The 288,358-nt window shown below is 35.2% G+C and overlaps 1 protein-coding gene and 1 non-coding gene across 6 annotated transcripts; one reads left to right on the top strand and one right to left on the bottom strand.

Annotated features, from left to right (window-relative positions):
• The first annotated feature begins 96,081 nt into the window (after window positions 1-96,081).
• EPHA7 (EPH receptor A7) lies at window positions 96,082-264,351 on the top strand. 5 transcript variants are annotated; one of them, XM_039223796.1, is made up of 17 exons: window positions 96,082-96,374; window positions 100,732-100,796; window positions 104,409-105,078; window positions 156,053-156,208; window positions 157,525-157,860; window positions 235,007-235,131; window positions 237,881-238,049; window positions 243,475-243,583; window positions 244,231-244,286; window positions 248,223-248,336; window positions 249,353-249,538; window positions 250,131-250,192; window positions 251,597-251,806; window positions 252,518-252,667; window positions 260,349-260,542; window positions 261,800-261,955; window positions 263,890-264,351. In XM_039223796.1, the coding sequence occupies exons 1-17, from the start codon at window positions 96,278-96,280 to the stop codon at window positions 264,002-264,004; spliced, it is 2,970 nt and encodes a 989-aa protein (XP_039079727.1). In that variant the 5' UTR covers window positions 96,082-96,277; the 3' UTR covers window positions 264,005-264,351. The 5 variants fall into 5 exon arrangements, with proteins under 5 accessions (XP_039079727.1, XP_039079726.1, XP_039079725.1 ...); XM_039223795.1 differs by having other exon boundaries at window positions 248,211-248,336; XM_039223794.1 differs by having other exon boundaries at window positions 237,881-238,064.
• Window positions 115,479-115,563, bottom strand: TRNAQ-UUG. The gene is given in 2 exon segments: window positions 115,479-115,513; window positions 115,527-115,563. It is a non-coding gene; the product is annotated as a tRNA-Gln (tRNA).
• Window positions 264,352-288,358: the final 24,007 nt, after the last annotated feature.

Raw genomic sequence — 288,358 nt, 5'->3', positions numbered from 1 at the left:
AGTTGAGTGCCTGACTTAGGCTCAGGTCCTGATCTCACAGTTTGTGAGCTTGAGCCCCGCATAGGGCTCTGTGCTGTCAGCAAGGAGCCCGCTTTGGATTCTCTGTCCCCTTCTCTCTCTGCCCTCCCTCCTCTCTCTCTCTCTCTCTCAAGAATAAAAAACTAAACATTTTAAAAATACAAAATGTGTTTATGTCAATATACTTCTCTCTCTGCCCTTCAATGATTAGTAGAGACCGAAGCAAGCTCCAAAACTCAAGGGCAATTTTTTTAAGCTGCAGATGCTGGCTGTTGAAAGTGAAATTATGCTAAAGCTTCCCCCCACCACATGCCTCCAAATACATTAATATAATAACAAAGAAGCTAAGAGGATCTCACCAAAGCACTGACAGTCCTGTAGAAAATGCACGTGGAGGGAAATAATCAAAGACCAACACTAAACATTAATCCAACGTTAAGACGTCAGATGAAAGCAGAGAACTAATAAAGATGACTGAAAAAGAGTGACCAGTGAGGAAGAGGTAAAACCAAAAGAGTAAGTGTATTAGCTTCCTAGGGCTGTTACAACAAAGGATCATAAACTGGGTTCGTTAACACAACAGAACTTTCTGTTCTCACATTTCTGAAAGTTAGAAGTTGAAAATCAAGATGTCAGAAAGTCTCTCTCTCAAGGCTTTAGAGAAGACTCCTTCCTTGCTGCTTCTACCTTCTCGTGGGGTCCAGCCATTCTCGGCATTGCTTGACTGGTAGATACATCAGTCCAATCTATGCCTCCAGCTTCACATAGCCTCCTCTCCTGTGTGTCTGTGTCTTCACATTTTCCCTCTGTCCCTGTCTTTGTGTCCAAATTTCCCTCTTTTTATACGGACCTCAGTCATATTGGATTTTGTATGTACCCGGATCCAGTATTACTTCACCTTAACTTGCTTACATTCGTAAAAGACTCATTTCCAAATAAGGTCACATTCATAGGTTTCAGATGGATGTGAACTATATGGGGGCACCATTAAAGCCAGTACAATAAGTTGTCTCAGAGCCCAATGAAGACACCTTACAGAGACAGAGTAATAATCAGCTGGTCAAGTACTGCAGTAAGAAATGTCCTTCTGCTTTAGCTACCTAAAGTTCGGTGATGACTTTCCAAAAAGCAATTTCAGTGGAAAGTTGGGGGTAAAATTCTAATGTAGGTGGCCCAAGAGAGAATGAGTATTGAAGAATTAGCACAATTAGCAGAATTTTAATAATTAAAGGGAAAACATCAGCCGGGTGATAAGTAAATCTTTTCTGTTTGTTTTGTTTGCTTCAAAGTAAGCTGGATAGTAAGTAAAATGTTATTGTTGTTGTTTAATTTTTGAGCAAGAAGACATAGCAACAGTTTTTAGACTTAAGGCAGTGATTTAGTAGAGAACACATAGTGATGAGCTAAAGGAGGAAAATTAGGTCTACTGCTGTCCTTGGTGAGCAAGAAACGATGGGGAAATTGACTTTGGGACTTACTCTCTTTATATTCTTTATAAACCTAGCTGTGTATGCATCAAAGATAATTTGTCACAAATACTATTGGCCATAATTTTTAAAACGTGTCTTCCTTATACAATTTGAATTAGAAAGTTATGCTTCAATTTCAATTCATCCTCACACGATGAGAAATTTTCAAACAGCTTTTCTTGCAAAATTTGTACCCTTGATGAACAACTGCAAATGAAATACAGTTATTAAATGATATTTTATTGAATATTATGGATACTAGTACAACAAACATTCCACAAAAATTAGAATTATGATTTAATATAACCTCCATTCTGCTTTGTATCATTTAAATTTGCATTAGCATTTTTTTTTTGCTGAAAGAAGATCTCTCTCCCTCTAGTTATCTAGCTAAGACACTCTTAACATTCATTTTTAATCATCAATCTATTTTCTTGTTCTTGTAAATATTTGAAAGATTTTGATAAATCCTTTTGTGTATATAATAAGAAACTTCCAAGTGTCTAATTAACTAATACAGCATTTTACTTTTGTAATCATACACTAACGTGAATTAAAAGGAGTGATAGAATTTCAACACATAGCACATAAAGAAATTTACACTTTAGGCTGCATGTAAAATGCTTAACCATGTTTGAATGTTAATATTCAGAAATTAACAATAAATCTGAAACAATTGACTTATTCATACTACTGTTATTATCATACACTGATTACACACAAATGATGCCATGAATCGTGCTAATAATTCCACATTGGATGTCTGATCTTACTAAGAAAATTTGGGGGAATACCAACGCTAAAGCCAAACATCAGTCACAACTTAAATCAAGTATATTAATTATGTTTTCTAAATCTATATCTTGGCTCCGTTTTGTTCTGCTTTGTCTATCATGTCAGAGAAGGATGCACTAAAATCTCCAAGTACACACTGGGTGTTATAGGGAAACCAACTTGACAATAAACTATTTGTAAAAAAAATAAAAAATAAAATCTCCAAGTACACTTGTTGATTTAACTAATTTCCCCCATTGTCCTATCATTTGGTACTTTATACAGTTTGCAACTATAACTTAAGAGTATAAATATTCATGAATGTTATATGGTTTCAACTGATTGCTACAACTAAATATATGTTGTCCCACTTTACCGCACATTTTTGTCTAATCCTCAAATTTCCCTATTTTTTTTTTGGGGGGGGTGTATTTATTTTGCTTATTCGTTTCCAATATTTAGTGTTTTATTTTTACCATATTACCTACCATATGTTCACTGAGTAAATTTACCTTTTTCCTCTTGTTATGAAATACACAGCCTCTATGATTATTTTTCTAGTTGTACTCCTTAGCTGAACAAGACTAATACTTCTGTTTAACTTTTCTATCAGTTTCATAAGCACATCAGTAACTGTAGCTCCCATCTAAACAAGATAATGTAAATGAACAAGCTTCCATTTCCCTCTCACTCTGGGATTCTCCCCCTTTGACTCATGTTATAATTCTGTCCTACATTTTTGTCTTCCTGCTAGGAATTTTTTCCAAAATTGTGTTTTTAAGAGGTCTCTCTGTATTTTACAAATCATGTGTCCAAAAATATCTTCATTTACTCTCACATATAAATAACTATTTAGTTAAAATTCTAGGCTCTGATTTCATATTGTTTACAATTAGAAAATACAGTTTCAGGGGTGCCTTGGTGGTTTAGTTGGGAGGGGTCCGACTCTTGATTTTGGTTCAGGTCATGACCTCATGGTTCTTGAGTTTGAGCCTTACATTAGGCTCTGTGTTGACAGTGTGGAGCCTGTGTGGGATTCTCTCTCCCTCTCTCTTTGCCCCTCCCTTACTCATGCTTTCTCTCTCTCTAAAATAAAATAAATAAACATTAAAAAAAAGAAAATACAGTTTCATTGCTTTTTTTGGTCATATATTTTTTTATTAAAAAATTTTTAATCTTTATTTTTGAGAGAGAAAGAGACAGAGTGTGAGCAGGGGAGGGTCAGAGAGAGAGGGAGACACAGAACACATAGCAGGCTCCAGGCTCTGAGCCGTCAGCACAGAGACCAACGCGGGGCTCGAGCCCACAAGCAGTGAGATCATGACATGAGCTGAAGTCAGACACTTAACGGACTTAGCCACCCACGTGCCCTGGTCATAAATTTCTTGTGTGGTGATGTATGAAGTCACATCAATGTTTGTTCTTCTCTTGGTAACCTGTTCTCTCTAGAAAACATTAGAATCTCTTTTTGTTTTGAAATTTCCTAAACTTGACTCTAATATATTAACCCATTCTGTTGTTAATGACATTAAGATTCTTTCTATTTTATGTCTATTATAAGCAGTATACCTTTCATATTCAGATACACATCTTCTACTGTACGTATACAAATTTTCCTTTGGCTCATGCCATAATAGCTTAATGTTACATAATACTTAATTGATTTTCTTTCGTAGATTTCATAAGTTCTTATGAGTTCCTCTTGTTCATTTTCAGTCACAATAGTGATTATTAGATTTTTTTACATTTTTGTTAAAGAAAGTAATGTATAATTTTCATTTTCTTAATTATAATATATATGCTTTCATATTTTCATCAACCATTTGTTTCCTGTCCTGTGAGATACCTCTTCATATCATTTGCCCATTTTTTATTAAATTTTTTAAAAATCCATTTATGGAAACTTTTTATATATTCTAGGCACTAATCATTTGTAAAGTATATGTTTTGCAAATATCTTCTTACACTTTGTGACTTTTAATAGAGTATCTTTATGGTATCATTAGCTCTATTTTGTGATTTCTATGTCTTCTTTAAAATTCCTTTGCTACCTTAATGTTTCAAAAGATATTCTCTTAGGTATTTTTTCTTAATACTTATGATTTGCCTTCCCCCTCATCATTGATGCACATGGCCATCTTGGTTATAAGTCAGGTTCCAATATATGTATGAGCTTGCATCTGGAAACTCCTTACTGTCCTATTGGTGATTTTTTCTACTCTAGTACCAATGTTACACTATCTTAATAATTTTGCCTTAATATAAATCTAAATGTATGACAGACTATAGCTCCTCAACTTTGTCTTTTAAAAATGTTCATAGCAATCTAAGTAACAAAGATGCACCCATCATATATAAGGGTACAAATTTAAAAATTCCCTATTTATGATACTTAGGCTTATGTTCCTGGCTTATCAGCAACACCCCTCCCCCTCATATACATAGTAACATTTGCTCCAGGAATTTGACCCAGTTTCCAGAAATTTTATGAGATTCCTCATAGTTTGATATCCTACTAGATAAGCAATATTATTTTGCCCAATTCACAGCTGAGAAAACTGAAGTTTATGGCAACTTTAAAAATTGATCAACTAGATACAAATTTATCCAATACATCTTTGTATATTTCAGAATATCCAAAATTACTTGATTCTAAAGAGCACAAAAATCTGGCCATTGATTTATTATCCACTCTTAAGGAAATTCATTATTACAGATTTCAGAATTTATGGTGGAGAGGAAATCAGGAGAACAGTCTTACTATTTTGACAGATAATTATTATCAAACGTTAGAAAGTAGCATCCTCTGTTCTTTAGTTTGGTCATATAAACTTAAATGCTTTCAAAATCTTGTATTAATTGTCTTCTAGACAAGAGCTGAGGCTTGGCCAGCTCATATATATGGTAATTGTCATTATCACGTGCAATCCATTATAAATCAGTAATATACACTACGTGCATGAGGTTGTCAAAGCACACCCATAGTTTTGCTGCATGGCACACCTGTGAACGTTGTTTTGGGTTTGAAGCTCCAGCCACTGGACTGTTTTCATCAAACTGTTCTGAATCATATTCTAAGTGATTATTCTTGTTGAAAAATGTATCTTATCTCTGATTATTGCATACCTACTTGTTCTCTCTGCCCTTCCTTTTTGCGAGCAATTTATCTAGGAAGGCTTCATGTAAATTTGTACTCAAATATGTTTTTAAAGTTTCTTTCCCATATCTCTTATACAATATAATCAAAGTGAAATTGTAAAAGACTACTTATTGTAGATGAAGCCCTTCAGAAATTTCCCTGAAGCAGTGGCCATAAGAGTGCCAGAGAGAATTGCTTAATGCAGAATCTCTATTGCATCAAATTTCAGTAAAATGACTTGGGTAGAGCTGGTAAGCTCACTAAAATATCAAGAACATAAAAATTCCACTCATATACAACAGACCACAGTATATTGAAAAGTGTTTCTACTAAAAAATATAGCTTGGAATTAAAAATAAGAGTTACTCAGCCAACTACCCTGCATATGAATTCATATTCAATTTAGATTTCTTTACTCCATATGACCTTGTTTTTCATAAAAAGAATTGTATAATGCAGAGTAATTATTATGTTCTTAAAAGACTTCAGTCAAATGCATCTATTCCACATCATATGAGAACAAATATTTTGGCCCCTGATTTCCCGTGGTCTAATGACTGGGTTTCCCCCCACCCCTGGGAGAAAATCATTGTTTATTAAACTACTTACTGATAGTGGACTTCACTATATATATATATGTCCTCTCTCATTATTTAATTTGCCATGTAAGATTATAACACTTACTATTAATTGTTACTTAACATCATTCTACTCAGATCAAACACAATACACTTCTTCACCATCCAACCATATGAGTCTTCCTAATTTTATCCTATCCCCAAATTCATCAATTTTAATAATAAGAATTCCCAAACAGACAAAAATGTTTATATCACTCTTGACATCAGCCTAACACTCACAAGTGAATAAAAGTAGATACATTAAGAAACATGTCCAGAAAAAATCAGTAAGATTATTTATATATAAAATTATGTTGTTGATGATGAGGATAATGATGATGATGATGATAATTTGTTGACCACCTATATGGGATAACTATTAGTAAGATATATATTTTACTGAGAAAGAAACAGCCTGAGACAATTAGATGATTTAAATTTTTTTCATGTTTATTTATTCATTTTTTTAATGTTTATTTTTATTTTTTAAAATGTTTTTTATTTATTTATGAGACAGAGAGAGAGAGAGACAGCATGAGCAGGGAAGGGTCAGAGAGAGAAGGAGACACAGGATCCAAAACAGGCTCCAGGCTCTGAGCTAGCTGTCAGCACAGAGCCCGACCCAGGGCTCGAACCCACGAACCATTAGATCATGACCTGAGCCAAAGTCAGATGTTTAACCAACTGAGCCACCCAGGCACCCCTATTTTGAGAGAGAGAGAGAGCAAGCACACACATGACTTGGAGAGAGCTAGAGACAGAGGGAGAGAGAGAATTCCAAACAAGTACTGCACTATAAGCACAGAGCCTGGTGTGGGGCTTGATCCTAGAAACCATCAGGTCATGATCTGAGCCACAATCAAGAGGCAGATGCTTTAACTGACCGAGCTACCCAGGCACTCACACAATTAATGATAACTTAACGAAGATCATGCCCCTCAGTAGTGGGAGAGTTTGGAATAAAAATCATTTTTGATTCCAAAACCATAATCATTATGCTATACTATCTTAGAATCTGGGGAAATGAGAACGTGAAGTCCTGTCAAGGTATGAAAACTCTGCATGACAACACTAAGTATATCTTGACCTATGCACCTAACATTTATGAGAGCGGTCAAGAACGTAGTTTGTTCTTATCTACTGCTACAACATAGCAGCTAGAATAAAGTATATAAATTCTGCATTTTTAAGCACAAATGAACAAATAACCAAAATCACTTTTGTATCTTTCATGATACACATGTGCTTAGTTGGGTGGGAGGGAGCTCTTTTTTCCCGAGATGAAAAGAATAGTTGTAAACCCCATGTGGATCTACCAATGCATAAATTCAAGGGTAGCTTTGTTACAGGCATGTGTTCTTAAGTTTGATATGGCATTTGACACATCAGGGCCAGAGTTAGGTTCTTCTGTAGTCCGGTAAAATTAACATTGTGGCTCCAGCAGAAATTTGTCAAGACTCAACAGATCATAGAATTGACTAACCATAAAATGTATTAGGAATTGTAGATTACCAAATTACATTTTCTCTCCCCAGAATAACTTTTGACATATAAGGAAACCCATTACAGTCATCTCTACGTCATATTCCTAGGGGTCTTTTTGGTCATGATGATGTCTAAAGGGAATGAACAATAGTGTTAATTACAAAGTACTCAAGGCCTCCCATGTGGGCCAGCCCTCTTAATCCTGTGTTGGAGGACCTTCTCTGTTGCTTCTAATCTCCTTTTACATGGACATAGCTAAGAATACAGGTTGTACCTGTGTCCACAAAGAATCAAGTAATACCATGCAACACTGGTCAATAAGCTAAATTGGTACCCAGTAGATACCACCAGACTAGAGGCCAGAAAGCATTCAGTCTGGAAAGGAATATTTTTTCCTTATAGTCAGGGTCTGATTTGTATTGATCAGACTTCACACTGTATTTTTCCAATATAACTGTTAATTAACAGGAAAATAACAAATAGCATCATTTTGGCTAGAACATTAAGATTAGGTACAACTAAGGACGCCTGGGTGGCTCAGTCAGTTAAGCATCCAATTTTGGCTCATGTTATGATCACATGGTTTGTGAGTTTGAGCCCCACGTCAGGCTCTGTGCTGACAGCTCGGAGCCTGGAGCCTGTTTCAGATTCTGTATCTCCCTCTCTCTCTCTGTCCCTCCCTGCCTCAAGTTCTGTCTCTCTCTGTCTCAAAAATAAATGAACTTTATTTTTAAAAAAGTTAAAAAATGATTAGGTACAATTAAGCATTTTAGAATATGGCTGAGAGTTCTATCAAAAACAAGGAAACTCAAAAACAAATCTGAGATTCTTTGGAATTTATTTATGAGAAGCCCTCTTCTATAATTCCAAATGTAACAAGAAACAACATCAGGAGCTAATCTTGATACACTGCTAGAATGACTCCTTGAAGTTTGGATAACATGATGGTTCCTAGTAAAACTGAAAGGTAGATGTGGAAATTGCCTTGACATAGTATTGAAGAAGGGGTTAAGAAGTTCAGAGAAGTTGGCACGCTAGAATGGATTTATTACATATTATCAGCAGCACCATAGGTTACTGATCAGCGAACCCCATAAGCTGCCTATGTTCCCCAGGAGAACCTAGTGGGCACTTCATTTATTAAAGCAATAAAGAATGATCAAGTGGTGAGGGCACTGGCATTACCGAGGAGGTCAGTTTTAACTTTCTTTTGTAGGTCAGAGTTGATAGTAGGAAAAGCTGCTGGGTTTTTTAGAGGCAAGAGAAAGAAAGAGGTTCTGAATGGTACAAGTCAGATGAAAGAAACGGTCAGAGGTTAGGTGTTCATAATTATCATAACATGTAATAAATCCAAATGGCACCCAGAAGTCCTGACTTGCAAGGATCTGTGCTGATGGCTAATAGACTATGGTGATCCTATGAGTGAGATACGTGGATATCCAACAAGAGTATCATTGACCTATATAATTACAAAGATCAAGTGAGAGTGAGCTGAAAGTTAGTGTCAGCTAATGTGGTTGAAAATCCCAATCTTTCATACAGCTCCTGTGGGAGTGGACAGAAAGTCACAAATCTTTATATCTTATATTTCAGTACCAACTAACGAGTTTCTGGCACAGAGGAGACACTAAGTAATAAGGAGGATAAAATGACTCATTCAATGGTCAGTCACCTTTGTCCTTGACCATTCGATGTTTGTATAAGACACCCATGGGGGTGCCTGGGTGGCTCAGTCAGTTAAGTGTTTGACTTCTGATTTGGCTCAAATCATGATTCCATGGTTTGTGAGATTGAGCCCCTTGTTGTACCCTGGGCTGACAGCATGGAGCCTGCTTAGGATTCTCCCTCTCTCTCCCTCTCTCTCCCTCTCTCCTGATCTCTCGCTCTCTCTCTCTCCAAACAAATAAATAAACATTGAAAAAGAAAAGAGAGACACAGGAACAGAGTCCCTCCTAGTACTTTGGCCAATAGAATAAAAGTAGAAGTGATATGTGCCACTTTTGAGCAGAAGTTTTAAAAGTTACTACATTCTCTGGTGCCTTGCTTTTTCCTGTCTATAATTAGCATGACATTATCCTTGAAAGGATCTGCTTTATCGCCCTTGATTCCAAGGTAAAAAACAGCGATGGACAGAGAGAATAGGGAATACGGCCTACCAATGATACACCTACAACATGGGCAAAAAAATAAAGCATTGTTTTGAAAACCAGTGAGGTTTTTGAGGTCATTTGCCACCACAGTGCTACTTAACCTATCCTGACTAATGTAACTATCAACTCAGTAATTATAGCAATAACTTGTCAAAATTAACTATTTCTCTTTTATAACCTATAATTCTCAGTGCTCAATTTTCACATGGCCCGGAAGTCCCTCTTACAGGGACATAAACAGGAGGACTTGCCCATATTTTTGGTTCATGATCTGATATCTCTTGTTATAAAGAATGGTTTTGTTTTCCTCGTGACAGAGCCTAAGTGCGCGAGGACTCATTTCAAGAGCAATCCTTGACAGGTGTTCAGCCAAGTTAAGTAATAGCTTCCTTATCACCATGTACAATGGGCTCCCCATGTAATAGTGCTTTCCATTTCAATATATGCCACTTCAAATGAATTCATGAAGCAATAAGTCAGTAATTTTCAACCTTTGCCTTCAAAATTTCATAAGGGAGGAAAGACAGAGCACATTCATTGCAGATTATCTTTTCAGGTCTAAATCAGGATCTCCACCATTCATAGGCTGTCATTTTCAGGGGATATTCCATTTCCTATCAATTTTCATCATCTTTGTAGACCTATCATTATTACCCAATGCAAATGCAGGCTTTGGTGTGATTTAACCACATAGGAAGCTGCTCATTTGCAAAAACAAAGCAAAACAAAATCCACAACAATAATGTGCTATGTAATTCACATTTTTGAGATTGAAAACACAGCTTCTTAGCACAGGGTACACTGACAATAAGAATAAATCTCTTTCCTTACAAATATGAAGCTGATGAATTCGGTGTGGACTTGAACCCATGGCCGCAAGTGTTTACATGGTCCTAGGTGCCTTGGCAGCCCATAGTCCATTGAACAAGCATTAATGTTTGTCACGAAACCATTGATTCTTGTGTGTATTTCATGGCAGAGAAGCATTAATTTAAGGATTCTTCCTGAAAGGTTTATACCCATGGGTTGGGTATATACAGAGACACAACATTTAAACATAAACATTGGACTAACCCCTTCTTTTCCTTCAAGTGAATCGCTACTATATATTCTTCCATTGTTTTTCTGAGGGAGGAGGTGATGGGAATATTCATTTATCTTGGGGCAAATTTCTGCCATTGTTTATATAAACAAATGCCTTTGTTATTCTAAATACAGAGAAGCACAGTGGACCTTCCACAGGTTCTTTTTTTCTATCACATCTCTTTGTGGCCCTGGATCAAAATCAGTTTTTGTTTTTAAAAAATAAAATAGCTGGTGGTCAGATTTCCAGAGGGTAATAGCAGTACATTTCTAGTTGCACATTTCCTGAATTAAATGAATAGCATTTTGTTCACCTGGTCATAAGTATACTACCACTTCAACAATCATGTTGCATTTTGAAAGACACGGGAAGATTGATTTGCTGATAGATCTCTGATGTCAGTCTTTGAAATGTCCCCTCAAATGAATCTAGGTGAGTTTTCAGCCTATAATGAGGTCATTCTTGGTGGGCTGGTGCCACTTTTTAGTATCATAGGCTATTTGGTGGTTTTCCTTAATTAAGATAGTTATGCACTCCTACTCCTTTTCCAGTTATATAAGGCAAGAATTCTTTAGGGTCAGTATGATATCAAAACCAGATACCAAACATTACATATTCCTCACTCCAGCCATGGAATTATGTATTTTGATGAGGATCTCGTGGTGTCTACATAAATATTTAAAGTATCGGATGGTCCAGTAGATGGCAAGAATGCTGATTTTATGGGCTTGAAATTATTACCTGTGCTCTTATATGTAATGGTTTTGGCAATTAGAAATTACTAGACATTTTGGGGAGCAGCTGCAGTGGAGGTGGGCATTCAGAGAAGTTTTTACTCAAGAGCACTCTTTCCACTAATAAGAAAAGTGCAACATCTTTAGAATCTTTGAGAACAGAAAAAGTAATCCATGTGTTACACAAATAATTATTTCATCATTTTTCTTTATTAATTTACAGAGCGATTTAATGCTATTATATTCTACTATGTAACATTTGTCACTTAAAGTGGTCAGTTTTACACTTTCCTATGTTGACAATTAAGTAGCTTTCTATTATTAAACAAAAGATATTTCCAAATATCCTAATGCAAATTAACCAATAATTTGTTAAAATTTAGTATTCTATGCCCAACCTAAGCATATTTCTTCACATATGCTTTTCAACCAATTCTTTATTTTCAAACTTACTACTGTGTCCTTTCTCAAAAAAAGAAATAACCAAAAAATCATAAGTATAGAGATAGGAGTCATAGTCAGAAAGTGATTTTTTGTAATGTTTATTTATTTTGAGAAAGAGTGTGTGTGTGTGTGTGTGTGTGTATGCAAGCAGAGGGGCAGAGAGAGGGAGAGAAAGAATCCCAAGCAGGCTCTGCATCATTGAAGAGTTCAATATGGAGCTTGATCTCACAAACCATGAGATTATGACCTGAGCCAAAATCAAGAGTTAGAAACTCAATCAACTGAGACATATAGACTCCCCAGTGCTTTCCCTTAAATAAAAATTAAGTGTGTACAACTGTCATGTCTGAAACTCTGACAAACAAAAGGGTTATCAGGTCCAGCAAGCAAAGAGGAGAGAGAAATCTCCACCTCCAGCCTTCTAGACCATTTCTTGTGATACTGTCAGTGGAACCTATGTGGAATCAGCTGGCAATGTGGTTTGCAGGGTCCCCCTGCACCTAGCATCATGGTATAGAGAGATGGGTTTGAAGTTAGGAGGAAGAATAGCTCAATAGCTGACACTTAATCTTTATTATTGTCATTGAGAAATTCTCCTTAAAATCTGAGGATTTGGATTTCATAATATATGCTTTTAAAAGATCAAGATGGATGTATTTTACTTGTGTATATTTTTTATAAATGTTAGTATTTAATGCTTTTTAACTAAAAGGATTACAGAAAATCCTTGGTGCCTCTTAACCCGTTCTTAAGTTCCCTCTGGATTTCTTCACCTGAGGCAAAGTGACAGAAGTGTTTCATATCCATGTTGCCATCTGTGCTCTTCTCCATCAAGAAGGGCAGGCTGACTGGCCAGGCTGAGGCACTTGTCAAGTTTGTCAAGGAAGGGGTGAGCAGTCCCTTTTGATGTAAGTCATTCCTCTCTTATCCATGAAGTAATGTATTTATAGATGCGTATTGTTATTGGATGACTAGTATGCATTCAATGATTGTTCTATTAATGCCATGTGCATTGTTTATATTTCCATTAAAAGCATACTATTAATTTTAAAAGGCAAAAGATTCATGCAATCTAAGGAGAAACCAGAGTATAGCATGAAGTACGAATGAAAATATTTTCTGTCCCACTATTTATATGTGGCAAAAATATATCATCAGTTGAGCTTTTTCTTTTCCCATTCAACAGTACTGGAAATTTTCATGAAATTTAAAAAGAAAATTTTTATTTTGAAATTTAGAAAATTACAATGAAAGTATTGTGATTAGGGAAGTTATTAAGTTCATTCTGTGAGTGGCATTTGTGGCAAAATTGAAATTTGAGACTTTCTCTTAGATATAATTTTCCACAACCAGCTGAAAAAAATGCTAAGTAAGAAATGCTGAGACAAGGCTCTTGAAGATAGTAGCTTCTCACGTAAAAAAAAAAAAAAAAAAAAACAATTTATTAATTTCTATTTTGAATATTAATGAATTTACCTATTTGTAAGTGGGAAACTTAGTCAAAACTCCCAAATATTCTTTTTTTTTTTTTAACATTTATTCATTCTTGAGAGAGAGATAGAGTGCATGTTAGGGAAGGGCAGAGAGAGACACACACACACAGAATCTGAAGCAGGCTCCAGGCTCCAAGCTGTCAGCACAGAGCCCAACACAGGGCATGAACCCAGGAGCGGTGAGATCATGACCTGAGCCGAAGTCAGATGCTTAACTGACTGAGCCACCCAGGCTCCCCCCAAATATTCTTGAAGGAGATCGTGTATCTAAGTAAGTAGGTTGAGTATCTTTGCAGTAGTACAGCATCTCAATTCCATTCCATGACATGAAGCTTGAGGATATTTCTATGATTGTACATTTTTAATTAAAAATATTTCTATTATAAAAGATAACATATATGCATAGAAGATATACAATCATGAATAACCATAATGCAATTACTCACACAACCTCCATCAATGTCAAGAAATTGAACATTACCTTCTATGGTGGGCAATCTTCTGAATGATACTCCTTCCTGTTTATTCATGCCCTTGTATAGTCTGGGTTTAGTGACTTGCTTCTAGCAAATAAAATGAGGCAGAGGTGATAGCATGTTACTTCTGAGATTAGGTAACAAAAAGATAGTGGTGGTCCTTTTGGCATTAGCTCTCTTGTTCTCCCTTAAATCACTCATGCTGAGGGACACCTGGGTGGCTCAGTTGGTTAAACATCCAACTTTGGCTCATGATCTCATGGCTCTTGGGTTTGAGCTTCACACTGGGCTCTGCTGACAGCTCAGAGCCTGAAGCCTGCTTTAGATTCTCTCTATCTCTCTGTGTCTCTCTCTGTCTGTCTGTCTGTCTGTCTCTCTCTCCATCTCTCTGTCTCTCTTTCTCTCTGTCCCTCCCCCATTTGTGCTCTGTCTCTCCCTCCCTCTCTCTCTCTCAAAAATAAATAAATTAAAAAAATTTTTAAATCACTCACACAAAGGAACCTCAAAGTCATGAGGCAGCCCTGTGAAGAGGTTCACATGACCAAGCTTAGAAGCAGATTTCAGAGGACTGCCAAAATCATATCACTGAACTTGGAATAAGACACTTCAACTGCAGTGGAGGCTTGAAATGGCTGTCTTGCAGACACTTTAATTTCAGCCTCAAGAAAGACATTGAGCCAAAAGCACCTGTTGTCTCTTGATTCCTGACCCATACAAACTGGTGTAATAAATATTTGTTGTTTTAAGCCACTAATTTTTTGTAGTAATTTGTTATGCAGCAATACATAACTAATACCATTTTCTAAAAGGCCCTTCTGTGTTCCCTCTTAATTATTTCCCCTTTTCTCTAACCATCCCCCAAAGTAACCACTATTTCTACTTCTAAAAATATAACTTTGTTTTCCCTGCTTTTGAACTCTTTCTGAATCCAACCATGTAGTTTATATTATTTTATGTCCAATTTCCTTTGCTCCAAGTTAATTCCATGAAATTCTTTTTTATGAATGTATAGTGTGTGGTTCTTGTGATTATTGTTGTTGTGAAAATTCTTATGTGTATCTCTTGGAGATCAGGTTTATGTATTTCTTTTTTTTTTTAATTTGTTTTAATGTTTATTGTTGAGAAAGAGAGAGAGAGAGTCAGAGCACAAGCCAGAGAGGGACAGAGATAGAAGGAGACAGAATCCAAGGCAGGCTCCAGGCTCTGCATTGTCAGCACAGAGCCTGATGAAGGGCTAGAACTCACTAGCCATAAGATCATTACCTAAGCCAAAGAAGCTGGACACTTAACTGACTGAGTCACCAAGGAACCCAGTTTACATATTTCTGACTAGTATAAAGTTTCATCTAAAATTTCTATATCAAAAAGTGTACATGTCTTCAATGTTAGAATTAAATGACAAATTATTTTCTGGGGTGGCTACACCAATTTACATTCCCAACAACAATGTGTTAGAGTTCTCACTATCCCACATCCTCACCCAATTTTGCTAATTTAGTCTTTAAATTTTAGCCCTTCTGTCATGGGAGTAGTGATGTTTCAGTGGGTGTTGAATTTACAGCTTCTAGATGACTAACGCGGTTGAGCAATCACTGATTTCCTTGCAGGGTTCAAATTATTCTGTGGATTTGCCATTCTCTTAATGATTTTAGTAGCCCTTTATAAATTCTAGATATAAATCTCCTCTTAGTTATATGTATTTAAAATGCTTTCACCCATATTGGGGGGTTTGCACTTTTATTCTTCAAATGGTATCTTTGGATAAACAATAGTTTTTATTTTAATCTGATTTCTTAGTCTATTCCTTCTGGTTAGCGCTTTCATAACTAATATAAAAAAGTCTTTCCCTTTCCCAAGGTCAACATTATTTCCTCCATAGTATCTTTTATAAACTTTATTGCTTTATTTTTTCATATCTTCAATCCACCAGGAATTGATTTTTATGTAAGTGTGAGGTGTCTGATTTCATTTTTTCCCATGTGGATGTACAGTTGACACAAGACAATTTATTGAAAAGACCATCGTTGCTCCTTGGTTTTGGGACATTACCCATGTCATAAATCAGGTAATATGTTTCTGGACTCTTGATTTCATTTCATTGGCCTATATTTCTGTCCCTATGCCAATATATATGTCTTAATTACTATAGCTTTTTAATAGATCTTGAATTCTGATATCAGTTCATCAATTTTTTCCCCTTAAAATAAATACCTTTTGGAATTCTGGTTGGGATTGCACCGACTCTTAAATAAGCTTAAGGAAAATTGACATATTCACAATAATTATTCTTTCAATTTAAAAATATAGTATATTCCCTTGTCTTTTAGCATGTAATCTTGGTCTTAGTTCTTTGGCCTCTAGTCTGTACAGCATTAGAGTTCAGGACATGCACAGAGCAGGAAATCAGTCATGTTTGAGCTCCTTGAAACCTTTAACTATGTCAATCCAAGGCCATGTGACCTGCCCCCCCTCCCCCAGTCCACTGTCTCTCTCTAGCAGCAGCCGTATGTACTGGTAAACTTAGGGGTCTCTGCTTTTATCTGAAACCTACATCCAACAACTGCCTACAAGGATAACTGCGGGTCCTTAGCTCTCCTCCCTAAACTTATGTACTCACTAGAATTCTACTCTTTTTAGTCTTTGTGACTTCTAGAGTATTTTGATGTCTTTAAATCAATGATTTTGTAAATTTCCAGTTTTCTACTTTTTTTTTTTATTAAAAATTTTTTTTTACGTTTATTTATTTTTGAGAGACAGAGAGAGGCAGAGCACAAGTAGGGGAGGGGCAGAAATTAGACATAGAATGTGAAGCAGGATCCAGGCTCTGAGCTGTCAGCACAGAGCCTGACACCAGGCTAGGACCCACGAACCGTGAGATCATGACCTGAGTCGAAGTTAGACACTTAATCAACTAAGCCACCAAGGCACCCCTGGACTTTCTACCTACTAATTGTTTTTGATCTGTATTAAAATGCTTCATCTTACCCAGAAATGAACCTCTTTAAAGGTTTATATTTGACTTAGACAAGAAACCAGAGCCATTAGCGATTGGTTATCACCTTAACCCAGTTGCTGAGATTAAGATGGTTCAAATTTGGGCTTCAGTCCCTATTAAGGTGCAGATATTGACTTCTTATTTCTGGATTACCTTTTCTTCTGTAACCCTTTGGATATTCTAATATCCAATGTGTAACCCTTTGGATATTCTAATTCAAATGATAGGGCTCTTCTTATCTGGCCAGCAGAGATTTGACTTTCTGCTCTTTGGTATTGCTAATTTATCAAAAGTTCTACTCAATTTGTCTCTAATAGAATTTATAGGTGCTTCTGGGGCGCCTGGGTGGCTCAGTCGGTTAAGCGTCTGACTTTGGCTTAGGTCATGATCTCATGGTTCGTGAGTTCATGCCCCATGACGGGCTCTGTGCTGGCAGCTCAGAGCCTGAAGCCTCCTTCGGATTCTGTGTCTCCTTGTCTTTCTGCTCCTCCCCCATTCATGCTCTCTCTTTCAAAAATAAATAAAGTTTAAAAAATTTATAGGTGCTTCTAACCTTAGGAGAAGGGTACCTGGGCGACTCAGTTGGTTAAGCCTACGACTGTGGCTCAGGTCATGATCTCACAGTTCTTGGGTTCAGTCACCACCTCAGGCTCTGGGCTGACAGCTCAGAACCTGCAGCCTGCTTCGGATTCTGTGTCTCCCTCTCCATCTGCCCAGTCCCTACTCATGCTCTCTCTCTCTCTCTCTCTCAAAAAAAAGATTTTTTTTTTTTTAAATTAAACTTAGGAGAAAAGCAGCCCTAAATATTGGGTTTACTTCTTAGGGTTTCTATCTCTTCCTGGGCCATGGCCCTGTAATTCTTCTTGCCTTGTTAGACCTCCAGTATCTCAGAAGAATTGTTCTCATATATTTTTCCTCAGCGTTTTAGTTCTCCCACTGAGGAAACCTGATTAGCAGTCAATATTTCTTTAACAAAATGCAATATCATAGAAAAACTCATTAAGAGTTATATTCACAATAAGGAAGGCTTCAATTTTTGCAGTAGGCAGAATAAACTAAAGTAGTCTGATTTGATTTGGCAGCACTTCATTTTGTTTGTGTTGTTCTTGTTTTAGGTTTTATGTTTTTGACTACAGTGCCAAAGATCTGCTCTGTAAGTTCAAGTATTTGGAATGAATTTTTCACTTGACACAAATGGTAGCAAGAACACATTACAACATAGGGCTAGCCCGTGTTTTAATTTTTGAGGTTCCATTTACAGACTTCATTTAGCTGGTCTTCTGCCAGCTTCAAAAAAAAAAAAACTTGAACATTTTAGCCTTGCACATGCTTTGCATTTACAAAATTGCTTATAAAAATGTATACAGGGTGCTCTTTAAGGACACAGGAGTATTCTCTTTTGCTGTCAGCAATATCTCAATCTTGATGACATAGCTCTATGTTTTATTGTTGAACATGAATGAACTTTATGGAAGTACACATACCAGAACCCAAAAAAGCATAATTGAAATATTTGTAATTCCTCATTATTTGGGTATCACTATATTCTTGTTCACAACATCTGCGTCCTCATGACCAGCGCATCAGGTTAAGCTCCAGCAGTTTAGTCAGTTTACTAGTGCTTGGTGCATTTGCATTATGCTTTCAAAATATCACACGTGTAGCCCTGTATTCGTTATCCATTGCTGTGTAATAACTGACTACAAAAAGCTAGAAGTTTAAAACCACACACGCTGATTACCTAAGTTTCTTAGGTCTGGAATCCAGGCATAGCTAAGCCGGGCCTTCTGTTTCAGCGTCTCTTGCAGGCTGCAGTCCATGAGTCAGCTGGGATGGAGTCATCTCAAGGCTTAACTTAGGGCAGGATCCTTTCCCAGTTCACATGGTTGTTGGCAGGATTTAGTTCTCAGCAAGCTGTTGGACTGAGAGCTGCTGTTTCTCACTGGCCAGGGGGAACCCTTAATTCTTACACACGGACCTTTGCAAGGTGCTGGGTTCCTTTATGAAACCGTGCAACCTGAGAAGGCGATACAGAGAGCCAACTATCACGATGGAAGTCAGCCTGTGGTAATCTAATCTCAAGTGACAACCCAGCACTTTTAACATTTCTTAAAATGCTAGGTTAGAATCTACATACTAGGTCCCGCCCACAGTCAAGAAAAGGGGATTACACAAGAACTGGAAAGCTGAAAAGCTAACCTGTGGAGGGAACTGACCAAAAGTTCATATACAACTGGAACCCATGCTCTGTGGGATTCATGATACCCTGATCAATTTTCCTGAAGCAAATCTCTGATGATATCACTGCACTGCCTAATGAAAACATCAAAGATTTTACTGCCTAGAGTTATTTACGATCAAACCTCAGTCTTAATTTCCAACTTTTTTTTTTTTTTTTTTTTTTGCCATTTCTCAAGAATTCCTTCTTCCCTTGGGGCGCCTGGGTGGCTCAGTCAGCTAAGCGTCCGACTTCGGCTCAGGTCATGATCTCAGGGTTCATGGGTTCGAGCCCTGCATGGGGCTCTGTGCTGACTGCCAGCTCAGAACCTGGAGCCTGTTTCAGATTCTGTATCTCCCTCTCTCTCTGACCCCCTCCCTGCTCAAGCTGTCTCTCTCTCTCTCTCAGAAATAAATAAAACATTAAAGAAAGAAAAAAGAATCCCATCCTCCAGCCAGTGCTGTTAGCTTAATTCATAAGGTGCTTGCTCTGCATGTTTCTTCATGTTGTTCTCTTAGCCTGAAATAACATGTCTTTCTCTTGCCTTAAAGTAAGGGTTTCAGCCTGGAAAAGAGAAGGGACAGTGGAAGACTCATTATTTTCCACTTCAAATATTTAAAGACATAGCACTAAACAAGCTGATGTATAGAACCCTAAGATGGCAGGATTTCAGACACAATGGAGAATTCCTCACAGTTATCAAGCCTGCCCAACAGTGAAATAAACTGCCTCAAAAACAGTGAATTTTCCACTTTTTAGGTACTCAAATAAAGAGAAAGACCCGTCCATTATGGGGATGAAGGGATTTTAGCATTCAGTGGGAGTTAAAATGTAAAGACTTCTGAGGTAACTTCTACCTCTTCAGATTCTATGAATCCATGAATTTGTTGAGAAAAAAAAAGCAAAATTATTCTCTTTGGCATACAAAGATAAGAAAACATGATTTCTGTGATAAAATTTCAAAATAAATCATACTTGCTATTTAATTTTAAGCTCTGGGTGTTGAACAAACTCAGGAACTCCATTTTTCCAGTTTCCCTATTTCTATTTCATAACTGTCATAATAAAGTATGAAATTACTTAACAATTCAAATTTTAAAATCAATTTTGGTAATCTATGTGCACAATGAAATGTTATATTTGTTCTTTATATATTTTGGATATTAATCATTTATCAGATATGTCCTTTAATTTCTCTTATTCTGTAGGCTGCCTTTTAATTTTGTTGATGGTTTTCTTCACTGTGCAGAAACTTTTTACCTTGATGAAGTCCCAATAGTTCATGTTTGCTTTCATTTCCTTTGCCTTTGGCGACATATTTAGTAAGAAGTTGCTCCAGCCAAGGTCAAAGAGGTTGCTGCCTGTGTTTTACTCTAGGATTTTGAGGGTTTCCTGTCTCACATGTAGGTCTTTCTTCCATTTTGAATTTATTTTTGTGTGTGGTATAAGAAAGCAGTCAAGGTTCATTCTTTGGTAGGTTGCCATCCAGGTTTCCCAACAACATTTGTTAAAGACACTGTCTTTTTGTTCCCATTGGATATTCTTCCTCCTTTGTCAAAGATGAGTTGGCCATATAGTTGTAAGTCCATTTCTGGGTTTTCTACTCTGTTCCATTGATCAATGTGTCTATTTTTGTGCCAGCACCCTGCTGTCTTGATAACTACAGCTTTGTAATATAGCTGAAATCTGGAATTGTGACGCCTCCAGTTTTTTTTTTTTTTCTTTAGCTTTATAATTGCTTTGGCTACTCAGGGTATTTTGTGATTCCATACAAATTTTAGGATTGTTTGATCCAGCTCTGCAAAGAATTCTGGTAAAGAGAAAAGACAGTGCCATTTGAAAGCCCTTCCTCATCAAGTATTTTCTAAGAATTTCCACAAAAGGAATCCAGTCTATATTTTTGACATAATCTTTAGTTATTGTTCATTTTAGATTTATGAATGAGGCTGAACTTTAGAAAAATATTTATCATGCTTTAGAGAAATTCACAGATGAATCAGCGGCCCAAACTCTTGTTTCTATTTCTCTGGATAAGTTGGAGCAAGTGGGCTATGAATGATGCTATGAATCATCACCTGAGTAAAGACACTTCTAGAAGCATGACTTTGAGTGTTTTCAGAGAGACAGAGGGAAGCAGAGATTAAGAGGATGAGAGGTGTCCATTCCACATTGGGGCAACTGATTAATAGTCCCTCCAGATGGTGTCCAGTAGAAAAGAGCTAATCTGTAGATGGAAATTGGAATAATTTTTTTAAAAGGAAAAATTTGCCTTATATTTTGTTTTATCTAAACTATAAAAGGACCGAAGGCAGGAGCCCTGTCTAATTTGTTTTAATGGCATAGCTCTGTTACCATCACATTCACACACACAAACATTTATATAAATCAGGGATTGAGTAAATGAACACAGTGACTGATACATGAGATTCCAACAAGGTGTCAGTGTTTTGGTGGGCCTTAGAATTTAGATTCTGCTGAATTGCATGTTATCACCCACCTGAGGACTGTATCTCACAGAAACATGGGGGCTTGGACACCAGTGTATCCTGACTCCCTCATGAGGAGAAATAGTGTTAGGTGCAGACCCATCTGGCCAGGCTGTTGCAGTTTCACATGTAGGATGTTACTCAGGAGAAATAAACCAGACATAATAAATTGGATTACTTCGTAAAACTGGTGTTATGGCCATAAGATGAAACATATTCCTGCAGAGAAGGATGGAGTTTCTTTTATGAGAAATTGAGACTTGCATCCTGGGAGAAAGTTCGTTCTGGTACCTAGGGAAGTGGATTTTAGATTAGGGAAAGAAAATTTATTCTGCTTTTAGTGGAGCCAAAAATAGGTCAGAATTGAGATGTGGTAAGAGATGAATTGTCTTGGCCACAAAGAGAGGGTTAAGAGTAGGAGAGGAAGCAGGTCAAAAAAGGATTTTTATGATGGGTCTGGACCTGGGCGGTTGTTGAAAGTTGTTTTTTTGCTTTTTGTTTTACACACACCTTTTACTTTCCCAAATGGTTGGTAAAACTTCACTACAATTTGCTGTGTGGACGTCTCCTTGTGTTTGGGGAGAAATGAATACTTTCCTTACTGTTCCAGTCACAGTAGTGGGGACAGTCACCAGAGTGGTTACCCTGATGGTCAACAGCAGCAGAAACAGCTCAGTGGACACACAGTGCCAAAGGCCAGGGAAAAATGACCCTGACAAACTGTTTCAAAATATTTTGGAGGTACTTGGAGAGGGGTCATTTGGTAATCAGTTACGTCATCTGTAAAATGGGGCAATAATACTTGTCCCTGCTTCCCTCCCGGGAAGTTTAGAAATGTAACATAATTAATGGCTGTAATGTGTTTGAACACCTTGGAAGAAATATGATATATAAGCATATGATATCATGATTACCTCCATAATAAAAAAGAAAGAAAATACTAAAATAACAATAATATGTACATTTTCACCACCTGCAGTTGTATATGAAATATATAACTCTTTTTATTGTTTGCTGTTTAATCCACTGCACCTGCATAAAAAATGTACCCCAATGGCCTAATTTTGAAAAATACATAAAATTTAGACAGGTACTTATTCTTTTATTCACCCCATTGTGCCTAGGTCTCACAGAACATATTTTAAATAATATACTACCACAAAGAGACCACTTCAATACAAATCTCAATAGTGTGGGTTAGTAAAAATTACTTTTAAAGACAAACATCTGGCACTTCATAAATATATATCACCTTTCATCAAGAGTTTTTCAAACTCTCTCCATATATATTATGCTTATAAGCATTATTAATTCAGCATATTGTACGTTGGTTTTAAGTAGTCCCAAAGCAGAATTATATATGTAAAATATGTGCTGCAATATCTAGGCCCGTGCAGATCATAAAGAACAAGACATTAACCACAATGCTAAATCCTTTTGATTTAATGTGTTCTGTTAGCTAACAGGGGTGATTTTTAAAGCACAGATACAAGAAAATACTAGTTAAGCTTAAAGGCAGCTATTTATTCTGACTAATTTTTTTTCCCTCTCTTGTGACATTTAGCAAATTATTCTAGGCTTACATTTAGCTTGTGTCAAAAATATGTCTAAAATATTTTACTCTGGTTTATTTCTACATCTGAAAGAAATGACTTGCCTTTACAAAGCCTGCATCGGCAACACCTAACTGGTGCCTCTTTTCCAGAGGACATTGAAAAAAAAAAAAGGATATTCTGTAATGCCTTTTGGCAATTTTTCCTGTCATTAATGATCCTACTGTGAAGTTATTTGTTGCAGATCAGTTTTTATTTTTTCTAAACAAGTAAATGCTAATTCTTCTTGCTGTGTCTTTAATAATGTTGAAGAAAATACAGTTGGTTTTATTGTTATATTTTTATGATGGTGCATATATTTATTGCATCAATCTTACTATTTTGCCAAATATAATAACACTGGCTCCTTTAGCTGTTCCTGACAAGTTAAAGTTAGATGCATTTCCTTGTATTTTCATATTTCTCTCTACCCCTTAAAAAATGAATACCACAAAATAGGCACATTTAAAGGCAAAATTTGTGCAGGTCTGTGGCCTGATCTAGCATACACAAAATAGGCATTTCCCTCACTCATCTCATACATCTGGGGTTTTGTGTAAAATTATAATCATTTACTTATTCTACATATATGTATGTTTTAAATTCCTATTGATTTCAGGCACTATGTCAGGCAGTAGAGATATAATAACAAGAAAAAGAGACAGCATTTCTAACTATGTAGAGCTTGCAGAATAAAGGAGAGAGCAAAGAATAAATAAACAAGTAACCAAATAACTTAAAATTGTTTAAGTGCTCTGAGGGAAAATATAGATGGTTATGCCCAGAAACTAAAAGGAAGGACCTTAATTTGGATAAGATTGTCAGAGATACCCTCCCTAAGTACCTAAGACTAAGTATATCATGCTGGTTTCCTGACTAAATAGTGAATGGAATACATATTTCTAACTTCTTTCCCAGGTCACATTAAAATGACTATCTAAATATTCATTGAATACAAAGAAAATTCTGTAGTAGTTTATAAAAAATGGAAAAATCATAGTTACATACCAGAAACTTTAAGAAGATTCCTTGCATAAGGAGAATCTGTATGATGGTTGCTTGTTTGGAAGATAAGTGTAGAGATCTCAAAAGAATTCACTAGCAGCAACAGGTAGAAGGCCAAATTGGATATTAGGACGGTAAGACAGTGATATGTGATCCCATCAGAGCCTCAGTAAGTGCCCAAGTACTATTTGCTTTGTGTGTCTGGATCCCACAGCAATTGCTCACAGTGTGTCCTTGGAACAGCCCCTGCTGAATAATGGGGGCCATGATAAATGCAAAAAAGGTGGACTTTGGTACAGAGGGGACACTCCCTGATGCAAAGCCTACAGCATTGGATCTCTCTCTACAAACATCTGATAATGGAACTCAAAACTGACAAAGTAAAACCATGAAATATGCTGACTTGATCTTTTTCCCTTCATTTGAGCTTAAAAAATGTAGTCTCACAACCTCTAATAGGTTCCATTCACACAAGAACATAATGATGCTAGAGAGGCCTCCATAAAGATAAACTAGTGTAGAAAAATCCAGGAGCATGTAAAATTATATAGAAGTTCAAAAGAGAGTAACTTAGAAGTACAGTCAGAAGAGTTAAATTTTCTTACAATACCTTAAACATTTTTTAAAATATATAATCAATGTTTTTTATATAAGAGTCAAGGCAATAGTTAAGGCAGCTATGAACCAGACAACCAAAAGGAAAATATAAACCAGAAGAAACTACATAAGGAACAATATAACCTCCAAATTAAAATCTTCAGTAAGGCAAACATTAGCAGATTGAAAGAGCAGAAACTAATCACAAGTTTCTACTATGAGCCACACAGTCTCCTAGGCACTGAGGATGCAGCAATGAAGAGAACAAAGTCTGTGTTTTCATAGAGTTTGCAATCCATTGGGAGAGACAGCCCGAGACAAAATGAACAATTAAATATCTGCTATGTGGGAAGATGAAAAGTGGGATTGAAATCTATAAAGAAGGTAAAGGGAATGGGGATCAAAGTGGGCAGTGAGGTTGCAGTTTATATTTGAGAGGTCAAAGAAGGTCTTACTGAGAAGGTGACACTAGAGGGACTTGATGTAGGAAAGACAGTGTGTGACTTCCAAGGCCAAGTTGTAAAAGACCTTGTAGCTTGTCTTTAGACAATACAATCTTGCCACACGTGTCAGTATCCACTTTGGAATGGATCTATCTCCCAGGTCCCACCCAACTTCTGACTGAATTCCCTAAGACACAAAATTTCCCAGTCGACATGCCCCAGAATTTTGAACACAAAGAGTGTGTGTGAGAAAATAAATACTTAAAGTTTTAAGCCACTATGTTTGGGGATAATTTGTTATGCAGCAGATAATCACTACACAGGCAGTTATCCAGAGAAAGAACATTCCCAATGGAAAGAACAGCAAGAGCAAGGCTCTGAGATAAGAGATGTTTGATATGTTTTGGGAAGAGTGAGGAGGCCCATGGGGCTGGAGCTGAAGGAGTAAGGAAAAGAATGTAAGAATTAGAGTTAAGTTGAAGAGATAGAAGCCAGACAAGATAGGACTGAATAAACCATAGAAAGGAGTTTGGTTTTTACATAGAGAAAAATGGGGAGCAGATAGAGATTTTAAGCTCAGAAGCAACAGAATCTGACTTATGGTTTAAAGCATTCACTCTGGCTGAGGTTCAGAATACACTGGGGGGCAGTGAACAAGCTTGGAAGCAAAGAGACTAGTTAGGAGACTACTGCAATAATCCAGGCATACTGGATAGAGACCTGTACATGATTGACACCATTAGAAGTGGTAGAAAGTGGACAAGTTCCATATGTATATGGAAGACAAGGCCAAGAATTATGTGTTGGGTGAACCAAAAAGAGGAATCAGTGATGATGCCAACATTTTAGCCTTAACAAGTAGCATAATATAGAGTTAAATCTGAAAGGTATTATCAAATGAATATCAGTAATATTTCATGAGGAAACTACAAGGTGTATGGAAAAATATGTAGATTAGGAGATCAAACTGTACTTCCACAAATGAAAATTTTAGTTTGAAATTAAAAATCTCTCCAGAACAAAAGCAAAAAGAGGAAAAGAGAGAATTAGTGGGTAGGGAAAAAAAGCATGTGGCCAAATAATCCAGAATAGCACAAAGAACTAGACAGATAATTTCTCATTGATAATATGAGATAAGTTATGATACAAGGAAGATAGAATAATAATGTTCAACATCAATCCAAGGCTGATAGTTCAATAATTCCTAGAAAACTACTTAAAACATAGTAGCTTTCAATAAATATTGACTTTTTATTGAATTGATAATAGTCCTACAAAAAAAAGTGTCAAGGGAATGAGAAAGCAGATTCCAAATGAGGATTCCAGCTGAGGGACTCTGGCACTTGGGTGAAGCACGGAAATGGAAAAAGACGGATAGAGGTGGGTGGAAAACATAAATCCACACCACCTTCATCATCCCTTCCTCAAGTCTGGGCAGCCCAGAGCAAACAAGAACACTCTGTGGGAGAAGGATAGTGAAGTGAGCATTTGACTTCACCATGAACCCCAGAACAGGCCTGCCTTCCACTAGATGGACTTCCGTGGCCATAGATAGTTCCTATAGTCTCCCACAAACCCAAGCCTCTGGCCTACACTGGCCTCTGTCAGCACCCACACACTCAGGTATCTCTTGTGTCCCCAGCATATGTGGCACCAGGCTCCTGGAAGGCTCCCACAAACCCAGACCCCCAGCTCACCTCTGTCCTATCAGCTCCTGCAGCTCTGGGTAATTCCCAAGGTCCCAGGGGTCTCCCATGACATCAGGCAATTAATTATAAAAGACAAGTTTATGAAAAATATCATAAGATTTCAATAAGGAACAGAAAGTATTTTAAAAGATGAATAAAAGGAGAGATACATACAAGATTTCTGAATAAAAATACAGGATGTTAGGGGCACCTGGGTGGTTCAGTTAAACATTCGACTCTGGATCCCAGCTCAGGTCAGGATCTCGCAGTTTGTGAGTTCGAGCCCTGTGAGCTGATGGTCCAGAGCCTCCTTTGGATTCTGTCTCTCCTCTCTCTGACCCTCCCCAATGTGTGTGTGCTCCCCCCTCCCCTCAAAGTAAGTTAGTAAACTTAAAAGAAAAACAAAGGTAAGGTGTTATAGAGGTATCATTTTTCAAAAGTTATCTGTAAACATAATAAGACTCTAACCAATACCCCAAAAGGATATATTTCAAATTTGACAAAAATAATTCTAAGCTCTATCTGGAAAAAAATAGATGGTGCTGTCTTTGTACCCTCTCCCTTAGAGAAGGCCATGTGTGAGGGAATCATTAGACTATATTTTATACTTCCTGAAGAAGGTGGACAGAAAATTAGTATGTGACTATTTTAAGTTATTTCATACCTTTGATAGGTGCCTTAATCCATATGGATTAATATAATATATTAATTAATATAATATCCAAATAATTTCTTGCAATGCTCCTAAGAAGGAAATCCATGTTTCAAAAATTTATGCCCATCAAAGAGATTTTAATTTTAGTGCATAGATTTGCAAATAAAGAGTTGACCAAGCTTTAATTGCTAATTTTTTCTTTCATAAATGGTAAGATAAACACTAATATGTACTGAGCACTTCTAATTTTCTAAGAATTTTATTTGCATTTTCTCACTCAATCTTTATATAAACACCACGAGATAGATAGCTCAGAGAAATTAAATACCAGTTGTTCAAGAACTTATTGATAAACTCAGTCAATCCCAGCACTTTGGGGCTCTAAATTCAGGCCCCTTTTTTGTTATTCTTTTCTTATGGTTTTATTGCTTTTTAAAAATCTCCTTAATCATTATTAATATTCTTATTTCAAACGTTATTATTTCCAGTTTGGTCTTTCTTCTCCACTGTATCTGTCAATTCTTATTAGTAATGCTATGCATTAGCACTTTGTTATTATTGGTAATTTTGTTTAGTTTAAATTTAGTCTATTTTATTTATTATTTTCTATTGGATGCTCTAAAGTTGTTGAGGAAATGTAGGTCACTTCAAAGATTTTTTTTTTGGCCTGTTTATTCTGGGAGTTTCAAAGAGCTCAATGATCCTAGACCAATTTTTATGTTGAATATTTGCCGTATATAGTCCTCAGCCATGCAGGGTATGTACATTGTCATCGTCTGCCTACATGTAAAGTAGGCTTGGGAATTTACTTTCTCTTCAGTGACATTTTCCCTCAAGAGATAGAGACAAAAATTCCCTTAATGCTTTTCAGGAAGAGAGAGTGGAGAGAGGAGTGCTGAGCTTTCTATAGGTCTTTTCCTCTTGCATCCCTGAGGTCATGCTGTCATTTCTTGAATGTGTTCATAAATTTTAGAGCCTACTTCTCCAGCTCCTCTAGGACCTTCTAGAACCTGAATCCCTCAGTCACCTGGCCATCAACTTCGACCCGTTACTTTTGCATTTATTTTGTAACTGATTTCAGGCAAATGTAAATTCACTTAATTTTTTATGTCAGATATTTTGCTTTCTAAATCTAGCATTTCTGTGTGTGTGTGTGTGTGTGTGTGAGAGAGAGAGAGAGAGAGAGCGCAAGCGAGTGCACAAGCAGTGGAGGGGCAGAGAAACAGGGAAAGAGAATTTCAAGAAGGCTCACACCCAGCACAGAGCCTGACCTGGGGTGGGGCTCAATCTCAGGACCACAAAGTCATGACCTGAGTTGAAATCAAGAGCCCAAGGCTTAACTGACTGAGACACTCAGGCACCCTCCACTCACTAAATACTAAAAAGTATTTTTAAAGGAACACTTTCTGATCGTACATTCACATAAGCTGTCGTGGAGCCCATGCTCTATCTTACCTCGGGTTTTAGCTCTATCGACTGAAAATTATTTCTCTTTATCCTTGCCTGGTTCGTGTTTTGTTTTAATCCCATACATTTTCTATTCCCGTATCACTTCCTTATATCTTGATCTTCTACCTTCTCCCCTTTCCCTGAGATGCTCCTCTTCTTTTTTATTTATCCACAACATCAGCCAGCCCCCCTTTCCCATTTTCCCATTTTTCATGTAACTTGTTATCTATTAGCTATAAATTTTGTTTGGTTGTCTCTTGTTATACAAGGATATAAGTCACAGCTGGAATAGTATGCTATATTTTGTGTGCTTCATTGGTTAGCTTGGAACACTACAAGAAATTACAACCAAAATGGGACTTAAGGGATCAAATTATGATGAAAAATTAATTAAGTTAATTAACTGCAACTTGGAGTTTGAATGTACAGAACTCTTTCAGGTAATTAGCACTCCTATAGGCTAGGGACTCTATTATTTAGGATGTAACAAAGTGTGAAGTTTAAACTGAAATTAGGTAATTTATGGAAAAACTCTATCTCAACTATAAGTTCCAAATAAATTTCAGGCGTATTTAAAGGTAAGATCTGTTAAATATGCCAAGACAGCTTTAGAATGAAGATGTGTGGTGAATTCTCATTCTAATGTAGGAAGATAGGTAAAAACATTTCATTGATTGATATAAGGATGGAGTTTCTCTATCCTTTTAGATCACCTTTGAATAGGATCTCAGTTCGTATAGTAGAAATAATATTAGCTCACACTTACTGGGTACCTACCATGTGCCCGGGATATATTTAATCACACATCTCCTTCTAAAACGACCCTAAGAGATGGACATATCATTATTTTATCTAACATATAAGAAACTAAGGCACAGACAGTTTAAGTAACTTGTTCAAGGTCACATAGATACTGAGTTTGGAGTTGGAATGTAAGATTAGGCAAGTTGGCTCCATTCTGGGCTTTTAAGAATCACTACACTTTAAGAACTATACTCAAAGTCTAAAGCAGCCACATTATAAGAACCATGAGGTCCTTGGATAATTAATATTAATTGAAACCTATCTATGTATTTTTCCACCTAAGTAGGTATTAATGTTTTAATTCCTAACTATGATCTATACTTTACATGAAGAGTAATACTTGGACTTTTTTTAAACTGAAAAGGAATTCCTTAATATGTTGCCATTATGAGTGTGTGTTATTCCATTTGAATTGAATTGAATTTTATGGTATTACTATTTTAGTAATGCTGTAAGAAGAGAAGCATAGATCATTAGGATAATCTATAAAGATGAGTTCAAGAAAACATTCATCACAGGGCTGTCTTTACCTTTCTTTGGTCCAAGGATTCATAATAGCCACCTGTGACTTTATTAAGATAAAGACAATAGAAAAGAATATCATCACAAATAAAAATAATAATTTATTCATTTATTTTTGTAATAGTTTATTGTCAAGTTGGTTTCCATATAACACCCAGTGCTCATCCCCACAAGTGTCCTCCTCCATGACCATCACCCCCCTTCCCCTCCCTTACACCCCCATCAGTCCTCAGTTTGTTCTCAGCATTCAAGAGTCTCTCATGGTTTGCCTCCCTCCCTCTCCCCCATTATTTCCCCCCCTTCTTCCCTACGGTCCTCCGTTAAGTTCCTCCTAATCCTCCTATACGTGCAAGCATATGGTATCTGTCCTTCTCTGCCTGACTTATTTTGCTCAGCATAACACCTTCAAGGTCCATCCATGTTGCTACACGTAGCCAGACAATCTCTATTCTCAGGCCCTAAAATAAAAATAAAAGTTTTCGATTTTTCTTATGCAACATGTTTTAATTTGTGTGCTTTATAATTATTGTATGATTTCTCTTGATTATAAACAACATAAAGAATTATAGAAAATTTGGGAAACACAGTAGAGTAAAAAGAAAGACAAGAGAAAAAACAAAAACAAAGAATGGGAAGAAGAAATGAAAGAAGGGAAAAAGGAAAGAGAGAAGAAAGGGAGGAAAGAAGAGCGAGAGAAGGAAGGAAAGAAAGGAAAAGAGAAAAAGAGGGAAAGAAAAAGAAATAAAGAGGAGAAAAATTACCTATAATCCAACCTCTCAGAAGTAATTCTCTCAATATTTTGGTATACACTATCTCTAACATGTATTGTATACATATCATTAAAATATCACACACAATATGTAATCTACATACTCATTTGCTTCTTTTTCAGATATCGGCTTATTATGAGCAAGCATGTCCTGTGCCATTAGTCAATCTTTTTCACTTTTTATTTTGAGATTCCTCTGGAAAACATTTGGTATCTTTCACCCATCTTCTCCAAATGTTAACATCTTCCACAACACAAGAAGATTATCAAAACTAGTAAATTAACATAATACAATACTAACACTAATCTAGAGACCTCACTGGAAATTTCATCAGTTGTCCCACTAATATCTTTTTTCTGGCCCAGGATTCAATCAGGATCACATATTGCATTTAGATAATCATGTTTCTTTAAACTGCTTTAAGTTGGAACAATTCCTCAGTTTTTATCTTTCATGATTTTGAACAGTATTGGCCACTAATCCTGTAGAATGTCCCTCAGTTTAAGGTGTTCTGATAGTTCAGGTTATGCATTTTGGGCACATATATCATGGAAGTAATGTGTTCTTAGTGCATCATATCAGGAAGCTCAAGTTATTGGTATGCCTGATTACGGGTGACATTAACTTTGTTCACTGAGACGGATCTGCTAGGTTGCTCTATATAAAGCTACTAGTTATCCCTTTTGTATTTCATAAGTATCTTTAGGAAGTTTTGAGATTATGTAAATACCCTATTTCTCATCAAACTTTCACCTACTGATTTTAACATTCATTGATAATTCATGCCTAAAATAGTTATAACTGCAGCGTTTACCAAATGGCAATTTTCCTTTTCCATCACTCCTCTACAATTATTAATTTGAATTTTGCTATTGAAAAAGGTCTGTCACTTCTCATTTATTTATTTATTTGATTATGTATACACATGTCAGTATGGGCTCATGGATATTTGTTTCCTTTTGTGTTTTATAATCCATTAATATTGTTTATTTTCTTGCTCAAATTGTACCAGATTGGCTATTGGAACATATTCCCTTAATTTTTCAAGTACTCTTTTACTTTCCAGCACCACAAGATATTCCTGTCTTATCATGTACTTTCTCTGCCCTCGAATCTGCCATTTCTCCAAGGAAATGGTTACATTTATTGGGGAGTAGCATTAAGAAACTAAGATCTGGCACTAGGCATGTTGGTTGCCAGTTGGTTTTGTTGTTTCTAGATCCTTTTAGTGACAAAACCAGGAAATATATGTATGTATGTACATACATATATACACTAATCTACACCCATTTATTTTTTAATCTGTGTGTATGCATATATCTGTCTATATTAAAAATCATGAATTTGTATGGATTTGAAAAAGTTTGTTTGTTTGTTTGTTTGTTTTTGAGAGAGACAGAGATAGCTTGAGTGAGGGAAGGGCAAAGAGAGAAGGACAGGCTCTCTGTCAGCCCAGAGCCTCATGCAGGGCTCGATCTCATGAAACTTTGAGATCATGACCTGAGGCAAAACCAAGAGTCAGACACTTAGCCCACTGAAATGCCCAGGATCCCCTTAAATGGCTATTTTTAATTCCACTCCAACAACTTCTAGCCTATCTTTCCTGACTTACAACTCCTTTCCTCCACAATACGAAACCTGGCACTTATTACCTACAATATCCACAAAAGTGCTCCATCAAGAATATACATAAAGTAGTTTCCCAATTACTAACTCACTCTCCTACTGAAATATGATAGTTATTATATACAAAAGTTATTTTTGTCTCTGTTCTTGAATCATATAATTAAAATGTTGTTTTGCAAAGTTACTTATTTTAGTTTTTATTCTTCATCCTTTAATATAGTTATGTTATTCACTTGTAATACAATGAAGCTCATTTATATATTATTTATTGTATTAGGCTTCCTTCCTAAACCCAGTCTTAATTAATTAGGAATATGTTAAACTCAGAAGGGCCCATGCTTGGCTTAAAGTTATGCTGTTGCTGTCCTAAAATTCCTAATTTTTGAACAATGGGTTCCTCATTTTTATTTTGCATTTGGCCACCCAAATTATTTACCAGGTCCTGTGTCTCCTAACAGGACTACCAATACACTCTTATAGTAACTTCCATGTCACCCATCTGCTTTATCACCTCAAAACAATTGATAGCCTCATCATCCCTTCCTTCTTATTCACTCCTCCTTTTTGAAGGAAAGTTTATTGTTGAATTATTAATCCTATGATCTTCTAGCTCTTAAGAACTATTCATTTAAAAAAAAAAGAAGTATTCATTTTACTTGTTCACTCTCCAACGTCCTCATAGTCATATATCTACAACTGAGGTGAGGAACCACATCACCACTTGTTAACCCAACAAGCTAAGATTGCACCTACTTTATACCAAACATTTCAGAAGTGGTTTTATTGTTTCTCTACTCATATTCCTCCTTAAATTTTAACACCATAGCTCTTTTCACTTGATACTTCATTTTCAGAGTTACACAATGATGGACTAATTGCCAAACTCAGTACACTTTCCCTAGTTTTTCAAAATTCCTTAACAATGTCTCCATTGTTGACCACTTTTCCCTACTTGAAATTTTCTCCTTAACTGCCTGCCATGATAGAACACATCACCCCTCCCCCCTTCTCTGGTGCTTCTCAGTCTGCCTTTTGTGGATCTAAATATGGCACACACCTCAAGGCTCCATCTTCAATCCAAAGAAAAACAGGGGCAGGATACAGAGGTACTGTACAGAACCCAAAAGAGTACTGGAGAAGAGCAGAGGACTGAGAAGTTGTTGGAACTGAACTACAGAAATCTGGAAACCGTTCCCCGTAGTTCTGCAATTAAAGTGTTTCAGTCCAGTGATTTTTGACAGTCTGGGAGGTTTCAATTCCCAAAATTGAGGGTCTGATTGAGGCATCTTCTGTCTTGGATCAATCTTCTTTGCCCTCTATAAAACTAGAAATAAAGTCATGGTCAGAGGCTGGAAAAGACCCCAGCTGGTGTCCACTGTAAGTGTCCCCTCCATTCCCATACTGAAGAGAATATGTATGGATTCTTTTTCTTCCATTCTGTGTGATACAATTTAAAACAGACAATAAATATCTAGCACCCAGGGAAGAGTGGCTGAATGAGGATAGTCTAAAAGCATACATCTTGGATAAAAGAGTTGCAGAGAGGAAAATATGCAACAATAGTTTTCAAATATTTTAAATTTATCATAGTCAGAGGGACGCCTGGGTGGCTCAGTCGGTGAAGCATCTGACTCTCATTTTCAGCTCAGGTCAAGATCTCATGGTTTGGGAGATCAAGCCCCAAGTCTTGCATTGGGCTCTGAGCTGACAGTGCAGAGCCTGCTTGGGATTCTGTCTCCTTCTTTCTCTGTCTCCCCTCTGCCCCACTTGCTCTCTGTACCTTTCTCAAATTAAATAAAAATAATTTAATTTTTTAATGTTTTATTTATTTCTGAGAGAGAAAGAGACAGTGTGAACAGTGGAGGGTCAGAGAGAGAGAGAGGTACCGAATCTGAAACAGTCTCCAGGCTCTGAGCTGGCAGTCAGCACAGAGCCCAATGCAGGGCTCGAACCCACAAACTGTGAGATCATGACCTGAGCCAAAGTCAGACGCTTAACCGACTGTGCCACCCAAGCGCCCCTCAAATTAAATAAAAATAAACTTTAAATCTTTCATTGTCAGGAATCATCAACTAATTTCATAGCCCCAGGGAAGAGAAATGAGTATCACAATGTAAAGTATGGGTGATCATATTTCTGAAGTTCAAAGTAAGGAGGAACATTTTTAAATTAGAAAGGTTTTCATTAACAATATTATGAGAATTTGAATACCCAACATATGTTATGAATACCCAAAAACACAAATTTTTTCCTCACTGGAGATGTTCAAATTGAAGATTAACAATCATCTATGAGACGTATTTTGGAGAAATATGCTGATACTACTTGCAAATTCACAGTGACTGTTTTCCAATAATATAATTATGTAATATTGGCATTGTATTAGATCTTAGGTAATCTAGTCTATTTATATCACTCTATAAATGAACAACTAAGACTAAGAGTTATGTGGCCACAGGGTTGGTGAGTGACAGTACCAGAACAGAAACTCCGTTTATGAATACTCTACAAATCTGGAACAGAGCACAGTATCTACAATGAACAGAAGAACATAACAGGTCACAGGCAGAATACCAGTTAATGTTAGTCCTTAATGCCAAAGTTATTCTGACAGGCTAAAGCTATAAAGTTTACCAGAGCACTCTGTTCTTATGTGGGGAAGTAGCCTAAAGGTGGCAATTTTTTCCACCTATGATACTGAAAAATGTTTCCAATCTTTTAAATGTTTATTTATTTTTGAGGAGAGACAGAGTGCAAGTGAGGGATGGGCAGAGAGAGAGGGAGACAGAGACTCCGAAGCAGGTTCCAGGCTCTGAGCTATCAGCGCAGAGCCAGATGCAGGGTTGGAACTCAGGAACTGTGAAATCATGACCTGAGCCAAAGTCAAATGCTTAACCGACGGAGCCACTTAGGCCCTCCTGAATAATTTTTTAATGTAAAAATCATATAAAACAAAACCAAAAAAAATAAAAGTAGGAAACAGAGTGAAGAAAAATCACTGGTAGTCCCATTCAAATAAAATTATTTAGGTACTTTGGCTTATCTAATTCTAATATTTATTACTAATGTACATGTTTATACATGACTTATATATATACATCTCCATGTATAAAGTTTCAACTTTTATTTTTACTCTTCTCCTAGGTATCATCACATACTGTTAAACAGGTCTTTACTTTTTCTTTAAAGGAGTTACTAAAGAACATTTTTTTTTTAAAGCAGTATCTTACTAAAGTGTTTTTTAAAGGAAGTAGCTGAATAGCATATTTTTTCTCATATTACAGCAATGTTCAGGTCTGTCTAGGTCTTCATAGTCAACTATTTAAGAGTTTATGTATTTATTTTGAGAGAGTATGGAAGGGGAGGTGGGACAAAGTGAAAGGAGAGAGAGAGAATCTCAAGCAGGAGAGAGAGAGAATCCCAAGACCCTAGCCTGGATGTGGGGCTTGACCTCATGACCATGAGATCATAGCCGCCAGACTGGGACCATGAGATCATAACTTGAGCCGATATCAAGAGTTAGACACTTAACTGACTGAGCCACCCAGGTGCCCCTTCATATTTAACTTGAAAAGATTCTCTAATCACTGGGACAAAGGGCTGTGTCTTTCCTCCACAGTCCTCACCTGTGAATTATTTAAGGCAGAAGAGATTTGCGACTATACTCCAACCAGCATCTTGGCCATATATCACAAGTTCTCATCATAGGTAATGCTTCTCCTCTTTAGAGTGCTGAGTATGGTATATGACTGTTTTCCCTCAAATAAATACAGTGACTTAATGCAAAATATCCCAGGTAAACATGCATATGCCCTTAGGGCTTTTGTAAAATTCTTGTGTCTTTTCTATATAGAGAAAGATAACTTTTTCTTTCAGAGGTAAGCATGCATTTTCCCAGAATATTATCCTTTTAAAGTTAATTCCTTGTGATAATTTAGCAAGAAATGTTGAAGAATTGTCATCATTTTGAAAATGAGCATATGAACTATGTGAATTAAGGGCTGTGAGTTCAGAATAGCAGAAAGAGTGAGCATTCAGGTTAATATTAGAGAAAGGGAGAAGACATAGAAGAATATTTTCTTTTAATAATATTCTGGGCATATTAGAATTCTACACCCAACTGGAAACAGAAATTTCCAACCCTTCATCTTTTAGTAAGCCTCAGCAGTTAGCTGTGTGTGTGACAATGATAAAATTGTTTTGGAGTCTCAGTTTACTCTGTTATTAGTGCATTAAATGATACAGTTTCCAAGATTCCTTCCTGTTCTTCAAATCTAATATGTTATTCAATAACTGTCATTACCACCATCACCATCACCAATACTTCTAGCAATATTTATTAAAACTACAAGATTACCTTAATGAGAACAAAAAAGATTATTAAACATGATCCCTGCTGTCAATGTCCATCTACAGTTGTGAAATATAGTTAAATCAGGATTCTAAATAACAATAATCTACAGATTAAACATTTTATTTTAACTTAAAATACATTAATGACCACTTGTCCACCAGCTTTTTGACATAAACTTAAAAGAAAATAGGTGTAGGGGCGCCTGGGTGGCTCAGACGGTTAAGCGTCTGACTTCGGCTCAGGTCATGATCTCACTCACGGTTTGTGGGTTCGAGCCCCGCATGGGGCTCTGTGCTGACAGCCAGCTCAAAGCCTGGGGCCTGTTTCCAATTCTGTATCCCCCTCTCTCTCTGACCCTCCCCTGCTCACGCTGTCTCTCTCTCTCTCTCTCTCTCTCTCTCTCTCTCAGAAATAAATAAAACACTAGAAAAAGAATTTAAAAAGTAAAAAAACAGGTGTAGTGACTGGACGATAATAATATATTATTTATAATTTCTATTCTTTGTTTCTTTGCAGTAAGAACTTAAAGACTTTTCTGAAGACCTATGTGTGCAAAATCCTTCTGAATTATTTTTCTTTTTCTAATCTGTTATACGAGGTTACTTATATACCCTTAAGGTTTTCTTTTTTGAGCCTTTCAATATTTTTATTTATTTCTAGGAGAGAGAGAGAGACAGCGTGAGCAGGGGAGGGTCAGAGAGAGAGTGTGTTTCATATTCTGAAATAGGCTCCAGGCTCTGAGCTGGCAGTCAGCACAGAGCCCGACGCGGGGCTCGAACCCACGAACCGCGAGATCATGACCTAAGCGAAAGTCGGACGCTTAACCTAAGACTAAGCCACCCAGGCGCCCCATTTTTGAGCCTTTCAGAAGCATTTGGCTTATTTTCCTATATTCAACTCTTGCCACACTTATATTTTATTACTTTCATAATATGTAATTAAACAATTACAGTTTTATTTAAACTGTTCTAAGTGAATCTGAAACAAATTCATCTTTAATAAAACCAAATTTATCTTACTTTCGTTAAGCACATAAGTATCTGGTGAAAATGAGATGCACAGGTATGCTGGAGCGTGGCCTGCAGGTAACCAATATTCATTGTGCCTTGGGCTGTAGTTGGTGTCATTTACAGAGGGATAGTTGAGTACCTGTTAATCCAGCAGTTGTGGAGACTGGGTAAGAGAGCTTTACTATATTTGGGGATAAAAGATAAGCAATTAACCAAGTGTGTAAAAATATGGCGGATAACACTGTAGAACAAGGGAGTGAATATATAAATACATAAAATATGTCTAACAACTGAATGGACAGTACATGGCAAATAATGAGTCCAGGAAAAAATTTCAAGATATGGACTATTAAGAGGTAATAGACGCCCTCCCCCAACACACACCTGAATATTTCCTTTCATGTCATAGTAAATAAAATTAGTGGAATACTGTTGTCCTCTTTCTGCCTCTTTAGACCTCTTTAATCCAGAAATACAACCTTTTCTCATTGAAAAACTTGAATTTAACATTTCCCTCCTTCTCTTTTGGGAATGATCTGTTGTCTGGAGTGGGCCTGCACTCAAAAGATTAGGTGCTGCCCCAGGGAGTAGAGGGATCTTGCCCCAGCCCAGAGGTGCCTATGGTTTGGAATTTGGGATTAGGAAGAATGCTTGTCTACAGATATAAGCCACATTTTTCAACATAGACTTTATCAGTAATAAACATGGTATTTTGGCTCTTCCTATTTATTGCCTATCTCTTTCATTTGGTTCAGAATTTGAGTGAAGAAGACAGGCCTAGGTAGTGGCTGGCCACTTCAAGGAATCTAGCAAAGAGATCAAAGAAGGCTCCCTGAAGGATATTGAACTTTGGATGAAGACTGAGAGACATGAAACCCCTAGTATTTACCTGTTTCATTGACATTACCTTTTCATGGGTCTGTCATTCCCAATTCTTGGTGATACCTCTTGGACTCTACAACCAAAATGATCTGTCTCAAAAATGTGCCTATCTATGATTAAATATCTCAGTTACTTTTTTAGCATGACATTCAAGACTCTTGATGACCAGGGTGGCCATGTATAATTTTTTGTTCAGGAAAGTCTCACTTTACATCTGTTGTTGTGGTGTCATTTTTATAGCACCCCCTACTATTCTTAAAGTATTCTAATTCAAAAAAGTTTTATTGTCACCATATTTATGATCAACATGACACCTAATTTTTCAGTCTGTTATCCTGCTACTCTCTAATAACCTGTACGTTTACTTCTACCCAGTAGAACCCACTCAGCAATTCCAAACAATGCCTGTGCTTGTCTCTTCTGGCCCTTCATCAAAGCAACACATCTTATATGGAATGCCTTTCCTCCCTTCCTCATTTGGTAAAAGCCTACTTTTTCTTCGTGGCCCAGATCCAAAGTCACTGCTTCTGTCATCCACGACTTGTCTCTGCTCATGCAAATTCACACTTTGTCTGTGTCTACCACTGGAATGAAATGTACTTTGAGGTTCTAATGCACCAGTATGTTTTGATCAATGTATACTATTTAATTTTTGTTAAAACAGAATATACATAATGATAAACAGTGTCTAATGAGTGAACATTGAGATGAGAGAGTCCTTTACTATGGTTTAGAGCTCGGTACAAGATGCTCTATGTAAGAGTCAAGCACAGTTTAATGTTAAGCAGTGACAGAGAACAAACTCAGATTAAGTGTGACGTGTGAGAACTCTCCCTGGTGAGTATATAACAGTGCTTGTTTAAATGGGCAGTAAACTGTCCAGCTCCAACAGTGGTCTGCTAAAGAAGCATGGATCTTTTTATAGATACTGTGAAACACTGTTATGCTGTGGTAGTGAATGCACTGTAATTATTGCTAACCTGTTTAGTGTTCTTTTGAGTCTTTTAATCACTTGGTTCAAGTGTACGGTCACAAATTCTAGGATTCACCACAATGCTGTGATGATCAGAGAGAGCAAGAGAAAGAGGGAGCTACTAATATAGTCACTAAAAGCAAAGGTTTTTGAATAAAAGATCTAGGGACATATTCTGCTGCACCCTGTATGTGACTTTAGACAAATCACCTTAAACTCACTAAGTTTTTTCATCATTAAAAGAGGGACCAAAACACCTGTCCTATAAGGGTTGATTGATGTGTTGATTACACAAAATCATGCTTGCAAAGGGCATGTAGAGTAAGTACTCAGTAAATGTTAGTCATCTCTGCCTAGAAAACATTAATGTGCTCTAGTAAATTGTATAATGACACTGTGGGAACCAGTCAACTGGTACAACTTTGTGTATGTGGGTAAACATATGCAGAAGAAAACTCAGATGTTTAGAAGTCTCTTCTAAACAGCTTTTCAGCCAAGCTGACTCTGAGCCACCCATCTGGTTTTCAGAAACTGGTTCAAGTGGGTTGGTCCCTGAGGGAGTGACAGAGAGGCCAGGACTTCCTATTGATGTATATCTTTGGGGATAATTTTCAAACTTGAATACCTTTACATCAGTTCTCTCTTTCTCTCTCTCTCTCTTCTTTTTTTTTTTTTTTTTCTTTTTCTTTTTAAGAAATCTAAGTGTTTGGGGCACCTGGGTGTCTCAGTCAGTTAAGTGTCCAACTTCAGCTCAGGTCATAATCTCATAGTTCATGGGTTCAAGCCCTGTGTCAGACTCTGTGCTGATAGCTTGGAGTCTAGAGCCCATTTCAGATTCTGTGTCTCTTTCTCTCTCTCTCTGCCCTTCCCTTCTTGTGCTCTTTCTCTTTCAATCTAAAAAATGAATAAACATTTAAAAAGAACACCTAAAAAGAAATCTAAGTGTTTACCTGGCAAGACTTTTTTATTTTTTTGCAACTACTTTCCCAAAAAATGTTTCTATCTTCTGATTCTTAATAAGATAGAAAATAATTTCCTGTATTCTTTCCTCACTCTGTTCCTAAAACAAGTATACAGCACACTAAAGGTTCTATTGAGATGTCATTGCCATTAATTGAGCCAAAAAGAATAAAGAGACTTATTCTACTACACTCCTCCTTCTTATCATACTCTATAAAAAATGAAAATCAATGGGGCGCCTGGGTGGCTCAGTCGGTTAAGCGTCCGACTTTGGCTCAGGTAATGATCTCACAGTTCGCGGGTTCGAGCCCTGTGTCGGGCTCTGTTCTGACAACTAGCTCAGAGCCTGGAGCCTGTTTCAGATTCTGTATCTCTCTCTTTCTCTGACCCTCCCCTGCTCATGCTGTCTCTCTCTCTGTCTCTCTGTCTCTCTGTCTCTCTCAGGAATAAATAAAAAAACATAAAAATTTTTTTAAAATAAAAATAAAAATCAAGAACATATCCTTCTATAAAGGCTAATGGTAGATTTAGGTACACAAACAGCAGAAATAAGTCCTATCCACTTTTGAAAGGAAAATCATTCTGAAAATATCTGAGCTTTTCTTCTCTAGTAGGGCTAGGAGTCAGTCCATGAGAGGATCTCTGGAAAAACACAGAAGAGAGGAGGGAGGTAAAGATGGGAAGACATTGGCTACACTTACTAAAAGTCATAGCAGAAGATTAATGGGAGATCAACTTTAAAGAGTTATTTCTTTTCTTCCCATTCCATTGTTCTCACCCAGATCAGTATTAATCTTGACTCACAAGTTGTTCTTTAGTTTTCTTATGATAGGGATAATATTATCTACTTTATAAAGTTGTGTGAGAATTAAACATAATAAATGCAAAACACTAGAAACAATGTAAGGAGTCAATGCTCATGTAAGGAGTCAATGGTGTTAATCATTATTATTATTATTTTAAGTCTTACTGTCGGTCCTATCCTCGAGTGATGCTAAGGCAGAATAAAACATCAGATGGATTGCCGGATGTATGTGAGACGGGAAGGAGAGATGACAATGTTTCCAGTACTGGGTTAGGAATTTGCAAATGAATGGAGAACACAGAAAGTGCAAAAAGCATTTTACTAAGAGGAAAGGGGAGGCCCTATATCCATGAACACAGGAACATATATGTTCAATGTTTGATTCCAGCCTGGAAGTCAAAAATGCACAGACTGTAATGTGGTGAGAGAGCAAGAAAGGAAGATTGGGCCGTGGTGGAAGTGGAGTCAGTAAGTAGGAAAGTGAGATGGTGGCTGGATGGTCATGGAGGATGACCCGCGAAATGGGCACAGATCATTAAGACAGTTCCAAGCCAAGCTCCTAAGATTGGAGAGGAGAAGCACATAATAGCAAATGGTTCTTTTCTGACTGGACTGTGGTAGCAGAGCAGCAGTCAGTGAATGTATCAGAAGAAATTCACGTCATCCCAGGAGACATGTCAGATAATTGAAAGAGATTATGAGCAGAAAAGTATTCAGGGTTTTGTCCATTGGAAATGAATCAAGATAAATTAGACAAAAGTGTGACCTCGGTCAAAAGGGGGTCAGACATCAATATTCTCTAGGAACCAATATGATATGAGCTCATAAAAGAATGGGATAAAGTAATTAGCCTAGTCTCCCAGGGAAAGTTTTTGAGACAGACTCTTGCCACCCAATCAGGTAGTGAGGTATTTCCAAGAACATCTTATGAGTAAATTAATTAACTAGGCTTTTATCTCCTAAGAAAATGAGAAGGGCATCCCTCACATACTCAAATGCCTGTTTGACACACTGGATTGGGGCAAAAATAATGCAGGCCCTCTCACATGCTGAAGCATTTACATTTATGTAAACCAACTTACTATAACACTTATCTCAGTATAAATGCTGAATAAATGTTGACTATATCTAACACAGAGTATATTTGCATTTTAACCATACCTTTTAATCCAAGTATAGAGTATGATTGATGGGAGACTTTCTAGGGAATTGACAGGGCTATGGATGGAGATATTTTGGAGCCAAGAAGACTTTTGTATCTTTTAAAATCCCATTGGAAGCCTGTTTATACCTGGGACCATTCTTAACCCAGGCAGTTTTTATAGAAGGTTCTGGGAGTTGTCAAGGATGCCACAAAGAAGTAATGTAAACATTGCTTTCCACATTCCTTGGGGAAAGTAAGCCAAATCACTTACTGTTTCTGTTGAAAACAGTCTGAAATTATGAGGTCTTCAGAAAATCACACAATTTCTGTCATGGGGCCATGTGAGTGCTTAAGATTTTGTGATTTTTGAAGCTAGAGGATATATTAAGATTCTTATTAGCTAAAGTGACGGTAAAGGAAGCAGGGTACAAAACTGTACATGTTTATATAGAAATTATGTATGCAATTTGGCTAACAATATACTTGGAAGAACTTTAAACTTGTGGTAAGTTTAGAAGGTGAAGTTGAGAGTTACCTGAGAATAAAGGGCTAGCTTTATTTTACCCATCACTGTAATGCAGCCATCAATATTTTTTCAAATAACCTCAAGTTCTCTGAAGTCTCCTGGATTTAACTCAGATTTCTAATAACATTTTAACATTTTACACAGTGGTTTAATAATACAGAGTCTTCAGCTCAAAAAAAAATTAGGAACAGATGGTGAGAATGGACTCATTCCCATTCCTGATGTGCACTTTATTATACTACTTTCAAAGAGTGACTTAAAGTACATTCCAAAAATGTACAGTAGGTGTGTGGATTGTGTCTCTTGAGAAATGACTATTTTGTGCGGTATTCCTTTAACTATTGCTATTCCTAGCTCTGTTTCAGACTCTAATGGGACAATTTTAGATAAAAAACAAAGCAAATCTATATCTAGTGATACAAATTATTCTTTAACTTATGCAGGAATTTTAATATGTGAATCTCTTTTTAAAATAAAAGCTCTATAATATGTAAAATACATTTTTATAACTCTCAGTACCACACCAAAGTAAGATACTTTTAAAATTTAATTGTAATTAAAAACTTTTTGTTGAGGCATAATCAATTTATAACATATTAATTTCAAATGTGGAAACACAATGATTCAAGATATGAGCATAATACAAAATGATTAGCACTAAAATGAGATATTTTTTTAAATTCCTGATTTTAGAAATTAATTATGAAATTTTAAGATACGAATAATAGTGATAGCTAACATGAAGTGAGTGGTTTTTACTTGCCAGGCATTATTTTAAGTGCTGTATGTTTTTAAATCTCATTGTTTTCTCAAGATTACTCCAATTTTAGCAAATACATTTTAGACATAAATTTATCCCCAATTCACAGATGAGAAAACTGAGATATATAAAAAAATTAAGTATTTTACCTTTCCAAGATTTATAAATAGCATACTCTGTTAGATGGCAATCAACAGCAACATTTGATCAACAGAAGAATGAGAACTAAATGTATACCTACAGAGTAAAACTTAGTTGATTATCGAATGTATTAACTACTAGATTACAGTATAGTTTGTGTCTACCAGAATATAGAGAACAATGAGTAAGTTTTCTCCAAATATACCATTGGCTCGACGTAACTTGACTACATCCCTAAAGATTAGAATCGTGTTTAAAATGTGATATTGTGCTTCATATGTCATGGCTGTTTTACTAGAATAATAAACAGAATGCAGAGTTGGGGAGAGATTGATGCATGTTTATAGTGGTAATAACTTGCTATGAGCACTCTGTTTGGGAGTGAGGGTCACTATATAACAAAACAATGATCCAGGTCTGATTCTGTAAAAAAAATTCACCGCCAATACTACCAAAATGATTGAACGAAATATACTTTGGTGTTCTTGAGTCACATAGCCTCTTAGAGAGATTTCAAAATAACATCCTGTCTTTGAATGGTAAATATTTTCTTCATGTGAGTTCCAAAAGATCATGCTAGCTTGAGAAATACAAGATGAATAATGAAACAAAAGATCCCTATCTTCATTTTATCAAGTGACCAAGTGTTGACTTGCATTTCTCCTGGCTTTAGTTTGGGAAGTCTACTGATTTCGTAGCTCTTGCCAACCTTGTATGCTGCATAAAGCAGTGGATTTCAAACATTAGATATCAAAATCACATGGAGGGTTGTTAAAATTCAGTATATTGAGGACACCATCCCCAGAGTTTTGGATTCATTAGGACTAGAATGGGGCTAAAGAACTTGCATCTCTAACAAGTTCCAAGTGAAGATGATTAGATGACTAGATGATGCTAGTTGAGAGAGAACACTTTGAGAATCACGTTCTGTGTGTGTGACATGAGTCTCAAAACCAAGCGTTAACCATTTCAATTTGCATATGATTTTTATGACTTTGGTTTTTCTCTCACAGCTAATTATATTATTTAATATTTTATGGTGTGGTGTGTGTATGTGTGTGTATGTGCATACACATATATTTAAATTTCATGTCTCCCTTTTTTAAAGGATGGTTGCCCAATACATTCTTCTCTTTGGGGCACTTGGATCCTAAATAAATTTTAAAAATGTAAAATTTTGTGAAGGGATATATTCATGTATGTAAATCTTCCTTCATCTATGTATTCATGTATGTAATCCACCAATTTTAGGTGGCAGTTTTGCTTAAATGAAAGGATTTTTTAAATCAAGAAAATGGTAATATACTTCAAGCTGATCCTTCTAAATAGACAATATTACAAAGAATTATTGTCTGCAGCTTTTCAGAGTATATATACAAATCATATAAAGTAATCTAGGCCTTGTGTTAGATCAGTCCCATTATTTTCTCTTTTACAGAGAAAATCACTTCTTTTACTAGGCTTAGAATAGTATAAATAAAGTTTTGCATAGCACAATTCCTACCAGGTAAGGAAGAAATTTTGAGAACAAATTTTTGATACTACTTATAAACCTAATTTTGAAATTAAAAATTGACTAGTATTACAAAAAGGAAACACATTAAAAGTTGGCCAGATATTTAAGTAACTTATTAAATTCCAATTTCCAGTCACTCACATTTGTGGCTTAATATGGAATTCATTTTACAGATTGTTGACATGCTGTTTTTAAAGGAACCAGTGAGATATTCTCCTTATCTGATAAGTCTAAGTACAACTATGTTATTAAGACACGGTATTTAAAGAAATGCTTACAAACTTAAAAAAAAAAAAAGCTAACATCTGTGTGCAAAGTAATTTTGCAGTCACTAAGAGCAAAACTATATTACTATCAGGAGACACCAAAGAAGGCCAGAGGAGTTGTATTTTCTCGGCTTGTTTGTATTGTGAAGCACAGTTAAACAAACAGTGTCTCCCTTTCACAGCTCAGAACCTCAGCCAATAATACAGCTGAAGGTTGAAACTATTTGAAAGGGCGATGGGGCTTTTGTTGGGATCTGGCTGGATGACATTGCTTAGTGGAGGGCAAAAGCACTGTTGCTCTACCACAAATACTTTACAAGGCAAGGAACTTTAGAGAAGGAAGACAGCAGAAACCATTAGAAGATTAATGAGGATCCCCACAGCTTGTTCTTTTATGGCTTGCCAGAAACTCTTTCACCAACTATATTTACTGAGCAAGTGAATCTACTGAAAAAAAAAAAATACATATGTTAATATATGTAAGGAGTTCCTATGAGATTGCTTTAAGGAAACAAACAAAAGGGTTAACAACATTTTATTAACAATGAAAGACTCAAGGTAAAAAAAAAAAAAAGAGGGGGAAGCTAGGAAACCTTACATTGTGCATGTCAAGTAGACATTTTGCTCTTCAATGCCAACAAGCTACTTTTGGGTTTTCTCACAAACGTAAAGAAGGTAATGTAGGATGAAAATAAAATATATCACACTAACAAGGTATTAATGTACATGATAAATCATTTTAAAACTGCTTTACCAAGAGTATGTGGTATTTCAACAATAAAATAAAGATTTATGAATTCATTACATAAAATTAACAAGAAAAATGATTATTTCTTAATTGCTATGGGTTTGATAGCAAACTTATATACCACCTATATAAAACTTATGTATTTTTGTTTCAAATTTTTGTTTAAATTCTGGTTAGTTAACATAGTGTATGTTTTTTTTTAAGTAAACAGAGTGAACAGGTTTTAATCTTTTAATGGCTTAGATGAGCAGAATAAGTTTAAACCTCAGATTCCAAGTAAAATGTCAAAATAATTCATGCAGTTCTATATTGCTTTAAAATAAATGCATTTCCAGTAAAGAAAGCCCCCTTCTTTTGTAGCTTAGCCCTTTTACTGCCTCCCAATAGGGGTAAGCGTGTATAGTTCTAGCAGAAAATATTCAAGTTAACCCAAGAAGCACATATGATAACCCTGCTAAGAAAGGGTGCTCTATTCCATTGACAGGGAAAATTGCAAGAAAATTAATTAAACTTTTTTTTTATATAACTGGTTTTGGTAACCAGATTTTATAAAATTTAACATAGGTAGTATGTGACCTTCATACAATTTTGGATCACTTTATAACATTCCTAAACAAAACAGTATCCTAAACACAGGTGTATATTGATCCAGGTTATAATTCATTTAAGAAAAGAAACCAGATTAGTATAAGGGATTCAGAGCACCATCAGAACTCATGATGTCACCCCAGCTACATAACAGTAAGAATGACGTACTGTATCTTCATAAGTAGAAGATGATTACAAATGTCAACTATTAGCGGATTTAGAACAAAATTAAACACTTACATTTGAATATGATCTCAAAATATTATATTTCAGAAATACTATTGCTTCCACTGTCATATTATACCCATTTGCCTCTTGTTTGACTAAACCCTAAGACCTTCCAATTAGAGGAATGAATGGCATCATTTGCCAGATAAATGAAAAGTATGAACCAGCAGATCTGTCCTCTCACTTTCTGAACCAATCTCTCTTTAAAATTTGGCAATAAATAAATGCTTACACTTCAAAGACATTTCCTCTTAAGCAGCTAGCAAACCACAAAAGTAATCACATTTACAAAGAAGAATTGAAAGTAAGGTATATTTCCAAAAAATAAGAATAAATTTGTTTATGGAATTAGAGCTACATTAAATATACTATTTCTTTATTTATTAAAAAAATTTTAATGTTTATTTATTTTTTGCTCTGTTCACAGAGCATGAACAGGAGAGGGGCAGAGAGAGAGGGAGATGGAGAATCCAAAGCAGGCTCCAGGCTCTGTGTACTAGCACAGAGCCTGATGCGGGGCTTGAACACAGACCCCAATGCGTGGCTGAAACTCACGAACCATGAGATTGTGACCTGAGCCGAAGTCAGGAGCTTAACCAACTGAGCCACCTACGTGCCCTTTAAGGATACTATTTCTAATACTGGTTACTATGTAGGTAGTAATATGTAGTGTTTTGGTAAAAAGAAAAAAAGATTTAACCCCAAAGAGTCTATATTAAATTGTATTGTGCTGAATTTATGATAAAATATTTCAATGATATGAAAAACTATTAAAAAAAAGCTCAAGTACTAACCACCTAGATTTAAGTCATCGGTTTGCTGTACTATTTGTTTCACATAGTCTTCCTCCCTCCCTCTATTCTCTTCTTAATTAAACATTATAATTTAATCTCAAGGCTATTTACCACATTGTCTAATCTCATTCCCTTATCTCCCTACCAGTGGTAGCCTCTATCCAGAGCTCAGTGAGTATTAATTAGCCTTATCCATGTTTCAATTCTTTTATTACATATGTATATATTCACAAACAAGATACAGCATTATAGTATATTTTCCCATGTGTTATACACTTCACATAAATGACATCATACATTCTATTTCATATTGCAACTTGAACATTTTTACCAATTAGATTTTTGAAATTTAGTCATTTTGGTACAAATTTAGTGAACTTATTTTTTTTAGCTCTGAATAACATTATTATATATATGTAATATCATTCATTTCCTCATTTCTTCCATTGATGAGTTTTTGGGTTGCTTTCACTTTTTTATCAATTTCTACCGTATGAATAATACTAAAATTTGTTCTTATTTTCTGATGTAGTTTATGACACTGGCTCAAATTTCAGACTTCTTTCTCCTCCTGTAGCTTTCTCCCTTATGTCTTTTCCTCCTCTTTCTTTCTTTTTCTCCTCTTCTCTCTGCCCTCTTTTATCTTTCTTCACGTCTTTCTCCTCTTCTTCTTTATTCCTCTCCTTTCCTTCTCTATTTTAACTTTATTTATATTCTGATAATAGATAAACTTTCTATATACAGAATAGTCAAATTTATCCTTCCATGAGAAGATAACCATTTTTGATGAAGAATCAGAACGTACATCATATGAACAAGACGTAAAAGTTTCAAAGATATCTATCTATCCATCTATCTTTCCATCTTTGTCTCTACCTAGCCATCTCTCTCTCTCTATTTCTCTCTCTCTCTATCTATATATGAATATATTTTAAAAGTTTATTAATTTATTTTGAGAGAGAGAAAGAGAAAGAGAGAAAGAGAGACAGGGAGGAGCAGAGAGAGAGGGAAGAGAATCCCAAGCAAGAGAATCCTCGATGCAAGGCTTGAACCCATGAACCATGAGACTGTGACCTGAGCTGAAACCAACATATGGACGCTTAACCAACTGAGCCACTCAGGTGCCCTCAGAGAGATTTACATTTGAAAGGAGACTATAAGGACACAGAAAAACACTGTTTTTGTAAGGGTTTTCCTGTTTCTATGCTTGATTTCATTGACACTTGGGAATATCATAGGTTAAGTGTTGTTACCCCTCTCCTAGAAATGAGGAAATTGATGTTCCTTGGTCTGTATCTCTTGATCAAGATCACAACCAATAAAAAAAAAAAATGATGCCAGGTTTAGAACCTAAATCCCTCCAACCTCGAACTCCTGCTATATAATTTTCTGAGACTGCCATAACACCAGGTAGGTGGATTAAACAACAGAAATTTATTCACTCAAAGCTCCGAAATACAGAAGTCAAAAATCGAAGTGTCACACTTTCATAGAAGGCTCTCAGCCAGAATCAATTCTTCCTTCCAGCTTCTGGAAGAAGCTCCAAACATTTGTGGCTCCAAACATTCTTCAGCCTATGGCTGGATCTTATCTCTGCCTCGGTCTTCACATAAGCTTCTCTTCTTTCCTTACATCTGTCTCCTGCATGTTCTTTTTTTTTTTAATTTTTATTTATTTTTGAGAGAGAGAGAGGGAGAGACAGACAGACAGAACGTGAAACAGGCTCCAGGCTCTGAGCTGTCAGCACAGAGCCCGACATGGGCTCAAACTCTCACACCCCAAGATCATGACCTGAGCTGAAGTCAGATGCTTAACCAATTGAGCCACCCAAGTACCCCTACTGTGTGTTTCTTATAAGGACATTTGTCATGGGATTTATACCTACTTGGATAATCCAGATGATTCTTATCTTGACCCTTAGCTTAATGATATCTACAAACACTATTTTTCCAAATCAGTTCACACTCAAAGGTTCCTAGGATTAGGAAATGGACAACTCTTTGGGAGGACTACAACAGTGCCTTGTACAAGGCATTAATTATTTAAATGACAAAGTATAGAAGATGGGTCATTAAGTAAAAGACAGAATCAATATAATGATTTTATTATTATTTTATTAATTTAGCAAGTAGTTATTGATAATCTACAATATGTCGAGAACTCTGCTAGTGCAAGAAAAACTGTCATAAGAAACACAAACTCACCCCCCAAAACAAAACAATGTTCTGGTGTTCATACATGGAGCTTCTAGATTAATAATAAAGATAGGTATTAAATATGTCATTAATCAATTAAATTGTAATTTTGGCCATGATGAAGCCATTCTGAAACAATTTTCTATCTATTGATTAGGCAAATAAAGTTAAAAATTTTTAAATCTCACAAATATGTAGTCCAACATCCTAATTTTTAGCTGTTTCCCTTTACTTATTAAAAATACCACAGAACAAACTCCTTTTTAATCACAATGTATTTGACATATAGAATTGTGAGGATCTAAGGTGAACAACATTTAAGAGATACATTTATTTATAGTAATATGATTCCATTGCAGTGACAATTCACAGATCTATCATATCACAATGATCCTTTCTTTTCAGTGGCTGGAATCTTTAGCTTTAGTCTCTCAGCAAGTTTAATGACTATAATACAATATTGTTGCCTACATTCATCTATGGTGCACTAGATCTCTAGGGCTTATTGACTACTCATGCAAATTTGTAGTCTTAATTAACATCCATCCTATCCCTTTAACCCCAATGCCTGGTAAGTGTCATTTTACTTTCTGTTATTATGAGTTTGGCTTTTTTAGATTCCACATATAAGTGATATCCCTTTCTCTGTCTGACTCAACTCATTTAGCATATGTTCAAGGTCCATCCATGTTGTCATACATGGCAGAATGTTCTTGTATGTCATGGCTGAATAATACCAGAGAACAATTATTAAACAAGTGGAGGGAAAAACAAATGCCATATTCTTTTTGTTTTTAAGTTTATTTATTTATTTTGAGAGAAACAGAGACAGCATGAGTGGGGGACAGGCAGAGAGAAAGTGAGACAGAAAATCCCAAGCAAGTATTATGCTGTCATCTCAGAGCCTGTGTGGGGCTCAAACTCATGAGCCATGAGATCATGACCTGAGCCAAAACCAAGAGTCAGACACTTAACTGACTCAGCCACCTAGGTGCCCCCAAAACAAATGCCTTCTAAGCTCCATTTCAAAATTATACTATATACCTCAAATTTAAACTAAAGTGTTTATAAGTTAGCTATATTTTTCATGAAAGAAACCAGACTAGTTACCATGTTATATAATTGGTGTTGAAACACAAAACTGAAGAAGGAGTAAGGACATTTAAAAATATTCTATTAATTGGGGCGCCTGGGTGGCTTAGTCGGTTAAGCGTCCGACTTTCGCTTAGGTCATGATCTCGCGGTTCGTGGGTTCGAGCCCCGCGTCGGGCTATGTGCTGACTGCCAGCTCAGAGCCTGGAGCCTGTTTCAGAGTCTGTGACTCCCTCTCTCTCTGACCCTCCCCTGCTCACGCTGTGTGTGTGTCTCTCTCTCTCCTAGAAAAAAAAAATTCTATTAATTGATTTGTGGAAATGGTTGCAAGAGTAGTTTTATCATGGTATAGTAGATCCATCATGAAAAAATCCCAACTGGTTTTATTTAATATTTTCAATTTTTGATAAATAGGTGGTAAGGATATAAATGACAATAATACTAATATCTGGAAGTCAGTGGGTTCTCCTGGAAAGAGCATGAAGTTGGAAATCTGCTATACCAGAATTGAAATCTTTATGCTTTATCACTAAATAAGCTAGCTAAGAGATAGTCTTCTCTCACTTTAACTTGCTGAGAAATAACCAGCACTTGACAGTATTGTTGTGAAGATTTGCTGAATTATTATACCTAAGATCTTAGTATACAACAGTTCCTCAAAAATGTTAAATCTCTTCCTAATAATTAACTGGATAAACTTAATGGTCTTTTCCATTAAGATGAATAACCCATATTCTAGAATAATATACCTAAATGGCTACTCACCATTTCTATTTGGGTACCCAACTGGCATCTCAAAATTAACAAGTGCAAAAGAAAACTCTTGACTCCACTTTAGCCTTGAGTACCCTACCCCAAATCTCCTTCTCCTTTCAGATTTCTTCACTCATAATCAATGGTACCTAGATAATCGCACTGCAAATATAAAAGGTAAAATTGATTCCTCTCTTTCATCACTTCAATATACAAACCTCCAGAGAGATCCAGTCACTATACATCTTACATATATCCTAAATCCGACCATTTCCATTGAACATTGATCACCTTTTTCGTTACCATCTTCTCTCACCTGTAAAAATGTAACAGCCTCCTAACCTGTTTCCTAGTTTCCATCATTGGCTTTCACATGGCTCATTTTCCATGTGCTCATCAGGGCAAACTTTCAAAACTGTAAAGCAAATCACTCCTCTGGTGAAATCTCTCCAATGGCTTCTCATTGAAATTAGAATAAAATCAAACCGATTGTATACTACAATCTACAGTATTAGTAGTATCTGTAGTATCTACAGTATACTACTTGATTTGGCCTCTGTCTACCTTTCACCTTTTTATTTTTTATTTTTATTGCTTTTTTTTCTTTCATAGTTTATTGTCAAGTTGGTTTCCATATAACACCCAGTGCTCATCCCCATAAGTGCCCTCCTCCATGCCCATCCCCCCCTTCCCCTCTCCCTCACATACATCAGCCTTCAGTTTGTTCTCAGTATTCAAGAGTCTCTCATGGTTTGCCTCCCTCCCTCTCCCCAACCATTTTTCCCCTACTCCTCCCCCATGATCCTCTGTTAAGTTTCTCCTGATCCACTTATAAGTGAAAACATATGGTATCTGTCTTTCTCTGCCTGACTTATTTCAATCATCATAACACCCTCGAGTTCCATCCACATTGCTACAAATGGCCAGATTTCATCCTTTCTCATTGCCATGTAGTATTCCATTGTATACATAAACCACATCTTTTTTTTTTTTTTACAAATAGTTTATTGTCAAATTACTTTCCACATAACACTCAATGCTCCTCCCCACAAGTGCCCTCCTCCATGCCCATCCCTCCTCCCCCCCACATCCATCAGTCCTCAGTTTTTGTCAGCATTCAAGAGTCTCTCATGGTTTGCCTCTCTCCCTTTCCCCCACCATTTCCCCCCTTCTTCTCCCCCTTGTTCCTCCGTCAAGTTCCTCCTAATCCTCCTATACGTGCAAACATATGATATTTGTCCTTCTCTGCCTGACTTATTTCGCTCAGCATAACACCCTCAAGGTCCATCCATGTTGCTACACATGGCCAGATTTCATTGTTTCTCATTGCCATGTAGTATTCCATGGTATAGATAAACCACATCTTCTTGATCCATTCATCTGTTGATGGACACTTAGGCTCTTTCCATGTTTTAGCTATTGTGGAGAGTGCTGCTATGAACATTGGGGTACATGTGCTCCTATGCCTCAGCATTTCTGTATCCCTTGGGTAAATTCCTAGCAGTGCTATTGCTGGGTCATAGGGGAGTTCTATTGTTAGTTTCCTGAGGAACCTCCACACTGTTTTCCAGAGGGGCTGTACCAGTTTACATTCCCACCAACAGTGTAGGAGGGTGCCCGTTTCTCCACATCCTCGCCAGCATCTAGAGTTCTCTGATTTGCTCATTTTAGCCACTCTGACTGGCGTGAGGTGGTATCTCAGTGTGGTTTTGATTTGTATTTCCCTGATGAGGAGGGATGCTGAGCATCATTTCATGTGTCTGTTGGCCATCTGGATGTCCTCTTTGGAGAAGTGTCTGTTCATGTCTTCTGCCCATTTCTTCACTGGGTTGTTTGTTTTTCGGGCGTGGAGTTTGGTGAGTTCCTAATAGATTCTGGATATTAACCCTTTATCTGATATGTCATTTGCAACTATCTTTTCCCATTCCGTTGGTTGCCTATTAGTTTTCTGGGTTGTTTCCTTGGCTGTGCAGAAGCTTTTAATCTTGATGAGATCCCAATCGTTTATTTTTGCTCTTGATTCCCTTGCTTTTGCGGATGTGTCAAGTAAGAAGTTGCTGCGGTGGAGGTCAAGGAGGTTGTTTCCTGCTTTCTCCTCTAGGGTGTTGATAGTTTCCTGTCTCACCTTCAGGTCCTTTATCCATTTTGAGTTTATTTTTGTGTATGGTGTGAGAAAATGATCTAGTTTCATTCTTCTGCATGTTGCTGTCCAGTTCTCCCAACACCATCTGTTAAAAAGGCTGTCTTTTTTCCATTGGATATTCTTTCCTGCTTTGTCAAAGATTAGTTGGCTGTATACTTTTGGGTCCACTTCTGAGTTCTCAATTCTGTTCCATTGTAAACCACATTTTTTGATCCATTTGTCAGTTGATGGACACTTAGGCTCTTCCATGATTTGGCTATTGTTGAAAGTGCCACTATGAATATTGGGGTACATATGCCCCCATGCATCAGCACTCCTGTATCCTTTGGGTAAATTCTTAGCAGTGTTATTGCTGGGTCATAGGGGAGTTATATTGTTAATTTTTTGAGGAACCTCCACACTGTTTTCCAGAGGGGCTGCGCCAGTTTACATTCCCACCAACAGTGTAGGAGGGTATCCATTTATCCACATCCTCGCCAGCATCTAGAGTCTCCTGATTTGTTCATTTTAGCCACTTTGACTGGCATGAGGTGGTCTCTCACTGTGGTTTTGATTTGTATTTCCCTGAGCATCATTTTCACTGAGCATCGCTTCATGATCACTGAGCATAATTTCATGTGTCTGTAGGCCATCCGGATGTCCTCTTTGGAGAAGCGTCTGTTCATATCTTCTGCCCATTTCTCCACTGGATTGTTTGTTTTTCAGGTGTGGAGTTAAGTGAGTTCCTTATAGATTTTAGATACTAGCCCTTTATCTGATATGTCATTTGCAATTATCTTTTCTCATTCTGTCAGTTGCCTATTAGTTTTATGGATTGTTTCCATTGCCGTGCTGAAGCTTTTTATCTTGATGAAGTCCCAATAGTTCAGTTTTGCTCTTGATTCCCTTGCCTTTAGGGATATGTCAAGTAAGATATTGCTACAATTGAGGTCAAGGAGGTTGTTTCCTGCTTTCTCCTCCAGAGTTTTGATGGTTTCCTGTTTCATATTCAGGTCCTTTATCCATTTTGAGTTTATTTTTGTGTATGGTGTGAGAAAGTGATCTAGTTTCATTCTTTTGGAACTCTACATAGAAAACCCGACAGACTCCACCAGAAGCCTACTAGAACTGATCCAAGAATTCAGCCAAGTTGCAGGGTACAAAATCAACGTACAGAAATCGGTTGCATTTTTATACACCAACAATGAAGCAACAGAAAGAGAAATAAAGAATCTGATCCCCTTCACAATTGAACACACACACAAACACAAAACCATAAAATACCTAGAAATAAACCTAACCAGAGATTTAAAAATGGTGAAAACTATAGAAAACTTATTAAGGAAATTGAAGAAGACACAAAGAAATGGAAAAACATTCCATGCTCATGGATTGGAAGAATAAATATAGTTGAAATGTCATTACTACCCAAAGCAATCTACACATTTAATGCAAGCCCAATCAAAATTGCACCAGCATTCTTCTCCAAGCTTAAAATTTGTATGGAACCACAAAAAACCTCAAGTATCCAAAGTAATATTGAAGAGGAAAACCAAAACGGGAGGCATCACAATCCCAGACTTTAGCCTCTACTACAAAGCTGTTATCATCAAGACAGTACGGTATTGGCACAAAAACAGACACATAGACTAATGGAATAGAATAGAGAACTCAGAATTAGACCCACAAATGTATGGCCAATGAATCTCTGCCTACCTTTCTAACCATCCACCACTCCAACCAACCAGACTTTCTTTGAAAAGCTGATTCTCTCATTAGGGCCTTTTCATATCCTACTTAAAATGTCCTTGCCATCAAAATATTGGCCCATTCTAATCATTCAGGTCTCAGCTCAGATGTTTCCTCCTGAAAGAGATCTTCCTTGGCCATCTAATTTAAAGTAGCTCTCTCTTCCTTATTTACCTCAGCCAATCCTGATCCTGTATTCTAATTTTATTATTATAGCACTTATTATCATATAAAAGTGTCTTGTTTAACTATTTGGGGATATATTTATATCTGCTCTATTGAAAGTTAATCCCCAAAAGAGAAGTCATCTCTTTTGACTTCCCACAGTACCTGGCATCAACTATCAGATAAGCATACAATAAATGCCATTAAATACTTCAAAAAAACAGATGGCAGTAATAAAACAATAACAGTTTATAATGATTGGGGGAGAAATGCTCAAATGATCACAAATATACTTAAGTGTTCCAACTGAAATAGAGTAAACAAAGTGAGATAATTACTTTAAAATTGTAAAACAATGGAGAAAATGTTAGTGTTTGGAAATATTGATTTAATATCCTTATCTTCATTCTTAAAACCCTTTTTTCTGCACATTGAAAAATAGTGTGGGATCTAATTGCTAACAATAAAGATACAATATTAAGCAATAATAATGCAATTATTATGATTTGGTTTATAAAAGAAGAAATATAAGGAAAATAACATCTACTAATAAAATTTTAACTCACATAAACATTTAAAAATCCAAACGACCATGCTGTAGGCTGATTCATGTGAACAGTATACAGTAATTCTAGCATTAATAAATTAATAATAGTCATTGCCTTTAATGAAGGTCAATTTCCTTCAAGTTAATATAATATAATAATTTTGAGGTTCTATAACTCAAGGAAAAACTATATGAAGGTTTGAAAACTATTCAGTAAGTCATGAGTAGCTAAGGTACACTCTACTCTTGGAAATTTTATTAGTGTAAAATGAACATGATTATGATTTGATTTGTGCAGTCTTGTATCTGTGATTACTCTAAATGTTGCCTATTAATTCTTAGAATTTTATTAAATATACTGAAGGAAGATTGGTTAATATCCCTTGAGCTTTCCATAAGAAATACATGTCTTTTTCATTTGGCTAGCCAGGTGGGAAAATATGAACACAAAGTCAATACTAATTTACATAACATACTGTTACTGTGTCTAAAGGCTCAGGAATATGCATCTTCCAGATAATAATAATCCCTTCCACTTTGTAGTTTGCAAATCACATCAAATACATTAATTCATCTGAGCTCTATAGCAATCATGTGAGATAAGTAGAACAGTGTATTATTTCATTTTTACAAATAAGAAAAAAGAAAGATGAGGATCAGATATTAATTTTTACATATTGTGTGGCTAGAAAATGGACAACTTAAACCAAATATAGCCCAAGGTTGAAATTTCTATCCCAGCACGCTTTTCATCAGACTATCCACGTCTGCTAATTCCCTGACAGGTAGGACATGAAGCAATTAAGGAATGGTGCCTTGAGCTATTGCTACCCAAGGAAGTGTCATGACATCCATGTTTCCTTGCAAAAGCAGATCCGGTTCTAATTCCAAGCAGGAAGTGAGCCTTAAAAACAAGGAGCCAAAAACCCTTCTTGCATCACCAAAGTAAAGAAGAGAATACTAATTTTACAGAGAGAAAACAGCTGCCAGTAAACACAGGGCTCTCAAAATAGAAGGGCAGAGAACAGCTGGAAACTATTCCCAGACAGCAGTTTCCAGAACATAGCAAAGTGAAGCACAGCTTTCTGCACAAATCAATTGATAAAGACCCAGTGATAAAGATTATACATTGATGAAGAAAAATAGAGAAAGACAGAGAATCTTGTTTTAAGGATGTAGGAGCTAGGTCAGATTTGGGCAAGAGAAAGTTGAGACAGAGAGATCAGAACCCAGATTGGGCCTTATCACGTTGTTAAATGAGCATTACAAGTCTGGTGTAAGGGTACTTTGGAAATATCAGAACTTACATTATGCCCATTCTAAATCTTACCTGATTATACTGTAAACTGTGTAAAGCCTTCCTTTGGTTTATGGACTCAATTACTAAGGATGAATGAAGTTACTACGTTCATTAAGTTCCAGTACAAAGAGACTTCTCTGAATATCTGTTTATATGAAGAAACCTGAACAACACAGTTCCTATCAGAGTTGAAATTCTGGAGCCAAGATTTGATTAAATTGGTCAGTTAACCAAGTTTATACCTTTTTGAATGAAGTTTATTTCTGTCTTAGGCTTACTGTGCCCTTCCACCAATGGTCATTGCTTCTCTCGAGGCCATGATTATATATGACTGTGTCCCTCCAGTCTCCCAAAATGTCTTCCTTTACGATTCTCCCTGGATTTAAGTGTGGTAATACTTTGTCTGCTGATATGATCTAGAGTATTGTAATATACTTTGTGGTTACCACACATCTACAGCTTCATAATTAGTATCTCTATAAACAATTTATTCTAGAATTAACCTAGTGTAAGTATGCCATCTGTTTCCTATTGGCACTTAACTTATACAGACCCAAATGGCCCAAGACTGTTACCTAGTTCTCATCACAACCATGACAGATGAATTTTAGTATTTCCTATTGACACCAATGAAACTTGAGCTTGAGGAGTTTAAATAAGATACCTAATGTCATACAGATAGTGAGATAGCAGCAAAATTTTGATATAGATTAATCTAAGCCAAAGCCTCTGATATTTCAACTATACTTCATTGACTCCTGAGTTTTTTTTTTATTATATAGATTTCCACATTTGTATGCCTTATTTCTAACAGAGATTGTTATAAAGTGACAGAATGGGTGAATGAAAAAGATGATTGAGATAACCTATCTTAAATCCTTTTATGAATAAATGAGGTAACAAAATTGGGGGAAATGAACTACTTCGCACAAATTCACAAAAGTACTGATTGCCCGCTAATAATTTTGTACGTACTTTAAATAAAGAGATATGTGCTATTCAATGACCTACTGATGCAGTGAGGTAAAATGAGTTACCAAACATGGAATACTCAAATGTTGAGATATTCTTATCATTCTCTAATCTATGTTATAAGAACTGTAAGGCAGAGTAGGTTTCAAAATTTTGCCTACTAGAGAGGAAATTGAAAAATTTGTGTTAACTGAATATATCCATCAATTGATTTCTCTGACCATATTATAGTCTTGATTAGAAATAAGAAACCAATTTCTGAAGGTAAGGGTAATATGGCAAACATATTTGATATTTTGAAATGCTATAGTTCTTATTCTTATCCTCACAATATTTAGAAAATCAGTATCTGATCAAAAGAATAATTCTGATATTTGAGGCAATTTTGAGTAAACGTCAATTTAAATTTTGGCTCAGGTCATGATCTCCCGGTTCATGGGATTGAGCCCTGCATCGGCCTCAAGCAAAGAGTCTGCTTGGGATCTCTGTCTCCCTTTCTCTCTGCCCCTCCACTGCTTGCATGCTCTCTCTCTCTCTCTATCAAAATAAGTAAATAAACTTTAAAAAATAAAGTATAAAATAAAAAAGTAGCTAAAGCTTAGCTAACTTCATACTAAGTATAAAACACTAATAAACAATAATGATAAACTCTAATAAAACTGCTATAAATTTTACTGCCTTTGTAAGTTTTAACCAATATAACTAATGAAAAATAGTAGTTAAAATTCAGTCCGAAAAGATAAATACCATATGATTTCATTCACATGTGCAGATTAAAAAACAAAACAAATGAGCAAAGGAAAGAAGAGAGAGAGGGACAAATCAACAAACAGACTCAACTATAGAGAACAAACTGGTGGTTACCAGAGGGGAGGTAAGTGGAGATGAGTGTAACTGGTGGTTAGGATTAAGAAGTACATTGCTGTAATGAGCACTGGGTGATATATGGAATTGTTGAGTCACTATGTCATGCACCTGAAATTAATATAACACTCTATGTTAACTAACTGGAATTAAAATAAAAACTTAAAAAACTTAAAAAGTAGTAAAGAATAAATGTGAAAATCAGGGAAAGAAACAAAATTATTATTTTCATGGATAATATGATTATTTAGCTAAGAAATTCAAATAAATGAAAAGAAACACTATAAAATTAACAAGAAAATTCAATAAGGTAGCTGGAAACAAAATAAACAAAATGACATAGCTTTCCTGTATATCAATTTTAAATAATTGAAAGCATAATTTAAAAATGTATACTAGTACTAAATAAGAGGTACTCAGTAAGAAAACAAAGGAGATATATGAGATTTATATTAAATAAACTACAAATTTCCTGAAAGCCATAAAAATTCAATAAATTAAAAATCATGAGTTATCTCTAGATACGAATGCAAAATATATAAATCTCTAATTGTATCCAAACTACCTTAAACCGTAAGACTATTTTAAAAAATTTTTAATGTTTATTTACTTATTTTGAGAGAGAGAGAGCATTTATGTGTGCACAGAAGTGGGAGGGATAGAGAGAGAGGGAGAGAGAAAATCCCAAGTGGGCATCACACCAACCCTCGATCATATCCTGAGCCAAAATCAAGAAACGGATGCTTAACCCACTGAACCACCCAAGTGCCCCTGAACTTGTAATAATATTTTAATCAAAACCCTAAAGAGATCTTACTTTAATTTTTAAAAATTCAACATTCATGAACAAAGAAGCAGAAATCAAACAATTTTTGTTTGGAAATTTACATAAAGAATTGGTTTACAAAGAGAAATACATGATAAAGAAAACATGGAAAACAATTAGGAAGGAATAGATTAAGCAACCAAATATCTTGAACCAATGGTCAGGTAATAATAAAAAGTCAATTAAAATCCTTTTTTTATACAACTTGCCAAAATATATTATAGATTAATTTAAAAAGTTTTAGTATAAGATATCAACCCATATAAGACATAAACAACATATGATTAAAACTTTCTATGTTAAAAGTCACAGGAAGAAACCAAGGAGGATACAATTAAAATATTGGCAACATGAAAATATAAAACTAAAAGGGGCACTTGGGTATCTCAGCAGGTTGAGCATCCCACTCTCGATTTTGGCGCAGGTCATGATCTCATGGTCAGTGAATTGGAGCCCTGTGTTGGACTCTGCTGACAGCACTGAGCCTGCTGGGGATCTACCTCTCTCCTCCCCTACATGTGCTCTCGCTCTTTCTCTCTCTCAAAATAAAGAAATAAACTTAAAAAATAAACAGAAAAAGAAAATATGAAACTAAATGTTGAGAGTATTATAAACATTATTAAAATATAAACCAAAGTTTGAGACAATATTGAGAAAATAGATAAACGAATAAAGAATAAAAGAGACAAACCATTGAAAAGGAATTTCATGTAAATGTATAAAATGTATAACTATAAAAAACATTGAATATCCAGAGTAATGAAAGACATTTTAATTAAGAAAAAAATTGATTCTGGGGGCACCTGGGTGGCTCAGTCCACTAATCAGTTCAAGTCATGATCTCCTGGTTCTCAAGTTAGAGTCACTTGTCGGGCTCTGCACTGACAACATGAAGCCTGCTTGGGATTCTCCCTCTCCCACCTTCTCAGCCCCTCGCCGCCTTTCTCTCAAATTAAATTTTAAAAAGATAAGAATCAATTCTTTAATAAATAGCTTTACAAAGATTTTTAATAGTAATTTTACAAATTTGTGAAGAGAAAAAAATCTCATCCTTTGATAGAAGTTGTGTCCATAGTACAATGTTTATAAAAACTAATATGAAAATATGTATTTACATACCAGTAATTTCATTCTTGGTAATCCAAATCACAAAAAGGACATAATCTGAAACACAACAATTATGCACTAATTTTTTCTACACTACATTAGAGTAAACATAGGATTAAACTGCATATGTAATATGATATTAACTATGTTCAACCAGATAGGAAAATAGTAGGAAGTTTTGTAAATTGTAGTTCATGTTAACTGAAATTCTTTTTTAATTTGAGATTCTTATATGAATCAAAATATTCATAATAATTTGCAATTCCCTAATGATTAATGATGTTGAACATCATTTCATGTGCTTATTTGCCAACAGTATATCTTCTTTAGTGAAAGTTCTATTCTAACCTTTTCCACATTTTTATTGGGCTGTCTTTTTATTAGCAAAGTTTGAATGTTACATATATTTTTTGAATAATAGCTACACAGTGAGGTACTACTCTATGTCTAATAGGAGAACTGACTATACCAAGTATTAGAAGGTTATGCAAAACTGGAACTTTCATATACTGCTGCTTGTAAAATGGTACAACCATTTTGGAAAACAGTTTGGCAGTTTCTTAAAATACCTACCATATGATCCAGCCTTGCCACTCCTAGTATTTACCCCAAATAAACAAAAGAATATGTATGAACAAAGACTTGAACACTATGTTCATAGAAACTTTATTTATAAAAGCCCCAAACTGGAGAGAAAAACCAGACAAACAAACAAACAATATATCTTCAATAGATCAACAGGTAAACAAATAGTGATAACTCTATATAACAGAATACTATTCTGTCAACAGGCAGGACTGAAGTATTTACTGATACATGCAACAATACTAATAAATTCAAAATAATATGCTGAGTGAAAAAAATAGACAAAAAGCAAGCATAGTCTATGATTCCGTTTATCAATTATTCCATTATCTTGCGATAATCTGTCGAGAAAGCATATGAGTGGCACTAGGAGCTGGGAGGGAGAGAGACAGAGAAGAATGCGGGAAGGGTGGAAAACAAAAATTATAAAGGGTTTTGAGATTAGGGAATGGAAGATACATTCATTATCTTACTCCTATTGATGGATTCACAGGTGTAGACATACTTTAAAACTTATCAAAATGCACATTTTATCTATGTAAAATTTAGTGCATGTAATTTGTACCACAATAAAGCTATCAAAAACTCACAATGACCATGTTCTTTTATATTTAAGTTATTTTCATTTTTCTGTGATTACCTTATTTTGTGGCCAGATTCTGACTTGTACCAGTAACATTGTGGGTGAAGAATATCCCTCAAAGGAAAGATTTATGAAGGGAAGTCACATGGGATTTTTAGGCAGGGAATATTATTACCCAGAAGCCTCTCCATAGCATCTATATGTAGGAGGGAAGACAGAGAAATGATAGGAATGAAAGACCAGAGAAATAAGAAAGGTGAACATGGGTTAAGGATAGGAAATAGGTTTAGAAAGGTCCAGGAGCACAAGAAGGCCAAGGTCAGTAGTTGAAGGTATGAGAAATTTGGCCAGACTACTCACTTAATGTGTATAGAGTGCCTAATTAGATTTGGAGAGCCTAGCATATTTCATTCAATGAGACCTATTTATTCTAAGGTAGGTAATGAGTATACTGATTAAATAAAGAAGATATCTGTCAGAGATACCCCTTCAAAGGAAGAGAAGTCCCCATATTTGAGTAGGAAGAGCATTATTAACATTATGCAAAAAACTGTTGATGAAGTTGAGCTGTAGCTGGAAAGGAAGGTATGTGAACATTTTCTTTTCCTGCTGTGTATATAAAATAATTGCTCTTTGAAAAAGTAAAATCTCAATTTAGTGATAATGCTTAGGGATTAAGACGTTCTTGTTAATTGAATTTTTTATTTATACAATCATCGATGACAATCATAGAATTTCACAGCTGGAAAGGACCTTGGGGATCATTTAGTCCAACCTCATTTTATAGATTAGGCAACAGAGGACCAAGAGGTTAAGTATATGGCCCAAGGTGGCAGTCAATTAGTGACAGAACTGGGATTATGAGAGAGATTTAACTAGAACAGGCTTTTTGTTTCAGTCTTTGTGATTGAAAAATCTTCTACTCCAGAATGTGTTCATTTACTTAAATGTTTTATTATGAAAATACAGTAAATCTGAACCTACAGAGAGGTTGTGCCCTCAATTACTTCTTTTTTAAATTTATTTAAATAGTATTTATTGAATGCCTACTATGTTCTGGGCACTAAGTTCTGAGAATTTAAAAAAAAATGTGCAAAAGGTTTATAGTCTAAGGATTGACAGAAAATAAATGTGATTATTGTTATGACAAAGGAAAGCACAGAGATCTGAAACCACAGTAAACGGTGTGTGGTGGATGGAAAGAATGGTGATGCATATTACATTAATACACAGAATATATTAATCAGGGACATACACACACCTGTTAAACCATAAAGAAAAACAAAGACTTGATTATCACAAAATTTAGGAAAGCAATTACTTCTAAGGTGGAATGAAAGGAGGCAATTACCATAAGCTTATTCAATTGTCTTAGTAATGATCTATTCCTTATTTTAAAAAAAGTTTATTTATTTATTTTAAGAGAGAGACAGAGAGAGAAAACAAGGGAGAGGCAGAGAGAGAGAGAGGGAGAGAGAGAATCCCAGACAGGCTTAGTGCTGTCAGCGTGGAGCCAGACGCAGGGCTCCAACTCAGTAACTGTGAAATCATGACCTAAACCCAAACCAAGAGTCAGTTCCTTAACTAACTGAGCCACCCAGGTGCTCCATTAATGATCTATTTCTTAACTGGACAGGCACATGTGTGCTCACTGTATTAGCTTTTAAATAATTACATATACTTGTTTGTGAATAAAAACTAAAATATTTTAAGCAACGGAGAGGTAAGCAGAATGAGAATGGGTGAAAATTACAATCTCTGTCACGGTAAAAGGAAGAAATCCAATTCCACAAAAGTTCAAGAAGTATGAGGGGTGAAGAAAGGAAGAAATACTTTAGCTTTTCTGGTGACCAAGATGAAGTAGATTGAAAATTAAAAGGAGAGGACTATATTGATAAATGGAATTGTGGAAATTGGAGAATATTAAAGAATAGTGGCAGGCACTTCTTTTTGTTAGAGAAAAGAAAAGTGGAAAAGAGTTAATGGTGAGAAATATTAGAAGCAAATAAAGGCATTGTTGGGAGCACCCTTAGAGTGTCCATGGTTCTCTTCACAGAGGTAAGAGGCTTATTCTTTATTTTCTCAGAGAGTAAGCGCAAGATGTGATAAGGGAGGGGGGGAGAGGGAAAGGATGGAGATGGTAGAAGTGTTCCTAGAAGCTGGAAGGAAATGATTGCATGTAAAATAGATTCTATTGGATACAGAAATTACCATTAAAGTTTATCTGAGGAGTAATAATGAATCTGTAGTTGATTATATTGGCAGTCTTAGGACTTTTTTTTCTCTTTTTATGGGATGATAAACAAGCTGGCTGCAGAACCAGAGAGCTCAGAAAGCCCAGAATAACATGGAATGTGCTGTGGAATTGACTGGGGGAACGAGGGAGCACAGGGTGTAGGGACATGTCATACACTGCTCTGGGGTATGAGATGTGGAGCTCCAATCAGGCAAACAAAGGAGTGGAAAGGATGAAGCCATTTGGACCTTAATCTAAATCCACTGGGACAGAACAGGTGTGGAGATTAAGTTTAGGATTCAATAGTTAGGTTTATTGTGAGAACAACTACAAAGTGCAGTTGAAAGGGGAAAAGGGGTAGGAGGTAGTGTGAGCCATGAACAATGTACAAAGAATGTAATAAAGTCAATTTGGATTCAGACAAAAGTCAAAAAGAGGTTTGCAAGAGCAGGTGTTAGATCCCAGCAGGAAGGCAGAGCACAGCTATAATCTGGTTGATGGCCCAGGAAATTTAGTGAGGGGAAAAAAATAAAGGTCACTATTCAGAAACAGGTCTGTAGGTGGAAAATAAGGGCCCAATTAGTAGGTAGATGTTTTGAAGCAACACTTTTGTACATCTAGAAGGGAGCAGAAAAGGAGACTGGCTAAAAGGAGCTGAATTATTAATTAGTCCTTTTCTGGGAACTGGATCCCCTAGGGCTAAGAGTAAGAATGACTCTAAGGTCTACATTCCAGAGCCTTTGGCTAGAAGAGTCACTAAATCACTAAACATCTTCAGATAGGTGTGTTAGGCTGTTCACCAGTTCAATAGTTTTTTCCTAAGTCAGATGGTCTAGGAACTGGGGAATACAAAGGTGTACTGGATGTATAGAAGTAGAGTCAGTCCAGGGCGCCTTGGTGGCTCAGTGGGTTAAGCATCAGACTTTGGCTCAGGTCATGATCTCATGGTTCATGAATTTGAGTCTCACATTGGGTTCTCTGCTGACAGCTTGGAGCCTGGAGTCTGTTTCAGATTCTGTGTCTCCCTCTCCTTCTGCCTCTCTCCTGCTCATGCTCATGCTTTGTCTCTCTCTCAAAAATAAATAACCATTAAAAAAATTATTTTAAAGAAGTGAATTCAGTCCTATTTGTGGAGTCAAGAGAGCCCACTGGAACAACAGAGTCAAGAGAATGGAGGCAGGTACTGTCAATGGGAGCATTGTATAAAATGTTTTAGGTAAAAAGAAATAAAAATAAAAAATAACTTCAAGTCTAGGAGACTGGCAGAATTTGGGACCAGCAGCTAATGAAATTCTCTACTTGTGACTAAGTCAGCATGTTGGTTGTCTTCAGGTCTTCTATTTGTTCATATCTCTACCCAGACTGTACCAAATGATATATAGTCACCTGTGTTTCCTCTTATAGATGAACTTCAGGATCACATTCATCAGAATGTCAGCTCATGGGTTAGTGTTTCTTCAAAGACTAGTGTTATTCTTAGGAAGTTTGAAGTATTGCCCAAAACACATGAGCATCAGTGCTGTCAGAACTTCTGTAGTATATGAAAGTGCCACTCACACACATATACAAAAGCAAAAACAAAACAAGAAAAAGCACATCTGACTTTATGAACAGTTCAATCAATTTCACCTACAGGCCATACTTTGAAAAATGACAAGCCAGGGTCACCAACCTTGATTATGTGGTCTCTCATTTGGGAAGATTAACAACAGAGGGGGATGGGGAGTACAAGTTGTGAAAAAAAATAGGACATGTGAAAAATAATACAAATAAGGCTACAGAAACATAGGAACAAATATTCACACAAAATAGAGAGGTTAAAGGTTTATTTTGTTATTAAAATGTATTTTGAAGTTATCTTTCAATATGAAGGATTGACTCAATTTTTTAATGTTTTATTTATTTCTGAGAGAGAGAGAGAGTGAGTGACATCATGAGCAGGGAAGGGTCAGAGAGAGAGGGAGACACAGAATCCAAAGACCGGCTCAAGGCTCTGAGCTAGCTGTCAGCACAGAGCCCGACGTGGGGTTCAAACCTATCAGCCACAAGATCATGACCTGAGCCCAGGTTAGATGCTTAACTGACTGGGCCATCCAGGCACCCCAAAGATTGACTCTTAAACAGCTACCTGTGGAGGCTATGTTGTAGAAGCAACTTTATATATTAGATGACACATAGTAAAAGAAACAAGTCATCATCATCATGGGCATCATCTGGAAGAGGGGTATTCATTAAAATACCAGGAAGATCTTAAAATGATTTCACTAAAGGCAGTCTCACCACAGGAACTGTGAGTACAGTGTTTTAGCAAAGTTTAGTATATGTTTGTATTTTAATGCTTTAGAATAAAAACTACAAAAATTTGCTTAGAAATTAAAACATAGTGTACCAAGAATCTATGACAAGAATGCTAAAACATTCTCTATTTCATGTCCTAAAAGTTAATTTATTAATACCTTATAATTATGTCACTATTGGTGATATTTTCAATTTTCACCTTTAAAAATATATGTAAAATGTTAGAAAAATATTTAAATTACTAGTATCTTCTTTACTGTTTGTTGACTTTAATTATTATCCACAGAAAGTTTAAAATTGGTTTTTATTTGTTCCAAACACAAAACTTCATGAAAGCTTTTCTTAACCTTATTTACCCTGAGAAATACTCTAAAGTATTTAATTTGATTTATGTTCTTAAATAAATAATTCCACTTAATAGGAAAGTTTATTAAAATGCACATGCTATTCAACTTCAATCTACATAATTTTGAACTATTGTTCTGTAATAAAGATAGATTTTGCTAAAACATGCCAATGTTCATTTTTAAGTTAATCTTGCACACACACAGCTGCCTACAGGTGAACAAAATTGATGGCTGTATAAAGTAGTAAAAAAAAATAAAACAAAAACCAAAAAACCTCAAAACAGAAAAAGCCATCCTCATTGGCTTTGAATTTTGTCTAAGGAATAAGCAATTATGGAAATAGAAGAGAAGTCTATCAGTCAGGTTCCCAACAAGAAACAGATGTCACACTCAAATCAGGATGACTCAACAAACCACCCAAATACAGGGCTATTTGCAGAGATGGGGGTGCAGGGCAGCCACAAAGTGCGGGGGCAGCAACACGGGCTTAGCAGTAACTGTAAAGCTGCTCAATTTAACCCAAGGATCAAGAGAGGAAGCAGGTACTGAACCACTGCAGAGAGAGAACCAAGAGAATAATTTCTGAGTTCATTCTCTGCCCTCCTTCAGGGCTTCCCAAAGGCTGAGCCCAACTAGAAGCCTCTGAGCACAAGATACCTATGGCTGTAGGCCAAATTGTTCAGTTTCTTCAGAGAGAGAACAGGGTGGAGAAAGGAGAACAGAGGATCTGGAGGACCAAAGCAACAATATCGAAGCCTAAAATACCTAGTCTTAGCAAACATTTTCCTCCTAAACTAATATGTAAGGTGTTTAAATTATAATAATTATTGAACAATATTAGTAATTACAACCAACAAGTGCTTGGTTAAATTCCTTCTGATTTCTATTACTGTTGTTGATAGAGTTCAAAATCTGGCCTAACACAAATCTCATTTCTAAATGACAGAAAATACTTTCTGGGATTTTGTTCACGCGCGCGCGCGCACACACACACACACACACACACACACACTTAATATATTCAATAGCTAAATTCATCATCCGTTCTTTCAATCATTATCATACACTCTGCTAGGCACTAGGGATTAAAAAGAGATCTCTGCCTTCCAGAAATTTACAGTGCAATGAGACAAATTTAGCAACAATTAGAAGACAATGTAAGAGGAAAGTGATTAAAGACCTCAGAACAGGGAAGCCTTCATAAAAAAGTAACTTTTGACCTAAGACTTGAAAAAAGAATTACTCTATACAGAGTATTTAAGGTTTAGGGAGTCCTAAACTTCTGTAAAAGCATGAAGTGAGAGGGTCTGGTATGTTTGGGAAACCACAAAAATCCAGAATGATGTGAACAAAGAGTGAGTGAGAGTGAAAGGCTACAGATGAGATGATTTAGAAAAGATGAATTAGAACCAAATTATTAAGGGCTCATATACCATGAAAATAGCTTAAATTTTGTCCTTAAGATATGCTTTTCAAACTTTTTGTCATAATAATAATACAGAGAGAAGACAGTGAACTTATACACCCACAAGTCTGTTGGCAACACATGCAGCAGTATTCTGCTGCAAGCAAAAATAAATTTAAGTCTTATACTTTATTGTAAAAATTAATGAGAATTTTGCATTCTACTCCTTTGTCTGTAATAACATGAAAGCGATATTCTGACCCGTTTAAAAATGAATAAAATGGATACTACAGTAGGCATAACTATGGCTAGTTGAGGCTCTAAAACTCCCATGCATACTCTAAGAAAGCATCTTCTCCAGGAATTTAAAAAGCAGATTTGAAAAATCCATGAGGCAGTGGAGAGGCAATGGAATTGTGCATATATATATATATATATATATATATACACATACATACATATACATATATATGCACACATATCTATGCATAATTTCTATAGTTGTATATTTATACATAAATACATAGATTTCATATGCATATATAATAAAAAGGCACCAGAAGAACAAATACTTTGATGTTAGGGTGGATCTATAAATGATGTTGAAAAAGTACAGAGTCATAACACAGTGATAATGGAGAAAAGAGAATTGATTCAAGAAATGCAGGATCTCCTGTCTGGGAACATTGAGAGACAAAGAATAAGGCAAGGTTTCTATCTAGGGTAGTTGGTCTCAACCGTGATGATATTTAAAAATTTTTTAAAAAAAATAGAAGAACGTTTGTGAATAAACAGTTGACCACAGCTTGGGAACATTCTGAGTGAATTTCAAGAGGAAGCCATACAGTTAAGTAAAGCTTTCCAGGGGAATGACATGAAATCAGGTTTAGAGTTCTAAAAATAAAGGCTGGGACTAAATATCAAAAATTAGCCACACTGAAATCAAATCTAGTCCCTAACAGGGTTTTGTCTGACATACACAATGTTGAAATATGTTTCTGAACTAACATGTAAACATTTTGAGGGTAATTTCAACTGTTCTTGAACTAATACAAGTTCAGGGAGCCCTAAACGGCATTACTACATGACCCACCTTCTAAGTAAAGCCTATCCCTTTAGAAGAGGTATGCTAATTTCCTTTACTCTACTAGCACGAGAAACCACATGCATTTACCTCCATCTGCCTCATTCATTTATATTACCTGTAAGACCCTGATAAGGTTTACATTCGCAGTCTCTGGTCTAGTTCAAAGCTAAAGCTTTACCATTAATTAAAATCACTTATCGGAGAAAGGAGGAGAGGAAAAAAAGATGAAAAGAGAGAGGCAATGACAGGAGAGTAGAAGGGAAAGGAGGAAAGGAGAATGTTTTCCTTGAGAAACAGTTGAAATTTTGGAGAAAGTCATGCCCAAAGGACAATTGTAAGAATGGTCGAGCAAATAAGAATACTGACATTGTGCTGTCATGAAAGCCAAGGGAGGAATGATTTCCAATAAAGAAATGAGAAATCCCATGCAGTCAAGAGGTTTAATGAATTTGGATTTTTGGAAGATCGTTGCTGCTTCAACATGGGTGAGATTGTAGTACATTTTAGGGGAATAGAAAGTGAGAGAAGAGATACAAGTAGTCTAAAACAGTCTTTTAGTAAGTATGTGTTCTGTGAAAAGTTTCATATATGTGATAGAGCATAGGTGCATTCTAAAACAATTTTTGAATTATTTTATATTTAAAAGTTTGTGAAGCAGATTAAAAATGGTAAATTCTTTCTTAAACTGGAATTTAAGTAAATCTATTTTCAGGATCGCGTATCACAGATGGGATTGGTAACTAGAACAATGACCCCCACTCTTTTCTAGAACATTGCTGGATTATGAGGAAAGATAAGGACTTGAAGTGATTCAACTTCGAGACAAGGTTGTGATGATTTGTTTGAATTGAACTTGATACTGAGTCATCCTTATTTTAGAGGAATGAAAGAAATATTAGCAAAAGCATGATTATGCCCAAGATTTATACAGATAATCCTCTCACCAAAATACTAACAAATGTATTTTCAAAACAGAATAAGTCCACTCACAGCCAATGAACTGCCCCCTAATCCGCCTGTATCAGCCGGGTTATGGCAGCAAACCAGACATACTCAAAAGGAGTGTGTAATTGAAGAGAATTCACAGAAGGGATAATTTTAAAAAAGCTTCAACACAATGAAAGACAAACAGTAAAGAATGGTATAGCAGCTTTGGATGTTCACAATGGTGGGAAGAAGGCTTGGCCTCAGGCCTGAATAGGAAGAGAGTATTTACTAGAAGCCAGGTAACTGCAGGAAAAGGCAGATGGGAGCTGTGGCCTTCAACAGGGCCATTCTACAGCCAATCTGAATGCAGCCTCACAGGACAGGAGCCACAGGGAATGAATGTCTCAAACTCATGGTCCTCCTGATCTCCAATGTCCAGCTCTGTCCCCCCTCCTAAACCCAATCAGAAGATAAGGGAAACCAGTTGATATGGCCATAAAAGTCAGCTTTTCCTAGCACTGAGCAGAGTAGAGAGGGAAGAGGAAAAACCTCTAGCACATCTCCAGAAAGAAAATAAACGAGTTTTCCTTCAGCAAGTTGCCAAAACCCTGTATTATATCTTTTTTTTTTCTTTTTTCAAATAAAAATGAAGTGGAACCCCTATTCTAACGGTAGCGATGTTTCTTTTACTTTTCTCTCTCACTGTTTGGAAGACTCTCGCATAAGGCAAGAACTATAATGTACTGGTCTTTTTCTTTGTTTTCAACAGCATCCAACCCCCTTTCTTATTTTGAAGGAATCTGCTACTGTTTATTGCTCTGTGGGCAAGTGGGGAAAACAGCTCCTGCCTTGGACTATGAAAGCTAGAGACAGACCTTTCCTCTTGCTGCCCTCTGCACCACAAAGGCTAGTCTCTTGAGCTAAGAGCACTCAATGAGATGCATTCTCCCAAGATTCTAAATTTGGAGGAAGTAAAAATTATTACCTAAGGAAGTAGGATTTATCCCAGGCAGCAGAAGCTCTGCTCATTTCCTTAGCAGCAGCAGTAGCAGCCTGGCCAGGTCATTCCTCAACAACATTTGTAATGCCTTCTGTACTTTTACTACTGGGAAACACTTAGTTCAATCCATTCCGCTAACCTACCCTCCCAGCTTCTCTGCAATTACATCACCTCCAAAGAATCTCCCAATAAATGCTTTTGTCGGCTTCTGTTATGAGTACTCAAGAGCATCTTAACGTGTACGATTCCTATTTTCAGGGTCGAATTGCCAGTTGAACTGATACCAGGTTTCCCCATGGAAATGAGTCTTACCTTTGCATCTGTACCCTGGGGCTACCTTTATTTGTCCTGCCCTCCTTCACCAGCCACGTAGCCCCCCTTCTTAGTGTCTTACCTGGTCCTCTCTTTGTGCTGACTCTGTCTTCATCTGGGACCTTTCTCTTCTCATCTCTACCCATCTTTTAAATTTTGTGGTAATTTTAATCTCAATATCATCTTTGGGCATATTGTAATTCCAATATTTAAATTCATTTATATGTGTAAAACTGATAGAAGCTTGTTAAGATAAACAATAAATGTTGAGATGTCAGAGGCCAGCTGTTGAGATATTGGGAAAAGAGGAGAATCATCCTGGGAGTATCAAAAAAATTTGGAGGTAAAAATGTGATTATTCTACTTAAAAACCTGGATGCAAGGAAAAGAGGGAAAATAACATTTTGTACTTGCTTCCTGGAAGTCACCCCCACCACACTATTTAGAAACATTATCTCCTTCCATTCTTACTGTAAAAAAGTTTAGGTAACTGTGTCACTGCTATTTAGTGACACAGCTGGGCTTGGAAACTGTGACTGCCACCCTCAGCTCTGGTTCCCACACCAGTGCCCTGCCTAAAGATGGTAGTTACCTCTTTGAAGATCCTGACACTCAAATATGAATGTGAGAAAATCAGTGGCAGGAGTCAGTTTTGTGACATAGCTACAAGAGACTCTATAGCACCTCAAATTTTGAGATAAAATTTTGATCGCACAAGAGGCATTTTTCTTAAGAAGTCATGAATTTGATTGGGTTATTCTTAAAACATCTACTAGAAAACCATTTCTTAAATTGCCATTTTATGTTCCATGGTATTGATGGAAAGGAAATTGTATAATTTGCTCATGTGTCAGAGATAGTCTGTTTGTTTACTGTTAATGATAATCAAAATATCTGACATGTAATAATGTTCTGGTAACACTTAAATCAACCTGATGATCCTGGAAACCTAATAAACAGTAACTACAGAGATTTTTAATATGCTTCTGGCTGTTGAAGTACTGCCAATCTGTAAAATGTTTGAATTCCAAACCGCAAATGGATACATATTCGATAGCATAATCAAAATAGAGGAAATAAAAACACGACTTTGATTGACTAGCCTTTTAATGTTAAATTAAAAAAATAACCGAAAATCATAAAAAATAGACTTCAATTTTGGATGTTAATTTTAGGAAATTAATATTATTTTGCAACCAAGATGAGTTCCTCAGTGTAATTGGATTATTTTTGGTAATCAGATTTCATAGGTGTGACCGGAAGCAGCTGCAAAAGCAAATCAAGTTTGCTCAGAAAGAATATTAATGATACTCTGAAATCCTTCATTCCCAAGAGGAGTGTAAAACTTTAAGCTAAATACTTGAAAGAATACACATTTTACATGTTTCTTTTATTAGTGATGAGAGTTGCTTATTAATCAATGTTTAACAATGTAATTACAGCTGTTTTAGTCTCACCAGATAACACAGATTAATAAATGACCTGCAACTAGTGAAGTGTGCAGAAAGGGTAATGAATTCTTTCCATCAGCACACTAATTTATTAGTAATAAACAAAGACCATGATGAATTAGGAGAATTGTAGAGGTTCTAAATATTGAAATCAAATTTCCAGATGAAAGCATTTAATCATTCAGTTTTCCTTCATTTATTTCTCTTCATGTCTGATAATGGTTTGGGATTTGCCTTTCTGGACTGCATTAGTTCATCTAAAGCTCATCTCTTATACTGTTTGCAAGTTTACATTGATTTGACTCTTATTACATATTAGTTTTACTTAACACCAAAAGTAGTATAACTTTGATTTCAACTAATTGGATTAGTATGTTTAGAGGAGCAACTCGTTCCAGCTCAACAAAGCACAATTGGATTAGCCTGCTTTTACAAAACCAGATTTAACTATGTAGAATTCTATTTGGAACTTTCAGTTAACTTAAAGGAGAAAGATACAAGCACATGTGCATTATAATAAATATCACTTAAATCTGACGGTGATTGACTAGCACACCCAAAAGTAACACTGTACAATGTTTAACTCAGACTCATTTTATAAATATTTTGTGTTTTAATTCTAGCCTTCTTTGGAACTTCTGTGGCATATAGTTTTTCAAATATGAACTTTACCTAGAGACACATGTTATACAGTAAATGCTCCTTCAATTACCACCAATTGGGAGGGTGAGAGAGTGGAGGGAGGGCAGTCTAAATCTGAATTAGAAATGCAATGTTGTTTTGAAGAAAAAGGATAAGAAGAATGAGATGATTAACATTTTCTTAAAATATGTAAGAAAATAAAGAAATCATTGTGTTTAAAATCTCTATACATTCTCAGATGGTAGCCACACTTGTGGTGAGAATAACAAAGCATATAGACTTGTCAAATCACTATGTTGGAAACCTGAAACTAATGTCACATTGTTTGTTAACTATATCTCAATTTTAAAACTATTTTATTGAACTGTTTTTGAAGGTGTGAATTCTGAAAAATATAAATCCCTTTAAGAAATAGGATGAAAATGAGCTAGAAGTGGGAAGAGTCAAAGAACAAGGATTTGAAGCAAAATAACTTTTTGTAGTAACTTCTTGACCAGAAGAAAATAAGTCTAGCAAGAAAATTACTCCTCTTATGAGAAAGGGTAAATCATGGAATTTTTCAAAGGCCCTGAGAGGGACCATTGCCATCTGTCTGTATCCATGTATAGTTGGAGGTATCCTCTCTTTTCGTCAAGTGTAGCCTAGTGGAGCAGAAAGCTTTTCCCTTCATTTGAACGAGGCAAATAAACAGAGGGAGAATTACTCATGCAGAAGTGGGAGGTAACATAGTGCTTGTTCTCCATGTTAATTTATAAGGAGGCTGTTAAAATCTTCAGCCTTAAGATTAGAGAGTGTAGCTTAGAATGGCTGGAGCAACTGGCCCCATCCATTGTTAGTGGGAATGTAAAACGGGTCAGTTGCTATGGAAAACAGTTTAATAATTCCTCAAAAAAAAAAAGATACCATACAAGCCAGCAAATTCACTCAGTATACACCCAAAAGAAATGAAAGCAGTTACTCAAAAGAATCCATATTTACACATTTATAGCAGTACAGTTCACATTATTAAAAGGTGAGAACAGCTCAGGGATGAACTAACTCATAGACAGGATGAACTAACTCATCCTGTTCAAGGTGAACTAACTCATAGACAGGTTGTATGCAATGGGGTATTATTTAGCCAGAAAAGGAATGAAGTGTTGATACCTGCTATGACTTGGATGAACCTTGAAAACATCATGGTAAGTGAAAGAAGGCAGTCCAGGACACCACATATTATATGATTCCATTTAGGTAAAGAATGGAGAATTGGTGACATCCACAGAGACAAAGAGCAGATTGGTGGCTGTCAGGTTATGGCAGGTGGAGAGAATGAAGGTGGGAAGTAACTGTGGGTGATAAGAATGTTTTAGAACTAGATACAGGTGATAGCGGCACAACATTGTGAAAGTACAAAATGCCACTGAACTGACTTTCAAATGGTCAATTTTGCGTAATATGAATTGTACTTCCATAAAATTAAAAACAAAGAGACAGACAAAAACATAATAAGTGATGGCTGAATGGGTTCATTCCAGAGAGAATGATCAAATCAGAATATCTACATAAATAAAACATTCACAGGATTATATGAAGCCCCAAAAAGTTTAACAGTCAATACCAACTACAATTCCAAACAATAGAAACAGAAGGAAACAGTTTAACTTTGACAAACATCAGTAACAGATATTTACCAAAAACTTATCATTATACTGAATGGTGAAATGTTATATTCATAACACAAAAGTCAAGAACCAAGACAAGAATGTCTGTGCCAGCTACTGTGACTGAAAATTATTTTGGAGGTTTAGTTAATGCAATTGGCACCAAAAGTAGAAAACAATTTAAATATTAGAAGAATAAAAACATATCTCTTCACATAATATATAATATACCTGGAAAAATCCAAGAAATACTATACACAGAATTAAAAATAGAATTCAGTACGTTGGATGAATATCTGAAAAATACATGAAATTCCATAGATAATTTCCAATGACGTGTTCGAAAAAGGATGAAAACAAATATGTCTAGGTAACAATAAAAAAATACAAAATACAACGTAAAGCACCCATGTGAAGTAAATTATAAAAAAGTATCAAAAGAAATAATGCAAGACCTGAACAGTTGCAGAAATAGATTATTTCTTTGGATAAGAATGCCTTATATTATTTTTATTAATTTAGTGTCAACCCAATCAGAATTCCAACAAGTCTTTAATGTGGCAAAATTTTAATATTCACATGAGATAATACATAGCCCAGGAAGAGGTAACAAAATTAAGAAAAATAATAATGAGCATTAAAATAATTATTTTAAAATACTAGCTTTTCCAAATACTAAAAATGCTTACTATAAAACATTTGTAATAAAAATGTGATTTTGGTATAGAAAGAAAAAATATATCAGTGAACAGACAAGAATTTAAATCCATTTCAAAATTAAGTTGGTATGTGATGAGACATTGGGCACCATCTTTATTTTTCTTGGGTGTCTGCCTAAAGAACCCTAGTGTTGTGTGTCATCATATATACTTGATTTAGTTTTAATGTTTAAGTTGCAAAAATATTATGAGAGTTTTAGAAGAGTGATTCTTATTTATGGAAATGAAGAGATCCCCTTTATGTATTAGGCGCAAAAAACAAGTTGAAGATTCAGATGTTATGATTTTTGTTAAAATAATTTTGTAAACCTCAGGGAAGGTGACCATATGATTGTAAAAGGATGGATGAAGCCATGTTGGATACACACCAAAATATTAACATGTCTATATGGGCTTACTTTGGAGGGTCAGATGTAATGGAGAGAGGGTAGTGGGAAATTATCAACTTTTAAAAATAGATCTTGACATTATTTAATTGGCTGTAAGGAGGTCATGTTATTTTTATCTTATTTAGAAAGACATTTACACGGGGCGCTTGGGTGGCTCAGTCGGTTAAGTGTCCCACTTCGGCTCAGGTTATAATCTCATGGTTCATGGGTTCCAGCCCTGCGTCTGGCTCTGTGCTGACAGCTAGCTCAGAGCCTGGAGACTGTTTCACATTCTGTATCTCCCTCTCTCTCTCTGAGCCTCCCCTGCTCACACTGTCTCTCTTTCTCAGAAATAAATAAACCATTTTAAAAAAGAAAGACATTTACAATAAAATAATACAAGGCAAAACATTCTGAAATAGAAGGGTGGCTTAAGAAGTAGGAGAGTAGAAGATTGGGACTGAAGAGAAATCACTGGAAATGTGTCCTGGCAAGAAGGAGGAAAGCATTCATTAAGGCCCAGGCAAGGAGGTGGAATGCAAAATATGCTTACCACTCTGGCACCAACACTATTTAGATAACTTTGTACTACCAGGTTGCCAGGAATTTGGGGCCGAGTGGTACAGATCAACATGGTGTCTATTCTGCAGAAGCATTCAGGGATTGGGTCTCAAATCTACCCTAGATACATGAGGGCTTCAGCATGGCAGAGATCGGTAACTTCTTCCAAGTAAGAGACAGAGAAGACTAGAAAGGATAAAGCACTCAGTAGGAATGTTGGGATGGAGTCAGAAACTGGGCAAAGGAACCAGGGACCATTTGGAAAACATTCTCCATTATCAATCAGGCTGTTAAGTAGTCCACAATAAGTAACATGCATATAATATTTTAAAGACTAATGACTCAGTGGGGCATCTGGGTGGCTCAGTTGGTTATGCATCTGACTTCGGCTCAGGTTATGATACTGCAGTTCGTGGGTTCAAGCCCTGCATCGGGTTCCGTGCTGACAGCTCAGAGCCTGAAGCCTACTTCAGATTGTGTCTTCTCTTTCTACCTCCCCTGCACATTCTGTGTGTGTGTGTCTCTCTCTCAAAAAAATAAAATAAGCATTAAAAATTTTTAAAAAGACTAATGACTTAGTCTTTTTCTAAAATAGAACTTTTGTAAAATTTGACTGCATAGTCCTGTGTTAAGTCAGTTATATTAATAATTTTGATTTGTTACAATTACTCTGGGAGATATATTTTTTCATCTCTGTTAGACAGATGAGAAAACTGATACTCAATAGCTAGCGAGATCTACCTTAAATCACAAAGAAAATAAGAATAGGGACTGGTATTTGAACCCTAGATGTGCATGTGTATATCATTATGTATCATTTAACAATGTACCCCAGAGTAAGACTGTAATAACCTTTTTGATAATACTCCCTGAATAGTATTTATTTCTAAGATATGTGTCTGGAACTAAGAGCTGGACTTATTACAAAAATCACATTCAATTAGTCAATAGGTACCATCAATTCTTTTCCTTTCATACAAGTTTTCTAACAGTGCGGTCTTAGAACTTAGTCAGGTCTGAGTTATTGAAGCTATAGTTATTGAAAACCTTTGAGAAAAATGGATGAAAGCAAATGGTGAGATGGAATAGAGAATTCATTATCAACTTTTGTATGATGGAAACACAGGGAATAGAGCAGGTGCTCAGAAAATTTAATGAGCACTATGTGAGGTTATGTGATGCTAGAACTTCTACCTGAAGAAGAGACAAAAAGGGAGCTGTTATATGAAAACCTTCTTTAAATTGAGAAAACCATCACATATTTTATCAAGAAATTTGCACTGATAACATACTTGTTTCCTCAGTCTGTCCGTATATAGCACAGCTGGCAGATCATGAGTTGCTTTAATAATTCTTTTTTCCTCAAGAAAAAGTATTTTTGTCTTTGAAAGACAATGATACATGCATAGTATTTTGCAACTATATTCACTTGCCCAACTGAGTTCAAACAAGGTTATTATAAATGACTCATATATTGTGGGATCTGCAGCATGTAGAGAGAATTTGTTTATGGGTAGCTCTTTGGGTATAAAGAACAAGTTAACCTGTTACTGCCGTGTGTAATGTATTTCTCTGACCAACTGAAGATATACATATATATATGTATATATATATATGACTTCTGTCAAGGCATAAGTCTCTGTAGTAAGCTAAAAGGATCTTACTCCATCAAGCTCTGACAGGGAGGTCTGTTGGGAACTCCAGCCCCATATTCTTCCTTTTAAGATATTTTCCTTGCAAGGAGCTTCCGCCTTGTTACAGCAGATGCAAAGGGAGTACGTCAGTGGATTTGATCATTTTACATCTCAAGAAGGGCTTAATTAAGATCTAGGAGTTGGGCTTAATGCAAGTTAAAGAAAAAATGTTTTCTTTTTAAAAAATTTTTTTGTTAATGCTTTTTTAATTATTTTTTTTTGAGAGAGAGATAGAGACAGCGTGAGCAGGGGAAGGTCAGAGAGAGAGGGAGATATAGAACCGAAGACAGGCTCCATCCAGGGTCTGAGCTAGCTGTCAGCACAGAGCCCGATATGGGGCTCAAACCCATGAACCGTAAGATCATGACCTGAGCCGAAGTTGGACACTTAATAAACTGAGCCACTCAGGTGCTCCAGTTTTCTCTTTTTAATCTACTTTTTTTTAGTGAGTTATTTTTTTGGCCTCTTTTGTTTTTTAATTTGTTATATTACTATATTGAAAACAGTGATCAAGTACACGCCATACGTAATACTGTCTATTATGAGGATAGATTGAACATTAAAGAGTAAAGCTAGATTTATATCATAAAGATATGCATTTTCTTTAAACAGGTCCCAGATTATGGCCTTGAATATGTTCCCATGAAGCAATCATGGGAATCGTTGCCCAGTCCTTTTCACAGACAGTTCAGGAACCTACTAGAACAACACTACACTACTACACTACTACTTGCTTTTCAGAAACACTTTATATTTCAATTTAAAGAAAACACCCCCAAATGGAAAACCTAGTATATATATTCATATGTGTGCATGCAAATATATATATGTATTTATATGTCGCACATAATGTGTGAACACACATATAAACATTTTTATGTACATGATGAGTATATAGTAAACTCCTCAATATACTTTCCTTAGACGGAAGGGTGGAAATAGCTGAAAATATGTTTGTTGACTTAAGTGCAACTCACATAACCCTGGTTATTGTCCTCTGCTCCTACAGAGCCCCTGCACCCCTGTAATGTCTTCTACTTACCTATGTCCTAGAACCTCCAGAGAAAGTTCCACTCTCAGAAACAAGTTCACCTAACAAAGTCAGTGTGGGGGTGGGGTTAAAGACACAGGCAGAAAGACAGCCTGGGAACTGACTGGTTCCCTGGCTTCAGTTGGTCCTAGAAACAGTCTGAACCCTTCAATTCCTTATATGAGTCAATAGGTTTTCAGCTAGTTTAAGTAATTTTGCTATCACTTTTCAGCCCTGTATGTGTCATAATATTGCAAAACTTATCATGAAGTCAACTTCTCAAATGTTTCTTCTATCATTCCTTCAGACTGTAGGACCACAAAAACAAAATTTTGCCATCATAGTTCCATCATCTTAAGGTACATGTGCATAAAGTCCATGACCACTTCTCTATCTCATTCAAATCCTCATTATGCTTGACCTCTTCTCAGTATTTGGCAGAGATGACCACTCCTTGGAAGACATTTCCATACTGTATTCTAGGTTACACACTTTCCTTTGCCTTCCCTGATGATGGATAGAAGCAGAAAAATGTTCACCTTTAGCTCAGAAGGCTGACCTACAGTCTACATAATTTCAATAAGGATCAAATATCTTCTAGATGCAGGACCTTTTATGGAGTTGTTTACAAATACTACCTTTCTGTGTGTAGCTTGTTTTTTTTTTTTTAATCCCCTTTAACAACTCCATAAAAGGTCCTGCATCTAGAATATATGAAAAACTCTCAAAACCTCCATAACTCAAAAACAAACAACAACAAAAACAACATAATTATAAAACAGGCAAAAGATATAAAGATTCATTTCACCAACAGGATAAAGGAGGATATACAGAAGGCAAAAAGCACATGGGAAAATATTCAGTGCCATTAGCCATTAGTGAAGTGTAAATTAAACATTTATGAGCTATCACTACATATTTAAATGTGACTAAAATTTGTTTTCAAAAAGTAATAACACCAAATGCTGGCAATGATGCAGAAAAGCTGATCGTTCATACATGCTGACTGAAATGTAAAATGCCCTCCTCCATGCCCATCCTCCCCTCCCCCCGACATCCATCAGTCCTCAGTTTTTGTCAGCATTCAAGAGTCTCTCATGGTTTGCCTCTCCCCCTTTCCCCCACCATTCCCCCCCTTCTTTTCCCCCTTGTTCCTCCGTTAAGTTCCTCCTAATCCTCCTTTACGTGCAAACATATGATATTTGTCCTTCTCTGCCTGACTTATTTCTCTCAGCTTAACACCCTCAAGTTCCATCCATGTTGCTACACTTGGCCAGATTTCATTTTTTCTCATTGCCATGTAGTATTCCATGGTATAGATAAACCACATCTTCGTGATCCATTCATCCGTTGATGGACACTTAGGCTCTTTCCATGTTTTAGCTATTGTGGAGAGTGCTGCTATGAACATTGGGGTACATGTGAAATGTAAAATGATACAGCTACTCTGAAAAAGATTATAGCAGTTTCAGTTTCTTCTGAAACTTGTGCTTACCATATGATCCAGCAGTTGTACTTTTGGACATTTATTTTAGAGAAATGGAAACTTATGATCTCATATATAAATCTGTACACGAACATTCATGGCCTGATTGAATATGTTCATGATGCCTGAATATATTCCATGTATTGTACCAGTGTCAACTTCACAGTTTTAATATTGTACAATAGTTGTGCAGGATGTCAGTATTAAAGGAAACCGGATGAATGCCGGATGAATGGTATATAGTCCCTCTCTGTATCCTTTTTGTAACATCTATGAAACTATAGTTCTTTAAAAATAAAAAGTTTAAAAAAATCACCTGAGAATCTTTTTAAAACCCAAGCCCAGACCTCATCTCAGATTAATTAGGTCAGACAGCATCTCTAGGTGTGGAATGCAGGTAGCAGTATGATAAAAACTTTCTAAGGGATTCCAAAAAACTGCCGACATTAAAAACCAGTGGCTTTAATGGTGTGATCCCCAAATCAGAAGCAAAGCATCATTTGAAACAAATTTTCAGATCCCAGCTTACACCTACTGGTTAGAAACTCTGAGCAAGGTATTTTAATACAACTTCTAGGTTATTCTGAGTTACCCTATATCCAAAAGGATAGTCACTAGCTGTTGAGCATGTGAAATGTAGCTAGTGACACATGCTGAAATGATATTTTTGATATATTAAATAAAATGTATGAAAATGAATTTCACCATTTATTTAAGAATTTTTCCAGATCTATTGATATATCTGACACATAATTGTATAAGTTCAAGGCGTACACCATGATGGCCAGATACATATGTGTTATAAAATGATTACCATGATTTGTTTAATTAACACATCCCATCACTTCACAAAATTACAATTTTTTTGTTTTGTGTTGAGATCTACTCTCTTGATAACTTCCAAGTGTACAATACAGTATTGCCAACATTGGATCCACGGACCATATTCATCATTAACTGGAAGTCTGTTACCCTTTGGATAACAACTTCCCTGATGTAATTCTTTTTAATACTTTTGGTGTGGCTGCTACAAAATTTTAAATTACATATGGCTTACATTAGGACTCTATTCAATAGCGCTGCTCTAGAACAATTACTTCAACTCTGAGTATACAATAGAACACCTAAGGAGCTGAAAAAACAAAACAAAACAAAACAGTGCCTATACCTTATGTTTGATTAAATCAAATTGCTTATTATGGCCCTGGTGTTGATAATTTTGAGAAAGCTTCTTGAATGATTTTAATGTATTGCCAGGTGTGAAAATAATTGATCTAAAGTTGGCTTCAGAGTTTTTCAACTTGAATTCCTCTGACAATTAGATTTGGGAAACTATCTCCACCACCCCCCTGCGAGAAAATGCACATTTACACATGCTTTGCATCCATTTCCAAGATATTTCTAATCATCATATAAAGAGCTCCTGCTCTTTGGTTTTTATGTATTTACTTTTAAGAAATTTATGTTTTAGGGAATAATACTTTTTCATGTCTTGCATTGTCACGTTTCACTTTTAAGTAGGTAAACTGGAGCTAGGGTGAGCTCTTCATCTAGATCTTTCTGGAACTCTCAGAGGTAATTTTTTATGTACTAAACATGTATAAAGATAACTTATCTTGCTTAATTCTGCCTTATTTCCCTAATAATTATATGCTATTTTTAAAAATTTATTTTAGAGTGAGAGAGTGCATGCTGAGTTGGGGAGAGGGGCAGAGTGAAAGAGAGAGAATCCCAAGCAGGCTCCACGCTGAGCATGGAGCCAGACATGGGGCCTGTTCCCACAAACCTGGGATCGTGACCTGAGCTGAAATCGAGAGTCAGATGCTCAACCAACTGAGCCTCTATATGCTATATTTTAATAGTTATAGTTTTCTTTAAAACTATGTGTGTGTGTGTGTGTATATATATATATGTGTGTGTGTCTATACATATATATATCTTGTATGCTGTTTCCTCTCTTGAATTTTATGTATTAGCTACACTAATGTTCTTCAAATATTTGAATTGTTACTACTAATGGAATTGCCAAAAATCTTGCCTCCAAGTAGTCTAAACTGTAAGAAATGTCCTTATAAAATATTTTTCTAGAAATAAATTCATAAAACTAATTATAAAATACATGGTTCAACTAACAGAAAATCATTCATTTATTTAACAATTAAGTACCTAGTATATGTGTGTGGGCATTGTTCTAGGCACCAGAGAAATAGAATTTAAAGATTCCCTGTCCTCATGAGTCCCACACTCTAGTTTGGAGAGAAGGGCAATGCACAAAAGGTATGTAAAGATATGATCTATTGTGAAATGATAAAAGCTGTGGAAAAGAACAAAGAGGATAGAGAAACCCAAGGGAAACTTTTGTGCAAAGAGACAATTGAGTAAAACTGTAGAAGGCAAAGGAATGATTTATGTAAACGTCTGGAGGAATCACCAGAGGACAAAGGAAATTAAAAAAAAAAAATAAGGTTTATTCACTTTTGAGAGACAGAGAGAGACAGAGCATGAATAGGGGAGGGGCAGAGAGAAGAAGACACAGAATCCAAAGCAGGCTCCAGGCTCTGAGCTGTCAGCACAGAGTTTGATGTGGAGCTTGAACTCATAGGCCCTGAGATCATGACCTGAGCAGAAGTCAGATGCTTAACCTACTGAGGTACCCAAGTGCCCCTTGGACAGAGAGAATTTGAATGCCTGGATATTGAAGCTTACCTGGCCTATTAGAAAAGCAAGAAGTCAGGGGTGTCTGGGTGGCTCACTTGGTTAGGTGTCCAACTTCGGCTCAGGTCATGATCTCACAGTTTGTGGGTTCGAGCCCGGCATCAGGCTCTGTGCTGACAGCTAGCTCAGAGCCTGGAGCCTGTTTCAGATTCTGTATCTCCCTCTCTGACCCTCCCCTGCTCATGCTGTCTCTCTCTCAAAAATAAATAAAACATTAAAAATTTAAAAAAAAGATAAAAAGAAAAGCAAGAAGTCAGTGTGATGGAAAAAGTGAGAAGCTGGGAAAGGGATAAGAGAGGGGTCACAGTTTGGTGGAAATGTTTAGGCCATTAATGAGCCTGACTTTCACCAAAAAGTGAGATGGCAGCCAGTGGCGAGTTTCCGGTGGAGGAGTGGTGCCTTCTGATACCTGTTCTTAAAAGGATCCCACTAACAGTTTGGAGACAGTGGGTGGATTACTTACCCACCAGAAACAGCCCTGGTCCCAACTCCTTGAGTTCTCCTTGACCTCTCTGTCCTCCTAGAATCTGCCTGAAAAGGTGAAATCCTGAGGAAAGTGGCAGGGTTTGGGGGACTGTGCTAGCTCTACCTGCCCACAAAATACAAACAGGAGCTTCCATCTCATGAAAGAGATGTGAGCCAGCAAATTAATTAATTAATTAATTAATTAATTAATTACTTTTGAAAGGATCCTGCTGGCAGGTAGTCCTTCAGTGAATGGACTGACGGTATGAGCAATGCCAGAAGCACAGAGCCCAGTTATCAGAATAATGCAAAATTATAGGGGATAGGTAATGTATTTTAAACTTAAATTCTATATCTTATACCTAAATTTCCAAATTATTTTAATCACTTCATTTATAATTAGCCTGTGCTGTGTCCCAGGTTGGATAAGGCAGGAAGGGGAAGAACAGGAGGCAGCAGGAATGCATAGTTTCTAGATCCTTTTCCATTCTCTCGGAGAGAGCTGATTGACATGCCTTTAAAAGCCTTTCTATCCTTGCCATGGTTCGTAATATCATTCATGGCAGTGCTTGCTACTTCCTATCCAGTGAAACAGAAAGAAGAGTTTAAGCAGATGAAATATTTGTGGGCTTGTCTAAAGTAAGCAAGGTACTTTCCAAGGATCAGGGTAAACTTAAAGTGGTTAATGACTAGATATTGTCTCAAAACAGATAGAGAGTAAGATCTTCAAAGTCCTATTAGCAAAATTGGGATCTTCGTAAGACTATGTGATGGCATAGGATTTTAAATAGTACTTTCCCAATTTATACAGAAGCAGATAAATATGCCAGATTTCTAACTAGCATGGTTTCTTTGACAATAGAATTTCCTTTAAAGCTTAGTAGAATCTTCTATACATACAGTCACACGCTGTACTTATGACCAAAGCTCTATTGCAGTTCAGTGCAGAAAAGTGGGTCTTTCCCAAGACAATGGTGGGTTCAGTGGATACTCTATGGTAAAAAATGCATCTTGACCCCCCACTTTTCCCCATAAACCAAATAAATTTCAGATGGACTGAAGATCCAAATATAAAAGGTAAAACAATACTTATTTTAAAGGAAAACATAAAGAAATAGCTTTGTGACCTTGGATTAGGTAAAGATTTCTTGAAGAGAATACTAAAATTACTAATCATAGCAGAAAAGAATGTTTAATTGGACCATGTTAAAATGAAGAACTTTTGGGGGTACCTGGCTAGTTCAGTCAGTTGAGTATGTGACTCTTATTTCAGGCTCATGAGTTCAAGCCCCACATTGGGTGTAAAACTAATGAAAAATAAAATAAAATAGTAATAATAACTTTATCAAAAGATGTCAAGAACAGTATGGCAGGTAAACCACAAAGTTTTTACTAAGTAAAAACTAAGTATAGTAATTACAACATGGGGTGTTATAATCGGAGGGATAGCACATTCTATGGTATGTCATGATGTGACAAAGACATCGCAGGCTAAATGTAGAAGAAAATAATAGTAGAAGGGGTCAGGAATAAGATACACCTAGGTTTGCTAAATGAAATATCTAGATCCACAGGAGATAAAGCAGTCTAGAGAGGCACGTGGAATTTATTAGACAATCAATAAATATTTGATAGACAAAAACATATAAATACTTGGGATCGGACAGATTGAGCAAAGTGTAGTAGGTGACAGGCCAAAAAAGGCACTGAAGTGTAGTCAGTAGAGAGGCAGATGGCAAGCAGTCCACTCAAGATGATGTATCAGTAGTTGAAAAGCCTAAGACATTAAGGCATAGGGCGAGGCTCTAGGACAAGAATCCTATTAAAGGGATGGGGTAGTGGGAAATTTACTTAAGGGACTCATGCTTATGGGCCAAGATAGGGATTTGAATACCAGGTTTAGAAAAACAGATGTAGACCTTGACTCAAGAATGAAACACTGGTTCTCTGAGTATATAACTCATTCTCCTGGAATTCCACCTTCCTAAGGCTAAGCTTAGTTTGGATACAGATGAAGATAAAAGCCTATTTATTTCTACTAGGTGTAGACAAATATACAAAGTCTCTGAGCCAAGTAGATCTTAGAAATGATACATTATTTGTGTATCTGAATAGGTGAATACTTCTGGATCTGTGTTTATTATTCCAATCAGATACCTCTAAATAAAGAAATATGACAAGATAAGCATTTACTTTTAACATTGGGATATATGCCTTATAATAAGAAGTTTTGAAAACATTTTAATTTTGAATAATAGATATTACTGGAGAATATACTTCATGCTAAACTACAAAATATGAGAAAACCAATTATTTTTTCACAATTGTACAAAAATATGCACTATCATATTCAAATTTCATATGTAACTTTAAAGATCTTTATATACATATCTCTAACACTAAAATTTGTATAAATTTGGGACTCCTTGGTGGCTCAGTTGGTTAAGTGTCAGACTCTTGGTTTCAACTCAGGTCATGATCTCATGGTTCTTGAGTTTGAGCCCCGTATCGAGCTCTGTGCTACCAGTGTGGAGCCTGATTGAGATTCTCTCTCTCTCTCCCTCTTTTTCTGTGCCTCCCCACTCACAAACTCTCTCTCTCTCTCAAAAAAATAAAATAAAATAAACTATAAAATTTATACTTTCATTATCTGATAAAAATGGATCTTTGTTTTTTAAACTTTATAAAGGACATTTATATGGGTAAATATAGAGTACATTTTTAAAGTATTCATTATATTTTGATATATTGGAATACATAGAACTCTAACATCAATCCTAAGCTTGTAACTGCATTTTTTTTTTCTTTTTCATTCAGTATCTTTACAATCTTGTTGTATAGCCTTGGGAACTAGTACAACCAATTGGGTCATAACTGTTATTCTGTAAAATTGATACAAATACTTTTTGTCTAAAATGTGATGGGGCACTTGGCTGGCTCAGCCAGGTAAGAGGGTTAAGCATCTGACTCACTTTATTTATTTATTTATTTACTTACTTATTTACTTATTTATTTAGAGAGTGCACATGAGCAGGGAAGGAGGGAGGGAGGGAGGAAGAGAGAGAGAGGTGGGGGGGGGAGAGAGAGAGAGAGAGAGGAGGGTTAAGCATCTGACTCACTTTATTTATTTATTTATTTACTTACTTATTTACTTATTTATTTAGAGAGTGCACATGAGCAGGGAAGGAGGGAGGGAGGGAGGAAGAGAGAGAGAGGTGGGGGGGGGGAGAGAGAGAGAGAGAGAGAGAGAGAGAGAGAGAGAGTCTACCAAGCAGGCTCCACATTGAGTTAGTGCCACACCTGATGCAGGGCTCAAACCCACAAACCATGAGATCATGACCTAAGCTGAAATCAAGAATTTGAATCTCAACTGACTGAGCTACCCAGGTCTCAAAGCATCTGGCTCTTGATCTCAGGTTAGGTCATCATTGCAGGGTTTGTGAGATCAAGCCCTGTATGGGGCTCTGCACTGACACTATGGAGCCTGCTTGGGATATTCTTTCTCCTTCTCTTTCTGCCCCTCCCCCACTCATGCTCACTCTTTCTCTCTTTCTCTCTCTCTCTCTCTCTCTCAAAATAAATAAATAAACCTTAAAAAATGTGATGGTCTGCTGGACAGTTTCCCCAAAGTACCTGAGGACATGCTTGTTATTATAGTGTCATTATTCAAATGTAGAAAATAAGTGTTTCCTCAATGGTTTAAATCAGTTATACATAGATATAAATCACTAAAATGAATACAGAGATGTGATAGTATAGAAACACTAGATCCAAATTGAAACTCATAAAGGGTCCTGTCATTCTTTACTGGAATGCAGGATAACTTACTCAGTCCCTGTACTTGTGAGGTAGATAAAGTAGGCTTTGTCTTTTATGGTTATCATCTATCCTTAAATGAGGCAACCTTCTGCCATGTTTTTTACATCTTTAGTTTTACAGACTTTGCCACTGGAACTTGCCTGTTAAAAGACTTGCAAGAGAGTGACTATCAGATATTAAAATACTTAATTAAGCTGAGATTGACCTCAGTCATATCATCAATCTAAAATCAACTAGAGAGTGTGTCAAGTTAACTCTATAGCTTTAGCTAAGGCAATGCATCTATAAAACCAAACAATGATAATAATAATCCCGTATACTCTGAGATGGAGTGCAAATTTTCACGAAAGCTTCCTATTTGATCTAAGTGCAGAGAGCAGAAAATGAAACAACCTTAAATAAGCCAGATGTTAGAATCAGAGTGTACACTGATCATCTTGAAGTTTATGGTCAATAGTGTGATTATGAAGACATCATCACTGTTGACATGGTTGAAATCAACACTGAGGAAAACTGGCTAGTTACTTATTTCTCTAAACATATGATCTCCTCACTTCTAAAAGGAAACATGAGTCATAAAGGAATTCTGTTGATATTAGGTCTCTTGAATATTGGGCTATTTTATTCACCTATATATGCCCCCTGCCCTGTGCATTTCTAAATATTTAATATATACATGAAAATCCTATTTTTTAAAGTAAGCTATAGGCCCAATGGGGGTTAAACTCATTACCCCAAGATTGAGAGTCAAATGCTTTACCAAGTGAGCCAGCCAGACACCCTGAATATCCCATTTTTAATTGAGGTTTCTGTCAGCATTCTCTCTCTGAAATATTATGCTATTTAGATTATGAATCTGTAATGAATTCAATCCATATCATTAAGAAGTAATATCATCATTTATCTCTTTTAAGTTGGCTTTTCCAACGTAAGAGGAAATCTAGCATTTATGGAGGCCTTCTCCTCTCTATAACTGTATGAAAACTCCTATGAGTTCAGTCCAAAGGGATCAGATTTTTTCCAAATGAGTAGTATTTTCAGTCTAATTTGTTTTCATTATTGCTATACTATATAACTTTTGAAATCTGGCTTTACAGAGAATAGTTTGTGATGCCTTACTTTACAGAGCCCTTCTCAGTTATGTTATTCTACATTCGAGTTACAACGGTACAGCTCTTTTTGTTCATACTTACATAATTAGTATAAACACTACATCTGGGATGCTGGGTTCAGAGGGCTTTTGAGAGTCAGGCATGTGTCATCTTCCAGCACATATTAAGCCTAGAATTCTCTTTTCCGCACAATGAGTACTTATTTGAGGTACTCCAGATCACTTCCTCCTTAGTCAGAGCCATTCTAATACTGTTGAAATTCAAATGAGATTGGATTGGGGACTTATGATACCTCTCCTCTCAGGAGGATCTTTGTCTCAATCAAATTTGCCTACTTCCTACACAGAGAACACCACTGCATGTCAAGTCAAGGGGTTAGTATTAGGCACCACCTTTGGCAGTATACAGAATTTTATCCTTAATGCAGAGAGTACTCACAGTTCTGGAATTTTATAGGTTGTGGATACTATTCATGTATTTTTTCTCTCAACACAGAAAATCTATTTCTAAATTACTTCAATACATAGAAATTCCTACTGTTCATACCTTTTCTTAGACATCTTTGAGAGTAGCCAGGCAGATATTGATAGAATTTCATTTGTAGAATCAACCATGGCAGAAGGCTAGGGTGAGAAGTGGTCTCTAAAATGCTCCACAACTAGAGTTCTAAGAACTTCATAGGATCCTTAAAATTCAGAACCATCAAGTCCAAGAAAACGTTCTATCCCATTCTGGCTCTATTTCCTAAGTAAAAGACTTTTTTTTTGGAGTTAAGTGGGTGGAGAATAAGAAAGAGAATATTGGAGGTCTATCTGGAGACTCAGAGTTCCTCAGATGTTGAGTTTTAAAAAACTGGAGACAGATTTTGTGCAATATAATTCACCTTCTACGGTACTTTTGGGGGTCCTTCCATTAACTTGGTCTCTATGGACTGAAATAGGTCACAGAGCATCTCACAAATTTCTATGAAGGCCTTCAGTTGGCTGGCATAGGTACAAACAGAATAAGAAACTTAAAAACGCCAATGGGGCAAACATATATTAATTATATATATATAAACTTATATAAATATAAATACATATAATTATATATTTAATTTCATAATTACTTCGTCCTTATTCAGTGTAGACTTGATTGGCCAGAACACCCAGAGATCCTGGTGCCCCCTGGTGGTCACTGAGTCATCACAGATGTTGACACTTAAAATTCAAGCATTTTAAGAGCTAAAAAATTGCAAGATGAGAAACTATGAAAGCTTGTAGAGAAATTTGCATAATTTTCGCTAGGTCTTCCTATCAGTGATGACTTATGGCAAAATACAATATAACTAATAGGAAGGAAGAACTTCTTCAGGCAAAATCAAATTTAAAAAAACGAAATTCATCTGAAGGGTACTGAACACGGGTTAAGTGATTGTGAGTATAATGTGCCACAGTTTTATGCTATATTTAGATGTTCCTTTAATATTGGTCAAATAATAGAAGTTATTTTATTTAACACTTTGAATATTATAAGTGATTAGAATATTTCCAAGTGACACCTTAGCAGTATTCAACTGGACTCTTACAATTTCTTTAAATTTGTTAATCTGTCTTAACTCAGTAATTGCAGTTAAAGAATTGTTTGTTGTTTCCATAACAGTATCAATTTATCTGACCTTGCAAAAGTGAATGCACTTTTTACAAAGGCACAAAATATAGTCTTGATTGGTAATTTGATTCCTGACCTCTGACTTCCTATACTGGTGGCTAAATTTGAAGCTTGGAAGAATTGGTGAAATTATGAGTATGTGTTTTATGAGCCTGGTTTATGTACATTTTTTACATTGGACTGCAAATAAATATTTTATATACACTACATAAATCATGCTAATGTAAATATGTAAATGATTTTCCTGCACAGTGGAAAGATTGTTTACATTTTGACTGAAATCACAAATAGAGAACCCAATTTTCTGTAATATCTATTAACTGAGACATAATGTTTCTTTTCTGTTTATAATCAGTTTCTTCTGCACAGTACCTTTTCTAATTCAGTTTAAATTACCCCTTTTTCTGTGATGAACTTGCATTTTCACATTTAACAGCTGTGAATGCATTTAGACAGTAAGTGCAAAAGTAGTAGTTTCCGAAAGAGCCCTTTGATTTCATTGTTGTTGTTAAGTATTTAGTTTGGCAGTCCTGGATTTGTAACATACTGAAGTCTCAGATTATACTTTATCCTTTAAAGGCCTGTTTACTATATGCATGTGAGCGTGTGCACACACCCACACACAAAATGACTTTTTATTTGAAAATTCATGGAACTTATTCCCTGAAGTCATTATAATTTACTCTTAAGTTACTATTACTCTCTTAACATCATAGAATATCTCCCAGGGATAAACAGTGAGGTGAATATTAGTATTGAAGCACGCTAAAAAAGAGATAAGAGCTGTATCCTTATTTGGAATGTGTGTCTTGAATTGTACATTTATTTTCATGTATGTACATTTATGTGTGCTTATTAGTAGTTGGATAAAAATATGGTGCATAAAAATTGGGTATATCTTCTTTGTATCTGAAAAGAGGCATTTTTCATCTTTCTACTGTACATTTATAATAGCTGTTTCAAAAGAGGAGATATAAATGGAAATTTTTTTCTTTTTCTCATCTATTTAAAATTAGCTAAATATATGTAAGCTACTCTATCAACTGCATTGCACAATGAATGCATAAGAATAAAAAATAGTTTTCAGAATTTCTGCTTTGGCTCACATGTATCGGTTGTATACATCATTTGGTATTGGTCAGAAAAATGACTTCTTTTTAATTCATTTTACATACACACATACATATACTTTCCTAAAAAATGCTGTAGGAATAATATGAAAATTCACAGGTATGAAGCTAAAATAAACCATTTTTTTTAAAGTGATAGAATGAAATTCACCATTAAATGTTATTTTAAAATAGGAAAGTTTTGCTAGCTGATTATTTTTTATTTCAATGGCTTTGTGTACAAATAGGTTTATGTGCTTTGCTATTAGCCAAAACCAGTCCATTAATTTACATACCAAAATAAATGCTGTATAATACTGCATAAAGAACATTCTTTTGTTGACTAAGTTATTCACTTTTATTTAAATGTTATGACTTTTTTACCAACATACCTAGATACAAAAGAAAGAAGGTTGGTAAACCTAAAAATGAGTAGCACTGTGCAATTCTGCAGGGAAAACTGTCAGCAGCCTGGCACATGTGCATTAATGTGAAGCCTCTTGTCTCTAAAAATAAAAGCAAAGCTGCACATACCCCTATGTCTGACAGACAGAAGGGACACAATAAGGGGACTCCCTATACCACCTACACTCATCATAGTGAAGGATGTTACTTCTTTGGTTTCCTGGTTTAATGGAAAGTTATTTGTATTCACATCACTGAGTATTAGTCATTCAATAGATGAAAGGAATATTTTACACTTTAAAGGCTACCTTGGTGTCACTGTAAGAAGTGGGGATGAGACCCTGGAGAAAGTGCTGAAATTCTGTAAAATTATTTTAACTAGTAGAAGTGGATTAATATTTGTGGGTTTGCGGTTCTGAGATTAATAGTTTTATAGTGTATGTGTACGGACTTATGTTTTTAATTATGTTTTACCTTACAATTTTTACTCTAAATCATCTGTTTGTGTAAATACCATTTGATCGCTGTAACAAGTGCACTCTACAATTTTTTGGGGGGGTCTTTTCAAGGTTAATCTATTAAGCAGTTTACATTTTCTATGCATCCTTTAAAGGGCAACTTAGATGCTTTTAGATATAATTTCTAAAATATTTAATAGGCATAATGGCTAGGAACAAGTAACATTTAAGAATTAAACTACAAAAGCAGAGAGGAGTTAGAGAAGGAAATTTCATTTCTTTCTTCTTTGTACTTGCATTAGGCAAGTTAAAACTACAGGAGACAATTTACCATAAAATAAAACTTAAAAATCTGGGGGATCTGTCTTCTCTGAGAAGTCTTTGCTATAAATACCAGAAACAACTCAATTTACTTTATATTTCTCTATAGAAAGAATAGGAAAAGTTTGAAGTCTTAGGCGAGATCAAACTATGGCTATCATAGATAAAGACAAATCATGAAGGACAGATTTTTTTTAAAAAGGAATAAAAGGACACGTAGAACAAGGAGCTCATCTTAAACATGTGATCCAGTTACTCTGTCGTGACCTTTGAAATTGGTGATTTGGCAGTTAAGGTTTTAAAGTTCTTCCTCTTATTATATTACCCACCCCTTGAATTGCAAAGTGTCTGAGAAACTGTCTAACGGTGGGTGAACGGATTTCTCTACGATGTCGTCCTTGCTATTTTAGTTGGATGAATTCAACTGGATATGTTGGTTATACTTTTTATTCTCACTTTTCCTTGAAAGCAGTTTCCCTTGAAAGATTGAATAATAACTACTCTATAATTGAATAATTATTGGAAAGTATCAATTTGGGAAAGAGGTCTTGCTTTATGAATTTAATGCGTGGTAATATTCTTTAAAATTAAGTGTAATTTATGCAGCGAAATGGGAAACGATCAAAAATGGGGCAATCCAAGGAAAACCTCGGAAAATGGTAAAACATGTAAGAAAAGTGATACGGAACCTTCTAAAGGTTCTCAGTGTCCTACTTCACCAAACAAACTATTGTGAGATGATCCGGCGGGGGTGAGGAGGGCACCTAAAACAAAAGACTTCCTTTTTCCACTCCCTTTTCCTCTGTTTCTTTTGCCGGAGCTTGTTACAAACTCTTGGAAACATTGTCTGAACATAATATATTTGGATACTTTTATTCTTCCAGGGATTGTGCCGGGAGGTGCTTAGAGCTGACTGATGTTGAGTAACAGAAAAAGACGTATGAGCCTTTCAAGAAAAGAAAAGAACAAAGTTACCCGACCCGCGGAGGTTCTGAGTACAAAAAAGTAAAAGGCACTTTACTTAAAGGCACAGCTTATTTCACTTCCCTGGCTCGGTGCTCAGTAGCTGAGACACGGCTTTCCTTGCCTCTGGTTTCTAAAAGACCAGGAGGCGTACCGCTATATGTTACAGGGCTCTAAGTTGGAGCGTTATTCCCGGATTGATTCTGCTCCCCGAAAGCAGTGATCGCTAAAAGCCGAGTGTCCAACAGCAGCACGCACCTCCGCTGCCTTCCGCGTCCTCCCTTGCCGAGCATCCAGCGAAAGCTGGAAGCACAGAACCTGGGGGGAATCCTGGACCCGCAACCTGACTCCGCTCGCTGCCGATTGGCCCGCGCCCCGAGGCCCGCCCCCGTGGCCGGGGCGGCCTTTTCGCCAGGACCCGCCCCTCGGCCCTGGGAATCGCCGCCTGGCAGGCCGGCTGTGCCTGCCAGTCAGCCCGAGTGGCGGAGGCTCTCCACTCGGAGCCCCGCCCCCTCCCCCTAATTGATATTATTGGAGTGTGGAGCAAGCGGCCGGTCTGCAGTCGGAGACTTGCAGGCAGCAAACACGGTGCGAACGAACAGGAGGGGGGGGGAAAAAAAAGCTAAACGTGGAGCAGCCAGCCGGAGATCGAGCAGGGGAAATCGATGCGAAAAGCGCAATAAAAAAGAACCCACTTCGGAGCAAACAGCATCTAAAAAGCTACGACTCAACTGCAACCTAAAATAAAACCTGCTCATGCACCATGGTTTTTCAAACTCGGCACCCTTCGTGGATTATTTTATGCTACATCTGGCTGCTCCGCTTTTCACATACCGGGGAGGCGCAGGCTGCAAAGGAAGGTAAGGTGATGGGAAAGCAAAGTTTGTTCTGACTTATTTATTTAGCTGTCTACCTGCGCGAGCCGGCTCGTCCGCGGGGCTGCCGGCCGCGCCTCCGGCGCGGGGCGACCCTCCCCCGCCAGCTCCCCGCCCCCTCACCGCTCGGGCTGCGAGCCGGGCTCCTCCGAGCAGCCTTCCGCCCCTTGCCCGGGGCCGTCCGCCCGACGGGCGCGGGTTTTCTGGCGCGGGCTGTCCGGAGGGCGTGAGCAGCCGCTCAGAGCGGCGGGGGTGGAGTGGGGCGGTGGGGGGGGGGGGGTCCCAGGCGGGGCAGCGCTCTTCCTCCTCTCGGGGCTCGCCTCCGGCGGGGTAAGCTGCGGCCGGAGTTAGTTGGAGACTGGGGAGTGCAGCTTCTAGCGTCCTGGCCGGCCCGGCGGCGAGCGGCTGGAGTCCCGAGCCTGCCCAGGGGGTAGTGTGACTTGTGTGAGCTCCGAACGCTCGGGTTACTAATGAAGTGCTCACTGCGTCGGCGGAGGAGGCGCGGGCCTGCGGTGGGCGCTCGGCCGCGGCGCGGAACAATAACGCCGCGGAGGTGAAGCGAGGGAGCGGCGCGCGCCCCGCGGCGGGGATGTCTCCATGCAGTGCGCGCCGCGCGCGGGGCCCGGCGGCCGCGCGGACACGGCCGGAGCCCATCGGGTTCGGCCGGGCCGGGGAGGCAGGGGCGGGCTGGGGCTGAGCAACTGATACCAAGATGCCGCCTGGGCGACTAGAAGTCTCCCCCCAACATCTGTCCGGCAGTTGAGTCGGAGTGGTCAGACCTTGCGAGGGACCTGGACCCCGAAGCCTAGTCCTGGATGAAGAGAGCAGGTTTCATTTGGGCGGCCAGATACGCCTGCATACGGTTATTTATTTATTATTTATTTATTTTTCTTCTCCTTTGAACCACTGACAAGGTAAAATACCTTTCGGTGCCTGTAGTTGGAGCTGGGGAAAAATAAATACTCTCCGTGGAAATGTCTTGCTTCTTGAGCAATGTCACAGCCTCCCTCCCCCTCCCCTGGTCTTCCAGACTGTAAATCTAAGGTTGATTTCCCGACATTTAAAAGCAGAATTCTAATTATTACATGTCCCTGAAGTCTGGAGAATGGAGGAATCTGTTATCAGATTTAGGTCATGGTGGTGATGCGCGGGGCTGGGGGGGGAGGGGGTTGTGTTAGATACTGGTTCTTGCTTCATCCATCCCTGAAAACTTCGTGATTTAGTGCTGCTTTTCCCCCATCTTTTCGCTCACCCCTCTTCTTTCGCTCAAACCACACCCCCCGGCCCCTAAGCCATGTCCTACTTCTTGAGCCAGCCTGACCTTCTGACCCCAGTTTCCACATCTGCAACCAGTGTTGACGCTGAACCCATTCAGTGAAATTTTCAGAGGAAACCACGACCCCGAGCTGTCGGTTTCGCGTTAGCCCGGGAACCGACGGCGGCCGGAAACACACACCCATACACACGCCAAAACGCTCGTTTCTGTTCGCATGACATTAGCGATTAGGAACATTCCATCCTGTAACCTTGCACTGACTGCTCCGGAATAGCGGGACCCGCGGAAAAGTTTGCACCGCCGCGGCCAAGCCCGGCGCGCGAGCTCGCGCACACCCGGCTGGAGTTTGAGCTATAAATAACTGCATCACTAGGGGGAGAGATTCCTGCAGCCAGAATGTCTCGCTCGCTCGCGTTTCTCTTCTGGGTGCAAGATACGTGAAGAGGATTCTGATTCCAGGAGGCCGAATTCCTTAAATGCAGAAGTGAGGGGTTTTAAACGATGGGCGCAGGGCGAATGCGCCCCGCTCCTCGGGGGCTTCGCTCCCAGCACGCAGCGGCGATCGAGAGCTGCGGCTCTGGGAGCCAGCGAGCCCCGAGGGGCGCCGCGGCATCCGGGGGCGAGCGCGGGGAGCCGCCTCAGCAGGTGCCAGCCCCCCTGCCCCCCCCCCCAAGGGTGCCCGAGGGTGGCTGGAGGAAGGTGAAGGACCTCCTTCCTCCACTTTCCTCAAACATGCTCTCTGGGGAGGTCAGTTCCCGCTCCTGGGAGCGCACGTAGAAGTCAGAGTCTGACGCTTGGAGGCGAAGTGCATCTGCTGGTTTTCCTGTTCGTAAATGCGGCGGCCGCCGCCTCTCAGAGGATACGCTTCCCGAAAGCCTCTCTCCTCCCTCCGGCTCCTTCTCGAGCTAGGGCGCCGCCGGCTCCCTGGAGTGTCCGGGTCTGGCGGAGGCGTAATGGATGCGCGGCGAGGCGGGCGCGCCCGTCTGGCAGCCCCTGCCCCGCCCCGCTGAGGGCCCCGCCCCGCCGCGGTCAGGTCAGCGCTGCGGGAGGCTGGCTCGGCCCCGACGGCCCCGCGCCTTGCCCGTCGCCTAAATGTACCCCCAGCGCGGCCGGGCGCGGAGTCCCCGGGCCCCGGCCTGTGCGTCCCGCGTGCGGGTGTGCCGCCGGACTACGCCTCCGTGGGGGTGAAGGGAGCGTGGCCCTCCGTGCTCTGAGCGGGAAGGCGAAAGCGCGCACTTGCGGGTCTGTCCACACACAGGACGACCGCGACACTCTGATCGCCTTAGAGCTGCTCCCGATGAAGCGCTCAGGGGCTGGATTCTGTTTTGTTTTTATTTGTTAGTTTGTTTCCTTCTCAACTTGTTTGCGGCCACCACCCCTCTGTGGTCCCCGGTCCCTACCGCAGGCTGCGCCGAGGGGTAACAGAACCGCAGCAAACAATCATCACATTGCTTGTTTCACTCTCTGAAATGACTCTCGAAGGTCACCTGGGTTTAAAAATCACTTGTCTCTTGTCAGTGCGGAAGACAAAAATAATAGTAATAATAAATCACCTCAAAAGGAACCTGGAGCCCATGTTTGGTTATGCTTCCTCTCCGTTGTTGAGGATAAAACAGAATATACTTTGAAATTACTTTACATAAATGTACAGGTCCAAGTTTTATTGATGTTCGAAGTGCGAAATACAACTTGGTGTTTTGAAAGTCTTTTTCCCCCCTTATCTGAAAGAGTCAAGTGTTTGTGACCGACGTTTGTGCTTTCATAGTCTTCCCAAGAGTCAAGTGTAAAACATTTTTGCAAAAAAGTGTCTGTCTCTGTTTTCAGTTGCAGAGAATAACCTTGGCTAGAGTGAAAGAGTTGAACACACAGTCAATGTGTTCCTTTGTTTTCTTAGATTAGCAAATTTCCATCATGTTTGAAATTATACCTGTTTTTTCCTCTAATGATTATCTAAAAGTTCATATAAGGATGTATTTTATTTAATTCTAAATTTTAACGTTATTCTGAGGTTGATGTTAAGCACATTTACAAACCTGGAAATATTCAGTATTATTTCTGAACAAATTGATACATTTTTTTAAAATGCTGTAGTCAGGACTATTTTTAAAGAATAATAGCTCATAACTCTGAATCAATTTGAGGAAAGAGTGAATGCTTTAGGAGGGTAATTGTCTTAAAAAGTAATAAACCATACTGAATTGGAAGTATGATATACATTAATATGTAACATTTTAATACATTACCTTATATTGATTCTCCCAGGAGCATTTGTTACATATATGTAAATTAAAATGAATTGTTTATGCTTTTTGATAATATAAAAGTGGAATACATCTGTTTTTAAAAGTCAAGTCAGGAAAAAAGTCAAGTCAGAGTTTAAGTATGCCATTTTGAGAATTAGCTAATGCTTTGAAATATTTGGGAATTTAAAAAAAAATAGAAACATTGAAAGCAGATGTTTGACTAACCCAGAAATATATCTTGTGAATAATGGGCAATTTATTTTCCTCATGATGACATTGCTTGATATAGTTTCCTGTTATATTAATTTTGGCTTAAGAGAAGACACTGTGTGGAAAAGTTTTTAAAAAATAAACTCTAGTTCTCAAGGCACAAGGAAAAACTTTGCCCAAAATATCACAAATTAATGACTCACTGAAGACTAACAAGGAATTACATTTTATTATTTTCATGTCAATATACTTGACAAAATTTTGGAGTGCTCAATGGTTTATAAAATTCTATGTAATATGTAATTACTATGAAATCAATATACCACTTACCATTTTTTTGTCCTTACTTTCATGCTACTTTTCAATTTTTAGATTTGTTTTAATATTTTAATTGAAACACCCCAAATAAGAAAATGATACTGTAACATCTTTTCTCCCTAAGAGCCATATCCTTATATTAGGTAGGTATTCATGTCATCATTCATTTACATAAGTAACAGTATATGTCTTAGATCATAAAGTGATAATCATATAAAAATCAGATTCACTGTAATAACTTACAAATTTGTTTATAATTTTCATGTAACATTTGGAAATAAACTTTCTTTTTCAGTACTACTGCTTGATTCTAAAGCACAACAAACAGAGTTGGAATGGATTTCCTCTCCACCCAATGGGGTAAGTGCATCTCCTGATAGAATACATATCACCTTTTATTTTTTAAAGTAAGAAACCCAGCATTCCCCTTCTCCCCCCGAATGGAATTATTCACATCCTTCATATTTATACTGTTTTAACTCCAAATATCTCATTCAAAATTTTGTTGTATTATAATGAGACATTGAGTTCTTTCAGTAGGGAAGGTCTACTTAGTGCTTGGGGAAATGGATTAAAAAAAAATCTGTATACCCATAATCTTTTGAGTTCTTATTGTGAGAGGAATTATATCTCAGGTTCCATGCTATAAATGCTAATTACAGGGAACATTTCTTTCACAAACCCACTAAAATCTCTTTAGTTGCTTTATACGTCTTAGTATAATCACTAGGTAGGATGTGTATAGTTCTTTAAAACAGTACGTGATCTGTTTCTTCTTGTGAAAACAGTTTTAGCATCATTCAAAATATACTTTAAGAGGTAATTAAAACTGTAATATGCTCAATATTTTACCATGGAATTTGGTGTAAAAATCCAAATTTCTATCATGTACTATCTGCTCTTATTAGTCCAAAGTGATGGAAGAGCATGTACATATTGTAGTAAAAATCTGCTATAACAAATATGAGTAAAAGGTATACAATAAAAATCTATGAAAACATAAGAAAAGCCTAAAAAATTCTGATCATTGTGTTTCACATGTCAGGAAATGTACATTGCTTACTTAAATTTAGTTCAAGGTCTTTGTCTTTAGGTCTTATTTTAATTGTGAGAGAGGGCACATACTTCATCCCTTACTGAAGAAAGAGTCTCTGAGAAATGAGAGCATATAGCTCATTGTTACTTAAGTTGATCTTTGGTACAATAAGAAATGTGGAGTCAAAGAGCATGAAGTATAAGTAAGGATATATAAAGTGTAACACATTTTGCAAAGAGAAGAATGAAAGTCTAAGAGGGATTTTTGATTATAAGAAGAGCATAAAATCAACATGTGATGAACTAGAAGTCAGTTTAAGAATGCAAAATGTGAACAATGCAGATCTGCTTAAAATATTCAGATTTTTCATCAATTAATATTTGAGAGATTGTTTAAGATCATATTGCAGTTATCTGTGTTGGTTACATTAAGTTATGAAAAATGACAAATATTTTACAGATTAAAGATAAAAAATACCCTGAGTTTAAGGTAGGAATGTCATACTTTTCTTGTAACTGGAATAGTTTCCATGAGTAAAATAATATAAATTGTATGAAGACATTCACAATAAAAAAGAAACACCTTTCTTACCAATGACAGATGTAGCCCATTTTTTACCATCCATCAATTAAAACAAATAGAGATAGAGGATGGTTTTTATCTCTAGGGAGAAGTAAACTGATACAGGACTGTAGTGATTATAGTATTTCATCAATGTAATCCACAAAATGATAAATTATGACTGTGTGTTATCTTTGACTCAAATGGGCATTTTATCAGTCCAAAGTATCTTAACGGTTAACCCTATATATCTGTAGGAATCAATAGATAATATTAGGAAATGATGATTGACGATGTGTTTTATGTATGAAATGGATTGGCTTGTATGTGGTTAAATAGCTAACAGGAAATAAAGTGTTATTAAAGTATGTTTCTAGAAAATACTTTCATAAGTATACCATAAAGGCACAGTATCTGAATTAAAACTTCTTTCTCAGTGGTGTCATTTGTAGAAATAGTTGCGGTCTCTTAGAAAAGTGAAATAATAAAACAGGAGTTGTGTTAAATGCATTTGTATAGTGTCACTATTTGTTACCTATACAATAGTTGTTCTGAAAATTTCCCCTCAGGAATACATTTTTAAATAAAAATTAAATTAATTTGATTTCATAGGTAGTGAAATTTTTTTTTTGTACATAAAACAATGTAATATGATTGTTCTTGAAGTTAGAAAAAAGAAATGTTGAGATATATGCCTTTATACTAAGTAGCCTAGGTTTCTTCAAGTCGGGAAATTGTTAAAAAGAGCACATTTATAATTGGAGCTTTTGATTTCTTGGTAGATATCATTACTAGCTTTACTTCTAATAATTTTGATCTAACTAAGAGACTAAAATCTACCTATCCAAATTGATGAATTTGGGTCTATTTGGCTAAGTGCCATTCAGACAGATTATAAGCAGCTAACTGAAACAAAGGAAAACATGTACATCATTAACTAGTCACAAACTCAAGTTGTGTTGAGTAAACCCTGCATGTGTTAATGAGTTCTTTGGAACTTTGATATGTGTACTAAAATTATAGTAAATATATAATGTCGTGTAAGAAATTTCTGAATTATAGTATTTTGCTAATTTGACAGTCATAGTTTTCGGAGAAACAGCTTTAAATGTAGATATTAATATTTTAGAGTATTTTAATAAATTGATTCTCTAATCAAGTTTTATAAATAAAATTCATTACCACATGCTTGTTAATTTGTTTGCTTATATGCTTTATTTGAAACAATGGGTTAAATGCTGTATTGCTGTGTGATTTTTGGATTTGAAAACTTAATATATTTTCATATTTAGCATCTTATACTGGGAAAATGAATACAGGTAGACGATGATTTCACTATTAAAGTAACGTAAATATAAAGTGGGAAATTTTATAATAATGGTCAGAAAGAAAATAGTCTACAACTGTTATTGTAGACTTTTGGGACTATTTTAAATGCAATGATTTGCTAACGAGCAAATAGATGGTATCCTACATGGCTTAATCCTCTTTAAAGTGTTGCAAACACCTCTAAAGTTACTATTTTCCCTTTTCATGAATATATATATTTGCTGTAGTATATATTACATCAGCAGATGAATGGACATTTTTAAACATGTGCTGTTTTTCTTGTTATAAAGCCTATTACTGAAATATGATCCAGCATGCTGATTTGCCATGTATATTTGATTGTCTATTGAAAGCAATTTATTTATAAAGATGAATCATGCTTTTTTAACTGCTTATTTATAGTTGTGTGGGATATGTACAATATTAAATATAACACTGCAATAAATAAATAGCTCTGTAAAATGTTACTCCCTTCTATCTCGTTTTGAAAAGATTGTAGAAGATTTCGCATTATGAATATCAACATGTTATGGGAGGCTTTTACATTTCAGAGCACTCTTGGCATTTTCCTCTCTGTGTTTTTAGGTACTCTAAGTTTAACATCAACACTTAAAATGTCAACTGAGTTCTCAAAAATTCTGCCATGTATCCATATGCATATGCATTAAATGGTAATTTAAGTAATTGTGCGCTCAGTCTATAAAAATTATAATCTCAATGGAGACTATAGACATAAGCAAACATGTAAAAAAGACACACTAATACACCCGCAAACAGATATTAAACTAAATGAAATGTTTATTGTATGTACAAACAGTGCAAGCCACCTGAACGAAGTTCCAGGTGATGAAGCTGAATGGAGAGCCCCAAATTCTCGGGTTACAGTGTTTGCCAAGGGGCAGGAATCTACCTAAGTCTTTCAAAGATAATCACTTGTGCTATACTAAAGGTTCCTCGTGTACTTCCAAAATAAAAATGTTGTTATTATTACTATTTTTTTTTATTTTGCTGAAAGACTGATAACCTTTTATAAATACATTTCACAGTGGGAAGAAATCAGCGGTTTGGATGAGAACTATACCCCGATACGAACGTACCAGGTGTGCCAGGTCATGGAGCCCAACCAAAACAACTGGCTGCGGACTAACTGGATTTCGAAAGGCAATGCACAAAGGATTTTTGTAGAATTGAAATTTACCCTGAGGGATTGTAACAGTCTTCCTGGAGTACTGGGAACTTGCAAGGAAACCTTTAATTTGTACTATTATGAAACAGACTACGACACTGGCAGGAATATAAGAGAAAACCTCTATGTAAAAATAGACACCATTGCTGCAGATGAAAGTTTTACCCAAGGTGACCTTGGTGAAAGAAAGATGAAGCTTAACACTGAGGTGAGAGAGATTGGACCTTTGTCCAAAAAGGGATTCTATCTTGCCTTTCAGGATGTAGGGGCTTGCATAGCTTTGGTTTCTGTCAAAGTATACTACAAGAAGTGCTGGTCCATTATTGAGAATTTAGCTATCTTTCCAGATACAGTGACTGGTTCAGAGTTTTCCTCTTTAGTCGAGGTTCGAGGGACATGTGTCAGCAGTGCAGAGGAAGAGGCGGAAAACTCCCCCAGGATGCACTGCAGTGCAGAAGGAGAATGGTTAGTGCCCATTGGAAAGTGTATCTGCAAAGCAGGCTACCAGCAGAAAGGGGACACTTGTGAACGTAAGTAATATGTGCTATTAAAATTCCACTTTGCATTTTGTTCTATTTCAATATCAGAAATTGTGAGTAATAATGGTTATTTAAACCAGGGAATCTGTGCCATACCGGTGTTCCAATTCAGCAGATCTTAAGCGAAGTCACTACTGAACTATCAGTGATTCCCCACAGTGAAAGCTGCACTAACAGTATGCAATAAATATTGGCAATCATGGCATTTGTTACCAGATTTCATTTGCCTTATGGTTGACCTAGAAGTCAACAGTTGCACGTTGGTCTATGAGATTTAAGAGAGAAGACTGAGCAGAGTGCGGTGTGACATTAGTCAGGATTCAATGACAGGGTGCTTCTCCTATTTTGAAATCCATATTGTCTGGACTTGTGAGTAGCGGAAGAAAGGAGGTTAAGGGGGCCTGCTAACAAGAGCTTTACTGACAGAGCGCATACAAATACATTTCTAAACTTTCAGAATATGTTTTGATAAATACTAAAACTTTGAAACAAAAGTCATCAAATTTCACTTGATAAATCTCTGAGGTTACTTCTGCCAAAGCCAAATTTCTTTTCTGGACTAAATAATAAAGTGAGTTCTTTTCTGATAAGTCATGTTATAGTGACCACATTTTTGTGGAAGTAGGCCAAAGTAAAGCTTTAGTTCTTGTAATACATCCATTGGACATTTTCTGTGTTTTGAAACAATAATAGCATATGAATTAGTGAACCTTTTCCTTTGTTTTGTAAAACTGTATTTTCTCTTATATAGTATTTTGTAGTTATTACAATTGGCCAGTATTTTTTTACTGGAAACTATGTCACATGGACTTTCAAAATTGATACATACTTTTCGGTTTGTGGATATCCCAAATATATTCTATAATAATGTAATATTATTTATATGTCTTTTAACTTATAAATTAGAAAACATAATACATAGCAAAAAATAACTCTCACATATATTCTTTGTGCTTCAAAGCCACATCATTCTAATGATTGCAAAGCCTCATTAATTTAGACGGGACCGGATCTAACAGTAGTAAATTTCTACGTGCAGGCACTCTTCTGTGTGCTTTATATACACTAGTTCATTTAATGAGGTAGATTTCATTATCATGTCTGTTTTAATGAAAAGCAAAATGGCACTATCAAGGATAAATTGCTTGCTTGTAGATACTTTAGGAGGTAGTACTTGTCTTAGCTTAGAATCAAATTCAGGACATTCTGATCCCAGAGCCTAGGCTTTTAGCAACAGTATTGACCTGGTTTCTAACATAAACCAAGGAGCACCCGAGCAAATATTCTGTTTCATTGCTGAACTCAAATTTCCTTGCTGAACTAAGAACAAATTACTAATTGCTCTTAGTAATTTAGTATATAAATTATGTTACTTCCCCATAAAACTGTCATTCTAATAGAATACTTAAAGAAATAATAGTTTAAAAATATTTAGATCTATGTTGTCCAGTACAGCCATCACATGACTTTCGGATTCTAAAAATTGGCTATTCTAAACTGAGATGTGCTGTAAGTATAAATTACACCCTGGCTTTCAAAGGCTTAGTATATAAAAAAAAGAACGTAACACATCATTAGTAATTTTTTATGTTGCTTACATACTGAAAGAATCATACTTTAGATATACTGGGTTAAATAAAGTACAATATTAAAATTAATTTTAATTGTTTTCTACTCTTTTTTAATGTGACTACTAGAAATTTAAAAATTTCATATGTAGCTCACATTATATTTCTATTGGACAAAATATTTAGATGGAGTAACTGAGCAAGTTTTTCTATCCTGATTGAAGAGTTAAATACTTCATGTGGTTGGTTGCTAGCATGTAAAATACCCGGGACTCCGGCACTCGGATTGTCATCCATGATATAGTTGATATTGTGAGGTGAACCTAGGGCAAAACAAACAGACGCTATAGGTTCAGGTCCTGTAGACCAGTTGAGCAACTTCCTTTGATAGCATTCTGAATGAATCAAAACTGTGTTACCCTTGGCCCTCTTTCCCAATCCCTTATACTGGTAGAATTTCTTACTGCGGAAATCATTCTACAGGTTCCATACGTGTGGAAATCAAAGACTGATGAGCATTCATCAGTACTAGTAGACGGAATGCTTACCACTGGGGAAGTATAGAAATATTCTTAGCGAACTAAACAATCAGTGAAAGTCAGTGTTCTTATCAACTGGGAGTTAACAGCAATTACTTGAAAATAACTATAATAAGAAGATTTAAGATTATTGTAGTTTAGCTGTAAAAGCAGCCACTTGGAGTAGTTATCCAAATTTTGATGGATGTGAAAATGGAATTTAAGCGTTTGCACAATTAAAACTGGGAAACATAATTAATAAAACAGGAATATATATAAAAATGCCCAATTAAATTTGTCTAAGAAAAATCTAGGAAATAACTTTATAGTTCTGCTCTTTTAAGGCTTAAAGATTTTAGAGAAAATTACTGTATTTTTTGAATCATTTTGTGTAATTTAACTCAAATGATTTGCATGCATTTATTTGTTAAAAACAAACAGTAACTGTTTGATTTCTATACTTATAAATATAGGACCTAGTAAGAAAAGCAGTCTTTAAACTCCAGTGAAGACATTTACCAGGAAGAAAACACTTCCAATTTCTTCCACATTAGCAAAATAATATCATTAAATGTGGTACTATTAAAATTATTCATATTTATTTATTTAGTTTTCAAGAATTGGGACCACATTTGAGTACCAAAATTATTTTCACCTGCAAAGCACACTAAGGTAATTAAAATAAACTAAAATTACTTCACTGTCATCTACATTATTCATGCATTGGAATAGGTGGAATTAGGTATTAAAACAAAGAGTTCATTAAAAAAAATGTGATTAGTCAAGATGCCTCCTTACGGTTCAACTAAAAGAGTATGTGCGCACCGTTGTGAGTCAGGTAAATTGTTTATCACATAGCTTTCTTAATTTTTAACCTTGGTAATGTTGACAAAGGAATTAAAGACCTTACACTTAACTATGCCACTATGTTCATTTGCAAAAACACTTCCCGTCTTGGCATAATTCCAGTGCATTGCTGTGAGAGTACTTGCCTCTGGAATCAATCCAGGCCTGCCTTTATAGTATTTCTCCTGTTTCCTTTCAATGATCCTGTTAAGAGTTTGAAAACAAAATCCAGTTCCATATTGAGAAAAACTGAAGTGTTTGGGAGAGGATGCTAGTGGGTCCCTAGCCAAATGAGGGTAGTTAGCCACTTAAAGGCAAGTTTATCAAGGCACTTGGTAGACTGGAAGTCCATGGTGATATTTGTTACAGTATAATTTGAAATACAAACAGTTGTGAAAACTGATCACAGTTTGGATCTGTGGATGTAGAGCTTTTTTCTTCTTCATGATTTTGAAAAAAAGAACTTCATTTTGAGAACTACTTGTTTCTCAATCATACTAATATATGGACAACTTCTAATTCTTCGTGACAATGCTGTTATGAAGACATCTCTTCAGTTCTTTTATAATATATAATTTCAGTTGGTTAGCAAGCTTTTACTGTCAAAAATAAAATAAATTTACCATTAGTTGTCACAGCCTCTACCCAAACTAGCAGATTATATTTTACGTATATATATATATATATATATATATATTCAGAAGACTAATAAATTATATCCTGAAATATATTTTGAAATTTTTGCAAGTTGTATAATTTGATTTCATTTAAAAAGTGGAACAGTATTTGTCAGAGTGTGGAGTGTAGTATTATAACTTGGATTTGGGTGGGTAATGAGAGGTTTACAATGATCAATCATGTTCATTTTACTGTTTAGTTCTTATCACATTACTGAGAGGTGGAAAGTATTATTTTTTTTTTTTAACATATGAAGGAACTGAAGCTCAAGGATATTAATACAGAGAAAAACTGGGTAAGAATCCAGTATCCTGTTTGACAATTCAAGTCTTTTTTTCCCCGCTATACCATGCTGCATACTAAAATTTGTCCTGGGATTCAACCAGTGGATTTTAGTTACTAAAGAGAGAGAGAGAGAGAATGTGAGCAGGGGAGGGTCAGAGAGAGAGGGAGACACAGAATCTGAAACAGGCTCCAGACTCTGGGCTGGTTGTCAGTGCAGAGCCTGATGCGGGGCTCGAACCCACGAACCGCGAGATCATGACCCGAGCCAAAGTCGGATGCTTAACCAACTGAGCCACCCAGGCACCCCTGGTAAAACTAGTCTAAGTAAGGTGACCATATGTCTAATTTGCCTGGGATGATTGTTCTATTAACACCGCTTCTCTTTTGCTTTCGAAAGTGTAATAAAATGATAAACAATGATAAACTATATGGTCACCCTAATTGTAAAAAATCCAAGGATATAATGCAGTTTACATGTACATAGATCATAGAAATGTGATCTACTTGCATTATTTATATTGCTTAATTTTGATTTTCTAAATTAAGACAAAAATTTAAGCATTTCCTTTAATGATTCTAATGGAAAGAGGGATTCAAATAATTGTAGATTTCTAATTTTTATTATAAGGAACTTCTGTCATAGTTGCTTCTTAGTATTTTATTTTAATATGTCGATAGGTCTGTCATTATTTTATGAATATAATTTATGGACATGTAACATACAATTGAATAAATTAAAACATTCATTAAATTTGAAAGCGTTGATAATGTTAAAATCTGTGTTCATTGATTATATCTTTGAAATCCACGTGTTTTTTTCCCACAGAAAAGTACAATGTAATTTGTGCCATCACTATTCCTGATAACAAATGAGGATTTATAATATATCATGTTTATAATCAAATATATACAGAAAAGTGAGGTGCACTGCAGGATTAATAGCTCAGATGTAGAGTCACAGAATATTAAAATTCTGGTCCTACAACATACCAGGTGTATAAACTAGGACAACCTCTGTAAGCCTTAATTTCTTCAATATAAAATGGGGCTAATAAAAATAGTACCTCCCACATAGGGTTCTTGTTAGAATTGAATGAAATAATGCATATAAAAACCCTAAGAATAGTATCTGGGACATAGCAAATAATCAATGAATGCTTGCTATTATCTTGTTATTAATAATGCAACAAAGTGTTTGCTAAGTAAAGAACTCTCATGGCAATGAGTGAATGAGAATAGATCGCACAGGCCACAACTAGTTAAATATCCTTTAATCCAGTAATCTCATGCCTGGTAATTTACTGGAAAAGATATTTCAATGAAAGAAAAGAATCTTTTACATAGCTTTTTCTTCCTCCAGCAATGTATATGATTTGAAATTAGAAATAACCTAAACGTCCAAAGTTAAGTGCATCACCTTGACTGAACTTAGTCCTTAAAATATCAGCAATGTGATGTAGAAATTCTAAATTACTCTCTATTAATAATTTTGAATGAAAAATAAAGAATAAAATTTTGTAGACACTGACACTCAGAATGTGCAAGATATGCATATGAAAAATAATAGATACAAGCATAAATAACATAATTGATGTATCAGATTGTGGGTTTGTGTGTGATCTTTTGTTATCTACATTTTAAAATTATTTGGAGCATGAGCTTTTTTTTTTTTTAAACAATTGTAAGTTATGTGTAATCTGGTATTTCATACAATACCTTGAACTGTGTCTTGAATATATGGATAGTTAAGTTAGCATCTGTTTAAAATACAGGGCTCGGGTGATAGAGAGCAGTAAATAGAAGACATAATTTAATTTAAAAGGGAATATTCAAGGCATTCAATGAAAACAAGTCATAGATTTTGTTTGCTTTCTAGTCAAGAGATGGCAAGAGCTTGTTTTAAGTGTTTCACATGTATTAATTCATTTAGTTTCAGAGAAAGATTACTAACATATTTAATCCAGTAGGTAGGTACTATTGTTACCCTGTTTAAAGGACAAAAAATAGTCCTACTGAAGTATTATATTATTTACCTATGAGATTTTATATTTTATATATGAGATGCATATATATACAAGATGCATATTTGGGGGTGCCTGGGTGGCTCAGTCGGTTAAGCGTCTGACTTTGGCTCAGGTCATGATCTCACGGTACTTGGGTTCGAGCCCCGCATTGGGCTCTGCACTGACAGCTAGCTCAGAGCCTGGAGCCTATTTCAGATTCTGTATCTCCCTCTGTCTCTCTGACTCTCCCCTGCTTACGCTCTCTCTCTCTCTCTCTCTTTCTCTCTCTCTCTCTCTCTCAGAAATAAATAAAACATTAAAAAATTGAAAAAAAAGATGTGTATTTGTACAGTTACATATACATATGTTATATAGATGCAGACACACACTCTCTCTCTCTCTCTCTCTCTCTCTCACACACACACACACACACACACACACATTTTTATGTAAGGAAACCGAAGCACAGTGAGAGGTGGTATAAGCATCCACAATATCAGAGTGGTAGTCTGCTGTTGACTCAAGGTCATCTGGCTCTGGAATCCTTGTCCCTCACCGATAGAGTTGCTGCCTCTTTACGGATGGGCAGTTTTGCTGTCACAAAGTCCTTTATAAAAATAAACATTCTTCCAGGATATTGAAAGGTGCTACAAGTAGGAACATTTTCTTTTATTTATAATTTTTAAATATTTAACATCTCTTCCAACATACTAAATATATCATCTGCTTTGCCAATATCTTTCCTATCCCAGTTTTTTTATTTTTTTTATTTTTTTATTTTTCATGTGGCAGACAGGGTGCACCTTTGTCAAGCACAACATAGATAATATTACTTTATTTATCAGAAAGTTTCAGGCTTCTTATTACCAGTAAAAAATTCCCTGTTTTTCAGGCTGGGATTTAAGTCCTTGCAACTTGACCTTAATCTTTTCTTTTTCTCTCATATTTATCATACTTAACAGCCCCTATCCCCCGCCCTGGAACTGGTCTGTCATTCTACAGATATTTTTATGATGCCCTGTTACTTAACATTTGGCCTCAAATAAACAGGAAAAAAAGTAAACTATCATGGGCTCTCACAGTTACCAATTGTGTTTTAATCCTGCACATTCCCGACTTCTTCAATGACCTCTTTCTTTGAAATTCTGATGAGAGTTACTGGTGGTGACACTCTCCTGGGACTTACCATGACTTCTTCCTTCTACCTGCGGTGCCACCAACCTGTCTCAGCTCCTTGAAATGTTGCCTTTCCTTACAATTGCAAATTAAATGGCTTATTCCCTGTTAGACCATCTCTTCTTGTGGATACTTATAAGTACTTTGCCCTTTCCTTGTGGAAATCATCATATGCTATTTGATTTTAATCCTTATTTGTAATTTCTTTTACAGCTTCTGAGCTTCTTAACGAACAAAACTTACTTATGGTTTTCTACTACTGACCATAGTACCCAACTAACTCAATTCTTGTATCACCTTAGTCTTCTGATAAATGTTTGTCAACTTTCTTAAAGACTTAATCATACACTGCCCACTGCCAAGGCATATAGTTTTTTTATTTTATATTCATGTCACTCATTAATTTCTTGTTATATATGACTAGCCTCTATGATTAGCCTTTAACGTTATGAGTATGAGGATCTTTTGTTATATTTTCTTCTCATAGCATATAACAAAGTGAAATGCTAATAATTAGAAAATTTGGACAGAAGTTTGTTCCAGATATGGAATTTATTTCTCTAAAAATAAAATATAACTATTTATATTTATTCATTATCATATTCCTATTCTCTTTGTCACTGTCTTTGTGTGTCTTTTTTGCAATTTCTGTTTACCTCTTCTAATGAAATGAAAGCCATTTCACCCTTGTTGCTAATATCTATGCCTTGAGAAAGAGAGAGTTCCATGAGGCAGGTAACATTTTCTAAAGTAAAAAGGTCTTGGGGCACCTGGCTAGCTCAGCAGAAGAGTGTGCAACTCATGATCTTGGGGCTGTGATTTCTAGCCCCACATTAAGTCTAGAGATTACTAAAAAAAAATAAACAGCCTTTAAAAAATAAAATAAGAATGTCTTGAATATATTTATGTTTATCTTATATGGGAAAGTGATTTTTGTTATATGATTATTTTTCTTCCAAATTATATATTTAAATATTATACTGAATTACAAAACAAAACAAGATAAAGAAAGAAACCTGAGAAATCAATCTTTAAACTAATATTTTACTCTATTCTGTAAGTCAGAAATTACATATATTCAGTGTCATGTCCAAATATATTTCTGAGTTATAACTACATTGCAATTTTTTTATACTCTTCACTTATTCACTCAGAAGATTGTACTACTTGTTTAAGGCATTTTTTGAATAGGTTAATGTGCATAGATCTGGGATGAATGCCACTTCTATGCTCCTCTCCCACAGGGCCTTTTTATAGAGTAACTACTGTTAATAGTTTCTTCTGTCCTTTAGAGAGATACTTGCTCATAATTCTTTAAAAACATGGAAAAATATCATTGTCATAGTTGAATTAGAATCAAATTACAATTTCCTACTAGGACATTGTAGACTTCACTTAAAATTATACTACTTTTTACTCATCTTCAATCATCCTTGTATGTGCTGATAGCGCATTGAATGAGGTAACTATTCAGTAAATAAAGGACAGGAAGAAGGAAAATCTCAAGTGAGGAAAAAATAAGGAAGGAAGGAAATATAAAATTAATGTATAAGATTTACCTTGTGATTTATATGACTTCAGAATATTTCTAATTGTCCTATATTCAGCAAATATGCAGTTAATCTTTTATATTTCCAGTGGAAGCTTAAATTGGCATTAATTTCTGGCAGGCAGTATCATAATACAAATCAGTGATAACCTGAAAATTTTGCATTTGGTTTGATTTCTGTATCTCATTTCTGGCCATTTCCTTTAAGATTATTATCATTATAATTATAATCTACAAAAGATTTTATTTATGATGATATTGTGCATAATATAGTTATTTTGTGCAACTAACAATATTGTTTTCATGGAAGAGATTTGACCTAGCTCTATATTTGATGTTTTCTTCTATGTCTATAAAACTCTGATGCATGATTCAGAGAGGAAAATCTCAGGAAGCCTCTCTATTCTAATTTTCCTCACATTTAAGAGAATTTAAGTTATTTTATCCTCTGTAAAACATCCTACAAATTTAGTTTATGGAAGCATGTCTTTATTAGGATATTCATGCAGTGTTATGTGAAAAGTGGAAGGTTACATGCATATATAATAGGAGGTTTTAAAAAATTTGGTAGCAAGAGCAATTCAGCATTTAGTTTAGGTCAAGTTAATGAATTTTGGACATTATTCTTTGCTTTCTATCTGTGATATAAACTTTGTTAAAAGGTATAGAATCTGTGTGTATACGTCATAATATTTTCCCCATATAACAGCATTTCATGGGAACACGGAATAATGCATATCTCAGTTGAAATAAATGTGTATTATTTCTCTCAAATTCTGTGGTCTTATGGAAGGCTTATTATTTAGCTTATCTAGTCTGGGGTCAATGAATGACATAGAAAAGCAGGGAAAATACATTATGGAATATGGGAGGTTGAAATTTTTTTCATGGTTACACTTTTTGTGCTGTGGATTTTGAGCATTTTCATTTTAAATGAAAAAAATACTTTTGATGATGATATTATCTCCTGCTTCTAATAGAAAATCAAGAGGCTTTGAAAGGACTCATACTGTGTTTTATATTTTGTCTTATGTTTCACCCAACTAATTTCTGGTTTAGCTTCTCACCTATGGTGATATTAGCCTCTGACCTTCACTGAAGCTATTAACACTAAATTACAGCCTTTTATAGAAAATATAGATTTGGAGAAGGGAGCACCATGATACTGTTATTAATAATATAGAATATCAATCAGATATAATAATTACTTCCATAGCCTGCATTCATCATTTATTAAAGTTGGTTAACAACCTGTTGTTAGTGTTACCTACTCTACTTTTTAAGAATATTCTTTCTGAAAAAGTGGTTAAATTAAGGGTGGGAATGGATTAGGTGTGGAGGGGTAGAATATATCTAAAAAATCACCAGTTACAAAAAAAGTTTATTCTGAGAAAAATAAACTGAATATTAGTGACTTTACTATACTACTCTGTATTTTCCAGTGGATTTATATGTTCCATGTTTATTTAGTAGTTTATTATTGTTAGCTAAACTAGTTCCCCTGTAGACAATGACATTTAATGGCATTAACTTACTAATGTCATTAGTTAATGACATTAAATTAAACTAGTAGAAGGCTTAAATAAATAAACTTGATTGATTTTTAAAAACATTTCTTCATATCTATGACTATTTTTTTTAGGGTTTTTTAAATGTTTTATTTATTTCTGAGAGAGAGAGGGAGAGACAGCGTGAGCAGGGGAGGGTCAGAGAGAGAGGAGACACAGAATGAAACAGGCTCCAGGCTCTGCGCTGGCTGTCAACACAGAGCCTGACGTGGGGCTCGAACCCACGAATCATGAGACCGTGACCTGAGCCAAAGTCAGACACTCAACCAACTGAGCCACCCAGGCGCCCCCATATCTACGACTTTTAATAGACAAAATAGCTTATGCTATGTAGTGTTTCTATTTCAGTTGACCTTTTCCTGTAAAGTAGTTTCATACTTGAAAAGAGATGTGAGATAGGACAGGTACCTTACTGAGTCAAATATATACATTTCTTATAACACAATTGTTCTATTGACATTTTTAAACTCCTTGAGGGTATAATCCCTTCCAAGACAATTAGAATCATAAATTCTTGGAGTTTGAGTGTACCTTAAAGATTATAAAAATAAATGAGAGGGTTTTTTTTTGGTCTCACTCTCTCTTTTTTAAAAAAATGGGACAGCTGAAGACCTCATTTATACTTCTAACAGTTCATTCATGACATATCCCAAAGTTAAATCAGAACTTACTCTTTCCATTTTTTTCCCTTTTGACATTACACACACACAATATATACATACGTACATGTGTATATGCATATATACACACATACATATATATGCATGCATGTGTGTACAATTACCCCACTTCCCTACACACATTCACTGCCTACTTCTACCTGCCTCAGGGGTAAAAAAGCATAAGTCAACATAATGGAACAAAGAATTAAGTTTATTTTTTCCTTGACCCATTTTTAGATTTCTAAATTGCTCTGCACTAATATTTTAATTTGTAAGTGCTGAATAATTAAGATTTCTCTCTCTGTGGAACTCTCAATTGACTTTTACGAGGAGGTGGAGAACTCTTACAGGATATTCTTGGATGATTGCATATTTAAAAAGGAAAAAAAAAAACAAAATAAAGCTACCTTAGTAATGTCATTAAATTTTCCTTCACAAAGAAAAACATTATAAACTAACTTTCACTTCTTTATTTTCAAGTAGATTGTTTGGTTTTCCTATGCCATATGACAAAGCCAAATATTTGTTTTTTCTTTTTTCCAACTTATAATTCTTATAGTATTTTCACAGATCCTAGGATGGTGAATTTTAGCAATTGCATGTTACAGGTATTGTGACAATTGTATATAAATTCTCATTTAAAATGAGAATAGTGGACACCTCCTACGTTATCAGAAACCTAGAATTTGGGAGAGGGCAGAAACTGATGTATAACCTTGTGGTTTCTGACTGGATCTCCTCTGAGAAGCCTTCAGACCTTAGCCCCTCGGTTCTTGCAAGGGCAGAGGGACAGTCAGGCATCTGCAAAATCTGTATCTCAGACTGACCTTCAAACACATGCTAAGCTTAGACATTCGGGTTGTGAGCTGCAGCTGGGAGCACATGTGGCTCCCAGTTTATTATGTTGAGACACTATTTTAGTTTGCAAAGGCAACCTGATAGGAACTTTTAAAGTTCGCTGTTTCAGCCATGCTTCTTGCTGTTTCTGGTGTTTATTCTGCACAAACAGGATGTACGAGAGTACTGTGTTTTTCAAGGCTGAACCTAATGGTTTGATCATTTTACTGCTTTTTAACTTTTTCCAATACAACAACATTGGTACTTACTTCAAATTTCAAACCGCTCTCTCGCTGATTTTCAGGAGTATTTTCCAGCCCATCACTGTATGTGTAGTCACCCTTCTTTCTAACATCCTTTCTCCTTCAGTGTGGGAGTGGATGTTCTTTTCCATCTCTGCTCCCTCTGATTTCTCCTACCACCCCCCCCCCCGCATCTTCTCCTAGAGTGTCATAGACTTTGGCAATGGCTTTTCATTTGCTTTTCAGAAAATTCTCTGCTATTCCCTGGTTAGAAACTTATTAGAACATACCTTCCCATCTACTAAGTGGATTCAAATATTGAAGTACATTTTCCTTGCTCACTCTGGGTTTTTATTTATTGAAATCTAGGCATATAGTTGGCAACATTTTGTCATTCACCTTCCTTACATGACAGTAATTGTATGTATTATAATTCAGTGCTATGCATATCAATTAAAGTTTGAACCTTATTAATAGTAGTAACTCATTATTGCAAAATTTTGATCTAATAATGGCATATTTTTCTGTTTTGAACTACTCTCCATTAGGTAAAACAGCAAATCAGTTTTTACCCCTTCACATCATTGAGCATGTTCATTATTTTCAAAAAATTATAAAACTAAACTTTTAATATTAAATTTAGAAGAAAGTTTCATAATGGAAAGATAAATTTATGAACAAAAATCACAACTCATAATATGTAGCAAAACTTTCATAATTTGAATTCTAACTTGTCTTTATTGAGCTAAGAGAAGAAGCCATACTTGGATCCATGCTGAAAGTTACAGTTCCCATTGTAACGTCTGCACTGTGACTATACAATTCTAGAATTTCCACTGTCAGTCAGTATCATAAAGGAACTTAGTGAAGATGCATATATAAATACCTAATTAGTTAAAAACTGTAACAGTTTTGTTATGGTATGTTTAAATCTGAGAAAGAGAGATGGGGCTTAATAACAAAAGGCAGTGTAGTAATAATATAAATATATATATTTAGCCAAGGTTAGGAAACTGCCACAACTTCTGATCTTTAGTTTTTTAAGGATTTTCTGTCATTATGTACTCTATTGCAGAGATAACAAACTACGTGTTAGGTCTGTAAAAGACAGCATAAATATTCAGGGGCCTGTGAATACAGCTCATTTAAGCTTATATGATACAAGCTGAGACAAGGTTGACTTGTTGAAAAGCAGAACACTAATGTATACCAGAGTTCGCATTAAGCATATCTTTCATTGCAGCCACTTGGTTTTGTTTTTGCTTGTATATTTTTTATACCATTTCCTAATATATGAGATGAAAAACAAACAAAATCTTCCTCAAAAACAAATCTGCTTTTGCATATAGGCTAATCTATACTGACAATAATATACATTGTATTCATATAAACCTAAAGGGCATGCTTATTTATTATTCATTAATGTCAATGGATAACTGACTGTCACTTGCAGTCAGAGTGGAATCTGACAGAATGCTGACTTTGATTGACGGACATGCTCTTGAGAGTATGCATAGGCAGACTGCTTAGGTCAGTTGAACACATAAAACCATCGCAGACCCAGATTGAACATGAGGAATCTTATTGGTATTTTTATTAAAAACAAAACAAAACAAAACAAAACAAAAAACATTGCATAGACCTAAGACATTTGATCTTAAGATTAAACTTAGGTCTTTACTGCCATACTTATCAAATAACAGTAGTAACTGACTTGATTTAAAAAAAAATCAGTTTCCTGATGCTTCTGGCTCACATCCTAGAGGCAGAATTTTGATTTTGTGCACTCTGCTTTATAGAAAGAGAAATAAGTAAAAATATAAATGAGGATAGTTGCTTTGTACATGCATACCTGAAATTATTGGCATTGTATTGAAGGGAATACTATTTAATGTAGAGGATAAAAGTTAAAGGCATTGATACATAGTCTATATGAAAGTAAAAAGAAAAGGGAACTTGTTCTTAAGTTTTTTTCTTGAATGGTCTCAGCACTGTATATTTTTAAATGGATTCCTTAATCCTAATAAGTATACATGTTTTAATGAGAGTTATTAATACTGTGTCTGGAACAAAATGGCCACAGATATTTTAATTAATAGTTATTTTCAACTATAATTTGCTAATTTTCTCAACTTGGATGAAAGCATTAACACTCAAAAGTGATATGCAGAATTTCAGAACCTTTTTATAGAGGCTTAATGGTTTTATTTCAGAGTACAGGAAAATGATCACATTATATTTTGTCTGCACTTTAACAAAAGGGTTAAAGGGTTAAAGGGTTTTCTAACCTGAGTTAGAAATGGCAGATCCTTGTATCTTCAGTTTTGTGAAATTTACTTTTATTTTTGGTTCTCTCTTTTAGTGCTGAGATAAGTATATTTTACATTCATATATATTTATTAGCTAACTCTGCCATTCCAGATATGCCAATATGTTAAATTATATTTTACATAGAATAATGTTGACAGTTACATATTATAATATTTTAGAGCTTCTGAGTTAGAAACCCATACATACTCGAAATAGTCATTTTTCATAAAATGTGTTACATGTAAATCTGGAAGAACTTTTCATCATTTTAGCGTATGTGTTTTTGAACATTTGAATTTGAGGTTGGGTAATTTCTTTTGGATTATTCAAATATCAGTAACAAATGTCCTACATATTAAAATAGCTCCCAGCCAGGATCTTAAAGCAACATGTAATTTATTACATTGTTATAGCATCTTTGTTGCCATTAAATGTTTTATGTATTTTTTTAGATGGAAAGCAGCTTATTTCAGTGCCAGCCACTAGTAGAAAGCAAAATGGAATGCTGAAAATCATAAAGAATATTTTCATGTACAGTGGTTTTAAAACATGATTGTTGGTAACTGCTTATATAAAATGACTGAGAAGTACTTCTTTCCTACCTGCCGGATAGCTCTGCATAACGTATGTTACGTATGTTAGTCATCAAATAGACAGGAGGTTTTGATTTTCCATGTAGAAGAATACTTTGAGATGCTCTAAGGGTTAATTTTTAGAGACAAATGACATATCACTTTCATTAAAATGACACTGGGAAACTGAGATAAACAGTTCAACGTTTTCTGTCGTGACATGATGTTTGCCTGTTTGACTGCATCCTTTCCGATAGACAGCAGAGATGCAATTACAGAAAAAGACATCTGTGCCAAGGTTTAGCTAGCCAAAAAGGGCAAGCTCTGTGTTTAAAAGGTAGAGAATCCAGTCGATGAAAGTGTCTGGACCTGTTAGCACCAATAAAGCTGAAGGCCACTGGGAAGCTCAGGGAGGGTCTTTTGTTGTGGAGATAGAAAGACACCCAAACTATGACACTTTAGGGGAGCAGGGTCAGCAAAGAAGATCATCCATCTTCTTCAGTGGCAGCTTTCTGTCAGATTCTAACCCTGCTCAGGCAAGGAACTAAGCCTCTACTGTTGACACCAACTGATTCTCAGCCAAGTGTAAATGAAGCTAATATTCACTGACCTTATGCATAGCAAATGAAGCCCTGTGTGTCATTTGAGAAATAATGTTTTCTGACACTTCAAAAAGTGAATGATGGACAGTGTGTGTGTGTGTGTGTGTGTGTGTGTGTGTGTGTGTGTGAAGTGAGCAAATATATATCCTTTAGCCACTTCGTATTTTTAGTTGATTTTCACAATAGCCATGGGTTTAGCATTTAGACACCAATTTAACTTTGTATTATTTTCATTTACATGTCATGGCATTTTACATGCAGAGCCTGACTGTGCTGTAAGACAAGCTCTTATTTGGCTTCTGTTAGTCTTTATAACAGTGCCTCCTCACAGGAAGAGAAGATTGGATTTTCACTATGTACATTTTAAGAAAATTCTGTATTACTAGTTTACATTCAAAACATAATGAAACAATATATTTCTTTATGATTATAAAAAGTGGAATGGTCTCATTAAACACAGTCAGGAAGGCTACATTTTATTTATCATTTTCACAGCATTGTTCAAAAAGCACCTTTTCTTTCTAGTTAGTAATGTACGTTACAGCTTGACAATCTTTCTTCATCCGTAAGTCAGGATTTTCATATATTTTGCTTACTAAGGATTACATTTTAAATTGTATAGTGTGCATTTTTCACTCTGAAGGATTTTTCAGACTATTTAAAAACAAATTCTCACAAAACAGGGTTAACATGTACCAATAATCGTAAATGGCCATGATATCAACAATACTAAGTAGCCTCTGTACTCTGTAAGTAAAATATTACCACTGGCAAAAAATGGAAAAACACCTTGATAAAAATATGAAACAATTAATTTTTAAAAATGTGTGGAATTTAAGGATTTAGAGAAAAGATAAGTTAAAGCATAGCACTGAACTTTCAGAGAGTTCCATGGAAGGGGATTGTCTGACATGGTGGATTCATGAGAATCACCAGGACAGATCTGCATCTAATTGACATCAATCATGTTTGAACTGAAAATAAACAGTTGTAAAATTTTTGGAATATGTGTATTGATTTTAGTTCACCTCATCAGTCTTGTTTATTTGTACTTATTAAAGGAATGAACATGTTTTTTGTTCCGCCAAACTTAGAAAGACAGCATCTGAGGAGTAAGGTATTTTCTTCTTCTTCTTTTTTTTTTTTTTGACATGGAACTAAGGTCAGATGAGATCATACAGAAAGTTTTCTCCTGGCAGTGTTCCTGAACCTAATCATACAAAGACACTAAACATGTGTTTTTGTCAATTCTTATTTTGCCTCACATTTGTCTGAAGCTAAGCACCCTTCTAAATAAAGTGAGGCTCAAAAACCAAAGAGAAGTTATTGTGTTGATAGTGTCTTCACTGAGTTCTGATAGCTCTCTCTCATTAGTTGGTTACCTTCTGCAGGATTTAACAATGATGTACATATAAAGTGCAAGTACTAAAGTTGTAGCTTTGTAGCTTTATTTATGAGTCATATGCTATATCTGCACACATAGATATTAAATTCAGTGAGTCAATTATTTCCCAAGCAGCATGCTGACAAAGTGTAACCTCCTAAGTTACGTAATTGTGGTTGTGGTGGTAGTGGTGATGGTGGTGGTGGTGAGAGTGGGGGGCTAAACCGAGCTGGATTTTCACATATTTTGAATTATAGGAGTTTGTACTAGTGGTCATTGAGATAAATCCAGTGACACAAATACATACAGACAACACTCCAGAAATGACGGAAGAGCTTCTTATTCTGGATATAAGTTTGTTCCCAATGATCTGTACAGTCTGTTCTCAAATCTTCCATAAAAAATATGTGAAAAGCTGTCTGAAGTACCAATATAATTTTGCTTAAGTTTTTACATTGGTTGTAGATTTTCTTGATTTCTTCAGATATATCATTCAGTGAGTTTCCAAAATAGAAGAAAGGAAGAACTGGTTAAAAGGCAGTAGATTTTGCTTCATGGAATCACTGCCTAATGGATTTAGCCAGGTGTTTGAATCTAAATTGAAAAGACCAGTTGTACTTTATGATCTGCAGAAGTCAGTTTAGATTAGTAACACTGAAGTTTGGAAGCCAGTGTCATTTTGTGCTGCTGTTAAGTATCAGCCCCTTTGCCCTGAGAGCTTACAGAGTGTGGCCCAGTTCAGCTCTGCTAACCCAGTAGAGTGCTTTATATGCGAATCTGTGTATTATGGTGTCATAAAGGTTTCTGGTAACTTTCCAAAATCATTCCGTTTTGAATGATTTGAACCAGGGGTGTCATGTCACAGGACTTTTTGGCTTATTCTTAGAGGCACTGTTCGGATTGGAAATTTTGAGACTAGGAAGGTAATGAACATTTTTCATGTATTACTTTAACAGAGTGAGCTACCTTACTGAACATGTTTCCAGGTACTATATTCACATACAGTATTGATTTATGTTTCAGATATTAGGTGCCAAACAATGCCTGAAATAATTGGGATTCCTGGATTCTGGTCAGAAAGACATAATAGCTGAGGGCAATGGTTTGAGAAATACCAGTAGAGGGTTATTAGTGATGCCTAAACAAATCATGGCACTTCCGAATGAATTGCGATTTGCTACAACAGGTCATAAAGTGAGTTTCAAAGATTTTTACATGCAGTCAGTTTGTAGGATCAAAGCATCCTTGTCCAGAGTTTATTGTAATTATTGCTATATATTATTATTAAATGAAATGAGGTATTTTGTACTAACTAGAGATGTTCTCTAAAGTAAGAAATTGCTATAGTTTATTTAATAAGTTCACATGGATGTTAAACAATTAGTCCCAACAAAAATGCATTTCTATTTATATAAAACAATGAAAACATTTCAAGTAAAATTCTTTTTTCTTTTTTAATTTATTTTTGAGAGCGGGAGAGAGTGTGCGTGTGAGAGCAGGGGAGGGGCAGAGAGAGAAGGGACAGAGGAATCCGGGCAGGCTTTGTACTGACAGCAGCGATCCTGAAGCGGGACTGGACCCCATGAAAAGAACCCTGAGATCATGACCTGAGCCGAAGTTGGACACTCAACCAACTGAGCAACCTAGATGCCCCTGAAGTAAAATTCTTAATTTTATATTTTATGCTTTTTTTTAAGATCTTGCCTGGAAACACATGATATCAAAATAAGCATTATGCTTATTGTTTTTAAAATACTAAATGGTGTTTTATTGTGTATAGGATAGGCTTCACATGCATATATATGTGTGTATATATATTATTTTAAAGTTCATTTATTTATTTTGAGAGAGAGAGAACGAGCAAGCAGGAGAGGGTTGGAGAGGAAGGGAGAATCCTAAGTGGGCTGTGCACTGACCGTGGGGCTTGAACTCAAAAAACTGTGAAATCGTGACCTGAGCCGAAATCAATAGCTGGACACTTTGAGCCTACCATGTGCCCCTTGTGCTTATATTTTTAAATATGAAGGAAATTATTATGCATCTAAGCCCCCTCCCTTAAAAGTCTGTCTTTTCCTTGGTAGTAACTTTACATATTGAGTTAAAATACAGTAAATATTACTTATATCTTCAAGGAGCAATTTATGGAAAAATCAGGTAAATGGATAGTAGTATTTAGTTTTAAATGCCTTTTTGCTTTTCCTGTTTAAAAATGTAAAGAAAAAATAGGACGGGTTATTTGCAGTCAGATCAATGGAGGAGAATCGTCAGGTGAATAGTTACATCTCTGAGAGCCATGGAAGTTGTTTATTCCTTTGTGTCAGTCTGGAAGGAAAAATAAACCAGCAGCTCCAACACCTGGTCTGCTATTTCCCATCTTTTCCTACTGAGGCAGCCAGGCAAAGGCACATATCGCCACTGAAAAGGTAACCATCCCTTTGAGGGCATGGTTGATTTTACTTCTGATTCTCACTACGCTATAGGGGTCAAGGATTTCTAAAGAAACATGACCTATGTTTGCTGTCAGGAAAAGTGGACGATTTTCACTTCCTATACCTGCAGGTCTCTGAAGTTACGTGCAGATTGGAGTTTACTCCATACTGCTTTGTGAGCATAGCTGTGGCTTTTTTTTTTTTTTTTTTTTTTGAAGAAAATTACTTTCTTCTCTGAGGCAGGAGACTACTATATAATTTTTTCAAGTTTTAGAATTTACTATATATGTTTTTAAATTTTAGGTTGTACCATTTCATATTTAAGGAAATCGTGCCTAATGCTGACTGATAGACTGCTCCATTATGAGGATACACATTATGAGATGACATCCAATTATAATTCAGGTTTTAGGTTTTGGATTTTCTTTCCCCTAAACAATGAATACTTTAACTTTTATTCTAATTTTAAATAGCTGGAAGTTAACTGAAGAAGTAATACGTTAGAAAAGTGAATTATTTTGTTCTATTCCCTTTATCTGTTAGCTAGTTAACTAAATAGCCAGCTTCCCCTTCCTCCATTTCTCTCTCCCATCCTTTTTCCTTCCCTTCTGTTATTTATTTATATTCATAAATAGAATATAGATAGTTCACAACCATGTAAGTTTTCTGAGGTCAACAGGCTCTTGCAGTAATATCTTATCTACATCTTTTCCATTGTGACCGAGGAAATTATCCCTTGCATTTTGCCCTATGCATGTAACTTCCCTTAAGTCCTGTGTCCCGTTCCACCAGGGCATTCACATTGACCTTTGGAGGTCAAGATACTCTAGTTTGTTCTTGGAAAACCATATAATTATACTTTATCATTTGTATACTTTGAAGTGTTTGGTTTTCTTTTCCTGTATTGCCAGTTGTCTGTTGTTGTTTTTCTTGAATAGTGGTATCAGTAGTTTTTCCAGTGAAGCTTCCACTGAAGTTTCCATTTATACTTTGAGACCTGTAATGACCTTTCTTGCCCTCAAGGCAGAGAGGTGTGTTTTGGAATCTGTATGAACCTCTGGAGGGTTAGTATCTGGTATAAAATTCCAGAGGGATTGCTCTCAGTAGAGTATACTTATAGCAAGGCTACATATTAAGCTAGATTTAAATATTTGTTGACAATTTTAATTATTGCCAAAATTTAATGTAGTTTACTGAGAGAAAATTATGAAACTGACAGGAATATAATATACAAGGGGATTAGGGATTCTTCCATGCTACATGGAGAGTAAAAGATCAAACGAAACAAAAATACTGGAGTTAACAGGAATTCAGTACTAAAAAGACTTACGGGGAAACATGTTTGGGTTATAAAACCAATTCAGTTTAGTTCAACAAACATTTCTTGAGTGTTTTTCGTTTATAGATAACTATGATAAATTTGTTGTGGAGAGATAAAGTTATATGAGTTTATAGATTGCCAAAAACACTTAAAATTGATAATGTTAACAATCCAATCCAGTGATGAGTTTTTAACTCCATTTGAGAAATTTTTACCTTATACTTTTTTTCCTTTTAAAATGTTTAAACCAACAGAAAAGTACAAAAAATAGCACAATAAGCACCCTAGTCGTCTTCAGACTCTCTGACTTTTTAAATATTGCCACATTTGTGTTTACCCCTCCCCACCCTTTTACCTTTGTGTGTGTGTGTGTGTGTGTGTGTGCGTGTGTGTATTTGTATAATTTTAATATTTTTTTCTGGCTGAGCCATTTGGAAATAAATTGCTGACTTTATCACACTTAACTCCTACCAAATTCCTCCAGCATATTTCCCCCAAAGATATTTTGCTACATGCACTGTATTTCAGACCCAAGTAATTTAATGTTCATTAACAAGTTTATCTAATAAGTAATACATATGCCAGTTTTCCACTTGCCTCAAACTGTTCTTTATGGTTGATTTTTTTTTTAAACTCACGATCCAAATATGGTCCTGTATTTTTTTGGTTGTCATATTTCTTTTTTTTTTTTTAATCTAGAACTTCCTCTTAACTATTAGTTTTGTTTTACTGAATTTTTATTTTACTTTTTAAATAAGGAATCTAGACCAGACCTCTTAGAATAATGCCACAGTTTATATCTGCCTGGCTATTTCCTTATTATTGGATTCAAGTTAAATATTTGGCAGGGATACAACATAGTTCATGTGATTTACTTTCTATTGCATCATATCATGTCACTTTGTCCCCTTATTTGTGATGCCAAGTTTGATGACTTGGTTAGGTTAGGTATATCAGATTCTTCTATTGTAAATTTACAATATGATAAATCTTTGTGATTAATTAGTATATTTCTCATGATACTTGGAGACACTGTAATTTTCTGATTCCCTGACAGTCCTTCCCCCAGTGTTTTATCATTCATTGATGATGTCAAGTGGAATCATTTATTACCTTTGGTAGCTAGAAAATGTTGATTGTTAAATATTTCTTATTCCTTCTACATTTAGTAGTTTTATTCTGTAAGAAAAGTTTCCTTTCACTAGTCCCAATTTTTTGAATAGTGCTATAGGCTCAGATTCTAATAAAACAGTATGTAGAAAAAGAAACTCATATCTATTGAGTTTTAACTTAAAAAGTAATTTCTACTCAAAAAAGAATAAATTGAATATTAATTATATTTACTTTGATGTCAGGTTATAATTTTTAGGAACGAAATTCTAGCCCACATTTTCTAGCCTTTGTTCTACTTTTTTTTTTTTTTTTTACTATTTTAAAAACCTCTGAAGAGAAGTTTAAAACATCTTAATTGTTATGTATCCTTTGTAATGAGTGAATAAGTATTTTATTTTCAGGAAACATTTTTGAGACATATTTCAGATTGGCAGCATCGCCGTATTAAAGCAATTAAATAATGGTTAAAAATCTCTCTTCTGACTAGATATACATACCATCAATTAGCTGTGTGCATAAGCAAGCTACTTAATCTTTCTAGGCCGTGGTCTCTTACATTCAAAGTGGGAAATATTAACAATATTTAATTCCAGAGGTTGTGTGTGGACCAAATGATCAAATATAGAGAAAGCATTTGCACATGGAGTGGATAATAAATATGCATAAAAACGAGATGATGCTTGTAAAGCATTTAGCATATTGTCTAACACATGGTAAGTAATCAATAAATGTTAGCTACAATTGTTACTAGTATAAGAATTGCTCGCTATGTTTCTGTTTTGGTAAATGTGGCTGGAAAAGATCCAGAAATCTTACTGATTGTACTTCCATAAAAATCTCTCCAATATATCTGATTAATTTTCCCCATTTTACTAACAATATCTTGGTTTAAGTCATTGTCATATCTATCTTAGAGAATATCAGTAGCCTTCCAATTTATTTTTTATCTTGTTTTTATTTTTTATGAGTGGGGTGGCAAAGGGAGAGGGAGAGTCTTAAGCAAGCTTTGTGCTCAGCGCAGAGCCCATTACGGGACTCCATTTCACAACCATGAGATCATGACCTGAGCCGAAATCAAGAGTTGGCCTCTCAACAGACTGACTTCCCAATTTATTTTTTTGCATTTGGTCTTACTCCATTTCAATATTTTTTCTATCACCCTCTGGAGTCACTTTTCTTAAATGTAAATTTGGTCATGCTATGACTTTCTTTAAAATATATCATTTCTTCACATAGTTTCCAAGGTATTTTTTTAACATCTTATTTAAAATCCTTTCTAACTTGCCTCTCCTTATCTTTGTCCCCATTACTCAACCATACTGAATAATTTGAAGTATCCTCACTGCTTAATTTCCCCCTGTGATTTTAATATATTATAATTTTCTGCCTAAATTTCCATCTCTTTTTGGAACTTTTCTAATCTTATCATCCTCCCCTCCCCTCCGCACCCCCTTTCCCACAAGGCCACAGCCATGCCAGTCAGGCAGATTTCCAATGTGCATCAGCTTTATTATAATAAGCTCCATTAGATTATATGTTACTACAGAGTAATCGCATTTCTTTGTATCCTTCTCAACTAGTGCCCTATATAGTTCACCCTCCCGACTCAATAAATACAAGAATGATTAACCATACAAATAAAATTATTTCATTAACTCCTATAAGGCAGGACACAAAGATTATAAGTGCCCAATATTCAGTTAAGTGCCAACAAATCATTTTGATGATGATAATTATGATGATAATTGGGATTCTCTTTTAGAGCAAGGAAAAGACCTTTGACTCTTGAAAAGGAGGTAGCACCCTAGATGTGCGAGAATAGGAGATTATGAATATCCATAAGATGAGAAGTCAAACAGACCTTCAAATCATGTCATTAAGTTATATATGTTTACATGGCAAAATGTTCACAATATTAGGCGAGACAAAAAAGGAGTTCACAGAGTAGTGTCATATAATGTTTAAGAGAAGAGTAGAAAAACATACATGAAACTGTTGATGTGAATCATCTGTGGCCAGTGAGATATAGGTTTATATTTCATTTTCTTTGAATTATTCTGGAATCTTTGTTTTCTGCATTTATCATGTATTACTCTGTGTGTATATGCATACACACACACATCTGTTTATCATCTAACTATATATCTAATCTATCTATCTCTAATTTTATGAAGAAAACAAAAAACAGAAATAGAACATGACAATATTAACCCATCCTTGCCTTGTTCTTCATTCTCCTTAACATGTGGGGTGCAATTTTTTTTTTTTTTTGGTTATTTGAAAATATTGGCTACTATTCTAATTAACGAATACAGGGTTTCTTATTTTCAGGAATATTTTAGCATTAATTTAAAAGAAAATCTTGACCAGTTTAATAACCGCATCATTATAAACATGGCAGGAGAACACAGACTTTGTGGAGTTTAAAAAGTTCAGAAATGTTTTAATTTTTATGATTCCTTTCTGATTGCTGGATGACACAGACTAGATTATTTAAACACACTGTACTATGTAAAATGCATCAGGGTGTTTCTCTGTCTCATAATATATATCCATACTCACATATTTTAAAACTCTTATAGACTGCTAGTCCTCGAGGTGTTACTGTTACTAATAAGCCATTATACATTTGCAGTCAATTGCATTGTTTTGTGGCAATGAATATCACTTATAGAACAAGTTGCAAATGGGTAGTGTAAGTTCTAATGGCTTTTATGTATTAATTCCCCAAAGGTAAATGTGTCTTTCTGTGTAAGGAAGAAATTGGTATATAATTGCATATTAACTCTAAAAAATGAAACCAAATTAATAAAAACCACTAAAAGGAAGTGAACATACTGTAACAATTTTCTTCAACACATATTGAATCTTGCTAAATTATATATGTTGCATACACATTTGTATTTGTAGTGCAAGTAATTTTTTTGCACTGATATAGCATATCCAAATTCTTCAGGCTTCTTAGTTCTATCAAAAATACAGTTTTTAACTTTTCATGCCATTCAGTAGGTTTCTTTAAAGAATTAACACTCACTTTCATATTGGACTACAGAAAATATTTTAGGGAGCTGCATTGTCTGTGAATCGTGTGATAGAGTATACTTTAATAAGATTTTTTTTTAAAGATATATAGACTTTTGGCCTCTAGTCCTGCTTTGTCTTACATAATTTTTGGTAGATCCGCCTTCTCTCCTCAGGTGTTCAGAAGATAGATACCACTTTAGAATCTCAATCACAGAAGATTCTTCAGCACCAGGGAACTTGTGATTAGTAAAGTGGATGGAAAGGCTGCCCACGCTGGTGTTCTTCCCATGTACCAGTTGTTGCCCAGTGTAAGACCAGCATCAGGAAAGCTTTCGGTCCTGCTGCCAATTTCTTCCCAAATTTATCTCCTCATCTATTAGCTGAAAAACAAACAACGAAAAGAATAGAACACAACTGTATTGTTCATCTATTCTGTGCACCGTAGGTAGACTTTATATTTTCAGCAAAGAATACATATTTAAATAACTAGTTACAACATAAGCCAGAAAATGGTAAATTGCATCGAAGTTCTGATTAAGCGAGGAAATAAATTTCAACTTCAGAGAAAATAAAGGTTTGCAGGAGATGGTATGCACAGTGACTTTTATTAGACAGATGTGAGATCATACAACGGGACTTCTGGGCCCAGTGAATATTACAGGCAAAGATGGGGGATGTGTGGAATTGTAGGTCACATTTCGGGATCAGATAGCTAGTGTTTGTGTGAAGAGGATTATAGTGGTAAAGCTAGAAAAATAGATGATAAATTGAATTTAATCCTGGGGGTAGGTGGCTGTCTATGTTGTATTAAGGAATTTGTAGTACCTTTTGTAGTTATGAGGAATTCATTAAGAACTTTTAAGGAGGGCAGATGATCAAGGTTGTGCTCTGAGGTTAACTGAAAAGGAAGTTGGAGACTGGATTAGAGGTGACATTAATCAGAGACATTAGAATTTTGAGCTTATCTTTTCCTACTATCCTTTTTCAGCCCATTTCACTGTCAGACTAATTTGGTTTGTCAGTATTTCTAAATGTAGCCCTAACCTTTTTGTTTGAGTATTTTCTATTGTGCTTGTTTCACTTTCCTGACATGAATTTTCTTCCATATTCTCATGAAATATTCATATATTTCTTCAAAAGCTCCCTCTGTTAAGGTCAAAATTCACCTTTCTTCTAGAAGTCCCAGAATACTGGATTTATATATTTCTTATGAAGAATAACTTATTTCCTAAGATATTATGTTTTAATTATGAAGAGCAAGAACTTTGGAGTCACATTTGTATTCTGTTTACTGTGTCCTTAGACAAATTACTTCATCTAATATAATCTCAGTTTCTGCACTTTAAATTTAAATGATAGAATCTCTGGATTCTGAGTGATTTCTGATACCATTATTAACATTAAGTATATAATGCATATGTATTACTGAGTCACATCTCAGGAGCAAAGTAAGTGCTTGGTAAATATTAGTTCAACTCTTTAGGTAGTATGTGAGATAATGTATATTACCTAGAAGATTTAAGGCAATGGGGAATGAGCCTCTCCTATCAAACGATGGGCCAAACGGAACTCTTGATGCTGGACTCTTAAAATAGAATAAAGACTTTGGTTAGGTACATTGGACCAAGAAAGGAAGAGTAGTTTCAAATACCTGTATTTGTTAGTCTCATCTTTCATTGGAAAACCTGACAGGGTTAGCTTCTCCCTTTAAAACGAATGTAGCTGGGGTTGCCTGGGTAGTTCAGTCAGTCAAGTGTCCTAGGTCATGATCTTGCTCACATTCAAGACCTGCATCGGTCTCTGTGCTGACAGCTCGGAGCCTGGAGCCTGTTTCATATTCTGTGTCTCCCTCTTTCTCTCTCCCCTTCTCCACTTGTGTGCGCGCTCTCTCTCTCTCTCTCTCTCTCCCCCCCCCTTTCAAAAATAAATAAACATTACAAAAATTTAAAAATGAATGTGGCTATAGATGGTGGCTGTGTATAGGTGGTGGCTCGTGAGAGATAGCTGTGAAAACAGTAGTAGTAGGAAGTAGTGAGGAAAGCTGGGAAGACAAGTTAATTGAAATCTTGGTGGGAGAGTTTTTCAGGGAGAACCATATGGACTTAAATAGGGTCTTTTTCCATCATATAGACAGTGGTAAGGGCAGAAAGCAAATTCACCTGAGACAAGAATGAATAGTAAAGTGAGAAAATGACTGGAAAGAAAATAAACAGTTGTTATGAAGAAAAGAGGGCAATAGCAGTAAACTTGTCAGCATAGTGGTTAAGAATTTAATTCTTTTTTTTGTTTGTTTTTTTTTAATTTTTTAATTTTATATTTTTATTTATTTCTAGGAGAGAGAGAGAGAGAGACAGCGTGAGCAGGGGAGGGTCAGAGAGAGAGGGAGTCACAGACTGAAACAGGCTCCAGGCTCTGAGCTGGCAGTCAGCACAGAGCCCGACGCGGGGCCCGAGCCCACGAACCGCGAGATCATGACCTAAGCGAAAGTCGGACGCTTAACCGACTAAGCCACCCAGGCGCCCCAAGAATTTAATTCTTTGGATGGTCCACGTACAATGGGATCTGTTCCCCTTTGGAAAAGTCATAATACGAGAAGAAAGCTTGCATTAAAGAAGGGTTGTATGAAAGACTTTTTCTGCCAAAGTTTGCTGAACTTATTTGACTATTGAATGTGGATAGTTGACTTTAAGATAAATCCTTTCTATGTAATTCTTAGTAATATTTGGGGCAGTGTTTGCGAAAATAGTTGGGGAAATGATTGTCTAGGATCCTTGAAGGAGAGACAGAGAAAGCAGGATTACAGTGGGAAAGGAACAAGATTCAAGACTGAGATCAAAGTGAGGAATTTCAGTTTGTGACTGGGAAATGAAAAAGTTCTGATTGATGATGATGGTGGCTTAAGTATGGCTGGGCTTGTTGACAGGTGGAAATGATATCAATTTATCTCCCCAAAAGATGTAGCAAAAGAATTGGGATGAGAGGATCACAGGGTATAAGAAAAAGGAGGATGGGAGAAGAGAGGACTCTCACAGAATTCCAGACTATAATGATCTTTTCTCCTAACTTATTAGCTCATTGGTTCCAACAACCTTTGATACAGCTTTTAAGCTTCTCAACTTGTGAAATAATTTGTGATTAATTTAACTTAATTTGTGATTAATTTGCTAATGTTTATTAATTATCCAGTTGTTAGAATTGCTAACTACATGTGTTAATGATCACAACATCAAAAGAAGCAGCTTCTTTGCCCTACAGAATAAATCAGACAGGAAGGTTCTGTTTTTTAAGGACATATTTTGAAATAAAAAGGATTTTTGTTTTAAATAGAAATCTTTACTTTGTGTCAGGGAAGGTAGTAAAACACAGTATGATCTTTTAAAGGCATATTGCATTAGACTTTAGGTTGTGTTTCCCACCATTTCTCTTCAGTTCTCAATTTATGAAAACGAGATATGTATCACTTATGTAGCCAATAACTTAAAATAATGACTTGCTTTTATTGCTTATTTTCCTTTTAACTTAAAATTTATCACCTTAGGATTTTCTCTGTTTGTAATTATGTTGTCAAGGACATATTTGCAGGGAGCACATATGTAGATGCATTTGTAAATAGCAAATGTGGTCCTTTGAAATGAACATACCTGATTCTAGAATAGTAGAAATTTTCAGAAGAGTCTGCTCTGTATTTTCTTTTTCCAAGGAAGACTTCTTTATTTTTAAAGAAGATGCTCTTTGAAAATGTGCAGGAGGCACTACTTTTTTTAATGGTTAAGTGAAGCAAATGAAAAGCAAATGGAAATAAGGCAGTCACCTTCTACGGAACTTTTAATAGTTATAGTGAAAAATTAAGGGCCACCTGCCACGTTAAGTTTTATAAGTATGAATGATGTAGAGGTACTTGCCAATACATTCATGAATATGTGAAAAAGAGGGGTTTTATATAGTAACACAAACCTTCAAATAGAGTTAATAAAAGACAAGGCTTTTCTTTACTGGGTGGAAAGTTATCTGCTATATAGAACGGCCTACTGAATGAAACACTTGTCCTCAAATTCCTTTTAATCTGCTGTGAGGTTCTGCCTGTTACCTTGCTCGGAATAATGTGCCAATTTTGTAAGGATAAAGAGAATTTTATCCTTTTTTCATTCCTTTTGCTTCTTGATGCAGCATTTCCTTGAATTTCACAGTACCTGCCTGTTTTTAGCAGCTCTCATTTCAGACTATCACTTTCCCGGAGTCACGTGTAAAAACTGATATTCACATCTCCTTGATAGAGAATATTCAAGAAATGCAATCCCAGTGAGAATGCCACTTCCTAATGGATATTTCTTTCTCCAGGCATCTTAAAATGTTCCGTTTCTGTTTCAACTCTCCAGTCCCTCCTATTCTTACGTTACAGATATGGATTAAAATGTCTGGTATCCGTGGAGGAATGCTTCTGTGGCAGCATATTGCTTTTGTGTTATATATTGTAGGTGGTTATTGTCATAGCTCACGCCGTAATGGTTTTGAGTTCAAAGTATTTTTCCTGGTCCCTACCAAAGTATTTATTTTGTCCTGTGACAGTTTAGAACTGACGTGTGAGAATTAGGAGAGCAGTGATAGGATTTGATTTGTTTGGTGTTTATGCTTTACTTTTCAAAGTTTATTGGGTATTGTTCTTACAGATTTAATAGAGTTACATGGAAAGACTTAGAGAATTTTAAAATGTTATTGGACGTTGACATTTGGTTTGTAACTGCAGAGAGGAACCCAGGTTCTAGGACTAAACAGTGTACTTTAGTCAGTGTGGAGGAAGGTTAGAAGGAAACAACAAAAGCTTCGCAGTGTTAAACTCAGTTTTAATCTAGTTGTTATTGTGAAGTGTATTGATTTTAACTTAGTTCTGAAAACACTGGTAGAGATGCTGGTGGGTAAAATTTCCAAAATCCTCAGATTTCAGAATTTTCATATATGTCCAGGTTATTTAGTTATTTAAGTTGTGTTTGAAAGTGAATTTTATTAAGGGGTACATCACCGGCATTTCAGGAACTCTTAGAAAAGCCATTTCCCTTTGTTGTGATCTCGTTCTGGTGATTAAGGTGACACTCATTCTGTTGTTATTAATGGCCCTCCTCTCACTCTTGAAAGGGTCCAGGCTGGGATGATGAATTATACAGTTACCTTCCATGTAAAGCATTTGGTTTCCTCTTACCACATATTTTATACATTTCCAACGTAATCATTTTTTAAATTGTATTCTAGTGTATTTTAGCTTTTTAAAATATGAAGTTGTTACCTATCATATCCAAAATAACATTTATGCATTTGTAACTGATAGTTGTATCCACTAACAAAAGTAATTATTATACTCTAAAGTTAAGTTATTAAACTGCGACTCAGGTATTCATATTTCATGATAGCAAACTAATTATAGGTTTTTTTGGAGTCAAATTTAGAGCAGAAAGGTAAAGCATCTTATAGGATTACATGTCAAATGAAATTAGATGGAAAGAAAAATTATGTTTTGGAAGAAGAGGTAAGTCAACGTTTTTTCCTTCTCTGGAATTAATGTGCATTTAGAGTGAACTTGCATGAAGGCAAATTTGATTTTCATAATTCATTAAATATTTATATTCTGATCAGACTGCCAACTAATCCATGTGAAGCATAATTTTAGCCTGGACAATGCTAATAGATCTCTTTTTCCTGTATTATTTATATTAATATAAATATCTATTTAGGATTTTATTCATTCAGTTATATTCAGTATAATCAGAGTTTATGCTTTTTTTTCCATTTCTTTGTGGAATGGTTACTGAATATACATATACATTTATGAAATAAGTCAAAAATCCTTCTTCACAGTATTCAAGTGCCAAGAGTGAGTAGTGTACAACCCAACAGCACAAGACTGTGGCAGAGTTCTAGATCCAGAAGAAACACACCACTGGAAACTGAACTGGAGTCAGAAATTAGTGGCTGGGTTCTAAGCCCATTTTTGCTATCTCTTCACATAATGAATTGGTGTCAGTTAATGTCTCAGAAACTTCACTCTGATTATCTGTTGAATGAGGGAAATTTGCTTGCCATGCTATCTCATATGATGCTGTGAGGTCACTCTTAGCTCTTATAAATCACTCTGCCTTTTAATTTTCAATATTTTAAAATAAAAACTGCTGGCATGACCTGGATAATTGGAAAATGTAGGAGTAGAGGCTGGGGACTATCTAACAACAGCAACAAAAATCTCTTGACTCTACCTCGCAGAGATCTCCTGAATGTCTAGTGTTCTACAAACAAACTCATGTGTTCTGTTCTATTCCACCATCATCTTCCTCCTCTATCACTGCCCCACCTTTACTCTGTTCTCGTTTTCTGCCTCCTGCTTATCTAATGCAGTTACAATGAATTTTTTTTTTTTAAGTTTAGTTATCTATTTTTGAGAGAGAGAGAGAGTGAGCAGGGGAGGGACCTAGAGAGAGAGAGAAAGAATTCCAAGCAGGCCTGACACGGGGCTCAATTTCATGAACACTGAGGTCATGACCTGAGCCAAAATCAGGAGTCCGATGCTCAACCAACTGGGCCACAGCAGCACCCCTACAGTAATGTTTCTAGATGTGAATCTCATCATGCCATTGTCTTCTAAAAATGCTTCAGTGGTTTTCTATTCCTTTTAGAGTGAAATAAAAACTTCTTAACTCTCGCCACTGCCCTGTTCTAGTGTCATCACTTGCCCTTCTTCCATTTGTATCCTACATTCCACCACACTGACATCCTGCATTGCCTCAAATTGCCATGATCCTCTTCCTCTCTGCTCTTTCTTTGCCTGTGAATAATCTCTTTTCACTCCCTTTTGAATACTTCTTATTTATTCTTCAGGTTTCACCTATACAAGAGATGCCACTGAATCTGTGTTCTTGCAGTGGTTCCCATTCATGACACTTCATGCTTTTTAGAATTGCTTGTTTAATTATTGGCCTTCTCCTAGAGCTCTGTGAGGACAAGGACTATTTCTTTCTGCCCACAATGTCTATAGGTCTTTGCATAGTGAGTATATAAGAAGTGTTCATAATATTTATTGGATGATGAATAAATAAATAACTGTATAGGATGACAGTATAGTAAATAAGATGAGCTGTGATAAACATTTGTCAGAAGGTTACTGTATTGAGAGTGTCCAAAGAGTATTGGACAAGAATTAACTTGATTTGAGAGGTAGAGGGAAGTAGAAATATCAAGTTTCTTACTACTGAAGGAATAACAACTTCAGCTTTTGTTTTTTGTTTTTTAATTCTAAGTTAAGATGTATCTTAAAAGTGGAGACACACCTTATATATAGATAGAAATTTGAAGTAGTGACTCTGATCTGAGAGAAGTGATAGTGGATAAAGAATGGTTCTGCCAACTTAAATCTACATAGCACTTTTTTTCTTTTTTCAAATCTTTTAATATAAATTTCAAGTGAGATTAATTTCTTTTTTTTAATGTTTGTTTATTTATTTTGAGAAAGAGACGATGCGAGTAGATGGGCAGAGGGAGAGGGAGAGAGAGAATCCCAAGCGGGCTCTGCTCTGTCAGCACAGAGCCCAGCACAGCACTCAATCTCACAAACCCATGAGATCATGACCTGATATGAAATCCAGACTGGAGTCGAATGCTTAACCCACTGAGCCACCCAGACACTCTGAAGTAAGGTTAATTTCGAAGCAATTATCTAGAACTTTAGTTGGAGAAACTTGAAGAGAAAATAAGTTGATGAATGCTAAAACTAAACTTTGTAACAAAGTTATGTACTATTTTGTATGAATATGAAAAAAAATCTAGCTGTATTCTTTTTTTTTTCCTAGTTAGGACAGGGCTTCATTAACAAGGAGATACCTAGGACTCAGAAATAAAATTAGACAGATACCTGTTTGTAGTAAAGCAGGGGTGCTCAACACTAGCATTACTGTCATTCACAACATCTAATTTCTGTTGTGGTGAGTCCTGTAGGATATTTAGCAGTATCTCTGATGTTTACCTACAAGACTCCAATAACATCACTCCAGTTAAAATAATAAAACATGTCTGCAGACATTCCTCAAGGCAAAACCACCCCCACTTGAGAAGTATTGCACTGGAAAGTTAAAAATTATATCCTCATGCCATATACATAGGAAAACTTTATAATATATTGGAGCCTTGTAATTCCTGTGTAAATTGTTTCTAGACCTATATTTGGTATTTATTAGCAAACTGTAAAGGACCACTGTGACTACTTTCAGATTTTGTGTGGAATGTGAAAGTGGTGAGGACTCTGGACTACTTGTCTCAGAAAACAAAGACATCGAAGGAATAGAATGGATGCTAGAAATGTAAGATAAGAGAGTTAATTTGTGTTTTGAGGATCAGCCTCAAAGGTGTAAAGTGATAATACATGAGTCTCCCTGAACCTTTGACCAGGGATCCATCAGGGTTGAAGAACTGAAGAAGCCTTACATTTCCCCCAAAGACAGGGCTTCAGTTATGGGTGTGCACTTACGAACATAGTCTTTATTTTTGTTCAAATGCACTTGAATGGAAGACAGTGAGTGTTTCGTATAATGGATGGATACAGTTTTCTAGAAAATCAGCTGCATATCTTCCTGTAGGTAGGAGAAGCATCTTTGGCCTTCTGTTCTCATACGTTATGATCAGTTGTTTTCATGTCAGTTGTTTGGCTGTGGACTACCAGTGTTGTATCCGTAGGTGAAAATGAAACCACAGTTTGTCACTTGGTCACTGCTGGTGACAGTATGGCATGCTTTCTGGAGTGTGTTCACTCTCCTTCTTGCTTATTATCTTCCAACTTGTTATTAATTATGAGAAGGCCTCACCTTCTTCTGCCTAACTTCTCCCATATCCATAGATCGTAAATCTCTTATAATTGAAGGTTTTGTGGACATACTTGCTAAGAGAAATAATGACAGAAGTCCTAAACTACTGTGATTTTTCTCCTTTAGTTGTCATGAAGAAAGAGAATGGTAGCTTTCATTTTTCTTAGTTGTCTTTAAAAAATTGTCAGACTTTGCAGATATGGATAGAAAGCAGATTGATATCAAATTGTGTATGGATGCTTACATCACTCTTAAGGGCAGCAAAGGAAAAGCCTGAGCTGACTTGAAAAAGAGTTGCATTATCATATAAATCTGTTCTTTTTCCATTACGTTTCCTTCTCTCTCTCATTCTTTCGTTCTTGCTCTCACTCTTGCTCTCCCTCTCTCTCTCCCTCTTTTCAGTGAATGTTTTATCAGTAATAGCTGCCTGCAGTGTACTGGAGCTTTTCTTGACCCTTTCAGATCCCTGGGTTTTTATCGGTCTGTTTTATGTTGTTTTAGTTTGGTATTACATGGCAAGTTACACAGATTGAGACGTGTGTTTGGCATATTTCCTTTCACTGCAGAATATAGGGTAAAGTTGTACCTCTATCTAAATAACATACTAAATATAGTAATTTGTTTGGACTAAACAAATTTGTCCAGACCACAGCAGCAACAGAAGGGAAACTAGGTTAAATTTCAAATGAAGATTTTTTAAAATGATGTTATTTTGAAGAATCCTTTATACATCATTTCTTCAGCTATCAAAACTATTAAATGAATTCCTAATTGAAACTTCCATACATTTAGTTACATCATTTATATAATGATGTAGTTAAAGAGATTGCTTCTAAAAATGTTGGAGAATATTCCAGAAGATTTTTTACATTTTGGTGAAGCAAAATTTTCTTAATTAAAAAAAATAGTGTTCTTTACTATGTTAACATAATAAAGAATTACAATATTAATTGACATGTATGATGTACTTAGTATGTGCTAGGCAGTGTTGTAAGTTCTCTAGTTCACATCACAGTCCTATTAGGAAAAAAAAACTTTTCCTAGGCCGTTTCATATCCAGTGGTCTAGGAGTAGGTCAAGCATTTGAACCCAGGGTTTGAACTCAAGGTGTTTGGATCCATAGCTTGCATTCTTACAGGCCATCCTCTACTGATCTATAAACTTTTTCTTAACCATCAATATGTATCCAATATGCAAGTTTCTTCTATTTTGACAAATAAAATTGCAATCTACATAACTATATATAAAACACTAATATCTTGGGCAATATTAAAGACTTGCTTAGTGAGGTATAGCACTCAGAATGAAGACTTTAAAGGACCAAACGCTTGTGAAATTTAAAGGAAATATAATTAACACCTTTACATTCAATTGGAAGAGTATGATAACTGTCTTGCAAGAATGTAGTGAGTAGTGAGAATGTAGTGAGATTTTAAGGTACCCTGTATGAGACAGAGAGACAGAAAGAGAGAGAGATTGATGATGGATAGCTAGATATAGAAATGTAAATCTCAGCTACAGTGATTAATTATAGGAATGGGAAGAGGGAGGAGGGACTTGGTTGCTTAAACCAGAGGTCAGATATGGCTTAGAAGGAGATGTGATTTGGAATTGTGTCAAATGCATTTGTAATGAATCTTCTTCCAAAATTTTAGTGCCATATAGCTTACTACTTGATATAAATAGCTCTAAATTCGAGCCTGACTCCAAAAAAAAAAAAAAATGCTCTGGTTAAATATGTTTTGTGAGACTCCATGTTATTTTAGTGCTTTCTGTTGGTTGGAAATTCAGTATTCTACTACCTTATTATTTCTTCTGACATTTGTTAAAATCTTCTTTATTTATTGTTATGCCATTTCTCTCTGAAAGTTAATAATAGGTGTATTTATGAAACACTGAGGTGTAGTGTGAAAGGGTTTATTCTTTCATATGTTAATCAAACATGTAAAATGGGAGTTGGAGTATATTTTTTATTCCTTTTGCAAGAAAGCATGAAATGTATTTTTCCATTAGGAAATGGCATGCTTCTGTTAAGCTCATGAGTCTTTAGAAGGAACTACATTCAAGGAAAAGATAAAGCAACAAATATAGCATTAACCTTTGTCATTCTAGAGATATAACTTTGGGGATGTTGGTGAATCCTGAATGTGATAAATACCTCTAATTTTGATACTATCACCAAACTCACTAATTAAATTAACTCCATAACATTGTGTTAATCCTATGTGGTAAGCAGCTGACAAATCAGTGATATACCCAATTCCAGAGAATCAAGAATATATACTGATAGCAAGAATTGAAACACTGTTCCATAATATTTCCAGAAATCATATTAAATAAAGGAAATAAGATTCTAAAGTACTTTGCTTGGGTTTTCTGCTTTATCAAAATATTGATTAAAAAATTTATAGCATTCTCTATTTCTAAAAAGTCAGGCTTATGCTTTATGCTTGATACATTTCTGTTTTTTACTTCACCAAATTCTGTTTTTAATGTTTATTTGTTTTTGAGAGGGGGGAATGGGCAGAGAAAGAGAGAGGGAGACACAGAATTGGAAACAGGCTCCAGGTTCTGAGTTGTCAGCACAGAGCCTGACACAGGGCTTGACCTCATGAACCATGAGATTATGACCTGAGCCGAAGTCAGATGCTTAACTGACTGAGCTACCAAGGTGCCCATCACTTGCCCAAATTCTTGAATAACTAGTTACATGGTACATCTGGATTTTAAGAAAGGATAAGAATTTGTGCTCTTATAGTTTTCTGTTTATTTTTGCCTTTTGATGTTAAAGCAACAAAGTAGAATTTTAGGTTATGTTAATAAAATTTAATGTAATATAGAGAAAATGTGGTATTGGTTCATTCCAAATATAAATTATTGTAAGCTTTTATTATGTCAAAATAGATATATTTATTATTATGTGTCACAATTAAATATTTGAATAGAAAATATATAAACTCTTAGCTATTGTGACAATTCTTTTAAGAGATATGTACTCTAAATCATAAATCTATATATAATAACTTGGCAGAGAGTAGTTTATTTTGACAATTGTCTATTCTCTTGCATTGTAACTTTTTTAAAAGACTAATGGAAGAATTAATTTAATAAAAAATTAATGAATTTGTGAAATAGACATTAAGGCAGTAACAATATATAAACCTACTCAACTATCATATTTTCCATGTAAAAAGTAGAATGTTTAACCAACCATATTAAATGGCACTAGGTTGTTAGAGCTACTCTCATTGTACTTTGCAATTAGGTATTGAACACATTTCATGAGCAGAAAATTAACTACTTAAAGGTTTGAACAAACTGCATACCATTTGGTGATGTAACATAGATGGAAAATTTAATAAAGCAAAGATATAATGAAGATAATAGGTAAAGAGCAGTGCACCTTATCTTGATAAAAGATGGTTTCCTTCAGATTCTAATTCTGCAAAATATTTTATAGCATTCAACATTTCCAAAGAGTCCAAAATCTTTACTGACAATGTGGCTAGCCATACTCTTTTAACATCTGTAACCTGCAAACGTTCACCTTTTAGCCTTTTACTTAAAGGACTGCTAATTAATCAATTAATTAATTAATTTTTAATTTTTTAAATGTTTATTTTTGAGAGAGAGACAAGAGTGTGAGTGGGTGAGGAGCAGAGAGAGGCGGAGACAGAATTAGAAGTAGGCTGCGGGCCCCAGACTGTTCCAGGCTGTCAGCACAGAGCCTGATGTGGAGCCTGAACTCAGGAACCAAACAAAAAATAATGACCTGAGTCCAAGTCAGGTGCTTAAGTGACTGAGCCACCTAGGCGCCCCAAGGACTGCTAATTTAAACTACAAAATAATCTTACTGAAGAAAGGCAGATGGAAAGGAATGGCAAAAGTCATATTCTTGCAAGGTGGGGACTCTTTCCTCTTATCTTTGTTTGCATTTGGCAAGGATTATCATTGGTATTGTCATGCCATAGGTACTGTTTGCTGTTTTCATTATGGTGAAATAAAATAATAACATTTGAAAATTATAAAGCATCAGTTGCAGATGCCTCAGTTTTTCTTTGGTATAGATCCACTCACAAAAGTGTTTCACAAAGTCTTATACAATGCTTGATGACTCCTTGATTGATCACAGCTTGGCTTTTAGACATTGTGTTTGTTTAGGCATATATGCAGCTAGTATTCTTCTCTGTCTTTTGTTGAACACTTAAAAAAAAAGTAATTCAATTTCAATGTTGAAAATAATTACTCTAAAAGTATTGTCTGACCCATTCCACCTATTTTCCATCTGTGACAATATGTCTTCGTAATCTGTCCTCTGCTTTTCTTCTGTATATTCTTTGTCATTAGTTTTGGGTACGGTCTTTGAACTGCTTTTTTCCTTCTTTATTATCTGTATTCTGGTTAGTATATATTGAAATTTCCAAACCTTTAGGTAGGTTTTGAGATGACTTGGTTATAATTAACTAGGAATATTTAATGCACTATCCGCTCTTTGTACATAATACTGTATTATATGGAACCATTAGTGTAGAAATAGAATGGATCATTATATTCTAGTTTAGCTTTTCTTTGTAAGAAGCTTCAACACATTTTTCATTTGGAAATATATACACTTTCATTATTATCCTTTACCATAAGAAAACTGTTTCACTTACACAGTTTTTTAAGTACTTTATGTTCTTATCCAGTTTTCCCGCCTTAAGGTTTCAGTTTTAACTGGAAAAAAAATATTACATGTACATATAAATAGGCTCTAACCTTTAGTTTTGTCATGCCCTGGCATAGGTCATATGCAAAATGAATTAATTTATTTTAGAGACATATGAAATTGAATGCAAAAACACAAAAATACAGAAGGGTATGTGGATATATATGTGTTTATCCTTATAATAAAAGATGTAACGGCCCATTGTATTTAAATTACTTTTTTTGTTTACAATAATTATTTTTAAAATTTAAAAGAGAGCCAGTAAGAAATAAATTGAAATCATTTTTCACAATGTAAGGCATCAGGCATCAGTGATATTTCTGTGTTTTCCAATAGAAATGTTAATTACAAGAATTTATTTTAATAGTGGCCTGTCTAGTTCAAATTACTGACAGAAATAAAAGTATATGTGTACTTTCTAGAATATGGCAACTCTAGATTATCTACAACTAGAATATTCTTGTTTTTGAGTTTGGTAAGTCATATATTTGAAGAATGGTCTTTTTTAAGAATGAGGGACTATCACTCTTTATCTTTTTGTCTTAGAAAAGAGCCCTACACTGATAGTTTTATTATGATTTCTAATTCACAACTAGTAGTTTCCCTCTCTTGAACTTTTCTTTCCCATGTTCAGAAAAAAATGCTCTAATTATATGCTTATAAAATATTTCACATCTCATTCATACACTTATTCATATTACTGTGTTAAAAATGCTCATAGAATCATGTTGGAAATTATCTAAAGCACTAATCTAAACATGGCTGTGCAGGTTTCTCCCGGGATAGCATAGGGGGAACTCCTTAAGAGTGAGAACCCATGAAGTGTCTTTCCTTAATTGATATAGTGAGGACTACTACATTCTACTTAGGAGTATGCCATGCTTTTCCCATTGATCTTACTACTATAAAGAGTTTACTAAAGTTGTGTAGAACGAATTAGTCTTTGGTAAGTGGGATAATTATTACCAGGTGCTTAATATTGCAGGATGACTTCAATAAATGCATTCAATAAATGCAGCTTAACTTCCTTCTATATGCTAGACATTGTGCTAGGCCCTGGGACCCACAGATACATAATTTCTCTCCTTGAGGGTCTCACAGTGAGCTAGAAGAGACACACCTGGAGAAATAATTATGACAGTGTTTATGCTATAACTGTGGTATGTCATACAGATCAGTTTGCATTATCTTCAGTGGCTTTGGGAGGAGGGAATTTTTTGGCTGATTCATGAAGGATGAATTAGTTATTCCTTAAAAGCAGGAACTAAACTAGATTTTTTTTACATATCTAACATAGCTACCTTTTCTAAAAATAGCTTTTATTAAAACACATATTAAGCAATATTCTAGTTGCACCTACGTTATCTTTCTGCAAAATGCTAGGAATGAAGAGTGGATAGGATACTTATAGTGTTGTGTTAGATTATTTACTTGGTATGGAGATAAAAGTGAAAAATTAACTGGTTTTCTATTTTTTTTTTTTAATTTTATTTCTAGGAGAGAGAGAGAGAGAACGTGAGCAGGGGAGGGTCAGAGAGAGAGGGAGATACAGACTCTGAAATAGGCTCCAGGCTCTGAGCTGGCAGTCAGCACAGAGCCCGACGCGGGGCTCGAACCCACGAACCGCGAGATCATGACCTAAGTGAAAGTCGGACGCTCAACCGACTAAGCCACCCAGGCGCCCCACTGGTTTTCTATTTTTAAGGAGTAGAAAGTATGAGGATGCAGTTACAAATTCTTACTGTTTAATTTCTAACAATTCTGTTTATCTCACCACTATATGTCTGCATATATGCATATACATATGTATATATGTATATGTATGTATAAGTCTGTGAGAGTGTATGTGTGTGTGTGTGTGTGTGTGTATGTGTGTGGTGAGCTTTTTTTAAAAAAAGAATTGAGCTGAACAATATCATTTGCTATGAGGATTTATTCTGTTTGTTACTTTCTTTTATTTCTAAGAATTAAGGACTGAGTGAATATCCTCATTGCATCTTTTAAAAATGTCATGCTTCAGGGCAAACTGATTTCTTTATGATCTTCAAAAATTTTCCACTGACATAACAGAAATGATTATTTATCTCCCCACATGTTCACACTGCCTTAAACTGCTCTAGGGTTATTTGCTTCACAAGACTTAGTATTGATCCACATTTTATAACTGACTAAATAAGGAAAAAAATAGTCTTCACAAAATAGCTAGAACGACTGGTTTAACTGATGAATTTGTTTTAATCAGTTTTGAAATTTTTGCTGAAAACATGGTGAAAAGCCCACACTTCAGACTGCTTGAAATGGAAGGAAGGGCTGCTCTTTGCTTTAAGAAATTAAGATGAAATTTTTTCTTTTCATTATGGTTATGGCTCTTGCAAACTTTTTCTACAGATAGGTAGATTTAAGTTCATTGTAGGAGAAAAACCAGTTATTGATGAATCACTCATAAAATAGTTTAGTTTTAATCTTTGAATTGTACTAAAATGTTTATTAAATATGATTACATTTCATATATTTGTATCTATATACATATTTCTTGCCCTGCTAAAGTTGTTTTGAACTTGAAGTAACCTGTTTTCATGAAACATTTTGATATAGCCAGATCTATACTATTAGCATCACTGAAAGACAAACCAATAACTGCCACAAATAACTCTCCAGTTTAAATATAATTGGTCAATAGTAAGTCCCTACCCACATTTCCTGCATGTCTACCTGCACTGAGTAGTTTTGTCTTCACATTGATGAAATGCTACAGCTCTGGCAGGAAAGGTGACTTTTATTCACAACTGAAATAAGAGGTAATTAAGCACATGGTAAAAGATACAGATTAAGGCACAATATTTATAGTTTATAGAATACTTTATTATAAAATATCAGAATTTTAATTAGCTTAAGCACATAAGCAACTGATTATCCATACCATTTGATACCAAGGTAAAGGTAATATGTATTTAGAGATCATCATATTTGTTTTTTAGCAGACAGAACTTTGGTCCATTGCCTAGCATAATGCAAAGAGTAGACAAACAATAACTATTTAGGGAAGGAATGAGTAATTTAACTGTATTTGCCTAAAAATTAATTTGTTTTTCTTATTTGTATACATATCTGATAATGGAGGAGTGGCTCATTGTTTATTAGAGGTGGAAACTAGAGTGAAATAAAAACTCAGTATGGTAATTGACATTGTGAAATAATCATATAATTATTTATTGAGTGCTTATTCTCCACCAGGCACTATGCTAGATTTTTCACAGGAATTATGCACTTTAATTTACAGTAATCTGATGATACAGTTTTATTATTAGGCTTCTCTATTTTAGATATGGACGAACTGGGTTCAGAGAACTTAAAGAATTGCAAAGGTTACACAACTAGTACATGCTAGAGAGGAAGCCAGTGTCATAATTCATATAAAGGCCAAGTTGTGTTGCTTTTTTAGGCTTGTTGAAGTGAGACTTTCTGTGGTGAAATTAACAATGCATGTCATTCGGAATATGAAGTTCATCTTTTAGGAAGTGTTGTTTTAAAAATGATTATGTTAAGGGGCGCCTGGGTGGCTCAGTCGGTTAAGTGTCCGACTTCAGCTCAGGTCATGATCTCACGGTTTGTTGGTTCGAACCCTGCATCGGGCTCTGTGCTAACAGCCAGCTCACAGCCTGGAGCCTGGTTTAGATTCTGTATCTCCCTCTCTCTGTGACCCTCCCTGCTCACTCTGTCTCTCTCTCTCTCTGTCTCTCAGAAATAAAGAAAACATTTTAAAAAATGATTCTGTTAAAACTGGAGTATTGGTCTTTCAAAAGAGGAAGCCTCACTCATATATTTTACTTTTTTTTTTAACATATAAAGCCTACGTCATCTAAGTTTTCATGGTATGTTTTCAAAAGTGTGAGGAATGGTTTAGTATAATGAGCATGATAATAAAATTGAAATGATAAAACTTATGGTATTAGAATAAATATAAAAGAAATATTTAAAAATAATCTTGACATACAAGAATTTAAGTAAAAACTTGAAATTAAAAAAAAAAAGAAACTTGACAAAATGAAAAATGTAAATTGCGTCCCTGCCCGAAACCTTCCTAATACCAGTTGCTATTTAAGAGCTCTCCTCATTGCAGCATCTTATTGACAAATGCCCTCAAAGAAATCTGTTAGTAAAATAAAATAATCCCATGTCATAAACAAGGCACTTTTTAAAGTCACTATGAATAGGTAATGTTTGAGTTTGATTAGCTAGCTTTCCCTGGTAGAAATGTATTTAGTCCATGGGAATGCAGTAATTATAGTTTTGCTATAGGCTTGAGTTAGGGTTAAAATTATTCTGTTTTAGTCCTTTTCCAGTAGGGTTACTACTAGAACATAGGTAATGTACTGGACCATACTGAATCGCACAGGTAGTTCCGTTTTTTAATCTGTAGGTTGATCCCTCAGAATGGACCTATGGGGACAGTGTTGAGTGAGATACAGAAGGGTCTGAATTCATCTTTCATCTTTTCTTTTATGGCAGTTGATTTTTAAGTTATTTACTTAATTTAACAAATTCCACTTTTGGATTCTTATCTGCATGAACCAAAATGAATGTGTCCATCTCTGGGAATACAGACAGGGTGTGACAACAATGGCACAGTGAGAGCTAGAGGTGGACTGTTAGGCAGATGCATCCCTGACACTGTGTCTGCCACTGCCTATCAGGGGTGTGATGCAGAGGCAGGACAGTCCTTTCGAGCTGGGCTTTCACACTCTTGCTGAAGCACCACCTACAGACTAAATGGATGCAAGTTTGTATGTGGGGACTTGGGGGGGTATGGAGATAGTGGTTGACATATCTGATTTTTAAAGATAGATTTCAATGGAAACAATTGTATGGAAGTTTAACAGCTAGAAAACTGATCATCTGATTACCGTGTTATTGTTAAGACAAGTTTTTATAAATAGAAATACACACGTGTGTCTATAGCAGTTAATAATTAATAATAAGGAAAGAAAGACATTGAAGCCCGGGAATGTGAAGTTGCTTTGTCCATATTACATGCCAGTAAATGGTGGAGTAGATTTGAACACAGATTTTTTTAGTTAAAATCGAGTTCTCTTTTGCCATATCACACTACCTCTTTAGCATTGCCTAATATTTATAAAGTAGAATAAGAAGACAAAAACGATAAGTATATTCTAACTTGATATTTTTTTTCTTTTTTTTAAACAATTTTGATAATGACATCAGAATTACCATGATATTTTGGTACAATGAAGAGTGTTTTAATGCCAGACCCCAGCAAAATTCCTAGCATATTCCAAACATGTAATTTAATAAAGGACAAAAAACAAATGAGCTTATATAATGCTTTGTTTTCTTTTCTTTTACAGTCATTTAAAAAGTTTTAAAATAAAACTTGAAGAAGGTTCTTATTTTACATGTTTCTTTTCTACTATATGGTATTAATAAACATTAAGTACTCAATTAAATAAGAAAATAAATAGCATATATGTTTATAATGCCCTGAAATTAATTTTTCTTTTTTTAGTTTTAAAAATCCCCAAATAGTTTCAGCACATGTTATCTGTTATCACGCACTTTATATTCTGCACCATTTCTTTTCTAAACTCTTACAAGTTAGTTGTGAGGTGATGGGGATGGTGCCTCATGAACTGTAAGATGCTTGTTACATCATGTTGTTTTTATCCTCTCTGCCCGCTGTTCATTCTCAATGTGAAAAATCATAACATATCAGTGACAGGAGGTCTGGCTATCAGGCGGACTTTTGTAATTATTCCCACTGAGGCAATGTCAATGGGATTAAAAAACAGATTCTGGACCTGTCTACCCCAGATGAGGTCAGCACTTTGAGCAGTGGGAGTACTATTTCTACAAGCTGTGCTTTCCCCTTTGCATTATAGAGCATAGACATTAATATGACACAAATATTTGAAAGCTCCTATGGAAACAGACTAGCTTTGCTCTGAATTACATTCTGAATTAAGCAAAATGTCCATCTGCAATAAATAAAATAACATTCATTATAATCCCTAACTATGTATTTATGTAGATTCTACAGTAATATTAAAGCCCAGAAAGTTTCAATTACAGAACAATCCACTTATAGTTCATAATTAATAAACTCTTTGCAGCTGCATAACTGTGGCCGGAAACATCTGCAAAGCCTCATATTTTACACACAGACACATACACATAATTCCTTCAGAAAAAGTTCAATTGTGCTTAAAATCACAGGTCTGCAAACAGAGTAAGACCCGAGGAAGCTGAATGTAGCTGTATTCAGTTAGCTTATGGTAGGAAAAAGAGGAGGCTGGGACTTTCCTTGTCTGGCAGAAAGATGTAGGTAAAATAAAATAATGTTTAAGGTCTATTCAGGTATTCACCCAAAACTAACTTTGTATAATTAAAAATCTCCCCTGACTATAATCTTTGTTTTGATAAGAATCTATTTCTTTTGTTATAAAATTATTGAGATAAAATTGTTATTCCTCATATTAAAGATAAATTATTATTTATGAAACTCTAAAATTAACAAATCAGTAAAATGAATATACTGATGATAGATTATAATCTAGATCATAGACTTAAAGATTTCCAATTCTTAAAAATAATTCATAGCTAATTTATTGTACCTAAATACATCTTTATAAAAATAGATAAATATAGAGTATATGTGTTAGAAAGGCACACTAATATATTATTGAAAGTTGTAATTTGACATTTTTCTTAATATTTGCTTCTATGTTCAACTTGAAGTTGTATTATTAATGGATTTCATTATATATACCAGCTTTACTGAAATATAATTCATATACCATACAATTCACCCATTAAAGTGAATTGTTTCACTGGTTTTTCCGTGTAGTCATAAGAGTTGTACAACCATCACTTAAGATAAAATTTAGAACAGTTTCTTCACCCAAAAAAGAAGCCCTGCACCCCCATTAAGAGTCACTCACCCTTTCTCCTCCCTGCTCCAGCCCTTAGCAACCGCTAATTTACTTTTTGTGTCTAATGCTTTGTGTATTCTGGACATTTTGTATAAGGGAAATACATTTTTGTGACTGGATTCTTTCACATAGCCTAATATTTTCAGGGTTCATCCATATTTGATTGCTGAATGGTATTCCTTTGTGTTTATTTGTTTACTAGTTGATGGACATTTTGATTACCTCTAGCTTTTTGGGCATTAATAATTTTGCTGTAAACATTTATGTTCAAGTTTTGTATCAATAAACATTTTTATTTCTGCTGGATATATACCTAGGAGTGGAGTTGTTAGGTAATCTGGTAACTGTGTTTAACTTTTTGAGAAATCGCTAGTCTTTGTTTTCAAAGTGACTGCACCATTGTACATTCCTAACAACAAGGCATGAGGCTTCTACTTTCACTATATTCTTAACAACACTTGTTTTATCTGCCATTTTTACTTAAAGCTATCCTACTGGGTATAAGTAGTATCTCATTGTGGTTTTGATTTGCACTTCCCTGGTGGCTAATGATGTTGATCTTTTTTGTATGTGTTCCTTGGCCATTTATATGCCCTCCATATAGAAATACCTGTTCAGATTCTCTGCCTATTTTTGATTAATTTATTAATGAATGTTTATTTTTTTCATTTTTAGCTTTTTAAAATTCTAATTTATTAAATTTCTTACTAATATCTCATTTTACCTCTATCACTGATTTTATGGTGGAGATTATCTTGTGATGCATTCTTTAGAAACATCAATAGTCTGAGAAAAGACCCAGAACTTGCAGGATGATGGTTCTAGACAACTGGAAACATTTAGAATATAGAAATGACCAGACTGTAATGGTTCAATCAAAATGATTCAATTATTTTGATAAGGTCAAGTCATTAGTGTTTTTTCAAAGCGTCTCTAATGTGCAGTCATAGAGGACAGTTGACTAAGACATAGATTATCAGTGCTTTAAGATCCAGGATGGAGTGTCTAATATTAAAAGTAGACCTTAAGATTTCTAAAAAATGAGCCCATGATGGATCAGGAGATCTTTCCTGTCTGTAGAAGAACTCTAGAGGTATGTGGATTTCCTGCGATAACCAGTTTATGGGAAAGGGTCTATCGAAATATAATCAGGTAGGATATCCCCCAAGCTTACCCTTATAGGTCATAAACCTAAAGAACCAGAGCAAGTCTGAGTATCTGCATCCTCATTCAGAAGAAGGTGATATTCCATTTCAACTAATTTCCCAGACTACACAGAAATGTGTTTGTGACTTTCAGGATGACCTTTAAGATTGTTCACTGAGAACACAGATTTGTTACACCACTACCCTAATTGTTCCACAGACTGCATCATGCAAGTATAAATGCAAAGGCCTGGCACCCTGCCGACATCCACTGAAGATAACTATGGAATCTGATTGTTAGAGTTTAATTGAGAAATCAGAATTCAAGGCTTCAGGACCCACTCATGTATTTAAATGTCTTCGTGTTCAGAATTTGTTGCAGTATTATTACTTGTAGTAATCCATTTATAAATAGGAAACCCTATTGCCCTTTGTGTTCTTTTTAAAAGAATTAAAATCTCAAATATTATTTGAGCCACTTTAGTTTCATAGGGACACTATTCTTATTTAAAGGTAATTGAAATTAAGCATAATAAATTACATTTGTTTCATCACAGTAGATACTATAACAGATCTTGTAATACAGTATATTGTAACATGGTTTAGTGGATGTATTACAGTATATTGTTACTGCATGGTAAACAGAAGTTTCATATGCTTCCTACGTTCCCTTTTTCTTTGATAGTTTTTCCTTTAAAAAATGGACTAAGTGAAAACTTGCTTGGTGTTGAAATCTGACAAGATTATGGATCTCGACTCTAGAATAATGAACTTATGGTATTTTATCCTTTAGGGCCCCAAAGGATTGAAAAAAAAAAACAAAACAGTCAAAAGAATCAATCCCAGGCCTTTGTGGTAACACTGAAAAAATAAACTATTACTAAAATAATAGGTGAAAGATTATTTTTACAAAATTAATTAAATATCGAAAACAAATTTTATACATATTCCCAGTCTTCAACGTAGTGAACATTACCTTAAAATAATGTTCAATTCAAAAGGCAGAAACATCAAAAGGCAGGAAATTAAAATTGTATGTTTCTTGTTGTAACTAACTTTACCGTAGTGCACATACTATATATATATATATATTTTTTTAATTTTTAAATGTTTATTTTTGAGAGAGAGAGAGAGAGAGCGCATGGGTGCATGAGCAGGTGAGGGGCAGAAAGAGAGAGAGAGGGAGACACAGAATTCAAAGCAGGCTCCAGGCTCTGCGCTGTCAGCACAGAGCCAGACGCAGGGCTTGAACTAACAAACTGTGAGATCATGACCTCAGCTGAAGTCAGACACATAACTGACTGAGCCACCCAGGTACCCCTACATGTACTATATTAATTAAAGTTTGCTTTGAGTTCAAATGCCATTGAACAAATTGAAAAATAAAGGAAAGAAAGAAAAGTATTAAAGCTGCATTTGCATAATTCCTAGAAAGCTGTACATACAAACTTCACAGTTATGCATGAAGAGAACTTATCTTCGAGGTTTCAGAAGGTATTTGCCTCTAAAAACTTTCTTACTAGTACGTTTTAGAAAACCAGCTGCATTTTGAGAGGAGAAAAGTGCCTTGTTTCCATATAGCCCTTTGGAGAGCAATTGGAGGGCTCCTCTAGAACTTCCTTGTGTGGCCACTTAACCCCAGTTTCTTTCACTGAACATTTTACTCAAGCTATTTCTTATAGGTATTTCATCTAAAATTTTAATTTTCAGAGCATCTGCTACTTCCTACCCAAACTTTTTTACCACCCAGTTGCTCACTATTATCCTGAGAGATACAGCTTATGTCTTTGCATGTTCTTGGCTTTACTCTTAACACCATAGCTCTTAAGATTTTGTACTTATTTTTAATAACTCTAAATTAATAGTCTTCCTAGAGATTAAGTGAAAACTATATTGTTACAGCTTATTATTTTCAATATTAACTGAACTGAAACAGAATATTACTTCAAAGAAAAAATGTTAGGACTTTGATGACCACATTTTTCCGGTATTGCCTCTATCATTATCTATTTAATGATAGCCATACATGTACTCCACAATTTTGCTGGCATCTTCAGTGCCAAAATTCACAGTGAAATTGAGAATAACTATTTAGTATCTCTTCTGGAAGGTGTGCTAGGCTATTATTTCATAGTTTTCTAAATTAAAATAATAGCTCTAAATTAGTAAAAAGGTATAATAAAAGGCAACAGGGATCCATAGAAAATTGATTTTTAGGGTTGCTTTAGCAACTCTAAAATTAGCCCTGGGGGCCCATTGACTAAGTGCCAGACTTTGGCTCATTGAGCATCAAGGCTGGTGGAATAGCATATGGTTGAGTATCAGTAGCCCTGTGTTCTAAATCCAGTTTTAACCTAGGCAAACAGAATTATCTGAAGAACTCAGGTTACTTTTGCTTCAAATCTGCTTTCCCATCTGTTAAAGTGGTAACAGAATTTAATGTAATTTGAAAGTTGAGTGATAAGGGTTTTACATTTCTCTACATTAGGTACCATATCTATTCTACAAGCAATGAGAGTTGAACAAGAAATGTCCCTCCTTATTCATAAGAAAAATAGGAATAAGCCTTTATTAGAAGCTTTTATTTGCAGTGGGAGAATGAGGATTTGCTGGATCCCACCAGGCAGTGTGCTGCCTTCTAATTCTGGAAGCCTTACCTAGTAGATGGTAAATTATGTTGCCGTTATGTTTCCCATCTCCCTGCTCTCTAACCTCTTCTTCTTGTAAAAACTTAATATGCACATGTCATTAAAGACTGTAAGCACACAGCTCTTCTCCCTCTTCCTTTTTTTTTTTTTATTTTATTTTAATTCTCTGGACTTTGATGTTATCAAGCTGCAGGCTTGAGTAAAGCATTGTCTTCTCTGTTTTATGGATGTCATATGTGATCATTGAATTATAGATAAAACATAAAGCAAGATACTTAAAGAGAGGAATTTCTGTCCTGAGAAACCCATGCCAAATCCTTCATCCTACCAGTTAACCATTTTTTTTTAATGTGGCAGGATCATGTCTTTAGAAACATTTTAAAGTGTTCTATTTTGTTATATTGTTTTGTAATCAATCTCGTTGTTCTCTCTGTGCCTTAGACTTGTATAATTGCTACTGAGAACAGGTGAAGATGCATTAAGCTTCTTTGCCTAAAATGTTTGTAAATGCTTTTCTCTTGTATGAATTAAGGAAACCAACCAAAGGCAGACTGGCTACCGAGGGCAGTAGTAGATCATATATTTATAAGCAGATGCTTGTAGTTCTTTTTACACATCTATCACTTATCTATTGCAATATAACACATATTTAAATTAAGTTTCTAAGTTATCTAGAATACCTGTCTTGCTCATGTAATATAGCCTTATTTTCTTGAAGCTCAAAAGATGATTTTGAGCTCTCAATTGTTTCAGAATTATGCATTAAGTAGTGAGCATGTGAACAAAAGTAGAGAATGACTCCTATCCCATCTTGATAAGATAGGATTGTTTATCCCACCTAAGAGTGAAAATGTGATTAAGTTCCTGAGGGCTGCCCAAGTTGAGGACACTAAATAAATATAAATATAATAAGTTAAAAGCTATAATTGAATTTATGTTAATTATTCACTAATCTTTCTTTATAGATATGATAAATTTTTATTAAATTCGGAGGTCACTAAAACTTTACCATATATCCATTTGATAATTGAACTAATATATTCAATGTATAATACCATCAATTAATAAAAAATGTTTGAAATAATGAAAATTTAATTTGCTAAATTTTAGTGATAAATATATAAATGATCAGTGATAGAAAATGCTTCAAGTTTCTTGATTTAATAGCAAATAGAGTCTAAGTGAGTAAGAGCAACTTTACTAAGAGGTGATAAGAGACATTCTTTGTACATGTCTGTTCACTGCTGAGAGCAGTGGCTGTGTTAGTGTGACTGTATTGTAAACTTCTCTTAGGAGAAGATCAACAGTCATCATCTGTTTACAGTTGAAGGCTTTCTCCTTATTTATGGTGGAATAGGTTTCTCCTATTTATAGTCTTTTATTACATTTAGTAACAAAGAAGTTCTTACTTAGTGGAGGGCACCCTGCTTTATAACTTAAATTGGCTGAAATTATATCTTGAAGTTTCCTGAAAACTTATATCATTTTCAGATAAAGTATTTTACATGTTATTTTTCCTCATAAGGTAATTAAAATCATTTTAGTATTTTTCAGTGTGAACCAAATAAACACATAAAGCATTAATTTATAGCTATATTATATTAAGAAAACATAGCTTTGAAGTATATTCATATGTTTCAACAAGTAAGTTAATAATATTGAAATTGAAGTTATCCTGAATTAAATATCCTAAGATTTTGTCAAATTAAATTATGCTTTTGTTCAGTTTTAGGCTCTAGATTTTGTACCAATGCCACCTATGGGTACAAGTTTACTGGATTATTTAGTTTTTATTATTTTGCTTTAAAATATAATATTCTAAAACTGGGTTATTGATATACACTGAATATACTTTATTTTATCATAAGGAGCTTGTTTATCAGAAATTAACTTTCATATTTTATTCTTTGCTATTACTAAAATTTAAAAAAATATGTATATATATGTATATCTGCTCTCATGTTTCTATTTTCACTTTCTTTTGCATCCCCAGCCTGTGGTCGTGGGTTCTATAAATCTTCCTCTCAAGATCTCCAGTGCTCTCGTTGTCCTACTCACAGTTTTTCTGATAAAGAAGGCTCCTCCAGATGTGAATGTGAGGATGGGTATTACAGGGCTCCATCTGACCCACCGTATGTGGCCTGCACAAGTAAGTTCAGAATCGTAAAGTAGGAACGGACTTTCAGATCCCTTCTACTCGTTTGTCCTACTGTGACAATGTTGAGATGGGCTTTGGATATGTGAATGAATTATTAACTATTATTAAGTATTTCATTTTTTATGAACTGATAAGGCCATTTTTTTCTTTTTTAAATCTTATTGTTTACATATATATATATATATATATATATATATTTTTTTTTTTTTTTTTTTTTTTTGAGAGAGAGACAGAGCACCAGCAGGAGAGGGACAGTGAGAAAGAGAGGGAAACACAGAATCCGAAGCAGGCTTGGGCTCTGAGCACAGAGCCCAATGCAGGGCTCTAACTCGTGAACTGCAAGATCATGACCTGAGCCAAAGTCACATGCTTAACCCATTGAACCACCCAGGCACCTTGATTTTTCATGAACTGATAAGATGCATTTTAAGAATATTTTTCTCGGGGCGCCTGGGTGGCTTAGTCGGTTAAGCGTCCGACTTTCGCTTAGGTCATGATCTCACGGTTCGTGGGTTCGAGCCCCGTGTCGGGCTCTGTGCTGACTGCCAGCTCAGAGCCTGGAGCCTGTTTCAGTCTGTGACTCCCTCTCTCTCTGAACCTCCCCTGCTCACGCTGTCTCTCTCTCTCTCTCCTAGAAATAAATAAAAACATTTAAAAAAAAAATTTAAAAAAAAAAAAAGAAGAATATTTTTCTCATGTATCTAATAGAAATCATAAATAAAATGTACAAGTTATTGAGTCTTATGTGGTTATGAAATGTGATAAAAAAAGTAATGGTTTCTGACTTAAAATCCCATCACTAAATAGAGCAAATCTCACATCTTGGTGCTTCAATTAATGAATGTTCAAGAGACTCAAATCCAAAGCCAATCCCAGACTTACTGTAAATCATTCTTGAGCACATTAGGAATGAATAGATGTATTCTCTGTTATATGGTTAAAAGGAAAGCTATTTTTAAACAACTGCACAACTGTTTTTTTTAGGTACATTAACTGTTTGTAATTGCTTAGAAGAAAAATAGCTAAAGACTGTGGCAAAAGCACAAAGACAGTTGTTATCCTGTTTTCATTTTGACATATTAAATGGAAAATAAATAGAGCCTCTTGCCAAGTGAATTCAAGGAGGCTTTTATACAGCTTCTCTAGGAAAGGTAATGAAATGTTTATGTAAAAAAAAGCATTTCAACTAGTTTTCTTATGGTAATTGAACCACTAGCTTAGTGGCCCACACAGATCCTTTCATTCATGTTTTTGTTTTTGTTTTTTCAATTTTTGTTTATTTGTTTATTTATTTTTGGTTTCCAAAGGGCCTCCATCTGCACCACAGAACCTCATTTTCAACATCAACCAAACCACAGTAAGTTTGGAATGGAGTCCTCCTGCCGACAATGGGGGAAGAAACGATGTGACCTACAGAGTCTTGTGTAAGCGGTGCAGTTGGGAGCAGGGCGAGTGTGTTCCCTGTGGGAGTAACATTGGCTACATGCCCCAGCAGACCGGATTAGAGGATAACTATGTAACTGTCATGGACCTGCTGGCCCACGCTAATTATACTTTTGAAGTTGAAGCTGTGAACGGAGTTTCTGACTTAAGCCGATCCCAGAGGCTCTTTGCGGCTGTCAGTATCACCACGGGTCAAGCAGGTATGTTTTTCTGTTTGTCTTCACTAAGTGACTAATGAGACTACATTGGCAAGGTGCCTCTCTCGCTTGAATATTTGGTTAATGTGGCTACACAGAGCTCAATTATTCCAGCTCATTGATGATTCACACCTCTAACTTCTCTTTGTTATTCTTCCTGTTGCCGATTAAACCATTGCTAGACTTATTAGCATCTCCTCCAGAGATTCTGGAAGGAGAACTGACAAGGGATAAATTGTCAACCAGTTGAGACTGTTCTAAGGCAAGAAGTGCCACTGGAGGATCTGGAGGAGAGAGGGAGAATATTGGACAAAATGTGATGGAGGATACTTTTGCAGTTTTACTCTTTTGTGAGCTGTGTGCTCATGATCAAAATCTACATGATAATCAGGATGGCGAAAGAGCGGAGTGCACTGTCTCCCAAAGCATTAGCCAGTATTTTACCATACAATGTAACATTTGTAATATATGGCAAGTCCGAATTAAAATGGGCACGAGGGAATTTTAAGTTCATCAGGTTTGTGATATTACTGTCCATTGTATTAGAGCAAGTACTTGGTAGATCTCCTGAGAATTTCAGAAGAAGTGAATTAGGAAATAATGACCGTGAAGACCCTGATCTTGTATCTTAGCTCACAAGCAGTTTTCACTTCTTTTCTTCTTGGTATTTGAGGTACCCTACTCAGTCATGTTTTGTGGTATGTTTTGGAAAGTATAAATTGGAATGTAAGTTTCAGAAATTGGAGACTTGCTAACCCTTCAGGAAAATCTTATTACTGCAAGAAGTTTCAGAAATTGAGGGCTTTCTCAATCTTTTAAAAATTCTTGCTGTTGTAAGAAGATGCTGTGCGGTAGATGTAGCCAAGTACCATGTTATCGTCATTAATAAAATGGGACCTACACTGGAGTACTGAGTTGTGTGAGCATCATAATAAGCTTATAACAGAGGCTTCCTGATCTTTGGCTGACTGTCAGAAGCCAGTATTATCCCAAATTCCTGGGCATAGATTAATCTATTCTTCACTTCTTTGCCAATTTTAACAAAATGTTACCTATTTAAATTATATCTGCAGAATAAAAACTAGGCATCTGGTCTCATGCTTACCATTTTGAACAGATTAGTGGGTTCTTACTCTAAAGGTTTCATTTTGATGTTTATTTAAAAGGCTATTGCAGTCTGATCTCCTGTGTAAAAGCAGCATTCTGGAAGAAAAACAACCTAGAAAATTTTAAATTTTCAAAAATTGGATAAAAGAAATAACAAATTTAACAGATTTGGTTTGATTCACTTTATTTTCTGTGACTCTGTTTACTATTCTTCTAAAATCCTTTTGTCGGATGTTTTTGCCTGTGTTGCTTTTTATTGAAATTTGTCATCATAACTTTACAGTGAGTGGGTTTGAAACATTTTAGGTTCATGATTGTGACACTAGAGCTATCTTTGGAACCACTAAGAGAAACTCTTAGGCCTGCTGAACTAGAATCGTTCTTTTATCCCTGCTGATATTAAGTAGAGAAGGTACATTTTCATTTATTTTTGAATATTACCCAAAGTTATTGAACTTATACCACAAATAGAGTTCACCAAATAGACTGCTTTTGGGGTCTATTTTTTGCTCTTTAAATATCTGATGTTTAATTTTCCAGGTTAATACTGCATGGGCTAAATAGGTCATAGATTTTCCCAGAAATTCTTGAATCAAATATCTCACAGTTGTTAGGGAAAATGGCTTTGGGTGTTGATTCTCTTTCGGTTGAGTGCAAACTAAGGTTTGTTTGTTTGTTTATTTGTTTGCTGCGGGGAAGAAATTTAGAATAGTGCACAAAATTTAGATTGTGATGATTGCAGAGCTCTGTGCAAATGCTAAGAAATTTAAAATAAGTAAACTTTATGGTATGTAAATTATACCTCAATAAAGCTACTAAGTTTTTAAAAGGAATAAATATAGAAAAGTTAAAAAACAAACTGTATTTATTCTTTTATATTAACATGTTAATTCACAATTGCCTAGTCTCTACTACATCTTAAATGCTGAAACCTCGTGATTTTAAAGTTAGCTTTTTTTTTTTTACTTTCAAAAAGAAATGCATCTAAACAAGACAACTGTGGTAATTGTAGAAGGTTTCATTTATTTTTTAACAGAGGAAATTTAGGATATGTTAATGACTATTCTTCTATTGAATTTGTATACCCACTTCCCGCTGTTCCCCATCACCAATATTTTTGCTCTTTCTAAGGGGGGAATGATTTGAAATGTTGCCCGTGTTCATTACTATCCATGGAAACCTGCAATGATCCTTGAAATTCTCATTCTCTATTAACTAAACAGCACAACCTCCCACCTAGTTTGTGCTTCAGTCATTTCAATAATGAGTTTAAATCTAGATCTCTGGTCAGTTATCCTACTCATCAGCAACCCACTGCTGTCTACTATAAAAAGATTTATTAGGAGAATCTGCATGTTGTCTAGGAAAGAATAGAGTGAAAATGGAAAATTATTAGCCAGTGTATGAAAGGTAGTGTGTATACTTTGTAGTTTCTTTTTTGTTAAGTTTGGAGTCCGGAGCACAAGTCCTCCCCCTGCCCCCAATCAGTGTTTGTGGAGATGAGAGTACATTGAACGCCCCTTATGCTTTGTTCAGGCAAGGTTTTGGGATTAAAGGATCTGTGCTCCAGCTCCCCCCGCCACTTACAAACTACATGCTCTAGGGTGGATCACTGAAGTTCCACATGACTAAAATGGGGATAAAAGAATATCCATCACCCTGTATTATCCTGTTAGATAATATTTAAAAAAGCTTAAAAACTCTTCAGTGTCATAAAAATATTATTGTAGTATTTTTTTGTAGTAGTAGTTTTATTGTAATGTAGTGTATTGTAGCGAAGTGGATGCTGAATTAATCCTCTTTTTATATAACTCTGTGAACCTGTCAAGGCAAAACACAGTAAACTCTGTATTTATTGCGGTATGGGGAGAATTACTGGGGGCTCAGAATTGGCAATTATGTTTTAGAACATTGGAGGAGGAAGGCATTAATTTTGTTTTTCCTGTGTAAAATGTGACTATTTTCTAGAGATTCTGCTTTAAACCAATATTTAGCTTTAAGACGAGGAGTATATATAGAAAAATATGTGATATTCATATATAGATAATTTTTGTATTTATCAGAAACATATGACCTACAGAAACTGGCTGATATATATACTTTTCTTTTTTCTAATTTTTTTAAATATATATTTTTGAGACAGAGAGATACAGGGTGCGAGCAGGGAAGGGGCAGAGAGAGGAGACACAGACTCTGAAGCAGGCTTAAGGCTCTGAACTGTCTGCACAGAGCCTGACGTGGGGCTTGAACGCATGAAGGATGAGATCATGACCTGAGCCAAAGTTGGACACTTAACTGACTGAGCCACCAAGGCATCCCAAGAGCTGACTATTTATTTTTTTTTTTATTTTTTTATTTTTTAAATGTTTTATTTATTTCTAGGAGACAGAGAGACAGCGTAAACAGGGGAGGGTCAGAGAGAGAGGGAGTCACAGACTGAAACAGGCTCCAGGCTCCGAGCTGGCAGTCAGCACAGAGCCCGACGCGGGGCTCGAACCCACGAACCGCGAGATCATGACCTAAGCGAAAGTCGGACGCTTAACCGACTAAGCCACCCAGGCGCCCCAAGAGCTGACTATTTAAATGCTACTTTTTAAATATTATCTCAGTCAATTCTAGTAAGTAGTATCAAGCAGTATAGGTAAAGATTGGTCCTATCCTTATGAGGAGCCCATATTGTAGTGAATATATTTAGTTACATATTTAATGTGATGCATGCTGTAGAATAGTAGAAGCAAAATATAGAAACTTCAAAAAAAGGAATGATCCATTCTATCTGTGGAAAAAAGGGGAGTCGTCACAGAAAATAAGTTAGACATTCTGAACTTTGGGGTGGATATGATTTTACCAGAAGGAGGACAAGTGAATCATTTCCTAAGCCCTCAAGAGGACCTCGGCCATTAAAACATAATCAGTGCCACTACATTTATTCTACAGACCAAGTGTATTAATACAAAAATGGTCTGCAAAAGTATGAAAGTTCATAAAAATAGGTCACCCTAAAATTATTTTCTTTTTATAATTCCTCAGTTCACTGTGGGATCACTTAAACAATTAGACCATTTTTAAAGCAATACAAAATTATAGTATATGTGATCTTACCCCCCAAAGAGATTTAAGGAACTCAGCAATTATTTCTCAAGCTAGTGATTATGCTATGTTCATCTGTACCTTTCCATGTAACACAGTTCTTTCTGTATGCCAGCTTTACAACAAATGTTGTGCACTTAATTCCAGTGATGAAACTCGTCGTACACAAGAAAAGTTAAATGATTTTATTAGCATGAAAACATTGAGACATTAATGGAAAAGGGCTAGGATTTGATATTCAGTGACATCATTACTGAATTTTAGAGGAGTTATTTCAGCTCTTTGAAACTGAATTTTCTCCTGAAACAGTATCATGCTACTTGACTCCTCATGTGATTAAAATTGAGCTTTTAGCTTATTATCAGTTACATTATTTAGAATAGAAAAGTGTGTTATAGTACTATAGCAATTATAATAGTAGAAATAATATTAAGACTGACTAATATTAAGAGTGACTAGTTGCTGAACACTTACTTTGTTTATGGCACTTTTCACATATAAAATGTACATAAAAAGAGTGTCAAAATTGAGTCACTTTGAATTCATGGAATCGTACTAAGTAAAGAGAGGTGTGGGACATAAGGCCTCTAAGAGCCCATCTTATGCCCATCATTAAATGGACTGTCTTAATACATGCTATTCACTGTGCAGTGCGTTGTTGACTGAAATTATGGAGTAATTCATAGCTGAGTACTATGTATCCAGTTACCATAATTTTAATGGGATTGATAATTGTTAGAATGCTGTAGAAAACATTGGGTAGGAATTAAAGATGAAAGCTGTCACCTCTTGAAAGAGGATCTAATTTCCCACGTGGGGTTCACCAGGAAGCAGACACTTAGAGACTACTGTGCAGGAATGTTATGTATGAGGGCATGCAGTTGGGATCATGGTCATAGGAAGAGACAGGAAGGGAGCAAGACTGGAGCAGAGGGGAAGCTGGGCTTTGATGCAGTCTCAATGGAACTCCTCAGCCAACTCCATGGGGAGCTCTCCACCTGTAAGGGACCCTCATATTGTACAGAGGTGAAGAAAGAGTGGCAGGCTTTTATACCTGGTTGTTGTCCAAACATGACTGTAGGAAGGAGCCTGGGAAGGAGCCAGTTGTCATGTTTCAGACAAGGCCATTCTAAACTGAGGTCTGCCTTTCTGCAGCTATCTCAGCAGCCAGGCAAATAAATTCTTCAGTCCTTCACTGAGGAGAATGTGGACAACCCATCGCATCCAAGAATAATGCAGTCAAATACATTGCTTCCCTAGAATTATTAAGTGTTATGTAATCTTACCATGGATTACCAGAATCTCTTACATGGCAATTTACAAATTATTTTAATGGTCTGATGATAAATTACTCTTCAATGAAAAAGGAACCCACTAAGAAATATTATTTCCTGAGGATATTAAAAACAAATATAGTCTCTTAATAACAAATATAACGTTGGTCACTGTGACATTTGCCTTCTGGCTATAATTTTATTGCCCTTCTTTAATAAAGTTTAAAATTACCCCTGCATATCTTAATTTGAATAATTTCTCCTATGTTTTCAAATCCCAGATCTTACATCTCTATTGAGATTAACATTGGCTTCAGTATTGTCTTTATTTAAATTTATAATATTTATACAATATCCAAAATGATATATAACCATAGTTCTATGATATAACATTATAATAAGAAAAATTACACCAAAAAAGACAGTATCAAAAGTCATTTCCTGTATTTGTCAGAAATATCCTCACTCACAGTTATTAATGTGACTCAACTATGTCTATTTTTCTCATAAATGAACACATCATCTCTTCTCAATGATTTAAAATGGTAGGCCATCAAGTTATGTGTCCTTTAAGTTAAATAAATTATTTCTATTAAGTTTATACACTTTGATATTTCTTTGGAATTTATAAGCTAGGTTTATACTTTAAGGGAACAAGATGTTAAGAAAATATATTTCCTAGTTTGAAATTGTTTACTGATTATATTGAGTTATATGAAATGCAGCAACCTTCATACAGTGAGATTAAATAAACACAGAAGAAAAAACACCGCCACTACCAACAAAAACATTTTGTAGAAATGGTGTTAATTTTGTTAAAACATACATACACATGCTTATGTACTCTGTAGGAGAAAACTCAACTAAATAAAATTTGTTTAATAGTAATAGTAAATAGTAAATGATTCAAAATACATATTTCTGTTATGTTTCTAGTTTTTTTTTAAAAAACTTTAAGATTTTTATTTATTTCTGAGAGAGAGAGAGAGAGAAAGAAGAAGAAGCAGACTCTGAGCTGTCAGCACAGAGTCCAGTGTGGGGCTTGAACTCACAAACCATGAGATCATGGCCAAAGTTGGATGCTTAAACAACTGAGCCACCCAGGCACCCTTGTTTCTAGTTATTTTATAAACTGATGTAACCAAATTTATATATTTTTTAATTTAATTATATATTTTAAATTTAATTAATATATTGTATATTAAATTTATAAATTGATGTATCCAAAAAGCACAATTCAGTCATGCTAATTCATGCCTTAGGGCATGATATTTTAGAAATTTATACATATAGCCTTATGTAGCAAGTAGGAATCTTAGACTATATTGAAATTTAAAATTAATTTCTTTAAAGTTGAAATATTTTTGACACCATTCATTTAAAAAGATACATGTAGATACATTTACAGTTTTTCTTTAGTGGTTATCAATAGTTAAAACATAAATAAAGGAAGATTTTTTTTGGATACATTTTAATAAAATTGGTAACCATGTTGGAATTGATACTAAACTAGGATTTCTTAAGTACGTAGTATGTGCTGACCACTTTACATGAAAAGACCCATATGCCTATACAGTGTCTTCACATCCCAAACTTACAATGGAAATTTTAGTAGAGAATTACATCTTTCTGTGACAGGGTCTTACGGTGACTATCTCATGCATTTTCTCATAGCATTTTTTCACGTATTATCCATGAAATGGTTGTCTTTCCCATTAGACTTCACAGTGTAAGAAAACAGTAACATCTTTGGTCTTATTCTCTAGCTTCTGTAACCAGTTGGGCCCAGGATACATGCTTAGTAAATATGTTGAATTAAATACTTAAAATTCTTTATATATCATAATGTGAAAAGAAATTTTCTAAGATTATCAAGATTAATATATAAAGAGTTTAACTGAAATTCAGTTTTTTAAAATTATGCAATGATTTCAAGTATAAAAATTTTGTGATTTGGTCTTAAAACTGTAGATTTATTTAAAGTCTTAAAATAAGGGGGCACCTGGGTGGCTCAGTCAGTTAAGCATCTAACTTCTGCTTGGGTCATGATCTCACGGTTCGTATGTTTGAGGCCTGCATCAGGCTCTGTGCTCACAGTTCAGACCCTGGCGCCTGCTTCGAATTTTATGTCTCCCTCTCTCTCTGCTCCTACCCTACTCTCTCTCTCTCTCTCTCAAAAATAAATAAACATGAAACATTTTGTAAATAAAATAAAATCTTAAAATGAGTTCACAGCCACAACTTGATATTTAAGTAGAGATTTAGAAAAAAGCTTAAAGTACTCTCATTTTAAAATATTAAGCTAAAAATAACTTTTATATTTGAAGCTTTTTTCAATTCTTCATATTTAGAAAACCTCCTGAAAAGAAAATTATTTTTTTAATATAACATTGAAGCACAGGCAGAGCCCGAAATTTGAGATCTTTTTTGTTAGTGCTTAGGACTGCTTAGTGCATAATATAAGTTTTTCAGAATTTATTTTAATATCTTCTCCTTTTTGTGGTTTTGTGATGTTTTAAGACTATGTTACATAGCTCTTCTATGAATTTTCTCAGTTAAAATATATGTAAGGAAACTTCCCTAAACAACCTGTGTTCTCAACCCCACATCTTCACCTTCGTGCCATCTCCATGCTTTCCGGTCCCAGTGTCTGTATGAGTTATCAAATCCACGCTTTTCTGATTTTACAAATATTTGTAATGAACTGTTTTGCTTACATTGAGGTTCAGTTGAGGTTAACAGTTGATCTGCTGGCTCCTGAATGGAAGGACTCTTAAATATATGAAAGAAACCTAATATAAGGTGTTTTAAATAGCCTTTCATATTTTCATTGTAATATAGCTGAATTGTTTCTTAAATTCTTTGATCTCAATTTTGCTATTTTGTGGATAATGATATTTAAGTATCTGAGAAGAGGGGCGCCTGGGTGGCTTAGTCGGTTAAGCGTCCGACTTTCGCTTAGGTCATGATCTCGCGGTTCGTGGGTTCGAGCCCCGCGTCGGGCTCTGTGCTGACTGCCAGCTCAGAGCCTGGAGCCTGTTTCAGTCTGTGACTCCCTCTCTCCCTGACCCTCCCCTGCTCACGCTCTCTCTCGCTCTCTCCTAGAAATAAATAAAACATTAAAAAAAAAAAAAGTATCTGAGAAGAAAGAGTTACTTTGTGTAATAACTCAGTTATAATGCTGTTAATGTTTGAATTGTGTCCACCTCTAAATGCATGTGTGGAAGCCCTGACCCCTAGTGTGACTGAATTTGGAAGAAGGGACTACAGGAAGGTAATTAGGGTAAGTGAAGTCATAAGGCTGGGGCCCTGATCTCCGTAGGGTTAGTGTCCTTATAAGAAGAGACACCAGAGAGTTTGCTCTCTCCCTATGCACATTCCCTGAAGAATGATCCCATGAGGACCCAGGGAGAAGGTGGCCAGCTGCAAGCGAGCAAGAGAGGTCTCATCAGAATCTGCATCCTGCAGGACCTTGATCTGGGGCTCCCAACCTCTAGAATTATGAGATAATAAATTTGTTTTTGTTTTGTTTTGTTTTATAGATTTCTGGTTTTCTTTAAGACACCCAGTCTCTGGTGTTATAGCAGTCTGAACAGGCTAATACAAATATCCATCCCCGAGATAATTTAGTTCCATCCTATTATGTTGAAGGAAACTATTTACTTTCCATATGCATGAGGACAGGCATGCATCCTTTTGTGGATGGGCAAGGAGTGGGAGTTGTAGGAATTTCATTCATTTCTATGATCCCCCCCCCCCAAATAGGTACTAAAACTTATTTAGTGCAATGCATTGGTAAATGCCAGAAAGACCAATGGTCATATTTTGCTTTTGACATCTAAGGTAGTTTTTTTTTGTTTGTTTGTTTTTTTTAAACAGAGCAAATTCATTATCTCATAAATTATAGAAGGTACTACTTTCATGGTAGCAGAACATTCTATATAAAGTAAGTCATGTGATTTGTCCCAGGATTTTCAAGCTTGAGCAGGTTTGTCAAATTCTTGCCTATTTTAACCTAGCAATTTCCACATGATTAAGAATTGAAGTTTGTTTCAGGATTTTCTAGTGAAAAAGTTTTTATAACCATATTTTGGAGATTAAAATTTGTAACTAGTCAAATTTAAGCTTCCTCCAAATAGGCTCTTTAAGAAAATATATGACTGCCCGTTAGGATCATTGTCCTGGAATAGTAGATAATGATGGAATTATGTAAAGTAATTCTTATTATATGTCTTGCCTTTTAATAGGAGGTCCTTTATTTCGCTACTGTTAGTTTATTGAGTGGAGATTGTAGTGAATTGAAAATACATTCACTATAGTGTATTTATAAAGAAATAGCTACTTTACTTTTAAAGTCAAGAAGTTTGTTCAAGTGAGATATAGAAAATCTGTTTTCACTGAAATGTGACTAACCAGACCACCAGCTCTTTATTTTTATCCAGGAAAAACATAAAAACAAGTTAACACAAGGTACTGAAGTAAAACATGTAAAAATTTTTTCAAAGTACAACCCCAGGTCGATATACATTGAATTCAGTCTCTTTTTCTGGAAGTATTATACAATTATAAATAAATAATAAAACAGCATAATATATGTATCTAGGAGGATTACTATGCTAAGAATACAAATCAACACATTTGTAAAGGATTTTCAATATGAATTGAATCAGGAAGTGATCTTTGACTGAGTCTCAATGACCAAAACTGGTTACCTCATTTACTTGGTGGTCTTCCATTGTACAAAAAAGTTTTGGTCTGTGGGTTGTTTGCTTAGTTCTTATAGAGCATACTATCTCAGTCATTTCCCCGAAGTGTTGAGAAAGGAATATCATTGTGAAGATGGGCAGTTTCAGAAAAAAAAAATCATTTAAAAGCAAGAAATCAGTAAGCTGCATTTCAGAGAATGAAAAGCCAGTGGATGGTAATTTCATACATTATTCATATATAGATGAATATATGTAATGTGCATTGGTGATGATGAAAAGGAAGATTATGATGATGATGAGAAAAATTTGGTGATCAAACTAATATTACGTTGTATGTCAGTTGACCTCAATTAAAAAAATAAACCTGGGCTCATTAATTTGAAATACACATTTTGGTCCCTTTCACTTTCATTTCCTACAGTCTGCTACACCCAACCATATGTACCAATTGAAGCCCTGGGTGAGCTAAGGGGCATAGCTTTGTAAAAGGTAAGAGATAGTCTTTAAATTGACATTTAGTTGTTCTATTTTTGGTATCAGTGTTAAGAGAAAGTAAATGTTGATTATTTTATTCCTTGCTTCATTGGTGATGAATTGAAGCAAATTTGATTCAGACAAGCAATCTGGTGGAATGATGCAGAGCCGTCCACAAAAACATCTGTACTAATCATCCGATGCAGTAAATTAGAGCTACAAGCAAAAGACATTGATCCAAGAGGATCATTAACAGTTTTAACCAAGTGATCTAAGTGATAGGGTAAAGGAAAGAACACCATCAGGGTCTTGTTTTCAGATGTGCTGATTACCACTGCCCAATTGGTACTTGTTTCGGTTCCAACTGCTTTATGACTTCAGTTCCCTTTATACTGTCATAAGCAAGAAACAAGGATCAATCAAGGGGTACAAACAAGGAAAGAATTATCCAAATTTCTTACATTTAATTTACAAAGAGGTCTGTCACACAGGAGAGATAATTGCCACAACCCAACACAATTAATCAGGGAAGGCAGAGTAGATGATATCTGTCCTATTACAAAGCGTGGGCGGGAGAGATACTTGGAGTCCTGTCGCTGCTTACCTTGTTTAAGACACACACACTAGAAAAGATCTGTGAAAAACAATTTTCATAGCTTAAATGCACACAGTTCTTAATTATCCATAGCATGTTGACATCAGATAATTAGTATCCCAATTTTTAATAATAATTTGATCATTAACTTCAGCATATAGAAAGATGTGGAACATTGTGTGAGCATAGCATTCACAATGGCAATCATATATGATAATAAAATGCAGAGATACTGGTTAAGCCATATCACTAATGACCAGTTTGTTCAACTGTTATTAATACCCTTAGACATAACAACTTTAGCTCCTGTTACATCAAGCTATATCATATGTGATGTGACGTATTCATGTGTAGAGACATATATATATATATATATATATATATAGACAATTTTAACTATACGCACTTTTTAACTTCATACCTTTTATTAACACATATATATTACTAAGAGAATAGGTGTTGAGATAGTAGAGGTGCCTAAAAGTTACAGATTTGGGAACTGAAAACCTATAGAGGACAAGTTAATGGCTTTTTTGGAGGAAGAGGAGGTAGACCTGTAATATAAAAAAGTTTGAGTAAAAATTTGAGAATACCAACAGGAGCTGGAAGAATATCAAAACACAAGGATGAAGACCACAAAGGAATACCCAGGCCAGTTAGATAGGAGGGATGTCACAGTAACCAAAGGAAGGGATATTTTCCAAGTCAGTTAATCATAGACTCAAATGTCACAGGAGGTCAATAGAATGAAGACAGAAGAAAGTCCATTGGATTTGACAATTTTGAGCCTTGAGAAACAATTTTGATAGACAACTTGGAGTAGAAAATGTCATAATCATATTTGTCATGGTTGAAAACAGAGCCCAACACTATGGCATATGTGGTATAACTGCTCAATGTTGGTGAATTGAATTGTAATAGACGCTTTTTATTCTGATTTCATACAACATTTATCAGACTGGTAAAGAATCTAAGATAGATTATGAGTCTGGATTTTGTTTGGAAAAAAAATTACTCCTTTGCTCCTTTCTAATACATTATCATAACCTTGTTTTCTCCTTGTTCTGACTTCTCATCCTATTTTCGCACAACTCTGACATCACTAGGAACCCAAATTTAGCCTCACATAAATGTCATTGTTGAGAAACTGATAATCGAGGTAGAGGTCATAAAAGGAAATATGTTAATTGTATAAACTATGCATTTATAACACTGCCTCTTCTAATATCTTTATTATCATTTTAATATGAAATATTGTTATAAAGTCAAATGACTACACACATCTCATAAAGACTGTGTGTCTTGCTGTATATGTATTGTGTATATATAGCATATACGGATATATATATATATATATAGTTATATAGTTATATTTTATGTTATGCTTTTGTTTTTCACTTTTCCTAGTTTCTTTCTCCCAGAGATTTTCAATCATGCCCCCTATCATGTACCCACCTATAGAAAAGTAGAAGATCCACCTAAAAGTTTGGAAACATTATTCTTGCTATCTTCAGTATGTTAATACTAAGACTTTACCATTTACTTTTAATCACACTTACTTTATCTTTAAAAATGACATAAACAAAGAACAGAAAGTCATAATGTTATTTCAGCCAACCTTGGATATTATTATGATTTGCAAGTTACTTCTGGTGCACCTGCTGCATTAAATACTGGTGTTACGTTTGAAAAGATACTAACTGACCTTCTTTAGATTGCTGTCTGACTACTTTGATGTTTTGTTATTTTCTTCAATTCCAGGATGAAATGGATGAATGAATCTTAATTATAGTGTTTGGGTGCCTCTTTTTTTCAGACTATTTTTCTGGATAAGCATCAGATAATCTGACAAATCATGAACAGTTTATAGTTTGCTTGGGATTAAGTTACTTACTGGAGCCTGTAGGGAACGTAAAAAGCAGTGTCTTCTGATAAAATGTTTGGGTATTTTCCATGCCTATTTTCAATTTTAATCAGTAACCTTTAGGAATGGAGAGCTATAAACAGATAATTCTTTGACAAATGTATTTTTTATACATTAACCTATAGCACTTCAAAAACAGGCAGACCTTTGTATCACATTTACATATCTAAAATCTTATTGTGTGTTTGCCTATGAATTTTCTTACTTCTGAGTTTTCACCATATGGAAAGACCTGCTATGTAAAATTTATTTTTATTGAAAAGAATTTTAGAAATGCTACTTTATTCTAATTAGGCGACAGTATTTGTGATGAACCTCTTAATTACCATAGATAATAGTGCAGGTTTTCATTATTTTGATCGTCTTTTTTTTTTTTTAATTTTTTTAATGTTTTATTTATTTCTAGGAGAGAGAGAGAGAGAGGGAGGGAGACAGCGTGAGCAGGGGAGGGTCAGAGAGAGAGGGAGTCACAGACTGAAACAGGCTCCAGGCTCTGAGCTGGCAGTCAGCACAGAGCCTGACGTGGGGCTCGAACCCACGAACCGCGAGATCATGACCTAAGCAAAAGTCGGACGCTTAACCGACTAAGCCACCCAGGCGCCCCTATTTTGATCGTCTTTTAATTTGAAGGATTTTTGTGTGCTTTTGAGATGGATAGATTATTGAGGGAAATTTCAACTCAAATTTTGTCTTTTTTCAAGTTTAAAAAAATATAAGGTGGGCATTTTTGGAAAAGTTACACAGCTATTTGAAGGTGTAAAGTAATAAATCAATATCTACATTGTTATTAAAGATTTCAATAGGACAAAGATTTTTCAAGTTTCATGATATTTTTTCTGACAGTGATCATCTTTTTTTGTGAATTTCATATGCCATCTAGATGATATAGTATGACATAGTATTCCTGTTCAGCTTTAAGTTTATTCTTGCATCTAAGAACACTTTTATGCATTTTCTTGAAACTGGTCAATAAAAGCAAGATATGTTCATTAGTTAGAACAAGCAAATGAGTGACATATAAAGCCATATTTTCCCATAACTATCATTTAATTGGACATTTTGTTGATCTATCTTAGGTGTATAATAAACACATCTAAAAGAACTCAACAGAAAAATTAGATTTAGTATCTCTCTGGGTAACTGAAATTACCCTGCCGTTGTTATAAAACATTGTTTTTTTATTGTTCTTGGGCTGTAAATAAGTGTATTGACAGTAAAGAATTAACAACACATCCAGGAAGACTTTATTTAATAATGATAATGTAAAATACTTCTTATGCCATTCGATTTATCTAATTTATAACTCTGTTTGATTACCACAGCATGCCTTTCATCTGTAAGAATTGTGCCCTGGGGACTAGTCAACTTATTAATTCATCACTTGTTCTTTTATGGTTGCAGTCCTCATTATAGTATGAACATAGAGTGATACTCTCTTCCGAAAGCTGCCAGCCAACTGGTTCCAGTCTAGCTGACCTTTTGTTTGTAACTGTGATCCTAATGGTTTTTCTATTGGCTTCTGTTTCTAATAGGTTACATTACAATCTACTTTTTTGTCTTATGGTATCATGGTGAGGATAGGACAGCGAGAGTGAATTCCACACCTGCAATTGCAGAGTTTCATAAAGAGGAAAGACCTGCTTCAAGTTAACCTGTAGTCTTTTTTAAAATGCCTTTTGATTTATCTGTCACCTGATCCATCAGCAATGAATAATTTTCATGGAAGGTGCACTTTAATTACATTCCCATTTGACTTGCATTATCAAGCCCTATCTAGGTAATTAATCTCACCAAGTATCCAATTTCGGCCTTTATTGCTGGCAGGCAGGCCTCCTGAATTATGTGTGCTTGAATGGGTCTTGGGTCTTTTTAACCAGGCAGACCCTGAAAAAGATCTGGGGCCTTCCAAATGCCGGAACCGTGTCTCAGAAGCTTTTTTCTTAGATACTGTGATTGAATTATATTTGGCATCACAAGTACACTTCCATAGTCAGTGAAGCCTATAGATTATTGTAATCATGAAAGCCTTCCCTTTGAGGTGTAGCCAATCTGCCTGTCTTTTTATTAGTGGGATGTATGTGGTAAATTGTTAACTGTAGCAAACATCTGTATCAATCTGCTAATATAAATTTGACACAGTTACCACCTAAATTTAAGGAAAAAAAAAGATTTGTTTGTATGGATTTAGGAGAATATTTGGGTTAAAGACGGTTAGATCAAAATTAGAATCACAATTATCCTGCTTTAAATTCAGTCACGTACTCTATTTTTTACAATTTTCTTTATTCTGAGTTAATAGACAGTTTGCCTTTTATGTTTTACCTATGTTTTGATTTTGATGATTCTCATTCCTTAATTATACCGATTAATGCCAAAGTTCAGTGATCTTACCAACCTAGTTTATACACATACACATCCAATTATTCTGAAATATATAATTTGCCTTTTTGTTATAGTCTTGTTTAATAATCTAGTGCAAAAACGCATGAAGTGTTTTATGATTTTCTAATTTGGAAAATATGTTAATGATATATATGGGTATATATCATTAACATATTTTAACATGTTAATATCATATCATATCATAACATGATATATACCCATATATATCATTAACTATATATAATTATAACTATATATTTATAATTATAAAACTACATATATATGTGTATATGTATATGTACATATGTATGTACATAAATATATATGTGTGTGTAGTTTTATTTCTCTACTCTGAAAGCATTTTAAAAAACTCTGGCAGCTCATTGAAAATCAAGTTGAAATATAGGGTAAATCGATTAGCTGTCTGTTTGAAAGTGATCTAAATGACTGACAATATTTTAAGCCAGAGGTTGCCTGAGTAACAGAGGAGAAGGTGTCTAATCTTTAGTAGACTGAATAGGTTAAAACGTTTACAAGGTAAGATATTTTGTAAAATTTGGACTGATGATACTGGAAAGGATAAGTACTTCTCCAACTTCTTTTTTTTATTTTATTTTATTTATTTCTGGGAGAGAGAGAGAGAGACAGTGTGAGCAGGGGAGGGTCAGAGAGAGAGGGAGACACAGACTCTGAAACAGGCTCCAGGCTCTGAGCTGGCAGTCAGCACAGAGCCCGACGCGGGGCTCGAATCCACAAACCGCGAGATCATGACCTAAGCGAAAGTCAGACACTTAACCGACTAAGCCACCCAGGCGCCCCAATACTTCTCCAACTTCTGTTATCACCTCTCTACAGTTAACTCTATAAATCTCTGCCTCCAGCCCTGACCCCACTCCCAAATCCCTGCCTTGCTTTTTTACAAGACTATAAGCTATGATCGATTTTATAAGTATTTCATTATCAACCAAACACTATACAAATAAAATCAGCTTTACTCTATAAAACACTTCTCAATATGTAACTTTAATTTGACTCATTGTTTGAAGGCAAATAATTGAACACATTTTAATGTAATATGTATTAAAAAGGGATTCCTAGTACATTTGACATCACTTTGTAAAAATTGCATTGTAGTTCTTTATCCAAATATTGGTTTCCCTTTTCATATTTTTTCACAATATTTTAATTGCAAGAGTATACAGAAATATTTTATCATCCAGGGATGTTTTGGTGGCTCAATAAGTTAAGTGTCTGACTCTTCATTTCAGCTCAGGTCTTGATCTCAGGGTCGTGAGTTCAAGCCCCATGCTGGGCTCCACAATGGGCATGAAGCCTACTTAAAAAAATATTTTACCATCCATAATATTTCTCAAATGATGCAATAACTTAATCTATACTATTTTATTAAATATGTTCATAATAATTGCTTATAAGCTACCATATAGCTTAACTCAGAATTTAAATTGGCCAGAAATATTCATTACTGAATGGTTCACCATTGTGAATTCCTCAGTAAAGTGTGCATGCTCACACATGTGTATATACATACATGCATGAACACCCAGATATATATGAGTTATGTTGTACAAGTCTAAATTCAAATCAGATGTTTTTAAAGGAATTATTTCATTTGAAACTATATTATTAACATATATTGCCCCTAATAGGTTTATTTTATTTCTTAGATAGTTAGATATATATCCCCTTAAACATTAATAGCCAAACACTTTATAGCTTTTTCATATCTTATTCTACATTTAGTTTCTATCTGGCATTTCTGAATCATGAGAGTTTACAATTTTTAGTAATTGTTATTGTTTCCTGTAACACCATTTTGAATTATGAGTGTAAGAAATATAATTAATTTAATGTTTACAGATCAAGGAATTAAAGCTTAAACAAAGAGACTATTTGTATAGCATCATGTAATGAACCAATGCGGCAACTGGTTTGCTAACCAGGAACATTCCATTTGAGTTATTTTGCTTTTCGCCTATATATTCTTAGATGTAGATATGATTCAGGGCATGGGCTTGCCAAAAATATGTATTGCTTAAGCTCTTTGAATAATCAATAAATATACTGAGCTGAGCAGATTATATACCTACATCATAATAAAATCAGTTTTTATATAATAATGCATGTGTAGAAAGATAGACTTAAGAAATACATCAGACAGGTTGGACTTAGAAAACTGGATTTATAATCAAAATGTTTGAATCCAAGTTGAACAAGCTGCTTTTTGACCTTGGGCAATTAATACAGTCTTTATATCTTACTAGTTAATCTTAGTATCACATGAAGCAATACACGAAAAAGCATTTTATAAAATAAAAACACTTTGTTGTTGACTGTTTGTGGTGTTGATATACTAGAATGCAATTTTGAACAGCTGTGCTATAAATTTAGCTGTGGCAAAGCACAGTCTTGGCAAAATTAACAAAACCATGCTGATTATAATACAAGTTAAAGTTTACTTCATTCTCACAATACATAGCCCTCTCAATAGACAAGACTACAAAAGTGAAGACATTTCTAAAAACTTGTTTCTAGGCAAAACCATCATAATTCAGAGAATTCCAGGAAGTAATAACAGGTGTGTTAGGTATAATCAGTTTCTTAAAATGAAACTTGAATTCTTAAGATAGTCACAAGAAATTTAGAAACCATTTCTATTGCCAGTTTTCATATTGTTATACTTTTAGAATATGATGCTAAGTATTGTTATATTTTCTCCCTCTTTTTTAAATTTAGTAATGTCAAATATTTGGCACCTTGTACTATATGTGTAAGTATACTTACTATATGTGTAAGTATAATATTATATAATTAATATTTACTTACTTTAACATAAAATTGAATTCTCTAGGTATGTAGATAGATCTTACAACTATATGTATTTTTCTTTATTTATCTATCAGAATACAGAACCTCTTTTACTATTAACCTGATTTATACTGTATTTTGAAGGGTATATATTTGTATATGAAGGTAATATAAAGTTGAAAGAGAATGATTTTATAGCAACATATTGAACAAATTCTGAAGGTCAATAATTTTTAGTTTTTAAAAGGCAATTTGCTATCCATCTTTGTTACATAGTAAGAAAAACTTTAAACGACTCCCTTTTGATTATGATTTAATATTCAGATGTATAACTTTCAGGAAATTTCAAATGTTTGGTAACATCTATATTTGAAACATAAGCCTACTTTTGGCAAACTGGGAACAGGAGAAATGTGATTTATTGAAATACCAATTGAGAGAGAAAGTTGAATTTTTATGTTTCAGATGTGGTATAGGATCACTCTTTTGTAACTCTGGAAGGGCTTACTGAGTACCTGAAAATTGTTCCCTCATTTAATGTTTGATTGCTTTCTACTTTTCCATTCGTTCTTTCTCTGTTGGCTAGAAAATGAGCCCTTGAATACACATTCTTGCACACACATCCCATATAGATTACTTCAAACTATTGTGGGGTGGGAACAAGAATTAAGAAGCCAAAGGATATAAAATAGAGTTTAAAAAAAAGAGCAAGGAGGGAGAGCATGACTTTGCACATGCATTCTAATTTTGGATGGAATAATATTTGGCAGCAATTCCAGACCGACGTTTACCTCAGAAAGTTGTTTTCTTCGTCTTTACATTTCTACCCCCAGAGACTGTTGATGAGGATTTTTGGAAACATGACAGTATTCTTGGATTTCCTGTCCTAGACCTTTGTACTTTTTGATATGTCATCTCTCGATCCTTCTTTTTCTCTCTCTTCTTTCTTTCTTCTTCCCCCCACCTCCTCTCATTTCCTTCCTTCCTTTTACTTTTTGGGTTTTTTTAAAGATTTCTTCCCCTCCTCCCCTCACTCCTTGATCTCTATTTCTCTCTCCTTCCTGCCTTTCTTTCTCTCCTATTTGTTTTGGTGGTGAGCATCCAGGTACAGGAAAAAGCATGCAACAATATGAAACCACTATTCCAATGTCACAAGAGTCATAGAAGTGGCGAACAAAGAACATGTTGTTCCCTAAGAATTCATTTCTTTGCCTCCAGGATTGTGCTGCTTTTTACATCCTGTGATATTTACTTCTTTTTCTGAGGTATGTCGAACTTGAGAGCTGCAGGTTTGAGATCAGTACTGAGAGTAACAACAGACTTGTCTGTGATATTGTACTGTTTGATATGGAAAAATATTGGAATATTTTCTTTTTTGCTAGCTTTCTATGAGATAAATCTCTCAATTTCTGCTGAATACGTTTATACAAATCAGAATGAGTATTTTTAAAAAGTCATTGTTTGAAGCCCTTTAAAACAGATTTTCTTTCCTTCAGGTACTTAAAAATTCTCTTAAATAAAAAACATCAATATGACCAAACTGATTTTATATTTGTAAGTGTAGCCTTTTCTAAGGGTAGAATTTGTCAAAGACCTTCCACAGAAAAGTAGATCTCACTTCTAATCTCTATTCCAAAGAATAAAAATGGAATTTTTTTGTTACAGACTTACTCAGCCAGTGTGTAAATATATTCACTCACTACAAGATCTTGTGATTCTGAACTTTTGGAACTGGTGTGCGGTCACTGGAACCTTGCTTTTGATCACTGGTAATCTTTGACATTATTGAGCAACCTTATCCATGAGGATCTTTCTCTAGTGTTCTGGGTCAGTCTCCCTCCCATGGGAGAAAAGTGAGCCTTTGAATTGTGGATATGAAAACAAAGCAGCAATACATTCTTCTGTTGTTTAAGGTACTTTGTGTAAAGATTCTCACTAGTGAATGCGCCTTTGCCAAATACCCTAAAACAACACCATCAATCACCGTTAATTACTCGTTTATACTTCACTTTGCTTTTTTCCTAACCACTCCCAACCCCCATTCCTATAGATGCCAAACAAAGGAACAGGTTGGCCTTTATAAGCCTCTGTGTCTTCTTTCTCTTCTATAGTGCTTCATAAAGGGTATCCAATTTATATCACTCTAAACAGTCTTCCAGTGTATGGTAAAATCATTAAATTGGAAGAAATGACATTGGAAGCAAGAGGCTGCTCTAAGTTGCTTGAGCACTAGCTGCAGTTGGAGTTGGTGTTGGAGAAGAACTGCTTCTGTTCTTAGAAGTTGTATGAAAGGCTTTGTACAGTGGCACATGTGACCACCCACTAGGCTTTCAGAGTGATGGGCGCCCTGTATCAAAGCAGTCTGTAACATATGCCATATGAATAGAATCTGAAATTTTCATGTATACCATGCATTTGAATGGTTTACTGATGCTAAACTCATGGAAGAGAATGTAAAGAATATCCCTCTGGGAAATCTTAAAAATCAACAGCAATGTTATAGACAAAGCTATGTAATGCTTGTATATTATTTTTCTTTTTTGTTTCAAAAAGCCGTAGTAGTTGAAAGGCTTGAAAGTCTTTGGTACTCAATATGCTACATTCCCTTTTTTTTTTTTCCCTTTTATGATACTACTTTATGTGTGTTTTTTAAAATTTATAAATTATAATTAAACATTACCAATTTGTATTGGGAACAAGGATAATAATATCTGTGTCTCTTTTCTAGATTATAGAGAGAGAGTTGCATTATCCGTCTGTCATATCCTGGATGGGTCTTCAGATCTCTATCCGCTGTTTCTGTAGAGTGTCAAAAGATAAATAAGGGAGTTTCCCCATGAGTGACTTGAATAGTTTTCTTAAATGCTTGTGTATTTATTTTTGAAGGGGGGAGAGAATGTGAGCAGGGGAGGGAGAGACAGAGAGGGGAAGAGAGAATCCCAAGCTGGTTCCAAACTGCCAGTGCAGAACCTGACTTGGGGCTCCATCTCACAAACCATGAGATCATGACCTGAGCTGAAATCCAGAGTTCACCATTTGAACCACCCAGGTGCATTGTGATTTGAATCTTAATAATCCTTTTCTCATTATTATATTGCTAAATAGTTCCTGTCTCTCTGTTTAAGTTTTCTCCAAATGCAAAGGAAAATGATGCAATTTACAGTTATTCATAGGCTAGTAAGAAATTATTGTAATGAGAATTCAGAATCTATAACTAGACTCCAGGTCTCCGTTTTAATTGGTATAGATAGCATGGGATTTAAAAACTGAAAACAAAAACTATAGATTATTATTGCAGTGTTACCAAATTACAGATGAATTTAGCATCCAATAGGGTTTTTCCTCTTGTCTCTTTTTTTTTTTTTTTACACTCTATATCTTTTTTGGTGGTCTTACAAAATGCAGGTGCCTTTTTAAAATATAATTATTTCACTACTTTTTTTTTAAAGTAATTCCTTATGTCTGTAATGACACCCAGAACTTTAAGTAATCCTTTGGAATTATAATGTAAATACCAATGAAGTTGTAAAATTTTAAATAGAATTCATGTCCCAGGTTTCGTCAGGGCAAAAAGCTTATATTACAACCCTAGACAGATAATATAACACATATGTAGATGATTAGGCTTTACATTGGATGAAAAGTCTCATTTCATTCTAATACTAAAAACAGAAGTAGAGAGAATTTTTATAATATTTCTTGAGTTCCCCTTCCCCTCCTCCCCCAAATACTATTTGGAAGCAGAAAAAGTAAGACTAAGTTACATAAGTTACATAAAAGATATTTAGGGATTCAGCCCTGCCTGTTAACACTTTATTGACTCCCTAGGTATCAAATTCTCAACCACTTTATGAAGAATATGTTATTATTCAGAATGCAGGAAGAAGTTCACAAATTGCCCAAGGTGATAAGGCTGTAAAGTGGCTGTGTGAAATGACCAGTGACGTCAGACAGGCCCTGTGGCCAATGGTCATATTCCCTAGGTTGTATTATCTCTTTCTGCTCTTGATTTTTATAGTTGTGTTGTCCTATTTCTGGAGAAAATGTCAATTCTAATTAACATGTGATGCATACTCATCTTGGAAAATTTCTAGATATAGTCTACACATCGCAATCTTTTGGATTAAGTGTAAAAGTGAAACATGCAAATATACAAATGGTTAGCAGGGAATTAAATGGACTTGCATCACACATTTACCCTTGATATTTGTGAATTTGATTAAGAATACATCCTAGTTATAAATGCATGGAAAAACCCACAGGGACATAGATTTCCAGAGTACCAGCCATGGTGACAACTAACATGCTTCTTTGGCCATTTTTTTCTAACATTATAGGTTAAATTTGCTCTCCAGTAATTGGAAAGTATTTCAAATTGTAGACATTATATATTCAGGTTGGAAAGCTATCTATAGAAATATAAAATTAATTTCTATTATTTTGATGATTTTGAACCATCATTTTTCACGTTTAAATTAACACTTTGTACAGTTAAATTGCTTTACATCTTGCTCGATCACATTGTTGATCTTATCAGTTTATTTGAAAACTTGAAATTCAACAATATTATACATATTTTTACTTAATTTTGTTGAAAATTTAAGGCATTTTTCTAACACATCTCTTGCCTTTGCTTTCAGAATTTAAAGTGTATTAATAAGAAGTGCCCAAAATCAATACTAATGTTCATACAAACTTACTTTTGCCGTGAAGAAATATATTACAGTGTAGCACAAAAATTAAACTTTATTAAGTTATGATTGAGTTCCTATGTAGAAACTGTACATAATAATATTATAAGCCACTTAGCAGAGAGAAATGGAATTTGCAATTTTTATAAAAGCTTACGTCAGATTAATGATGACAAATATACAAAGCCCACATTTTGTAAGTAACTATTCATTGTTTATATAGTGTGTTTTCTTTACAGTCATAGATAGCAGAAATGTAACTTGCCAATGTGAGGGTAAGAGGAGTAGTAATTTCTGTTATTGTATTTATCTTATTTTATGAATATTATTCTTTTATTAATTTTCCAAGAAGACTATTTAAATTTTTTGCTTGATTCGGTTCCACACTCAGCTCCCACTAGGTTCACTGAGCTCTACTGTAAACACACTTTAAATCCAATTCTATGAGAATACTTTTTTTTAATTTTGTTAATGTTTTATTTATTTCTGAAAGAGAAAGAGAGACAGACAGACAGACAGACAGCATGAGCAGGGGAGGGTCAGAGAGGGAGGAAGACACAGAATCTGAAACAGGCTCCAGGCTCTGAGCTAGCTGTCTGCACAGAGCCTGATGCGGGACTTGAACCCACAAACTGTGGGATCATGACCTGAGCCTAAGTTGGATGTCTAACCCACTGAGCCGCCCAGGCGCCCCGAGAATATTCTTAAGTAAGTGCTCTTATTAAACATGTTTTCTAAAGCTAAGCACCTAAAAATGTCAGGTGTATAGCAGGTGCATAATACATATTTTTTGAGAAAATAGCTTAATACATTTTTTCTATTGGATTGAATATGTGAGTAAATGTGACTTATAGTTGTCTGTGTTCCCCTTAGAGCAGAGTTGATATAATGACCTATTCATTTTATATTGGCTTGTGGATACTATAGAACAGATGAAATGACATAATGGTTTACACTAGCAGCTGAAAAGTGAAAAACACCTTTAAAGAAATATTGCTAAATCAAACAACATATAATGTAGTTGTTGCTGTTTGCCACACACACAGAGTACACTGGGGACTTATTGGATGAGAAAGCATCATTATGTCAATTGTTTGTATATTTCAAGAGAAAAAAAATTGTCCTCAGTTATGCAGATTATTTCTTCAACTCTTCGTGATCATTTCTTTGAAAAGTGTTATGTGTGCACACAAATAAGTCGAGTATATATCCTAGATGGAATCTCTTTTTCTGGTTTTTAAAAGAAAAATAAAGAACTATGTCTATATTTGATTTGAGAGAACTCCAGAACATGCTTTTTTTGTTTTCTGCTAAAGATGTAATCTGCATATTTCAGAAAAGCATGTATGTATTAAAGAGTTACAAATTTGGAAAGGAATTATGGGTGAAGGACACAAGAGAATACATTTGGAATTAGCTTGAAGAACATCAATGGAGACCTTGGAAAACATGGTTTCATTATAGTGTTGTGACCATGTTATGTGGAATATAATAAATCTAGAGAAAAACTAGTAGCCATCTCTTCTTCTTTTCCTAAAGTACAATGATACACCTTATTTGTAGTATTCTGACATATATTTTTGGCCAAAAGTCATACCTAAACTCATAGTTCTCATAGTTTTACTGCATTTCTGTGTTGCTAATTTATATTCCAACATTTGCAATACGTTTCCTTCAAATAGCCATTGCTTTATTGAAATGTTTGATCTGTATGCCCACTCTTGAATTTGAACTCGATCAGCAGATCTCCTAATGTAAAGCCACTTAAGAAATGTTCAGAGTTCAAGACTATGGTTAACTGTGTGTGTTCCTTATGAAACAAAGTCCTAAGCTCAGTTCCAGAATAAGATCTTAAATAAATGGTTGGCACTTTTTGAGATGCCTTCTTGGCTGTCAATGAAGAGAGAGAGAACAACACATTTTTGTCCTCAGAGAAAATGCTGTCAATTGGCTTGAACAAAGAGTCACCTTCAGTCTGTGGCTTATGCATTGTTTGAAAAGAATTTAGTTACTAGGTTTAACATTGTATAATAAAAATTATTCCAACTTTCGTTGTCATGTCCTCCCCTCATCCCGCTGACTGTGATTTTTTCCTTCTTCCCCTCAAAATGTAGTTTATCTTAACCAGCATAAAATAATAGATGTGGTTATACTTTAGGTAAGACTTTATACTGCTAACAATTTAATTGTCAATATCCTTGTTCAGTATCTTCTGTTCCAAGCCTCGGTCTTCATTTCTGTTTTCACTTTAACTGTTCAGTATAGTGGAGAGAAGATGGGCCCAGGAAAGATATGGTTTTATTTCCTATTTCTCCACATTATTTTTTTGTGTGAAGTGACTATGCATGGAAAAACATTAGTTTGTAATAACATTATCAAAAATATTCGAGAATATGGAAAGAATATTTGAGAAGATTCAGGATGTCCTAAATTTATTGATCTCAACCATACTTTCTAATGGATTTCCCCTTATTTTCAAAAGTATACAAAGAACAGCTGTGTTGGAACATACTTAAAAAAATCAAATATATCAGGATTCATAGTTCATGGTAATGCACTTGCATTCTTTATTAAGTGTGGAGTAAAATTCTTAGAAGAGCTCTTGGACCACATACTGTTGCTATGCTGGGTGTCTAAATTGACCGTTTTATTTCCATATTTGTATTAATATTGCTTGTGTTCTGACTGATGTTAATTGACCAAAGCTTTCAAATGTTTATGTCTACCATAAGAACTGCAGATGACTATCAATGAACAATTTTAGTTATTTATGCTAAAAGATAGATAAATGTTTGGTGGTCAGTATCTCATTCAGAGCTTGAGGGACATGCTCTGAAGTCACTTGAGTTAGGCATATATCACTTATATCATTACAATACAGATCTGAAGAAAAGATTTATTCAGTCTAACTGATGTGAAAATATAAACTTTCTAAAGGAGACAGTAGTTAAAAGTTAGCAGTAATTTAAAAACCTGCACTACTTCATTAATGGCAGTTCCATGAGAAGTTAGCTAATTGTGAATGTTAAAAAGATGAGACTTTCACAATTATAGTGTCATCATTGCATGTTAGTTTTGATCATGAAAGTCGACCATGGATTTTTATAATACAGGTTTGGTTCATTTTTTTCTACAAAATGTGCCCTTTCTTCTCTTTCTTTTTTAATTTTGTTATCTTGAAATTAGGAAATTAGTACTTTGCCTATTTTGTTTATTTTAGTCTTTGGTCAAAGTATTATTTTGTTGTATGGAGTTTGCTTGCGGAGACCGTGTCATTCTCCCCCTGGCTTTTCCCCATTAAATCTTTCTCCTCTTATTTAAGATGTGTTCTTTTCAGGGTCATGTTGATTATGTAGGGCTTCCATGGGAATTCTCTAATGAGAACGTATCATTTGACAGAGTGAATAATAATCATATATGCCTCAAAATTGTTGTAACTCAGGAACCAATGTCCTAGGAGAAATATTGGTATCCAAAGATAATAAAGTTAGATAAGACCAGCTTACCTCTATTTTGAGTGGGAAAGAAAATCAATAGAGTGTGACATATGGTGCACTTCCAGGAAGTCCTAGCAGGCTGATCCTTGAAAATTCACTAGTGTAATGTTTTTTCTTAAAACTTTCATTCATTCTTTTATCGTTGAAAAATCTTGATTCAGCATATGGTTACTTTCACACATTGTTCTAGATACTGGGAAAAAGCAGTAGACACTTGACAAAATAAACAAATCTGCCCCCTAAGAAGCTTCTGGTAGGAGTGAGGTGCAAGGTGCAACATCAAAAGTATATTAAACGTGGGAGATATTTAAACATTAGTTGATGTCCATGTAGATAATGGAAAGTGGAAAGGCATGAACAGTGTTCCAGCAGGGTTGTGGATTTTAATAGGTTGTTAGGAAAGATTTCATAGAGAAGAGGACATTTGAATAAGAGCCTGAGTAAGATAGGAAAGCAAAACCAAAAGAAGGTAAAAGGTTCCAGTCAGAGAGAACAGTCTGTGCACAATCCTGAGCAAAAAGCATGCTCGGCATGTTCAGCACGGATGTGGGTATAGCTGGTATGGAGTGATAGAGGAGAGAAGGAGTGAGTGTCAGAACATTAATGAGGTTGGAGGGTATTGTGTTGGTTCCAGCAGGTCATGACAGTTCCCCCGCTCCCTTTATCGATGGTTTCAGTTACCCATGGTCAGCTGTGGTCTGGAAGTAGGTGGTTTTCCTTCTGACATATCACCAGAAGTTCTGTCACAGTGCCTATGTCATTCACCTCATGTCATCTCATCACACAGGCATTGTATCATCTCACATCATCATAAGAAGAATGGTGAGTACAGTACATTAAGATTATTTTGAGAGAGAGATCACATTCATGTAACTCTTACTACAGCATATTATACTTTTTTCTATTTTATTCCTAATTATTCTTGTTAACCTCTTACTATACCTAATTTATAAATTAAACTTTACTGTGGGTATTTATAGGAAAAATCATGATATATATAGAGTTTGGGACTATTTGCATTTTCAGGCATCCCTTGGGAGTCTTAGAGTGTTAACTCCCACAGAAAGGAGGGGCTACTGTATAACCACTGGCTTTAGATGGAGAATGAAAGCCCCTGGGGGGTTTGAACAGAAGAGAGACATCAACTTAGGTTTATTTTAACAATTTTATTTGGCTGCTATGTTAAGAATAGACAAGAGGGGCTCAGGATAGAAGCAAGAGATGAGTTTGGAAGGCTATTACAATAACCTAGAAGAAAAATGAAGTTGGCTTGGCCTAGACTATTAGCAATGGAATGGTAAGGAGTGGTAGTCAATCTTCATAGATTTTGAACATAGAGTCAACAAGATTAACTGACCATTAGAGAATGTGGGGTATGAGAGAGAGAGAGAGAGAGAGACTAAGTGTGACTCTGAATAGTTTAGTTAGAACAACTGAACAGATGATACTACTAGTATCTCAGATGCAGGAGATTATGAAAGAGACAGCTTTGACATTTATGAACTCAGTTTTGGGCATGCCAAGTTTAAGATGCCTGTAGTTGTCTTCTAGTTGTATATACAAATCTGGAGTTTCTGTGTGAGGTTTTGGTCTGTGATATAAATCTGGAGTTTTAAACATACATATGGAATTTAAAGTAATGAAATTATTATGATAATCTAGAGAGTACATATCTATAAAAGTTTTTTAAAAAGTTCACATCTGAGTGTCAGGGCTCAGATGATGATGGATGATGAAGAACAATTAGAAGAGGTGACAGAAAATGAATGGCCAATGAGATAGGAGGAAAATTCAGAGTATAATGTCTTAAAGTGCAAAGAGAGTATTTCAAGGAGGAGGCAGTGATCTGTGTCAAATGTTAATAATCCTTCAAGGTGAGGAGTAAAAACTGAACTTTGGATAAAATGAACTCCATATGAATCTAATGGTCATCAGAACATCTTATATGTCTTAGATTGCACTAATCTATAGACTAAGGGTGGGTGACATTCAGCTCTGCTGTACATTTGTCACCTCCAACTGGGAGTATTGTGTCCAACTATGAATTGGCTCACATTCATGTAATACAAGTCCCAGTTGAGAGAATGGTTTTGGCCAGTGGGGAAAACTGAGGAAGATACAACAATAATCTTCAGAAAACTATGAAGCTTTAGATTTTATAAAGTTCTTTCTTACCTTTATTTATAATTTGTCTAAGTTGTTTCTGGCTATTCACTCATTTATTCAATAAGCATTAAGATGCCTATGATGTGTCAGACACTCTGCTAGCCACTGGAGATCAAGCAGTATGCAAGGAAGACGAGGTTTCTGTGTTTTTGGAGTACATTGTCTGAATAACTTTAGTCCAAAACTGTGATATGCCTTGATGAGATCCCAGGTCTCTGGATATTCCCACATTAGCAGGAAACTCACTTATTAAAATTGATGATGAGGAAAGAGGAGTATAGTTTTACCTTAAAAATTCTAGGGACAAATAATTTCTGTTTTAAAAATTTCTTTCTATGCTTGTTTATGCTTATAATTTTCAGTGAATTATTGGAAATCATCACATAGTAAGGATTTTAGACTAGAGCCTAAGCAGCCTTCTACGTAAGTTCTAGTTATACTATTCATTAGATATTTAACACTCAAATAAATTTGCTAAGGACTTGGAATTCAGTGGTAAATCATCATAGTGCCTCATGGAACCTAGATTATTGGGGGACATAGGTATCAATCTCTTTTCTTTTTGCTTCCACTATCATTATGGTATTAATTCTTGAGTGTTTATGAGAGTTTTATGAAAGAACATTAGCCTATGGATGATATTATCTGCTGTGTGGCTGTTGTTTGGTGAACACATCAGACAGTATTTAAGTATACAATTATTGTTTTTGAATCTTTGATGGATCTCATTGATGGCAAAGACAGGATATTATGTCATTTTTTTTTCAGTAAGCGTAGGCATCAGCACTACATCGATCTTGAGCCAACAAAGAAAACAGATAATTATTTAATCTCATGTTTGATGATAACCATTTTTCTTGGCAAATGCTTGAATTAAGCAAGTTTTCTTCATTGATATTTCTATGATTCAAAGCCTTTTTTTTCAATTAAATATATTCAGTTTCTGCATAGTGTGTTTGAGTAAATATAAAATATTAAGCATACCAGTGTGTTCAAAACAATTTTTTTACTATAGTCAATGGTGGTTAAGTGTACACATGTTTTAAATATTAAGAAAGTGGTAGTTCATTTTGTTGGAATAGTTTTTAAATCCTCTTTCTTACTTTATCTTCTATTTTTTACCTAGATGCTCTAGGTAGATATATTTTGGCAAGATAAGGAGTAATGTGGAGGGTGGGAAGCAGTGTAGTATATAGCAGGATGTTATATCCTAACTTTTACCATTTTAAACAAAGCTTCAATTATGAGAAATTTTAGACAGTTGATCCTAACAGATGTTTACGTTGAGTCAGTTACCCATCTCTGGTTTGGCCTATTTTATCACACAGCTAAAAAGGTCTGACATTTGTTTTGATACAGGGGCATTTATCTTTTTTAGAAAGGTAAGTTGAAAGATTTTTTTTTAAAGAGTGTTAATTATTAAAAGAATATAGAAGAAGTGAGGTAATGTTGAAATTTCCATGAAATAAAAACCATTTAGAACTAATCTCACACTAACTATAATACTGTAATTCCATTGGTCTCTTGCTGTGAGTTTAGCACTAGCATTGAGTTATATTTTTACCAGTATTTCCCTAGGTACATATGTTATTATTGGCATTTATAATTTTTTCTTCTGGTAGACTCTTAAAAGAAATTTTGGTCTCCACCATAGGTGTTTTTATGCATTGTGATTAGGATCCTTTCTTTGTCTCCCTAGGGGAAGTACAGAATTGGAGGCTAAAAGTTTAAGATACTTACCTGAACAAAACCTCTGTACATGTATTCCTTTCCTCTCAAACTACTCTTCTCCCATCCACACCCATTTTTATCGTATATAACGTTCATCCTGGAAAAAGTATATTTACCTAATATAATGCTTTTTTTTTCAAGTACAGAATATGGGTGCTGGGTAGCTCAGTCAGTTAAGTGTCCAACTTCAACTCAGGTGATGATCTTGTGATTCGTGAGACTGAGCCCATGCTCGGCTCTGTGCCGACAACTCAGGGCCTGGAGTCTCCTTGGGATTCTGTCTCTCTCTCTCTCTCTCTCTCTCTCTCTCTCTGCTCCTCCCCTACTTATGCTCTATCTCTCTCTCAAAAAAGAAATATACTTAAAAAGAAAGTAGAAAATAGGATAGTGAACAGAAAACCTGTGGATAAAGGGCTTGCACACATCCCTTCTCTGTCTTAGAAAATGAACCTCTATTTCTTCTATTCTTGCTATAAACACACAAACATTTTCCTCTGCTTCCTAGAAAAGGACTTGATTTGTAATAAATTAGAAAGTTCTGAATGCTTCATGTTTGTTTGCAAAGGTGGTAAGAAATACAGTTTTGTGTTTCTCTATATAAATCTTGAAATCATTGGGGCGCCTGGGTGGCTTAGTCGGTTAAGCGTCCAACTTTCACTTGGGTCATGATCTCGCGGTTCGTGGGTTCAAGCCCCGCGTCGGGCTCTGTGCTGACTGCCAGCTCAGAGCCTGGAGCCTGTTTCAGAGTCTGTCACTCCCTCTCTCTCTGACCCTCCTCTGCTCATGCTGTCTCTCTCTCTCCTAGAAAAAAATAAAAAAAACATTAAAAAAAAAATCTTGAAATCATTATTAGTACTTTATTTTCATGACTATGTTCTTCTAGTCTGAAAGAATGGATTTCTCTTACCTGTACCAACGTACTTGCACACATATTTCTTTAAAGCATGGCCATCAATATTATCTGAAGGCAGTGTACACAGTTGTGAGAGTATGTAGTTTCCTGCTTCCAAACTTTTCCTATTATTCAGTAATATGTCGTATGAATTCTGTGATCCTATATTTACCTCAATGGCAATATTGCTATATTTTTGTACTTCATGCTTTTCATCTGCCCTTGGTGTTCCTGAAATCTAATAATGCTTCTTTATAGATGATTCTTCCCCAACCTAGAAAATCTCATTGCCACCAGGGTTTATAGAGTATTTAGAACCATCTCGATTTAATTTGGTGATTTTTCAGGAAGAAACTTTAAAAAATTTTATTGGCCACTGTATATAATTAAAAAGACATTGATAACTATTATATGGATTTAATTATAAACATATCTATTGATAATAAATTCATATGTAGGCAAAAAAAGTTATCCCAAGGCAAATGTGATATATATTTCTAAAAAATCATCCTGTTCATTAACATCAATTCAGCAGGTTATTTTTTTTTCTAAGCAAACACATCAAAAAATGCTAGCAATACTTTTTGAAAAAATATCAAATGTATTTCTTGTGCTCAAAAGTCTGTCTGCCCCTTCATGGATGGTTTAAGACAACTTTTGACAACAGAGAGCAAGCACACCACTGATAATACTTGGAAGTAATTTTGTATTCGTGCTTAAATGCATGTGAAATATGTAAGTCGAAGGACTCCTGGAGTTAAGATTTTAATATTTCAGTTGTAGATAACTGTCTTTGAAAACATAGCTTTTTATACAGATTTGGTGTGAAAATGTTTAGTTGAGCAGATGGAGATCCAGCTGGTAGAGTGTATGTTTGTCAGGGTATCTGGCATTTAGCGACATCCAAAAATGATATCAAGCTGAAAGACGCTAAGGAGCAGCACTGTGTGAAAGCCAGTAGGATCCGTTAGGGGTAGTGTTCCTGCATTTCTGATTTTCTAACCTTGTAGGAATATATTTTAATCCAGATGGAATTTTCAATTTCAAAAATAAAATCTGAGAGAATGTAAATAAAATTGTTAAACAGCTGCCTTTCCAAAATTTTGATCACAGGAGGCCAGGAAACACATGCTACTATGTGTATTGAATCTAGTACCTAATGAACAGTATGTATCCGTAAGCCCACAAAATCATGCGCATTTCCTAGAACTTTATACTCTGTACACTTTAAATCCTTATTTTGGTTTCATGAGCTGAAGTGTAAGAAATGGCAGGGGATAATGAGTGGAATTGTGAGAGAAAGAACGAGTGCTTTCTGAGGAAGAATGACAGGAATCCCAAATATATGTGAAGACATTTATTCTTATTGGATGCTAGTGTTTAAGCCCACACTGAAGTGGGTAAAAGGCTCACTTAGGAAGAAAGAATAATATGTTTAGCCCCAAGTTTTAAAGCACATAAATTTGGCTGATTAATACAGTCTACTCAGTTCTTTACTAAAGAGATGGTTATGTGTAAATAAACTGTTAAAACACTAAATCTGTGTATTCAAAAAGTTCTTTACTACACATTTATTTTAATTGTTTGGATTGATAGCAGTGAACAAAAGCTATAATTGCAGTTAATAAAAATTTTCACATCATATTTTTTTTCTTTGGCTTCCCCTTTAGGTACTGTATTAGTAAAGTCTGAATTCAAACTTTTAAATTAATTTCACTGAAAATAACCAATTTGATTGATCGCTGTTTTATATGAAGCCCAAAGAGCATTAATTAATATATTTATTCATATAGCTGTTAAAACTCTCCTTCCCCCTGCCCCCATATACACATACATAGAGTGGATGATGGAATGTTTACCAAGTACTTGGAATTGTTTATTATAGTGAGTAAAGTATCTTTAGGTGACTTTAGGAAGTCTTGTTTTAGAGATTTATGTGAATCACTGAAACCAAAGATAATTTTTTATTCTGGTTTGATCCAATGACATCATGATTTGGGACCTAAAGTTAACAGGTGTAAAGTCAGGATAAGAGAGTCACTAATGCCTCCCTGATTGAGCCACTGATATAATCAAAGCTAACTGCTTTATCCCTTTACCAAAATTTTGGGCTGGGAAAAATATGTTTCTTAGTGAGCATGAACTAGTGAGTTCAAATTTAGAAACTGTTTAAGGAAGAGTGTCTATATACAAAACTGCATTTATCAGAAAAGCATCCTTCTATGAAATAAAAATCTTTTTTCTTCTTCAAGGAGCTTCATGTTTTATAAAACAAGAAAAAAATAATTGCTATGAAAAGACTATAAATGATACTTGCTTTTGGTATCCATGAAATTTTTTATTAGAATAAAATTTTTTTAATTTTAAAAACAATGCTAATATTTTATTTTCTTTCTTCAAATATCCATCTTAAATTTACTTATTTCACTTTCTTATAGCATATATATAAAATTACATAATGTATAAATTATATACATATATGTGTGTGTATCTATCTATCTATATATAAATGTGTGAGAGTATTCATCTGTGTGGTGTGAAAAACTGCTTAATTTAATTTATCCTGAGTTCTGTATCAGGTTCCTTGCATTCATTATTTTAGTGAATCCTCACAATACTCTCTAATGTAAGTGATGTTAATTTCCCCATTTAACAGACAAAGAAATAAAGGTGTAGAGAGTTTCAATAACCCAAGGCTGTACAGAGGCAGAAATCAACCCCAAAATCACACTCTTAATCACTATGCCTGATGGCTTTTCCTAGTTCTCTAGTGCTTTTGAAACCTAAGATTAAGTCTTACAGGGTGCAGTTTAGATATGTGCCTGAGTAACTGACCAATTGATTTAAATAAATTCCTAAACAATTGACCTACCTATTGATTTTGGATTCAATGTGGAGTTGTGTGGACTAAGGGGACATGCAGTAGGAATGACTCTTCCTAAGGGAACAGTGGCCTAGTTCTCACTGAAGATGCATGCACATGTATACAGTGGGGCCAGACATATCGGTTCCAGAAGGAAAGCCAGAAATCTAGATTTTTCAGTGAAATCTTCAGATTGTACAATTTTTGTCTAATAATTCAATTTTAAAGCAAACAATACCTTCATTGTGTCAAACAAAAGAGATATATAGAAAGGAACTAGAAGAGCATTAATTTGTAAGCTTAGCTATGGCCAGACACTGTGGGTTGAAATCCAAGGTTAAATGGACTCTGACACAGATGTATACAGGAAGTTTATGACGACTACTCTTGAGATTATCACTTCTAAAGATTAATACTTCAAAAGAAGCAGTATTGATTAGAGGAAATCATGGAGCTAAAATGCATCCACAACAATGACTGAGTCAATCCCACGGAGTTCTTTGGAGTTGGAAGGAGACTCTACAGTTGTCCTGATTGGGGTAAGGAGCCGGGACTGGGTTCAGGAGCCAGAGTTGGGGTAAGGAGCCATCCCAACTTCTGCCATTAAGTAGTCCTTGGCTATGCCTCTACCTGAGGATGTGAACTTGGGCCAGGTCATTCTTATCAGCCTAGAACAGTTGTCAAAGGAATATTCAATCATAAGCTGTCAGCCTCCAAAACACTTAATACCAAAGAGGAGGCACTGGGAGATTTGGATGGTACAATGGCATGCTAACCAGTCTAGCCCAAATCACTTTTACTACTAAGTCATACTGCCTACTAACTGTTCTGTAAAACTTCCTTAATAATCCACTCCCCTCACCAGAAATGCCTTCTTCCAGCATCTGTGCATCCAAATTCTATCCATCCTTAAAGATCTGCTTTGGTGTGCCTTCTTCTACTGATCCTTATAAACCATACACTGAGCCACTGTGATTGATATATACACCACCAATTAATAATGTATTACTGTTGCCCAGTCTTTGATTCTCAAAATTTCATGTTCTCAGAACTACATGTTAGTTGAATGTTACAAATGCAGATACACATGCAGGACCCACATTCAGGAAGTCCTGAGTCTGTACATAAGTGGGGTAGAGCCCAGTTCTGTGCCTTGTTTATATGTATGCTGGTTATTCTTATGATTTTAGTATGTATTCCAAATGGTCATATAGCAGTTTGAGATATACTCATTTAAAGGAGATACATAAAAATACAAAGTTGTATCTTTTCTTGGGTATGGATTGTATATATTGAAGAGCATTTTTTAAGCCTTCCTCATAGTATTTATGAGAAGTAAAACCTGCTGCTATTTTTTTAGCTCTTGTGCATGAGAACAAAATATATAAAAATACACAAAATCTTTAGTAAACCAGGGGGCATCTTATAAGTGAAATTATATTTTAACTAATCAAAATTATTTTAGCGAACTTCTGACTTGAGAAGCTCCTTACAATCTCATATTTCAGCATTTTAATGCTGCCTCAGGATTCAGCTAATTGTGTTGGGCCATCTTGTCTCTAAAGCATTAAATACTTGTAAAGCTGTGTAAGCTTTAAATATAATTTGAAAAATTAAATTTTCTGACTAATGTGTATGAAATTTCATATATTGTCAAAACTGTGATGCATTTCTCTATTATAAACTATATGTATTTTCCTCAGTTTTAATTGTACATCTGACCTGTGTCTAATGGCGTCTTTTTAAAATGTAAGGCAAGTGTAAGCATTATACTTCTCTAGAACCTGTTTTTTCTAGCTACATTCTTTTTTTTTTTTTTTGACTTACATTCTTAAATATATTTACTAAATATGAAAGGGAATTGTTTCCCTCCCAAGTGAAGTAAAATTGCACTACAAATCATTTTGCTAATGATTGTATTCTTTTAAAATAGCCAAGCATATTCAGTGTCTAATCACTCTGTGAATCACTGGAATATAATGTTAATTTTAAAGAATTCTCTTTTGGCATGAAAGAACTAATATACTGAATCCTTATTTGAATTTTGCTTGTATATCAAAATACTTTCCTAAGCTTTTGTTAAACCTGCAGAATATTCCAACATGCTGAAGCTTAATATTAAAATATAACATTATTAAAGCACTTCTGAGTAAAATAAAACCAGGCATGAAAATGTAATATTGGGTAAAATTACTACAGTTTCTGTAGGAGGTTAATTAATCAATAAAACGGATCAGTGAATTCTTTCCTTAAATGAGTAACCCATTAATACTAATGCACAATAATTGCTACCGATTTTGCCACTGAGTCACAGCTTTCATTATCTACCATACTTTCTTATAGCAACATTTTGCCCAGTTTAATACACAGCCCATCATCTAAATATCTAGTAAATATATCCTAATAAGAGGGATCTTCAGCATAGAAAATTTATTTTACAGCTTTCCACAGAATTGAAAAAAAAAAAAAACCCTTATAAAATGAACAGTGTCATTGATTTATAGATATTATTTTGTATGTGGCTTTACAATTATCCATTATTGGTTACTAAATAAAGATTACTATAATACTTGATTATTTTTTTAATTTAAAGTATTTTTAATTTATTTCTGAGAGAGAGAGAGAGAGCGTCAGTAGGGGATGGTCAGAGAGAGAGGGAGACACAGAATCTGAAACAGGCTCCAGGCTCTGATCTAGCTGTCAGCACAGAGCCCGACACGGGGCTCGAACCCACAAACCATGTGATCATGACCTGAGCCGAAATTGGACTCTTAACCGACTGAGCCACCCAGGCGCCCCATTATAATATTTGATTATTAATATACACAGTTTATCAGGAAATTCTGTTGACTCCACCTTCAACATACATATTTATAAAACATATATGGAGAGAATCTGACTACTTTTCCACTTCCATAGCTGTCTGGCTGTTCCAGGCCACCAACACTTTTTTACCTGGAAGACTGTGAAACTTTTATGTAGGTCTCTGTTGTCCTCCATTGGGCCCTTGTAATCTGTTCTCATCACAGCAACGAGATCCTTTTTAAAGTATAGACCATTTTATTCCTTAACTCAGAAAGCTACTATGGCTTCCCCATCTCACTCAGAGCAAGAGTAAAAGTCCATCAGGCCTTAAGTGCCTCATCTTCTTAACCCCTTTGGCCTCATCTTCTGCCATTGCCCCCGCCCCTCATTTATTCTAATCACATCAGTGTCTCCTCTGGTCCTAACACACCGGAAGTGTGCCTACCTTTGGGCTTTTGCTCTAGCTAATGTTGCTACCTTAGAATTGTCCTCATCTGGGTATCTCTTCAAATCATCTTTCAAACCTTCTGTCTCAATTAGGTCTCTGGTGACTGCCTACTTAATACGACAGCTTGTAACTTCTCAACATTTTGACACCCTGACACTGCGCTACTGTTTCTTTTTTTCCAGAGCACTTTTTACTTTTCATACCTGCAGTTTTCTTAGTTGTTAGGTTTATTGTCTGTCTTCCATCCAGAGAATGTAAGCTTCATTAGAATAGAGATCTTTCTTTTCCTTAATTTTATTCTCCTAACACTTTGCAAGAGAAATATGAACATAATAAACCCTTAAGAAATACTTGTAAAATTGAGTTGAATTGTGACATTAGGACAATGAACTATTATACACATACTATGTATAATTAAGAATTTAAAGTAAATTTAAGTAACAGCAAAGATTGAAAAGTTGAAACCCCAGAAAAATTGGATATGTTTATCAGAAAAGACCATCATTTTTTTCCACAGCAATAGTTTTCTGGCTCTAGAATTTTAGGTAATTTTAAATTAAAATTAAAAAAAAGAAAGCCTGAAAAATGAGGAAAACTGCATGAAGCTCTAACAACTAATTATGATATCGCCGAAAGGGTAATAACATAGCCAGCAAAGCAAAACACCAAAAATACCCAAAAATGATGGTAAACTTTTATCACCACTATTTCATAAGATCAATTGTTTAAAAACTATATGAGCAGAAAATCATATGGTTAATGACGTCTACCAAATTTAATACATTTACTTTTATTAAATTGCACTAATTTATAGAATTATCTGTCTTTTTCTCTTCTTTAGTGAAAACAACAGTAAGGAATCACAATAATCCACAAACCTGAACTTAGATACCATGAAATTGTGAACTCATTGGCTTCAAAATGCCAGATTCCAAGTAGTTTCTTTCTATGCATTTCTTTTACTTTCTCACCAAGCAGATGGCAGCATCGTGGCAAGCTATGGAGACATGCAGGCCAATTTATTCTGCCATGCACTGAAAACTGTGCTAGAATTTGTAGGCAAAATAAAAGCAAGAGAAAGAAACTCACACTTTTTAGAGCCATATTATATACCAAGCACTGTGTTAGTGTTTTTGTATATATTATTTCATTTAAGAAATCCATGAATTAGCAAGAGAGAGATGTTAACACATAGGAATACAGTATGTCTTCTAAGCACAACATTTTTCTTCTAAGGATAGTGCCATAATTGGATTAGCTCTTCCAGCTTCATGCAGTGTAGTGTTTTGATCACAAAGAAATGCTAGAGAACTGCAGATACAGAAAATGATTATGAAGAAGGTAGGGAGGTGAGAATGAGTACTCTGATTATTGGATGGCTGACTTGAAGGAGGCTGAAGAGTTCCAACTCCTATTGTAACCTCATTAGATAAGCTCTTTCATCTCTTTCTGTAGCTAATGACTCTCCGAGGGATTCTTAGGCCAGCTGTGTCGGCAGCAGGAGCCGGGTTCACAGATTTTAGGTGCTAGACCAGGTCAAGGATTTCTGCTTTTATAACAGCTGAAGGGATTGGGGATGGGTAGGATTTATATGGGGGGAGTACACAACTGACCTAGGTTTTTATTCCACTAAAATTGGTTCTGCCCAAGTGGTTAATATTTAAACTTGTCATTATGTATAACTCTGTGGTCAAGTATAAATGCTGCTTAAGACTAAATCTTCATTTGGCACGGCCTTATTAAAAGAAAGTTCATGGTTGGATAAATCACTTTGCTAGTATTAAAATTGAATACCCTGAAAAATGTCTACGAATCAATCACAGCCCATAATTCACATATAAAGGACCGAAAGCAGCACAAAAATGGGTCTTCTATAAATGTGTCTCCCAAATTAGCACCTTTCCTTCCTGATCTTTGTTTCTGGGCCTAGCTTCTATTGTGGTTCATGCTGTGCATTCCTAGGACACAATTCCACCTATCGTGCAGGAACATGTGAATTTATTTTCACATTAGTTTATTTGAAACATAATTAAAATAGTAAATCTTTAAAATTTCTCTGATAAATTCTAAATCCAGAAGGTTATGGGGTTTCTGCAAATTTGTTTTACATCTACCCAGGCAAACATACAACATGGACACTAGATAGAGAGTAAAGCCCTCAAGAGCATCTGCCCTTAAGCTTGCTTTCATCCTAGTGGAGAGAAGAGAGGAAATCCAAAGTGTCCTGTGTGTTATTACTTGTTTGGCAAAGAGCAACTAGGGAGGAATGACCCTGGTAAACACAGCAGGTAGCTTTACTAAATGTGCAATATGAAATTACTACATTCCATCTTAAGGCTTTGGTTCAGTTTTCTCTTGTCAAGGCTAATTGTTATTTTCCATCCAACTTCTACGTGTTTTTAATATTTGTTTTTATAACTCCATCACTTACACATTTAGAAGCCATACATATGGAAAATACATCCAGAGCGTCTTGAAATGGACACCATTAATTTATGTAATATATCAGCTCAATAATCAACAGGAAGTTCTTGAAAATAGATCCTTCTTCCTAATCTAACCAGACATAATAAAAATGTATGCAGTAGGTTTACTTAGTCATTTTTACCAGCCGGTATAGAAAGTAAATACTTTATATTTTATGTGTAAATGATTAATTGCATATCAAATAAACAACGTGAGACCTGGTAGGTAGTAATTTAAAAGGACAGATATTGCTTAATTGTGTAGATGTTTGCAGTGAAGTTGTATTGTACACAACCTAGAAATTTAGAAGTGTGGTATGTAATCAGATACGAACTATATCCAAACAATAGCTTTCAAGGTCTTGAAACATATCTGTAGCTCCAGAGGAAGAAACCTTAAATATTTTCAGGTTGATTCTGTAAGAGTAAATCTTTATGTTATAAGCTGCTTGACATTTTAAGTTCAGCAAATGAAAAACTTTCAAGGATTTAGTTTTCAAACATTAAATTATTTAGGAAGGTGGGAAGGGCATGTTTTTGTTCTTCATTCTTAAACAGATAATCTGGTACATATTCATTGTTAAATAGAAAACAATTTTAGAAATCAAGTCCTGCCTGCCATACTAGTTGTGGTTTGAGAGGGTAAAGTAGACCCATCTAATTATCTGTTGGCTTCACTCTATTATTACCATAACTGTGGCAGTGCAGAACCTTCCTATGAGAGCATAAATAAACCACATGCTTCCTTTTACATCATGTGTTTTCTCTGTACCCTCTAACAATGTTCAAAAAAGATAAGAGCTTAGTTTAGCCATTTTGTCTTCGACTCTGACAAACTTTAATTTCTACCACAGGACCAAGGATGTTGACCTTTTCGTAAACCACTAATGATATATTTTAAGGTACCCATTTCAGGAGGCTCATCCTTTGGTAGGGTTCTTATACAACATAAACTGTTATCTATAAGGAGAGTATCAAAAACTGAGATTGGATTATTAGCTCTGGAATCATAGGTAAAGGAGCACATTGTGAGAAGCTTAAACAGCTGTTGTCACGGCTTGGGGTCATGTATATAAGATGGACTTGCTACTCTGTTGGTTGAACTAAGGACTCTGCCAGTGCTCAGTAGATGAATATTCTAATTGATGATGGTGAAGCAGGTTAGGAGATATGTGGGGACCTGAGCAAGTCTGAGAATGTCCTTATGCTACATTGTTAAATGCTTATCCAAGTCTAAAATACTTTTATCTCTGAAGTTGGAATCACAATAATAGCTATTAGATGATTACTGTGCCAGCTGAATAGATAACTAATATTAGACAATGTGAGTAGTGGTAATGGGTATATTATGTAGGATTTTTTTTTTCATATAACACTTCTTTTAAAAAAAGCAGTTTAACCAAGTGAAACTTCTCAAACTTGATTTTCTGATGTAATTTATTTTGACATATTGCATTTTATAAAACAAATGACTAGATATTTTCCTGAATGAAAAGGAATATTTCCTATGGAATTTGCTTGTTTAGCCACAAGGGGAAAAATGTGAACACAATATGATTGTTTCAATATGACTATTTTTCACAACATTCTAAATAGCCGGTATATCATGCATGTTGAGACCACCATTACTAAATGGAACTACCATCTTCTATAAACCAGACAGTGGAATAAATGGATAAAGAGAGGGATAAGACAGATGAAGCAATAGAAAAATAACAGAGGACAAAGTATAAACCATAAGACAAGAGTAGAAGAATTGAAAAGAGAAAAGAGATAGATGATAGGGGTGAGAATATAAAATAAGAATATTTTACTGTGTGAGGGCCTCTTACAACATTTATGGTTTTTAGCTATAAAATAAATGTGTGGTTATTATAGAAAATAGGAAATGCAGATGTGCACAATGTACAAAACAAGGAAGAAGATAATCAACTGTTAAAATCTTCCCAAATGATTATTAATAACATATATTTAATTCTAGATGCTGCTTCTTCCTCGATACCATATAGTATCATTTTATTATGAATGATGTATTTCTTGAAAATGTTGGGGCGCCTGGGTGGCTTAGTCGGTTGAGCGTCCGACTTTCGCTTAGGTCGTGATCTCGCAGTTCGTGGGTTCGAGCCCCGCGTCGGGTTCTGTGCTGACTGCCAGCTCAGAGCCTGGAGCCTGTTTCAGTCTGTGACTCCCTCTCTCTCTGACCTTCCCCTGCTCACGCTGTCTCTCTCTCTTGCTGCTAGAAATAAATAAAACATTTAAAAAAAAAACTAAAAAAAAAAAGAAAATGTTACTCACATCACTTTCACTGGCTTTATAATATTAACGTAGCATATTTAGATTGTTTTCAACTCTCCACCATCATTGCTAATCCCTTCCTATTCCTCTAAAGATACGTCTTTTAGAATCTATTTGGGATATATTTACAGAAATAGAATTAACCAAAGACATGGTGCTTATTATTAAATTGCTTTACAAAGGGGTTATTTTAGTATATGCTGTATCTAACAGTTTAGGACAAAAGTTGCTGTGAGTTTTGTTTTGGTTTGAACTTTTATGAGACTATAAAATGAAACACTGGGTTAAAAAAAACAAAATGTTGATATCATCTATTTAGGGTATTTTCCATTGCTGATTTTCATTCAATTTTCAATGTCTCCCCACAGTGAAACTGAAAAATTACATGGGGTTGAGGGTTACAACTTTCTCCACTGAGGCTGTAACCAAAATCTATATGAACTCGACTCATGTCATAGGCCAAGTAATCTATTCCAAAACTCAGCACCATGAAAATGTAAATGACTTATAATTCATCTTTATTGAAGACTGTTCAAAAACATACCCCCTTTTAGCCTTTTAAACGCACTTGTTAGATGCCTGATAAAGCAATAAAGCTGTCAAGGAATTCAGGACTGTGAGCCAAATAGAAAGTGACTGAAGTAGTTACAGTCCACCTCTTAAAAGATTTTTCTCCACATCCCTGATCTCACTTTTCTGCGTTGCCTTTTAAAAAGTAAAAACGGGGCACCTGGGTGGCTCAGTCCAACTGTGACTCAGGTCATGATCCCACAGTTTGTGAGTTCGAGCCCCGTGGCGGACTCTGTGCTGACAGCTCACAGCCTGGAGCCTGCTTTGGATTCTGTGTCTCCTTTCTCTGCCTTTCCCTCACTCTTCTTGTCTCTCTCTGTCTCTCTCAAAAATAAATAAACATTTAAAAAATATAAATAAATAAGTAAATTTAAATAAGTAAATAAATAAAAAGTAAAAACAAGAAAATGTTACTTTCTGATATAAGTTAACAACATTTATCTACATTGTTCATTTAATTGTGCCAGTACTTACATCACTAATTTGAGAAGCTGTGTTAATGCTTTTAATTGCTAGTCTCCACACGAACATTTATTTTGTTCCTTTTCTTTAAATTTTTTAAATGTTATTTATTTCTGAGAGAGAGAGAGAGCATGAGCCAGGAATGTCAGAGAGAACGGGAGATACAGAATCTGAAACAGGCTCCAGGCTCTGAACTAGTTGTCAGCATCGAGCCTGACACCGGGCTCGAACCTACAAACCGTGAGATCATGACCTGAGCCGAAGTCAGACGCTCAACCGACTAAGCCACCCAGGCGCCCCTATTTTGTTCTTTACTTACATTGGACTGAAGAATAAGGTGTCTTATGATACAATATTTTAATAGTTGACAATATTTGTATAGGTATGTATTCATGTCCATATACTTAGGTTTAATTCTATAAACTATATGAGATTATAATTTATGAAATTTGAAAAATAGATTTCATTTTAATATCTTTGATTAGCTATATTGGGCACCAAGGATTTTTTGCATTGTTTCAATATAGGTGATAACTTCTTTACAACCCATTAAGATCAAGATCAGCTTTTCAATTCACATATTATTGTGAGAAATGCTGGAATGTTGGAAAAAAGCTGTGAATGGAAAAAATTTAGAACTTTTGTAACTGTCATGGTTTCTTACTATCAGCATTTCATGTGGTGAAGTGTTTAATACAGAACATATTTAAGTAGCTATCATAACATGAAGAATTTTTTTTAAAAAGTAAGGTTATTTTATATATACCCTTTCAAGAGAAAAAGATCTCTGAAATCTATTTATTAAAAGGTATTTTAATTCCTTAAAAAATTATACTAAATCGACATACAAATATTCAACCATGAAGTTTTAACTCTTATCAGAATTAATAGTGCATTGATTCTACGAATTATAACTGCCACAATAATAGAATATTCGTAACTTTTGTGTATTAATCTGTTGCATGGCAGAAAGCAGATGTTGTAAAGAAGTTATCACCTATATTGAAACAATGCAAAGCAGATGTTGAAGGGCCCATATGCTCAGCTCAGTGAGCCACAGAAAAAAGGTTCTAGTATTCCAAGCAAGAAGGAAGGAGATGGATAGAGCCTGAGACAGAGTTTGAGTTATCATATAGCATATCACTCAATAGTGATTAAACCCCAGAAGATTAAAACAACCAGCATTTCATGAGAAAACAAAGAATATGCTTTCTGTTTGGATAGTGTCAGGTTTCTGTGACTCTGTTACTGTCAGTCTGATACTGCTAGCTTAGTCTGCTCACCCACATCTCTCCCCCCGACACTCTTCACCAGGAACACTGCAAACAGAAGTCAGGATAATGTTCTTTCTTTATTTTGATAGTGATGACATCTGAACAAAAATGTCCACATTCATATTCATTGTAAAGAAATATTGATATATGAGAACTAAGTAAAGATTGTTTACTACTCTCACTAGTTTCATGTAACCATACAAGCTACTTTTGTTACAAGTAAATCTTCCTGGTTTCTTCCAGGGTCAAAGCATGGATGAGTACTTTCTCCAGAATGAAGAAGACAGGGTATGATCACACAGTTGTCAGGGCATAAGGAACACAGTCAAAGCAGTTGGTCTATATTAATATATATAATACGTGTACACATATTTTAACATACTTTTTCTTATTTACCCATTGTCTGCTAATGGCTTCATCTGAATGCCATGAAATTCAGTTAGTATTAATCAGACTAAGGGGAATATAAATAAACTTGACTTGAAAATTGCATACTCTATAGAATAAAATTTAAAATGCAATAACAATATATTTTATTGAATACATATTGAATTGAATGTATAGCTTTAATTAAATACATTCAGCTCCCTAAAAGTTTTCTGTTAAGAGGAAAAAGGAGGTGAAGTTAAATAATCTCTCTCCATTATACCTATTCCTGGGGTATTGTGGGGTGTAATTTAACCCAGAGAAATCTGAATATTATAACCAAAAAAAAAACATTATTCAAAATGTGTTATCAGAGTCAAAACAACTCGGTTCATTGGCTGAATACATTTAAAGGTTTGCTTTTTTTTAAATTTATTTCTGCTATATGGTATACATAGTATCTTCTCAATTAGAATTTTATGTTTGTTATCATAGTGAAATTATTTATGCCAAGTATTTGTCACACTGGTTGGTTTTCTAACACAGAAAATACCGAGAACCTAACATTGACACAGTGTCGATACAATGTTGGCAACATTAAGCATATCCTTTGTAAACAGATGCAATTTAGATAAACTTGATATTTTACAGTCTGATTTCCTTTTATTAGCAGTTGTGTTTTCAAATAGAATATTCATAATTATAATTCTTTTATACATTAGGATTCTATTAAGATTAAATTGACATATATATAGTTCTAAGTATGCCTATACACTATGATATTTTCTGTTTAAATAATTTCTACTAAAACAACTAAATTATGTGGTTTATCTTCATAGAGATTTCTCTCTTTCAAGAAGGAGTTGCTTTCTCTCATCTGATACGCCAAAATCTAGTGTTTCCATTGTGGGTTATAGAATTCAGTTCAAATTTTAGCCTAGTTGGAAAAAACTGAGGACTGGTGGTGTCGTGCCTTAGAAAATTGAGATGGGTTATCTACTAAGAGTCTATATTATTTACATATTTTATTAGTATATGCATTAATTTTTGTTGCATATGGAATTTAGCTTCGAAGTTCGAGAAAGAAAAAACCTATTTACATCAGTTTTGTTCAACATTAGAAGTAATTTCACATTAAGAAAAACCCCGTATTTACTTCAGTGTAACAGGCCACGTGAAATACTACCTGGCTTTAGGTCTTTACTTTCCCTTATTTGTAAGATTTTAGAACAGTTGTTTTTTAATTTTTAATGTTTATTTATTTTTGAGAGAGAGAAAAAGAGTGTGAAGGTAAGGGGCAGAGAGACAGAGACACAGAATTCGAAGCAGGCTCCAGGCTCTGAGCTGGAGCCTGACCTGGGGCTCGAACATGCAAACCACAAGATCATGACCTGAGCCGAAGGTGGATGCTTAACTGACTGAGCCACCCAGGTGCCCCCAGATTTTAGAATTTTTAAGTCCATAGTACTGTGTCATGGGTGCAGTTAGGGGATTGGTTATAGCAGTAGAAATTACTATTTAATTAAATCCATTTGAGTGATTGAGAAATAAATTCTTAAAACTTTTTGGTACTTCATAGGAACCAGGTACTTGGCAAACCTCTGAGGGTGTTCTTTATATTTTCATTCCCACAGAGGCTAACATTATGGTTCTCTTATCCCATTAAAAGAGATAAAGTAGAAAGTTCTCAATATAATCTCTGGCACATCAGCCAAATAAAGAGTCGTCCAACTGGGATTCCTGGGAAGCTTTATGAGAGAAGTCAGAAGAAATTGTAGGCTGCTTCCCCAATTCTCCAGTCAAATCATATTTTTTAAATCGTTCTTTTAAAGTTAGAGACATGTTTGGACTTATTTATTTCAAATAAGTATGATTCTATAATAAATAGTGATTTTCACACTAGTTTTTTCTTTAATGTAAAAATATTAGCGAGTACTTCCACTTCTTAGACTAAAATAGATTTTATTCTGATATTTTATGCAGACTGATTTATTTTAAAGCTAAAGGGTCTGGGTATTAACAGAATATCTGTCAATAAGTACTGATGACCGTATTAAATACCATTATATCTGTGTGAGCATTCAGAGTATACGGGAGCAAATTTTTTTTAGTCTTTCTACAAGTTTGCAGAGATGGCACTAATGGAGGTATTGACAACAGAAAGTCAAAAAAGAAAAGATATGCTCTGTCCCTAGTGTCTTTTCCCATGGATAAAGGAATAAATTAATGGCTGTGATTTTCATGTGCTTGGCAGTTTACAGTCGACATTATTTTTTACAGTAACCTAAATATGTCTAATAAGTATAAATTAGCATTCATACTTACAAAAATTAGCAGGAAAGCCACTTCTAGAACCACTAGTTATTGGTCAGTGAACTGTTTAATTATATGTATTGTTTTCTCTCTTACATGGCCACTTTAGGTTGGAATTGTCCATGTTGCTTTTAAAGGTTATATTGAAATTGTAGGAGGAAAGATTCCTTAAAAAGCTGAATTTATAACCAGCATAGGACATATAGGGATTAATTGGAGATCTTATTCCACTGCATTCTGTATAGCAAAACTGCTTCAGCCTTTCATATTATTCTGCAAAGTTTTATTTGCTTAATTGCTTTTCACTATCATCACCTTGTACTTTTGCTTTTCAAAATTTCCCCCTGTATTTAAGGTTCAAATCATGCTTTTCTTCTGTGAACTCGCTGAGTTGTTCATTGGTTCTATATACATGTATTTTGTACCAGGAGATAATAGAGAAGCCATCAAAATTTTTGTGAAGAAAAAAAAAAAAACACATCAAGAATTGCAGCCTTCATTGAGATGCAACTTATTCTGTTAAATAAATTTTAGGGGTGCCCGGGTGGCTCAGTCAAGTGTCTAACTGCGGCTCAAGTCATGATCTCACGGTTCATGGGTTCGAGCCCCACATCCGGCTCTGTGCTGACAGCTCAGAGCCTGGAGCCTGCTTTGCATTCTGTGTCTCCCTCTCTCTCTCTGCCCCTGCTAATGGTCTGTCTCTCAAAAATGAATAAACATTAAAAAAAATGAAAATAAATTTTAAAATAAAATTTTAGAATTTATTTTTAAAATTTAGAGAGTTGAAGGAGATAACCAACAAAATATATTAATAAGGTGTGTGGTATATTTGTAGGCAATAAACAGGAATGGGGAGTAGGAATGGAGTAGCAAAGCAGGGGCTGATTGGCAAATTTAAATAACAGTAAGAGGGTGACATTAATAGCATGAAGAGAGTAATCATGTGCAGGTCTAAGGGAAGACTGTTCCAGACAGATGGAAGACCATATGTGAAGCCATTAGGCTGGACTGTCTGGTGAATTGTGGTAATAAGGCAAGACTGTTACTAAAATGAAGTAAGGTAGCCACCCTGAGGACTTGGGCTTTTTAACTGAGGTACTTGGGAAGCCAGTGGAGAATTTCTGCAGAAGAGTGATACAGTCTGAATCAGGGTTTTAAAGACTCCTCCTGTAAATCCACTGCATTCCTTAAAGTGTATGTCTTATTTTCTGCACTTGCATCTTACTTTCTTAACCTGATTATATCCTCCTTTAAGTCAAGGACATAAGGTATAATCAATCATTTTATATCCCCTAGAGCATCAAGAATAAAGTAGGTGGTGTAGTGGCATTCAGTAAATAACCATTGATTAGGTTTGGGAAGCTGGAACTGGGCAGATAAAGCATTGCTACCAGCATTAGCAATCCCAGAAATCTTTTCTACACAGATTCATTAGTTTACCTTGTACATACAAGCAGGCCAATAGCAACTGCTTTTCTGTCTTCAATCTAGAACCAAGAATAAATCACAAACCCTCAGGATGCCTTTCTATTGCCTTTCAAAACACGTAGTTTGAGCAAATATCCAAAATTTAGAACTTAAGCATTAAAGGCCCCTCTGTCCTAGAATGCCTATTAGTCCTTTATACGTTAACCAGGAAATTTTCCAATGTTCTCTTCCTTTGAGTGCAGTGACGGCTCTCTAACAGATGTAAAATCATCTTTCTCCTATTCATTTCTCAGACATTTATGTCTTGCAGCATGTGAGAAGCATATTAAGCGGCAGTTAGGTAATAGTAGAAAGGTTTCCACAGATAATGCTCGACAATTCAATCAAAGAAAATCAGGAGGAACAGTTCACGGAAAACGGGGACTGACAGAAGAGAGGTGAAGTTCCTATGGACATTCAGAACAAAAAGAGTGGTCCTTTGCCTTGCCTTTTCACACTTCAAAAACACAACCGCACCTCCATTTTTACAGAATCATAAATCACCTATCTACTAATGATATTACAAGATTAAAAATCTCCTGTAAAATCCTATTTAATTTAATTTAAAAATGCAGAGTAGCTACTGTGCTGATCATGTGCATGCTTTTGTCTCCATTTATTTCCATTTTATGTCTCAGAAAGCAATATATGGTAATGTTGTACCACTTAAGGTGGTCTGTATGCTTGATCTAAAATTGCAGCCATCAACAATATTCCCCGTCTCTCTCCCCTGCCTTATTTTTCCTCATTAGTACTTCTCACTATTAACATATATTCTACTTATTCATGTTACTTCCCAGATATCTCCTTCCTACCCCTGTGTAGATGTAAGCTCCTAAGAATCAGATGTATATTTTAAAATCTATTTTATGCATTATTTGGTATTCAGAACTTAAAAGAGTGACATGTTGAGCACTAAATAAATGTCTGATAATCAAATGAATGAAACAAGATATATTTCAGATATCTATATACAGATGTTTTCAGTTTATCTTTTAATTGTATATATGCTACCCCATGACACAGAGAACTTAAAATTTTTGCCTATCATTTGCTTAATGGTTTATGAGGATAGTATCATGCTTCAAAACAACCTTATCCATAACAAAGTTATAAAAATACCAATTCATAGGTTCTTCTTCTATTAAATGGCTTAGATCTTACTTTATATTTTTAAGTTATCAAGAATATATTTTATATACAACATGAAGGTGTTTCTGCCTACTCCACTAATCTTTTCAGTTGTTTCAGTATTATTTACTGTAAAGTTTATCTTTCTCATACTATTTTCAAATGCTTAAATTGTCTACCCAGGCCACATGGAGATTGTAACCTGTTTCTGGAGTTTCTAATCTTAATTTTTCATTGTTTTTTTTTTGCCTAATATGATATTTTAACTTATTATAGATTTAGATTTTTATATTTTATAATTTGTACCACTTAATTGTAATTATTCTTAATTTTATTAATTCTTCTATTTACTTGTCCAGCTAAATTAATAGTATCTTTTGGTTGATTTTTAAAAAATCCTCTTGAAGTTCTCAGAACTCATTTATATAATAATTTGAATACAGCTGCTATCTGTCCAACATTGAATTTTCCTATTTCATGAAACATTCTATATACCCTTTTAAAATTACATATATATCTCTCTGTAGCTGAGTAAAGTTACCATTTTTTTTATAGAAGTCCTGATGATTTCTTAGGCTTATTCCTAGGTGATTATTCTTAAGGAGTTTTTACATCTGAAGGAAAATAAAATAGCTGTTGACTTTTATTTCAGAGCCATATAAGTCTATATAGTAAGAAAATCAACTTTTCAATTCATAATATTTACAAATATGTGCTTTATTTTAAAGACCATATATAGTACACTATAAATAATTGATCATGTACTCTTTCTCAGCCAATTTACTCAACTGAGAATTTCTTGAAAATGCTTCACACCACGCTCTGTGGTCCAACCCTTTAAACTCTGTAACAAAAAGACATTTCTAAGTGGAAATGTTTTTTTGTTTGTTTGTTTCTGTTTGTACTTTTGCTCTGTGGATCAGAAAAGTGTTGCCATGTGGCTGTCCAGTTAGGGGCAATTTGAAATACCAGAAAACCCACTAACCATAAAACAAGTAAAACTGAATTCTAATCCAATCTTCTACTAAGTAAACATTTACCTCACTTCACTTTTTGGAGTCTCTCAGTGTCCTAGCTATAGAATTTAAGATAACTGAATTGAAAAGATATTTTAGTTTATTCACTGTGTTCTCTCTGCATTCCTAATATATGGCAGTGAATAAGGCAAAGTCCCTGTCATGGGAATCAGACTCCAGTGCACCAAGAACTCTCCTGGCTCTAACATTCTCTATGTCTATTGCAAATTATGATGAAGTGTGGGGGAGAACTAGTCCTTAAGTTATACTCAAGAAAGTTATTACAGTCACTGGAATTCAAATACAGTAAATTGGTGGCTATGACCAAAATCAAAAACTCAGATAATAGTATTATGTAATATTCTAGGCTCTATAACCCGCATACTTTTACTTACATTCAGTTTGGCCAGCGTCTGTATGTCTGGGGACACACTTCTTTCCCTTCCCCTTTTTGAACTTCAGAATGGCCATGCGTACAAAGACTATCATAATATAGAGCCTTAAAAAAACTGTGCTCAATAAATGGTAATTTTATCCGTGTTCAACATCCTCTATGATATATTCCTAAAATTGGAACTTTTCTTCACTCATGAATTCTGTTTGGCTGAGGTCAACCTAAAGATCACAATAGATCAAAAACAGAGGACACAAAACTAAGACACAGAAACAGCTCTCTGTTTAAGAGGCTACTGATCTACCAAACACGTCCTGGAAAGGCAATCTCTGAAATGCCACGTATTTAAAGGCAGAGCTTGTTAGGTTGAAGGCTAATTTTGTTCCCATCCAAACTAAGGATAATTCCAACTCTAATCAATGGGGAATCACATATGAAATATCATAATGGAAATAGTGGTGACCTGGGTATTTTGGGCAGAGATATATGCTGAAGTAGAAACTTTAGCGGCTTAAAATGCATTTAGCTCAATCCTTTGTAGTATGTTTTGGTGCAAGCTTGCAGATACAGTATATAGGAACCTCAATTACTGAGTTCCTGTTTTTAGTAAATAGCTGCCCTGTAGGTCACTAAGTGCTATTGCTGACAAGGTTGTATATGAGAAAGCTTTTATTTTAATAACTGGTGGCAACTTGCACTTAAAGAGAACCTCACATTTCTCAAAATCCTTCTTTGGTTCAGAATGACTACACAGAATTGCAGCCACCCCTGGAATAGTGTTCCTAAACCAATTATTAACACAAGACTAAATGGAAGACAAAAGACTTTTTAAGTATAGTCAGCACCAAAATTTATTCTTATAGAATGTGATCTGAGGGCTTTATGGACACATTGGACAAAGAAAACTTTGGTTAAAAATATTTTTCTAAAGATTCATATGCAATAACCTGCAAATAATTAAGGTTACTTTCCTCAGAGAGAAAAATAAATTAGGCCTCCTCCATGCAGAATCTACATTGTGGTTGTCAGCACTTAGTGCTGGAGGTAGTGCTGTAGATTTAAGTGACCTTGGATAAACTATAGAAGTTCTTGTAATCTCTTTCCCGTAAGTAAAATTAGGAAAATGTCTTCTCCAAGGACTGTTTCATGATTAAATTAGGTGCTTATATAGGGCATCTTCCTCAGTGCACAGCATACAGTGTTGGAAAATGAATGGCATCCATAGAGAAAAGATAATTTTGTTAAATGCTGTTGACAATTATGAAAGTAAACAGACAAAAACTTATAAGGGGCAATGCTATATGCATCATTTTATATAGAAAACTACAAACATTCTCAAATGACATAATCAAGACCTTACTATATAGAAAGCTCAACAATGTTTATTGCTTGGAAGTCTTCACACCATAAATATATCAAATCTTTTTAAATGGATTTGTATATTCAAGTGATTAAAATCAAATTTCTAATACAGTGTTCACAGATATGTAAAACTTCATTCCTAAATTGAATGAAAAGGGAAAATGGCTAGGAATGGCTAAAATAATTTTGAAGAAAAAGGCAGGAAGATGTAGTATAAAGCTATGTAATTAAGAATATGATGATAGCAAAACATACTAAGCACCCTAATGCAAAAAGACAAATATCTCAATCATATTTGGAAATAGGACCTATGACAGAAGTGGCATAATTAAATAAATAGTACTATAATACTATTTACTGTACTGCACATAATAACTCACTATCAATTCCATAGAATGGAGACAATTGTTTTCATAACTTAAACAATTTTGAAGAAAATATTAAAATCTTTCTTTATAGCATTTGATAAGAAAAGGAACTTCCTAGAAACACTGTCTGTAAAGATTGAAAAAATGGACTTCAGAAGTAAAATCTAAGCTACACCATGAGCAGGAAATATTATATGTTACATGTACGTTATGTTAATCTATATGTATAATACCTATATATGTACATATGTGTATAGTATATATAATATGTAGATATTATGTTACAAATATGAGAAACGAATAGGGTCCAGTACTTATATTAAAAAATATAAAATACTAAGAAAAATAAAGCCTGATATAAGACACAGAAAAGAAACACGAATGGGTAATAAATAAATGGAAATGCAAAAATGAACAGCAATGAAAAACCACTTAATATATGAGAGTACATGTTAATTAAAAATGTAACAGAATATCAAGTGTTGTCTAGAGTGCATAAAAATGGAAAATTTCCTAAATTTTTAATTGACTAAGAATTTATAAAACTGCTTAGAGTAATGTAGCAATATCTATTAAACTGAAAAGATTACTAATGAAATTGTAGTAGACACACAGTTGGTGGTTCACTGTATCTTCTCTAATCACTTAATTACAAACAAAAATGGACATTAACTTAAATGTCTGTGTAGACAGTGGCTGCTGGGGTGCCTAGGTGGCTCAGTTGGTTAAGCGTCTGACTTTGGCTCAGGTATGATCTCATAGTTCATGGGTTTGAGCCCCGCATCAGGCTCTGTGCTGACAGCTGGGTCAGAGACTGGAGCCTGCTTTGGATTCTGTGTCTCCCTCTCTCTCTGCCCCTACCCTGCTCATGCTGTCTCTCTCTCTCCCAGAAATAAATAAAATGAAACATTAAAACAATTTTTTTTAAAGACAGTGGCTGCTGGACAATTGTCTTTCTATTTTTAGAATATGTAGAATTTTTTTTTAATATTTTTATTTATTTCTAGGAGAGAGAGAGAGACAGCGTGAGCAGGGGAGGGTCAGAGAGAGAGGGAGACACAGACTCTGAAACAGGCTCCAGGCTCTGAGCTGGCAGTCAGCACAGAGCCCGACGCGGGGCCCGAACCCACGAACCGCACAAGATCATGACCTAAGCGAAGGTCGGTCGCTTAACCAACTAAGCCACCCAGGCGCCCTGAGAATATGTAGAATTTTTAACAAAACTTCCTAGCCTAATTTTGTTCAAGTTCCCTTCATGCCTCCCTTCTTCTTTTTCTCTTCTCTTCCTCTCCCTGTCTCTCAGTTTCGAAAAGTAATGACTTTGGAGGATTTGGAGGATTTTATTCAGAAAAAAAGTGATTCAAAACTGTTAAAAATGTAACTTTGAGAAGATGACTACCAAACAAGTCAATCTATTTTAAAACAGAAGTGTGAACTCAGTAAAATGTGTGTAAACAAAACAAACAAAACAAAATCATTATATTCTACTTTCTGTACACTTCCAAGACTATGAATTATTGTCAGTGCCCTATGTGAATCCTTACTGATTAACAGATGCATTGAAAAAGTTGGATTTAAACTAAGCATGAAAAAATAATAAAGAGAGGTATAGAAGTTTTTGAGGGCTGGTAAACTGCAATTAATGTAACTATAGTTTCCTATGATGATATATATTTATATGTTCTTTGATACACACTTAACAAATGCTTTTTAACACGTTAAAACAATGTTTAATGAATTTGTAGCACTGTAATCTTATTTTTGTGTCTGTTGGCAAAGATTCAGTTAAATAGGATCAAACTAGTTACCCATCAAAAAATGTGCATTTCTCCAATACATATTCTTCAATTTTAGTATGTTAGTAGTTATATATAAATCAACTTTTGACACATCAGAATGAAGTTTATTTTCTTAACCATGTTCATCATTGACTTTAGACTACCTTGACACATTCATTGTCCCTGATGCACTGCCTATTTAAAGGGTAAGGAAAATCCTTATTATTACAGAGAAAAAAAGCACTTTGGTATATTCTATTCAGAGTCCAGGGTTAAAACCTAGGCTATATTGTCATCTCCACATTCAAAATCATAGTGTATTAAGACTTTTTCCACAGCTAACATCCTTGAGGTTGACATCTTCTTGAGACTGAGTAGATAGCAGCAAGAAATTCAATTACAGCAAGCCAGCTCTGTCATTGCACCTGTCTGCTTGCGCAGGAAATGATTTGTAAATTGGGCTTTATCTTTCCCATCCCATAAATCTCCTGTCCATAATTGACACTTGTCACCATAGATGAATAGGGGGAGAAAGAAAACAGAAAGTAAATGAGCAGCCCACCTGGGAAAATGATGTCTTGTTGCCTTTGGGAGTCATTTACAAACAGCAGTACCTACGGGCCAGAGTTTTTATCCACAAGCAGGTGGCAAACATTTTGCTATTGAAAAATACAGTGCCTGAGTTGAATCACAACAAATACCAGACAATCGAGTGATAATTAATGTATAATATTTTCCAGAGGATATAAACATGTCTTCCAAAGAAACAGAAGCTTTCCTTAGCTATTTTTGAAGCTTTCTTATTGCTACTGCACATTTGTAAGTATCAGGTTGGTGTCTGACCTGTCAAATGCATTCATGAAGCAAGCATTTTGGCTGTCTTGGGAGTTGATATTGTCACTCGTTACACAACTCAACATCAGTTCAAAGTTGTTTAATACCAGTGTCGACAGATTGGTTTTTAAAAGACATAAGAATGACGATGTTTTCTTTCAAATGTCAAAGAAAGGAACAAGGGATTTCATAAAGATGATCCTGGGAGCAAGCCCTAACCATAAACACATGACAGATAAACCTTCATATCTAATTCTCCTAAATGACTTATTTAATTTTATATTTCTTTCTGAAGCTTATCTCACGTTGTGAGACATGCATATTTTAAAACAAGAAAAATATTACAGAATTTAGAAATACCTGAGTATTCTAAAAAATCATTCTTAAAATATCTTAAAATATCACCAAGATTTTCAGTTTTAAATAAAAATATAACCATATGTGCAAATAAATTCAAATGACAGAAAAAAATTTTTACAAGTTAAATTGTGAATAACAAAAATCATTGTGTACGCATCATGTATGGCTTTGCAGTTACTTGTGTTTGCTTAAGAGTATGTATTTTATCAATATTTTTAATCATCTCAACTTACTAGGAAAAACCAATTTGGCATTCCTTGTCAATTTTGCAAGATCGAGAATTGTTTCTTTCACCTATATGACTTACACATAGTTCTAACCAATAGGGTAACAGCTTCGGCACTCTCTTTGCTCCCACAGATGAGCAAATTATAAAGAGTTTATATTTTTCCTAAAATAGGAGCAGAGTGTTAGAAATGGAGCATTGGCAAGAGCATAGATTTGACTTAAATACCTCTACACTCTTTACTGCCCCTTTCGCCTGAGATTCCATGGGTTGTTTGCCTATCTACCCAGCATTTACAGAAGTTGTAAGCACTCTGTTATTTGTGCTACAAAATGAAAGTTTGAGGAAGTTAAGTTGCTTCTCTGTAGATTTTGGTTAGTGTAAAATAAATGATTTATTTATGCCCACTTTAGTATACCGAGCTTGTAAACACAGTGGTGAATTTCTTGGATATTGATCTAAAGCAATAGGCATTTATAGCATAATACAGTGGTACTCCATAACCCCTTATCAAGGTCAGCTTTGTCATTTGGCAACTGAACTGAAGAACAAAGGAAAACCTTTCAATACCAGTAAGAGTGTTACATTTTTACCAGCCTTTGCTTAAGTCAGCGGTTTTCAATAACAAATACATCAGCTCTTGTTACCTAATGAGTATCATCAGACTGGACACAGGTATTTAAAATACTCAGGTGATATCAACAATATCAGCCAGCATTCAAAGTAGAGGTGTGAATATTGTATTCACATGACAAATCATTTTAAAACTTCAGTAAGTAGATGCATTACTTGTCCAAATCTCAAAAAAAAAAAAAAAAAAAAAAAAAAACAACCTTTCAGTTTGTTCCACAGACATGTATGAAGCACTTCCTTTGTGTCTGGGACTGTACAGAGTCTGGATATAAGCATGAATAGATACACAGTCCTTACCCCAGTGAAGCTCATATGTGTACATGAACTACACACCAAGTACGGAGAAGATGAGCCTTTGGTTGTCTTGAAGTTATGAGCAGGAGGTTCCCAGCAGGCTGGGGTATAAGGATTTCCAAGTAGAGGAAATCGAGCAGCCATAACCATGGAGTAATGAAATAGCATGAACTGTTCAAAAAGAGAGAGATTTTCCTGTTAAAGAACCTTGAAGGCATTTTACAACCCTGACATATAGATACGGGAAGGAAATGATGGGTAGTTGGTCCCGGAGGAGTAAACAGAGGCCAGCCGCGACAAACCTTATATGCTGTGCTAATATTAGGACACCTTCTATCCATTCTACATTTAGTATGCTAAGCACTTCCCATCTTTTCTCATTTTATACTTTCAACAGATCAATATTATCTTAAAACTCAATGTTGTCTCCGTTTGAGAGGTGAGAAAACTGAGGCAGAATGAAATGAAATGTGTCCACAGTAACACTCCTTAAGGTACCAAATGTGACTCATGTGACTCTTAATTGGGATTTATTAAAAACAATTAAAAGTATCAGAATAACATAATTAAAATGTGTTTTAAAAGGTTCTAATAACATTGTTGGGGCTCCTCAGTAGCTCAGTCGGTTAACCGTTGGACTTTGGCTCAAGTCATGATCTCATGGTTCATGAGTTAGAGCCCCGCATCAAGTTCACTGCTATCAGCACAGAGGCTGCTTTGGATCTTCTGTCCCCCATCTCTCTCTGCCCCTTTTCCACTTTCTGTCTCTCTCTCTCTCTCTCTCAAAAATAGATTAAGAAAGCATTTAAAAAATAATAATAAAAATAAGGAAATAAAATGTTACAATAACATTGTAAAGAAGTGTTAAGGTCATAAGTCAATTAACTTAAACAAACGAACATATTAGCAAAGAAAATTCCCTGTATCAGAAAATATTAGAGTTTATAATCTGGGGGGGTTAACATATAATACTTTATACAGTGAATGTCATCCTAACATTATGATTTATATGGATGATTTCAAATTTTGTAGAGCATTTACCAAATAATGTTCAAAATAAGAATAAATTCTGTAGGACATAATAATTACGTAAGACACTACCTCTCTGGACTTCAGAAGGCGCATAAATATAGAATATCCCTGTGGACTTAAATTAAAATGTTCAGGGTTCCAAGTATATCACATTTAAAATATTTGTTAAAATTTAAAATGCCAGCTTACATTAAAACAAATGCAAATACATGTAAATGAACCGCATAGAAATATTTCTTGATGTATTGCTTTGTAAAGTCATTTGGCATATTTATTTCTTCCTTAATTTCTTTCTTAATAATACTTACATGTACTGAAAGATTGCTCATTGCTAAGTATTGTGCTAAGTGATTTACATTCATTGTCTTTCTAAATCCTTGCAACACTGTTTTTATTCTCATTTTATTCCCATTTTGTTCTCATTTTATCCCCATTTTGCAGATGACTCAGAGCAGTTTAGGAACTTGAGCAAGATGACATAACAAATTAGTGGCAGAGCTGGGATGAAAGCTTTTCTGTGGGACTTCAAAGCTTGTGGAGTTGGGAGTGGCATCATTAGCAATGCATTGTCTTTCTGTTTACTATAATTACCCACATATCCTTATAAAACAATAACCAATCTTATGTTGTGGTGGTGGTAGTTAAACTCAAGCATGAAAAATCACATTTAACCTACACTTGTGAATAGTTTTTCTTCTAATTCTGGGACATGGAGTTACAGTTTTTGCATGCGTCGGCGTGTGTGTGTGTGTGTGCGTGTGCACGCGTTATCACCACCAAGTGTCTCACATTCAAATTACCTTTTGTACCTTATCGAAGGACTAAGGTACAGTTCTCCAAATAAATATTGGGCAGCAGCTAACTAATGCTTTTTATTTCTTGAATGCATAATCTGTAGTCTGGTACCAGAAAATTATTCCTTGTCTGTTATTAAATGGTAGAATATTAACCTATTTTGCAACTTTTATCAAATATTTTATTTGATAAATAAATCAAATAAATTAAGCTGCATGCTTAATGATAGTTCTTTCTTTTGTATTTAACTAAAAAACCCAAGACCATAAAAACAGTGGACTCCTGTTAAATTCAGGAGTTCTTGGGGCACCTGGGTGCTTCAGTTGGTTAGGCGTCCGACTTTGGCTCAGGTCATGATCTCATGGTTCCTGAGATTGAACCCCACGTTGGGCTCTGTGCTGACAGCTCAGAGCCTGGAGCCTGCTTCGGATTCTGTGTCTCCCTCTCTCTCTGACCCTCCCATGCTTGTGCTATCTCTCTCTGTCTCAAAAATAAATAATTGAAAAAAAAAAGTTATTTTATTTTTTTAAGTTTTACTTAAAATCGAGTTAGTTAGCCTACAGTGTAATATTAGTTACACATTTACAATATAGTGATTCAACACTTCTATACAAGTCCTTGTGCTCATCACAATAGTGTCCCTAATGCCCATCACCTATGTCACCCATTCCTCCACCCACCTCTCCCCTGGTAGCTGTCAGCTTATTCTTAGTTAAGAACCAAACATTCCTATTTTAAAATACTTTGGAAGAAAACTTCTTTTCAAAATAAATTCTTAGTAAGTACAAATCATACAGAATCTTCCTTTCATTTTTCATTGATATGTACCACAAAATATGTTACATTGATTGCTTCTGTTTACCATCCCAGGCAATTTAGAACAAAAATAAGTAGTGTGTCGAGAAATATGATGGAGTTTTCCAGGCAAGTGTACCATTGGACACATTTTAACTGCTGGACAAAACAGAAAATGTACACATTTTAAAAAGCAGTTAAACACCTGTTGGCCATTGAATTACAGATATTAAGTGAACACCAGCAGGGTACTGTTTGCAATCCAGACAATTGGGATATGTTTCAGTGTTGTATTCATTGCCTGCAGTTGCGTGTTTTGTTTTGTTTTGTTTTGTTTTATGGTGATGATGAATGAGATCTGTATTAACGAGGAAGTAGAATTGCCTTTAATGAATCATTCATGTGACTTTCTGCCTAGACTCTAATCTTAAAATGCCTGGACAGTGGGGATCTAGAGGAGCCTTGCTGTGTCACTGAGTGAGATAAGATTGTTATGTAATGGAAGGTGCTCATAACCCCTCACCTCTTCACTTCTCATGAAACAAAAGTTGCTGAGTCTTGGTAGTAGTTTTTGGAGAGTTTGCTGATTTAAGGTGAAAGAACTGTTATACTGAATAATTAACCTAAAACTAAAACTGAGAGTGGAGAGAGAGAGGAGGAAAAGGAGAAGAAAGAAATCCTTTCTATTCCAGAGGGAAATTTTCAATCAGAATTTTGTAACAAATATGAACTATAGTGACAATAGTCCCTTAAAATTAAACCTGGCAAGTTGACCCACAGAATTGAGGAAACACCTAATGCTATTTCTCATGTATGGACTATTGTTAGAAGAGGGTATTGAAGTGTTATCTATGCCATACCTTTGTTAAATATGGAGTTTATTTTTAGAAGATATTGGCCAATAAAATTACTGAGACTGCCTTCCCCAAATGAGAAATATCTTTGAGAATGTATAAATCTTTTATTTCAAAATACCTTTCTGAAGTTCTCACATGAGGGAAATTAGTAGCCATAGAATTAGCGAAATATGTTGGTCATAATTTGCTAACTACAAATATGAGGATTTTTTACACAAAATTCTCTATATGTATGCATATTTATGTGTACATATTTTTCTATATGACACGTTTAAAAGTCATTTTTGTGACCTTATGTTTTAGATACTATAAATGAAAGACTAAGCATTTTAGTATAAGGATAGTTACTTAGAATAAATATTTAAAAGGTAACTTTTATAAATACAAGTATATATATCATTTCAGACCAAAATAAGAAAATAGGTATAAACCAAAGTCCAGCATTATAATAACCATTTAAATACAAATCCAGGGGATTGAAACTAACATTTTTCCTTAATACTAATTTTTAATTGACATATAGTTAACATACAATGTCTCATTAGTTTCATTTTGATGAGCTTTATTACCAAGTGTATATAACCAAGGATTTTATTATATGTCCTACTTGATCTCCAAAGTCCTATGCAGGCACATGGAACAACAGAAGATGAAAGAACTTGGTTGCATGTGGAAAAATTTTTTAATAAAATAAAGCCCCAGAGTACCATAAGCAAATTTATGCTAAGTACTTTAAAAAACTGTTAATTTAAAAACCATTTGAATTAATAGTTTGAATTCATTGGTACCAAATTTTTCTAAGTCATATACTAAAACTAACAAAAATTCATTGCTGACTTTTCAGTTATCCTAATTAACAGATTGGTATCCCTGATTTATTTATTTTTTTAAATATTTGGAAATTTATGATTTCTCCCCTGAATAATCACAATATACATTGCAAGCAGTAGTAAAAAAAAAATGAAGTCTTATTGTAAGGTATATATGCTACATTACAAAGTTCTATGTGATATTTTAGCACTGTCATGTGAGAGAAGAACTAAACTAGAAGTAAACAAGCAAATTTGCTTCCTAGAGGGAAATTTTAGATAACTGAGGGTTATCATACTTGTTCATTAACCAGAATTTAATGGATACCTAGAGACGGGGAAAATAGTGGGGACATATTGTTTAGCAAAAACAAACATGACCTCCTAACATTATGGGACTTACAGTTCGGTGGGGGGAAACAGACATTCATCAAATGATTTTACAAACACATGTCCATTTCTAGCTCTCAAGTGCTGTTAAGAAGGATTTCCTAATTCTAGGGGAACACTTAATGGGTTGGGTTGTATCAGAGAGGAGAAGAGAAGTTGGAAATGAAACTCTAAGGGGAACAGCCACAATGATGTTTTAACTCAGTGCGAAAGGAGCTTGACACAGGTGAGGAATAAAATGGTGTACCAGATACACAGAATAAGGGCAATCAGGGTGAGACTGGAGAGATAGATGGAGGTCAGACAGGAAGTCATGTTCAGAATTTTGATTCTTATTGTAAAAGTCATGAAAAGCCTATTTTTAACAGCTTTCATTAGATATAATTTGCATACAATAAAATTCACATATTTCACTTGTATATAAATAAGTGATTTTTAGTGAATTCATAGAGTTGGGTTACGCTATAGATTTATAGAGTTCTTACCCTAGTGAGATCCACCATACCCAGTTACAGTCACTTTCTATTCCTATGCCTAGCCAAATACTAAGCTATTTTATGTCTATACAGGATCACTAAGAGTGAAACTACTGGGTCACATGGTAACTTTATATTTAACCCATTAAAAATTGCCAAACTGCTTTTCCAAAGTAGCTGTTCCATTTCACATTTCCACCAACAATGTATATAGAGTTCATTTTTCCACATCCTTGTCAACACTTGATATCATCTGTCTTTTTATTATAGCCTTTCTAGTGAGTACCAAGTATTATCCTAATGTGGGTTTAATTTGTATTTCCTTAATGACTAATGAAAATGAGCATTTTTTTTTATGTAAGCTCAAATAAATTTGACTTTTTGTTGAGGAGAAGGGGCTTGCAAAGGACAAATAAGAGAATTAGCCACACAGAAAGCCAGGACAGTGTGTCATGAAAGCTAAGGAGAAAAGGAGAGAAAGATTAACAATATTAATGTTACTGAGAATCTAAGAAAGATGAGGACTGCAAACAGTACTTTCATTTGGTAGGTGAGGGCATTGGTTGCTGTATCAGTAACTCGCTGGATACAATGATGTGGATTGAAACCAGACTGGGGAAGGTTGGAGCATGAATGGAAGTGGAAGAAATGGATAAAAAACATATGGGCAACTTTTTTTTGACATATTTTCTATAAAGGGAAGAAGAGAGATTCCTCAGCAAGTGGAAAAGAATTTAGGCTAGAGATATAATTTAATTTTCATGGGAGAAAGTTTGGTTATGTAAAATCTGTTAGGAAAAATCTAATGGAGAGAAAGACACAAGTTATATAAAAAAGAATGCATGGGGCGCTCAGTTGGTTAAGCATTTGACTCTTGATTTCGCTCAGGTCATGATCATGGTTTGTGAGTTCAAGCTCCATGTCAGGCTCTGCCCCACTCTCATGCTCTCTCCCACAGAAAATAAAGAAATGAACCTAAAAAGAGAAATGATGGGTAATTTGTAGTATAATAAATTTATCCATTTATTTAGCGTATACATAATACCTAAAATACACATGGTGGAATATTTCTTGTTAGTGCTGTGAATCAATTTGAGGCCCTCTTTTTTTCACATAAGAATTTGTCAAGTATAAAATGATTAAATGAAATAATATCATTGAAAGGTGTTATTATAAAAAGTCTGTATTTTTGTTGGTTGACATATTATTCATGCTGTCTAGTAAATGTCTTCTCTAACCACAAATATATTTAAATCACTTGCTGTAACCTTTTCAGGTCTGCTGTTACTCTGATCATTTTTCCTACAGCTTTCTGGTTCTATAGGGAAAAGCCCTGTCTGAAATAACTCCCCTATGTAGCCAAACAAGGAAAACATTTTTTCCCTCCTTACTCTTAAAGGTGACAGATAAGGACTTAGTGGTGTCATTAACATGTCTCCAAGTCCTAACTTATATAACCATACTTTTGTTCATGATCTAGGGCCTTCATTTAGGAATCTGAATCACTTCCCTTGGTCCTTACCATTCTATATTCAGAAGAGAAATTAATTGAGCAGGTTGGGGATGGGGTGGGAATCAAGTTAAGTGAATGGCCTCCGTCTCTTCTGCTGTTGGGAAGATGAAGGTGGCAGACAGTGCTAGTTTCCTCTTTAGTAACAAGTTCTTTCTTCTTTTTTTTAATTATCATTTTTTAGGACAGCAGTACACCCTGCTTAAATTTTAAAACTCCATTTCCACTGTAGGGAATGAGATGAATGAGATGTAAACAGAAGATTGCTAGAGCTTGCTGTAAGAGTTGGCTTTCCTTATTTAGATCATAAGCATTCCACATTGCCTTTTTATTGCACACCAGCAACGTGGATATGAGGGTTGTAATAGCAGAGGTGGCAGCATCTTGCTACCACGAGGGAAAGGCTGGGAACATCATCTGTAAATCCCGGAGCCACTGAACAAAATATAGCAACTGCCCATCTGCGGAGTACGTGTGTGTGTGTGTGTGTCTGTGTGTCTGTGTGTGTGTGTGTGTGTGTGTGCACGAGGAAAACAAAAACCTTAAACCGCTATTTGTTTGTTTCCTGTTTGCAGCCCAAATGTTCGAAGTAAACTTTATTCATAAAAATAATTCACTAGCCAGATTTGGCCTATGACCTTTGACCCCTACTCTAACTGATGAAAGGTATCCTAACTGTATTTATTTTCTAGTTAGTTACTGGCATGGTTATTTCTAGGTGACTGGATACTATATAGGAATAAAGTAACAACTCATATTAGGAAAGAGGACCAGAGAAAGCAGAAGGCAACCAAAGTTGATCAGTTTCTGTCTCTGGCTAAGAGACCTCAGAATTTTAGGAGGATTTCGGAAGATCTTAAATTTTGTATTGAGTACCATTACTACTGAATATAGTAGTAATGACACATACGTTGTACTCATTGTATTGGTTTTTCTGTTTTGCCTAGTTGCTAGTATTAAAACAGGATTATTTAACTCCTTCTCTGTATCCATGTACAATATTTTGGGTCAAATACATGTTTGTGTGCTAACCTGGCAATCAAAATCGCATTTGTGATATTGTTTCTATGAGAAATGAAGTCCAAATTACAAACAACTAAACCTCAAATTAACTTTTGGAACCAAATGCTCATGAATTGGTAACTCTCCCTGCCTGTAACTATCCATTATAAGCTAGATTTTCCCAGTGCATAAAAGTGACTCCTTGGGTATTAATTGGCCAGTATAGTAAACTGCATTAATTTTCTCTTGGAACTAAAATATTATTTAGTGAATTAATGCTGCACCATTGGCATCATATATGTTTATGGAATTCAGTGTGGTTTTCATTTATGCCTAACTTCCTAGGCAGTAACTTATACATTGTGAAGCAGCAACTTTAAAATACAAGCTGCAATGCTAGTTGAAATTATTTAGCAGATTGTATTAAGCCAAGCGCTTAGTTTGTAGTAAGTTCTTGATTGAAGTAAACTAATAAATGATGATTGATACTGAGAACCTACTATTAAGCAATATGAATTTGTTAAGCTTATGCACTGTAAGAGAAAACATATTCAGAATACCTCGAGCAGATACATTTTCTCCACAGTGAGATAAAATTTTGCACTTAAACATTTTAAATGAAGTAATTTTAATGAGATACTTTAGGTCTTATTTTTTTCTTCTCCTCCACTTTATCCCATTCTTCCTTCCTTCCCTTTCCCTTCTTTCTTTTTCCCCTTCTGGAATAGTTCAGTTTATAATAGAATGGGATTAAAATCAAAATGAATTGTGAGGAACACTACCGGAGTGATGATTTGGGGAAAAAAAGTAAAAAAAGTGAAAAAAAAGAACAAAACCACAAATGGAGAACAATTTTCAAAAAAAAAAAAAGTAATAATTTTAGATAATATTTCAGAAGGTAGGATGGTTTGGATACATGAGAGTTCAGGCCTGGAGAAAAATAAGTCAAAAGCAATTCATACCAGAGTAGAAGATGCAAAGAGGAGAGAGAATAAAAAGAAATTGCAAAATAGAAAAGCATGAGATTGATAGCAGTCACAATATAATGGACTTGATTTTTCTCTTCAATCATTATCAAGAACTTTGAGATAGAATAAAAGAATGGTGCACTATGAAACGGTCAATCTTTTATTTGCTGCATTAGGTTTTTTGTTGTATGACTTTAAACACATGTATGTATCATTCTATCAATGGATATACCCTCAATTATATATCATATAATGAAGTGGTTTTCAAAAATTTTTGATATTAACAGTAATCCACAGAAGCATATACTATATCTTCACTTTGGCACATTCATACAGGAACACTTACATGTGAAACATTTTATGAAACTATATCATCACATGTGATTAACAGTCAATTTTTATTCTCTTTCATTAATTAAAAAAATTTTTGGTAGCAATGCATTATATTGACTTTATAATGATGAAAAATTGCGGTATACTGGAAAAGGATTTGGAAGCTCTAAATGCAGTGGGTTCACACAGTAAGCAGTGGCAGTCAGTAATGCAAGTTTTATTCTAATGCAATATAGGATTTATTCTGAATATATATAACACACCACTATAAGGCAAAACTGATGTCTCCTCTTTCTTTAATATGCTTCTTATTGACAGTGTTACTCTTAGCAAATAACTGACATGTTTAAATACATGCTTACCTGCTCCTGAAAAGTAAGTCAAATCTGTGGATTAACAGAATATTGTTATGATATACTGAGTAATATTTTAAATATTGTGTAGATATTTAGGAGAGGAACTATGTCAGCTTGCACATAATCATATATGTGAATTTATATAAAAGTATATTTTATTATGTAATTTAAGAACAGTCACATGATTTCATGATAGTATATAAATGTGATAGTATATAAATTAAACTTATTTATCTAAATAAGGAATTACATTCATGTACATATTGTAAGAAAATGTAGTTACGGTAATATAAATATCAAATATCAAATAATTTAGACAGTCTTTATTTAAAATAAATTAATTGAAATATTATATTCATGTTGTAAAGAATTTAGATAGCTATGAAAATTATAGTTAAAGGTGTTTATAACAGAAACATTTGGACTAAATTAACATTTCAAAAATTGTCACCTGCTATTACAATATTGTTCTGATTGAAATCCAGAGCAATTCTCTATTTAGAATAAAACATGTTCTAAGACCAAAGAAAATAGACACATCTGAAGTGTTGCTTTGGTGACATTTATTGGATGTTTTGGTCATTAACAAATATGTGTATATAAATATATAAATATAGGTATTATATATTTATTCTATTGAAAGGTTCATTTTCATTCTTAAAAAGGTCTAGTTGTGGACCATAGTCACATGTTGGCCTTGTAAATAAGCTAGTCTTTAGCTGTGGATTCATGAAAAATTAGAGATAGAGCCAAATTACCTGATAGACCACATGTGATGTTGGCTTTAAAAAATATCATTCAAAGTCTTTGGTTTTTTTTTTCTACCATCCAAAATAAAGACATTGCTTCATCTATATTTTGTTCTCAATTCAATATATAGTACAGTATTTTGAAAAATAAATGTATTGTTTGGGTAGTTTTTTCATTTTTTATAGTAGTATGCTCCTCCTAAATGGCTTAACATGAATGCCTTTCTGTGTAGCTGGTACATATAAAATAATATAAATTGTAGAAATTGGTCACTTCTAAATTATAGAAATTGAATGAAAACTCTCAATATAATAAATAGCAGCATTTATTTTGAAGAGCCCTATAATTCCACCTTGAAATGACAATTTATGTTCCTCCCAAAGCTGCAAAGAAATTGTCCTCAAACTCAGTTGTATGTTAGCTTCATCTGAAATGAGTCCCAGGCCTCAGTAAATCTAATACAGGCAAAAAATTACAGGAGAATGATACATAAGATATTGTTTTGAGATCTTAGTATGTGCCAGGAATGGTTTTAAGTATTTAATATGTATTTATATATTAAATTTCTAGAACAATTCTATTTATGAAGTATGGAATCTGATTATGCTATTTTTAATGTTTATTTTTGAGAGAGAGAGCATGAGAGTGAGTGGGGGAGGGGCAGAGAGAGTCTGAGACAGAGAATCTGAAGTGGGCTCTGTGCTGACAGCAGGGAGCCTGATGCAGGGCTCTAACTCACAAACTATGAGATCATGGCCTGAGCCAAAGTCAGATGCTCAACAGACTGAGCTACCCAGGCACCCCAAGACTATAGCTATTTTAAAGCTGAGAAAGCTGAGGCACAGTGAAGTCCAGTTCCTTGTTCAAGGTTGCACAGTTTTCAAATAAACAATGAAACCATTCAGCAAATCCAGTAGACTAGTTCACTGGGACTGTGTCCTTCACTCCTACACTCTGCCACTTCTCTAAATTTCCTGTCTTCAAGGAGCATCAGAGTAGCAGAGTAGATTTTAAAAAAAACTACAAAACAAATGTTACATCATGTAGTATTGTCAACAAGGGAATGGTATTTTAGGAAAAAAAGTAATAGGTCTACATTAGCTGAAACAGAGGAAGAATGATTCAAGAAGTTGTGACTTATTGGTGGAGGCCACTAGAAAGAAATCATGGGCCTGGTCTTGAACCTGGCTCTGCTATTATTTAGTTGATATAAAGTTATCTCTTGCAGATTATAGACTTGATGACAACATTCCTGATGATTAGTTTAAATATGTAGTTATACCAAACACGGAATTAGAATTGATTTTTTTTTTGAAGCAGGCAAAGTTTTTGTATGGCTGCTCCTGACTGCCTTTCAATACCTTCCTACACATGCTTGATATCTTATCTATGGTATTGTACTTACTTGTGTATTCAGAATGTGCATATTCGCATGTTAACTCATTTTCTACATTTTCTATGGTAAAATCTCCTTGAAAGTGAGAATGTTAGCCTCATAATCTTTGCAGTCCTTACAATTCTTTGTTTATACTATATTCAGTCATGAAAATTTTATGTTGAATTTATAAATGAATGAAACTCTCATCAGAAATCAATGACAATGTTGTTAGAGTGATCTTACCTTCTGGGCATTTTAATATAACAGTGAAGGGTACTTAAGACTAATGCTAGAATACTTTTAAAAGACATTGCTACTCAGAATGCTAATATATGATAAGTAGCTTGTCCCAGGAAGAAAGTCATCAAGGAAACTGCAAAGAAGAAGAAATGCTTTTCTCATAAAGAAAGTTTCGCTTGGGAAAAAAGATGTCAACTGAGCGACAACAATAAAAAAGTCCTTGGTTTCATAGTGGGACATCTGATACAAACTCCTCACCTCCTCATAAGCCACCAACTTGCAGCCGCACTTGGGAGTAGCCAGTCTGCATTCAGAGTGTCACTGTCTTAAATATTGAAGTGATGATAAATTTATTTAGTACTCATTTCCTTTTATGAAGCAATGATTCCAAATGACTTTTAACAATGGCAACATGTTGCCTATTCAGCCCATGTAACCTCACCCACCTTTTTTCACCTGTAGGCACTAGACTGCTCTGAAATATGTTATTCTCCTTAGAGGATTCATATTAAACACTGGCTTACCAGCAGTTTCTTTGCAGCATAATGTATAAGAGAAACAGATGGTGAAAGGCCAATGCTTATTGATAAGGGTCTGGTCAGATACATCCTAGTACATCTGTATAGGGGAACATGACACAGTTGAAAGAGCTATGCAGATCTGCATATGTTCCATAATACAATTTTTAAAATGAAGTAAAAGTGAAAACATCAAGGTTTGAACTGTGCTATTAGGATATCATTCGTGTAAAAGATGCATATACTTGTACACACCTAGACTGCTTCTGGAAGGATATCAAAGAAACTGCTATGAATGGGTTGCTTTAGGCAAGGGTAACTGTGTCATGGGACCAGATTGAGAGGGAGTCTTTCTTTTTGCTCTATACTCTTATACCGTTTGCATTGTGCCGCATATACAGGAATTCACTCTTTTTTACAAAAATAGTAACTAAAGAAAATTTCTACTCAGTTTGATTGCTTTTGGTATCTGCAGGTTCTAGGACTATTGCCTATGGAACAGGTCCCTAAGGGCCTCTTCATCCTTATGGCACATCATGGAATCTTAGCAAATGTCAAATGAATGAATGACTGCTCAGCTTTCCTCCTTCCAGTGTCTACTCTCACCTGGAGTGATTGTTCTGTAATTGAAAACAGATGGGAATTAGAATTTAAAAACAAGAGATTCCATCTAAAATCTGCCCCTTTCTGATTGCATTCTGCTTAATTTCTGTAACCCTCAGCTTCTTCACCAACAAAATAGAACCTACCTACTTCACAGGGTTGTGGTAGGAAAGAAAGAAGATTATACACATATATTATATAAAGAAGATCATGTATGTGTCCATTGCAACTGTAAGGATCTGTAGAAATGCCACAATGCCCTGCAGATAGTAAAGGGCAAACAAATACATTTGAATGGAGCTGAACTGCAGGCGGTCCACAATTTACAGTGGTTTGACTTAAAATTATTTGACTTCCCTTTTTTTTTAACTTTATCAAGGACAAAAGTGAGACATACTCAATAGAAACTGTATTTCAAATTTTGAATTTTGATCTTTTCCTCTCTTGTGATACTGGTCAGCAGCCCTGCCCTGCAACTCCCATAGAGCCATGCTACCACAAGGGTGAACAACTGCTATGCTTACAGCCATTTCTGTTTTTCACTTTCAGTATAGTGTTAAGTAAATTATATGAGATACTCTACTTGATTATAGACTAGGCTTTGTGTTAGATGATTTTGCTCAAGTGCAGACTAATACAAGTGTTCTGAGCACATTTCAGGTAGGCTGGGCTAAGCTATGATGTTTGGTAGGTTAGGTGTATTCAGTGCATTTTCAACTTATAATATTGTCAACTTAGATGGGCTTATCTGGGCAAAATCCCATTGTAAGTTGGGGAAGATCAGTAGTAAAGAGTAGCATCACTTATTGATTACAAAGATGAATAAAATGTCTGACTCAATACCAAGGGCTCTTTAATCTTTCTGAATTGTTATATTAGGTCAGCATTTAGTTACTCCTTTGTAGGTTTGATTGGTATGAATAGTATGGCTAGTTCTGGGAAGCTGCCTAATGTATACCTACCATTTATATAATATTTTATTTTATTTACATGAAGAATTACATTTACACTGTGATTATATGAAAATCCAAATGCACCAAGAATTACAAATTAACAAATCAGTTAACATTTAAAGGTTAGCAGAAGTTCCAATATGTGTTTAGGACCAATCGCCACAGTAGCTTTCTCGGCAACCCTTGCCCTTAAAGCAATTTACATAGAGATTTTGCCAGGAAGTGCTAACTCCTACGGTAATTAATTAAACATGAAAACAATTGATTGGTAATCAACAGATGATACCAGAGAAGAAAATTTTATTCTCAGTAAGATGTTTTGTCAGATCATTTTTACAAAAATGTTGTGACTCTTCTTTAAAGGACAAGGCCATTCTTAGTTGTTCAAATAATGGAGTGGTGTCTTTTGTTGTTCCTGTTATATGTTTTATTATCGTACTGAAAATGTATTGACTTGACTTACAGATCTCCTTGACTTGGATACCAATCCAACACTTTCCTTACCTGCACTGTCAGTTCAACATCATATTCACTTATTCACAGAACTTTCAGATCTTATTTTTAGCTCTTAGTCAAGTTGTCTTTTTAGTAATTGTTTTGAAATATATTTAGAAATCTATTCTATGATGCATATTATTTGTTATATTGTATATTTTACATTTTGAATAAAACATCACCATCCTAATTGGTGTGTTGAATAAGATAATGATGCAAATTATGTAATTTAATTTTGAAAAAGATTAACTGATTTTTTTCAAATACTTACAGACTTTGTTTGTTTAGCCATAGATCATGCTTCTATCCAACCAAAAGTACTTTGACAGACATCTTTTGCAAATGGATTGTTCGTAATTGCTACAGACTCAATTACCCTTAGTCTCTACACTTTTTCTTTCATATAAAATTTTATGTTTATTGCTCATAATATTATTAGTGGTTCTATTTCTTTCTCTACCAGGAAGAAATTGAAGTTTAGTGAAATCACATGTTAGAATTTTTTATGTATTCTAATATACCCTAAAAGTGGAATTGAAATGTTACATGATACTCCACAGAATCATGTATACTTATAGCCTAGTGTTTATTATTGAAATAAATTTCTATATATTTTCATATGTTTGTCCAGCAGTGTAAAAATGAAACATATGTGGGGAAGAATAAGAAAGCTAGAAGTTGTGTTATAAAATACTAAGCTCCTAATAATACACATGTTTGTTATTTCAAGGGATTGTTAAAAATGAATTCCATACTGAATAGCAACAAAGCATTAAGTAAGGACTGTTATTCTGTTGTCAGATATGCATTTGACTGTGTTCTAAAAATGTCTTCATTTTCACTTTTGGATTTACCTAATGGAAATCTAACAAATGTCAGTAGATTTAACAACTTGAAATGAATATTAAAAGGTCATTCATGCTTTTTGACCCATCCTACCTCATTGTATTGTTTAGCAATACAAATATTATTTTTTACCCACCATTCTTAGAGGTTTTTTAAATTTTTTAATGTTTATTTTTCTCTGAGAGAGAAAGAGAGAGACAGAGCATAGGTGGGAGAGGGGCAGAGAGAGATAGGGAGACACAGAATCTGAGAGGCTCCAGGCTCTGAGTTGTCAGTACAGAGCCTGACGTAGGGCTCAAACACACAAACTGCAAGATCGTGACCTGAGCCGAAGTTGAACGCTCAACCGACTGAGCACCCAGGCGCCCTAATTTCACCATTCTTTATTGAAATTCATTGAGAACATTTAACTATAATAAAAAGAATACTTAGTATAAATAAATTACTTTTAAATCCAAAATCAAATTCATGAGCTTCATTGAAGTTCTACCATGCATACAAAAAATGTTTCTTCCAAATGTATGTTGGAGATTTTTTTTAAAATTTTTTTTTAATGTTTTATTTATTTCTAGGAGAGAGAGAGACAGCGTGAGCAGGGGAGGGTCAGAGAGAGAGGGAGTCACTGAAACAGGCTCCAGGCTCTGAGCTGGCAGTCACCACAGAGCCCGACGCGAGGCTTGAACCCACGAACCGCGAGATCATGACCTAAGCGAAAGTCAGATGCTCAACCTACTAAGCCACCCAGGCGCCCCGGAGATTTTTTTTATAAGACATTGCATTTTGAGTCCTAATTAAGATCAAAATTCCATGACTCTATGCTATTTCAACATAAAGTCTGATAGATCACATTTTTAAACGGTCATACCACTAACCTTTGTTCATAGACTTCATTAAAATACTAGTAAGTCTACTTATATATTTTTAATATGTGCATTAGTTTTCTATTGCTACCATAAAAAACTACCACAAAAACCTTAAAGCAACACCCGTTCATTATTTTCTAGTTCTGTGGGTCAGAAGTCTGGGTGCAATGGGGCTCAACTGAGTTCTCTAAGGCCACTGGCTGAAATCAGGTCATCAGCTGGACTTTCTCTTATCTGGCAATTCTGGGGAAGATCCATTTCCAAGTTCAGTCACGTTGTTGTCGGAATTCAGGGCCTTTGTACTGATAGAATTGTGGCGTCTATTTCCCTTCCTCTGTGAACCAGGGTCCATCTTCAATCCCAAAGTTGGCTACCATATTTTCTCATCTTTCTCGTGGCTCCTCCAGCAATGGGAGGTTGATTTTCTTTCATGTTTCAAATCTCTCTGGCTCCTCTTTCTGCAGCATCTCTCTGACCCTGGCTGGAAAAATTCCTCTGCTCCTAAGAGCTGATGTGATTAGATTAGGCCCACTGGCAAAGATCCAGAATAATATCTTTATCGTAAGGTCTATAACCTTAATTACATCTGCAGTGTCCCTTTTGCCATGTAATTGCATATTCACGTGTTCCAGAAATTAGAATATGGACATCTTTAGAGGGCCATTTGCCTATTATACAATATTTTTAAATTTTCTTTTTCCCCCCTTTCATGCTCGGAAAAGTTCCCATGCATGTAGGGAAATTTAATATTTTAGTGGGAAAAAATGGAGCCCTTATGAATATTGTTCCTCCTGTGATTTAAATATATATGTTATACTTGGATTTTAATTAGAAATTGTTTAAGATCAAAAATAATGCACCAGTGCATGAAACTCAAAATCTGTTAAAATGTTGGTTGGTTCAGGTCTATACATAAACCCACCATTCTTACTGATTATTTTTAAATTCAAAGCCTACCACTAAAAATTGCAGCCCACAGATTTTACCTTTTGGCCTATTAGTAGACTTCTGATTTCCTTTTGCATCAACTTTATCAACTTTGTTCTTAGGTTGTTGAGATTTTCTATTTTGAACCACAGAAAGCATTTTCTGAATTTCCTAAGATTGTCTTTCACTGTCAATTATACAGATTCCATATGTGCCCCCACATAAATCCTGAGAATATTTAGAAGCAAAGAAAAGTTTCTTCAGTTGAAATTAATTTTTATGTTTTAGTATTGCTAGAACCTTATGTGAGATATGAACCCGATGATCATTTGTTAGAAATGATCATGCGTAAAAGCTCCCATAGTATTTGCTTTCCCACATTTTACAATTTAATAAATTTATTATTGTTGGTTACTATTTATTAGCTTCACATCAATCCCAATTAAAATAGATTTTGTTTCACTTTGCTAATTATAAAAATGTAATTTAAATGTCATCGCACCTCATTGGGTCTTAAGTGTGTATATCATTTAGTTGCATACATTTCTTTTAAAAATGAACTCCAAATTGTAGTTATTTGGATAGTTTGGTGTAAGAGTGAGTATATTAGCGACATTGTTACAATGTGATTAATTTAGATCAAACATATTAATCATAGTAATCATTTAAGATTAAAGAACCTGATGCCAATTCAATTTTACTTTTACATATAACTTTATCTGAAAAAAGTGACCCTGTTAAACTCTGACTAGCTTAGAGATGTTTTTTTTTATGAGCTGCATATCTTCATACCTAAAATATTGAAACTCAAGGGAAAATATCGGTTCTCCAGTACCAAAATGCTGTACTTGAAGGACGTAAGACAAAGATATTTCCTATCATGTAATTTATCTATTCTCAAGGGCCATGTGCTAATACTTCTAGCTCTGACCCTTTTAAATGTGTGACTCAATGTAGTATCGGCATGGGACACATTTTTAAAAAGGAAATATACTGAAAATCAGGAGAATAGTCATTCACAGAGGACTCCTTGTACAAAAGAGGGAAAATACATTGTAGTACAGTTACCTTTAATGCTGTGATAAAAATACTATATATTACAAATGTATTTTTGATATCCTCCCCCCAGTCCTCGGTTACCATCATTTTATTGGTAAAAGCTTTTTTCCAGGATGAAATAATGAACATAATTTTAGTGTGTAACCTGCAGAAATCAAATCTCATTTTATGCTTAGATATTGCTGCGAAACTAAATGAGGCACATCTATGTGCCCCACGACTCCTCCATTCCTTGGGGAATTTGGTGTCTCTTCACCTTACTATTTAGGATACAAACTAAGAAAATGTGGTATAGTTTGCTTTATGTTGAAAATCACATTCAGCTGTGGGTGCTGTTTGAAAAGGACCTAGATGGCAGCTCCTAGCTCTGTACCTGTTTTCCAGTACTTGTATTTCCAAATGGCACACGTCATGTCCTAAACCCTGATCCAAGGCCAGCAGCCTTACTGAGTAATTCAGTGTTACTGACTATTGCAGTTTTCTTACCCGTGCTACATTCTGTTTTTCACTAAAATTTAAATACAGATTTTTCAGAACGATCTTAAATAAAATAGGTTATTGGAAATTATTTGCTAAGTAGAATTGCACCTCAAAATTAGTTGGGGTTTGTGTTTCCCTGGGCTATAGCTTGCAGAAGCAGCCTCTTGAACATCCCAGGTGGCTAAAAATATGCTAAGCATGTTCTGGATGGAGAGACAAATCACTTTAGAAATAAATTCTTCTTCACTGCATATATTCAGGTTTTAAAAGTCATGGCAAAAATAAGAGTTCTTATTAGAAATTTGTTTCATTGGAAACCTATCAGAAACGCATTTAGTCTGTAAACACAGTCTGTTGAATACTTCAGCTGCATCCCCCTAAAGGGAAAGTTGTTCCACTTAATCTGCCCTAGTTATGCTTCTGTTAGTAATCTGAGAGGAAATGGGAATCATGCATCATCAATGTCCTTCCCTCAAAATCGCAAAGCCGGAAAGAAGTGAAAAATGTGTTTCCTAGACATTGATACAAGAAAATATTAAGAAGTAGAAGAAACAAAATGAAGTCAAAGGGATAAATATCAGAAGCCTGCTTAAACAGCCTTGGCCCTGTATAATTGCTTTTCTGTCAGCAAGATTATTAACAATTTTGGACATCTGAAAATTAAATTAACAGCCTGAAAATATTTTACAGAACGAGATAGAACATGATACATGAAACATAATGACCCCACTGAAATTCAGCCAAGCCAGTGCAGCTACTCATTTAGACAGAGGAGACAACTAGTTAATCATCACCGAGCAAATTAGACAGAGCAAATTAGTTTGCTACATTCCACAGTCTTAGCTACCAAAAAGAGTATATGCCAGTAATTAGAATGAAAGGGCTCTCAGCATATTATTATCTACATAGAAAGAGAGAGCAAAACCGTGGCTTGAATTGCTTCTATCAAAGCTCGAAACCTAAGTTACGTACATAGAAATTACATGTGCAAGAACGTGTGTGTGTGTTCACACACGTATTGAAGTAGCAGCAGCTTTAGCGTTCTCTTGCATCTTGACCTAATGAAGTGTAAAAAAATTTTCCCAAGGTTAATTGGAATTCTTTGGGAATACATACACACACTCGCGCGCGCACACACGCAGGCTCGCACACAGTTAAAAACATTTTTTAAAAAGTGCGGTCTCTTGAATTGAACACTGAAGTAGCCATTTCAAATAATTTGTATTACACAATATTAAAGTGCTTTTTTCTTTTAAAAAGTGTATTGCCATTGCATGTGAAGTAAATATTTGGACTTAGTTTATCACTGGAGATTAATCTGAAATCATATTTTGTAGCCTTAATTAGCATACATTTGCTTAATTGTCATTCTCAGCCCCATCATTTCCATTTTTCACTAACTTGAACAATGCTATCTTCTGCTGTTTGCACTTTAATTTAAATTTCTATTAAGGTTTATGAACAGTAATAAGGTCCTGTTTGAATATTCATTAGCTGCTGAATTGTGAGCTCTGAAAAGGTGCTTTCTTTTACCTTAATGAAACTGGCACAGCATGGGACTGATCGGTTGTGACATTTGATTTGAGGCATCCAGCGAATTTTCTCATTGTTTATTGACATGTCTTGTCCAAACAGCTCCCTCGCAAGTGAGCGGAGTGATGAAGGAAAGGGTGCTGCAGCGGAGTGTGGAACTTTCCTGGCAGGAGCCAGAGCATCCCAATGGAGTCATCACGGAATATGAAATCAAGTACTATGAGAAAGTAAGTGCTAAGAGCAGCTAAAATGTGTAGCCGATGTGTCTCGTGTCATCCTACTGCAGTATAGCCTAAACTTGGTCATTAGGCCCACTGTTCGGAGCTGTTGTGAAATTCAGAGTGAATTTTAGCCATTTTTAATGACCGTCTTCCTGTATCTCAAGTTCATCATTATAATTATGATTGCTGTGTATTAAGTGCCTGTATTACACAAAGGAAGATATTCCACTGGTGGTATATTTGTTCAATTTTTGATAAATAATTAGATGTAGGATGTTTCAGTACCACAGAAACCATACAGCCCAGTGCATTTCTTTTCTCAAAAACAGTTCTTTTAGGATCTCTGTTTGGACCCTTATGATTTCTTTTAAGTGTATAGTTTCACTGGTAACGATGGTGGCCTCAAGTAACTTAGTAATTTGAAAACATAAAAATATTTTCTATAATAAAGAATGTAGTTTCTCTAAACTTCAGAATCAAATGATAATACTCCACTCCTTTAAATTCCTCCTGAAATTTATTCCATATATGTTATATTAATCATATATATCTACCACTTCTTCATACTCCCTTCTCCATGAAAAACAGTATGGCTGAAATCCAAGCACTGCCCTTTCATCTCTCCATGATGGCTGAATTTTAGTAGAGATATAACTAAATGATATGAGTGCATTCATTTCTGAACTATCTGGAAGGGGGTGGGCAACCTTTTCACAAATTATTATCTAGGCTCTACATCATAGAAAGACGTGGTTTAAGATTTGAAACACAGAAATTATTATTATTATTATTATTACTAATATCATTGTTAATATTACTAATGTTAATTAGTAATATTATTACTATATTATTAACATATAATAAAATATATAATAGTATTAACATTAGTAATATTAGTAATTAATAATAATTACATTAGTAATTATTATCAGTGTATTATTAACACAGTGTTCCTTATTGACTTAAATTAAGTTAGATAAAATGCCATAATATGCATAACTGTTTAACCATTTGGACAGAATTCCAAAATAGGAGGCTAAAGCTTTGGAAAAACTTGGGGGCTGAATTGACTTGATGGAATAATTTAAATGCATACAGTGCACTGGCAATAGATATATTATTTCCCTTTGAAGAGAATATAGTTTAAGATTAGTTTTAATGTTCAGATTAAGTTTACAGTATTTTTGCTTATTATTTTCATTATGCATTCATGACTTCCATGGCCAATCTGACATTTTAAATACCTTATTTTTGTACCAGGGAATACAGTTTTTACACCATCAAATGCTCTCTGAGGGAATCATTGGTTTTAATGTTGGTTTTGCTATATATGTTTTCCAGTAAGCTCTAACAGTTATAGTCCCTTTTGAAATTTCGTCAGATTTCAAGAGCAATAAAATGCTTTTTAAAAATATGTTAGGTGGTAAATGAGAGTAAAGTTTCTCACAATGCAACAAAATATTTTGCAAATCCTTCCTTGGGAGTAAATTTGTTCAGATGGTTTCTTTTGTATTTTTCATGACAAAACCAGAATGTATCTACATTTGCTGAACTTACATATTAGGCAATTATTAGAACAGAATAATAGTATTGCATTGTAACATGTGTAAGTATGTGATCTTTATATGTCATTATGTCATCTAATATCAGTTATGCCTAGTTCTTCTACTTGAGATAAATATATATTTATAATACCAACAATCATTTCTATAAGTGATTATAATTAAGATAGTCACAAATCAGCTTCACTAAATATAGCTTAAGTGTACATTTATTTATACTTTTGCAAATATCAGTGTGAAGGCAAATCAAACAACCAGACTGACATTTCAGATTTCAATGAATAGTTTTATTAGAAACAACTATTTATTTTAGAACAGATAAGAAACTCTAAAGTTGAATATTTTGATGGCTAGTTTTTATAGCTTTTTAAATAAAAAGCCCATCAGAGTCATATCAATTAAGCTTTAAATTTTTTCATTTAAATATTGTTTTAATGTAGTATTTTTATATTCTTGAATTTTTATACTTATTTTATTCTTAATTTATCATATATAATATGGAAATACATTTTTAAACTCTGCAAGCCTCAGTTTTTATATATGAAAAGTGAGGAAATTAAATGAGTGTTTAAAATATTGTCAAAGCACAAATTTTATAATATGTTAACTTTAATATTGATAGCTTTAATTTAAAATATTCCATTAAATACTATTTTGTAAAAGTGGTTTTATTCTGCGAGAAATGTACTTTTTAATGAAAGCAATTGATATGTCAGTATGGTGGTGGTATGCGTTAAATTTCTTGAGTTAATAGCTTTCTTCATTTTTCACATATGGCCTTTCTTTGCTGAATAACATTCAGGAAAAATATTAAAAGAACTACATTATGAAGGGAAGACCTCTATGAACCCATAGATTTTATAAGTGTACCCAGGTTTTGGTCAATAGGACATTTGATTATATTTATGGCTAAATAGTTCTTGCCACTGTGCCCTCTATCAACAAAGCAAAAGCTCAAAAACATATAAAACGTCTAACAAAATTATTTCTCTTTGAAATTTATAGAACAAAGGCATGTGTTCATATTTACATTTTATATTATCTTAGAAACAAGTCAGTGTTACAGTATTCCACAGGGTACAATGTAGCCTTTATAAAAACAATGCAGTAAATTGAAATAAATTGCAAGAATTGCCTGTCAAATTGCCTGGTTGCAATTACAATTAAATATTCCCTGAATATATTGTTTCTAGGATCAAAGGGAACGGACCTATTCGACAGTAAAAACCAAGTCCACTTCAGCTTCCATTAATAACCTGAAGCCAGGAACAGTGTATGTTTTCCAGATTCGGGCTTTTACTGCTGCTGGTTATGGAAATTACAGTCCCAGGCTTGATGTTGCTACACTAGAGGAAGCTACAGGTAAAATGTTTGAAGGTAATTACCACCTTTGGTTTGGATTCTTACTCTCTATAACTGTCATATTTTTTCCAATATTGAGAGTGATGATTTGGTTCAAGATTATTATTATATTTAAAGGTGAATATATGTGCATAAATATGTCCTTTGTAAAGGTTAGACAGAATAACAATTGAAAATTTGCTGTTTTGTGTCTCAGTGTTAGAATTTTGTAATTTATATTAGTCTTTTTAATCCATACTGGGCTTATTTGGAAAAGATGACGTTAGAAATAGAAACAGGACTTGTTCAATTGCGTGTTGACACAAGCTGTTTTTGCAGAATCCAAAGCAATATTACTCTGGTTCTGCTGGTCAAAGGTGATCCTTCCCAGAAACCCCCAAATGAAGCCAGGATTTACACAGGGTGGGCCAGAGAAAGATGGATCTGTAAAAATCTGTGTTAATGTAAGCCTCTTGCCTGTTAGCGATGATTTCAAACATTGCAGTTTTGAAAGATCTTGGAAACTGTATTTATTTTTATTTTTATCATCTCTTTTCATCTTCTATTAATATTTCAAGCATACTAAATTAAAGAATATATTCAAAGTATATATGAAATATTAATAAGAATTAAATGAATATCTCTGTATCGACCACTTAGCTTCAAAACAGAACATCACCAGTATCTTGCATTCCCTTTATAATTTTGTTTGCTTTACAGTTCTGCATAAGATAACAAAAATACATGTGTCTATATGTATCACAAATAAGCGGATGTATGTTGGAATGCATGTCCAGAGTGCAAGTTCAGAACAGCTCACGTACTACTCTGGTTGTTCCTCAGCTGGCTGAGATCTTGGGGTGTGTTTCTGTATTTTGAAGTTCTTGATTTCTCCTGATGTTACTGCTCAGGCTCAGGGTTCCCCAGCTGTTACCTTCTCATCTACTTGCCAATGTAGTGTTCCCACAAGGATCTCTCTTTTTCTTTTAAATACTTATTTATTTTGGGAGAGAGACAGAAAAAAAAAAAAAAAATACACGTATACTTGCAGGAGGGCCTGAGAGAGGGGAAGAGAATCACAAGCAGGCTCTGCACCTTCAGCATAGGGTCCAGTGGAAACCACAAACTCACAAACTGTGAGGTCATGACCTGAGTCAAAATCAAGAGTCAGATGGTTGACTGACTGAGCCTCCCAGATACTCCTCTCACAAAATTCTGAACAAAGATGAGCTAAAAAACATTATGTGATTTTTCTTTCCTCAATTTCTAAGAAAAAGTTTTTAAGTAAATTAAATCAGTACAATTTTTATCAGTTATTTTGACTTCAGAAAAATATTTTTATAGGGCTTTAAAAAGGCAGATTGACAAATATACTTCGATTAGTGAATGCTTGTTAAGTTTGCTAACAGTATTCCTCTTCCAAAATATTTTGTTATATTTTAAAACTAACCAGTAACTCTCAGGACCTCAAATAATGAAACATACATTATAATAAATTTGAAATATAAATTACTGATGTAGAATTATAGACACAAAAGCATCAACTGGGAAAATGTCATATAATTTTGTGTGATAAACTTAATGCCATTATTCTTTATTATCTTTTTAAAATGCAGTATCTAAGATTAAAAATGAGAATATCTAAGTTCAGTGGCCACATAACCTTAAAGCCTGTTAAGATTTCAACATTTAAACATTTGAGTGGTCTTGTATTAAATGTGTTCTAGTGGTTTTCAACTTAGACTGATCTCATGATGTTACTTTATAATGTCTAATATAATAAAAATACCTAAAATGATATTTTTCATATTTATGAAGTTTAATCTTAAATTAGAAACATTAATTCATTATCTCTAGTCATACTTTATTGGTCAAACCTCTTATTTTGAAAACTCAAAATAAATTTGTGCATTGTGCTGACTTCATAATTTGAAAATATTGGGACAAACTATTTTATATTGAGATTCATAGGTATTATTTTATGCTGAGATTATCGTTAGTTTATGCTGAGATTCATAGATGTTAATTTCATTATTTAAAAAAATGAAGTAAATAAGATGAAATAGTAGAACCTGAATGATCACATGAAATGAATGTTAAAATTGTATTTTTGTGTTAGAATTTTCCATTTTTATCATCAGAATATTCTCTCCCACTACAATGTAAAGTTGATGAAAGAATTATCCATATCTCTTTTCCTTACTCTTGTCTTGCCAGTGCCTGTTATTAGTGCCTGACACATAGAAGGCACTCAGCAAATAAGCAGGGAATGAATACCTTGTGGTCATCAACATGGAACAAACTATCACTTTCATTCGGTGCTCGTGGACACATTCCTGGTTTCTCATCTCAGTTCTTCCATGGCCAATTGTCAGACTTCGCATGAGTACCTTCTCTGTACCCTAATTCTGGGATAGCAGTACCTAACTCACAGGGTTTTTTAATATTACCTAGGTTAATATACACAGAGTACACACAGAAAGTCTCAAGTCAGTTTTTATTTATTATTTAACACAGCCATTCTCAAGCTTTTGTCCTATTAAAAAAAAACATTGAAGGGCACTCAGGTGGCTCAAATGGGTAAGCATCCAACTCTGGATCTCGGCTCAGGTCTTGATCTCAGGGTCATGAGTTAAAGCCCTGCACTGGGCTCCCTTCACCCTGGGCATGAAGCCTATTAAAAAAATATATTGAGGGGGCGCCTGGGTAGCTCAGTCCATTAAGCATCGACTTCGGCTCAGGTGATGATCTCACGGCGGTTCGTGGGTTCAGGCCTCGCATCAGGCTCTGTGCTGACAGCTAAACTCAAAGCCTGGAGCCTGCTTCAGATTCTGTGTCTCCCTCTCTCTCTGACCCTCCCCTTCTCATGCTGTCTCTCTCTCTCAGAAATAAATAAAACATTAAAAATTTTTTTTGTTAATATAAAGGATCTCCAAAGAGATTTTGATTATTTGGATATTGATATTTATATCGATATCTATTGGTATTCATTGTTAGAAATTAAAACAGAAAATTTTAAAACACACAAACACATATTTGATTAGCCACCAGAGTAATGTTTTTGTCACATGTCATGTAACTTCTGGAAAACTAAGCCATGCACCTATGAGCATATGAGAGCAAAAAAGGCAAATAACATCATATCATATAAAATAATTTTGACCCTGCAGATCCCCTGGAAAACTCTTGAGGGACCCTCAGATTTCTAGACTACCCTTTGAGAACTGCCAATTTAGCACAAGATGCCGAGCTATGAGTTAGGGATGCACAGAGACATCTGACACACTTATGCTCTGTTTAAAGGTTAGTGAAAGTGAAAGACTGGTGTACAAATCCTACCATACAGTTTAGCACTGGTGCAGTGCAGGGCCCAATGCTATCAAAGTGTTAGGACACAGTGATTCACTATGGAGAGCAAAAGAGAAGATGCCATCAAAGAGAAGTCATTGGAACAGTGTTTGAATAGGGAAATTAAACAGATTATTCTATTGCATTTATATCCTAAAATCCCTATCTATTCAGAGTCAATACTGCTGTTTTTACAAGTTTAACCCGTGGTGTGGTGATTATGACACTTACAGATTACTTTTAAAATTTATTACCTATGAAATAGATGGAAATATTAACCATAAATGTTGACTGTGGAAAGATTAAAATGTGACCCTGACTGTATAGTAAAACGTATAAATATTCACCAATGTTAATCATCATTCACTCGCATTCAGTTTTCTCATTGGAGTTCTGTTTCTGAAGCTAAGGCAGAGCTGAGCCTAAGACAAGCAAAGAATTAGACCCAGGGGCACATTGATTGGATGGAAACAATTTCTACACATATGTGTATAGTTTTTTCCTCACTCGTGAACAGAACTACTATTTATACATATATATGAATATATATATATATATATAAACAGGAGGGGGAGAAAGATAAAATTGTTTTTTAAAAACAAAATAAAAAGACTTGAAATCTTCTTTGTTGAATAATAATAGGCTGCAATTCAGAAATTAAAGTATAAAAGTTGTTTTCTTTTTCTTCTTCTTCTCTCCCCCCCCCCCCCCCCCACCTTGTTTAATTCCCTTGAGGAACAAATCAGCAGGTGCTGAGTTAGGAAGTGTGTATATACCTTTGCTCGGAAACTGTCTATTACACCAGAGCTACTTTGCTGTTTTCCAGTCTAAGACCTACCTATAGTTAGCAGAGGTATACAAAATTAAGAAATGAGTTGTCAAAAGTAAAACATAGATAAAATACAGAAAGCAAATCAGAAAAAACTTTATGCAGCCTATTGTGGCAAAACATACTCTGCCTATGTATAATTTACTGCTCTGGAGACTCAGTCCCTTGCCACCACCAGGAAAGAGTAGTATTTTCCATCCTACCTCATATTAAAGATTGCAGCTGTTGACTATTTTAGCAATAAGCAAACTATATTAGCCTGACATTATATATTAAATAACATTCTGCAACTGGATCATTCATTGGAATACACATTTCGTTGTTTTTATATTCCTTTGATTGTCTTATGAAGTCTGTGCTAGTATTGGAAATATAATACTCTAGGGAAAATATGACTATTATAAATTTTCATATAAGTAAAACTTTACTAATTTGGAAAAATGGAAGTGGAAGGGCTTGTGACGTGATGAAGAATTGGAATCTGGGGCTGCTTTGAAGGACACAAAAACACACACTGTCCCCAAAGAGACTCTCAGAAAGGTCCGGCTGGGATTGCCTTAAGAGGCATAGAAGAATCACAGCATTGCACAGGAAGTTTTTGCAATTAGATAATGCTAAACTGTCTGTTAGAGTACTTGCACCAAGTCTTCTCTTTTATAAGTAGCCTACCTCCTCTGTAATCTTACACTCTCAAATGTGTTTATTGCATACTTTGTCAAATTAATACAAATAATTCTCATCTTGTCTCCTAAATTATGATAGATTATAAATTCATGATTACTTACTATGATTCCATGTTGGTTTTTATTTTATATTGATTTGAGAGATAAAGCACTTAAGGTGCTTTGAAAAATGCAGAGTATCTGTTTTGTTTCCTTTTTACCTATCAGAAAAAGAGACCCAGAGATCAAATGCTTTGCTGGGGGGGGAAAAAGTAGAGATTTAATAGCAACTGCAGATCAAAGATCTCTCTCTGTTGAGTTCTAAGTTTTCAACAACTAAGCAGGGAATAGCCATTCAATAAGGCATTTTATGGTTATCTTTTACAGCTGAGAAATATAAAATAGATGAAAGTGTTGTCCTTACCCTCCCCTTAAAATGCAAAATATAAACATTTATTTAAATGCATATCATTACAATGTAATGCATTTATTTAAAATTAGAGGTAAATTAAATAGCATAGATATCTCTTATTTCTAAGATTTTGTTGACTCTCTCCAGTTCTTGCATGGTACTGAGTGTTTCTGAGCCTCTGTTCTCTGTTTGCAGCAACAGCAGTCTCCAGTGAACAGAACCCTGTTATTATCATTGCCGTGGTTGCAGTGGCAGGGACCATCATCCTGGTGTTCATGGTCTTCGGCTTCATCATTGGAAGAAGGTAGAACATAAATTTGCTCTAATCTTGAACACCATATGTATTGATTTTTCAGAATTATGTTATCCTATTACTTACTGTTTAGTGTATTAGAATGTTACATACTAAAGACAAACATTCTTTGTCTGGGATGAGATACTAAAGGTTAATAAGTTTCCATTCTCCCAAGGTCAAATACAGTGTGAGCCTAATCATTTATTGCCTTTAGTTTAAGAGCAATGAGTATCGTTAAGTCCTATTGGGTGTATTTTTATTAGTTACTTTCAGCTAGGTTTTCAGTTATAAATACAGGAGCTACCTAGAGAAAAATTCTCTCTTTTAGTTAATGGTTTGTGGAAACCATCTAAAATCCGCTATTGTCATTGTTGTTTTTCAGAAAAAAGTATAAGCAAATATTCACTCATTGATAAATCTAAAATCTGTGGCGTACATTTCTTCTATGTTGTCTCACACAAAGACTTTATATTCTGTATGTTTTTTATGCATACGAGTTGCTGTATTTTATTAATGAGTTCTTAACTACAGGCAAGAAGTTTTTGCATTTTGTTTATTGCTCTAACTAGCAAGTTGTTAAAGAATTAAGGTTTATTGTACTGAATTTTAAGTGTATAAAGATCATTGAGAGCTTCACAAATTTGGGTTTTTCCTAGGCACTGTGGTTATAGCAAAGCTGACCAAGAAGGGGATGAAGAACTTTACTTTCATTGTAAGTGTTTGGCTTTTCTTTATTATTTGTACCCCAATTAATACAGAGACCTGGTTGTTAGTATTGGCATGAATCAATTCCTAATGTATCATGCTTGAAAGTACCAATGAACTCAAAATGTTGCTTTAAAGCATTTGAACAAGATATTTAGAATGAAAATCATATGATGTGAATTTTAAAAACAAAATATATTCAGAATGTAATCTCTCCTGAGAAATTTTAGTATAACTGCAGGATATTTAGTTGCTTTTGTGTCACAGGTTTTCCTTTTGCAAACTTGGCCCAAGCGTTTCATACCATTCTAACAAGAATTCATTAACTGTTGCATGGCCCACATTCTAGTGAAGGGATTCATTTAAAATTAGAAGGATAGACCCATTTTTCCCATCCAATGAATGATGCTACCATGAAAGCCTAAGCCAAGGAGCCTTTTTCTCTTCAGCTCCTATATATATTGTCTGTCTGATAGATGTTTCCCCAGACATAAATTGCATAATAGGATTTAATCCTGCAGTGTTTTTCTGTGGCTTTGGGTTCCCTGATTCTTAAACATTGATTTTGGAACTCATATTCAGAAGAGGCCTTGGGAAACCAAAGAAAATAGCTGCCCATCTGCATTAATATTATTCCTATTGGAATGTGGATGGCAAATGAAAAAATGAGAGCTATGCAAATGAATGTCATTCTTTCCTCTAGCCAAAGTAAAAACCTCACAATCATATGGTTTTAGTTCTAATGATTAATGATGTTCATATCCAAACCCGTCATTTTTATTTTTAAATCTTGGAAATATTAAAAAACAATTTCACTTATTTTTCTTGGTAGCATAATCTTTACTAAGATTGCTCTTGGATAGATAAATTTCCTAATTTGCCCATGAATTACATCTATTATTATGTTATTTATCAAATTATTATGCCAGTATGTAAGAAGATATTATCATGTACCCATCCTAAAGTTACAAAAAAAATGTATAAACATCAATCAAGAAATGTATGGTTTAAAGACGCAAATTGTGAGCACTATTATTATCGTTACTATGATTCTCAGTGAAGAGAGTGCCAGAGGCAGTTTATAGACATACACAGAAAAAAACGACGGGTACATTTTTTTCTCTTTTACAACATGAGAGATTATTTTTAACACTTCCCCAACAGAAAGGAGCGAGTTGAAACTTGAATGACTAAACTTTTATATCTAGTAAAAAATGTATGTGGAAGAGTAACATATAGTGCCTAAAATCTCCAATTCTACCCACTTGTGAATAATTTGATGACAGAATAATTTAATTTTGCCTTCAACTATTTGTCACTTTTCTTTCCTTTACTGAATATATCTAAGACATCCCCAAATTATCTAATATATTTTAGTGTATTTGCCTTTAGCTTTCAGGTTAATGCAGGAAGTAAATTGAAACCTGGCTTACTTAAAACATGGTAAGCCTTATGCTAAATTGTCATCACTCAGTTTTAATATTTTGATGCCATTTGCTTTTTTTACATTTGACATCGAGTTTGTAATTAGAAAAGATAGAGCTGCGTGTTTTACTTGCTGACATAGATAAGATAAGCCTGATATATACAAACCATTTTCATCTCTAGAGCAAAATATCAATGGTGGTTTTAAGTTTTGTAACACTCATGAGAAATGTAAATGAGATATTAGAACACAACAAAAGCTCATTCTCCAAAATTGAGAGAAACAACAAACCAAAATATTCAGAAATATGTCAACACTTTCCTTATTTTAAAACATCCATTTTTAAGTGAATAATGAAAAAATAAAGTGCACTTAACAATATCCTATCCTAGTAAATCCTTGATATTTTTGAATCACCTTTTTTTACAAAGATATCTTTTCTTGTCATTTGATGAGAACCAGGCACTTTATTTGATTTTACAGCCATATCTAAAATACGTAAAGTACAACTCTGTGATCACCAGCTGTTTACAAGTTGGTATCCTTTTATTTCTTTAGTATACAGACAATTTTCTTAGGTGCTAAGACACCAGATTGAATTTTTACAGAAACATGAAAGCAACCATTTAACTAGCTTTTAGAGCGCTGAATCTAATAGAATGTCCAGTCATTTGTATCAGGCGCCCTCAACTCTCCATGGCCCCGAGTGCTACATTTAAAGATATAAACACAATGGAGAAGTTTAGTGAAGCAATTCCAATTTACATTTTGTTTCCTCCTCCCCTTTCTTATAACAATGTCTTTGAATCCAAGCTGGGCAGCATTTCACATTTTTATGCCAAAATTGCTCTGGCCTGTCAAAATGTTTTACGACAGCTTGAATAAGGAACCATCAGAGACCCATTTGAGATGCAGAAGGTTACCTCCAATCTAGCTCCCTTATCACAAAACAAAACAAAACAAAACAAAAAGAAAAACAAAAAAAAAGCAAAACAAAAAAAAAGAAAAAAGAAAGAAAGAAAGAAAATGAAAAGGGAGAAGATGGCTCATTCTCCATCTGCCTGCCAATCTAGGAGGTTAACCTATTGTTTTCTTCCCTTCTCTCTTTTTCTCTCCCCCACCCCTTCCCTGTACTCCTTCTTCTCTCTTTTCTCTTTCTATCCCCTCTCTCTTTTCTTCTTGTGTTTTTTTTTTCATGTTCAGCTTTAGTAACAAATGAGCATCTGTCAGTTTTATAAACTGCAACAATAATTGTTTAAGACAATCAATTTTGGATAAACAATCAACTACAGCAGAATAAATCAAGATTTTTAAATCCCATTTTCCTTTATACATTCTGCTTCTTTTTGTTTGTTATGTGTTTATTTTTTAAATATAATTTTAATTTAATGTGATGACATAAGCACAGTTAGGCTGCAGTGTAATACATAAATATATTGTTCTCAAAATAGTAAGATTTAATGAAAAGATTGTTCAGTGGCTTTGTTAAAACAATAAAGTTTTTTTGAGGATATAGTGTAATTCTTTTTATTGCATTAATATAACCAAATATATGCCTATCTATCTTATCTTTGTCTTTAACCAAATGATTAGAGATGGAATACATTATTGTAACTGGATTTGATTTAAAGTTGACATAGCATTATCTGTTACCTGCATGCTTCTGGGTGCATTTTAAGAAGATTTTAACTTTTAAGATGATTCTATGTTGTTTGAATTTTGACTACCTTTTCTGAGGCATATTGGCTACCTCCTTCCAGAGCCTTATATTTGAAAGTTCATATAAACCATTCCTCTTTCAAATTGCTGGTACACATGGTTAGCAGATCCCAGGAATATTGTAAATTTTCTAACTTTACTCTGCATTTTGTACATCTGGCCTCTATTGCCCTTCAAGATGAAGATGAATCTGTGTCTTTAGTAGATCTCTCTCTGATTCTGTGATAGTGGTCCCTTACATCTTGTACTAATTTTATGTATATGTCAACGGTGGTTGGTCTTTAAAAAAATAAATCAAAAGAATAAGTAAGATGTCTAAATGTTTTTAATATTGCTGTCAGTGTAGTAGGCTACCTGTAAATGAAATGTCTTCTTTTCCCAGTGTATTAATTTGATTGATTGACTGACTGATAGATTTACAAATGTGTTTCCAAGTCCATTACAAACCTCAATATGGCTTGAACTATGCCATGATAGCAGTGAATTTAATTAAACCTCCAGTCTGATAAGAGTCATGTCAGAGAAGTTTGGTGATGTCTTTTGTTGATTTACTGGAAAAGCAATTCAGTTAGTAACCTATGAGCTGGATCCTATGTTACCTATAGAAGCTTGCAGATAATACCTATACGCCAACAGACTGAAGTAGTCTGTTAAAACTGCTGTGAATCAGGTGATGTGGAAGCAAGTTCACTGTTCCAAGGAGCACTCTGCATAATGAAATTCCTGGGCTGACTGCACAATAAGTGCTTTGCTTCATCACAGTCATGCTTTCTTACATCATTACAGTTAAATTTCCAGGCACCAAAACCTACATTGACCCTGAAACCTATGAGGACCCAAATAGAGCTGTCCATCAATTCGCCAAGGAGCTAGATGCCTCCTGTATTAAAATTGAGCGTGTGATTGGTGCAGGTAAGGCTGTTGTAGCTTCCTTGTTCAGCTGTTCCATTTAGCCAGGATCGAAAGTCATACATCATAATGACAGGCAAATAATTATACCTCAAGTATAGAACTTTTGCATTTACCTGAACTGTTGGAAGCAATGAGGCTGTACTTGTTTATGAGATCTCAAGAAAAAAAAGTGAAAAAGAAGCATGTGGCACAGAAGCATGTGTCTTCTGTTGGATTTTTAAGATACCCCTCTTTGATAAGCTACTTGCTTAATAGTTCTGGCCTGCTGTTTAAGAAATGATTTAGTATTTTTTTTAAATTAGAATGTTCCTGAAATTTGCTAGAATATACATTTTCTCTTACTTGATTTGCCATCTTCTTTTCATTTTTATCTTTTATTCATGCATTTGTAGGTGTTAGTTAGCCATTTAATTCCATGCAGAAAATTAATATCTGTGACTTATTTTTTAAATAATAAAATATTATATTCTATGTATACAATATATATTTTTAAATGTTAATTAATTTATTTTTGAGAGAGACAGAGCATGGGTTGGGGAGGGACAGAGAAAGAGGGAGAGAGAGAATATCGAGCAGGCCCCGATACTGGGCTTAAACTCAGGAACTTTGAAATCATGACCTGGGGATCAAGAGTCAGATGCCTAACCAACTGAGCCACCCAGGGACCCCTGTATACAATATATTTTCATAGTAATTATGCATTTTGTATTCGACTCCCTTAAGTTTAGCAGTCCTAGTGCATAGGAATTCCAGACTTTGAAATCTTTAAAAAATACTTGCTTCTCAAACTATAAAAGCAATAGCAATGTTTAGAATTTGCAAATGGGTCCTCAGGCTTTAATCACCAGTGTACATTATATACTGCATTTCAAATCTAAAGGTTGTTTCTAAAAAAGTTTTTGCTAATCCAGTTAAAAAATTATAGCTGCTTAAAAGTGTTTTCTGAATTACGCATTTACTTTGAAAGAAGAAATATTTTTGAGATTAACATACACCTGCCTGTTCTATTACTTCAGGAGAATTTGGAGAAGTCTGCAGTGGTCGTTTGAAACTTCCGGGGAAAAGAGATGTTGCGGTAGCCATAAAAACCCTCAAAGTTGGTTACACAGAAAAACAAAGGAGAGACTTTTTATGTGAAGCAAGCATCATGGGGCAGTTTGACCACCCAAATGTTGTCCATTTGGAAGGGGTGGTTACACGAGGTAGATATTGATACCTTTCATTTATCAAGTGGACTGTCAGAAATTAGTGTTTTGTGCCTAATTAAAAACTCAAATTATGAACATATTGTGTATTCTAAATGAATATTTTTTCTTGGTATATAATGGACTAAATTCTTCGTTTTTGTTACTACCTCAGAAAAAATCAGGATAAATGAAGGGAAGATTAGGGTAAAAGAATAACTGTTTATCTGCTTATCAGATAAACAGATGGAATGACTGATATTTTCATTTAGCCTCAACAGCCATAAAAGTGATACACTTTAAGGTTTTATGTTTTACATAAAGTGTCATTTTTTTCTGGGTTTTGTTCACAAAGCGAGAGTCAGAGGAACACACTGATTTTGTTCTTTAATTTTGTGAAACATAACTATCTTCCAGACAGACATTTAATAACTCCGAGCTTAGCAGCACTGGGGACATTAGAAACACTCAGCTCACCCATTCAGCCTTGCAGAAGAGCACCATGCATTTTATCAAGGGTGAAAAATGGGAATAAGCCTGAGGTTTACGTTATGGCTCCTGAAGCAACACTTTTTGTCTTATACGTATATATACATTTTTTTAATTTTAGGGAAGCCAGTCATGATAGTAATAGAATTCATGGAAAATGGAGCCCTAGATGCATTTCTCAGGGTAAGTAACAGAATCATCCTCCCATTAAATATAGTACCTATGCTACCACTATAATTTTTACTGTTGTTTACAGCATAAAATGTAAACATTATAAATTTTAACAGATCAGAAAATTGGCCTTCACAAAAAAGCCAATTAAATTAAAGATCAGAAGCCTAGTCTAGATTGAACTAGAACTTTTTGACCACATAAGTGGTACAGTGTAGTTTAAAAAAATAGTTTTCATTAATGTAGTCCCTCAGATGTAGAGCATACTACTTGAAGCTCTTTACTCTGAATACATGGTGTAGAGTAACATTTTACCTTTGCACTACAATTATAAATTCAATACAAAGGTAATGCAGAGAAGACTAAAAAGTGATATACCTCTTGAGTACTGGCATGATGATCCCAGTTCTGTTCTGTGGAACCATTTCATATTGCTGTCTGAACACTGAGCACAAAAGATAGAATTACTAACATTTTTAGAAATTAATAATGTGTGATTATTTTCATAATAATTCTAAATATATAAACATACATATTTTTGCGCTGAGACTTTCACCTAAGAATATAAACAGATGTTAGCCTTATTCCAAATGGCAAGGAGAAGCTAATCTAAAGAATGAGAGGACATGCAGTATTATCATACATAATCTGCAATGATACATTCAACTTAAATTTATAAGCAATGAGAAGATTTAGGGAAATCTTTATTAATGTGTAACTATCAACTCTTGGGAATAAAGCATCACCTGGCAGATTTATCAACTCAAACCAATATCTCCATGCACTGTACTTATAATTCAGTTGGAGAAATCTGTGAGTTAGAAATGGGTTAGAAATATGGGGCTGCCAGTCTGGTTGCAAAGAGCTCTCGATCCCATTTGCTAGTGCATCTGGTTTAGAGAATCTTTGTTGCAGGTAATGTTCCCACCAGTAACAAAATGGGGAAAAATATAAAAAGCAAACAAAGTCAGCCAGTATAATCATTTTTTTCCTTTCCCTTTTTTATCAAGAATTTTCTCCTTTCCCTTTTTTATCATTTGGAGAAAAAAATCTTAATACATATGTTCATCCCCTTATATATTTCTAGACTACTTCTATAATATTTTAGCAAGTGGAAAAACTTTTGCCTCAAAAATCCTGCATACTTTTGGGCCTGCGTAACCTGATTCTGTTTTTAATCAATATAAATAACATATCAATGTAAATAACTAAACAATTCCCAAAAGTTTATTTGGTATTATTTGACTGTCAGTTGTATCAGCACCTGTTTTGTTTTTTTTGTACATGTCTGTATTCAATAGAAGATTAGTTAATTTCTATTATGCTCTAGTAAATCACTAGTGTGCAGACATTTTTAATGATAATTTTTCCCTTTGAAAGTAGAGTGAAAGGATGTTTATTCTTGTCTTCCTGTAGAAACATGACGGGCAATTTACAGTCATTCAGTTAGTAGGAATGCTGAGAGGAATTGCTGCTGGAATGAGATATTTGGCCGATATGGGATATGTTCACAGGGATCTCGCAGCTCGCAATATTCTTGTCAACAGCAATCTTGTTTGTAAAGTGTCGGATTTCGGCCTGTCCCGGGTTATAGAGGACGATCCAGAAGCTGTCTATACAACGACTGTAAGAAAAAGTCTCTTACTGCACCTCTTCGTATTCCTGAGATTTTCCTACCAAGAAAGCAGGACTCAATAATACAAAACTGAATGGTAGAAAAGAGGCAAATAGATCTCAGCTTTTTGTTGTTACTGGTTTTCTTTTTTCCTTTTGGAAGAACCATACTTGTTTTTCCACTCTGCATACAGACGAAGAGAAGTAAGATAAGAATGGCAAGAGGCTTTTGTCATATCAGGGTGCTCACGTACACAGCGTACGATTGTATACAGTAACACCTAGTTGCTAGTTCTCATAATTGTAGCAGAGAAATAGAGTCCCATTTTAAATAAAGATTTCAACAGAATATTAACTATGCTAATTCTTATAACTTTTGGGACATTAGCAAAAAGGAAAATATATGAGGATTTAGTTGAATTTCCCCACATTTCATTCCATTTTAATAGTTATGTTGCCTAATTTGTCATTGTCTTTTGACTAGACTCATGGCCTAAGACCACCTAAGGGCCCATTAAATTGAGTGGCCTTAAAAACGAAAACTTGTAATGACATTTTAAAAACAGATTAGTAAGTTTGAACACACTTAGAGAGATTCAAGATGGATACTGCTGAATTGCTAACCAAATACACAGATGTTTAACTGTAGCTTTATAGTTCTGCTATAAATGATTTTTCTAAGTTATTATGCATATTTAACATTTTAATTTCTTTGTATAACAGGGTGGAAAAATTCCCGTAAGGTGGACAGCACCTGAAGCCATCCAGTACCGGAAATTCACATCAGCCAGTGATGTATGGAGCTACGGAATAGTCATGTGGGAAGTTATGTCTTATGGAGAGAGACCTTATTGGGACATGTCAAATCAAGATGTAGGTGTTACACTATTTAAACAAAAAGGGTTTTGTACATTAATATCCATTGTTATTGGAGCATGTAGGTAATCAATGGCTCATAAGAAGAAACTTATATAGCATTATGAAAATATGACTGCTGAGTTTTCACAATCATTCCCACAAAATGACCATAAATTAGTGGTTCAGTTAAGTTCACTTTGAACATTGCTTTTTCTTTAAAAAAAAAAAAAAAACCTCTCTCAATATATAGAAGCTTACAAAGGATCTTTATCCTGAGTGAAGATAATGATGCTGTACTTGTAGAGCTGTTGTGGGAAAACCACATGAGCAAAGGAGTCATTTGCAGAGGGGAGGAAGGAAGCCAGTGTTTTATTTTGTCTTTGAAGCTTCTCTCTCTTTTTCTTTTAATGTTCTCAGTAAACCTTTTTAACTTGTCTACTGTTGGTTGATTTGATTAAATTTTAATTTCATGAGACAAGCTAAATCTTATGATCAATGCTGGTAGGTGTTCCATAGTGATATTTTAGAATCTAATCACAATGGGAGTACTTTTGGAAACTCCTAAAAAGTCAGTACTTGTTAAATATGTATCCTGTTGCATACTAAGGCATAAAACACACTATGGTCCATTGAGAAAAGAAGATGATGGCAGTTCTAGAAGGGATACATCTCACACCAAGAGGCCACTGACAAAACAGTACAGCATAAATGCAAGTGAATATTTGCTTCTATTCGGTTGAATTTTATGAAATGAACATTTTTGTACATCAGAAACTTTCAAATACTGACAGATTTATTACAATTAAACTTAACTGAAAATGTGAGTGAAATCTAGAAAAAAGTAGGGCAAGTATAAAATCTAGGAACATACTCTGGGTTTGAACTAGCAATCTGGAGAAGACTTTGGTTCATAGCTAATGAAAGAATTTTCCAAAGAGGCATATTGGATGGTCCAAAAGCAAAAGCTTAGCAAAGCATGTGGAGACCAACCAAATAGATACCCTATGCTAGCACAGAGCTCTGCACGCTGGTAGCGATTCGATCTGCAGAGTAAGTTGGGGCAAATTGATGAAAGGCTTTTATGAAGGAGTTTAGAAATGGTACAAATGCACAGTCATGAAGAATAAAGAAATAAGTGCTACTTGAGGAAAGTCTAAATCGCAATTTAAAAGAAGGCTATGACCAACCAACTGGAAAAGTCAGTTTGCGAAGTACTATAAACATGGACAGCAATAGAAGCTGAGTAAAATTAAAATTGAGTTATTTTTCAAAAAGATGTTATGAATATTGTTACATAAAATCAGTATTTTGGATTTGAGTTTAGAATTTACCATCTCAAAATCCTATGGTCTTAAAATTTGTAAATAGTTATTTTTGACACCTAGAATCAGATTGTTTTTGGTAAGGTTGTTTTCAGTAAATCTCCCCCCAAATTTCTGAATGAACTGCAAAGTTCACAGCCTGACAAGGTGGCGCTTTTAAGTCATTTAAATCTTTTGGTGTTTTGAACTGAGGGATGACATGAAACTTTTTTGTATTTTTGGTTTTGGTTTTTGTTTTTCAAAGATAAAAGTCTATATGATGAGTCCGTTTGGCAGAGGCAAAGTTGTTAGTATTTGACAGGACTCAGTGTCAAAGATTTCATGGACTGTCAAAATGTAGGCAAACAAATCCTTGGGGCAGAGAAAGAGAAATATTTACATTCCCCAGACACTCAGTGGAGTTTCATTTCTTTTGACACCTTCCTTCTGTACTAGATTCAAACATAACGGGAATGACAGGAATATAAGATGACTTAAATTCAAACTTCACTTTACTTCGGAAAACAAATATTAGAAATGGTGAAGAAGAAAAAAATCTTCAATTTTAATTTTTAGAATTCCTTAAATATTGTCTTTCCTGAAAATGAAACATGAAAAATATATAGTTAGTATATCAAAAAATAATAAATATTTGTACTGATCAAATGAAATTATTATGTCTACAGTGATGTTTACATCTGATCTAGAACATTTAGCACCAATTTTCTTCTTTTTTGTAATTTTGAAGGTCTGAATTATAAATTCCTACACTAGTTTGTACATAGTAAGGGATTACCTACATAGCTCAGGTTTTTAGTGAAATTTATATTACTGTTCCTCTTGTAGGATAATATTAATTATTTTATACTTATGCTGTTAAAGCGCTATTTGAGCAATTATATGTATATGTTTCAAAATGGAAATGGTGAAAAAAATGAATAATTCAAAATAATGAATTTCATTCTGGCAGAAAATTCTCTATATAAGAGCTTTTTTGCTTGAAATCTCTGGTAGGAGTTCATGGAAACACTGAAGAGATCTGACAATCCCCTTATGCATGTGAAAATCCTGTATATGTGTGAATAGATTGTGGGAAGTTTGCTTTCAACAGATTTTCCTAGATAATTACTTTTTTAAAATTAGGTTAGATTCATTTATTAAGTGAATTATATTAACTTTATATTGTTCAGATTTAGTTTCTAGGAGTTTGTCAGGAATTTTAGAAAGCCTTCAAATTTCAAATGCCTTGGATTTAGAAGACTTTTCATAAGACACCATGAAAACAAGATGTAAATTGATGGTTATGTTTCTAAGCAAATCCACAAAATTCCAGGCTGAGTGCTGAAGGGAAGTTTCTGTGATCTTTCTGAACAGACAAGCATATTATAGAAGACAGTGAGGTAGATAGTTTCCAGAAGGCTTTATCTGCATGCTAGGCAGAGCAGTGAGCAAGAAAAACTTGGGAAAAGGTAGTATGTATGTGTATGATGATACCCACATTCAAACAGGTTACCACTTGATTAACACTTGAATGGATTCTTATTGTATTTTGACATACTTGTTGCTTTCTTGAATTTTCACTGCAATGGAAGCAGTTAGAATTTAGTTATTTGCTATTAAAATAACTAATATTGAGAGTGAATATCCCAAAGAAATTTCTCATTTTCATTCTTAAAAATCTGCAGATGTTTAGCCCTTTCCTTAATGGCTTTTCAAAGAAAATTCTTTATATATGTCAAACATAATAAATATTACAGAAATTGAAGATATTATTTGGCATTCACAGCAGCTATGGATTAATTAAATGTATGTGTTAATTAGTTCAAATAAAATTATTACCCTCGAATTTTTATGTTCTTTAGATAGATTACATTTTTTCTGTTTATAGTACTCTACAAAGTCATTTGTTTCCTCTTTAACCTAAGCCAATAAATTGTTAGTTTAACTAGTAGTAGTCATAAGGATAGTAAAAAAAAAAGAAAAAAAGGAACATTCCATAAAGATATTGGACATAAAGACAAATTCTTAAAGTGGGTCATTAAAAGACATTTAAGAGCTTCAAAAATATAATAATACACCTTAACTAAATTTGCTCTCAGTTATATTGTGAGCCTTCAACTTTTCCTTTTGAAAGTCACCACTAATTTACGACTTTCTATTTTTTATATTATGATAGCAACAAAATTGTGATTTTTTTTGGTAAAACTTTGCTATAATCCCATATTTGGGGTCCAGAATATTTTATTTCATGAACCGTGGGTCATACATTATTGTGAGGTTAATGGAATAGAGATGAGCATGAGCAGAGAGCAGAGGTTTGTCATGTTAGATCCCATTTTGAGTTATTACAGGCCCATTATCATGAGGTCTTTCTGTGTTCTTTTTCCTCTTAATGACAGTGGTCATACTCTGATAATACTGAAACACTTCACAGCAAGCAACTTTGGTGTTTATTTCTAAGTCTTTCTTTACAGTATATACCAAAGCCATGCACCCAGTTATATCCCAGTGGTCTTTTATAAATATCATTTACCCATCACTTCCTGTTAATCTGGGACCAGTCTAGAATTAGAAATTGCTTAACATTTTTCTTTTATTAGAAGATTAAGGCTAGATCTGGGCAGGTAGGTGCCTGTCCAACAGATTTCTAGAAATATCACATAAAGATCTTTAAAATGAATTCTGTGAATAATTATGTAATGCTCTAAGAAGTGTAAATTCAACCATTTCACCCACGTGCCTTATTTCCAAGAATGTATAACTATTTGCAGAAAGTACTTCTTATTTTCCCAATTGGAAATAAAATGCAGCTAACCAAGTAAAAGCTGCAGAACTTCTAGATTCAGTTTGTGCCTGAATCATCCCCCATCGGCAGGTTTATCCTCAAAGGGGATGTATACCTTGGATTATGACAGCTGGCGCTCAATAGAAGCCAAAGGTTCCCAGCAGTTATCTTTAGTGCTCCAATAGGTAGGTGCATGATTGTTAATAGGAAGTTTAGGGTCCCCAAGTCCATTCCCAATAGAGAACATCTTTTATTTTAAATGCTATCCTTAGCTGCTTTTCCGTTAAAAATGTGTCCACCACTGTATACATCTTTGAAAGCCAGACATTTCATATTATGCTGAAATAAATATTTTCCTGCTGTAATAATAGAATATGAAATCCCTGTAATGCAACAGGACAAACTACAAAGGTTCATTAACTCATTCCTGTAAGAGTCATTTAATGGTATTATGTTCATTGGCACAAAGACTTAAGAACATGTTGTGCTCAAAGATGAAGAATTCTAAATGTTTTTATGAAGACTGGGAGAGCTGTTGAGGAATATTAATGTCAGGAGGATTATGATCAGATTTAGATTTATACTTAATTTTGTTCTTTTAATTTTATTTTTAAGTAACCTCTACACCCATCCTGGGGCTTGAACTTAACAATTCCAAGATCAAGATTTGCTTGCTCCATGGCTGAGCCAGCCAGGTGCCCCTAGATTTACATTTTAAAAGATTATTTAGAAGGAAAGGAAAAAGGAAAGATCACTCTACATGCATTGTTTCTTTCTGGACATCTGAACACAAATCACAAGCAGGGACATAGGTGAGAAGGTGATTGAAAGTTATAAGGATTGCACGAATGTTAGCATGAGAAATTGTCCTCTCAAATCAGAAAGATACTGCTTATGTTCAAATACAAACAACCTCAAATGTAAGGAAAGCTACTCTTTTCCCAATTAAAAAAAATGCCTCTCAAGTATATTGTTCATTTTGAATACATTAAATTTTAGAAATTGTTTATTTACTTATTCAGTTTAAGTCACTGTTTAAATAACTTAACTGAGCTTTCCAAAGTACATCATTTTTACTTGTATTCAAGTTTTTTAACATATCGCCCCACTGAATCCAAGTATAGGGCTGTCATTGGACTGTTATACAAAGCCATGGAAAAGTCTTTGCATTTAATAATAGTTTTTTAAATTTAATTTCTCCTATAATTATATATTTGTGATTTTTACAGTTACCATTGTGTTTGTGTAATGTATAGCTTTCTGAAGTCTGAATTTTATTTTTTATTTTATTTTTAATTTTTTTAATGTTTATTTTTGAGAGAGAAACAGACAGAGTGCTTGTGGGGAAGGGGCAGAGAGAGAGAGAGAGAGAGAATCTGAAACAGGCTGAGCTGACAGCACAGAGCCTGACACGGGGGCTCGAACCCACGAACTGTGAGATCATGACCTGGGCCACTAGAAGCCTAACCAACTGAGCTACCAGGTGCCCCTGAAGTCTGGGATATTTTAGAGGACTGCTTACAAGATACATAACCTTTGTAGCAATGAGATCATAAACAAGGACATTTTTAAATTTCTGTCCTTTGTCCTTCATTAGCATTCAGTACCAACACTGATTAAGGTCACCTAAGGCTAAGGTTTTTATTTTTCCTCATAATTGTTATTCAAAATAAAGTACTTCTCCTATGGTTTGAGCACACACACACACACACACACACACACACACACACACATATATATATATATATTTAAGAAGAAGCATCATTAGAAAATGGTGACTGATGATTGGAAAGGCCATTAATTGATTAGTAAAAGGTTTTAGGGAAAGTGAGAAATTCAGTTATAAATAGGGTATGAGATGCTTATGGAAAATCCAGTTGAAGGTATCTAGTAAACTGATGTATGAGACATACAATATAGTAATCAGGAGAGAATTTCAACTGAGAATTATATCTTATAACACTTTCCAAAAATTAGTGTATTTAAGTGAACCTATTTACCTTTTAAATTTTATTAATTTGCATATAGAGATTTTTCTTAGAGTGTATTTTTTTTCTTATACAAAGGAATTTCTGTAAAAATTGTTGAGGCCAGCTAATTTATTCATTCAGTTCTGCAACCTTTTACATTTTAATGTGTTATTCTGGAATGTCAACATGCATCTTAGTGATATGTTTCCCTACAAATATTAAGTTAATCAATATCTATATATCTATATCTATATCTATATATATATATATAAAGTTTATTTACTTATTTTGAGAGAGAGAGAGAGTGCAAGCAGGGGAGGGGCAGAGAGAGGTAGACAGAGAATCTCAGGCAGAGCCCAGTGCAGGGCTCGAACCCACCAACCGCAGGATCATGACCTGAGTTGAAACCAAGAGTCAGAAGCCTAACCAACTGAGCCACCCAGCCGCTCATGTTAATCAATATTTCTTAAAGTCCGCATTTGTCTACCTCCTCTTGCTTTTATTTTCTTCAGAAACCTTAGGTTTCCTCTTTGATTTTTTCCAGAATCATTTTTTTATATTTCTACTGCTATTTTGTCAGTCAGTATAAAAAAAAGTGATCCATTAATCCCCCTTGATATTATTCTAAAGTTTTACAAGTCCCTCTTATTTGTGTTGTTCGCCTTGGTAATTATTTTCCTGTGCTGTTCAGATTTGTAACAATTTCTGGCTTTTAACGTCAATTTTTGCTTTCCATTTAAACAAACAAACAAAAAGTCTGAATAATAAACTTTAAGACTTTTTGATTGCCATGTACCAATGTTTATGGAAACTTATTTTCCATGAAAGCTTGATATAGTGTTTAGGCTGTTACTAGATATAAGCAGACATCAATGTGCTGATAAAAGTTTAACAACCAGCACTCTGACTGGGAAAGCCCTAACTTGTAGCCTTCCCCACTTTCCTGGTATAACTCTCCTTCCGTCCTCTTCCCCAAGGCTGATTTCAGTCTGCCAGTGTGAGATCAATAACTTGGAGCTGGAAAGTGATGCTGTCACCTTCATGAACCACTGTATGCTATTCACGCCAGCACATCACTATTTAACACTACATATTTCATAAGTATATAGGCTCTATGGTATTTAAAGTAATAGTGGGCTTGGTAATATTTTCTATCATAATTCATTCTGCATTTTGATACCTTGTTTGTAAGTGTCATTTGAACTCTGCAAAACAGTGACACTTTTGGGGGGGTTAAATTCGGGGTAACTGATAACCTTCTTCTTACAACTTGAATTCATAAATTTATGGATAAATATGTACATGTTCAACTATATGCAAGTAAAATGCTTTCATAACATATTCTGCTTTCAAAACCTATGGGATGACATTAATAGTTTTCTATCTATTGTACCTTGAGTGACTTTAATCGCTGCTCCCTATTGCAGAATTAGCCAGGAAGTGTCATGATAGCATGCTCTTCATGCAGCCCTTGCTAACATATTTAAGGTTCATAGATGTTTGGGGAAAAAATATGTCTTTTGTAAAGCTTCACGATGTGCTTCAATCTTTTCTGATTAATAACTTTGCCTACTGAATGATCCATTTTATTATCATTGAATCTCAATTAATAATATTTTAAATGTCCCTTTGGCTATTAGGTTATAAAAGCAATAGAAGAAGGTTATCGTTTACCAGCACCCATGGACTGCCCAGCTGGCCTTCACCAGTTGATGCTGGATTGTTGGCAAAAGGAACGTGCTGAAAGGCCAAAGTTTGAACAGATAGTTGGAATTCTAGACAAAATGATTCGAAACCCAAATAGTCTGAAAACACCCCTGGGAACTTGTAGTAGGTAAGAAATACCTAAGGGAATGGACTCTGGGAGACATTCAAATACTCACTTAAACCATCTGTCTTCCCAGTCTTAACCCAATGGCAAATTGACATTTGTGTTAAACTGTAAATCATGTTAAATTTATTGTGTTTATAAAAGTATTTTTTTTCTTTTCAGATATCTGGCTTACCTTTATTGAATTAGTGTTTAAAGGAACCTATTGTTACTGTCTTTTGTTTTTCTTAAGAGTTATGGTAGATATTGCTGGCTCTCATTTTAGAAGACTTTCTAAACTGGAATTTCGTGTTGAGGTGGCATTCCCCATTTTAAAATCATCATTAATATTATGTGGGATTTTATTATCACTATTGCTTTACTTTTTTGCATCCTATATTTTCTTGTTTTGCTTTGAGTTATTTAGTAAAATGATTCGTGAAGTTAAAAGTTTATGATAGAATTCAATACGTGATTAAAGAGATGTACTCACTAAAGAGAGTCCAAAGCACTCTATTCATTCTTTGTGTTTGGCTTGCTCTATTGAAGGTGTCTTACAAATTAATAAGCTTCAGCTTCCAGTTAAGCCTGATGCTCTTGTCTGTCCTGGTCTTCACGCCCCTGTGGAAGTATATTCACTGGGAACTGCAAGAGTGTCATTAGTACAGAGAAGACGTAATGTTCTCAATTGCACCACATGGTCTGAGCAAGGTAGCTGACAGCCAAATGTGCTTCCCTTACTGCCAGTCACTTTTGGCGAAGCAAATGAACAAAAAAATATGCACTAATTACAAATACTGTTGGTGTGCTTTTAAAAATATATAGAAGATGCAGTCTGGTGGTCATCAAATCCAAACAAAATGTAAGTTTTGGATTTTGTAGTTATTGGGCCACCTTCTTTACACATTAGAGTTTTTAATTTTTTTAATGTTGATTTATTTATTTGGAGAAAGAGAGGGTTAGAGAATGAGCTAGGGAGAGGCAGAGAGAGAGAATCCCAAGAAGCCACCACACTGTCAGCACAGAGCCTGACATGGGGCTCGATCCCACAAACCATGAGATCATGGCCTGAGCCAAAACCAGGAGTCAGATGCTTCGCTGAGTGAGCCACCCAGGTGCCCCTACACATTAGATTTTTGTTAACATATCTGTTTATTTTTTACTACAACATCAGTTAGAATATGTAATTTTACTCTTTATACCCTTATACATTTTTGTGAGCCCAGACATTTCTTTAGTCGTTCATGAATAAATTCGCTTTTCTGTTTCATTCCTATCTAGGCCAATAAGCCCTCTTTTGGATCAAAACACTCCTGACTTTACTACCTTTTGTTCAGTTGGAGAATGGCTACAGGCTATTAAGATGGAAAGATATAAAGATAACTTCACAGCCGCTGGCTACAACTCCCTTGAATCTGTGGCCAGGATGACTATTGAGTAAGTTAAAGCTCTCAAAATTCTATTTAAGCATTTACTAGGTACAATCCAAGCTTTATACATCAGGTCATTGTCCATGAATTACAGAGGTGTGAACCACAAAATCAGAGAGAAAAACATCTCTTTAAAAAGAAGTGTCCACTCTGTGGCAGGCATTATGCTAAACAGACCTTTGAACTTACAGTATATTCTTAAACTCTCACAGCAACAATTCTATTATGTCAATAGTTCTGTACACAATAAGGCGCAGGCTCAGAGAATTTAAATATTGTCCCTAAACTGACCCAAGTAGTAAGTGATAGCTAATGTGTCTCCATGGCCAGTATTCTAAACACTGCACAGTGAGCCACCTTCTTTCCTTAACCGTGTATCATTTAGGTGCCTATTCACTGAGGAAACTTTCTCCATTGCAAGGGAGGATTTCTTTCACCACGTTTGTATGACGTTAAAAACTCAAAGCTTCATACCCAGTACCACATTCATCATGACATCCACTATGATTACTTTCCAAAGAAGTCAAAGGAAGCTTAATTCAGTTAGCTATAACTAAGAGTTTCACTTCTGTTTTGGAAGGTGTGTGATCGATTCACTTTTTTTAAGTTCATTTATTTATTTTGAAAGAGACAGAGAGCGTGAGTGAGGGGAGGGGCAGGAGAATTCCAAGCAGCTCCAGGCTGCCAGCACCGGGCTGACATGGGGCTCAAACTCACAAAACTGTAAGATGGTGACCTGAGCTGAAACCAAGAGTTGGATGCTTAACCAACTGAGCCACCCAGGTGCCCCCATTTTTTTTAACCCAAAGACTGACAGTAAAGCAACTTCTAAAATTGCTACGAACTGAAAGTAAAAAGAAAAAATTGTCCTTTGTGGTTCCAACACAGATTATGTGGTTCTATAGGACATCTACTTCTTATCTCTGAACTTCAGCTTCATTTGCTGTAACGTAACTCTTTCGGGCAATGAGGTTCCTCTCAGTCAGCGTGTTTGAAAATGAGAAGCAATTATCGAGGTCCCATTAGTGGATCCAGTTTGTGAATTTCTCTGCAGAGGGTTTCACATTTTTCAGATGAGAAGGCCGGCAATCAGCTATTCTTTCCTGGCATGCCAGGAGGGGGCACCTGCGTGAATTTAAGCATGTGCGTGCTGTCTTGTTCGGTTCATTTGGAGTCACCATGTGAGTAGAGCTGGCATAATTACACCTTCTCTCTCCAAGACAGTCTACTTCCCTGAAAAATGATGTTTCTCAAAGTCTTCTTAGACTTTGTTGTACTGTTGCTATACTTTGGCTGCTTGCAAATACCTAAGCTCAGTCTTTCTGGCTATTAGGAAAGGTAAAGGCACATACACAGATGCAGTTAGTTTATGTCAAATTTAAGCTATTTAACATTTGCACATTTTAGAATTTTTTTTTTCTAAAATGGAGGCAAACAAACTGAAATGGAGTTGAGGATACAATCAATAATATGCACAGAATTGCCGCGTGATAATTTAACCCAGTATAAATCTTTTGTGATCCTTGAAGACTCTTGATTTACTAGACCCCAAAACATTTACATTCCTACTCCAGCCTAGTGGAACAGTGAAAAATTTTGAACTTCGCTTAGGTTCAAGAATACAGCATTTCAAATAACATTTCCTAATCTTAAGTTGATAGTAATTTTAAGACTTTGATAATTTCTTGGACAAAATTTCAAATCAGTTTAAAGATAACTCATGGCCAATCCATAGCCTGCGATGTTAGGTTCTTATGAAGGAATGAACTGATGAAGTTTGCCAGTCAGACCCGCTGCTGGGATGTGATCCTAAAACCCAAGACCACTAAGATAAGATCTGTTTACCCAAGATAAATAGATGTTTTAATTAAAGAGCTGATGACAGTTTCATCCTAAATACGTTCTTTGAAAGGTAACTAACAATGCATCTGTCTTTTGCAGAGATGTGATGAGTTTAGGGATCACACTGGTTGGCCATCAAAAGAAAATCATGAGCAGCATTCAGACTATGCGAGCACAAATGCTCCATTTACATGGGACTGGCATCCAGGTGTGATAAGCATTTCTCCCTCGTGAGGGAGATTCTGGACTGTGAGCGAACAGTGCTGGCCTTCGGTATATGCATAAGAAATGCTGCTAGAAGACAGTTGATGTCCTGGGTCCTTCCAACATGACATCGAAGACAAGATTTAAGAAGCACCTACAGACTTGAACTCCTAAGTGCCACCAGATTACATAAAAAAGGGAATTTAGGATCCACCCCCAGTGGCCAGGAAAACAGCAGTGACAATAAACACAAAGTACTACCTGAAAACATCCAAACACCTTGAGCTCTCTAACCTCCTTTTTATCTTATAGACTTTTTAAAATGTACATAAAGAATTTAAGAAAGAATATATTTGTCAAATAAAATCATGATCTTATTGTTAAAATCAATGAAATATTTTCCTTAAATATGTGATTTCAGATGATTCCTTTTTAAAACCATTTGTGTTTATTCTTCATAAGGACTTTGTTTTAGAAAGTTGTTTATAGCTTTGGACCTTTTTAGTGTTGATCTTTGACACATTACTACACTGGGTACCTTTGAAAGAATCTCAAATTAAAAGAAAAAAAAACATAGCATGATTGAAAATATATCTCCGTCAGAACATTGGTATCCTTTTTTGTGCCATTTTATTTTGTTTAATCAGTGCTGTTTTGATATCATTTGCTAATTGGCAGGTAGTCAAGAAAACGCAAGTTGCCAAGAGCTCTGGTATTTTTTAAAAAGAAATTTTTTTGTAAAGATCAGACAACACACTATCTTTTCAATGAAAAAAGCAATAATGATCCATAAATACTATAAGGCACTTTTAACAGATTGTTTATAGAGTGATTTTACTAGACAGAATTTAATAAAAAACAAAAAAACTCAAATTGTAGGTTTATGACTATAAAAAAAAAAAAACACGAGGCACTTCATCTAAAGAGTGTGGGTGAAGGCAAGTCTCTGAGAGCAAGAACTATCCAGTGTTATCTAAAATTTAATCTGAGCACATCAAGATTTTTTTCAATGTTGAGACATTAGGAAATTTAGGAGAAATAGTTGACGTATATTTTATATCCTATTCTGTTTAATGCAGTCCAAACGTGAAAAGAAAGGAGTAAGTTTTATATGAGAACTCTGAAGCCTGAGAAAAGGGGCAGTTCACATTTTCACCTTCCAAAAACAAATTTGCTGCACAGAATATCACCACTGCAGTTTTTAAAGAAGTCTTTTATTTGTGAACGCTGATGTAAGAAACGTATTAAATGAAAGAACTCTTTTTACCATAGGAGGAAGAGGTGAAGGATCTTTTTTTTTTTTAAGCTTTATTTATTAAACCATATTATTTGATTACTGTGTTAGAATTTCATAAGCAATAATTAAATGTGTCTTTATAGATATTTCAGGAATGTATACATATTGTGAGTCATGCTTTCAAAGTTATGAAAATCATGAACTACCCCAGAATTGAACTGTTGTACTTCCAAAGAGAATTGGGCTGTTTATAATGATTTTAATAGAGAAAGATCCCAGGGATCGGTCATAATTGGTCTTGTTTGATAATGTGGGCATCCACAAACAAACAAATAACAGAAACAAAAACCTGTAAATGTTCCTTTGTAAAACTTGTAAATTTTATTTATACTGTCTTGTTTTGTACACACATTTCTCTGTAGTGGGCTCTGAATACATTGAAAATGCACTATATTTTTCTATTTTACTTGCAGAGCATCACAAAAGAACAGGTATTTTCAGTGCTACATAATGTGTTTTCCCACATTTAGGACCAAAGATGGCTATAGAAAAAACTCAAATGGATTGCTTCCCAAACCCCTCCCCACCCTTTTTTTTTCTTTTAAATCACTGTACAGTGTTATTTGATATTTTAATTTATTTTTCAATTGACTAGAAAAATCATTTTAATTTCACCAAAATGTTTTTTGTCCCTAAGGAACAAAATAATCTGTAAAATAATTTTAATTAGCGTAATACAGTCACCTAGACACTTCCATTTGTAATCTTTGTAATAGACTGTAAATATATTTTTGGAACTATAACACAATGTGCTTGAGGGTTATTTTTCAGTGTCTGCAGTGTATACAAGTGTTTATACTGAGTACAGCACTTTACAATCCTAATCAGTAGCATTGGCCTTTGAGAGAATGAGTGAGAGAGTTTGAGTGAGTGTTCCTAATTCCGTTTGGATTCTAAACTCACTAATAATGAAGTTCCTTTCCTGTTCATAGCTTAAGGTGCTTATTTTTTCTATTAAAATTAAATTAACAAAAAGCCATTCTAGAAATAGAAGACATAGTATGGTACATGCAAACGGTGTCTTTCCTGCTTTTTTCTAGCACTAGATTTATAGTTGAGTAGTCTTTCTTGCGTAGAAGGGCAGAATAAAAGTTTTTTTGAGTTTTTTTTTCAAAAATAACTTTTTTCTTCAGCAATATACCTCATCTGCCTTAAATTTTTTACAGCTCTTTACAGGGAAAGGGGAGAAGGGATGGGAATGTCACACAGCACAATAGAAAGTGTATGAATACATCACTCTCTCATTTGTAGGTTTCTTTTCCTGACCAACATTATGATTTTGAAATACATGTATGTGAAACAAATATTCAAAGAAAAAGAATTAACATTGTAATGCTGATTGTAATACTCTCTTCCAGAAAGAGATGAAGTGGTATAACGATAAGAATGTACAACTTGCACCTTGAAATCTTTTTTTTTTTTTTTTTTTTGATAAATTAGTGCTCAGGGGAGGAAAGGTAGAGAAAGCAAACATCAAAAATCGAAATCAAAAATTATAAAAATGCAAAAGGAAATGCTTTAATAGAGCCACCTTTTTTTAGAATGCTGTCTTCACACTCGACTTGTGTTTTGCATTCAGTACTGAAATAAAAGTCACTTTTATTACATCTGAATCTAACATTTTCTCAGCAATTGATCGGCCTTGTTTACTAGGACTGGTGGTTGATGCTTGTCAGAGCACTATTAGTTGAATCACATTGTATACTTATGTAATCTACATTAGCTAGTACTATTTAGGACTATATTTTAATTGCTCCTCTTATCCGTGTTTTTAAGACAATTAAAATGGTGTAACTCACCTTTTTTTAATTTAGGTAATGCTGATATTCTCCCTTTTGTTTCCTGAGTAGCCACAACGGTGCTGCTCACTGATGTGCATGTTCAAATAAATTACTGATGTGTATTTTTTTGCTCTATGTGGAGAAATCATGGGGTACTCGGGGCGAGATGTGCTTTTTGTTGGTTGAATTTGTCCCTCCTTGCCTAAGAATTACTACAGGGGTCATCCTTTTATAAGGACAAACTGCTTTTGAACAGTGTCTTCAATGTATCAAGCACAAATAACTCTTTCTTCAACACGAATCATAAGTCTCTTTTTACCAGCTTAAAATAATAAACGAGTCTATTAGACAATGTAAAGAAAATCCTGTCTCCAATCATTGGTGGGTTCCTTTATGTCCCTTACTCATTTATTTTTCTTACACGCTATCATGAAAGGAGAGGTCTTGAGTGAGGGTTTCATTGAAATATTTCAGTGGACCAATCAGGATAGGAAGAAAATTAATAGCCACCTGCTTCCCTTCATCTTTTTGCATAGTGACTTAATTCTCTAATTAGTACAGAATAACAAACTAAGACTGTATCTGCAAAGAGCCATCCTATCAAACACTGTAGTTAAAACCTCTTACGTCCTTTTTTTGAAACTACAACTACGTGGGACTAACAAGAATATTTGCCTGAGAACGGAGATATTTTGTCATTAGACCCTGACTCATATTTTAGAAATTTGATATAAAATGGCAACTTGTGGAGTATCTGCACTTAAGATGCCGCAGGATGCAAACATAGGATCCAGGGCAAACGGAAAAGGTGATAAATCTGGCTGGCTGACTGGGATGTTTGCCATCGACCACTGACACCGACTCAGTGATCATTCCAGCTTGACCCTGAAATGAGGAAAACTAAGCACTCTTTATTCGACAGCAGCACCACTTAAAGATCAATAAACTCCTAACAATAATCTAAAAATGTTTTCAAAAATGAGAATAGACTAACACCCATTGAAGCACCGTCAATGCTCATCACTTGTGCTGCTGAGGCTCAGGCTAGTCAGAACTGAAATGCAGAGTTTAATCTTGAAGTCTTAGCTATCCCTCGGTATTCTATAGGCAACGCACTCATGAAGTTCACAGAGTAGTAATTATACAGCTCAAAACACCGATGGGCAGTCATAGGATCCCTTAAAGCCTGGACTCACAAGTAGTCCAAAAATATGCTGTCCTGCCAGCACTCATTTCCCTATAAAACCATAAAGCCATTAAGGATATACAAGTCCTATCACTAGGGAAAAGATAGATGTTAAACTCATGGTGATCATCAGAAATAATTTTTTATTAAAGCACTTTTTTTTAATGTCTATTTTGAGAGAGAGAGAGAAAGAGAGAGCATGCACACGAGCTGGGCAAAAGGCAGAGAGAGAGGGAGAGTGAATTCCAAGCAGGCTCCACGCTGCCAGCACAGAGCCTGGTGGGGGGCTCAATCCCACTAACTGAGAGACCGTGACCTGAGCCCCAATCAAGAGTCGGGGTGGCTTAATGGACTGATCCACCCAGGTGCTTCTCTTGAAGCACTTTTAACTCCTATTTTTACCTTTTCTTTTACATTATTAGCTGCAATGAAAATTCAGTATCAATTTTGAGGAAAGCTGCTGAAAAGGAAGACACATTAAGCCCAAAGGTAATCAGATTCCTGAATGCAAAAGATGGTAACTACTGATACTAACGGATGATAATAGACAGTGCACGGGGACGATCGAACCTTCCAGCTCCTCTGACGGGAACACCATCCTCTTGGCTTAGTGTCCCTGACCCCTCCATACCCGTTACCCGCTGCTCTTCCTGCTGTCTAGTACATCTCAGCTTGAAGAATATGGGTGGGAGAATATAATATTTCAACAGGAATGCCTCTGTGAGCCTCATTAGAGTTAAGTGCTGTAAGGGGATATTTTTTTTTCAAGTTCAATGATTGAATGTAATTAAATCTATAATTAAACAATAAAAGACCTCTTCTGATTGACCTTGAGGTTAAAATAAATTTAATTAATTGATCTAATTTAATTGGACCGATTGCACAAAGTTTGGTAAGTAGCAATAAGTAGCTCAAGTGTTCTGTGGGTATGGAACAGCACTAGGAATCCTTTAAGTGTGTAACAGTAGTAGCCATTGCTAAATTCCCAGCATTTGATGATTTGGAGATAGTAACAAGTGAGATGTCCTCTATTCCAAACCTCCAGAAGTAGCAAATAGAGCTCAATCAGATACACCCTGCCATATGTACATCATTATTTCAAATATCCCAGACTACTACTGCTGAAAACTATTCTTGTTTTCCTTTTGAAATTCATGGCCTTTAATTAAGTATACTTGTGGATTTTATACATAATTAAAGAATGCACCGTATATTTTTAAAAGATGTTCATGGAAACTTTTGTTTTAAGCACTGTTGGGCCTAGTTTAGTAAAGAGTAAACGTATGCTGTTCAAATCTCACCGTCTCATTGTGTGACAAAAACCAATTAAAGACAATGACTGGACATCAAACTCTAGGAAAACAGGTGGAGAAAAGTAAACGATATATGTAGAACGAATGTTCATATAAGTCACATGCTTTTAAAGATATTTTGCAATGCATACAAATGAGGCAGACAACTCAAGAATGCTTTTTAAAAGCGATGTGAATTTGCAGACACTTTCTGCACTGATAGGATAGACTGTAGCAAATTAAAAGAGAAATTTGTAAACTTAACTCCACATCCCTCTGTCAATTTGCTAGGGATACATACATTGTTAACATAAAAAACGGAACATAATATGAGGCTAAAATGTGCTCCTTCCAGAGGAAAGAGACCCACACATCCCTTCAGCTCTGACATTTGCAAAGTAGTTTCAAGAATGCACTGGGTGGGGCATCTGCCAGCCATGCATTATTGTAAATTTACGTTTTCACTAGATCTTCGCCAGTTGCACACCAACTGTATTCACCAGAACCCAACTTAATGGGAAAAAAACAGGAACCTGGTGCCACAAACAGACCTGCTTAGCTGAAAAAATGGAAGAGAGTGAACATATGGGCTGTTGCTGCGAGTTCAAAGGCTGCATTCATCAAAAAGAGGTGTTACCTGGGGCGCCTGGGTGGCTCAGTCGGTTAAGCATCTGACTTCAGCTTGGGTCATGATCTGGTGGTTTGTTGTGTTCAAGCCCCACACCGGGCTCTGTGTTCACAGCTCAGAGCCTGGAGCCTGCTTCAGATTCTGTGTCTTCTCTCTCTCTCTCTCTCTCTCTCTCTCTCTCTGTCCTCCCCCACTTACACTCTGTCTCTGTCTCTCTCTCTCAAAAATAAACGTTAAAAAAAAAAAAAAAAAAAGAAGTGCTACCTATTAGGTCAGGTGTGGTGTGGAGCCAACAAAACAAGGAGCCACTAAACCTCCTCTGATCTATTTACAGACCAAAGCCAGAAAACACCAAATAATACCATCCTCCATATTTTGAAGTGTATGTAAAAGGCAGGCATAAATTACAGGAAATCCAGAGAGTTGGAAGGGAAAGCCGACTTTAATGAAAGAGGGAATGAAGAACTACTGGCAATTCTGACCAGGAAAAGGCTGTGATAGGAAAGGAGTTTAAGGGACCACAGTCTGGCAATGTTATCTGAAATATGAATTACTCTTTATTTTTGGAGAAGAGCCATCGAATGCACTCTGTGCTTCCACACCTTTGCTCTCCATGTTCCCATTCCCCCTTACTTTTCTAATGGGGGAAATCCCTGTCTTCAAGACACATCTCACAAGTTTCTTCCTTCAAGTCTTCACTTCCTGCCACCCCGCAACCAGAATTTTCTTTCCTGGGCTTTGCTTACCCTGCTTCGCTGTGTCACATTATCTGTATGTGTATCTCTTGCACTGGATCAAGTACTCTTGGAGGGCAGAAGCCAAATGGAAATCTTTGTTTTACGTCCTTTGGGACTTAGCAGTTTCTGGCACTCTGTACACACTCTATAAATATTTTAGAATCCTTGAAGTGCAAATTAATTCAAATTGTGTTCTTCTTAAAAGGTAGTGAGGATCAGGTGCTCTGAAGGATGAATGGGGTGCAGCAAAGGTGGTAGTGAACCGGGTGTTGAGGGAGAAAACTAATTTCAGAGCACGGTTGGCTGCTCTTGTGATAGGTTGGGGCAGCAGAGATACCCCAAGGGACCCAGAAGAGGAGCACAGAGACGTGGACACATGTGAGAAAAGGAGGCAGAAAGAGCTGATTAGTAAGCAAGACCAGGATGCACCAAATGCAGGATCTTGCAGATGTTGGAAAGGAGGAGGTATCACTGGTCGTAAATAACAGAGCAAGATGAAAGAGGAACTTGAAATCAAGCAGAAGAAATTGGACTTGATGAGAGAAACAATGAAGGGCTATTTACCAATATCTGGTTTGATGAGGCAGAGGCACTGCAAAAATGTTTTTCAGGGAACAGTAATCTGCAAAAATAAATGAGATGTGATTGTGACTAATTTAAAATCAGGCTTAGATAAGGGAGAAGAGTGGTTTTCTTCTTCTATAATGAAAACACCCCTCACTCCAGCTCTCAAACTCAAGGCAGTGTCAGTAATTCTATAGTTAAGTAAATTTATAACAATAAAGTTGACTTTCTCATGGACCAGCCTGTAAGTCTACTTACGATTTATTTACATTTGAAGAGGCAGTGGTGGGTGACGGCAGAGGGATTGAAGATAGACATGTGAGACTAATGCCTATCACTACATGGGGAACGTGGGGCAAATGATTCAATTTCTGTTTCCAGCTTCCTATCTTACCTGAAAAATAGACATAAATAGCACCCACTTTAAGAGTTGTTGAATTTGTCATTTGATACTTGGAAAGTACTTTTTAACAATAAGTACTCAATACATGTTAGCTCTTATTATTTCTTTGGGAAAGATTTTTGTTTATATTTCTAATTATTTAACAAACACTTATAAACACACTGCTGCGGATTATGATCCAACACACAAATGTATTTTAGACTCTAAATTATGTTTTTGCCCCAAAGTTCACTCTTATCCTTTTCTTTCTTCTTTTTTTTTTTTTAAATTGTCATTAATCATATCTCTCAAGTCAGTACCCAAAGAGTCAAACTTCACTCATCTGACCGTAAACAATCATTCACTATGTCCAACTGATTTTACCTCTTTGATACCTCTGGAATCTACCACCATGCTCATGGCCACTGCCCTAAATTAGGTTTTCATCACCTCTCACCTAGACTAATGTCACATCCTCCAATCTGTTTCTCTTTCTCTAGTCCTTTTTAATTGCAACTTTCAGAGCTATTTCTCTAACACATGTCTGACTGATCATGTTTACCCTCAGTTTAAAAGACTTTAATGGGCCCTCACTAATTGGAGAATTACATTCAATTATGTAACATAGCATTATCGGTTGGGATCCTGCCCTTGTGATCTTCACCATTATCACCTCCTGCTGGACTGAACAATTTGTGTCTCTGGCATACAAAATTCTTTCACAGACTCTTGTCATTATGGGTTTTCTGAAGGGGGCTAGTGAATGTATTTTACTCCTATTAAGTCCAATACAGATTTAAAGGTTGGAAACAGTTTCTATCTCTATACATCAAAGCAAGAATATGTAACTAACTTTAAGACAAATATTAAGTTTGAGGAAAAACACATAATCTCCCTCAATTTAGAATTGATATCACAATGTCATTTTTTCCACTTTTTATACATCTCCTTCAATAACTTGAAAACACCTCTGGCAATTAAGAGACAAAACAGATCATTTTGGTTAATAAACAGTGCATCCTGAGTTATAGTGCAGAATTATATCTTTATGCGTACATGCTAATTTACATTTTGTTTCGTCTAAACATAAATTTTAAGTTTTATCTTTCATTGCTTTTTATTGAAGAAGTGGTGGGGAGATGTCTGCCTGGCTTTATTCTACCATCTTGTCAGGAAGTAGGAAAACATTCTCTAATTTTTATTCACCCAGTTATATAGTATTTTACATTGTTTCTTTACCTGTCAATTACCTTGCCTCAAAGACAGGATTTCAAACTTTTGTGTCCAGCTCACATTTCTATTCCAAAGCCTGACACAGTGCCGGCACTTTGTAGATTCTTAAGAGGCATGTGTTGATTGAGAGTCATGTGACCCTCAAGCCCGGGACTCTTATCCTCTAGAAGTAGGTCCCAACCCAATGCATGAAGACCGTTCTCCAGACCTCTTCATCACTCTCATCCTACTAAAGAGTGTCTTTCTTCAATGTCACAGAGGTTTCCCAGATGCCACCCTGTGCTGTTCCTCACGTGGCCCTCACCTTGGACCTTAGAGCGATGTATAACCCCATCAGAAGCCTCAAGACCATAGCAACACAATGACCAGGCGCTTCGTACCAACACATGATTGAAATGACATCAGCAATTGCGGGTCACATGTTAATTTTTGATTGGAGAAGGCATCAGATTTAGGGGTGCCTGGGTGGCTCAGTCGGTTAAGCATCTGACTCTTGATTTCAGCTCAGGTCATGATCTCACGGTTCCCGAGTTCTAGCCCCATGTCGGGCTGTGCGCTGACAACACGGAGCCCGCTTAGGGTTCTAGGTCTCCTCTCTCTGTCCCTCCCCAACTCCTGTTCCTGCACACACTCTCTCTCAAAATTAAATAAACTTTAAAAAATAAAAAAAAAACATCGTATTTATATTTAGTTAACTGCTCACAGACTTTTTTGATTGGAAATGGTTATATAACTATAACTTCCTCATTTCAAAATACCATTCTGACTAGTTAAAATATGGCAACTGCCATAACATCTAAATATTTCTTCTCCCCATCTTTTACTACATAATCAGTGAACCACTTTATGCATTTTCCTAGCCTTATCGCTACTTCTTTCCTTTAGCAAGATGTCTGTATGGCCTTAGCACAAGGCAATATCATACCATGTAGTCTGTTTTCTTGACGTTAACATTCTTAAAATGCATACCTGCATGCTTTATCATTTACTTATGCATGTAAGTTGAATCAAATAGGCTAAGCATGTGCTTCTCTAATTCTGACTCTATCTCTATTACTTGTTCCCAGTGCAGCAGCAGACCCTGCTCCTTTCCCAGGTGGTATGTTTGGGAAGAGGGCTGAAGTGTCTTTGCCTCTGCTGCCTTCATACATTCAATGCGTTAATGATACCCACCAAAATCTGCTAATAGAGACATGTATTCAATTATATACGTTTGCCATCATTTAGGAGTAAATATATTATCATGTTTCTTACTTTCTTTCCTGTAATAAAAAGAGATTTAATTTCCAATTATCATAGTGCAAATTTTCTCTATGCATGAATTGTGGCCATGGAGTTGCTGCAAGGGAGCTTCCCTTTCCTATATTTACCTAGCATTGCCTAGAAGCTGAATAAATAGTGTTTGCACATGATAGGTAGTAATCAAGAATTTCGACTAAATGAACAACAGTATAGATGCCATTGGGGATAAAAAATACATTTCAAGTATAACTGAAATACAGTTTTACTCACTTGATAGTATCTCAATGTTGACTACTAAGAGGTTTTTAATTTTTAATCTTTATTTCTTTATTTTGAAAGAGCATGCGTGAGCAGGGGAGGGCCAGAGTGAAGGACAGAATCTCAAGCACGCTCCATGTTGCCAACGCAGAGCCAATGTGGGGCCAAATTGTGCGGAAATCACCATGAAGTGGTGATATCATGACCTGAGATGAAATCAAGAGTTGGGCGCTTAACTGGCTAAGCCACCCAGGCATCCTTAAATATGACGTCTTATCCAATCAAAACTCAGGCTAAGCAGGTGCCCCTTGACTACTAAGCTTTAACTACTATTATGTGTAACTCCATATAAATTTAATATCAGTGAAGAATTTTCACACTTAGGGAGGTTAAATAAGAACCAAGTTAGAAGGAAAATGTAGAAGCTCTCAGGTGTAGAAGTATTAGTCCTGGTTTCACCATTTACTGATTCCTTGACCCTGGCAGAACGATTCACACCTATGAAGCTCAGTTTTCTTATTTATCAGATTAGATGTATCTGCCTTCCTTTTTTTTTTTTTAAAGAGCAGTTTTATGAAGAACATAGAAAATAAAGCAGGTAAGTGAATTTTTATAACACGGCAAGTTTTAAATTAAAATTAAGATGATTTTTTTTTTGAATTTGCTATCTTCCTGTCACTTGCTTTTATAGAACTTACAGTTAGCCTGAAAAATTCTAAATGTATGTGTGTAGAAAAAGACACTAATGGTTTCTTATTTATTAATGATTTGAGTATATGTTCTTCTAATCTGGGTTGGCATTTCCTAACTTCATTGTGGCTTTTCAAGTTTCATGACTTGGATGTTATATAATCTAATAATTCCTCTGCTTTTTTTTTCATCTCAGTGGCTTCCAGTCAAGCGAAGGCTCAAATTCAAGCATCTTGGAGAGTTTTGTTTTGTTTTCGTGTTTTGTTTCAGTTTGTTTTGTTAGCTTCTGAAGCTTCCTGCGATCTTGCAGCCTGTAACCTGCAAGGTCTCTTAATCCCATAAACTCTAAATCACATCCCCTACTCTCCAAAGTACATACCATTTATCTGTTCTTACAGCCCACCTGGAGTTTCTTGGTCATCAGGAATACTGTGTGTTGGCCCCTAGGTCATGGGAGACGCGTGTTACTCAGCACACATGTAAGCTGCCTAAATTTAACAACTATGACTTCTGCACGAATAAATGATGTCTGCTTGTTCAGTAGTGCTCCGGGGTATAGTAAATTTCGATTTCTCTGTTTTAGTCTTGTTGGTACGCATGTCTAATTATGCTTGTTGGTTTAGCACCGTGTGGAGAATGGGAGGTAATGTTATTATTGAGAGTTTGCTCATCTTGAAGTGTCAGTCACAGGACTAACACGGAATATCTAGAGTTGAAACAACATGACTAAGATTGGGTCAACATTGCTTCCAGGCTCTGTATAATTTTAGAGATTTATAACTTGGAAGTAAATATTCACATCGAGCTTAACCATGGCAGGCCTTTTCTGACCCTCCTCACTGTGTTTCAGATGATTTCCAAATCGAGTGAGAAGATGACTGGCATTTGGGGGATCATTTTTTGTTGTGTTTTGTTTCTGGTTACTCTCTGGATTTTCAAATGGCTCATTCCATTTAAATAAAGTAGACTGCACGACTGGTTTTTTTTTTTAAATATATTTCAGACAGGTAGAAATGTATATGCATTACGTATAAATACCAATGCCTTCAAGCTTCCCATTTCAAAACTATTGTGACTGGATCAGTTAATCCATAAATGCTATTGAAACTAAAGAAATGCGTTTCAAAGAGCCACTGAAATGACTTTTATTTACTTGGTAGTGTCTCCATCTTTGACTACAAAATTATAATTATTATCATGTGCAGATTCATATAATCTTTTTATAATATAGGGCATATTGTGTCTTGATTTGCACTTTGCAGTTTCCTAAAAATTACCTGCAATTCTGTTTCTCTAAACTCACCCTTTTGATTAACAAGGTTGCAGCATCTGTTCTCAAATTAACTTTTCGAAATCCTATGGCAAAAGGTACCAGTTCTGCCAGTTTTCATTTCAGAAGTAGATGTGTGAAGTTGTTACCTCCGTGGGATTCTGAGATATGATGACTAAGTCTCTCCTGTTCTCAGCCAAACTCAACAAGCTCAAGCAAGGTAGGAATCTGCACGTACGTGTGCGCTGGGCTGGAGGAAGAGTGTAGTCCTGTTTGTGACCGAAAAAGGTAAGAAACTCTTTTGTTTCTTCTTTCTAATACAAATCTACCCACTACTAGTGATGTGGCCTTGGGCTAGTTACATAACCACTATTTGGCCCATTTTCAATTTTGTTAAAATGAAAATGATGAATAGTACCTGTTTCATAAAGTTGCTCTGAAAGTGAAAGAAGCTAATGTAGATAAACATCTTAGAAGCATGCCTGGCTGTTACTACTTTAATCTTTAAGCTTTGTGGCTAAAGACCCTTTAGTATTTTTAAGAGGCAGGAACCCATCAGAAGATGGTTTGCCTCATTTTAAATATGCAAAAAGTTCTCTGAAAGCACTTAAAGGTCAAGCATTTTGTTAGGCCTCAGAGCCCTAAGATCATGGAAGAGTTCATAATAAAAGACAGAGAGAACCCAGAAAATAGCAGTAGAGAACTTAAAAAATGTTTTTTTTTTTTTTTACTGTTTATTTTTGAGACAGAGAGTGAGGAGGGGAGGGGCAGAGAGAGAAAGGGAGACACAGAATCCGAATCAGGCTCCTGGCTCCCAGCTGTCAGCACAGAGCCCAACGCGGGGCTCAAACTCACAGACCATGAGATCATGACCTGAGCCAAAGTCGGACGCTTAATCGACTGAGCCACCCAGGCGCCCCAGTAGAGAACTTTTGAAAGAAGGATCTGTATCTGAATATGTAGGTTTCTTGGAGTAGAGCATAAACTTTTGGGCAACAACCTGCTTAGGCGCTGCCTTGAAATACAAATGTGAACTGTGGATTTCTGGAACTCCTTCCTCGTTAGTTGCAGGTGAGATCATTCCACAGATACTAAAGCAAGACACACTCCGCTTATGGCCCAGATGTGGCCACTCGTGATTTTGAGAAATCCTCTCAAATTATTTGAACCTGTTACATGACCAGGTAAGTGAGGCTAAAATACCTGCTTCAAAGTGTGGCTTTGAGAAAAGAGAGAACACAGCATACTATGTACTAATACAATGTAACGTTTATTTACTGTCCTCTCCTTGACTCTCACCAAAGGCTCAACAAGACACAGTGAGGTAGAATGTGCCTTTTCCCTGGTCTCTCGGGCTCTGTCCACAGAGATAGAAATGCTGTAGCCCAAGCAGGTGTGGCAGTGAGTATATCTCCCCAGCATACAAGAATACCCTGGCTAAGGGTGCCTGCTGGCCTAGGCGGTCACGCCTCCGACTCTTAATTTTGGCTGTTTCATGAGCCCCACGTCAGGCTTAGTGCTGACAGCAGGGAGCCTCTTTAGGATTCTCTCTTTCCTTCTCTCTCTTCCACACCCACTCCTATCTCTCCCCCCCGCCTCAAAATAAATAAACTTAAAAAAAAAAATAAAATAAAAGACTACCCTGGCTAATCGTTTTTCCCAAGGAAGCCAAGGGAGTAAATGTTTCTGGTTTATCTCCACCCAAAATTATCCTCTTAGTGAAGAGCAATCAAGATGCAACACAGCCTAGGGATGCCTGGGTGGCTCAGTTGGTTAAGCGTCCAACTTCAGCTCAAGTCATGATCTCAGGGTTTGTGGGTTCGAGCCCCATGTCGGGCTCTGTGCTGACAGCTAGCTTAGAGCCTGGAGCCCGCTTCACGTTCTGTGTCTCCCTCTCTCTCTGACCCTCCCTGTTCACACTGTCTGTCTCTCTCTCTCTCTCAGAATAAACAAACAAAAAAACATTAAGGAAAAAGATGCAACAGAGCCTAATCCCTCATTATCACCACGCCTAGTTTTTGTTACGATTAGCAAAAGTATTTCTGGAGGGAAGAAAAAGTGAAACATCCAGTCTGCACCAGTAGCTCCCATACCAAAATATAATCTGGATACCAAACTGTTAAAGATGTAGCAAAAATATTTGAATTACTCCTAATTGACGCTTAGTATATTCTAAAATTCAGCCACATCACAAAGGTACATACTCTTAGTAGAAAAAACAGGGAAAAGAAATCAAGGTGAAAGAGATTAAAAGCCAATTATTTGCTGAAACAGAGGTAAATTGATGCAGTACACACACACACACACACACACACAAGAAATAAGCTCATTGAACAGGGTGTTTGTGTACTGATAAACTGATGTGTAGAATTCAGTCCAATACCACTGGTACTATGGATACTAGTTCAACTCTCTACCAGAACTATGGGATACTAATAGAGATGAAACGTAAGGCAAAGAAAGCAAAATGCCTAATTATTATTTTTTATAATTTAATTTCCCCTTTTGCCCAAATTCCCTTTCCTTTTACTACTACTACCTATAGAAAGTTAATTTCCAAGAAAGTAAGGCAATAGCCTGCCTTTCTAAAACTGCATAGGTTTACAAAACCCATTTCTTTCCTATTTTCTAAATAGCTGTAGGCAGAATCATGAAAATTATAGAAAAACACAATCTTCCTCTACTTTATCTTGATATGCATTCTATATTGTGTCACCGGTAGGAAAAGTAATATCTTGCCTTCATGCACAGTTCAGCATAGAAAAGGTAATCTATTTGAATAACTATGCAAAGAGCTTCAGCTAAGCAATAAAAGCAAGTCAAGAAAGTATCTACACCTCATCCTTCTATGAATGCTTTACAATGGGAGCATGTAAACTTCTGGCTGAATAGCAGGAGGTCATCAGACTTAAACTTCCGGCCAGGCTAATGTTGTATAGCACAAAATCCACACTAAAAATATAAGAAAAAAAAAAAAAAAAAAAAAAAAAAAAAACCCAAAAAACAAAAAACAAAAAAAACTTCCTGTAGTTGGACATCTCTGCTTTTCCTAAAAATTATGAAGCAAAGTATTATCTTGACTTCTGTATTGTACAATTCCAAAGATGAGTTTCTATGTTTTTATAATTTTTTAATCTCCATTTATTTTTGAGAGAGGGAGACAAAGTGTGAGTGAAGGAGGGGTAGAGAGAGAGGGAGACACAGAATCTGAAGCAGGCTCCAGGCTCTAAGCTAGCAGCACAGAGCCCCATGCAGGGCTCGAACTCACCAAACGTGAGATGAGACTTGAGCTGAAGTTGGAAGCCTAAACCTATTGAGCCACGCAGGTGCCTTCCCTGCGTTTATTTCTGAAGCATTTCCTCCTATTTATCAACCTTTCAGTGTTGGATTTTTCCTAATTCCTTTCTATCATTTGGAGAGAAGTACTTGGAGCTTAACTTTTAGTATCGAAACTATTTCCGAGAGAAAAGCCATGTGAATTTATTTGTAGAGATCCAAGAAAAAGAAAGGAGAGTTGGCCTTATTTTTTTCATTAATAAAAATAATGTCGTAAGCAAACAAATTACACAGTATTAGGTCACCCAAGGTCATCTTGACAGAAGTACAATGTCCATGTTTACCTCATGTAATTTTTATAGCACTATCAGCAATCATTTGTAAATTGCTTACCTCTCTAGAAATGAGGAGAAGGCACATTTGGCCAAAACTCCTCTGATAACTAGGACTTCTCACACGATCACCAGATTGGGAGTCATCTGTCAAAAACCTTGAGGGACCCGGGAATTTAAAAAAATTCATTTTACTTCAAAACACTGAAGGAGAATAGCCTTCTTGTTTATATTTGGAATCAGAGTTCCCATTGTTGAATAGGCTATAAATTAAATGCTTTAAAGGACTGTCTAAACCCAAACATTCTAACTCTCTTACCGGTGACATAACTGCTAACACCCCATGCCCTCTGTCGCAGCTTTGATTATGTTGCTCACGAGGTTTGAAATCTTGCCAGATAGAAATACCTTAATTATTTCCCACTTGGGTATAATTTCATACAAAAGCTACAATTTATAGAAAGGGGCCAACCCCAAATAATTTTGCCTAAACGTTTGCTTAAGTGTGAAAAACTTTTGTTTGTGAACTGATGTTACGTATAAAAAAAGAGATCAGAGCCTAGGACTGAGGCCTTTAAGCTCCCAGTGATTCCCAAACTTGGACACACAGAGGAATCCACTGGGGGTCTTTTAAAAACTATGATGCCTTACTCCCACCTGCAGCCGTTTGATATAATGCATTGGGTTTGCAATCTACACGTAGAGACTTTTATTTTTTTAAATCCAGGTGACTTTATTATATAGCAGTTTGGGAACCACTGAGGGGGATGTGGATTCACAGGCTTTGGGATGGACCAGAACAACACTCTTCTAGCTCTTTCCTCACTCAAAAGAAGTTGTATAAATGATGATTGTTTGCAAGTTTCCTTTCCACTCCCTCCCTTCATAACCTCAGGGAAAATGGAGCCATTGCCTCTGTCTCATGATTTTTCTTAAAGCTTTAGGCATGTCTACAATGGGGGAAAGTACCAGAAAGGATATTCATCTTAATTATGTTAATCCTCCTTAGCCAAGAAATGGGAAGTTGAGATCATCCCTCTGGATCAACAGAAATATGTTTATCATTGCCACAAAACTGTTTGGGGGCAATTTGAATACATCCTTCAGGTTTGTAAAAGATTCATGAAATAGCACTATATTTCCCTGTGGGTCACTCTAAACCATGTAGAATACCAAAAGCTCTGACTTAAAAAAAAAAAAAAAAGTCCCAATGTTATTATTTCAGAATTCTAAGTGATTCTGTATGTGTACATCAAGTTAACTCTATAGTAGTCACTTTGATTTTTGCCTCTTCATCGAAAGTATTTTCAACTCTATCTCTTTAGCAGGATTTTCAAATAAATGGTAATGTTCAAATATGTAATAATAGGGCTTTGTAACATCTTTGTGAGACAAAATGCAGAAATGTTTAGAAAGATTGATTTTTATTAGACACTTGTGAGGTAAATATGCTTTAAATTTTTTTTAACGTTTTATTTATTTTTGAGACAGAGAGAGACAGAGCATGGGTGGGGAAGAGGCAGAGAGAAAGGGAGACACAGAATCTGAAGCAGGCGCCAGGCTCTGAGCTGTGAGCAGAGAGCCCAATGTGGGGCTTGAACCCACAAAGTATGAGATCATGACCTGAGCCAAAGCTGAGCACTCAATCAACTGAGCCACCCAGGTCCTCTGAGGTTAATATGCTTTTGAAACAATTTTACATGGGCTAAAAATGAGACAAAATGTATTTCCTTGGGGCGCCTGTGTGACTCGGTTAAGCGTCCAACTTTGACTCAGGTCATGATCTCATGGTTCGTGGGTTCAAGCCCCACGTCGGGCTCTGTGCTGCCAGCTCACAGCCTGGAGCCTGCTTCAGATTCTGTGTCTCCCTCTCTCTCTGCCCTTCCTTTGTTCATGCTGTCTCTCTCTCTTTCTCTCTCTCTCAGAAATAAAATAAAACATTAAAAAAATGTATTTCCAGAGATTTCATAGTACTGAAATTGGTTTGTGATTTCTGGCATTTTAAATATTAGAAGTCTTCTTAGATATACATAAGCATAGTGCCAATTTTTGTCACAGTTTCTACACCTTTTTATTTATTTATTTCAGTATAGTGGACACACAATATTGCATTAGTTCCAGGTATACAACGGAGGGATTTAAGATCTCTGTGTGTTACCCTATGACAATAACATCTGTCACTATTACAACATCATTGACTATATTCCTCATGCTGTGCCTTTTATTTCTGTCTTATTCATTCCTTAACTGGAAGTCTCCTCCTTAACCCATTTTGCCCATCCCTCACTCTCCTTCCCTCTGGTGAATTTAATTTATTGACTATATCAGGAACTAGAGAGCTTATCTGCTTTCCTTCTTTTCTTAACTAGTATTAACCAAACTTACCTTCCAAATATATTTAAATATTCAATAATAAAAATAATAACAGTTAAAGTAATAATAGTAGTTAACATTTTGTTAGGAACATGCTAAACACGGCACATGAATTATTTCAATGATGTCTTCTAACTTTCAGTAGGCAAGAATTTTTGTCATCCCCATTTCCTAGATATGGAAATAAGATTAGAGATATTAAATGATTTTCCCTAGTTACACACAGAGTAAAAGATAAGAGCCAGGATACAAACCGAGGTAACTTATCTCTTGAATCCATGCTCACTGTAACATAATACAATTAACACAAGAGCTTAACTAAATGTGTAACAACTAAACATCCTGAAAGAAAGCTTAAAAGCCATTCATAATATGTTATTTGGCCAGTATAATATGTTGTTCAGATATTTAGAAACATGAGTGCCTATGGATTTTATTTTATTTTATTTTTAACCAAATACTCGGTAGCACTTACGTGCAGTTCTTGTTTTCACATAGTGGGTTGATAATTAACCATATCTGAAATTTTTTTTTCATAATAAATACATATACATATTTTAAATACTATTTAAATTATTACCATCTGTTTATGCATTTAGTGAGGCTCTTAAGAAATATGAGTTAATATATTAAATAGAAGAATATTTATTGCCCATTCAGGGTGCAAAGCTCACATCCTTTCTGTTAGCTGACGATCACATGAGCATTAGGGACCAGGATCCTTAGAACATCAAACTCAAACAGCTTAACCTATAACTGGTTCCTTTCAAGGACTTTCATTTAAAAACCCCAGCAATGTTAGATTTTCCTTGTTGCTACATTCACAGGACGATATGTATTCTGATGTACTAAGACAATGCCTAGAATTCAGCCATTCCTCTTGTAAATTATTATCATTCTATAATTACAGATATAAATTGGCATACATTTTAGATGGAATATCTAAGAAGTCTATAAATTCTAAAAAGAAGAATTAACTTTTAAAAATGAACTCACTACATTGTGGACACAGACCAAAAAACCATGTAAGAAGTCGTGATAAACATAACAGAATTAAAATTGTCCTTAATTCAGAGAAGATGCTGGGGTAGTTGAAGCTACTGAAGATACACACAGACACACTCACACACACACACACATTCATACATCTTAGAAATATGAGGAACGTGCAGGATGTTGTAGTCTTTTGACAAGACAATAAAAAACCATGTAAATCTAATAATTAAAGGTTGATGGATGTTTATGCCTGACATCATTACATCATCGCCATCTACAGGGGAGCACACTGCTAGACTCAGTACGTCAGTCTCTTTATCTACCATAATTCTATGAGACAGATACTATCATCATTGTCAGTCCACAAGTGGGAAAGCCAAGTTCTAGAGCAGTTAACTAACATATCCAGGATCTAACATACAGACTTGATAGCTATACTTGATCTGAAACATCATGCTCTTTCCTGTGTACCACAGTAACTTAAATTATCTGTTTTTGTCTGATTCTAAATGGGCTCTTACCTGAGCAGGAGAGAAATACAGGCGTATATGTGTGGAATTTTGTCATAAAAGTTTCCAGAACCATAAAATACGAGTATCATACATTCTCCATTAAATGATCAAAAATGTAAATTAAGAAGCACTTTTACTAAGAACGATCATTATTTCAGGCTTGTTAGTGACAATTTGAGTCTTTCAAATAAGTTCTAATTAGAAACATTAATAAAGTTTCATAACATGCAGTTCTCATATTAGTCATATGATTTTAAAATATTGAAAGAAATACATAAATAACCTTCAGTAGGCAACATGAAAACATTTTGAAAAGTGAGTAATCAATACAAATGACCCCATCTTCCCAGTACTTGCTGCAAAACTTAGCCCTAGTCTCTCAGGTGCTGGAAGGCATGATGATTTATGCCATTTGGGGAAAAAGAGAATAAATGGCATAAAGTATGAGAACAATTCCAGGCAACTTAAAACTTTAAATAGCAGAAAAGACTATAGCAATTTTTAGAGTCGTTAATTACAAACACCTAAAATTAATTTTATTAATGCTCTAAAGTGGGAGCAGAATGTTGGGACTCTGATAATAATTCAAGACTGAAATCCTCAAGAAACACATGATCTTACTGCTGTGGTTGGGCCTCTTTGCTTGCACCCTACAGACTTCTACCTCTACATTCTCACTGACATTCTTTAAAGAGAAGTTATCACTTAATTCGTAACTCAAGTTCCAAATTTAAGCAAATTCTTAGGTGTGAAAAGAATAAATAGCACCAACAAAAGAAACTTGGTTTCTAATCTCACTTTGCTGAAAATAATGAATCTAGTGAGCTTTCAGTTTCCTCATATGTCAAGTGGACTTTTGCATTGGATCAGTGGCTCTCAGACTTCAATGAGCATCACAACCGCCAGGAGCACTTGTTAAACAGACTACCAGACTCTACCAGAGTTTCAGATTTTTTGACTTTTTAAAAAATTTTTCTTATAATTTATTTATTTTTAAGAGACAGAGAGACAGAGTGTGAGCAGGGGAGAGGCAGAGAGAGAGGGAGACATAGAATCTGAAGCAGAATCCAGGTGCTGAGCTGTCAGCACAGAGCTTGATGCAGGGCTCAAACTCATGAACTGCAAGATCATGACCTGAGCTGAAGTCGGCCACTTAACTGACTGAGCCACCCAGGTGCTCCAGATTCTTTGACTGTTTGAGGTCAGGTGGGGGAATTTACATATCTAACAAGTTCCTGAATGATGCTGATACTGCTGGCCTAGGGAACACACTTTGAGAACCACTGAATTACATGACATCTAAGGTGTCTATTATGTCTATCATTCTAATCTTTCCATGTGAAGATTTCAAATTATTTCCCCAAGTTTTCCTTGAACAATACAGTAATACCAGCCTTTTCACATCTTTATTATACAAATAATAGAATAACTGTATCCTTATATTGGACACTCATAGACACACATCAGTATTTTCTGGCATGTTTTTAGGAGAATGTACCTATACTACACCTGTCTTTTGTCTATTGTCTATTGTTCCTTTTATTAACATTATAGATATGAGGACAGAGAAATTAACTTCCTCAGAAGCTTGTGAGTATATATATATATATATATCTATATATCTATTTATAGATATATACATATCTATCTATATAAAAAAACAAAACAACAACAACAACAAAATTTGAGTTAAACTTGGCTTTATATACCTACATATATATCTGTCTATAGATAGATATTTTTTGCTTTTCTTCTGGGTCACTAAATTATGCCTTGGCTCAATCTTATTTAAAGATGTGTCTGATATTGTATCTTTCACTGAAGAAAGGTTTTGAAAATATTTCGGTATCTCTATCTGCTCTAGACATGAATAGATTCAAATCTGAATCAACACAACAATCTCAAGGTGCAATTTTTCTGGGTAATAGTGTGAACACAATGATACCAACAGTCAGAATAATTATTATCACAGCCCAGCATAGTAGTTTGAATGTGTATCTGTTGTGTCAGCTTTGATATGAGTTCTGGGTATAAATATCGGTTCCATAATGCTTTTTTTTTCCTTTCTTTCAAAGAGACAAGTTCAACAGGAGCTCTTTAGCAGTCATGAGGCTGGGACAAGGTTATATAGTTGCCTGATATTTCAGGCGCTCTCCTGCCACTCAGCTCTTACTGCAATACTTAGCAAATAATTGTCTGCAAAAAGCACGGGGAGGAATGCTACAACAGACTTCGTTACCAGTGGGGTTATTCCCTCACAACAGCTCTGGGGCTCAGGATCCTTCGATAGTTTCCTCACAGCAGATCCAGATTAGTTTTCCCATGTATAGAGGTCAATATGAAAAGATTGCATTGCCTTTCACTCCTTTTATATTCAAACCACAGAAATGACTAGTGTCTGGATTTCGACTATGTCTTCTCTACATGGAAATGAATCACGAGTATAATTTAAGACATCTTCTTATCAGGGCAAGAGTCTTTTTTTATGTCCTAACATCCTGAGGGAGCTGTGAGAACTTCACTGGTCTGGTCTTGAACCCTGAGCTGGCCAAGCCAGGGCGCTAAGTGGTGAGGTGTGCCAACTGCTCAGGAAGTCAGAGAGTAAGAAAGCTTTGTTCAGCCAACCAGTCTTCATGTTGCTCTTAGACTGGATTTGACATCACTTTACTCTACTCCAGCTCCTGTGTAATGACTGTTTGATACCCAAGGTTTTTCTTACAGTTTGGTATCCAAGGTTTTCCATCTGGACTTTGCCATAAATTGTCTGCTCGGGGATATTTGGTATAATTCCTTATTATAAATAGTGGTATAAAAATAATGAAAATAAAAGTATGTATTGTATGATTTCTGGTCATTTTGGACCCTGGGATAAAATCTGAAAGAGGAGACACATAGGTCTTTAAATGTTGTCCTCAATTACCAATAGGGTCTAATCTGAGTATGGAAGCACAAATAGCAAAGAGCCAAGACTAATGACAGTTCTACTCATGTTGCCAAGTGTCAGATTATACTCCCATTAGATTATCAGCACATGAGTAAAATCACTAATTGCCTGCCATAGAGCAAATGTTTACTAAGTTACCAAGGTTATCAAATTAGGTATAGAAACTTGTTTGTGATGAAAAACCTCTATAATCAGGCTAAATATCACTTTTATGCACAGCCCATGCTTTAGCCAACCATGTTTCCTGGTAAAGGGTCCTTGGACTCGAATACTCCCTTTCCCTCAGCGTTTGTCACAGATATCCTGCAGTGCTTCCTGCTTCTTAACTGGACATGCCTCTTCCTCGTGTGGATACCCAGTCACATTTTGTTCTTCTCTTGCAAGCATTTAAATAATGTATTTGAAGCTGCACAGTTCAAATATCAACTCTGCCATGAACTAGCTATGACTTTGGCAAATTCTTTAGCACCCAAGTCAAAATTTTCTCATCTAAAACATGAACTAATAATAACTGCTTCACAAAGTTGTTGAGAGATAACAAATGAAATTAAGGTTTATAATGTATCTGCACAGAGCTCAATAGATTTTTTTTTTGTTGTTGTTACTACAAAACACCATAGGGGTGCTTGAGTGACTCAGTTGGTTAGGCTTCAGACTCTTGATTTTGTCTCAGATCGTGATCTCATGGTTTGTAAGATGGAGCCCTGAGTCAGTCTCCAAGCTGAAAGCATGCTAAAGGTTGTCACAGAGTAGTCTGTCTATCTATCATCTATCTATCTATCTATCTATCTATCTATCTATCTATCTATTATCTATTTACTAGTTTTTTTAGAGAGAGAGAGAGTATGTGAGTGGGGGTGAAATGCAGAGGAAAAGAGGAAGAATGAGAGAGAGAGAGAGAGAGAGAGAGGATCTTAAGCAGGCTCTGCACTCAAGGGTAGCCCAAAGCAACACCTGATACCATGACCCTGGGATCATGACCTGAACCGAAATCAAGAGTCAGTTGTTCAACTGACCAAACCACCTGGGTGCCTCTATGACGGTTGTCATAGAAAATATTAATTGTAAATAGAGTGAATCTTCTAACTTAAAACTATTTTTAGAGTCCCCATAATTGTCTAGACTGGACTAGAGAATTGCCATACATTTTAGTGAATCATATGTATCAAAAGAGAAAGAGTACATAGGCACATGTTTGTGCACATACATTTTTTAAAAATAATTTTTACTGTACTGAGAAAAAAAATCCAGGGGCACCTGGGTGGCTCAGTCGGTTAAGCGTCTGACTTCAGCTCAGGTCATGCATGATCTCACGGTTCATGGGTTTGAGTCCTGCATTGGGCTCTGTGCTGACAGCTAGCTCAGAGCCTG

Source organism: Hyaena hyaena, unplaced genomic scaffold (genome assembly GCF_003009895.1).
Source record: "Hyaena hyaena isolate Hyena2069 unplaced genomic scaffold, ASM300989v1 scaffold_1440, whole genome shotgun sequence".
Lineage (NCBI taxonomy): Eukaryota > Metazoa > Chordata > Mammalia > Carnivora > Hyaenidae > Hyaena > Hyaena hyaena.
This window is presented reverse-complemented; position numbering and strand designations above follow the sequence as displayed.

Bases quoted from the DNA above. Each gene is read 5' to 3' on its own strand.
- EPHA7 (XM_039223793.1), top strand. From the start codon at position 96,278: ATGGTTTTTCAAACTCGGCACCCTTCGTGGATTATTTTATGCTACATC. The intron at 244,287-248,210 runs GTAAGTGTTTGG...ACATCATTACAG, and splicing joins TGAAGAACTTTACTTTCATT to TTAAATTTCCAGGCACCAAA. The intron at 248,337-249,352 runs GTAAGGCTGTTG...CTATTACTTCAG, and splicing joins TGAGCGTGTGATTGGTGCAG to GAGAATTTGGAGAAGTCTGC.